Genomic DNA, 278018 nt, shown 5'->3' on the forward strand with positions numbered 1-278018 from the left:
AGTTAACAAAATAAAAGAGACACGTTGCAAGTCTACCATGACAGGACTGCAGAAGGTTTTGCTTCATTCTGTTTCTGATGCCTCATTGAGTACTCCAACACGAGTTTGTCCTTGATGGTACTCGTCCCAGGTAAGGAAAGCAGAACGGAGAATGAAGTCTTCTGCAGCTATCAAACCGTGCGTGGCTCTTCTCGATGCCGCCGATTTCACCAAGAGCGGCAGAGTTCCTTTGTGTTCTGCTCTGCCGCGCGTATCGGGTGCTGAGCACTCTCAGGATGGGGGAGGTGACCCGAAAGCCCCTGGCAGCGTGCCAGAGCGTTGAACGCCCCCGGGGCCGGCGCAGCCGCCGCGCCCCGCGGAGCGCGGCCATCAGCCGGCTGCGGTGACATGGCGGCGCCTCCGGGTGCCGCTGTTGGCCGACGCGGAGCGGCGATGGAGCCGGAGTCGCAGCCGCAGCCGCAGCCGCCGCAGCGTCCTGCCCCCACGGGCTGCTGGCTCGCACGGCGCCGGCCAGAGCGGCAGCGGCACGGGCAGCAGCGGCGTCCGAGCCGGCGCCGAGATCGCTGCTCTCCGGCGACCCCCGCGCTCGTGGCGGAGCGGGATTGCAAGGGAGGGAGGGAAGAGCGCGGCGAGCGCTGGCGAGAATGGCGGGCAGGCCGGGGCCGAGCCGGCGGCGAGCGGCCGGGCGAGCGCTGCTGCCCGCCGTGCTGCTGTGCTTGTGCTGCCGGGCGGCGCCGGAGCGGATCCGCTACGCCATCCCCGAGGAGCTGGGCAGAGGCTCGCTGGTGGGGCCGCTGGCGCGGGACCTGGGGCTGAGCCCGGCCGAGCTGCCGGCACGCAAGCTGCGGGTGGCGTCTGCCGCTAAGAGGCAGCTGAAATACTTCAGCGTGAGCGGGGAGAACGGGAACCTGTACGTGAGCGAGAGGCTGGACCGGGAGCAGATGTGCGGCGAGTCGCCGTCCTGCGCCGTCAGCTTCGAGGCGCTGGTGCAGAACCCGCTCAACGTCTTCCACGTCGACGTCGCCATCCACGACGTCAACGACAACGCGCCGGCTTTCAGCAAGGCTGCTCTCCACCTCGAAATCGGTGAATGGACGCTTCCCGGCGCTCGTTTTCCGCTGGAGATGGCCCGAGACGCGGACGTGGGCAGCAACTCGCAGCTGACGTACCAGCTCAGCAGCAACCCGTCCTTCAGCCTGGCCGTCAAGGAGAGCCCGGATGGAAGCAAGCAGCCGGAATTAGTGCTAGAGTGTGCGTTGGACCGTGAGAAGCAGAGCTCCTTCGAGCTGGTGCTGACGGCGGTGGATGGCGGGGACCCCGCCAGGTCCGGGACCGTGCAGGTTCGCGTCAACGTGACGGACGCCAACGACAACCCGCCCGTGTTCAGTAAAAGCGTCTACGAGGCGCGAGTGCGGGAGAATCTGCCGCCGGGGTCGCCGGTGCTGCGGGTGCGGGCCACGGATGCGGACGCGGGCTCCAACGCGCGGGTCTCCTACTCCTTCGGCAACGTCCCCGACGGCGTCCGCGCATTGTTCAGCGTGGACAGCGAGAGCGGCGAGGTCAGGACGGCGGGGCCCCTCGATTTCGAGGAGAGGAGTAAATACAGCTTCGGCCTGGAGGCGAGGGACGGCGGCGGGCTAACGGCGCACTGCAGGGTGCAGCTAGAGATCACCGACGAGAACGACAACGCGCCCGAAATCACGGTGCTGTCGGTGTCGAGCCCGGTGCCCGAGGACGCGCCGGCCGGCACGGTGGTGGCCCTGCTGAACGTGAACGACGCGGACTCCGGGGAGAACGGTCAGGTGTCATGCGAGCTGTCGGGGGAGGCGCCGCTGTCGATCGTGGCGTCGTCGGGCGGCTCGTACAAGGTGGTGACGGCGAGCGCGCTGGACCGGGAGCAGGCGGCCGAGCACCGGGTGACGGTGGTGGCCAGGGACGGCGGCAGCCCGGCGCTGTCCAGCCGCACGGCGCTGGTGCTGGAGGTGTCGGACGTGAACGACAACGCGCCGGTGTTCGAGGAGGCCGCCTACAGCGCCTACGTGGCGGAGAACAACGCGGCGGGCGCGCCGGTGCTGCGCGTGCGCGCGCGGGACGCGGACGCGGGCGCCAACGGGCGCGTGAGCTACTGGCTGGCGGGCGGCAGCGCGGGCGCGGCGCCGTACGTGTCGGTGGAGGCGCGGAGCGGCGCGGTGTACGCGCAGCGCTCCTTCGACTACGAGCAGTGCCGCGAGTTCGCGGTGGCGGTGCGGGCGCAGGACGGCGGGGCGCCGGCGCGGAGCTCCACGGCGACGGTGCGCGTCTTCGTGCTGGACCGCAACGACAACGCGCCGCGCGTGCTGTGGCCGGCGGCGGGCGCGGGGGCGGAGGCGGCGGCGGGCGCGGGGCCGTTCGAGGTGGTGCCGCGCTCGGCCGAGGCCGGGTACCTGGTGGCCAAGGTGGTGGCGGTGGACGCGGACGCGGGGCGCAACGCGTGGCTGTCGTACGAGCTGGTGCAGGCGCCGGAGCCGGCGCTGTTCCGCGTGGGGCTGCACAGCGGCGAGGTGCGCACGGCGCGGGCCGTGTCGGAGAGGGACGCGGCCAAGCAGCGGCTGGTGGCCGTGGTGAAGGACCACGGGCAGCCGGCGCTGTCGGCCACGGCCACGCTGCACGTGGTGCTGGCCGAGAGCTTGCAGGAGGCGCTGCCGGAGCTGAGCGAGCGGGCGGCGGGCGCCGACGCGCCGGCGGAGCTGCAGTTCTACCTGGTGCTGGCGCTGGCGCTGCTGTCCGCGCTGTTCCTGCTGAGCGTGGCGCTGGCCGTGGTGGCGCGGGTGCGCGGCGCCGGGCCGCCCGCCGTCCTGCGCTGCCTGGGCGCGCAGCGCTTCTCCGTGGCCGGCGCCGCCTTCCCGGCCGACTTCTGCGAGGGCACCTTGCCCTACTCCTACAACCTGTGCGTGACGCCGGGCCGCGCCGTCGCCGAGGGCGCTTGGCTGCCGCCGCCGCTGCCCAGCCTGCCCGCGGAGGAGCTGCTCGGCGGGGAGCCCTGCGGGAAGCCGTGCCCGAGCAGCAGCGCCGGCGCGGGAGAGCCGACCGCGGACGCCGACGCACCGCAGGTCGGTAAGCCCGCGCGCTCCGCTCCTCCCCTCGAGCCTTTCCGAGCCTCCGACGGCTGTTCCCCGGGGCTTCCCGCGGGGGCGGTGCAGGGGCAGCGCTGGGCCGTGTCCCCGCCAGGGAACGGAGGCACGCACGGGCTCTCCGCCTGCCCCTTGATGCTCTTTCCCACAGGAAGGTTCGCGTGGCGCCGTGACGGGGGCAGTTACCCCGGCGCTTGTTCCCCGCTAGGGAGCGGTTCCCTCCTCCCACCAGGTGCCCTCCCATCTTCTGGAGAAGGCTGTAGGTACGGCTGCATTCGTGGGCCAGATAAATTTCATCAGGGCGTGATTTTCCCGAGTTCTGTGCTCTATTATTTCTCCTCTCTTTTTCCTGGGTGGTATTTCCCTCCTCCTTCTGGCCCTCGTCTCTCTGTCTGTCTGTCTGAGACAAGTGCAGGTGTAGAACGGCAAAAAAGAAAGCGAAAGAAAGTCGCCTCTTGTGTTTCAGAGCCTGTCGTCCTATCCTGAGAACATACCTAAGACTACAATCAGGTAAAAAAAATGACACCATTTGCGCACTCGACTAAAGTGCATTTGCACACTTGCGCCTCGTCCACCTGGCTTAGGGTTTGCAGCCGTCCTTGTCTTCTGCCGCTTCCTACAGCATTTAGTGGGAAAGGTGTGTCCCACGGCCGGGAAGATTCACGAACTAGACGAGTGTTTTCCTGCCACGCATCAAGCTCTTACACCGTGATTTTTGAGAAGATGAAAGCCGCTGCGCGGTCGTTGAAAGCGATTATAGAATTATCAGTACCGAATTATCGAATGACTTGGATAAGTGTGAATGTGCATAAGCTGTCCTAGGTCTTGCGGGGAGAAATCCCAGAGCGGGTGCAGGTGCCCGAGCAACGCCCCTCGTCAGGGGCTGGCTGGGCGGGGGTGGGGCGCTGAGATTCTGTGTGGGTGGCCGCCACCCCCTTTAGACTTTAACCGCCTAATGACCGTCAGCGGTGGCGGAGCGTTTAATCTGGGGCGTGTTCCTGGCGGCTGGGTGAATGAGCCTGATCCCTCTGGCTCCCGGGGGACGCTCTGGACGTCGTGTTTTGTGTTGCAGAGCCTGTTTGCTCTTGCTGTCCTTGTACCGGTTGTTCCAGCGTGACGGCTACAGAAGCCAGTGGTGGGGGTTTGTGGTTTTGGACTAATAGTCTAAGCATCGTATTACGAGAAAAATGTACATTCTTGTGCATCCACTGCCATTAGGCAGTCATCATTGCCGTGCGGTAGCATCAGGCGAGCCGCGGGAGGCGCGCTCTGTCTCCCTGGCCGGGATCATCTCGGGGAGCTAGTCAGGAGCGGGCGGGAGAGAAGGCGACGGCGGAGATCCCCGCTGGATGGGACCCGCTGCCTCCGCGGCGAGTGCCGCGTCCCGGCGAGCTGCCCGTGGGAGGCCGGGCGGGCCGCGCTCGGCAGCGCTCGGTGCCTGCAGTGCCGGGAGGAGGCTGCGGGCGCCGCTGTTGACCGAGGAGGAGCGAGAGGAAGGCCGGAGCGCTGCAGGCAGCCCCGCCCGCTGCGGCCCGGCCGGCTCGGCGGCCGGGCAGTCTGCGAGCGTCCCCGCGGTACGGAGCCGCGCTGCACCGAGGTGGAGGGGCCCGAAGAGGCGAGCAGTACCCGTGCCCCTTTCGGCGGGTAGCGTCGGGGAACTGCCGGCAGTGCCTCGGTGGAGATGTGCGCGGCGGGGAGGCGCTGGGGCCGGCGGGAGCGAGCCCTGCTCTGGTGCGTCCTGCTGGCGGCGTGGGAGGCGGCGTGGGGGCAGCTGCGCTACTCGGTTGCCGAGGAGATGCCGAAGGGCTCGTTCGTGGGCGACGTGGCCAAGGACCTGGCGCTGCCGCTGCCCGCGCTCCCCGACCGCGGTGTGCGCCTTGTCTGCGAAGGTAAGGCGCAGTATTTCGCCTTCCATGGGAAGACGGGACATTTGGTAACGGCGGAGAGGATAGACAGAGAGCAGCTCTGCCGGCTGGTGGAGAAATGCGTGCTGCGCTGTGAGGTGATAGTGGACGGGGAAATGAAGGTTTACGGCGTCGACGTGGAGGTCATGGACATTAACGATAACGCGCCCAGCTTCCGAGAGGCAGAGAAAGAAGTGCGAATAAGCGAGATGACAGCGCCGGGGTCGCGGTTTCCCCTGGCTGAGGCTCATGACCCGGACGCGGGAGCGAATTCCCTGCAGAGCTACGAGCTGAGCGGCGACGAGCACTTCTCGCTGGCCGTGCAGGCGGGCCCCGGCGGGGACCAGCGCCCCGAGCTGGTGCTGGCCAAGGCGCTGGACCGGGAGGAGGCGGCGTTCCACGAGCTGGTGCTGAGGGCGAGCGACGGCGGCGACCCGGCACGGACGGGCACGGCGCGGATCTGCGTGGCCGTGCTGGACGCGAACGACAACGCGCCCCAGTTCAGCCAGGCCGAGTACACGGTGCGTGTGCCGGAGGACGTGCCCGTGGGCTCCGTCCTCCTCACCGTCACGGCCGCCGACGCCGACGAGGGGCTGAACGGGCACGTGAAATACAGTTTTAAAAGAATTTCAGACAGAGCGTCAGAACTTTTTTACCTAGACCCTGAGACAGGGGAAACATCCGTTAAGGAGGATTTGGACTTCGAGGACATGTCCTCACATCAAATGGAGGTTCAGGCATATGACGGCGGAGGTCTCTCCGACACTGCCAAAGTCGCGATCAGCGTGACAGACGTGAACGACAACGCGCCCGAGATTTCTGTGCGGTCGGCGCTGAGCGCGATCTCCGAGGACGCGCCGTCGGGGACGGTGGTGGCCCTGCTGCACGTGCAGGACCGGGACTCGGGGGCGAACGGCGAGGTGCGGTGCAGCATCGGCGAGGGGCTGCCGTTCCGGCTGGAGAAGTCCTTTGAGGGCTACTACCGCGTGGTGACGGCGAGGGAGCTGGACCGGGAGGAGGTGGCGGAGTACAACGTGACGGTGCGGGCGGCGGACGGCGGGTCGCCGTCGCTGTGGAGCGGCGCGGTGCTGGCGCTGCGGGTGCTGGACGTGAACGACAACGCGCCGGTGTTCGCGGAGGCGCGCTACAGCGCCCGGCTGCCCGAGAACAACGCGGCGGGCGCGCTGGTGCTGACGGTGCGGGCGGCGGACGCGGACTGGGGTCAGAACGCGCGCGTGCGGTACCGGCTGTCGGAGGGGCGGGTGCGCGGCGCGCCGCTCTCGTCCTACGTGTCGGTGCAGGCGGAGACGGGCGCGCTGTACGCGCTGCGCTCCTTCGACTACGAGGAGGTGCGCGAGGTGGGGCTGTGGGTGCGGGCGGAGGACGGCGGCGCGCCGGCGCTGAGCAGCAACGTGTCGGTGCGGCTCGTGATCGTGGACGAGAACGACAACGCGCCGCAGGTGCTGTACCCGCCGGCGGCGCCGGGCGCGGGCTGGGCGGGCGTGGAGCTGGCGCCGCGCTCGGCGGAGCCCGGGGCGCTGGTGGCCAAGGTGGTGGCGGTGGACGCGGACGCGGGGCAGAACGCGTGGCTGTCGTACGAGCTGGCCAAGGCGACGGAGCCGGGGCTGTTCCGCGTGGGGCTGCACAGCGGCGAGGTGCGCACGGCGCGCTTCCCGCTGGCCCGCGACGCGGCGCGGCAGAGCCTGGTGGTGGTGGTGAAGGACCACGGGCGGCCGGCGCTGTCGGCCACGGCCACGCTGACGGTGGTGCTGGCCGAGAGCGTGGCCGAGCTGCTCTCGGAGCTGGGCAGCGCGGCGGCGGCGCCGGGCGAGCCGGCCGGCAGCCTGACGCGCTGGCTGGTGGTGGCCGTGGCGGCCGTGTCCTGCCTCTTCCTCGCCTTCCTGCTGCTGCTGCTGGCGCTGAGCCTGCGGCGCTGGCGCCGCTCGCAGCTGCTGGCGGCGGGCAGCGGCGCCGCGCGCGGCGTCCCGGCCTCGCACTTCGTGGGCATCGACGGCGTCCGCGCCTTCCTGCACTCCTACTCGCACGAGGTGTCGCTCACCGCCGACTCGCGCAAGAGCCAGCTCCGCTTGTCGGCCGGCAGCTGCTGCGACACCCTGCCGGCCCGGCCGCCGCCCGACGAGCCCGCGCCGCTGCTCGGCGACGACCCCGCCGCGCCCCCGGTGAGTGCCTCTGCCCGCGCTTGGCTGCCTTTCCTTCCTGCCGCTCTGGAGTTTCTCGCTGCCCCTTGCGTTCCCTCCGTGCGCGCAGGCAAGGCCGGCGCAGCTGCGGGCACAGGGCCTCGGTGCGCTCCTGCCTCTCGTTCCCGCGGGGCCCGTGCCTGGCTGGCTCATCCGGCGCTCCGGCTGCGGTGGCAGGCAGGGGCGGTGAGGGTCCCTGGCGCTCTCTCGCGGGGCTGGCGAGGGGAGGAGGCGTAGGCACGACCGCAGCAGGACAGGCGCGGGGGTGTGGGGGGGTACATGGACTGGAGGGAGCGCTCGGGACTCCTGCTTTGCTCGGCTTCCACCCCCAGGCTCTGCTGGAGAGCCTTGCAGAGGATACCCCTCCCTTCTTGGAATGCTCCCAGGCGTGATAATGGCGCATGTCACAGGGAAGTGGCCTGGGGGACTGGCGGTTTGGTAAGAGGTGCTGGCACATTAGGAGGGTCCAAGAACACCACGGGACTTGTGAGGGGCTGTTGACGAGCGTCCTGGGAGCTGTCCTTGAGGGGCTGTAGAAGGGCACAAGACATGTCGTTAAGCCAAATGAATGTTATTCCAGCTGCATTGCGAGCCCTGGGAGGTCCTTCCTGTGTGTTCGCCCATTGTCACAGTGTTTTTAACAATTGGCTTAATTATGTGCTTACGGCAAGGGCCATTACAAGAGATTTGGAAGGAGCCAACTGAATATTCATTCCCTACTAAATACCTGAATTAGTTCCTGACCCTAAGTGCCATGCTCTAAGAAGAGAATGCCATGATCCCTTCAATTCAGCACGGGTTAACTTCTTGCCTTGCTAATTGTGATGATCTGGAGGTAGGTCATCATCTCTGATAATGTGTGCAAGATCAGATCTGCTACATTTCTCTGACTGTCACGTACCTGGCTTTGATGGTCACCGCTGTAAAGAGGAAGACAATCATAGCTGTGTTTCCATAAAATGTTACTGGAGGAAATGCTTTTGGTTGTCACAAACAAGACACATGTTTTGTTAGTTCGCAGGCTTCACTGCATTCATCAATTTATTCTTCCTGTTTGAGTGATGTGTGCTGTACATGGCAGTTATTGAGCATTGACGTGCACTTTATGTCGTGGTTTGGGAATCGTCTATCTTCCAAGGTGCCCATGTGCTGTAGTAGGACTGTTGTATCTTTGAGGTGATCCTTGGATGACTGGGTCTCTATCGGAGCTGCATATCGCTTATGGACTTGAGAAATTTCTCAGAAGCAGTGTGATGTGCAGAGAAATCCCTTTGCATGCATCTGTGTTGTGATCCTTGTTCTTCAGTAAGGAGAAGTTGGTGTGCAACTTTTCTTTCAGTGTTGTCTGTCTGCAGAGGTAGCCTTCCCATTGTGGAATGTTTGGCCAGGGTGAAAAGTTCTGCCTGTCCAGAGACCAGGCAAGTGAAAAAGGTTACTGTGCTTGACATCTGAAATGTCTGGAAGATGTAATGGTGCTGTAAAAGTTCAGTTTGTCCTGGTTGTTACAGGGAGCCCACAGCTGTGGTTCCATGCATTTTCCCTCTTCTACTCTGCAAAGACATTCCATTGAGGAAATGTGGCTGTGGTCTTTGGTGTGAGCCACTCACGTGCTTATTACCAACTTGATACCCTTCTTGCATAGCTTCTGCAGTTGGCAGGGGCTGAACTGTGAAGCTGTGATTCCTTCTCTGCAGCAGATGTCTTGTTCTTTCCTTGTTGGTTGTCCAGGCCTAAAGCTGGGCCTCATTGCGCCTGGTGACCCTTACAACATTTAAAGGTCTCTTCTAGTTGTTGGGCTGGCAAAGCACTTCCCATCCATACCATGAAGGTGCACAGGTGCCAAGGCAAAGACTTTGATGCCCTTCTGTTTCCCTAAGGTGCCACCAAATGACACACACATGCTTTTGAGCTTGTGGCTGACACATGGCCAAAACACTGGTTACTGTCCATGGTGCAACTGAAGGCTGTGTGCGCAGAGCCAGGAGGGTGGGAGGGAGGCATGGAGCCAGGGAAACAGGTGGGTCAGCGTGGTCCTGTCTGAGCAACGGTCTGATTTTGTGCCTTTTGCCAAGGCCTGTGCCATTCAGGCAGTGGTCCTGGTTGCCCTGTCCTGAAAGCCAAGGTCTGTCCTCTAGCAGTTTGCGCAGGAACTGTTTGTGTTGGGCAATGATGCACGGGAAGAACGGCTTCAATTCCTCTGTGAAACTGCATTGCCCATCTGTCTGTCCCTGTAACACTGCGATGTGGAGTTCTTCATAGTTGTAATGACACTGTCTTTCAGGCCTTTGTGTCCTGGAAGGTCGTGGTTCATTTCCCCCCTTTCTGCAGAGTGCTTTTGCATTTGAAACTGTGCGTGGCATTTTGCAGCAAATACTTCCTTCAGCCACCAAAGACAGACTTTTGCCTGTGAGGAAAAGCAAGCAGAAGCTAAAAGAGTCTGCTGTAGTAGCCCAGGAGAATAAGCATGAGAAAGAGATCGATGATAAGGTGTTTACACTTATTGCTTCGTATTTCTGGGAGATGAACAGGCCACACAGTAGAAAAAAAGGTTTCTGGGAGCTGATGACTATTTCTTAAAATGACCCCCCTAGTACTATGCAGTTCAGGGTGAGACTTCAGGGCCACACTGGCAGATTGAGATCTGTGTGACTTCCAGGTGCTCTCAGGGAGGAATTTCAATGCCTGCAGTGAAGACCAAGAAGACTTCCCGGTGCGTTTCTCTGACAACACTTTGTCTTCTGATGCTTCCTTGCCTTGCTCTGTTGATTTATGGGTTTTTTTTCTTGGTTTCCTGTGCATGTAGGTTTACTTGTCATTATCAGCAGAGCTTGGTTTAGCAATGTGTCACGTGTTAGTGCCTCTTGTCCATGCTACAGTGCGTGTGAAAGGCAGGAGATGTCAGAGTATCTTTGTGTTCTGTTATTATTGGGAGGAATCTCTTTAAACATGACCTTAGTGGAAGCCACATCTCTATGGAAGAGCGTGTGTGCTAAAAGAAGGGGAGAGTTTCCTCCTCAGCGAACAGTGTGATCACCTTGACTCTGTTGGGTGGCTTCTCCTCTTTTGTTTTGTCCTTTTATCAATGGTGGGCTTGGAGACAATCCTTCTGTTTGTTCTCAGACTTGTGGTGAAGAAATGTAACTTCCCCCTTGGTGAGATCGTAGTGCATTGTATTAGCACGGTATGTCTTTTCCAACTCTGAGAAGGCCAGTAGCAAATCAACCAGTTGTGTACCGTTGGAGAGAAGAAAGGGGAGCTGTGTGTGTGAGACTGTAGAAGAACAGATGGTCATTTCCTTGCTTGTCATAGTTAACACAACTGTGTGCCTGATGGTATAATGCGCGTGCAACTGGGGTTCCTGCTTCTCAGACAGTGTGGCCTAAGAAATGCTATTCCCTGTGATGCTTTCATTCCTGCATGTTTCTGACTCTTGCCTCGCTTGTTGTCATGAGCTAGAGCTTGACCTCAGTGTGCCTGATGACATAGGGAAGGTCAGGTCCCTTGCAATTCCCTGAGTGCAGGCTCAGATCACATACTCCCCTTTGATGTTGAGAACTGTAAAGAGGAAGACTTTCCTAGGCATACGTGTGCTCCCAGAGGCACAGTTGTCTGTAGTGAGAAAGAGGAAGAGCATCCCTACTGCAGTCCTCAAAGTGCAGAGTTCCAACCAAGCCCAAGCAAATTTCCGTGAGCACACCTGGGGCCTGTGGGAGAAGATGTGCATCGTTGGAAGACTGTACAGGGTATCCTCCATACAGCCCCCCAAAATACATTGGCTGCTAAACTGGAGAAATATGGGACTTTTAGATCACTGGCTGAATGGCCATGTCCCAAGAGTTCAAGTCAGTGGCTCAATGTTCAAGTAGATATCAGTAACATGTGTTGTCCTACAATGGTCTGTACTTGGATCAGTACTATTTTGTGTATTCATAGACAGTGCGATTGGGTGCAGCTACAGCATGTTTGAAGATGACTCCAAGCTGAGTTGACTCACTCAAGGGAAGTGATGCAATCCAGAGACACCTTGGCAGGCTAGAAGTTGAGTAAGGCAAAGTGCAAGGTGCTGCAACTGGGTCTGGGCAATTCCCAGTTTCAATACAGACTGGGGGATGGGTGGATTGAGAACAAGTTTTGGGTACTGGTGGGTGACTGTTGCAGGTTTATCCCAGCTGGTAACCATACAGACGTTTGCTCGCTCCCCCCACCCAGAGGGGTGGGGAGGAGAATCTGAAAGAAATGGAAACCTCGAGGCTGAGATAAGAACAGTTTAATAAATTACACAGAATTTTAAAAAGTTAACAACAACATCAACAACAATAATAGTAATGATAATATTATTAACAGGAGCCATCATGAGAAGGTTGGGAAAAGGATAAAATCCAAAAGAAAAGGGAGAAAGGAAAGCAAGTGATGCACAGTACAACTGCTCAACACCCGCTGACCGATGCCCAGCCAGTCCCTGAGCAATGATTCCCCCCGCACCTCCCCCTCCAATTTATATACCAAGCATGATGTCCCATGGAATGGAATACCTCTTTGGCTGGTTCAGGTCAGCTGACCTGGCTGAGTCCCTTGCCACTCTCTTGGGCCCCTCCAGCACTCTGGCTGGCAAGGCCCAAGAAACTGAAAATTATTTGACTTAGCATAGACATTACCCAGCAACAACTGAAAACATCAGTGCATTATCAACATAGTTCTCACATCACAGCCAGAACACAGTGCTTTACTAGCTACTAAGAAGAAAGTTAAGTCCATCCCAGCTGAAACCAGGACAGTGACAAACGGGACATGAGCTGGCAATATGGGATTGGTGCCAAGAAAGCTGCTCACATCCTGGGCTGCATAAGAAGTAGCATGGCCAGCAGGCCGAGTGAGGTGGTTCTTCCCCTCTACTCTGCTTTCATGAGACCCCAGCTGCAGGACTGCGCTCAGCTCTGGGGCCCACAGTCACAACAGACATGGGCCGGTTACATTAGGTCCAGAGAAGGACCACCTAAATGGTCAAAGGGCTGGAACATCTGATGACCCAGGCTCTGTAAGATGACTGCACCTCTTTTCTTTTGGCCATTTATCTCTTCTTTGAGGAAGGGCTGAAGCAGTTGAGGTCCTGCAGCCTATAGAAAAGAAGCAGACCTTATTGTGCCTTTTCAATGTATAAATGGGGCTTATAATAAAGACGGAGAGAGACTTTTTACCAGGGGCTGCTGTGACAGGGCAAGAGACAATGGTTTTCTACTGAAAGAGGGTTGGTTTTAAAGAGAGAGAAAGAAGAAATATTTTACGATGAGGGTGGTTCTTGATCAGGTTAGACGGGGCTTTGAGCAACCTGATCTAGTGAAGGAGGTCCCTGTCCATGGCACAGGGCTGGGCTAGGTGAACTTGAAAGGTCCCTTCCAATCCAAACCATTCTTTGGATCCATGAAAGACTCGGTGTGGCTTTGCACTTTCCCCTGCTCAGCCCCTCAAGTACGGAGATGCAAGAGCAGGAACTTCTGTGAATCAAAATGTAACTAGTAAGGGTTATTCTGCTCTCTTAGACCAGAGCTATACACGTGGCCTTTGGGGTGATATGTTTCTCGGGGTAATTGTTCTTCTTCCTAAGAGAAGAATTTACAACAAAACAAAGGAGACCCCTTGCAGGTCTACCATGACAGGACTGCAGAGGGTTTTGCTTCATTCTGTTTCTGATGCCTCATTGAGTACTCCAACACGAGTTTGTCCTTGATGGTACTCGTCCCAGGTAAGGAAAGCAGAACGGAGAATGAAGTCTTCTGCTGCTATCAAACCGTGTGTTGCTCTTCTCGTTGTCGCCGATTTCATCAGGAGAGGCTGAGTTCCTTCTGTTGTGCTCTGCCGCGCGAATCGGGTGCTGAGCACTCTCTGCGATGGGAGAGGTGACCCGAAAGCCCCTGGTGCCGGCGCAGCCCCCGCGCCCCGCGGAGCGCAGCCATCAGCCGGCTGCGGTGGCGTCGTGGCGCCTCCGGGTGCCGCTGTTGGCCGACGCGGAGCGGCGCTGGAGCCACAGCCGCAGCCGCAGCCGCCGCAGCGTCCTGCCCCCACGGGCTCTGGCTCGCACGGCGCCGGCCAGAGCGGCAGCGGCACGGGCAGCAGCGGCGAGAGGCGGCGCGGGGAACAGCGGCGTCCGAGCCGGCGCCGAGATCGCTGCCCTCCGGCGGCCCCCGCACTCGTGGCGGAGCGGGGCTGCAAGGGAGGGAGGGCAGCGGCAGGAGGGAGGAGCGCGGCGAGCGCTGGCGAGAATGGCGGGCAGGCCGGGGCCGAGCCGGCGGCGAGCGGCCGGGCGAGCGCTGCTGCCCGCCGTGCTGCTGTGCTTGTGCTGCCGGGCGGCGCCCGAGCGGATCCGCTACGCCATCCCCGAGGAGCTGGGCAGAGGCTCGCTGGTGGGGCCGCTGGCGCGGGACCTGGGGCTGAACCCGGCCGAGCTGCCGGCACGCAAGCTGCGGCTCAGCGCCGAGGAGCAATACTTCAGCGTGAGCGGGGAGAACGGGAACTTGTACGTGAGCGAGAGGCTGGACCGGGAGCAGATGTGCGGCGAGTTGCCGTCCTGCGCCGTCAGCTTCGAGGCGCTGGTGCAGAACCCGCTCAACGTCTTCCACGTCGACGTCGCCATCCACGACGTCAACGACAATGCGCCGGCTTTCAGCAAGGCTGCTCTCCACCTCGACATCCTAGAGCTGACGCTTCCCGGCGCTCGTTTTCTGCTGGAGATGGCCCGAGACGCGGACGTGGGCAGCAACTCGCAGCTGACTTACCAGCTCAGCAGCAACCCGTCCTTCAGCCTGGCCGTCAAGGAGAGCCCGGGTGGAAATACGCAGCCGGAATTAGTACTCGAGCTCGCGTTGGACCGTGAGAAGCAGAGCTCCTTCGAGCTGGTGCTGACGGCAGTGGATGGTGGGGACCCCGCCAGGTCCGGGACCGTGCAGGTTCGCGTCAACGTGACGGACGCCAACGACAACCCGCCCGTGTTCAGTAAAAGCGTCTACGAGGCGCGAGTGCGGGAGAATCTGCTGCCGGGGTCGCCAGTGCTGCGGGTGCGGGCCACGGATGCGGACGCGGGCTCCAACGCGCGGGTCTCCTACTCCTTCGGCAACGTCCCCGACGGCGTCCGCGCATTGTTCAGCGTGGACAGCGAGAGCGGCGAGGTCAGGACGGCGGGGCCCCTCGATTTCGAGGAGAGGAGTAAATACAGCTTCGGCCTGGAGGCGAGGGACGGCGGCGGGCTGACGGCGCACTGCGAGGTGCAGCTAGAGATCACCGACGAGAACGACAACGCGCCCGAAATCACGATGCTGTCAGTGTCGAGCCCGGTGCCCGAGGACGCGCCGGCTGGCACGGTGGTGGCCGTGGTGAAAGTGCGGGACCGGGACTCCGGGGAGAACGGTCAGGTGTCGTGCGAGCTGTCGGGCGAGGCGCCGCTGTCGATCGTGTCGTCGTCGGGCGGCTCGTACAAGGTGGTGACGGCGAGCGCGCTGGACCGGGAGCAGGCGGCCGAGCACCGGGTGACGGTGGTGGCCAGGGACGGCGGCAGCCCGGCGCTGTCCAGCCGCACGGCGCTGGTGCTGGAGGTGTCGGACGTGAACGACAACGCGCCGGTGTTCGAGGAGGCCGCCTACAGCGCCTACGTGGCGGAGAACAACGCGGCGGGCGCGCCGGTGCTGCGCGTGCGCGCGCGGGACGCGGACGCGGGCGCCAACGGGCGCGTGAGCTACTGGCTGGCGGGCGGCAGCGCGGGCGCGGCGCCGTACGTGTCGGTGGAGGCGCGGAGCGGCGCGGTGTACGCGCAGCGCTCCTTCGACTACGAGCAGTGCCGCGAGTTCGCGGTGGCGGTGCGGGCGCAGGACGGCGGGGCGCCGGCGCGGAGCTCCACGGCGACGGTGCGCGTCTTCGTGCTGGACCGCAACGACAACGCGCCGCGCGTGCTGTGGCCGGCGGCGGGCGCGGGGGCGGAGGCGGCGGCGGGCGCGGGGCCGTTCGAGGTGGTGCCGCGCTCGGCCGAGGCCGGGTACCTGGTGGCCAAGGTGGTGGCGGTGGACGCGGACGCGGGGCGCAACGCGTGGCTGTCGTACGAGCTGGTGCAGGCGCCGGAGCCGGCGCTGTTCCGCGTGGGGCTGCACAGCGGCGAGGTGCGCACGGCGCGGGCCGTGTCGGAGAGGGACGCGGCCAAGCAGCGGCTGGTGGCCGTGGTGAAGGACCACGGGCAGCCGGCGCTGTCGGCCACGGCCACGCTGCACGTGGTGCTGGCCGAGAGCTTGCAGGAGGCGCTGCCGGAGCTGAGCGAGCGGGCGGCGGGCGCCGACGCGCCGGCGGAGCTGCAGTTCTACCTGGTGCTGGCGCTGGCGCTGCTGTCCGCGCTGTTCCTGCTGAGCGTGGCGCTGGCCGTGGTGGCGCGGGTGCGCGGCGCCGGGCCGCCCGCCGTCCTGCGCTGCCTGGGCGCGCAGCGCTTCTCCGTGGCCGGCGCCGCCTTCCCGGCCGACTTCTGCGAGGGCACCTTGCCCTACTCTTACAACCTGTGCGTGGCGCCGGGCCGCGCCGTCGCCGAGGGCGCTTGGCTGCCGCCGCCGCTGCCCAGCCTGCCCGCGGAGGAGCTGCTCGGCGGGGAGCCCTGCGGGAAGCCGTGCCCGAGCAGCAGCGCCGGCGCGGGAGAGCCGACCGCGGACGCCGACGCACCGCAGGTCGGTAAGCCCGCGCGCTCGCGCTCCTCCCCTCGAGCCTTTCCGAGCCGCCGACGGCAGTTCCTCGGGGTTTCCCGCGGGGGAGGGCAGGGGCAGCGCTGGGCCGTGTCCCCACCAGGGAACGGAGGCACGCACGGGCTCTCCGCCTGCCCCTTGATGCTCTTTCCCACAGGAAGGTTCGCGTGGCGCCGTGACCGGGGCAGTTACTCCGGCGCTTGTTCCCCGCTAGGGAGCCGTTCCCTCCTTTTGCCAGGTGCCCTCCCATCTTCTAGAGAAGGCTGCAGGAACGGCTGCACTTGTGGGGCAGATAAATTTCATCAGGGCGTGATTTTCCCGAGTTCTGTGTGCTATTATTTCTCCTCTCCTTTTTCTTGTGTGATAGCAGTTCCCTCTACCTGGCCTTCCTCTGCCTGTCTGTCTGTCTGTCTGCCTGAGAGAAGTGCAGGTGTAGAACGGCAAAAAAAAAAAAGGAGGGGAAAAAGTCGCCTCTTGTGTTTCAGAGCCTGTCTTCCCATCCTGAGAACATACCTAAGACTACAATGAGGTACGCAAAATGACACCATTTGCGCACTCGACTAAAGTGCATTTGCACATTTTCGCATCGTCCACGTGGCTTAGGGTTTGCAGCCGTCCTTGTCTTCTGCCGCTTCCTACAGCATTTAGTGGGAAAGGTGTGTCCCACGGCCGGGAAGATTCACGAACTAGACGAGTGTTTTCCTGCCACGCATCAAGCTCTTACACAGTGATTTTTGAGAAGATGAAAGCCGCTGCGCGGTCGTTGAAACCGATTATAGAATTATCAGTATCGAATTATCGAATGTCTTGGATAAATGTGAATGTGCATAAGCTGTCCTAGGTCTTACGGGGAGAAATCCCAGAGCGCGTGCAAGTGCCCGAGCAACGCCCCTCGTCAGGGGCTGGCTGGGCGGGGGTGGGGCGCTGAGGTTCTGTGTTGATGGCCGCCACCCCCTTTAGACTTTAACCGCCTAATGACCATCAGCGGTGGCGGAGCGTTTAATCTGGGGCGTGTTCCTGGCGGCTGGGTGAATGAGCCTGATCCCTCTGGCTCCCGGGGGACGCTCTGGAGATCGTGTTTTGTGTTGCAGAGCCTGTTTGCTCTTGCTGTCCTTGTACCGGTCGTTCCAGGGTAATCGGCTACAGAAGCCAGTGGTGGGGGCGTTGTGCTTTTGGACTAATAGTCTGAGCGCCGTATTTCGAGAAAAATAGATGTTCCTGTGCGTCCATGGCCGTTAGGCAGTCATCATTGCCGTGCGGTAGCATCAGGCGAGCCGCGGGAGGCGCGCTCTGTCTCCCTGGCCGGGATCATCTCGGGGAGCCAGGCAGGGGCGGGCGGGAGAGAAGGCGACGGCGGAGATCCCCGCTGGATGGGACCCGCTGCCTCCGCGGCGAGTGCCGCGTCCCGGCGAGCTGCCCGTGGGAGGCCGGGCGGGCCGCGCTCGGCAGCGCTCGGTGCCTGCAGTGCCGGGAGGAGGCTGCGGGCGCCGCTGTTGACCGAGGAGGAGCGAGAGGAAGGCCGGAGCGCTGCAGGCAGCCCCGCCCGCTGCGGCCCGGCTCGCTCTCTCGCTCGCTGGCTGGCTCGGCGACCGGGCGGTGTGCGAGCGTCCCCGCGGTGCGGAGCCGCGCTGCACCGAGGCGGAGGGGCCCGAAGCGGAGAGTCGTGCTCGTGGCCCTTTCGGCGGCCGGCGGCGGGGAGCTGCCGGTGGTGCCGCGGCAGAGATGTGCGCGGCGGGGAGGCGCTGGGGCCGGCGGGAGCGAGCCCTGCTCTGGTGCGTCCTGCTGGCGGCGTGGGAGGCGGCGTGGGGGCAGCTGCGCTACTCGGTTGCCGAGGAGATGCCGAAGGGCTCGTTCGTGGGCGACGTGGCCAAGGACCTGGCGCTGCCGCTGCCCGCGCTCCCCGACCGCGGTGTGAGCCTTGTCTGCGAAGGTAAGGCGCAGTATTTCGCCCTGCACGGGAAAACGGGACATTTGGTGACGGCGGAGAGGATAGACAGAGAGCAGCTCTGCGAGGGTCTGCAGCAATGTGTGCTGCGCTGTGAGGTGATAGTGGACGGGGAAATGAAGGTTTACGGCATCGACGTGGAGATCACGGACATTAACGACAACGCGCCCAGGTTCCGAGAGGCAGAAAAAGAAGTGCGAATAAGCGAGACGACAGCGCCGGGGTCGCGGTTTCCCCTGGCTGAGGCTCACGACCCGGACGCGGGAGCGAATTCCCTGCAGAGCTACGAGCTGAGCGGCGACGAGCACTTCTCGCTGGCCGTGCAGGCGGGCCCCGGCGGGGACCAGCGCCCCGAGCTGGTGCTGGCCAAGGCGCTGGACCGGGAGGAGGCGGCGTTCCACGAGCTGGTGCTGAGGGCGAGCGACGGCGGCGACCCGGCACGGACGGGCACGGCGCGGATCCGCGTGGCCGTGCTGGACGCGAACGACAACGCGCCCCAGTTCAGCCAGGCCGAGTACACGGTGCGTGTGCCGGAGGACGTGCCCGTGGGCTCCGTCCTCCTCACCGTCACGGCCGCCGACGCCGACGAGGGGCTGAACGGGCACGTGAAATACTCAGTGAAGAAAATCTCGGAGAGAGCGTCAAAGATTTTTCACCTGGACACTGAGATGGGATCGATCAAGCTTGTGCGTAGCCTGGACTTCGAGGAAGCCGACTCGTACGATCTTGAGGTGCAAGCACATGATGGTGGGGCCCTTTTCGACACTGCCAAAGTCGCGATCAGCGTGACAGACGTGAACGACAACGCGCCCGAGATTTCTGTGCGGTCGGCGCTGAGCGCGATCTCCGAGGACGCGCCGTCGGGGACGGTGGTGGCCCTGCTGCACGTGCAGGACCGGGACTCGGGGGCGAACGGCGAGGTGCGGTGCAGCATCGGCGAGGGGCTGCCGTTCCGGCTGGAGAAGTCCTTTGAGGGCTACTACCGCGTGGTGACGGCGAGGGAGCTGGACCGGGAGGAGGTGGCGGAGTACAACGTGACGGTGCGGGCGGCGGACGGCGGGTCGCCGTCGCTGTGGAGCGGCGCGGTGCTGGCGCTGCGGGTGCTGGACGTGAACGACAACGCGCCGGTGTTCGCGGAGGCGCGCTACAGCGCCCGGCTGCCCGAGAACAACGCGGCGGGCGCGCTGGTGCTGACGGTGCGGGCGGCGGACGCGGACTGGGGTCAGAACGCGCGCGTGCGGTACCGGCTGTCGGAGGGGCGGGTGCGCGGCGCGCCGCTCTCGTCCTACGTGTCGGTGCAGGCGGAGACGGGCGCGCTGTACGCGCTGCGCTCCTTCGACTACGAGGAGGTGCGCGAGGTGGGGCTGTGGGTGCGGGCGGAGGACGGCGGCGCGCCGGCGCTGAGCAGCAACGTGTCGGTGCGGCTCGTGATCGTGGACGAGAACGACAACGCGCCGCAGGTGCTGTACCCGCCGGCGGCGCCGGGCGCGGGCTGGGCGGGCGTGGAGCTGGCGCCGCGCTCGGCGGAGCCCGGGGCGCTGGTGGCCAAGGTGGTGGCGGTGGACGCGGACGCGGGGCAGAACGCGTGGCTGTCGTACGAGCTGGCCAAGGCGACGGAGCCGGGGCTGTTCCGCGTGGGGCTGCACAGCGGCGAGGTGCGCACGGCGCGCTTCCCGCTGGCCCGCGACGCGGCGCGGCAGAGCCTGGTGGTGGTGGTGAAGGACCACGGGCGGCCGGCGCTGTCGGCCACGGCCACGCTGACGGTGGTGCTGGCCGAGAGCGTGGCCGAGCTGCTCTCGGAGCTGGGCAGCGCGGCGGCGGCGCCGGGCGAGCCGGCCGGCAGCCTGACGCGCTGGCTGGTGGTGGCCGTGGCGGCCGTGTCCTGCCTCTTCCTCGCCTTCCTGCTGCTGCTGCTGGCGCTGCGCCTGCGGCGCTGGCGCCGCTCGCAGCTGCTGGCGGCGGGCAGCGGCGCCGCGCGCGGCGTCCCGGCCTCGCACTTCGTGGGCATCGACGGCGTCCGCGCCTTCCTGCACTCCTACTCGCACGAGGTGTCGCTCACCGCCGACTCGCGCAAGAGCCAGCTCCGCTTGTCGGCCGGCAGCTGCTGCGACACCCTGCCGGCCCGGCCGCCGCCCGACGAGCCCGCGCCGCTGCTCGGCGACGACCCCGCCGCGCCCCCGGTGAGTGCCTCTGGCCGGACAGGTTTCGCTACGCATCTCTCTGCTGCTTCTCTGCCCTTTCTCTCCCGTCTTCTTATACTGCGTGGGGAGGTTTGGTTAGGAGTGAGGCGAAGTTTCATTTAGCATCGCGCTGCGTGGTCGTTCCTCTTGCTCCCGGGAGGTGGACGTGGGAGTATTTTTCAGCCTCACCGTGGTGTGGGAGGCTGCTTTGGCTATATTGTTCTTAGTCTGGGCCAGGTTGTTTCTCAGTCTGTCCCCCGACATGTAGAATAAAAGTTTTCCTTTTAGTAGCAGCTCGTCTGAACGGAGATATTGCATTAATATGAAACCGTACTTCGCGTTATTAGCAGGGTCACGTATCTTACCGACAGCACATGCGTTTTCGTAGCGTTAGGTTGTCTGTAAACAGAACGTCAATCACCCCGTGCATAACTTTGTACGGCTGGTTACTAGTTTGTACTTTTTATGAATCCTTATTGCTTGTTTCGTACTTGCACATGTAGTACCTTTTTGATCTTGTATTAATTATTATTGTTGAAAGCCGTGTGTGACGAACAGGTAGTATGCCTTTTGAAACCTGTAGTTATTTGAAAGGTTCTATTAATTTTTTGTGTTTCTTACCAGCCTGTGAGACATTTTACTTATAGGTGTATTACAAATGCACAATTGCATTTATCGTGAACGACATTTTAATTAAGGTGTTTATCTGAAGTCTTTTATTTTGGTTCACTTGATTATCACTCTTCCCTTGTTACACATCTCTTTCATTTAACAGTCATTTATTTAGGATGGATGTAAGCCATTGTTGGATATGAACGTATAGCGCCTGTGTGCTTTGGCATGTCTTGTACTTGTCTCTTGTGTGAAAGTCCCTCACAGAGCATGTTCCTCAGCCAGTAGTGACAGCAATGTCGATTTTTGTGTACCAGAATGGGGTGTGTTTTCCACTTTGGAGGTGGAAAACGCTTTCCTTAATCAGGAGACCATTCCCAGGCATTCCTGGGATAATACTTCCTTGTTATTTGTGGGAATTTCCTTGACTGGGTCAAAAGTGAGCTCCATGCTCCGGATTTAGAAAGAGGGTCGAGGAGGAGCGCAAATTACTTGTTGGTAAGTGTTAAATTCTAAAATACGCGTGCATATGCAAGAGCTGGTTGGTCATGTTTGTTGTGAGTTACCGCTGTGCTCTTCCAACGATAGAGTGGATTTGAAGAACTAGATGTTCCCAGACTGACTGTTGTGCTTATAGACTCTATAAGCCTCTTAGGTCTTCGGTCTATGGGAGAAGTGTTAGGAAATAGTATTGTCTCGATTTCTGTTGGGGTGTGTTACAGACAGCATGGCACTTTCAAGAAATGTCAAGACGCTCTTGCAGTGAGGGGTTGTTCATTTGTGCTTTTGATGTCGCCTTACAGCTTGTTCGTTACGGTTTTCCCTCGTGTAGCAGCGCTTGATTTTCCGATACTAAGTGTTTAAAGTCGACGCAAACTGTGTGTGAGGAAGAGAAAAGCATGCATTCTTACTAGCGTTACGGGTTGGAAAGGTTGTTTTCTCCTTTTGGGCTCCTTACCCTTACTCCCAGCCGGTGAGCACATCCGGAGTCTTCCTGTACCTAGAATGATTTTGTGAGAATGACCTCGTTTACCACGAGATACCTGTTGACGCGGCAACCCTGTAGCCTCTTCTGCCAAACAGGGGCTAATCTCCGAGGGATCGTTACTCTCCTCTGGGCACTTTTCACCTGCTTTACTGTTCGTCTTCGTGTCTTTTACAGAGCCGTGTAGTTAGAGGTAGTGGTGTAGCTGAGGATGTAGTGACAGGGTCTTAATGTGCCTAATGCCGATATAATGCTAAATTCTTGCTCGCCAACGTTATTCATAGGATTGGACTATTAGACATGCACAGGTATTTTCATTATGAACGGCTTATTAGCTGAAGGTTTTTCTGAGGTCTATAATTCGTTGCTTTATTTATCACGATTGTCTTACAACACAGAGTTTTCATGTACCATTAGTTATTTGAAATGCATGGGAGCAGTAGTAATGCAATGCAACAAATGTTGAGGAATGGCGAGATTCTGCGTCAACACTTGCTTAGTGTGGGAAGGTGACCCTCCTGTATGTGCCTCTGCGTCTGAAGCACAGTGCGGTGGCTACTTTGTGAGAATGGTCTTGTTGGCAAGGAAGAGCCTTTTCTTACAGCAATGTTGTGGCTCAACGATCATTTGTTAGTAACTACTTCAGTGGAAAAAGCTTGTGAAGGAGAAACTGAGTCCTGTAGTCCATGTCTTTGTACCTTTTGAGGAAGTGGCAAGAGTGGCATAACCAGGAATTGACTGATCACCAGGATCTCAAGAATGAGCACAGTAGTCATCCACAGAGTCAGGTCTTGTTTGGAGCAATAGGAGTCGTAGCAAAATCTGATGTACCTGTAGTTTCTCAGCCCGTGGTCTGTGTAGTGCTTGGAATGATTCAGCTGGTCGTACTGTGCCCTGCTTTCTCCGTGGTCATGAACCAAGACTTGTTGAAGACGGGCTTGCATTCCGTGATTTCCTGATTGTTGCTGAGAGGTGGTGTTATCGTACAAACAGGAACTGAGGAGGATCAAGTACTTTTTCATAGATGTCACACTCAGGAGGGTTTCATCCTTTTCATTTTCAGACCATCCCACGCCTGGAGTGATCCGTGTATGATCGGTGCAAAGCACACGTCCCTGTGTTTGTGTCATGGGTAAACTGCCTTCTCTAGTGTTGTCCTTCTGACTTTTTCTTCTCGGACTTCTTTTGCCGCCTTTTTATTCTACAAGTCTTTGACTGTCCCGGGAAAGTTAGCTGACATGTCGCATGCACCTGGGGCAACACCGCGGAGGACTATACCACTCCTCCTCACAATTCTTGGAATAGCGGACTGGTAACTGAAGTATCCTGGGCGCATGTCTACCTGTTTGCTGCCCGTCCATCTTAGATCTACTTACCTACCCCGTTCGCTGAGAGAAACAATCCTGAAAAAAGTGCTTTAACAGGTCTGTCTTCCCGAGAGCAAGTAGTGATGTCCGTAATATGTAAAACTCTGAGCATGTAATAATAGTGCTGTTGCAAGGAATAAGGGTTACCGTTTTTCCTCGGTCTCAGTCACACTCAGAGGTATGTAAAATAAAAAGAATATGAACAATAATCTCCTCAAACCAAAAGGCGCGTCTGGCGCTTCCTTTCTACAACAGCGTCTCCTCGAATGTCACTTGTGGCTGTTAGTTCTCAGAGCTCGTAGAAATGAAATAAAAGAGCTGGGAAAGCCCACCCGCAGCAAAAGTAGAAGCTGTTGGAATATATCAGACATGCGCTGTACAGTGCACCTGCTTGTACTCACCTGTACTCACCTGTGCTCTGCTGCGCGGAGCCTGAGCGCTCCTCCGCCGCTCGGCAACACGTTCCCGAGCCAGACTGCCCTGCCGCGGCTGAGCAGCGCTGCTTGTTTCGCCTTGCCGCGGTTCTGAGAAACTCGCCGCGATGAAAAGCTGAATCGCGCGTTTCGTTAGCCGGTGGCGCCGACTCCCGGCAGCTGCTGGGAGCGCCCCGGGGAGCGGGTGTGCGCCGCTGAGCGCGGCCATCAGCCGGCTGCGGTGGCATCGTGGCGCCTCCGGGTGCCGCTGTTGGCCGACGCGGAGCGGCGCTGGAGCCGCAGCCGCGGCCGCCGCAGCGTCCTGCCCCCACGGGCTGCTGGCTCGCACGGCGCCGGCCAGAGCGGCAGCGGCACGGGGAGCAGCGGCGAGAGGCGGCGCGGGGAGCAGCGGCGTCCGAGCCGGCGCCGAGATCGCTGCCCTCCGGCGGCCCCCGCGCTCGTGGCGGAGCGGGGCTGCAAGGGAGGGAGGGCAGCGGCAGGAGGGAGGAGCGCGGCGAGCGCTGGCGAGAATGGCGGGCAGGCCGGGGCCGAGCCGGCGGCGAGCGGCCGGGCGAGCGCTGCTGCCCGCCGTGCTGCTGTGCTTGTGCTGCCGGGCGGCGCCCGAGCGGATCCGCTACGCCATCCCCGAGGAGCTGGGCAGAGGCTCGCTGGTGGGGCCGCTGGCGCGGGACCTGGGGCTGAGCCCGGCCGAGCTGCCGGCACGCAAGCTGCGGCTCAGCGCCGAGGAGCAATACTTCAGCGTGAGCGGGGAGAACGGGAACTTGTACGTGAGCGAGAGGCTGGACCGGGAGCAGATGTGCGGCGAGTCGCCGTCCTGCGCCGTCAGCTTCGAGGCGCTGGTGCAGAACCCGCTCAACGTCTTCCACGTCGACGTCGCCATCCACGACGTCAACGACAACGCGCCGGCTTTCAGCAAGGCTGCTCTCCACCTCGACATCGCAGAGTTCACTTCTCCAGGAGCTCGTTTTCTGCTGGAGATGGCCGAGGATGCAGACGTGGGCAGCAACTCGCAGCTGACTTACCAGCTCAGCAGCAACCCGTCCTTCAGCCTGGCCGTCAAGGAGAGCCGGGGTGGAAAGACACAGCCGGAATTAGTGCTGGAGCGCGAGTTGGACCGTGAGAAGCAGAGCTCCTTCGAGCTGGTGCTGACGGCGGTGGATGGCGGGGACCCCGCCAGGTCCGGGACCGTGCAGGTCCGCGTCAACGTGACGGACGCCAACGACAACCCGCCCGTGTTCAGTAAAAGCGTCTACGAGGCGCGAGTGCGGGAGAATCTGCCGCCGGGGTCGCCAGTGCTGCGGGTGCGGGCCACGGATGCGGACGCGGGCTCCAACGCGCGGGTCTCCTACTCCTTCGGCAACGTTCCCGACGGCGTCCGCGCATTGTTCAGCGTGGATAGCGAGAGCGGCGAGGTCAGGACGGCGGGGCCCCTCGATTTCGAGGAGAGGAGTAAATACAGCTTCGGCCTGGAGGCGAGGGACGGCGGCGGGCTGACGGCGCACTGCGAGGTGCAGCTAGAGATCACCGACGAGAACGACAACGCGCCCGAAATCACGGTGCTGTCGGTGTCGAGCCCGGTGCCCGAGGACGCGCCGGCTGGCACGGTGGTGGCCGTGGTGAAAGTGCGGGACCGGGACTCCGGGGAGAACGGTCAGGTGTCGTGCGAGCTGTCGGGCGAGGCGCCGCTGTCGATCGTGTCGTCGTCGGGCGGCTCGTACAAGGTGGTGACGGCGAGCGCGCTGGACCGGGAGCAGGCGGCCGAGCACCGGGTGACGGTGGTGGCCAGGGACGGCGGCAGCCCGGCGCTGTCCAGCCGCACGGCGCTGGTGCTGGAGGTGTCGGACGTGAACGACAACGCGCCGGTGTTCGAGGAGGCCGCCTACAGCGCCTACGTGGCGGAGAACAACGCGGCGGGCGCGCCGGTGCTGCGCGTGCGCGCGCGGGACGCGGACGCGGGCGCCAACGGGCGCGTGAGCTACTGGCTGGCGGGCGGCAGCGCGGGCGCGGCGCCGTACGTGTCGGTGGAGGCGCGGAGCGGCGCGGTGTACGCGCAGCGCTCCTTCGACTACGAGCAGTGCCGCGAGTTCGCGGTGGCGGTGCGGGCGCAGGACGGCGGGGCGCCGGCGCGGAGCTCCACGGCGACGGTGCGCGTCTTCGTGCTGGACCGCAACGACAACGCGCCGCGCGTGCTGTGGCCGGCGGCGGGCGCGGGGGCGGAGGCGGCGGCGGGCGCGGGGCCGTTCGAGGTGGTGCCGCGCTCGGCCGAGGCCGGGTACCTGGTGGCCAAGGTGGTGGCGGTGGACGCGGACGCGGGGCGCAACGCGTGGCTGTCGTACGAGCTGGTGCAGGCGCCGGAGCCGGCGCTGTTCCGCGTGGGGCTGCACAGCGGCGAGGTGCGCACGGCGCGGGCCGTGTCGGAGAGGGACGCGGCCAAGCAGCGGCTGGTGGCCGTGGTGAAGGACCACGGGCAGCCGGCGCTGTCGGCCACGGCCACGCTGCACGTGGTGCTGGCCGAGAGCTTGCAGGAGGCGCTGCCGGAGCTGAGCGAGCGGGCGGCGGGCGCGCCGGCGGAGCTGCAGTTCTACCTGGTGCTGGCGCTGGCGCTGCTGTCCGCGCTGTTCCTGCTGAGCGTGGCGCTGGCCGTGGTGGCGCGGGTGCGCGGCGCCGGGCCGCCCGCCGTCCTGCGCTGCCTGGGCGCGCAGCGCTTCTCCGTGGCCGGCGCCGCCTTCCCGGCCGACTTCTGCGAGGGCACCTTGCCCTACTCCTACAACCTGTGCGTGACGCCGGGCCGCGCCGTCGCCGAGGGCGCTTGGCTGTCGCCGCCGCTGCCCAGCCTGCCCGCGGAGGAGCTGCTCGGCGGGGAGCCCTGCGGGAAGCCGTGCCCGAGCAGCAGCGCCGGCGCGGGAGAGCCGACCGTGGACGCCGACGCACCGCAGGTCGGTAAGCCCGCGCGCTCGCGCTCCTCCCCTCGAGCCTTTCCGAGCCGCCGACCGCTGTTCCCCGGGGCTTCCCGCGGGGGGGTGCAGGGGCAGCGCTGGGCCGTGTCCCCGCCAGGGAACGGAGGCACGCACGGGCTCTCCGCCTGCCCCTTGATGCTCTTTCCCACAGGAAGGTGCGCGTGGCGCCGTGACCGGGGCAGTTACTCCGGCGCTTGTTCCCCGCTAGGGAGCGGTTCCCTCCTTCCACCAGGTGCCCTCCCAACTTCTGGAGAAGGCTGCAGGAATGACTGTAGTCGTGGAGCAGATAAATTTCATCAGGGCGTGATTTTCCCGAGTTCTGTGTGCTATTATTTCTCCTCTCCTTTTTCCTGTGTGGTGGTAGTTACCTCCTTCTACCTGGCTTTCCTTTGTCTGTCTGTCTGTCTGCCTGAGAGAAGTGCAGGGGTAGAACAGCAAAAAAAAAGGCAGGGGAAAAAGTCGCCTCTTGTGTTTCAGAGCCTGTCTTCCCATCCTGAGAATTTACCTAAGACTACAATGAGGTACGCAAAATGACAGCGCTTGGCGCACTCGAATAAAGTGCATTTGCACACTTGCGCCTCGTCCACCTGGCTTAGGGTTTGCAGCCGTCCTTTTCTTCTGCCGCTTCCTACAGCATTTAGTGGGAAAGGTGTCCCACGGCCGGGAAGATTCACGAACTAGACGAGTGTTTTCCTGCCACGCATCAAGCTCTTACACCGTGATTTTTGAGAAGATGAAAGCCGCTGCGCGGTCGTTGAAAGCGATTATAGAATTATCAGTACCGAATTATCGAATGACTTGGATAAGTGTGAATGTGCATAAGCTATCCTAGGTCTTGCGGGGAGAAATCCCAGAGCGGGTGCAGGTGCCCGAGCAACGCCCCTCGTCAGGGGCTGGCTGGGCGGGGGTGGGGCGCTGAGGTTCTGTGTTGATGGCCGCCACCCCCTTTAGACTTTAACCGCCTAATGACCATCAGCGGTGGTGGAGCGTTTAATCTGGGGCGTGTTCCTGGCGGCTGGGTGAATGAGCCTGATCCCTCTGGCTCCCGGGGGACGCTCTGGAGATCGCGTTTTGTGTTGCAGAGCCTGTTTGCTCTTGCTGTCCTTGTACCGGTTGTTCCAGCGTGACGGCTACAGAAGCCAGTGGTGGGGGTTTGTGGTTTTGGACTAATAGTCTAAGCATCGTATTACGAGAAAAATGTACATTCTTGTGCATCCACTGCCATCAGGCAGTCATCATTGCCGTGCGGTAGCATCAGGCGAGCCGCGGGAGGCGCGCTCTGTCTCCCTGGCCGGGATCATCTCGGGGAGCCAGGCAGGGGCGGGCGGGAGAGAAGGCGACGGCGGAGATCCCCGCTGGATGGGACCCGCTGCCTCCGCGGCGAGTGCCGCGTCCCGGCGAGCTGCCCGTGGGGAGGCCGGGCGGGCCGCGCTCGGCAGCGCTCGGTGCCTGCAGTGCCGGGAGGAGGCTGCGGGCGCCGCTGTTGACCGAGGAGGAGCGAGAGGAAGGCCGGAGCGCTGCAGGCAGCCCCGCCCGCTGCGGCCCGGCTCGCTCGCTCGCTCGCTCCCTGGCTCGGCGGCCGGGCAGTCTGCGAGCGTCCCCGCGGTGCGGAGCCTTGCTGCACCGAGGCAGAGGCGCCGGCGGCAGCGGCCCAGAGTGGCGAGCAGTACCCGTGCCCCTTTCGGCGGGTAGCGTCGGGGAACTGCCGGCAGTGCCTCGGTGGAGATGTGCGCGGCGGGGAGGCGCTGGGGCCGGCGGGAGCGAGCCCTGCTCTGGTGCGTCCTGCTGGCGGCGTGGGAGGCGGCGTGGGGGCAGCTGCGCTACTCGGTTGCCGAGGAGATGCCGAAGGGCTCGTTCGTGGGCGACGTGGCCAAGGACCTGGCGCTGCAGCTGCCCGCGCTCCCCGACCGCGGTGTGAGCCTTCTCTGCGAAGGTAAGGCGCAGCATTTCGCCCTGCACGGAAAGACGGGACACTTGGTGACGGCGGAGAGGATAGACAGAGAGCAGCTCTGCGAGGGTCTGCAGCAATGCGTGCTGCGCTGTGAGGTGATAGTGGACGGGGAAATGAAGGTTTACGGCATCGACGTGGAGATCACGGACATTAACGACAACGCGCCCAGCTTCAAGGAAATTGAGGTGGAGGAGAGTATAAGCGAGACGACAGCGCCGGGGTCGCGGTTTCCCCTGGCTGAGGCTCACGACCCGGACGCGGGAGCGAATTCCCTGCAGAGCTACGAGCTGAGCGGCGACGAGCATTTCTCGCTGGCCGTGCAGGCGGGCCCCAGCGGGGACCAGCGCCCCGAGCTGGTGCTGGCCAAGGCACTGGACCGGGAGGAGGCGGCGTTCCACGAGCTGGTGCTGAGGGCGAGCGACGGCGGCGACCCGGCACGGACGGGCACGGCGCGGATCCGCGTGGCCGTGCTGGACGCGAACGACAACGCGCCCCAGTTCAGCCAGGCCGAGTACACGGTGTGTGTGCCGGAGGACGTGCCCGTGGGCTCCGTCCTCCTCACCGTCACGGCCGCCGACGCCGACGAGGGGCTGAACGGGCACGTGAAATACTCAGTGAAGAAAATCTCGGAGAGAGCGTCAAAGATTTTCCACCTGGAGACTGAGATGGGATCGATCACGGTGGTGCGGAGCCTGGACTTCGAGGAAGCCGAGTCGTACGAACTGGAGGTACAAGCACGGGACGGCGGAGGTCTCTCCGACACTGCCAAAGTCGCGATCAGCGTGACAGACGTGAACGACAACGCGCCCGAGATTTCTGTGCGGTCGGCGCTGAGCGCGATCTCCGAGGACGCGCCGTCGGGGACGGTGGTGGCCCTGCTGCACGTGCAGGACCGGGACTCGGGGGCGAACGGCGAGGTGCGGTGCAGCATCGGCGAGGGGCTGCCGTTCCGGCTGGAGAAGTCCTTTGAGGGCTACTACCGCGTGGTGACGGCGAGGGAGCTGGACCGGGAGGAGGTGGCGGAGTACAACGTGACGGTGCGGGCGGCGGACGGCGGGTCGCCGTCGCTGTGGAGCGGCGCGGTGCTGGCGCTGCGGGTGCTGGACGTGAACGACAACGCGCCGGTGTTCGCGGAGGCGCGCTACAGCGCCCGGCTGCCCGAGAACAACGCGGCGGGCGCGCTGGTGCTGACGGTGCGGGCGGCGGACGCGGACTGGGGTCAGAACGCGCGCGTGCGGTACCGGCTGTCGGAGGGGCGGGTGCGCGGCGCGCCGCTCTCGTCCTACGTGTCGGTGCAGGCGGAGACGGGCGCGCTGTACGCGCTGCGCTCCTTCGACTACGAGGAGGTGCGCGAGGTGGGGCTGTGGGTGCGGGCGGAGGACGGCGGCGCGCCGGCGCTGAGCAGCAACGTGTCGGTGCGGCTCGTGATCGTGGACGAGAACGACAACGCGCCGCAGGTGCTGTACCCGCCGGCGGCGCCGGGCGCGGGCTGGGCGGGCGTGGAGCTGGCGCCGCGCTCGGCGGAGCCCGGGGCGCTGGTGGCCAAGGTGGTGGCGGTGGACGCGGACGCGGGGCAGAACGCGTGGCTGTCGTACGAGCTGGCCAAGGCGACGGAGCCGGGGCTGTTCCGCGTGGGGCTGCACAGCGGCGAGGTGCGCACGGCGCGCTTCCCGCTGGCCCGCGACGCGGCGCGGCAGAGCCTGGTGGTGGTGGTGAAGGACCACGGGCGGCCGGCGCTGTCGGCCACGGCCACGCTGACGGTGGTGCTGGCCGAGAGCGTGGCCGAGCTGCTCTCGGAGCTGGGCAGCGCGGCGGCGGCGCCGGGCGAGCCGGCCGGCAGCCTGACGCGCTGGCTGGTGGTGGCCGTGGCGGCCGTGTCCTGCCTCTTCCTCGCCTTCCTGCTGCTGCTGCTGGCGCTGCGCCTACGGCGCTGGCGCCGCTCGCAGCTGCTGGCGGCGGGCAGCGGCGCCGCGCGCGGCGTCCCGGCCTCGCACTTCGTGGGCATCGACGGCGTCCGCGCCTTCCTGCACTCCTACTCGCACGAGGTGTCGCTCACCGCCGACTCGCGCAAGAGCCAGCTCCGCTTGTCGGCCGGCAGCTGCTGCGACACCCTGCCGGCCCGGCCGCCGCCCGACGAGCCCGCGCCGCTGCTCGGCGACGACCCCGCCGCGCCCCCGGTGAGTGCCTCTGGCCGGACAGGTTTCGCTACGCATCTCTCTGCTGCTTCTCTGCCCTTTCTCTCCCGTCTTCTTATACTGCGTGGGGAGGTTTGGTTAGGAGTGAGGCGAAGTTTCATTTAGCATCGCGCTGCGTGGTCGTTCCTCTTGCTCCCGGGAGGTGGACGTGGGAGTATTTTTCAGCCTCACCGTGGTGTGGGAGGCTGCTTTGGCTATATTGTTCTTAGTCTGGGCCAGGTTGTTTCTCAGTCTGTCCCCCGACATGTAGAATAAAAGTTTTCCTTTTAGTAGCAGCTCGTCTGAACGGAGATATTGCATTAATATGAAACCGTACTTCGCGTTATTAGCAGGGTCACGTATCTTACCGACAGCACATGCGTTTTCGTAGCGTTAGGTTGTCTGTAAACAGAACGTCAATCACCCCGTGCATAACTTTGTACGGCTGGTTACTAGTTTGTACTTTTTATGAATCCTTATTGCTTGTTTCGTACTTGCACATGTAGTACCTTTTTGATCTTGTATTAATTATTATTGTTGAAAGCCGTGTGTGACGAACAGGTAGTATGCCTTTTGAAACCTGTAGTTATTTGAAAGGTTCTATTAATTTTTTGTGTTTCTTACCAGCCTGTGAGACATTTTACTTATAGGTGTATTACAAATGCACAATTGCATTTATCGTGAACGACATTTTAATTAAGGTGTTTATCTGAAGTCTTTTATTTTGGTTCACTTGATTATCACTCTTCCCTTGTTACACATCTCTTTCATTTAACAGTCATTTATTTAGGATGGATGTAAGCCATTGTTGGATATGAACGTATAGCGCCTGTGTGCTTTGGCATGTCTTGTACTTGTCTCTTGTGTGAAAGTCCCTCACAGAGCATGTTCCTCAGCCAGTAGTGACAGCAATGTCGATTTTGTGTAGCAGAATGGGGTGTGTTTTCCACTTTGGAGGTGGAAAACGCTTTCCTTAATCAGGAGACCATTCCCAGGCATTCCTGGGATAATACTTCCTTGTTATTTGTGGGAATTTCCTTGACTGGGTCAAAAGCGAGCTCCATGCTCCGGATTTAGAAAGAGGATCGAGGAGGAGCACAATTACTTGTTGGTAAGTGTTAAATTCTAAAATACGCGTGCATATGCAAGAGCTGGTTGGTCACGTTGGTTGTGAGTTACCGCTGTGCTCTTCCAACGATGGAGTGGAGTTGAAGAACTAGATGTTCCCAGAATGAATATTGTGCTTATAGACTCTATAAGCCTCTTAGGTCTTCAGTCTATGGGAAAAGTGTTAGGTGATAGTATTGTCTCGATTTCTGTTGGGGTGTGTTACAGACAGCATGGCACTTTCAAGAAATGTCAAGACGCTCTTGCAGTGAGGGGTTGTTCATTTGTGCTTTTGATGTCACCTTACAGCTTGTTCATTACGGTTTTCTCTCGTGTAGCAGCGCTTGATTTTCCGATACTAAGTGTTTAAAGTCGACGCAAACTGTGTGTGAGGAAGAGAAAAGCATGCATTCTTACTAGCGTTACGGGTTGGAAAGGTTGTTTTCTCCTTTTGGGCTCCTTACCCTTACTCCCAGCCGGTGAGCACATCCGGAGTCTTCCTGTACCTAGAATGATTTTGTGAGAATGACCTCGTTTACCACGAGATACCTGTTGACGCGGCAACCCTGTAGCCTCTTCTGCCAAACAGGGGCTAATCTCCGAGGGATCGTTACTCTCCTCTGGGCACTTTTCACCTGCTTTACTGTTTGTCTTCGTGTCTTTTACAGAGCCGTGTAGTTAGAGGTAGTGGTGTAGCTGAGGATGTAGTGACAGGGTCTTAATGTGCCTAATGCCGATATAATGCTAAATTCTTGCTCGCCAACGTTATTCATAGGATTGGACTATTAGACATGCACAGGTATTTTCATTATGAACGGCTTATTAGCTGAAGGTTTTTCTGAGGTCTATAATTCGTTGCTTTATTTATCACGATTGTCTTACAACACAGAGTTTTCATGTACCATTAGTTATTTGAAATACATGGGAGCAGTAGTAGTGCAATGCAACAAATGTTGAGGAATGGCGAGATTCTGCGTCAACACTTGCTTAGTGTGGGAAGGTGACCCTCCTGTATGTGCCTCTGCGTCTGAAGCACAGTGCGGTGGCTACTTTGTGGGAATGGTCTTGTTGGCAAGGAAGAGCCTATTCTTACAGCAATGTTGTGGCTCAACGATCATTTGTTAGTAACTACTACAGTGGAAAAAATTGTGAAGGAGAAACTGAGTCCTGTAGTCCATGTCTTTGTACCTTTTGAGGAAGTGGCAAGAGTGGCATAACCAGGAATTGACTGATCACCAGGATCTCAAGAATGAGCACAGTAGTCATCCACAGAGTCAGGTCTTGTTTGGAGCAATAGGAGTCGTAGCAAAATCTGATGTACCTGTAGTTTCTCAGCCCGTGGTCTGTGTAGTGCTTGGAATGATTCAGCTGGTCGTACTGTGCCCTGCTTTCTCCGTGGTCATGAACCAAGACTTGTTGAAGACGGGCTTGCATTCCGTGATTTCCTGATTGTTGCTGAGAGGTGGTGTTATCGTACAAACAGGAACTGAGGAGGATCAAGTACTTTTTCATAGATATCGCACTCAAGAGGGTTTCATCCTTTTCATTTTCAGACCATCCCACGCCTGGAGTGATCCGTGTATGATCGGTGCAAAGCACACGTCCCTGTGTTTGTGTCATGGGTAAACTGCCTTCTCTAGTGTTGTCCTTCTGACTTTTTCTTCTTGGACTTCTTTTGCCGCCTTTTTATTCTACAAGTCTCTGTCCCGGAAATGTTAGCTGACATGTCGCATGCACCTGGGGCAACACCGCGGAGGACTATACCACTCCTCCTCACAATTCTTGGAATAGCGGACTGGTAACTGAAGTATCCTGGGCGCATGTCTACCTGTTTGCTGCCCGTCCATCTTAGATCTACTTACTTACCCCATTCGCTGAGAGAAACAATCCTGAAAAAAGTGCTTTAACAGGTCTGTCTTCCCGAGAGCAAGAAGTAGTGATGTCCGTAATATGTAAAACTCTGAGCATGTAATAATAGTGCTGTTGCAAGGAATAAGGGTTACCGTTTTTCCTCGGTCTCAGTCACACTCAGAGGTATGTAAAATAAAAGGAATATGAACAATAATCTCCTCAAACCAAAAGGCGCGTCTGGCGCTTCCTTTCTACAACAGCGTCTCCTCGAATGTCACTTGTGGCTGTTAGTTCTCAGAGCTCGTAGAAATGAAATAAAAGAGCTGGGAAAGCCCACCCGCAGCAAAAGTAGAAGCTGTTGGAATATATCAGACATGCGCTGTACAGTGCACCTGCTTGTACTCACCTGTACTCACCTGTGCTCTGCTGCGCGGAGCCTGAGCGCTCCTCCGCCGCTCGGCAACACGTTCCCGAGCCAGACTGCCCTGCCGCGGCTGAGCAGCGCTGCTTGTTTCGCCTTGCCGCGGTTCTGAGAAACTCGCCGCGATGAAAAGCTGAATCGCGCGTTTCGTTAGCCGGTGGCGCCGACTCCCGGCAGCTGCTGGGAGCGCCCCGGGGAGCGGGTGTGCGCCGCTGAGCGCGGCCATCAGCCGGCTGCGGTGGCATCGTGGCGCCTCCGGGTGCCGCTGTTGGCCGACGCGGAGCGGCGCTGGAGCCGCAGCCGCGGCCGCCGCAGCGTCCTGCCCCCACGGGCTGCTGGCTCGCACGGCGCCGGCCAGAGCGGCAGCGGCACGGGGAGCAGCGGCGAGAGGCGGCGCGGGGAGCAGCGGCGTCCGAGCCGGCGCCGAGATCGCTGCCCTCCGGCGGCCCCCGCGCTCGTGGCGGAGCGGGGCTGCAAGGGAGGGAGGGCAGCGGCAGGAGGGAGGAGCGCGGCGAGCGCTGGCGAGAATGGCGGGCAGGCCGGGGCCGAGCCGGCGGCGAGCGGCCGGGCGAGCGCTGCTGCCCGCCGTGCTGCTGTGCTTGTGCTGCCGGGCGGCGCCCGAGCGGATCCGCTACGCCATCCCCGAGGAGCTGGGCAGAGGCTCGCTGGTGGGGCCGCTGGCGCGGGACCTGGGGCTGAACCCGGCCGAGCTGCCGGCACGCAAGCTTCGGCTCAGCACCGACAAGCAATACTTCAGCGTGAGCGGGGAGAACGGGAACCTGTACGTGAGCGAGAGGCTGGACCGGGAGCAGATGTGCGGCGAGTCGCCGTCCTGCGCCGTCAGCTTCGAGGCGCTGGTGCAGAACCCGCTCAACGTCTTCCACGTCGACGTCGCCATCCACGACGTCAACGACAATGCGCCGCGCTTCTTGCAAGACAGTTTCCAGCTGGAGATCAACGAGCTCACTCCCCCCGGCGCCCGCTTTGCCGTGGGCATGGCCGAGGACGCGGACGTGGGGAGCAACTCGCTGCAGGGCTACGAGCTGGAGGCCAACGAGTACTTCGCGGTGGAGGTGAAGGAGAGCCAGGACGGCAGCAAGTTCGCGGAGCTGGTGCTGCGCCGCGCACTGGACCGAGAGCGTGAGCAGAGCCTGCGGCTGGTTCTGACGGCGCTGGACGGCGGAGAACCGCCCCGGAGCGGCACCGCCCAGCTCTGCATCAACGTCACCGATGCCAACGACAACCCCCCCGTGTTCGCGCACGACCGGTACTACGCGAGCCTGCGCGAGGACGCGCCGCCGGGATCGGCGGTACTGAATGTCTCCGCCTCGGACGCCGACGCCGGCACAAACGCCCAAATCTCCTACAGCATCGGGAAGCTGCCGGCCAAGGTGCTTGCGAAGTTCGTGTTAGACGCGGAGAGCGGGCGGCTTGCGCTGCAGGAGCCGCTGGACTTCGAGGACACGCGAAGCTACACGCTGCTGGTGGAGGCGAGGGACGGTGGGGGGCTGGTAGCGCACTGCAAGGTAGAGGTGGAGGTGCTGGACGTGAACGACAACGCGCCCGAGGTGACGCTAACTTCTCTGGCGAGCCCGGTGCCCGAGGACGCGCCGGCCGGCACGGTGGTAGCCGTGGTGAAAGTGCGGGACCGCGACTCCGGGGAGAACGGTCAGGTGTCGTGCGAGCTGTCGGGCGAGGCGCCGCTGTCGATCGTGTCGTCGTCGGGCGGCTCGTACAAGGTGGTGACGGCGAGCGCGCTGGACCGGGAGCAGGCGGCCGAGCACCGGGTGACGGTGGTGGCCAGGGACGGCGGCAGCCCGGCGCTGTCCAGCCGCACGGCGCTGGTGCTGGAGGTGTCGGACGTGAACGACAACGCGCCGGTGTTCGAGGAGGCCGCCTACAGCGCCTACGTGGCGGAGAACAACGCGGCGGGCGCGCCGGTGCTGCGCGTGCGCGCGCGGGACGCGGACGCGGGCGCCAACGGGCGCGTGAGCTACTGGCTGGCGGGCGGCAGCGCGGGCGCGGCGCCGTACGTGTCGGTGGAGGCGCGGAGCGGCGCGGTGTACGCGCAGCGCTCCTTCGACTACGAGCAGTGCCGCGAGTTCGCGGTGGCGGTGCGGGCGCAGGACGGCGGGGCGCCGGCGCGGAGCTCCACGGCGACGGTGCGCGTCTTCGTGCTGGACCGCAACGACAACGCGCCGCGCGTGCTGTGGCCGGCGGCGGGCGCGGGGGCGGAGGCGGCGGCGGGCGCGGGGCCGTTCGAGGTGGTGCCGCGCTCGGCCGAGGCCGGGTACCTGGTGGCCAAGGTGGTGGCAGTGGACGCGGACGCGGGGCGCAACGCGTGGCTGTCGTACGAGCTGGTGCAGGCGCCGGAGCCGGCGCTGTTCCGCGTGGGGCTGCACAGCGGCGAGGTGCGCACGGCGCGGGCCGTGTCGGAGAGGGACGCGGCCAAGCAGCGGCTGGTGGCCGTGGTGAAGGACCACGGGCAGCCGGCGCTGTCGGCCACGGCCACGCTGCACGTGGTGCTGGCCGAGAGCTTGCAGGAGGCGCTGCCGGAGCTGAGCGATGTAGAAGCTGTGTCTGAGCTGGTGTCTGACCTAAACCTCATTCTTGTAGCGGCGCTCGCTGTCGTGTCTTTGTTATTCGTTTCCACAGTAATTTTGATACTGTTCTTTAAATGCCGACGATCGAGGAGCCCTCCCGTTTTTCTAACTTCTGATAAGGAACTGTATTCAAGCCTGGGCTCAAAAGCGCCGTCTAACTACTGCAGCAGCACGCTGCCCCTGCCCTACTCCTACGAGGTGTGTTTAGCCTCCGAGTCGGGTCAGAAGGACTTCACGTTTCTGAGACCAGGGGCAGTAGCCCTGTCTGACCGTCTCCTAGCTGGTGAACCCGGCTCTGACACTGATTCCAGGATGGACTCTCATAGCGCCGAGAGGTCTGCACAGGTGAGCTTCCATCCTAGGGTCCCTTTCTGTGGGCTTGTGTGAATATTCTCCTTTCCCTGTTCTGCCCTCAGAGATCAGTGGGTAACCGGCAAAGCTCAGCGTTACATCCGGGCGTATTGCTGAATCGCTCGGGGGCGTGGCTGTGTGCTGGTGTGTGTGTGTGACTATGGCTCTTCCTTTTGACCTGCTGAGTCTCATCCGTAAATTGTCGGTTGTTCCCCGAGGAGCGACGCAATGCTGTCAGTACTGCTGTCTCTCCTGCTCTAGGTGCGAGTTTCACTGAGCTGGGGTGGTGGGGTGGACACGGAGTAGAGTCTGGGCAACGGTGACCTGGGGTCCGAAGTTGGGATAACCCTTTCATCTTGGTCCAGTTTGATCGTCTCAGCCCGATTTGAGCACGTTCCTGTGATAACAATGTGTGATCTGTCCCGGCCTGTTCAGGGCAGCAGCTCTGTACTGCTGTTTCCCCTGCTTGCTTACTTCTTTTCATATTCTGAACGCCTCAAAAGGAAGGTATTTATTTACACCCGGGAATAACATCCCCCTCCGTCTGGGGAGCCGGGGCTGGTGCCTCACTGTAGCTCCAAGCCTGGCGCCCAGTGGAAAATGCTTTGGGTCCACTACTGCCAGTGACTTCTCTGGAGCCCGGACATAATGCTGGAGTGAGCGGCTCTGGCTGGGATTTGGCTTGAACCCGTTCCCGAAGGAATTCCTGGTGCAGGGGAAAGGCATCTTTGCTGTTAGCTTTCGCACATTTCCACTCCTCTCCCGCCAAATGGTGCTTTCAGGAGCTCCAGAGCATCACCTTCAGTATTCGGGCTTCCCATCAAAGTGGTGGAGATGTAATGTCTCCAGATCAGTCGAAATACAGGAAGGGAAATGTTCAGTCTTCCATGCCTTTCCAGAGGTCTCTTTGTTGTACTCAGCTCTCCGCTGCTGCTGGGACTAAGCAGTCGAGGTACTCTGAATAGGGGTTGTGTGCACATTCATACAAAGAGAAACTCCTTAAGAATTGTGATACGCACGTTAGACAAATTGCTGAGTAAACAGGGAAAGATACAAAATGGGCAGTGGTTGGAAAAAAGATTCAGAGCCTATTTCAAAGAAAATAAGTGGCTGAATACTGTTTCAAAATTTGTCTCGAAGAGAGCTGTGGATTTTCTTCTTTTCGGATTATATGTAAAAGAGAAAGGTAATTCGGATTTTGTTGCATAAGGTCCTATGAGAAAAGAAGTTTGCTGTCAGCACTGTGAGCCTGCAGATACTGTCTGTTACAGAAGCGCTCCAAAATGGATAGAAGCATATCGTGTACTTACGTGCATGATGCAGCTGCAGTGGCTAAAGCATATAGTTTTCCTTCTTAGTCTTTAAATTGCTCCAGAACTAAATTCTATTTAAGTACAGTGTTAGATGACTAACGCTGGATTTTATCGGTGTGAAGCCTGTACTTTTATCACATTCCGTGGACTGGTGATAAGAATGGTAAGTGGAGCTGATACAATTAGTTTATCCTTCAGCAACGATTATTTGGTAGGAAAGGAAATAGCTGAGCATGTAAGAGAGGAAAGGCTGCGCCGATCTATTTGATATTATTGATTCTTCATATAAGCGCAGAAATACTGCCTCTCTGAGTGGATCCCGTGTTGGTCATAGCAGTTAAGGGGCCCGTGCAGGGCAAGGAACGTAACCAGAGTCGAGGTCCCTGTCACTTTGGTGGGTGTCATGTCTCCCACATTGGTGCAGATGATTTGCATCCCTTCCACAAGACGCTCCGCCACGACGAGCAATAGCTGATAACCAGCCAGGTTTCCGAGTCAGGTCTGCAGGGCGTGGGGAGCCTTCTCCTGTCTCTCGGTAAGCGAGTGAACACGTGGGCACTGATTTCTAGTCCGGTTTATTTCCCAGAGATCGCCGTCCCTTCCTTATCAATCCCGGCTGTGGGAAGCCACCTGGACTCTGTGTTTCTTGGCCACAGGCGGGTTTTGACAGAGCTCCTGGTGCTCCCTTACCAAGCATCCTGGGCCTCTTACCGTGACAGCTGATCAATTGTGCAGGTGACAGACAACGAATGCCCAAATTGAGGTAGTTTTATCCACATGAACACTCGAAACGTCGGAAAATCCAAGGTATCAGGAGTTGTTGGCCGTGACAGCCCCAAACGCAGGCAGGCAGCCCGAGAATTGGCTGTTTCTCACCCAGGCGCTGCCGGTGCCGTGACCAGCACGGGAACAGGAACTGCTCCCGGTGAATTGGCACGTCGCAGACTGTGATTTCCCTGCGTCTGGCTGGTGGAAACAGGTGCTGGGGAGCAAGCTGGGAGGTGGCGAGAGCAGGAGGGCGTCTTAACCCGAGATTTCTACGATTTGTCGGGGAAGATGCCTGGTGGGACAGTGGTGGCATTGGGAGCTGGAGGGGCGATGCTACTGGGGGCCCTGCGGCAGGGGGTGACTGCGGCCGGAGGGGTTGCTCCTAACTCGGCAGCACGACATCCGTCTCGTTTTGCCGGTGACGCTGCCGTGGTGGCACGCAGAAGCGCGACGCTGCGACGCCGTGGGATACCAGGAAGAGGCTGGCCAAGCACTTCGGTGGGAGGACCGACATCCCGAGGGACACTCGGACCTGGCGCGTCGCGTGCCGGGGCTGGGCTGGCTCTCCCCGGCGCCCTGCGTGCCCCGGCCGACCCTCCCCACCCCTCGTCCCGCCCGCTCCACTTCCCCTGCTTGCTCCCGCTGTCTCTTTCCAGCGATGTTTTCCCGGGGGACACCCCACCCGTTGCCGTATCACCCTTTCTGGCGTCCTCCTCTCCGCCAGCTCTTACACCTTCCTGCCCGCGCGCGCAGCCCCTGTGCCCGATCTAGGCAGCGCTCTCCCCGCCCGGCTGCCATTAGCTGGGTTTCTCGCAGGGCTGTGCTCTCCCTTCAGGGTCAACCGGCTTGAGCCCCGCGGGCCGGGGCCGCCGCTCCCTCCCGGCGGGGCTCCGGCAGCCCTGCGCTCCGTGCAGTTATGGGCCGGGACTCTGTGTGCCGCTGTCGGCCAATGATGGAGTGGGGGGATCTGGCGGCCCGGCCCCGCTCGGAGCCGGGATGAGGCGCAGACGGTCTCAGAGAGCCTGGGAGCGAGTCACGGCCGAGCCCGCAGAGCAATGCCCGGCGCTTCCCGGGGCGCGCTGGGCAGCGGCATGACGGGGCGAGCTGGGGGTTTCTAGCCGGGGCGAGGGGGGCGAAGCGGAGGGCGCGGCCGTCCTGTGCGATGAACGGCGTTGCTGCGAGGAGCCGCGGGGTGACGACGGGGCAGGTACTGAGCCTCTTGCTTTTGTTCGGCGTTTCCGACTGGGTTGCCGCCGCGATTCGCTATGCGATTCCCGAGGAGGCGCGGAGAGGCTCCACGGTGGGGAACGTGGTAGCCGACCTGGCGCTGGACCTCGGGCGGCTGCCGGGCCGCCGGCTGCGGGTGGTGTCCGGGGGCAACAAGAAGTACTTCGGGGTGGATCTGACGAGCGGCGCGCTGCTGGTGAGCGAGCGGATAGACCGGGAGGAGCTCTGCGGCGCGCACTCCCCCTGCGCCCTCAGCTTTGAGATCTTGGTGGAAAACCCGCTGGAGCTGTACAGCGGCGCCGTGGAGATCCAGGACATCAATGACAACGACCCGGTTTTTCCCAGCAGCCAGGCGAGGCTGGAAATCAGTGAGTCGGTGGCAGCCGGAGCGCGCTTCCCGCTAGAGAGCGCGCAAGACCCCGATGTGGGAGTTAACTCTTTGCAGACCTACCAGCTCAGCGCTAACCCGCACTTTGCGCTCGACGTGCAGACGAGGGTGGATGGCAGCAAGTACGCGGAGCTGGTGCTAGAGAAGGAGCTGGACAGGGAGGAGCAACGGGAGCTGCACTTGGTCTTGACTGCGCTGGATGGAGGCAGCCCGCCACGGTCAGCCCACGTGCAGATCCACATTGACGTTGTGGACGCCAACGATAATGCCCCGGTCTTCAATCAGTCCACCTACAAGGCAAGTGTGAGGGAGAACATGCCCGATGGTACCCTGGTCACCAGGATCAGCGCGTATGATCTGGATGATGGGCCCAATGGAGACATTGTCTATTCCTTCAGCAGCCACACACCTGCCAAGGTACGAGAACTCTTTGCTCTGGATTCAGCCACGGGGGACTTGAAGGTCAAGGGACAGCTGGACTATGAGGAAATGAAGCTGTATGAGATTTACTTACAGGCTAAAGACAAGGGTGCTGTTCCTGGCATGGCTCATTGCAAAGTGCTGGTGGAAGTCGTGGATGTGAATGACAATGCTCCAGAGGTGACAGTGACTTCTGTGTACAGCCCTGTGCCTGAAGATGCAGCCCCAGGGACGGTTGTAGCTCTGCTGAGTGTTACAGATTTGGACTCCCATGGCAACGGTCTGGTGAACTGCTTCATTTCCCCTGGGATCCCGTTCATGCTCAGCTCCTCCCTCAAAAATTATTACACATTGAAAACAAAAGCGGCTCTGGACCGGGAAAAGGCATCAGAGTATAACATCACTATCACTGCCAGGGACTCAGGCTCACCACCCTTGTCTGCTGTAAAACAGATCCTGGTGCAGGTGTCAGACATCAATGACAATGCGCCCAAGTCTTCTCAGGACTCCTATGATGTGTATGTGCTGGAGAACAACATGCCTGGTATCCCCATCCTTAATGTGAGTGCCACAGACCCAGACCTTGGGCGCAATGCCCATCTCTCCTATACCCTCTTGCAGGGTGACCCCAGTGTAGGCCACCTCTTCTCCATCCACCGAGAAAATGGCACCCTCTACCTGCTCACCTCCCTGGACCATGAGGACCAGGTGGAGTTCAGCATGATGGTGCAGGTCCAGGATGGCGGCTCTCCGCCTCTGGCCACTAATGTCTCAGTCAGTGTGTTTGTCACTGACCTCAATGATAATGCCCCAACCGTGCTGCACCCTCACCCCAACACCACTGCCACCTATACTGATGTGGTGGCACCAGGCACTCCTGCTGGGCACATAGTCACCAAGGTGGTGGCAGTGGATGCAGATGCAGGGTACAATGCCTGGATCTCCTATACCCTGTTGCAGGCCACTGACCCCAGCCTGTTCTCAGTTGGGCTGCACAGTGGGGAGATCTTCACGGCACGCCAGCTCCAGGAGGATGATGCTCCCCAGCACACACTAGTCATCCTGCTGAAAGACCATGGGGAGCCTGTGCTGTCCGCCAGTGCCACTGTCTCCATCTCTGTGGCTGAGATGGTCAAGGAGGTGCTTACTGACCTCACTGATGTGGCACCTGCCAATGATTCCAGGAGGCACTTGACTTTCTATCTCATCCTGGCTGTGATTTTGGTGTCAGCAGCTTTCTTCATCACCATGCTGTCAGTGGGCATCTTCAAGTGCTACAAGTGGAGGCAGTCAAAGGAGCTGTTCAACAGTTCCAGGAGCACCCTGTACAGGACACCAGGGCCCTTCCACCACATTGACGCCGTGCGTGGTGGCTTCATGCCACCCAATTTCTACCACCAGGTCTATCTCACCACAGACTCTCGCCAGAGTGATCTTCTGTGTAAAAAGCCCTTCACTTCCAGCCCCCTGGGGAGCCGCCAGAGCACCTTAAGGAATGGTGAGCCAGGGCTGTACCACCAGATCGTGGGCACCACCGGCCGGCTCCCCATGCCTGCTGAGGTAATGTAGCTCCTTCCTTGGCATTTCCCAGTGCCAGGCAGAGACATGGTCCATTTGTGCCATAGGTGTAGCAGATTGAGGTTGGGGGGAATATCCAGTTGCGCCTTGCCTCTAAAGAGTGGTTAAGCTGTAGCTGAACAGGTCTTCTTTGTAGTCATATGAGTCGTCCTGAGTATCATTGACATTTGCACTGTGGTGTGCAGGATCAAGTGTGTCAGTTTGCTCAGGTTAGCGAAAATATATATATTTCGGATGCAGTTTTGGGTATGTCTTGTGTGAGTAACTGATGGAGACTGAGGTCAGCTTGCAACCACTTGCAAATCCTTGGCAGAAAGTTTGCTGCTAATGGTATTTCCTTCCCTTAGCAAAATGAGAGCCAAGGGGGGCACTGGGAGGGGAACATAGCCTCTCTGCATCGTGCCCTGGTGGGGGCTGAGGAGGTGGCAGTGCAAACAGGGCTGGGAGCCACCAGCTGTCAGCGAGGGGGAACCAGGGTGTCACTTCCCACAGTGTAGTATGCAGAGCTGAAGGACGATGCTGGTTCCTCCATTTGACAGACTCTGGTCACAGAGCAGTTCCTCCAGTCCGTGTCTCATTTTGTGTTTCACTCCTGGTGGTTCTGGTTTTGTTTCTGTAGAAATTTTGTGATGTTCACTTTGGGGTGGGATTGCAGTCAACCCGTTGCTTGCAGGGCTCTGGTGCGCTGGACTGTGGCTCTGAGCAGGATGGTGAGTCTTGCACTCAAGTGGTGGTTTAACAACCCTATTAAAAGCCCCACACGATTTGTAATACGCTGTGTCTGGATGATGTCTCATGTCCTGACTGAACAAACTGCAGCAAAGAAGGCATTCACGCATGGCAGGCAGCTTCTGTGCTTCTTCCCCGGTGGGAATTGTGCAGCTTGAGAGTTTTTAATTACAGGAACACTTTGATCCTCAGAGTTGAGGCTGGGGAGTGGATCCAGTGAAAGGGGGGGTGAATCTGATGGGTTTCCAAGGTGGTTGGTGCCAGTAATGTGTCCCCTCCTGGGATGCTGTGAGTAGGAGCAACCTGTTCCTCGGAGCAGACGGAAGTGAGGTACAGTGGAAGCTGTGCATGGGCGTGGGGCTGCGTGTGCTGCCTGCTCTCTGTGGCTGAATCACAGACGGAGGCAGAAACCTCTCAGAATTATTTTATGCCTTCCCCTCCCTTTCCTACCCCCCCCCCCCTCTGCATTGCTGCTCAGGCTCAGCAGTTCTGATTTGTGGCAGGTGCAAATGGCTGCAGCAGCTGCAGGAGCAAGTGTTCCTCAGCATTGTGTGGGTTGTCCTACAGCTGGGGACAAAGGTGTCCCCTCCACCAAAGGGTCCTGGCAAGATGCCTCTGGGGGTGGGGGCAATAAATTATTTGAGAATGGGGATGGAAAGAGGTGATAACAGACAGGTGGTAAGCCTGAGCCCTAGCCATGGCTCCTCCCTACTTCCCAGTACTACACTGGAAAGACACCGGTAGTGAGAAACCATCTGGGCTGACACTGAGCTCTGGATTTTCAGTCTTTGTGGTGACAGAAGATCCAGCCCAATGCCACAGACCATGTCAAGCCTGCAAGGGCTATACACCTCTTTGCTTTGCAGGGTAATGGCCAGACCCTAAAACCGATGCAGTGGGGACGGTGCTGGCCCCATCTGTGGCAGGTGGCATGCCCTACCATGAGAGATCCTACCCTGCAGGATCTCCAGTGATCCCTCAGCTCCCTGGGTTGTCTGGATTTGGAACCTTTCTGTAGGGTGAGCTCTGGCCCTCTGGAACAGGGATATCTCCTTCTCCACCCTAAACACCCCATACCCTTCCTGCCTTGCCAGCATTCCCATCCAGGGCTTTGGCAGACCCAAGCAACAGCAGGATCCCCTGTGTGAAGCCCATCCCTTACTCCAGCCCCTTGGTGACTGAGCCACCTTGGGACACTAAGCAGATTCTCCCAGACTATATGGGCTTCACAGGGGGCTTCTACTGGGACACTGCAGCAGCACCAAACCCATTCCTGGGGCATAGCACTCTGTGTTGCCAGCAGCAATGTCTGTCACCCGGCTGTGCTGTCTGGGACCCTGCCAGGGATGGGGACAGGGCACATCCCAAAGTCAAGGTTACTGTGACAGCCTCCTGCTGGTGACACCGTCGGCAGCCCTCAGGGAATTAGTACGTCCAAGCAGGTCAAACAGGTCTCTGGACACTGGGGAACCCGCTTTTCCAGCCTTTTGCTGCGTTTGCCCTTTAAGAAGGCCTTCTCCCCGCCCGCCGAGCGGGCAGTAGGTGGGACTCGGGCGCCGTCCTGCACCAGTCGCGAGGTCCCTTGCTGTGTCTCTCCCAGAGTGGCAGTAGGGTGGTCCCGCCCCGTGATTCTCAGAATGGGCAGGGAGGGGCTGCAGAAGAGAGGGAGGCCCCTCGGCGGCAGCGGCTGTGCCGTCTTTATCCTCACCCAGAAGGCTTGTGTCCCTGTCACTGTCCACCGTGCTGGGTGTGGGTGCCCCCAGCCTCGGTCACCTATTCCCCCAGATCCCCTTGGGGCCCAGGTGGTGGGGATGAGCAGGGTCCCAGGCAGGGCCTGGGTCCCCTGCCTGCTGCACCACTGTGGATCCCAACCCCCAGGGTCTGCATGCACCCAGGGGAGGTCAGGGTGGTCTTGAGTGCACCACTGACATGAACTGAGGGCATGACTGCACAAGGCTTCTGCGGGGATGTGAACTGAGCAAACACCCTGCAGCTTGCCACCATCTTCTGGGAAAGGGAGAGAGGGGGAGTTACTGCTCCGCTCCCTCCCTGGGGAGGCTGAGACACCTGCTTTTGCCCTCTGGGAGTTTGCTTGGCTGCAAAGCTGTGTCTGCTGTGGCATTTCATCGTATGTGTCTGTCAGGTGGACGGCTCGGGCCTCATCTCAGTCTGATGTCCTGACCTGATGCTGTGATCTGGCGGTGGTCAAGTGGGCTTGTTGGCTGGCTCCCTGCATTTACAGTGACTGGGGTACTGTGGAGGTTGATCTTTTCCTTGTCCCAAGGTGAGGAAGGGGTGTCCAGCTGGGTGTGTGTGGGGAGCAAGTGCATTCCACCTTTGAATGGCTCACCCATCTCTGCCTTCTCACCTACTACCTCGGACACCCATGGGGTGCTGGCAGGGGTGGGTGTCCCTGCCTCAGTGCAAGGTCTCTGGGCTGATGGGGTGCTGGTGGCAGTGATGTTTCACTTACAGAGGCAATTACAGGGTACAGGCAGGGGCCAGAGCATTAGTTTGTGGGGAGGAGAAAAGGGGTTTGAGAAGAGCCCCTGGCATCTCAGGGCTCTAACAAGCACCTTTTTATTGGGCATGAAAAGGCCTTTTGGCCCGTGTTCATGACAGCTGCCCTTTATCTGTGGGTGCAGTGTGAAGCCACCATTGTGGAAGGGGGAGCACACAGGGAGGGCTTGTACCTAGCTTCCAGGCTGCCAGGATGTGCAGTTTCCCTGCGAACGTGAAGTGAGCTGTCGGAGCAAGTGACTCAGGCTGGTGGAGGGGAGGCCGGGGGTGGCAGCCTGGCTGATGCCGGCTCGGGCCTCTGCTTCCCAAACCTCCAGGGCGCCAGTGCTGGGCGAGAGGGGCCGGAGCTCTCGGCCAATTGGGCGCTGATCTGAAGCCGGGGTGGGGGTGGGGGGGATCTGCTTCTCCCCCCCCACTTCCACCTCCGCGCTGGGGCTGTGATTCAGTTCCCCTCCCCCAGCCCACCCCCTCTGCTGGGAGGCTGACAGCCGGAGCCGCAGCCTGCCGGAGCCCCAGAGCTGTTTTCCAAGCCGTGGAAGAGAGACCTGGGGATTTTTTTTGCATCTTTCCGGCGCCTGCTGTGTCCTGGGCCGGACGCGCACGGACATGGAAAGCGGCAGCCTCCAGCGACCCGCCTGGAAATGGCAAGTACTGAGTTTGTTTTTGCTCTGCGGCTGGGGCTGGGTCTCCGGGCAGATCCACTACTCGGTGGTTGAGGAGTCGGAGGTGGGAACCGTGGTGGGGAACGTGGCCTGGGACCTGGGCTTGAAGGTGGAGGAGCTGCCAGGTCGCAGGCTGCGCCTGGGATCAGAGGAGAACCTGCGCCACTTCGCCGTGCACCTGGACAGCGGTGCGCTGGTGGTGAGCCAGCAGCTGGACCGGGAGCGGCTGTGCGGAGCGGCTGCCAGCTGCGTGCTGTCGGTGCAGGTGGTGACAGAGAACCCCCTGCAGCTCTTCCGCCTGGAAGTGGAGATCCTGGACCTGAATGACAACTCCCCGAGCTTCCCCACTGCTCACCGCATGCTGCGCGTTGCCGAGTCTGCCACAGTGGCTGCACGCTTCCCCCTGGAGAGTGCGCAGGACTCTGATGTGGGCACCAATGCTGTGGGCTCCTACCAGCTAAGCCCCAACTCCCACTTTTCCCTGGATGTCAAGCAGCAGCAGGATGGCAAACTCTTCCCAGAGCTGGTGCTGGAGCGTGCCCTGGACCGGGAAGAGCAGCCAGAACTGCAGCTGGTGCTGACGGCCGTGGATGGGGGAAGCCCAGCTCGCTCGGGCACAGCGCAGATCACAGTCGTGGTCCTGGATGTCAACGACAATGCACCCACCTTTGATCGTGCCATGTACAAGGTGCAAGTCCCGGAAAACATACCCGTGGGGGCCCTGCTCATCCAGCTCAATGCGTCTGACCCTGATGAGGGCCCCAATGGGGAGACACAGTACTCCTTTGGGGTTCACACCTCTGACTCTGTCCGGAGGCTCTTTACCCTGGATCCTCACAGTGGTGAGGTCCGGGTGAGTGGGGCCCTGGACTTCGAGGAATCACCTTTCTATGAGATCTATGTGCGAGCCCATGACAGAGGGGTCCCGGAGATGGAGGGACACTGCACACTGCAGGTGGAAGTGGAGGATACCAATGACAACTCCCCTGAGGTGCTGCTCACCTCCCTGCTGAACCCGGTGCCAGAAGATACCCCACCAGAGACCGTTGTGGGGCTCTTCAATGTACGGGACCAAGACTCAGGGGCCAATGGGGATGTGAGTTTGGAGATCGCCCCCGATGTGCCTTTTGCAATCAGGTCCCTTCAGAACCACTTCTCCCTGGTCACCCGGGACAGCCTGGACCGTGAGTCCACCTCACAGTATGCAGTGGAGCTGATTGCCCAGGATGGTGGGTCTCCTGCCCTCACCACAACACTCATGTTGCTCCTCAACATATCTGATGTGAATGACAACCCCCCACGCTTCTTGCAGCCCTCCTATGATGCCTTCCTCCAGGAGAACAACCTGCCTGGCTCCCTGCTGTGCACTGTCTCTGCCTCGGACCCTGACGATGGGGATAATTCTCGGCTTGTTTACTCCATAGAGAGTGGCCAAGTGCAGGGTACCCCCATCTCTTCCTTTGTCCACATCAATCCTGAGAATGGCAACCTGTATGCTCAGCGCACCTTTGACTTTGAGCTGCTGCAGGTTCTGCCAGTCTCTGTGGCTGTGCGGGACTCAGGGTCCCCCCCGCTCCATGCCAATGTTACTGTCTACATCTTTGTGCTGGACCAGAATGACCACTCCCCCACTATCCTGCACCCAGCCAGTGACAGTGATGTCCCCGCACCCCAGAGGGTTCCGCTGTCGGCCCCACTGGGCTACCTGGTCACCAAGGTGACAGCAGTGGATGCAGATGCTGGGCACAATGCCTGGCTTTCATACCGACTGCTGCCGCAGTCCACTGACCCCTCCTTGTTCCACGTGTCGCTGTACACCGGGGAGGTGCGGACAGCACGTGCCCTCCAGGACACCGATGCTGCTGTGCAGCAGCTCATTGTCCAGGTGATGGACAACGGCGACCCACCACTGTCCACCACTGTCATCATCACTGTGGCCCTGGAGGACATGGCTCCGGAGGATAACTACAAGCCTCGGGATTTCCTGGCTGGTGCCAAGGAGAAGCCAGACCTGACCCTCTACCTGATCATCGCACTGGCAGCTGTTAGCACCGTGGCACTTGCCACCATCACTCTCCTGGCCGCCCGGTGCCTGCGGCGCAGAGGCCGTGCTGCTGGCTCGCCCTGCTGCTGCTGCTGGCTCAGCGAGTCGCCCAACCGGGACTTCTTCAAGCACTCCAGCCCCAAGCTCCAGCTCAGCTCCGACGGCACCCTCAAGTACATGGAGGTCACCCTGCGACCTACCGACTCCCAGTCTCAGTGCTACAGCACCTGCTTCTCCCCCGGCTCCGACCGGAGTGATTTCACCTTCCTGCGGCCCTGTCCACCCCCCGCGACCCTACCGAGGGAAACCAGGGCTTTCCTTTCCACTACCGGTACGCTGCGGGAGCCCGGCCAGGTGAGAGCCTTGGGGCTGGGGAAGGCGGTGCCTGGGCGGGGCGGCAGGACCGCGCATGGCCCCCGGGTCCGCCGTTGCTGCCCGGCCCGGCCCGGCTCGGCTCGGCCCGTTGCGGGGTCGGGGAAGCGCCGCGCAGGTTCGCGCCGCGCGGCAACAGCCCGCGGGTTGCGATTGGCGCCGGTGTTGCTGTCCTGAGAAAGGAGCGGGGCGATTGGAGGAGCGGCGCGGCGGTCGGAGCCAATGGCGAGGCGGCTGTGCGGAGCACCGGCGTCCCCCGCCCTCCTCGAACCGCGTCCGCCCCAAACAATGAATGGGAGCGGCGAGCGCTGAGTGCGGGCGCGGAGGGCATCGCTCCTCGGCCGCCCACCCGGCAAGGATGCCGAGGGTAGGGAAGGCGGACCGGTCCCTGGGGCTGCCGCGTGTCTTCTCGTTCTGTCTGTTTTTGCACAGCTCCTCTGCTCAGATCCGGTACAGCATCCCGGAGGAGCTCACCCGGGGTGCCTTCGTGGGCAATATTGCGAAGGACCTGGGCACCGATGTGGCGAAACTGGCAGCAGCTAACCTGCAGGTACTGTCTGATTCGGATTCTCAGTACTTCTCGGTCAATGTTAACACTGGCATTATAATGGTCAGTGAGCGGATAGACCGGGAGCAGCTCTGCGGCCAGAATCCCCGCTGCTTCCTCCACCTGAAACTTGCCATCGAGAACCCAGTGGAGTTCTACCGCATTGAGGTGGAGATTCTGGATGTCAATGACAACCCCCCGGAGTTCCCCAGTGACGAGGTTTCGTTGCGCATCTATGAGCTGGCATCTCTGGGTGCCCGGTTCCCCATCCAGCCTGCCCAGGACCCCGATGTGGGCACCAACACCTTGCAGACCTATCACCTGAGTGCCAATGAGAACTTCAACCTCAATGTGAAGGCACGCACAGATGGGGGGAAGTTCCCTGAACTGGTGCTGGAGAGAGCCCTGGACCGGGAACTCAGAGCTTTCCACCACCTGGTCCTGACTGCCGAAGACGGGGGCTCTCCCCCTCAGTCCAGCAAGATACACATCACTATTCATGTCCTGGATGCCAATGACAACCACCCGGTCTTTGACAGACCATCATACGGAGCCCGTTTAGTGGAGAACTCGCCACTGGGCACCCTTGTGGTGAAATTAAATGCCACCGATGTGGACGAAGGGCCCAATGGGGACATCCGCTACTCCCTCAGCAGCCACAACTCAGCTGCCTTACGCCAGATCTTTGCCATTGATGAGCAAACTGGGGAGATTCGTGTCCAGGGCAGCCTGGACTTTGAGGAGGCAACAGTGTATGAGATCGAAGTGGAGGCCAAGGACATGGGGTCGCCAACGATGGAGGAGCACTGCAGTGTGGTGGTGGAAATCACTGATGTGAATGACAATGCCCCTGAGGTCATTCTTACCTCTTTCTCCAGCTCCCTGAGTGAGGATGCACCCCTGGGCACAGTGGTGGCTGTGATACACGTCAGAGACAGGGACTCTGGTGAGCAGGGCAAGGTCCAGTGTCATGTGTCTCCAGATCTTCCGTTCCAGCTGCGTAAGGACTATGAGCACCAGTACTCGCTGCTGACCAGCACCCGTTTGGACAGGGAGCATGTTGCCTACTACAATGTCACCGTCTCTGCCTCGGACCTGGGCAGTCCTCCACTCTCCCGCCACACCATCTTGCCAATCATGCTGGCAGATGTCAATGACAATGCGCCTCAGTTTGAACAAGCATCCTACGAAGTGCTGGTGGCAGAAAACAACCCGGTGGGCAGTGTGCTGGTTACAGTCTCCGCTGCCGACCCTGACTCAGAACAGAATTCCCGCCTTTCCTACTCCATCCTGCGAGCTGGTGGGACAGATCCAGGCCTGGATCCGACTCGCTACCTCTCCATACATCCCACAAGTGGCCAGGTCTCTGCCAAACTCCCCTTTGACTATGAACAAACCACCTATGTCCAGTTCCACGTGGAGGTCTCTGATGGTGGCTCCCCAGCCCTGAGGAACAGGACACTGGTTCACGTTTTTATAGTGGATCAGAATGATAATGCCCCACGGGTGCATTTCCCCAGGGCCGGGGAGGACTCCACTACCCAGTTCCGAATCTCCCCCTCCACTGCCCCTTTTGCTCTCATCACCAAGGTGGTGGGGATAGATGCGGACTCGGGGCGCAATGCCTGGCTCTCCTACCATCTCGTGGAAGCCACAGACCTGGGGCTTTTCAGTGTGGCACTGCGCTCTGGGGAGATCCGGATCACCCGGGCTTTGCAGGAGACAGATGCCTCTGCGCATGAACTGCTGGTGGTGATCCGGGATGCCGGGGAACCCCCGCTTTCCACAGCTGTCACACTGGTGGTACTGGTGGAGGAGAAGGGGCCAGAAGCCTTGCAGGGCTCCGAGACTCGGGCCACTGATGGTGGGGGCTTGGCCACAATTACGCTTTATCTGATCGCGTCCCTAGTGCTCATCTCTGCTGTCTCACTCGTGGGACTGGCAGTGCTGGGCGTGCGGTGCCTCCATCGGGGCTCTGCACCTGCCAGCCAGGGCTGCTGCGTGGAGAGTGTGAACACGCTTCAGCCCCCTCCTAGCCACATTTTTGGGCACTTGAACTATGAACCTAAGCAAGGGGACACGGTGATGGGCGTCCAGGTGACAGCCACGGCACCCCCTGCTCCGCGTTACCGCTCCTGCTTTTCTCCGGTCTCGGACATCAGCGAGTTCATGTTTGTGAGACCCTCCGCGGGTCCAGGCGGTGCCAACCCGGATCCCACCCTGTGCAGCGAGGTGAGCTCGGGAGCGTGGCCCCCAGGCTGACCGCAGCCGCGGGCTGGGGGCGCGGCACCCTCGGCCGGGTTTGGGGAGGGGGTGCCCGCCGGTGCCCGCTCTCTGCAGCCGGGCGGGGCGGGGGTTCCCACGGCCGGGAGTTCCCGGCGCCCCCCCGGCGCTGCGGGGGTGGAGTGGCGGCGGCAGGGCGGGGAGGGGGGGGGGAGGCTACGCCGTGCGTATTTTGGGAAGGCGGCGGCGGCGGCGGAGGCGGAGGGAGAGAGAAAGGAGGAGGAGGAGGAGGAGGAGGAGGAGGGGGCTGTGGAGAGACGTAAAACTGTCACTCGGTCCATCCCCTCTGCTCGCCGACTTTGTGTGTCTTTGCGTGCCGAGGAGCGGCTCAGCCGGCCGGGCTGCGATCGCCCCCCTCCCCCCCCGCGCCCCCTGCATCCCTCCCAGCTCGGCTCCGGCGGCAGCTTCTTCCTGCACAACCCGTTCGGACCCCCCCGGGGCGCGGGGCTCCGGCGCGGCGGCGGGGAGGCGGGGGAGGCTGTGCGGAGCCACCGCCGCTCCGCTCCGCGCTACCCCGCTCTCATACCCGGCACGGGATGCTCGGGGGACGGAGTCTGCCATGGCAGCTGCTGTTCGCAGCCCTCTCCTGCCTGCCGGCTCCCAGCAGCGCCCAGCTCCGCTACTCCGTGCCCGAGGACAGAGAGCCGGGCTCCTCTGTGGGCGACCTGGCCAAGGACCTCGGGGTGGAGGCGCGGAGCCTGGCTGCCCGCAACCTGCGCCTGGTGAGCGAGGGTGGGCAACAGCCCTTCCAGGTGGACCTGGCAGCCGGGGTGCTGCTCCTGGACAGCAGGCTGGACCGGGAGGCACTGTGCGGGCAGAGTCCCATGTGCTCCCTGCACCTCCAGCTCATCATGGAGAATCCCCTCCAGCTCCACCGTGTTGAGGTGGATGTCCTCGACGTGAATGACAACGCGCCCCAGTTCCCCAAGCCGGAGGTGGTCTTGGAGATCACTGAGGTAGCCAACCCTGGGACTCGGCTACCCTTGGAGGTAGCAGAAGACCCGGATATGGGCTCCAACTCCATCTCCACCTACGAGCTCAGTCCCAGCAAACATTTTGCCCTGAGCATCAATGTGAGAGGAGATGGTGTTAAAATGCCCGAGATCATACTTGAAAAACCACTGGATAGAGAGAGAGTGGCTGTTCATCATCTAACTCTGACAGCCCTGGATGGAGGGAATCCAGTGAAATCTGGCACTGCCAAGGTTACCATCCATGTCCTGGATGCAAATGACAACCCTCCTGTCTGTGACCCACCTGTATCCAAGGTACATCTGGAGGAGAATGTGCCAGTGGGCACTTTGGTCACCAAGTTGAATGTCACCGACCTGGATGAAGGTCCCAATGGGGATGTGGAATATTCTTTCAAAACTAGCAATAACGCACCTGGTCAATTCACCAAGCTGTTCTCCTTAGATCCCCGGACAGGGGAGATCCGAACCACAGCCCCACTGGATTATGAGGAATCCAGTGCTTATGAGATTGCGGTTCGAGCCAGGGACAAGGGATCCCCAGCCATGGAAGGACACTGTCACCTGCGAGTGGAATTAATCGATATCAATGATAACAGCCCAGAGATTGTGCTGACCTCTCTCTCCAGCCCAGTGCAGGAGGATGCAACCCCAGGCACTGTAATTGCCCTCATTGGTGTGAAGGACAGCGATTCGGGTGACAATGGGCAGGTCCATCTGCAGATAGCAAAAGAGCTCCCGTTTAAACTGGTGTCGTCTTTTAAAGAGCATTTCTCGCTGGTCACAAATGGTCCCCTTGATCGGGAGAAGGCCAGTGGATACAACATCACAGTGAGGGCTGTGGATTCAGGGACCCCACAGAGGGCCACACAAAAAACATTTTACCTCCAAATTGCTGATGTGAATGATAATGCACCGAATTTCTCCAGCCCTTTTGATACAGCTCATGTTCAGGAAAACTCCCTTCCTGGAACTTCTGTCTTTTCAGTGTCAGCATCTGATCCTGATGAGGGTAGCAATGCCAAGCTGTCTTACTCCATCTTGGACAATGGAGTGCAGGATGTACCCATCTCAACTTACTTCCGAATAGACCAGGACAACGGCACCATCTACACTGTGCGAGCTCTGGACTACGAGCAGGACAAGGTGTTCCAGTTGCCCGTGGAGGTGAAGGATGCTGGGTCTCCCATGTTGAGTAGCACTGCTGTGGTCCATGTGTTCGTCCTGGATGAGAATGACAATGCCCCCACCATTGTCTACCCATCCGTCCCCCAGGGCTCTGCCTTCCACCAAACCATCCCGGCCTTGGCAGAACCTGGCTATCTGGTCACCAAAATTGTAGCTGTTGATGCTGATAGTGGTCATAATGCTTGGCTGTCCTACCAGCTGCAGGAAGCCACTGAGGCTTTGCCTTTCCAAGTGGAACGCCGCTCTGGAGAGATAAGGGTTGCACAGGCTCTGAGGGAGTCAGAAGATCCCCACAGGCTGGTGGTTGAAGTGAGGGACAATGGGACACCGTCCCTCTCGGCCTCTGTGGTAATAATAATTTCTCCAGAGGAAAATGGTGTGCAGGACTTCGCCAAGTCCCTGGACCTCCCCAAATCTTCTCCCAAGGATACCAACCTAACGCTTTACCTCATCATCTCCTTGGTGTCCATCTCCCTTGTATCCTGTGTGATGTTTGCTGTGGTGGCTGCCCGGTGTCTCAAAGCTGGCACTGCCAGCTGGACCTTTGCGGCTTGCTGCCGAGGGACTGGCCGCAAGCCTGCCTCCCATTTCCGTGGGCAGATGAAGCCAGATGGCTTCATCAAATACCTGGACGTGGGAGGAGCGGGCTTGACCTCCCAGGCACAGAATTACACCTCTTGTTTCTCACCCATGTCTGACCAGAGTGATTTCCTCTTTGTAAAACCTTTCAGCCATTCTAGCACTGCGGAGACGGTGGCTGCCTATGAGCAGGTGACCAGCACCTTAGCGAGTCCCTGCGATGGGGTAAGAGATGGGTGTTTCTTACTGTCCTGTCTGCTAAGTGCAACGGTCCATAATATCAAGGCCAGCTGGCTGTTCTCTGTCTGTCCTTCCACCTAAGAAGGTGACTTCAGGGAATGTGTGTCACCATCACCTCCTGGGAGGTGGCAGGTGAAAGCTTTGGCTTGGCTTGATGGAGGTGGGGAAAGGGGCTGGGTAGTACTGTAAAATCAAAGGCTGTGTGTTTGTAGAAGTGGAGAGTTTTCCGTTAGACCCGTTCATACTCTTTTCTTTTTAAAGTGATTCTTAACATAGTCAGGAACATGTTTTCTGGGTGTTTTAACTTCTTGACTCTGTTTAACCCCTTTATTCTGCATGGCATACGAACCGTGACAGAGGAGGAGGTTATCTGAAAGCAAAGTTTGTCAGTGTTTTCTTTTGCTGTGTTTTAGAGGTGCATTGTAGAAATTTCTCATTTCCTAACTCCCAGTGTTAGTAATTATTGATCGTGCCTCAGCAAGGGATCGTTTTCCAGCTTAGTCTTTCTGAGGGAGGGGCTGAATTCAGTATTCAGCACTGGACATAGTGACATTTTTTGCAAAGATTCTGGTGACCTTACATGCCCTTGGTCTTGCAGAGACCTAGGCAGCGGTGAGCTTTGAAAACTTTAGCCACTTGTATTCAGATGTCTAAATATGGATGTAGGTGACTGTGTTTAGCTGTAGATTTTATAATTTTGGGATATAAAAGGTAATTTTGTGTTATAAATGCCTGCCCTAAATTTGAAACTGGTATTTACAACAGGAATTCAAAATATAGATTGGGAAGGGCTTATCTAGTGCAGGACTGTGTGTCAGTGCTGGTGTGCAAAAATGTCTATCTGAAATCTGGAGGGCAAGTATTTTAACAGCTTAATTTGCATGCAGCATGGGTACCAGTGGGGCCTCTATTTTAGGGGAGTAATTTATTCTGATATATTCTTTCATGAGAGTCATCAAAGCTGTGAAAGAATTAGTGAAATCACATCTACTAACTAAAAATCTAGGTCAGCTGTATCCGTCTTCACTTTTCCTTAGTAATTGCATGTACAAGCAGAATAATCCTGTAAAATTGATGTTCCACTGTATGGACTATGAATTGCTCATTCCTAACATGATTGAGAGAAATATTGTCCTTTCCAGGTAGTATGTTATCATTCTGGAGTTAATTAAGAAGATTACGATTTTCGGAAGTATGTTTTCCAGACAGAAAACAGCTCTGCTATTTAGTGCTCTTCACAAAGGCGTGATTCAAATAGGAATATGCAAGCCTGCTTGTGTCCTTCCCTATTTACAGAATGTCCATTGTCTGATGGTAAAATAACACGGGCAGAAAGCGATACGAGGGCTTACTAATGAAGTTACAAAGTGTGCTGCTGTGTCTGAAGTTTATTGTGCCTCCTAAACAAATAATGCTTTTTTCTTTTGCTGTCGGAAGTTCATTCTTTTCTCTGTGGACAGAAAAATACTGTAATGCTCTAAGGCCACATCATCTAGGAAATGTCATTCAAATACAGTGTGTGAAATCAAGATCTCAGGCAGGCTTTTTTAAGGACAGAAGAAAAACAGATTAGGAAGGTCTGTTACCATTTTACCTTCTGGCATTAAAAGCATCTTTCTCAGTATCAATTAATTCTGCCACCCCCACCCCTGCCCTCCTCCAAGCTCATTACTTTGGTACCATTGCTCCTGCTGAATTGATGCTCTTATCAGTTTATTTCATGCTTCATTTCTTTCACAGCCTGGTTTCCTGAGCTGCTTTGGAAGATTATTCGCTGAATAGTTTTTGTCATGCTTTTTAGTATTCATGCTGGTTCAGAAATACTCCAGAAAGGGGGAAGGGGAGCTTTCTTTCTGTTCTAATTGATTTGCTTTACTTGGAAAGATCACACTGATACTCCAGACTGAAATAATCCAGGATCAGTTCACTTCCATTTTCAAAGGCAAGAATAGAGGTATTAAAACTCTTCTATTTTCTCTGCAGCAAGCTCAGCCAAACACAGACTGGCGCTTCTCTCAGACCCAGAGACCTGGAACAAGTGGGTAAGTGCCTCTTTTCTTCATGTATGTGTCCGGTGAAGGTTCCTTTCCTTTGCATACCACTTCCAGTGCTGGGAGTTCCTTGACTGGCAGCTCTGCGGACGGGTGTTCCCTGTCATTGGTAGAACTGTCCAGCCAAAGAGTCTGAAGTCGGGCTGCTTCTGCATCCGTCCTGTTTGGTGGTGGTGTGTCAGCTGTTGTTTGCCGTGGTTTGTCTGGTTTGGTATCTACAGTGCAAGGAGACAGTCAGGAGCTGGAGGGAACTCCAGGTGAAGTTGTGAGATGGTTAAAGGAATGGAAAACATGCTTCACAGGGAAAGGATGCTTCTTTAAAGTGGATTTTGAGCACTTAGATTAGATTCTGAGTCCAAAATCTTGATTCCTCCTGTACGGAGGCCGCTGGAAATCACTGTGTGAGTCCCTTTACCAACCATGGAGCCTCAGGCTCTGTGCTGCTGAAGTGTGTTGCCTGCTGTGGCTTGAACACCTATTGCCAAACTGCTGTGTAAGCCCCTGTGGCAGCCAGAAGTTGAGTGGATGAGCCCCAGGTCCCCAAAGGCCCCTCTAGAGAAATGTGTCCCCAGCCACATCTAACTCAGCAGGAGCAGATAGCTCATGAAAGGCCACTGTTTGTGCTTTCTCCTGTGGGCTAGTCTGGCTGAATCAGGGTTGGAATGCCTGGATCTGTTTGTTGGAGAGTTTGGAACCTTCCTTGCATTCCTTGGGAAGTGCCATCACTAACATGGGATGGTTCATCCAGGTGAGGAGCCTTCTGCACGCTTCCTACTGGAACTGGACAACTGGGCAGAGGGAGGCTAAGAAAGAAGAAATTAAACCTCATGGGTCAGGACACTTACAGGAAGGCTGTCTCCTAAGGTCTGGTCTTGCTGTCAAAATCATGGCTGAGTTTTTGCCAGTTTGCATGTGATGTCCGAAAGATAAGAAGCCCTGTCAGCAGAGCAGAGACCTGCCTCCCAAGGGAGTACCCCTCTCTTGACTTTGCGCTCTCTTGCTCTGGCCCAACAAAGTTTGCTTTTCTTGGTCCACAGTGAGAAAGCATTGACAAGAAAATGTTGAGCAGGTGCCCTTCACCTCTCCCATCTTCCCTTCTGGTTCATAAGCAAGGGCAGGGATCCTCTTCAGAGGGTCAGCTTCCTTGAATGCCATCAGGGTAAGAAAGGACTTAAACTGGGAGTCCACCTTACTCTGTGAATACCCCAAGCAGAGGTTACTGTGTATGAGGGGAATGGCTCCATTTATATGGGAGAATTGATAAGTGAGAATTTATATGTGAAAAGATTATATCTTTTGGGGCATAACCAAGGATTATGCCCTTGGAGCAATCAGGAGTAAATTTAGATTATGCGCTTCCTTGGCTGGCTGGGTCTGGCACCATATCTTTGCAGAAAAGAGAGGAGCTCATGCCTCTGCTTTGTCATTCGTGGTGACCACTCGGGCAGCTCCTGTGGAGGTTTACATGGTGCTACAGGGAGCACCAGGTCCTGGATTTCAGTGTTGAAGCTTGTAGTTAAACACCTGCAGCAGCTGGTTGTGTTTGAGTATTTCCCTGGGTCTGGCTTGATAAATTAACTTATCAGAAAATTAAAAGGCTCCTATATCCAACTTGTTGCAGCAATTAAACTTTGTTACTAGGCTTTTCTAGCTGACATAGCTAAAATGGAGTGAGGGTATGATGTAGAGTAGATAAAGCATTCCTACTAGAAACCAGACTTTAAAACAAGGCTATCACTGGAGCAGTTTTCTCAGAGGTCTGTTGGATTCCCCATCACTGACAACATTTTAATCAAGAAAAATCTTTCTAACCATTTACGCTCTAGTTCAAATGACAATTAACAAGGCCCTGTTAATACAGAAGTGCACCAGAGCTGCTGTAATAGTTTTGTTATGAGAAGTGAGTAAATGAGCCCCATCAGAGCAAGCTCTGTTGTTCCCTCTTCTAGCATCATGCTGGAGCTCTTCAAGGCACAGAGCTGATGCAGTCCAGACCTACTTAACAAGAGGGACCTTTTCTCAGGTCATGGGACAGTGACCCTCCCCCCAGCCCCCAGCCTCTGCCTGAAGCTCTTTACAAGCTCCAGCCCCTTCCCAGTCCCTAAATGGGAGCAGCAGCATGTGGGGTGGGAAGAGAGAGGGCAGGAGGAACGGCAGCCTCAGACTCTTGTTCATGGGGAGCTGAACTAGCATGGCATGTTGGTTCTGGTGCTGAGCCATGATGTTACCCCTGGTGATCTGTGACTTGGGTGCCCACGGTAGCAGCTTGTGTCAGTGCCTGTTGGGGCAGGGGTTCCCTCAGCACGGGCTGGCCCCTGGGTTTGGAGAGGGACTTTGCCCAAGCACAGGCTGGTACTGAAATAACTCAGTGGATTTTAATTCCTGCTGGTTTTCCCCACATGCCTGTGTGCAGATTTCACATTAGCAGTGAAACAGCTATTGCTGATTTTTTTCCCATGTTTCTTTTATCCTGTTTTAAGTTGAATCAAGGAGATGTTTTTATTCTAAACCTGTGTTACAGTACTAAAGGATGGAAATAGAAAGTGCTATCATATCTTTAGTGCCCAGCCCTGACGTCTCTCTGATGATCAAACAGAGAAATCCGGGAGAGCAGTCTGCTCCCCGTTGTTCTTTCCCATGCTCTTCCCAGTGTTTTGATACCTGGTGTGTGAATTCCCCAGGCACTGGTTGGTATTACAGGTATTAAAGAGCGTGCAAGGGCAGCTGCCTGAGCCCTGCCTGCTGTTTCTCTCTCCAATGTTAGCTTATATACAGCTGTGTCTGCTGCTGGCAGGGAAGCCTGTCCAGCACCATGAGCTCTCTCTCTGATGGGCTTTGCTTGGTGCCTGGGGAACACAGGCCACCTCTTAGCTGAAAAGAAAAAAAAAAGAATGTGCTCTTAAATGCATTTGTCTGACCCAAATTAAATAGCAATAAAGACAAGGCAGCTTAGGCTAGCAGTTTGAGTGGATCTCGGAGGGAGGCCAGCACTGACCCTAAGCCAGAAAGCAGGTTTAAACCCCTGTTGTGATTTCTCCTTTGCTGCCTTCGTGGGAGTTAGAGAGGAACAATCCTGTCTTTTCTGAGTAGCTGTATCCACTGAAACAAATTGCACCTGTCTCCAAGTACCTGGAACGGGGCAAAACTCGGGGTAAGCTCAGTAAGGCAGGGACTGTGTCTTGATCTCATATATCACTGCATTCAGAGTGCTGTTACGGGACAACAAAGATAATTTGTTCTTTGTTTTGAAACACAGGAGAGCTGTGGTGCACATGCTCAGGAAATAAGGTCTCAGACAATACCCTCTGAAAATGTGATAGGGAGTCAGACCTGAGCAGAGTAATTCTCAGTCTATTTTTGGAGAAACAGGAGGACAGGTTTATTCATTTAATGATTGTAGTTTGTGTAAAAGCAAAAAAAAAAAGAAAAAGAAGAGCCCCCGTGCTGTCTCTGGGCAGATGTAAATTAATACAGAATGACACCAGGCAGCAGATGCCATTCCCCGATGAATCAGATCAGTGGCTGTAGTGGAGATTACAGCAATGAATTGTCCAAAGTGAAGTAGGTGTACGGTCTGGCAGCATTGCAGGACATTCCTGGGGGATTTCCTGGGAGTGTGTGGCATATGGGGGGAGAATGCAGGGACTGGGACCGGTACAAGGGAACCATCTCGTTGCTTTTTCACTAGCTGCCAAAGGAACAGAGACCAGACTTGTGCCCTGCACGTTCGTGGTACTTGCCTGACCCCATAGCTCTTTGCATTGATCTCTCTGTGATGGTTTAGTGAGGAAAACGTGGGGCTTAAATCAGGATTCCCTTTCTGGAGGAGTGGGAAGGCATCTGTGTTGCTCACAGGTGGGCATGAGAGGGTGGGACATCCTGGGCTGGGAAAAGCCACTATGTCCTTGGCAGCTTGTGGGAGGAGTGTGGACAATCTCGGTTTGTGTGGGCAGGCTAGAAGGTGATCCCAGGCAAGAGACACAGGAGGAGGTGGGGAGCAGTCTGGGAATCCCCAGCCACTGCAGGGAAGGAAGGAGCAAAGCATTCAAACAAGATACAGAATGCCATTTCACACAACTCCTCCATTTATTTTCTCCAATCCTAAATCTCTATGTGTTAATGCTTTACAATGCTGTTTTGAGCCAACCTCCCCCGTCTAGGCCAAACAGAGCCAATAGTGATGTTTGCTTCACTTACCCATTAAACAGCATCACAGGTGCCCCATGACCCTGGCCGCAGAAGGGGTTTGGGGCTGACAGTGGAACTACTGCAGCAGTGCCCAGAGGAGAGCTATGAAGGAAAGGCTGGTTTTTTAATTCTTTGGGTTTTTTTCACACAAGAGCTCCAAGAGCTGGGCTTGCAGGACTAAACAACAGCCTGCCTGCATGTGGTGGCGGGCAGGGAGGGGAGAAGAGTTGTCCCAGGAAATAGTCCTTACAGCTCTCAGGAGCATCTTGGTGCTCAGAGCATGCAGATGCTGCCAAAGGGTGCTGCAGCTCAGGGAGGCTTCTAATGTGTGTTTGCGTTGGTCAGGAGGTCCTGCATGACAGAAGCACCCCAGTGTACCAGGACATGCTCCTGCTGAGGGGACCCCATGTGTGCATGTCTGGGTGGCACATCCCAGAGCACACAGTAGCTAGGGCCAGAGACAGCGATGTGGATGTTCATGGGCTTACCCAGCATGGGGGTGGATACACAGCAGAAAGACAACTGGCCACAGATGCAGGCTTTACCATGTCCTTCCGAAAAAAACCCAACCCAACAAACCACTTGCTAACCCAGCAGCCATAGAGGGATGTCTGTGTGTGTTGTAACCCCCTAGGAATTTACATTGCAAGTTTGTGTAATGTTACAGTGGACAAAGTAGTGAGTGCTATAAAGCACATGCACAGGTGCAGCAGTGGGGATGTATAGGTAAACACTGACAGATTTACCTTCCGTTTGCTCTTTCATTGAAAATGTGTGAAAACAGGCACTTGCTGGGCAGAGGTGCTGAGCAAGCTGCAGCCTGAAGCAGTCTGCTCCCTCCCTTCCAGTGTCACAACTGGGTTGCAGAGTCAGGTCCCTGTGGCTGTGACCCTCCTTTTCAGAGAATCATAAATTCACAGAATGGTTTGGATTGGAAGGGACCTTTAAAGAGCATCCAGTCCAGTGCCCCCTGCCATGGGCAAGGACATCCTTCACTAGGTCAGGTCGCTCAAAGCCCTGTCCAGCCTGGCCTTGAGCACTGCCAGGGATGGGGCACCCACATCTGCTCTGGGCAGCCTGTGCCAGTGCCTTGCTGCCCTCATTTTAAAGAATTTCTCCCTAATATCTAATCTAACCTACTCTCAGTTTAAAACCTTTGCCTCATGTCCTGTCATGACAGGCCCTGGTAAAAAGTCTCTCTCCATCTCTCTTATAAGCTGCCTTTATATATGGAAAGGCTGCACTGAGGTCCCCCGTAGCCTTCTGTTCTCCAGGGTGAACAACTCCGACTCCCTCAGCTTCCCTCTGTGGCAGAGCTTTTCCAGCCCTTGGACCATTTCTGTGGCCTCCCCTGGACCCACTCTGCCAGGTCTGTGTCTGTCTTGTGCTGGGGACCCCAGAGCTGGACGCAGTGCTCCAGGGGCGAGACTCATGAGAGTGGAGCAGAGGGGGAGAATCCCCTCCCTCGACCTGCTGGCCATGCTGCTGGTGATGCAGCCCAGGACACACTTGGCTTTCGGAGCTGTGAGTGCACGTTGCTGGCTCATGTCCCATTTGTCACCTACCAGTATCCCCAAGTCCTCCACAGGGCTGCTCTCAGCCCATTCATCCCCCAGTCTGTATTGAAACAGAAGATTGCCCCAACACAGGTGCAGGACCTTGCACTTGCCCTTGTTGAACTTCATGAGGTTCATGTCGGCCCACTCCTCCAGCCTGTGCAGGTCCCTGGTGTTTCCCACCACAGTATCTGCTCCTGCCGCCCTCCTGTGCACCATGTGGTGAGGGTCTCCCTGCGCTCTTCTTTTCTGTTCCCCACCGCATCTCCTGCTCCCTCTCTCCCTGCCCCAGCACCACTGTCACCCCACACAGCATCCCAGGCTGTGCCCAGCTCCGAACCAGCAGCAGAAAAAGCAGCTTTGCTGTGTCCAGCCACCCATGTGATGATGGGCAGTGACAAGCAAGCTGGTGGGACGGGCATGACTGGCAACTGAGCCTTTCCCTAGTGCGAGACACCAGTGAGGGTCTTTCTTGGTTGATTTTCATGCAAGTAGTTTAAGAATATCAGAAACTTCCACCTGGCTGTTGGAGCTGGTTGAAACCACTCAACAGTTTCCAGAAGCTGGGGGTAATCGAATGAGTGAATGGGAAGTGTGGAGAAAACAGGCTGAAAAAGGGAAAAGGAGACAGTTGTCAGGGCAATGTCACCTGGAGAGCATGCAGCTAGTAGGACGTGGACTGCAGCTGGTGTCACCATGGTGTGGGGAAGGCCAGGAGCCCTGGAAGCGATCACTGGCACTTCTGGGCTTCCCATCCTTAGCTTCTCATTGACAGGAGCAAGAGGAGCATCAGAAATAACTGCCACCCTGGGGAGTTTAGGAGATAATTGTTATCCTCAGATTTCCATCCCAAATGTACTCAAGGTTTGAAGCCAACATGGTATTCACTTTACCAGGTGATGTTCCATATGTTTTGCAGATGAATCAAAAGAGGTGCAAACAGTCTTTGAGCTAAAATTGCTGCTTCTTCTGACTGGTTTGCGTTTGTCTGCCTGTTCAGATGCTTGAGTATTGAGTGACTCCTTCATAGCCCCTGCAGCATGCAGAGCGTGGAGCTGCTCTCAGCTGCCTTCCAGGGACTTGAGGAGGTGTGAGTGGAGCCTGAAAAATCACAGCAGCCTTTGGGAATGCCTTTGAGGTCATCACTTTGCAGGAACAGCCATAATCTAAGTGACACAATGTGCTCCTAAGACTGAGAGCCACTGCACTTTAATGTGGGCTGCAGACCCCGGAGTGAAGGAGTTGTGCTAGTGAAGGGTCTCTGCTCTGAAGGGAGGGGTTTCCACCTGCCAAAGCCTCTGGGGCTGCAGAGCTCACATCATCAGCTGGTGCCAGGTCCTGGGGAGCCTGGGAGAGAAGCTGCATTTCTGGGGAATATTTGAGGTGTTTTTTCGTGCCCAGTGATGCAGGCCATGCCAGACCCCAGCCTGTGTGTGTCTTTTGCTCAGCAAACACCTCAGAGGGAACCACAGAAGCCCAGCAAGGGCCAGATGGTAACACCTGCCAGGTTTGGTGTTGCCCTGAGTCGTGAAACATGAAGGATTGAAGACCACTCAGAGGCTCATGGCTTTGAGGTGCTGGTGCATGGCCAGAGAAGAGCAACGGAGCTGGGGAAAGGTCTGTAGCACAAGAGTTACACGGAGCGGCTGAGGGAACTGGGGGTGTTTAGCCTGGAGAGGAGAAGGCTCGGGGAGACCTTATCGCTCTCTACACCTACCTGAAAGGAGGCTGTAGCAAGGTGGGTGTCAGTCTCTTTTCCCAAGTAACAAACGATAGGACAAGAGGAAACGGCCTCAAATTGAGCCAGGGGAGGTTTAGGTTGGGTATTGGGAAAAATTTCTTCACAGAAAGGGTGGTCAAGCATTGAAAGAGGCTGTCCAGGGAGATGGTGGAGTCACCATCCCTGGAGGTATTTAAAAGATGTGTAGGTGTAGCACTTAGGGACATGGTTTAGTGGTGGACTGCGCAGTTAACAGTTGGACTTGGTGATCTTAAAGGTCTTTTCCAATCTAAATGATTCTATGGTTCTGTGACTGTGGTGTCATATCAAATGCTGCAGAGAAAATGCTGCTTTAAAACATTACAAGGCTGCTCAGAGTCTGGCTTTGCTCTCAGCATGGGCTGCAGCCCCATGGCACAAATCTGGAGTGGATTTGGGGTGCTGGGACAGGCAGGAGCTGTTTTGACACTGGGAGCAGGAGTTGTCCCCAGATAACTGCTCTCCTTTCCCCTCCTGCAGAGCTGAGCCGATCCTGGGACTGGAAGCTGAAGGTTTTGTAGTGATGTGCCCTGGTCCCAACCCACCTCCTTTTCCACAGCTGGGAAACTACAGAGGTGGTCCCCTGTGCTGTGCATGCTGCCATGTGAGCACTCCTGCTTGCAGGGTTCAACCTTTATATTGTCTATTAACAGCCCAAATCTCAGCAGACTCCGCATTTGAGCTTCTTTCTAGATCACATAGCTCTCTTCAGCTGAACGTTTCCTTCCCTTATTGACCATCCTGGGCCAATAATCCCCTTACCTGCATTTGTTGCAGCCCTTGAAGTCTGAGCCATCCAGATCCTGCCAAGTGGGACAAAAGATGGAGAGTCTTTTAAGAGGGGAGATGTCCTAGCAATGGGACACGTTTCTCATTCTGGACACCCCACCCCCCACCCCACCCCCCCAATATCAGGAGTTTCAGCATCACAGTGTTATGTATAGAAATGCTATTTTAGGTAATTTAGCAGGTGCTGTGTGTATTAGTGTATTAGTTTAATTTTTCTCTCTCCATCTGCTTCCTGTGCAGCTGAGCACATGCCATGGCTTGCTGCAGAAGTGCAGGGATCTGACAAATAGGCCCGATAACCTTTCCAAAGAATTTCTCAAAATATCCTTCCTGGTGGGTTTGAGGCATGGATGGTAGCAGGATGGGCTGGGTGAAGTAATTGCTTGTCTCAGCATCTCCATCTCATTCAGGAGGGCTAGAAGAATATCCGGGAGCAGGGATGCTGCACCTGGTCCCCCTTTTAGAGGTAGCGTGCCCTTTTGTGCTACCTTCGCCTGGCAGAGCAGCAGCTCAGCTGCTGTGCTGGCTGGAATTAAGGAATGCTTTGGGAGGCTGCAAATCTTCCCCCTGCTTGCCTGCTAACATTTTCAATCCCATCTTTGCAAAGTCATGATCTTAAAGCGGAGCCTCATCCAGGCCCTCTCCAGCCCCTGTAATTGCATTACAGAAGCGGCAGGGAATGTGCGGAGCCGGGGGAGCATGGGGGAAGGGCCAGCAGCATCCTCTCTTAAGAAGAGGAGAAGGGCAGGGAACTGTGGCAGTTTTCAAGTTGGTTCCATTTTTTTGGAGGCTGGGGGAGGCAGGAGGGTGGTGGGCTGTGGGCCATGGCTGTGGGAAGCTGATGTGGGCAGTAGGACAGAGGGATGCTAACCCTGGGGCTGCATCCCCAGCCGTGGGGCTGTGTCCCCAGCACACCTTGAGCTCAGTGGAGGCTCAGCACCAGCAGGGATGGATTCATTCTCTCTTGTCACTTTGCCAGCCTGGAAACGTGCAGGCTGAGATTTTATTTCTGCTGCTATCTCTGCCTGGAGCTGTGTGTGGGAGGCAGCAGGGGGAGTGGGGAGGGCTCGGAGGAAGCTGGGAGAGAGGAAACAGCAGTGCAGGGGGGTTTAGACAGGAGGGGCAGCCTGGGGGAACCAAGGGCTGTCTGGGAATGGAGGAATGGGCTTGAAGATACCCCCTGGCCCTGGGAACTGGGTGGGGAGGGGAGGGCAGAGTGCTGCCCCAGGCAGGCTGCTGGGGCTGGTGACTGGATGGTGGGAGCAGCAGCTGGAGCTGGGGAGCAAATGGGAGCAAAAGGGGAGGAGGCTGGGAGGAGAAACAAACCCTAGCCACATCCCCCTCCCCTGAGTGGGGAAGTTTGGGGGCAGCTGGGGACCGGGGGTGGGAGCTGTGCTGGTGGGGGGCCACTGCTATAGGATCCAGAAAGCCTCAAATGGAAGAGGAGGGAGGATGCTGAGGGTATCCCAGGAAAACCCCCAGGCCAAGCACTGCCTGCAGCCCTGCCAGGCACCCCAAGAGTGCTGGGCTGTCCTCTCCAGCCCCTGGGGCTCTGACAGCACTGCTCTGGCATGAATAAACTTTTCCAGTTTGTTGTGGCACGGCTACGGCTCATGTTTCCAGCTGCAGAGTGAGGAAAACAATTTTTCAGGAATCCAACAGGCAGTTGTGCAAATAAATGTTTGCAAGGCCTTTGGCTGCCATAGTGACGATCTCCATAGCAACCCTGCAAGGAAATTAATAATTCTGAGCTCAAAGTGCAAGTTAAAAAGGGTTGTGGTGGCCGGGGGTACCGAAAAATAGTTGGTCAGCAAAGCAGCCAGGTCCACCCTGCACTGCTTGGGTGGACGCCTGTGGAAGCCCTCGGGAATGGGGCAGCCTTGCAATGCAGCTTGCTGTGGGGCTGTGCCAAGGCTGTGGGGCAGGCCTTATGTTTCAGCATTCCCTGATTTCCACGTAGCCAGGTTTAATGAAGGCGTTTGCAGATCACGCACTGGCAGTACCTGCCTCTGCTGGCACAGCCTCCATTCAATGCTCTGTGTCTCTCATGCCCTGAGCCCTCTAAGATGCTGCATCCCTGGGTTTGTCTCAAATGTGGGCTTGCTTCCTTCCCTCCAGTCCTAGCTGTGCTGGAAACGTTCCCGAAAATGAAAGCCAGCTTTTTTCTGAGCTTTGAAGTGTGGAGTGGAATTGAACAGAGAGAGAGAGAGAGAGAGAGGGAAAAAAAAGTATCCTATGGGGGATGGGTTTTAGAAAAAAAACCCTATTGAGTCAACGGCATTTGTATTAAAAACATCAAGTCCTTGGAGTCATTTCCATAGGAACCAGCCCTCCCGTTCTGGGCAGCCTGCTTGCAGAAGCACCCAAGGCTGTGGCAAAGTAGGGAGCAGTGCTGCAAGGGGGGCTCCAAGGTCTGCCTGCCACGGGCAGGGGCTGCAGGGAGGGCAGGCTGCTTTCTGTTGAATTGGTGATTCACAGCTCCATCCTGTAGCCGTGGAACGTGGCCAGATCTGGTCATCAGCTGTGTGCCTTTTTCCAATGTGAGAAGATATTTTTGGGCGTTTTTAAGATTACAGCACTTGTTTTTTTCTGTGCCTGTGAATTCTGGATGATTGCACTGCAAATAATTGAGGCATTTGAATTTCCTGCTTAATGTGAGATCAATAGTGTATTTTGCAACTTCAAGGCATTTCTAAAATAGCTTTTCTGTGTGGCCTTATGAGGAGCAAGCACACAGCTTTGGGGGTGTTTATGCAGACTTTGGGTAATCTGGGTCAGTAAGTTTGCAGAAAACGACCTAGCGGCTGCCAGGTTGAACACAAGTCACCAGTCCACCCTTGCTGTGATGGAGACTGACTGGGTTTTACGGGTAAGATTGTAGCTAGCAAGTTAAGATAAGAGATGATTACCCTCAATTCAGCACCTACAGGACCGCACGTAGAGCACTGTGTCCAGTGTTGAGCTCCCTGCTGCAAAACAGACATGGCCATATGGGAACCACCAAAATGATCAGAGGTCTGGAGCCTGAGGCAGGGAAGGAGAGGTTGAGAGAGTTTCTTCAGCTTGGGGGCATAAGAGGTGGGAGAAGGGTCTCTTGCTGTCTTCAGAGGTGCACAATGAAAGGATGAGGGGCAACGGGCACACATTGCAACAAGACCAATTTGAAGTAGATGTTAGGAAATATTTTTCACTCAGGGGTGGTCAAACACTGGAACAGGAGGCCAGAGAGGTGGAGAAATCTCATACTCAAAATGTGGCTGCTCAGGACCTGAGCATCAAGTTGGGTCTGGCTGAAAACTTGGCTCTGCTTTGAGTGGGAGGTGGGACCAGAGCCTTTCCCACCTTCCTCAGGCTGGGTACTTCATGTCCCTCTCCAACTGAATCAGTCTGTGATTTTGTGGTCCCACAGGGCATTAAGGGGTTGTAGTGCTTTGGCTGTCCCCTGACACTGGAGTATAGCCATAACGCAGGGGCTAGTGAAGCCCACCACGTAAGATAACTCCCTCTCTAAGACCAGAAGGAAGGAAAGGGGTCCAACATGCTGCCTGTCTCCCCATCCTCTGGGGATGAACCCCACTCTGCTTGCTGGTGGTTCACGGTCACCTTCCCTGGGGGCACACAGCTCTAAAACAAACTCAAAACAACCTGAACAAGATCCACATGTTTCTTGTACAGCCGCTCCTCTCGTGCAGTGCACCAGAGGGGTTGGACTGTGTCATTCAACCCCTTCCCAGGCTGCAGGGACTAACCACTGCCCTTCTTCCTTTCCCCTTTCCAACTCAACCCTGCTCAACGCTGGTGCTCAGTGGTGGCCAGCTGTCCTGTCTGTGCCTGCATGCAGCCATGGGGCCAAGGGCCATTGGGGTGGAGAGTGAGGACCACCTGACTGGGAGCTCTGTGAGGTTCGGGGTCCTGGTGCTACCTCCCAGGTGAATGCCCTGACCACAGCGTTAGCCTTTCCTTACATGCATTCCTGCTGTCCTGGGGCACAGAGGCACGGCTTTGACAGGAGGCAGGAGGAGCTTCTGCCCAGTGCAGCCCATTGCCTGAAGGAGAGAGGTGGGAGGGGAGGTAAGAGTCTTTTGGGAGGTGGAAAATGTTACGCCAGCACTGCCTTATCAAACAGGGAGTTGCACCTAGACTTCTAATTTCAAAACAGAGTTCAGACCACTGGAATATCAAAATAAATAAAAAATTAAAATAATGGATTTGGCACTACCTTGTGCTTTTCTTTTCCCCATCCTTGGATCCCATCACTGTGCTGGCGAAGCCCCCAGAGGCAGAATCAGCGGCCAGGAGGCACCAGGGTGTTCCTGGGCAGCTTTCCTGCAGCCCTGAAAAACCTGGGAACCTGAGCTGCCAGCTGGGGTGCGCCAGCTGGTCCGGCAGGAGCTGCTGGGGTTAACTGGTGGCTGAATGGGTTGTGATTTGCAGTGGAGTTTATGTTCCTAAGTCCTTTATCTGATCTAGCCCAGGGCTCTATTCCCAGCCCTACTTGTGACATTAACAGGTCACTGAAGCCCCAGGGCTGTCCCCACCGTGTCCTCATGGCCTGGACTTGCCTGCACGCTGTTTGTTGGCACAGCACCGAGTGCAGGGCAGCAGTACCCACATCCAAGGAGGCTCAGCACAACCATCATGCAAACACTGAAAGCGATTTGCAAGGCAGGCAAGCCTCGCTTCTGGCCTTGAAACTGCCACCACACATGTGCGGAGGCGTGATATAAATAGTTTTTGGGATGCCGTGGGTTGCAGCAGACAGCAGGTATTTTAGAAGCAGTGCTGTTGGCAGTGTCATGCCAGGGCAGCCTCTGCTACATTAGTGATTGCTTGCATCCTCCACAGACAAACCAGTGTGAGGGCAGTGCCCTGTGCCTGGCTGGGGATGGGTCAGGCAGGGGAAGGGATGGATGGTTGTGTCATCTTGGCACAGGTCCTGCATGTCTTTGCACAAGTTGCTTAAGACCAGATTTTCCACAGAGTACCTGGGAGTGTCCATACATGAATCCTTACACACCAATCTTGTGTTTCAAAGGGAGCTTGCCCATATAGACCCTTCACTGGTCCCATACCAAGCTGTGTGACTGAGCAGGGCCTGATCAGAGCTCATAGGCACTCTTACCCATCCTGTGCATCTGCAGTTTCGCTTCTTGTGTGCAGGACATTTGCGCAGGGAGGATGGTTGAAGCTGTTGTGCATTCAGGGCTTCCTTCTTTGCAGAGCTTTGATGCAGCTGGGACAGTAGCTGCCCACGCAGCAAGGTTAGTGTGGCAGACAAAACCTTCAAAGACGTGCTGTGGGTCCATCCCATTTCCGAAATGGCCGTATTGAGCCTGTCCTGTGTGTGACGGCTGCAGCGGGTGCAGCCAGCAGGGGCACTTGGGCGGCGGGGTGCTCAGCATGGTGGTGAAGAGCCCATCTGCTGCCCAGCACGCAGCACTGAATTGGTACCGGCACTGCCTGCGCTGGCATTTGCAACATGCGGGGAGCCAAGCATTCGAGCACGGAGCTGCCGGCAGGAGACCCCAGAGCTTGTGGAGATCTTGGCTGCTTGAGCATGTCTGAGCAGGGCTCTGTGGTCTAAGCAGGGCTTTGGGGTCTGGCAGCTCCTGGGTGTAAGGGCTGGGACCACAGCGGTAGAGGAGGAGGAGGCCACCTCAGTGCCTTGCAGCCTGGTGGTTTGAACACTTGCCTGGGAAACGGGCTCAGCTCTATCCAAGGGGAAGGACTTTCAACCCCACTGCCCACCTCACTTCTGGAGAGCTCCCAGCTGCAAGAGCAGGGCAGCCTTTGTCCCAGGCAAGCCAGCGCACAACCAAGGGGGCAGATCCTGGCATCCCAGCAGGTGAGCAGAGCACTTGGCTGGGGAAGGAGAGACACCCAGTTGTCTGAGTGATGTGGTCACTTAGAGTCAGAGCAGAGGAGGACCCAGGAAGCTGGTGAGATGTTTAGGTCTGTGCTGGAAGTGGGGAGGCTCTGGTGGGGCTCTGGGAGCACAGTGCTGGCCCCTCCGGAGGGGAAGTGCCACCACCAGTGAGCAGTGGCCAAGCACAGCTGGCACCTGGCAAACATGAAAGCAGGGCTTTGTTAGACTGCACACAGACTGCTGATTGTAACCTCAGTCATGAAACCTCCTTGACTGAAGTGTGATAGCATCCCCAGAGGTTTCCCAGGCAGATCTCTGGGGCTCAGCCGTGCCGCCCCCCCCCCCCCCCCCCCCCCAGTGCCAGGGAACCAAGGCAGGTGCCCACCTCCCTTCTCTCCTCCCTCTGTTGCTCCAGCCTCCCCAAGACTGTTTGCTGCCAGCTCTGCAGAGCTGGCAGCTGCTCTTGCACTCCCGTCAGAGCAAGTTTTGTAGTATTAGGCAGCTGGCTCCATGCTAATCCCAAAGCCCACCATGCCATGGGGTTTTCTCACCCTCCATCTTACATATGAAGATGCAGAACAGAGTTGTAGCCTCAGATAGGTTGAAACGTGCATCCAGTCACATGGCCTGCAGAAGGAACAGACAACCTGGTCATACCAAGGTGTATACGCCTCTGGGGCTTTAGGACCAGCATTTTTTGTGGTATTACATTATACTGGTGGGAAGGCATTGCATTATATTGGTGGAATTTTGAGGTGATGAGGTGCTGGCAGTCTCTGAAGTCAGCAAGAGTTAGGTAGGTGTTTCTGGAAGTACCACTGAGCTCCCAAGTGCTTTTGGTATTAGTGGTTATTCTTCAATAGATCCCTGGTGAGGGATGGAGACCTCTGAAAGTGTCTTGGCTCTTGACTGCTATTTAACAGAAGGATTTAAAGCCTTCAAACTCCTCTTCGCCAGCGAGTGAGCCCACAGCCTTGGCTTCTCCTGTGCTTTGACAAGCCCACTCCTCCTGAGCAAGCTGCAGTAACTTGCTGTTTCTTTTCTTTTCCCATAGCTCCCAGAATGGAGAGGAAGGCGGAGCCTGGCCAAACAACCAGTTTGACACGGAGATGCTCCAAGCCATGATCCTGGCTTCAGCAAACGGTTGGTCTTCATTGCATGTGGGAAAACCATGGCACTTGCTCTCACATGGACATCTCAGATGCATGCTGTTAGATAAGATGCTGGTGGGATTGATGTGTCTGGGTTAACTGGGGTGGCTTCAAAAGTCCTTCTTCAATAGACACTGGTGGAAAAGCACTGCTGTCTGTATTACCGTGTAGAGGAGAGAGATCAGCAAGGGTTCAGGCAGAGGAGATACCAGATAGCCATCAGTATCGGGCATGCTGTAGGCAGGGGCACCTCTTCCACCCACACTATATTATCTATGTACTGGAAAGAACATTATCCAGCTTGTGATGCAGTTATGTTATATGAAAGAGCCAGTTTTGAGATGATGTTTTATAAAGTACTTTGTTCCAGAAGGTCACAGTAAATGAAATGTCCGCTGTGTTGCAACTTGCTGTAGGGGGAAGAGTTAGGAAGCGTAGAAGATTTGCCTGTGGCTAGAGCCTGGGCCAGGAATACGGTAAATGCCCGACTCTGTATCCCCAACAACCGTTGTGTCCAGAGGTGCAGGCACATGCCCCCTGCTCACACCGTATCCCTCTGCCAGGCCGTGGGCTCACCGAGCCTCGTCCCACAGGCTGCTGCTGGCTCTTTGCAGCTGTAGTCATGGGAGTTTGGGTTGAGGTTATTTTGGATTAGTTTGTTCTGGTTTATGGCTGTGCCATGTGGAAGCAGTGGGCAGGGAGGGGTGTTCCCACGCACCCACAGTCTCCATGGCTTTATATAAAAGTACAATTATCACTCTGAGCAGCACTACAGCTGGAGAGGCTGGTTTTTCATATAGTCTTTATTTATAAATACCTCCAAGTCTTTTCTTCCTTGTGTTAAAAATAGAAGCAACAGCACAGCTATAAAACCTTGTGCAAAATGCTTAGGATGTTTCCTTTGAGCTGTTGAGAGAGAAGGAATCTGAAGGGGGGAGGGGTGGCTCTGATGTTGCTTTCTTGGAAAGCTGCTGCAGCTGAACTTCGCTGCTCTGCGGACACGGGGCAGCCTGGAGACACAGCTTCCATGGCCAGGGAAGGGGACGAAGGTCTTAGGCAAGCAAGTTGTTTACACTCAAGGGAAAGAAACAATGTGAAAATGTGTCTCTGCTCTGAAAAACGGCCATGGAAAAACAGCCTCCGGGGCTGCATGTGGTTATCATCACCCAGGGCCTCTAGATCCTGTTTCCTCGCTCACAACTAAAGCTGTTAGTTTCTGACTGCTGCTCCAGCGGTCCCCAGCTCAGAGAGCTGAGTGAGTCCCTTCCAGGATCCACGTAGTCCCGGGCCCTGTTGCAGCAGACCTCCCCCCGATCCACAAGTCCCAAAGTGTTCTAAACTCTTCCACGGCTTTAGTCCACCCAGGGAGTTAATTTCAATCAGATCCCTCCCCTAGATAAGGGCTTCCCCGGGGGCAGCCCGGGGGAGAGGGTAGCCCTCAGTACTCCATCCTTTTCTTACCCATGCCCGTCATTGATGGGATGGACGGAGAGCACAAGCTTTTTCCACCAGCGCTGTGTTTTCATGCCTCCTCTGGTCTCTATCCCCCTTTTCTGCTCTCGCTTATTAAGCTAATAGTGGTGATTGGAGCAGGCTTTGATTAGGGGCAGTGCTAATTGCCCACTCACTAAGCTTTTTGCTGCCTATCCTTGGGTAATTGTTCCTGGCTATTTAAATGATCATTATCTTTTACTATCACCTGCTGAGCTCTGTTTGAACTCCGGGCTGGCAGGTGGGACAGTGACAGGTGATGCCACTGTGTGCTCTTTGCTCACCCACTCCTCTGAATGCAAGCTGCCCCTGCACAGAGCTGTAGATGCTGAGTTGCACTGCACCACGTCAAGCCCACGCACCAAGCAGAGACCACCCACCAGGCAGAAACTCCTCTGCTGCTGCTCTGCTCGATGAGCTGGGGATCCCCCAGAAGGGGCTGGCAATGCCCTGCATGCATCCTTACCCTGTGCCAGGGGTTACCCTTCACTTCAGCAAGAGGCAGAGCTGGCCCTGCCACACCAATCCTGCGCAGTCCAATTGCTCTGAGGATTAAATCACTTGCTTAATGGTTAAATCACCCTCCCAAGCCATTGTGCCTGGGGAGCTGGTTCCCCCACAGGGCTGCGACCCTGCTATAGGGCTTCTGTCTCCCTTCCCAGGCTCCCTTCCTATGGCTCTTCCTCCCTTGCAGCTAGGAACAACATGGAAAGCTGGTGTTATGAGCCATCTGAAGGGACAGAGTCAGCTGCTAAGATGGATGAAGGGACACAGATGCTTCAGGACACCAGACACTAAAGGGCAGACAGACATCCTGTCCTTAAAATACTCTGGCTTCCAGCAGGAATTTATAGGGGTGCCATGAGATGGTGGGAGAGCAGACGGAAAGGCAGCCCGAGGAGGTCTTTCTCCCCAGCTCTGCTGTGTGCAGGCAGGGGCAGATGTGCTATATTGGGTTGTCCTGAAAGACCCACCAACAGCTGCAGCATCATGTGCTCCAGGGCTTCCTCTGACCAGCCTCTCCTCCCCTCTGCCCAGAAGGGCAATGAAGCTGCTATCTGGTTATTTTTGCCAAAACTCAAATTCTTGTTTTCCTCCTCAGGATGGTTTGAAATAATGGCTGGCTGCTGGTAAAGGCTTAGTGTGACCTTTCCAGCAACAAGAGCTGAAATGCCCTGCTTGGCAAGAGCAGCTCAGTGCCCATTTATAAACCTCTATTGTCCCTGTTCTCTCTTCTTTTCAGCCTTAATGTCAATGTTACCTAGAAACAGCCCTTTACTCTTACCCGGGACCAACTGGCAGGCTGGGAACTTCACGGGCGGCTTTTTCTCCCCCATGAAATCTGTACTGTGACTGCAAACTAGTTCATGGGGACCAGTTGTCCTGGATGGTGCTGGCAGCCTACAGCCCCCTCACTGCTCAGAGCCTTGGTGCATCTGGGCTGGTCCGGGGGCAAAGCAGGACAGTAGCACCCAGGGGAGAGAAGAAGGTTCCCAAGCCGACCAGGACGCCAAATGGGCTATCTTCAGCTGTGAGAGCCCAGGAAAAAAAAAATTCTCTCCTGCTTCCAGAGGCTGTAGTCCCCCTGTGAGCCAGTCCCTCGCTGCAGCCTGGCCTGACAGCACATCTCCAGCCATCCTGCCCACATTTGTTACACCCTGATGGTGTAGGGTTCAGTCGGTTGTTAATGAAAAAAGCTGCTGATCAGGCAAGCAAGGATTAGTGATAAATACCACTCACTGTATATGCACATCTCCTCCAGCCCTCCTCCAGCCCAAGGTTCCCAAAGCCTTGCCAGGTCTGGGACCCATTTAATGGGGACTGTAGAAAAAATCTGCCGGTGAATGCTTCCACAGCAGAAAGCAAAATGGCATTTCCCCACGCTGGTTTGCTGTGTTTGTACACCGTCCTGCATGTCCCCCAGCTTCGGTGTACAATATCATGCCTGTTTTTGGACTCACTGTGTTTTCCTCTGCCTGCTCCAGCAGAGCAGCTGTAACTTTTCAAACTGCAGTTGCTTCATACTTCTGACCTCTGTGAGGGGATGTGTACACAGCAGTACTCCAGGGGGCTGGTGGGATGTGGCCCAGCTTTTTGTCCAGCTTTCTGGCTGGCTTAGCCACCTCCATCTGTTTAGGGAGAAGTAAAGGTAACACAGAGACATTCACAGATCTGGTCTGGAGAGAGGAGGAACACAAGGGGACCAGCCCACAATCTCTGCTCGTTGTTTTTCTTTATTCCTGCAGTCTGTCTGCTTGTAAAAGCTGGGAGTAGCTGCCCTGGATGCTGCCCTGGGCCCTCCAGGTGCCCTTGATGGATCTCTCCAGCCTCCTAGGAGAGCACGTCCACAGCCACGTGCATGAAGCAGTTAAAAGGCTGAGACAGGACCCACAGTATCCAAGGCAGAGGCAGGGGTTTAGCAAATCATTTCTGAGCAGGGCTGTGGAAGGATCCCACTGGAGCAGGTTGTGTAGCAGCTCATGGCAACAGCATCGCTCGTGCTATGCCATCCCCCCATGCTCATTTCTCCCCCTGTCTCCATGCATCCCCCTTGCCTCCATCTGGTCTTTACAATCCAGCAGTTCCGCGACATCCCGGGGGGGCCCTGCGCCCTTCCCCGCCCCTGCGCTTGCTGTCTCCATGCTGGGGCTTTGCAGAGTGACAGGAATGAATTTGCCTTCCCCGCCCCCAGTTCCCAGATCTGAACCATCAGATGTGCTTCAGCAACGATTTGCTTTGTGCTTGGCTTCCTAGAGCCATTTTGCGGTACTGCACAGGAGGAATTTTCTTTCTCATCTCATGTGCTCAGCTCCCTGAATAAACCTGGCTGGAGAAATACTGTAGGCAGGGTTTTAAATGCAGCGGAAGAAAAATATTGGATTTCCCTTAATGCATTTTTAATGGTTATGGCTGTACAAAATATTTATAATGGGCTGCTTTCGCGGGGGGTGGTGGTGGGGGCGGGGGGGGACGTTCTGTGGAGACAGCAGCTGGGAGGGGGGCAGAGCAGACAGTATCAGGCAGGCAGGGAGGGACGGGCAGCCCCATTGCTGCCAAGGGCAGAGGAGAGGTTGCCCTACCCCGGCCAGCCTCCAGCCCCAATCCCAAACCTTTAGCAAGAAGTTGACATGAAAACAAGGGATTTTGGTGCTGGCTGTGCCCTGCTCCCCAGCATATAGGTTGCAGCTGTCCTGTGGAGAATTAGCATTTAAGGGTAATGAGGGGTGGGGGTGATGGTTGGTGGCACCGAGGTCTGGGTTTGACACCCAGTGAGAGCCTTTCGGGGCTGCTGGGGCTTGGGGTGGGCTCTGGCCAGCATTAACAACCTGCTCTTCTCTTTGCCCCCCCCCCCGGCATCCCCCCCAGAAGCTGCTGACGGCAACTCGACCCTGGGCGGTGGGACAGGCACCATGGGGCTGAGCGCCCGCTATGGCCCCCAGTTCACCCTGCAGCACGTCCCCGATTACCGGCAGAATGTCTACATCCCCGGCAGCACCGCCACCCTCACCAACGCTGCTGGCAAGCGTGATGCCAAAAGCGCTGCCTCCTCAGGAGGCAACAAGAAGAAATCTGGGAAGAAGGAGAAGAAGTAGAGAAGAAGAAGGAGACCTTAGAGCTACAGGGCAGCCGGCTCCAGCACTCCCTCAAACCACAGCCCAGGCCGGAGGACGAATGTGAACTTTTTTTGTGATTCAAAAAGTAGGAAACGCTGCGAATGTATCTCATCATCATCAGAGCTAGGAGCAGCGTCTTGCTGCTGTTAGATCTCATGATGAAAACCAATCCAGAAGCTAAACCGAATGCAAACAAGTGCCCTGTGAATACTTGCTAATATTTTATACAACCCCTCGGGAATTAGAATATGCAAGGGTGGAAGGCCTTCTGCCACGTCTGTGGATCCAGTTTGCTTCCAGATAGTCTGAGAAAGGCACAAGGATTGTGCACGGCTTTGCCCAGTGTAAATAATTTTAACGTGGATCTTTTAATTTATAGACCTTCAATCATTTATTGGAAAGGAAAAGGAAGTTCCTAGGTTAGAGCCCATGCTCCAGATCTTTGCTCTTAAACTTTCCATTAGTAAAATTCACCCCCAGTTAATGTTAGCGATGGGTTTGTTGCTGAGAAGTTGTAGGGAGTGCTTCAGTTCCTGCTTACCTGTTACCTGAAAAAAAAAAAAAAAGTGTTATGTTGCATGAGTCAAAGGGAATATGGCAAAGCTGCATCCTAAACTTTTTTTTTCTTTCAAATGTGTAACTACCGATGGCCTGATATATGAGACAAAAAAACCCATCTGATGTCTGAGAGGTAAGGAATTCAATGAGGAGCATGCCAAGGTGTGCGACAGCTGCCCCAGTGGTTCTAGGGGTCTCCGAAGAGCAGACACATCTCATCCCTTCTTTGCAGTAAATATTTATATGTACAGTCAATGTTCTTCTGGAATTAAAGCTAAGAGAATCTTGCTCCCCTGCTGCCAGGCAACCATCTAGCCAAGTCCCCACCAAGGGGACCAGGGGACAATACTTCACGTTTCTGCACACTGTGTCTGCATGCACGTCTTTCACCTCACACCTGCACTAGCACAGTTAGGACCCAGAGCAGTCCTCGCATGCCCATGCAGCGTGGTGTGAATGCGCTGGCAGCTGCCCAAGCCTCTGTGCTGGGGCTGCCTTGGGTGGGGGGTGGGGTGGGTTGGGATTAGTCAAGCAGGATGGGGAAACTCATTACTTCTTATTTGGGGTGTAGACCCCCAAATAAAGGGGTTATTTGGGGTGTAGACTCCAAATAAGGGGGTTATTTGTGGTCTTACCCAAAGAGGTGAGATCCACGGAGCTGCCCATGTGTGGCTTTGGTGCAGAATTGGTGATTGAGTAAGTGATGTTTGGTTTGATTGTGTCTGGGGACCAGACCTGGAGAAGGGATTCAAGAGCTGGGGGATGTGTGGGTGGGTGCGCGGGGTGATGCTGCAAAGCCTGGGAGCTGGGGAACAAGGAGGGGGTGTCACATGGGACCACACTGGGCCAGCCTGGAGGAGGTGATGCTCCTGCTGGCTTTGGGCTGTCCGCACGGATGGAATTGAAGGATGAGGAATATTTTTTCCCACACACCCACCACCCTTGCACCAGGCTGGCTTCCCAACCAAAACAGGTCTGAGCCCCATCGAGGAGTCGGAGTCGGAGCTGTGTGTAGCCAGAATGAGGAGAGGGGCTGTGGGGTGGCCAGGAAGGGGCCATGCAGGGTTTCCCAGGGGATGTGTGTTGTTTTTTCCTTTTTTAATCACTAACACATAACTCACCCGAGCAGATCCAGCCCTCTCAGCTAGGCCCCAGCATGGCAGCAGTCACCCCATCGCTGCCCCCTCCCCAAACCCTGGGCAGCAGGAGCATCTGCCGTGTTTCATCTGGATCCAGCCACCTCTGGCGCTGGCTGCACTGGGAGCGGTTCCCACCCTGTCCCCCGCAGCTGCCACCTGCCCCCCTCTAGAAATGCTGTAGCTGAATCATAGTCTTTATATTTCTTTTTAATCTGCAATCTGAGGTAGCGTAGTGAGTGTCGTGTACTTAGTGGCGTGTTATTTTTAATCTTGGTAACTAACTTGTGGACACCAGTATTTTCAATTTTCTCTGTATCTTCTTTCCATGTGGTCTGTGCTCCAAGTGTACGTGAAATGAAACACGTTTGCCCTTTCAATGTGTCTAATATTGAATTATACTTATATATTATATATATGCTTATATCCTTCTTATACCCATATAGACCAATGTCGATGTGTTACACGCAAGTTTTATACTCTAATATTTATATTGCTTTTTTTCTTTGGGAAAAAAAATAATAAAATGGTTTCTTCTGAATAAATGGTATTTATTCCAATGGGAAGAAGAAGGCACGGATGGGGCCTGCCCATCCTGGTGCTGCTGCTGTGCTGAGGCTGGTGGCAGGGGTGGTTCAGCCCCAGCCTAGCTGCAGCAGTGGGGATGCTCTTGGGGCACCCCCATCCTTGGGTCCCCCAGGCCTTTGGGCAGAGGGTGCAGTGGCTGTGGGTGGCACCAGTGGGCTCCCAGCTGCATTTCTGGGGAAGGGCAGGGCAGACCCTTGTACACCCCACCGAGGGGACTGTGGTGGCCACGGCTACATCCCCTTCCCCAGACCTGGGGGACTGAATTGCCCTTCCCCATCACCGGCAGGGATCCAGTCACCCTTCCCCATTACCAGCCGGGATCCACTCTCCCTTCTCCAACCCTGAGGTGATTCGCCTTTTGTGGTGCCTGGGCTCCCTTTTCGGTGCTGGGGGAGGAGCAGATAGGGGGATGTGTCAGATACTGTGCCCGGGGACCCCAGCCAGGACAAGCCCCGACCCCTCCCTGCGGCGGGGGGCCAGGACAGGCTGGGGAGAAACATCCCGTGGCTCAGAGTGTCGCAACTGCAGAGGGAAAATGAGATGCTGCTGCTGCCCAGATGTGAGGGGGGGGGGGGGGTGGAGGAAGTGGGGGCAGGGCAGCCCTGGGAGACAGACAGACACACAGCCCGGGGGGGACGAGGTGATGTGCTGAGAACGCCTTTCCCGCAGCCCATGGCACCACGCTCCCCACCAGCCCCTTGCCGTGACAGCCCCCTGGGATTTTTCCCCCCGATACAGCCGGCTCCTCTCCCAGCCTCACACTCCCGAGTGGAAGCGAGAGGTGTTTCACCATCCCGTCCCTTCCTGCTCCATAAATCCACTTCCTGACACTTTGATTTATTCTATTACTTTTTTTAACAGCTTAAGCCCAGCGTGCAAAGATGGAATAAAAATTGCCTTTTGCCGGCTGAAACCTTGTGACTGCGGGGGGATGACGGGGTGACTGCAGGGGGGTGTGTGTGTGGGGGAGTGGGGGAGGATGCCTGCCCTTTGCCGGCCCCGCCGGGGGCTCGGGGGCTGCCAAGAGCTCATCCATCGTGATAAGGAGCAAGGCCAGCCCTCAGCCAGTGCCGGGGCTGCAGGAGACCAGGCAAAAGAGGATGCGGTGGGGTTTCGCCCTTTGCGCAGCCTGTGTGACCTGGCGGTGGCCTTGGCAATGCAATGGCATGAGCTGCTTGGAGCCTGCTCGGTCGGTCTGTCCTCCCCCGGGGCAGAGCCCTTGCCCCAGCCGGGCTGGGGGCTGGGGGCTGGAAAAGCTCGGCCCCGCGGAGCTGACAGTAGCTGTGGCCAAGGCCTGAAATCATGGAGCCGAGGAGAGCAGGGAGGGGGAGGCAGGGGAAGGAAAGGGATGCCAGGTGGGATGAAGGCAAACTGGGCAGACGGGGGGATGCTGTGGGCACCACTGTCGTGCCACAGTGTGGCTGGCCCAGCATGGGGAGGGGTATTTTTGGCACCCTCTCCCCATGAACGGGCAGCAATGCTAAGCCAAACCACCCAGGGCTTTGCTGGGGGGGCTGGGAGCAGGAATGGGACTGGGGACAGCCGTGTTGGGGCATGTCCTCCTTGCAGGGGACAAAGACATGGGTGGCATGGCGCCAGGCACATCCTGCTGGCCAAGGTGTGGAAGCCACTGCTGGTTTCAGGCTGGGAAACAGAAACTCATCCTGGGGACCTCCCCACCTCTCCCACAGGGCTCACAACACATGGGGTTTTGGTGGAGCCTTCCTGGGTGAACCCCAAGCAACACAGCCCTGCTGACACAGGGAAGGGAAAGCAGTTGGTAAAGCCATGCCATGAAAGAGGGAAAGGGCCCCCCTGTGCCACCCTGGCGTCACAGGGCTTTGGGGAGCAGTGCCCACTGCTCACCCCAGTGGCAGCTGTGTGACAGGTCCCCAGGGTGTGGAGAGGTGCCAGGGCTGGTGGGGTGGGGTTCCTGCCATCCTCCCCCTCACCTCTGGACAGGGCACAGCCAGGGGTGTCCCTGCGAGCTGCAATGGGGCAACAACAGGGCTTGGACCCCCCTCCCCAGAGATAAATAGAGAAGGAGGGTCCTTGCACTGCAGAAGGAGATGGGACAGGTGCCAGGGTGGGAAGGAGGGCTGCCAGACAGGAGGAGGTGAAGAGGAAGAGGCAGACAAAGCTGCTTTGTGTGGGGCAGCATCCGGAGGGCGGGGAAAAGGTGACCATGGGGAAGGGGCCTGTGGGTGCCAGATAGGGAAGTGGCTGGGTTGGCTCCCTCTGATCCCATGGATCCCAAAGCAGAATGCGTAAGATAGTCCACCGGGGTGCAGGAAGAAAATACTTTTTGTACTGTTAATAAATAAAATAACCCGGGACTACCATCCCCCCTTTTAAAATAGTGGGGTTTTAATCTCTACCCTATTATTTTTAAATTTCTGTTTTAGTTTGTGGTTTACAGTGTACATATTAGCCCAGCAGTACATGCAGGTTATTTATACACCAATAAATGTAGCGGGGGGCTGTGTGTGTGCAATCAAAAAATCTGGAGCCCACTGCTCTACGTGATGCTGGTGGGTGCCTCATGTTGTCAGAAACCAGCTATCCTCGCCCACCGCTGCAGCACCCCGGGGCGATGCAGCACTTCTCCCTGCTGAAGCTCATGAGGTCTCTGCTGACCCCTGCAGAGCTTTGGGATGTGCCCACCCCCTAAGTATCAGCCCCATGGCTTCTCCGAGGCTGCCCCAGCCTGGCTTTCCTGCATCCCCCTGGTCTCTCTGGTTGGGCCAAGTGCCAATTTTAGACAATTATTTTATCCTGCCTCTTTTTTTCCCATTTTCACAGGACAATAATACAGGCCTCCCACTCCCCAGTTAGCAACTTGTCATTGATGAGCTTATAAGAAGTCTGCTAAAAAAAACCCCCAAACCAAAGCCCCTGAAATTTGACACAAACTAGGGCAATAATCAGGTCTCTGCCCTCATTTTTAAATTATCCCAGCAGTCCCCTGTGTGTCCATGCCTGTGGGGACCAGCTCCTGAAAGCTCCATGGAGTCAGTGCTGGTGGCTGGCCCCATCCCACACCTGCTGCAGCAACAGGGACACCTTGAAGAGGAAAAGGGGCTGGGTAAGAGGCAGAGATATTTTGACACACAGAACTGGTTGATGGCCATGTCCCCCCAAGACCATGCCCATGGGGGGGATGGGGAAGGCAGGGAGGAGGACTGAGGAGGGGGAGGAGGTACTGGCGGCAGCTTGCTGTAGCAGGAGAGGCTGGAGCAGCTCCAGGGGATACACAGGACCCCCTTGGTGATGTCCCACCACCATCTTTCTAAACCATGGCAGCAGGGAGTGGAGCAGAGGCTGCTCCCTAGCACAGGCAGAAGGTAAAGGCAGTGCTGCCTAGGGCAGGGGGGATGGAGCTGACCACAGAGGGATTCAGATGCCCATGGGGTACCTACCATGAGATGCCAGCAGGACTCTAAGCTGCTGCAACGCGCACTTGGCCCCAGGATGAGGAACACAGCCAGGGCTTGGCTGTCCATGCACAAGGGATGCAGGCTTTCACCCTTGGCTCCAGCCCCATGCACAGATCCAGTTGCAAGGATGAATTCCTCCTGTACCCCCAAAACAAGGCTACCAGCACGTGGCAAAGCATTTGTCCCTCCAAGGTGGCCATCTGGGAGAAACTGTCCTTCATCCCAGCAGAGCAGCGGGGAACACAGGCTGGCCGATTTCTGGCTCGGTTGACCTCTAAATTCAGCTGGTGGCCTGGCTGGTGCTACTCACATGACAGCAAGGGCAGGAGGACCCCTCCATGGGGGTCACCTGGACAGACACTGCTGTAACAGAGCTGACACACATGTATGTACACCTTTGGGGACAAGAAAGGCTCAAGCGGTGTGACCAGGGCTCTGCTTACTGTTTTATCCCTGGGAAATATCCATCACAGTATTTGGACAGTGAGAGGGGCTCCTGTCCTTGCCAGATCCCCCAACTACCTGGCTTTCAGGCTGGGTGACATTTGGGCAGGGGGGACACCTCCACCCCCGAGCCCACTCCATGCCTGGGCTCTCAGACCAGGTTTGCCAATGTGAATTTGCTGTGGCGAGAACAGGACTTCCAGCCACCTCCTGGGATGTGGTGGCAGCACCCAGCCCACTGCAGGCAACCGCAGTGCTGCTCCAGCTGCCCACCCCAGCCTGGATGAGGCCCCTGTGGCTCAGCGCCACAAGGCTCCAGGTTTGTCTCTGCACCAGCAGAGTTATGATATGGAAGCAAGACCATGTTTTCATACCAAAAAGAGTGTTTATTTCTCCATCTTTTGTACTTACAAACTGTCATGATAACACAGTGCTACCAGAGCACAACTTGCCCACAACTGCAAAGACATGAAAAAAGTCTTTATATTAAGGGAACTGTGACAGGAAAATAAAAGCTCTCAGGTAAGGCGTCAGGCTGGCCCAGGTGCAGCTCACGCATCCCAATTTCTCTTTCAATCCTGCAGCTTTCCAGGGCTGCTAAATGCTGCCACAGGCATTTGGCTGTACAAAGGCAACTCCTACCTGCACTTACCAGACTGGCAGAGCCCGCCACCACCCTGACATGGGGGTGGCACAGCTCTTGGCCCCTCAAGGAGCACTCTGATGCCCCAGGCAGAGTGACCGTTGGCTTAATTATCCTACCTGCCCTTTTTCACTTCCTCATCCCTTCCTGGTTCTAATGGGCTCCTGGTTAGCCAGGTTTGAGTGTGGGGAGTCCCTGGACCACAACCAGCACCATCCTGCCCAACCAGCTGCTCAAGGCTGAACTGGGGCAACTCTTCTCCCCTCTACAATCAGCGTTTTTCTCTTTCAGGCACAAACCTCATGTATGCAGGCATGCACCTACCTCTTCCCCAGGGCCCATCTGCAGCCGCTTGCTCGCTGTTATTCTCTCCGATTCATGCACCACCGAGTTTGCATGCTGGAGCCGAGCACCTGGGATAGCAGTGAGATAATAGACACGAAGTGCATCTGAAGCAGTGAGCAGGCATTGTGCCCTGCACAAAGAGCTCTGCCGTGCGCAGCTGCTGCCATGATGGGACTGGTGGCCGTGCCACACAGGGCTGCCGGGCTGACCTGGCACAGGAGAACACACTCTCTTAAGCAAGCCCAGCTTTGTATTAGTGCTTCAACCTGTGATGTGATAACAGGCCCCAGGAACTCCTGAAGTGCTACAAAAAGTAGAATTGTATTATTATTGAACATAAAAGTGCATTAAAACTAAAAGCTGCAAAGCCTTGGTGTGACCCCAGGAGGGACAGTGCTCCCAGTAGTGCTCAGGCAGGCACAAGCTCTCACAGGAAGCCCTGTGCTGGGTCACCCCAGCCATACTGAAAGGTCCCCAGACCCTGCTGCACTGCCAGTGCTGGCTTGCCCCTCCCTGGGTGGCTCTCTCAGACCAGAGAGTGCCAACCTGCCTTCTCTCCAAGAGCATTCCCAGCCACTCTGTTTCTTTCTCTACACTCCTGGTACCCCAGCTCGTACCTGGGCTGGGATCAGCTGGCCTCCTCCTCCTGCAGGGAAGTGACAGCAGCCAAGCTGCATGCTGGTCCCAGATGATGCTGGGCTGTTATGGATCACTCCATGACTTCAACATTACAAGTATGTTAAATTAGAACAAGAAAACAACTCAATGCCTGGAATGCATGAGCTGGGGCAGAGCCATCCCCACTGTAAACTATTGCACCAAGAGCCAGCACCCTGCAAGACAAGACCCTGGGTCCCTGCTTTGGCACCCCAGCACTGATCCACGTGCAGGGAGGGCTGTGGTTTTACTCTGTCCCTGCCTTTCTGCCCAGTCTGCTCCAGCACGAGAACTGCAGATGATGTTGTTCCCTTTGGTTGAAGCCTTTGACCCTTCAGTTGTCTCCAGGGACAGACTAAAGATCAGACAGGACAGCTAAAACAACACAAAATGGCACAAACAGCCCCAAGAGCAAGAAGGAAAATAAATTATCCTTCATAGCCATGCACAGATCCCAGAATGAAACTTTACTTACTGAAAGCTTTTGCAGGTCCAGCAGTGCTCTGCCTTTATCCAGGGGCAATGTCTAGCTCGAGCAGCTGATGAACACCACCGTCTCCTCAATGATGCCTCCATCTCTTGTCATTTCGCAGGCTTTGCTGGTTTTGCTTGGTTCTGAAAACAAGGCATTGTTAAAAACGGGGGAAAAGCACCTTCAGGCCACCTCTGGTACAGACCACCTTCTTCTGTGGCAGTGGCCACAGCTGGCTGAGCTGGAGGAGCTACCTGACCTCAGGATACTGGGGAATTGAGAAGTTCCCACCATGAGGTCACGGGCTGCAAAATGCACCACATTAAGGGTTCAGGCAACCACCTCTCTTCCCCCCTTCCTGAGAGAGCAGGCGTAGCTCCTGACAGGCAACACCATGACCCGGCTGGGACTCCAGGCCTCAGGACACCCCTCCTTAGGAGGCCCCTGCACAGCCCGTGGGAGAGGACAGCGGCAGTGTAAGGGAGGATAATGCCTGCCAGGCTCTTGCGGGGTTGTGCTGGCAGAGAACTTGAGCCCCCCAAATCCCCCCATGCTCTGCACTTTGGCCTTATACCTTTACGCCCGGCATTGCCTTCCAGATGCAGCCAAACACTGGTGTCCCAGTAACAAGGCTCAGGGAGCAACTACCCTTAAGAAGCCTTTATAGCTTAAAGCCCAAGCTCATCCAGCTCATGACGTTACACTCAAGACACCATCCCTGAATTAGAGCAGCTGCAGAGCACCGGCCGGCACTAGGGCACTCAGTGCAAGAGGGCACAGGATGAGCGTGGCCGGCTGAGCACCACCACCAGCACAGCCACAGGCAGGCACCGGCACAGCCACGCAGCACTGCCTGCACAAGCTCCTGCCTTCAGTGTCTCACAAAATGTATTTTTACGATTGGGAGGGGATAGCAGAAGGGAGGAGACCTGCTCAGGAATATAAAGTAGCAGCTGAATTACCGCCCAGACACTGCAGGCATGAGAAATTAACTCTTTCAGGACTGAAAATCTTTCATGTTGTCACCCTAGCTCCTGAAATACCAAGGGCAGACAAAGGAAACTGTGCAAAGGAGAGAAGTTGTAGGCTCCTGCACAGGATTTACAAGACTTTTGCAAACCCTGCTGAATAGCCAGCACAAACCCAGCACCCCTCTCTCACTCTCTCACCCCCAAAACTGCCCCTCACCTCTCCTTGCTGCATCTGCCTTTCCCTGCCCCACTCCCCAGACACAGCCCCACACAGAGTCCCTTTGACCAGCAGCGCAGCAGGCAGGAGCCATCACTTCTGGGTCTTTCCTCCACCCGCCCAAACCAGAAAATGAAGAGAAACGTGGGCTGTGCGCAGGAGACAGCTAGGGCAGCACTTCTGCCCTGTGCACAGCGGGTCTGATGCAGACAGATCACGCACAGAGCCTGGCTGGGAAGGGACTGACTCCAAACCCAGACATCGACCATCTCCCTTCCCCTTCCAGGTCTGCTGGCAGGGCGGGCATTTTTTGGTGCTGGACCCTGATGTGTGGACACTGTGTGGGTGCTGCTGGTGGGTCAGCGCCTCCGGGTGGTCTCAGGTTGCTGCTGCTGGGTTGCATGAGAACTGCCCTCCCATCTCTGTCCTGCAGTGAGTGGGGATGAAGCATTTGGTTTGCTCAGACAACACAGGGAGCATTCAGAGCTGCCAGGCTTTGTGCACTGATCCCCTCGGGGCTACAGCAGAAAGCAGGGGGGGTGAGAGATGTCCCCCCAGCTGCCAGCTGGACTGTAGTGTAGCTAGAGAGAGCTGAAAGAAAGCAGGAGTCTGTACTCAATGCACCGCTTGTCCTCTGTTCTCTGCAAACCCTCCTTTGATCCAGCAGCCCCTTCTCCCCAGGCGCTCGCCCTGCACCCAGGTTCTCCCACATCCCCCAAGCCCTCCCCCGAGCCCCAGCCCGCAGCAGCAGTTTCTCACTCCTCTGGGCAGAGCCATCCTCCTCCTGCAGCCCGGCTCTCCCCCAGACCAAACCCCTTCACAGCACAGCATGAACCCAGGAGACTGCTCCCTCCCTCCACCTCTGCAGGTTCCAAGAACTCCCTCATGCCCCCGCTGACACTCTCTCATCTTTTTCAACCAGTGAATTTTCTCACATCCTCCCACCTTTTTCATCCATAAATGTATTCAGCTGCTTTTTTTAACCCATATAAACCATAAGCATCTGTAACATCCTGTAAAGAGGAGGGCTGTGAAACTACAGCTTGGCATTTAAGCCTGCCCCTCCCAGCTTCATTCAAGCTCTCACAGAAGAGACACAAACATCTCCAGTTTATAATTTCATATGCCTCCTCCATGTTCCTTTTCTGAATTAAGCAGCTCCATGTCTATCCGGTTACCCTTGCTCCCTCCCTCTGCAACCTTACCTAGCTCATGGTGGCCCTCCTCAGGCAGGGGAGCCAGAACTGCAGGCAGCGCAGCACATTTAAAACAAAAGAAGCCACCGCAGTAGTTGCTTTTCCCTCTTCTTCCTTTCCCAGGGACTTCTAGATCTCAGAGGGAGCTTTTGGGTTTTAACTTCAGCCACGGACACCCCACACATCCCATGTTTCACTCCAACAGACAGCTCAGAGAATCTCCATGGATGTTAAAAGGAAAAGGCACACAGGGTAAGACAGCCGCTTCGAGATGCTGTAAGCCACCAAGCATCCAGTAAGGTCCCTCTGCAGCCCCTTCACAGTTAGTCTTTTGTTTTTGACTACCGAAATATTGTCAGAAATACTCCTATTACTCACAGTTTTCCTGATGTACCTTTCCCCCTGCCTTTTAGGCTGTTAAAATAATGGGTTAGCAGTTTGGTAGGAACCTCCCCTCTCATCCCACAGGAGCTTAGCTTCCTTAAGAGACTGCAAGAGACCCCTTTGGAAATCAAGGTGGGCTTTATCAAATGGCTTCTTATGCCATCGTCATCATCAGCAGGACAAATGGAAAACTCCAGAGCTACTGAACATTAATAGTATTTTGAGCAATGAGGACTTCTGGCTTGACCAAGGGATCTTTGGCCTGGAAACCCATGCCCAAATATACTACTTCTGGTCATTCCCAGCAGATCTGATTTGAGATTGCAGTGGCTTTACAGAAAACTGGCAAAACATTTGAGGAAGACTCAGAAATTACTGCCTCCTCCCATGATACACAGATTTTTTGCCCTGGCATGATTGCACCGACTGGCAAAAACTTCAACCTGCCCTGCTTTCCTGGCTCAGTTTGGGTTAGTACTACCTGGGCTAAAGGTGACCATCATCTTCTGTCCCACAAACCAGGCAACAGCCTGAGCAATGGGACAAGAGGTAACATGTCTGCTCTGTGCACCACAGCTTCATCCTGTCTGAGAAAGAAGAGTCCCCTTGCATCCAGCCTGGCTCAGCCCTTGCTCTCCTTTAGATGCCTGGTCAGCAGTGTAATTTGTGATTCATTTTCTGCCTTAACTTGCTGTGTGGTGGGGAGCAGATGGCATACATATGACATCGAGGTGACAGAAAAGGACACTAGTTGAATTACTTCAACCACAAACCAATTCTGAATCATGTGGCTGAAGCTCTGAGGGTAGGACAAGCACTGAGCCAGACTGGAGAAGGACACTGAGCTATTGTGTACGTGCCCTGCTGTGGTCCGCACGCCTTCCTCAATGAGCTGGCTGCAGCACTCCCCTTTTGCTGACCTCGCTCCCCCACAACGGGTCCTTTAAGCTATTAAGCAGAAGCCCAGCGGCTTTTCCCATTCCTTTACAGTCTAGGGATGGAGCTGCTCAAGGCTGAATAGACACAGCTGCCTGGGCAGGACAGGAGTCAGAGCTCAGAGCTGACAAGGCTCACATGCTGAGCTCCTGTCTTCCTTGGCAGCCGTGACGAGGGATGGAGAAATGGCCTGACAACTGGTGATGGAGAAAGACAATATGTCCCATTGGGAGAGCTCCTGGGGACCACAAAGCATCAGACAGGAGGTTCATGGGGAGGAGGACTTGGAGAAGCACCAGCTCCAGCAGGACCCTCCACAAACGCACATACTCAGGGCACGATGTGGCAATGCCAAAGCCAGCACAGGCTTGGGACCTGGTGTGGGTTAACCCCAGTGGGCAGCTCAGCCCCCTCCACAGCTGCTTGCTCACTCCCCCCAGCAGGAAGGGGGGCAGAACTAGAAGGGTAAGGGTTGAGACAAAGGCAGTTTAACAGGTAAAGCAACAGCTGAGTGTGCAAGCAAAGCAAAATAAGGAATTAGTTCACCACTTTCCACCAGCAGGCAGGTGTGTTCAGCCATTTAGTGGCTGGTCGTGTTTAGCTGCCCACTGGGGTTAAATCACAACAGGACCACACAGACACCACACTGCACTGAAATCAGCTTCTGAAAAGAGCAAAAAGGGGGAAGACCCAGAGGGTAGGGCAATGAAATCCCACAGTAACAGGCAGAGTTCAGGCTCATGTGCCTGGTAAATAGACCCCGCTCCCCAGCTCCTACCCCTGTGAGTGTGGCATAAGGGCAGCCCTCTTGGCCCTTACACCCTGTAGGCACTGAGCCAGGGCTGCTTGTTTTTGCAGGTGTGGAAAGGGAAATCCTCCCCCTCCAAGGGAAGCTGGGTCTGAAATAGCTGCAAAGGCAGCGAGAGTCCTCTTTGGGTTTTGATTACAGCAGGAGAGCTTCCTACGATCAGAGCACACAGTGGTCCTCTGGGAAAGGGCCAGAGGGGTGAAACCAAATCAGGGGGATGTCAATGGGACACAGGACATGTTGTCACCAACAGCCGAGGTGGCGTATGGGAGCATGCTGCATGTAGGTCATACGTACCTACAGGTTTTGGGCTGCAGCCGCTCACAGCCATGGTCCCATTACCAGTGGAGGACCGTGGGCACCCTGTGTGTCCAACAGCACCAAGACATGTCTGCCACGCAGACACCAAGCAAGGGGCAGCAAGGCTATGCTAAGCACGCATTAGCCTTGGACCCTACTGAAGCCAAAAGGCAGAAGAGTCTGTTAAAGTACTTTAAGTCCCTGCCCTTCTCTGCATGTAAAAGATGAACAAACATCCCACTGCTACCGTAGGCTGCTGGAACGAGTTGGAGGTTTCTCTCCACACTTCTCCTGACCTTCCTCCTCATATATGTGAAACAGAAAAGTTGTAGTTTGGTCTCTTTTACATCTCTACTCTCGTTTCCTTTTTCCAAATGCTTGGCTGAGAGATCTTCCTCCCCCACTCTTCTGGTCTGGTCACTGGCTCACGGCCACTTCTGTGGCACAGATCTAGCACCATGTGTCCTCACTCCCACTTTGACTCCTGTTTTTCTTTGCTTTCTTTTCCACCGTGAGTATATCACATCTCCTCTGCACAGAATCTCCCATGCAGGGACCACTTTCAACAGTGCATAAGCTGCTCTAACATTTCTTTACACTGCTCGCCTCAAACCCTGTCATTTCTGAACCTGTTTCCAAGCTGTCTCCTTTTCCAAACCCTCTTGATCTCTCTACTTGTGCCTAACATGGCACAAGTCCCTTCTTTCTATCTTTTCTTATAGCTGCTGGCACTGGGGGTATCTCCATATATCCCCCAATCACCTCGATTCTTTCAAGCTCTTTGGAAGCCTTTCTCGCAGAAGTGTAACAGTCCCGTCTTGATGACACTCGTGAATGTAAAAGGTATGAGTCTGCTTCCTCAGCCTGGAAGAAGACTTTAGTAGGGCCTGTAGCGACAGGACAAGGGGTAATGGTTTTTAAACTAAAAGAAGGTAGATTCAGACTAGATAGAAGTTTTTTATGATGAGGGTGGTGAAACATGGAACAGGTTGTCCAGAGAGGTGGTAGATGCCCCATCCCTGGAAACACTGAAGGTCAGGTCAGACAGGGCTCTGGGCAACTTAACCTAGTTGAAGATATCCCTGCTCATTGCAGGGGGTTTGGATTAGACGCGCCTTTAAAGGTCCCTTCCAACCCAAACCATTATATGACTATAATTCTACGGAAAAGTCTGGCATCCTGGTCCACATCCCTGGGCAGAAGAACAGACGATGGCAGGTGGGAGTGCACAGCAAAAGGTGCTGTGTAAGCCAGCACAAATGGAGGACTGGAAAAGCTATTTTGAATATGGATTAAAAGAATGTAACATGTCAGCAACTGCAGCAATACCAGCTGGGTATGTGAACCATGCCATGGTTTCCTTGACAGCTGAGAGGAAGGAACAAACACCAAGTACAAGTAGTAGGCACCATCTTTCTCCTTCCCTTACCAGCCCCAGAGCTCCCTGTGGGAAGAGGTGCAGAAGTGGCCCAGCCTGGTGAGCAGCACCTACCCTGCCACACTCCCCAGCTCCAGTGGGACAGGCTGCTGGACTGCAAAGCTTCCTGTAAAACATCCATCGCTCCAGCCCCACTAGCCACCTGCAAAGAAAACACAGGACCCTGTGACACTGACGTGGCAGGAACAGGGAACGGAGCCCTGCATCTGGACTCCTTCACAGTGGCTCTGTGAGCAGCAGCCTCACACCCTGCTCTGCCACAGATGGATCAGGGAAAGAGACAATAAATATTCCATGTCCTGTTCCTCCATGTCTCAGGTATGGGGTAAAATCCAGCAGATCTTCACTCTGTATATACTTCGAGAGAATGTCTGTGTGCCCCATGGGTATGATGGGGGTGGGAAGGCATCCACCTCCCCCGCTCTGAATGGAAGGGAACGGATTAGGACCCAGACTGCCTGGCAACACGTTCCTCTTGGGGAGGAGGGTGGGGGATGGCTCTGCCAGGATTTTTTGGGCATGCTGTCTAAAGCCTTTTGCTTCTTTAGAGATCCCAGCTGTTGGGTTTTTTGCTGCTAATGGAGGCTTCTCCAGCTCCTCTGCTGATCTCCCCCAGGGTCTTCTCCTTCTCTGCTTGGCTCAATGGCTCAGTTGTCTCCTTGCACCTCTCCAATGAGCATCCCCCCAGGCTGCTAATGCCACCCTGCCCTCTAATCTCCCTTTCACTCCCGTGATGTTGCTCAGGCCGCTAAGGAGATTAGCCTGGCCTCAGCTACTCGCCCTCCTTAGCAACAGGGGTGTCACCCCCCTCAGGGAGCCATGTGCAGCGGTGACACATGGGCTGCCACCCCCCCCCCCCCGCCCCCCCCCGTGGCAGTGCAGCTTTGATGCCCTCTCCTGTCCAGCCACAGACCCAGAGGAGGTGCCCGAGCCACAGCACAGGATGAGATGTGCTTGGGATCGGGCACTGGTAGGACATTCCACCCCCGCCTCCCAAGCTGGGAATCTGGGACACCGCACCCATCCTTGCCAATCGTCCCCTCTCAGTGTGGGATTCTCCCAAGCTTGAAAACAAGAGAGGCAGGACACCCAGGCAGGAGTCTGAGCTCCCCTGCACCCCATCCCCGTCCCTGCCCCGCCCCCTCCCCCGGCACAGCCCTGTGCTCGTTCATCACTGAAGCAGATTTTAAAACGCCATTAACCCCCCAGCCCACAACAAACTGCACGTTCCCGCTGCCTCTGCGGAGCCGGAACGGGGGGAGGGGGGGGCCGCAGGCCCAGCGCACTCACCGCAGCCTCCCAGCGGCGCGGCACCGAGGGGGTTAACGCCGGGCGCTCGGGCTCGCCGCAGGTCGCCGTTCCCGTGACAACGGCTCCCGGAGAAACCCGGAGCTGCGCAATCCCGTTAAACCTCTGCGACAGGCTGCGCGTGCCGCCCGCACAGGCTGCCACCTGCCGGCAACACCAGCGCCCCAGCCCGGCGAGCGGGGGGGAGCTGGGCCGTGAGATTTGGCTACCAGGCCCGGGCTTGGGGCTAGTGAAGGGGGCTGTAAGGACGGAGGGTGCAGGTATACACCCCACAAGTCACCAGAGCCTTGGGGAGCTCCTAGGAGGGCCACAGCACTGGGACTTTGGCTGGCAGAGATGCTCCTCGGAGCAAACCACTCCAAATTCACCTGTGGGGGCTCTCAGTTTCCAGAGCAGGTTTGAGTGACAGCAGTAAGCCACTGGCATCTCTTAGGGCTTTCTAGTTTCTTACCCTTACCCATCCACTTGTGCCAAGCCCAAGTGGAGGGTCTGCACTGCTCCAAAGGGTCTCTGAGGACGAGACAGGGTGGTGGCCCAATGGGAACATCAGACTGAACTCAGCCCAAGCCAGACAAAGGGACAGGAAGGCTGAGGAAGGGTGCTGTGACACTGATGGTTAGGGTCCCTGCTTCACCTCTGTGCTTCAGTTACTGCCCCTCCAGCTTTAGCGTACTCAAGGATTTCTAAAAACCCTTTGTACTTTACCTGATTTGAAAAGTTTGGGCTTTTCCCTTTCCATGCTTCCACTGCTGCTTGCAATAGGAAAGGGCATCTGGAGAAGGTAAGTAGGAAGTTAGGGAGGTGTTACACATTTAAGGTGATGCTCCTGATGTCAGAGCTCAACAAATGCATTCCTGCTGTGGGTAAGCAAAGCAGTACTGGGTTTAGTCAGGTCTCACACAAAAGGCTCTGTGGGTGCTGGGCAAACAGGGCGCTCATACTCAGGAGACCCTAAGCAGTTACTGCTCCTCGCGTGGGAAGTGGTCCAGGAGAGAACAGACACTATCCCTTGAGGGGAAGCTCACACAACAGCACAGAAACAACCCATTCCCACGTGCCTGTTGCTGGGGCTCAGTGACCTTAGATGAGAGAACACAGTGTCCAGGCTTGCTATAATAAAGCTTATTATACAATATATAATATCTCTCTCTCACAATACGTAAACCTTATTATGCAATAAGGCTCCTACATCTGAAGCTGATTACAGGACTGCGCAGCCACAGGTATTTATTTGTTGGGTCTCCCCCCAAGCTGTACCTTAAGTTGCTCCCCTGCGCTCCTGGGTTCAGAGGTGCAGCCTTTCCTTCCATTTGCAAGTGCTGCTGAGTCATTTGTATCCTGGGAAAGCGCCTCTCTGCTGGGGGAAGGATGGGGCCGGAAGCAAGCAGGGGGCAAACAGTGCCACTTTCATCCTGCCTCATCGTCTAACTCCATCACCAGGTACAGGAGGGAAAACAGACACAGTGACTCACAGCAGCAGGAGCCCTGGAAACCCTGGCATCTGCAGGAGCCAGGGGAACCCAAAGGGGCTGTGGATGAAAGCTGACACAGAAAGAAAATACTCTTTTTGAGCTACAATTGCTGGCACAGCTGCTGGCCAGACCCCCTTCTGAAAACTGAAACATGCCAGCAAGGGGATGGAAATCATTAACTTGTTCATTTGTGTGATTTAACCATTTCCACGATTTAACTGTTTCCACCTCCCCCTGCCCCTTGAACAAGCTCAGATTTCTTAAGATTTCCAACACCCCAATGCTGCAGTGCCTGAGGCTCCCCCAGAGCAGCAGGCAGGGGTTGAGAGAGCCACTAACAGAAGACAGGGCTCCATCTCCTCTCTTTACATGCTTTTAAAGGCAGAAGCCATAACATATACATTTTCTGCAGGAGTACATGTCTGGGAAGGAAGCCAAACAGCACCCAAGAGAAACCCAGAGCAGTTTGATGCTCCTTTCAAAGCACAGAGGCTCAGGAAGCCATGGCCTCAGAACAGAACGGGAAAAAAAACCCCAAGTCTTGCAAATAAAGCAGTTGGCTGAAAACTACAGGATAGTCTAGGAATGATGATGAAGCAGGGTGGGGACCTCTGTCAGGAGGAGCTGGGACACAACCCTACTAGACACTGAGCATGCATTTAGTGGGCTGGCTAGTTTTGCTGTGGCAAGCCAAGCCATTGGGGTTCTGGGACTCAGCTATAGCAACAGTGTGGGTCTGCAGCCTTATCTGTGCGTGCTCTGGATCAGGACCACCTTGTCAGAGGCAGCAAAGCAGTGGGAGGGAGGAATAGGAGAGCTTGCAAAGCATCTCACTGCGGGAGTTCAAGCTGCCAGGAGGAGGGGGAGTGTTTCAGGAAACCCAGAGAGGCAGGAAATCAAGAGAGAGGGACAGTAATTGAGTCCGTATGTTGGAAGGGAAGAATGCATCTGGTAGCGGGGAGCAAGCTAAGGGAGAAAAAAGTCCATGCAGAGGGGACGGTACAGGGCACTCGCAGAGTCACATTAACCTCCTGGACCACACAGAAGGCTGAATTCAGACTAATCACAAATGCTGAGACAGGTCACTTGTCACTTCTGTAAGCTTTCAGGTCTGTGTCTACAGCAGCTACAGGTTCAGGAAGCTTCCAACCTTAAACTCATTAACATCTTAATGTAACAGGTAACATTGCAAAAAGGTGAAGGAAATAGCTGTTTTATTACAAAGTGACAGGGTTAGATCTACATCCATGTCCCTGAGCATGCACGGAGCTAGAAAGGAAAGTGGACAACAGTAACATCAGAACATGGTTTTGCCATTCATTGGGCAGCGTCAGGAGGGATGCCAGGTCAGCTCTTCTCCCAGAAAGCTGGACAGCTTTGGTGCAGGAGTACCTGCTATTGTAGGATTCACTCACTTTGAGGTAAGGGTACACAGATGGGGTGATGAATGAGCAACCTGAGTCCGCACAGTCATCGCTAGGCTAGCCCACAGAGGCTGTCCCACTGGTTTAGGGACGCCCAGGTTCCAGCTACAGCACTGGGAAAGCTCATAAGACTGTTTATGGCCTCTCCTCCTCCCCCCTTTGAAAACACATTTGTAAAGAAATCTGAAACGTATGTGGTTGCAATAGAGGAGCCTAACACCAGACACCTGCATTTGGGAAGGGGGAGTAGAGCTCTGACACTACACCGAAAACAAGGCCTCCCAAGAAAACAAGGGAGGAGACAGAATGCAGGACTACCGCACTGAATGGCCATACAGGGTTTTGCTGTGTTGTGCAATTTGCTGCATTTTATATAGGCAAAAAGCCTCTTAAGAAGGCCCTTAGGTTCGGCAATGTTCTCTGTACCTTAGTAGGCTTTGCCTATCACTGAAGATATGACTTGTCCAACACCTAAGTTTAAAGCTCTGTAGGCAAACCTGCTAATTGCTGCTCTCAGGACTTACCCCCTCAGTAAAGAAGAGAGTAGTTTGCACTCCCGTTGTCCTAAGCCTCCACCCCTGTCCCACTCATGTTGTCCCTGTCCCTGTCTACCTGTCCCACTCATGTTGTCCCAAGCCTCCACCCCTGGGAATCCAGCTGCAGAGCATTTCTTTCTTCACCTGTAGCTCTCCACACACATTATTAGTAGAGCTTTGCATCTAGTCCAAACCTTCTGCTGTCCCAAACACCCAATTGTACCTCAGGCCTGCATTCATGTCTACCAGTTCTTCCCGCTGCTGTCACTCCTGTTGTTTCTTCTCTGCCTCCTCTTTCATGAGCTTTGCATGGCATATCATCTGTATCATGCTGCTTCTGATTCTCTGTGACAGCTCACTGCAGAACAGGAGGAACAGCTGCTTAGGGGCTGCAGTATGGTTGGGTAGGGGAAAAAAAAAAACACACAAAAGCAGTTAACAACCCTCTTTGGAAGAGGAGTAAGAAAATGGCACATCTGGGCAATGAAGGGAACACCTCAGAAGTAAGAGGAGAAAAGCCCATCTTGCTCACCAGGAACCTGTTTCTAAAGTTACTCAGTTCTATGAAGATGCTATCAACAGCTAGTTACTGGGGGTCAAACAGAAAGTACAGTATAGAGGTCCTCTGTGTCTGAGTACATCATTTGCAACTTCTCATATTGTGTCTTGGCATCCTTAACAAAGCTGTGAAACCCCGAAGTCAAGGACCATAAACCAAACATCAGGCAGAAAACATCAGAATAAGCAACAAACCAGAGTACGCAACATTCAGCCTCATCTGTGCTTCCTCTTTACTCAAAGGTTTCAGCAGTAGCACAGATGCCACTGTCACCAGACCATGATGCTGACATGAACCCAGCCTAATCTGCTCAGCATTTGGGTGACACTTACACCTCCTACGCCAAAGGCAAAATGAAGGAATATGCAGCTGGCAAAGAAGCATCATCTTGCTTATGCTCCACCTCACAGGCAAGATGGCAGCCTCATGGCACACATCTGTAAGCACCTCCTGCAAAAGCAATTTCATGGTATAGCCCCAGCTGCTCAAAGCCCATCACAACACTGAAACACCCAGCACCTCAGAGTGCCCTTGGCAGGCACACAGAACTCCCAGCAAACCACCAACCTTGAATCAGTCCAGAAACCCCAGCAATACAGTCAGGTAACTCACTTTTAGACAACTGAACAGAGCAGCAATCCCTTTGGCCAAAGTTGTCAAGGAGGCTCAGAATGACAGGGATCCCCTGCTGACGACAAACAGCATCCCTGCAGCACTGCAAGAACCCCCCACAGCTGCAGAGGAACACTCTGTGGTCTGCACCACAACAGAAATGCCTTTTCCCACACATGACAGACCCTTCTACTCTCTCCCTCTCTCTCTCTGCAGACTTTGCTGACCACGAGTCCCTTCTGCCATAGCTCACATCCACTCTGAAACATTTTTCTTCCTAAGAGCAAAAGGATATTATAATTTTTTCCCACAGTTTTGTCATTCTCATCTGTATCAGCTGGGAAGTTCAGAATATTACATTGCACATTCAAAAAATCTGTTATTTTGTCACATTTAAGCTTTTCTTCAAGTTCTCAGCAGACACTGGGGGGGGGGGGGGGGGAGGGGGAAGACAGGAAAACAGAGAAGGACATTCCTAAAATATTTGCTTTAAGCAGAAGCATAGTTTCTACCCTGCAACTGTCATCAGGACTCCAGACATACCCCCTGACAATCCTTCTTACCTCACTGCCAGAAGCGTGGCTCTCCCCCCTGTTTAGACCCAGGCAAATCTCCCCTGCACACTGGTAATTAACTGCTTCAGGCAACATCTCAGTGCTCCCTCAGCAGCGGATCTCCCAGGAAATATGGCCCTTTCTGCTCCTGGATGGTGTGTGTGCTCAGACCAAGGGCAAAGCTCACTCATGCATACACTCATGTGCGTTACACAGGCAGCTGAGAGGGCTGAGCAGCATAAATACAAACCAAGCCAGCACCATGGTTCTCCCCCCTTTTTTACAGTATTTTGGAAGGGGACACACACACAACAAGAAACGTCTGCACGCTTTAACGATTTCTTTGGACCTATTGTTTAAAGCTCTTTAAAGACCAACAGCCCCAGAGAAGGGTGCAAAGACAGGGTGAAGCAGCCTGCCCGGCTCTAGTGCAGCACAGCGGGGTTGGCTCAGCAGCCTGGGACAAGGATGGGACTGAGTTATACTGGAGATGTTACTGTATGTTAGGAGGCTTATTAGCTGAATGTAAATATTAGGCCAGGTAAGGCAAAGAGCAGAGCACTGGGGGTGTGAGGAGGCAGCAGTCAGGTGTTCAGCAGAGAGCTTTCATCCTCTGAGGGACGGATACATCTGCAGTCCACATCCTGCCGCTGCCTCTTGCTTTCCTTCCTCCCTGGGCACTGACTCAGCACCACCAGTCTTTTATCATAGGACAAAACAATAGGTATCCTTCCTTCCAGGCATCACATCCACTTGCTTCATCGATATTTCTTTCCTTTGTCACCCTCCACAGTACAGCACAGCCACACCTCTAATAGGAAGAAGGCTTCCACCATAACAACACAAATACGGCATCTTTGGGATGCAGCCTCAGGCTCTGCAGCCACAGACACAGCAACAAGCCAAAACTGTCTTTGCTCAGAGCAGCTGAGATCCAAACCCCTGTTCCTCAGCCACAGCAAATATCTTGCCTTTGCTGAGATCACTACTGATCCCAGGACTTTGTGTCTTGGAGCTGGTCATGAGAAAAACTGCTCAGGAAAACGGAACCATACAGAAGGCATTGAAAGCCTGGCCAGCAGGTATTTCCAGGTGCTGAAAATCCTCTGGGTGTATTTCCCAGCCACCCACATACAGGCAGCTGAGAAATAAACCCAGAGGGTACCCACCAATTCCCTGAGCTACCCACAGAAAAGCACTCACCTTGCAGAAAGCTACTTTCTCTAGTTCTATACAGACCTCCTCCAGAGTCCCCAAGCTATCCCAGAGACCTGCACATTAGGTCCTGCTTTTAGCTGAAGACATTGAGCCTACACAGCCTATCATGCTCAGGCCCACTCTATCATGCAAAAAAAAAAAAAAAAAAAAAAAAAATTCTTAGTGCCAGAGGCAGCAGGTAAGTGAGTAGGTGCAGGATGTGTTCAGGCACTAGGACTGGCAGGCAGCAATCTTTTTCTTTGCCATTGTCAGCTCTCACCTGTAAGATCAAATACAGAAAGCATTACAGCGATGCCTGCAGTCCTGCAGATTTCAGACCTATCAAGCCCTTGTTTCCTGCTGACCTGAGCCATGGTCCAACACAGCAACAAGCACAGAAATCAGCAGGAGAATAAGGCAGAAATATGTATTTAAGCAGAGATAGATGCTTCTGAGATGAGCACTGACCAACTGAGTCTCAAGGAACTGTCACCGAGCACAATCGTGGCACTGGGTCCTGCAAGAGCACAGGCATGTCTCTGAAGCAGCTCGTTAGGCAAGACCTTCTGTTTTTTGGAATCCAACATGACTGAATACAGGCAGTTACTGAAAAACAACTGTCTGTTACTTGTGGTGCTTCCCAACTTGTTACAGTAACCAGAATTATTTTCTGAACAGGTGGGTTCTGTCTCTGGAACAGTTTTGCATTCACATCCTGTCCTTGGGCAAGCTATCTGGAAGGAGAATCATAGAATGGTTTGTGTTGGAAGGGACCTTAAAGACCATCTAGTTCCAATCCCACTGCCATGGGCAAGGGGCACCTTCCACCAGCCCAGGCTGCTCCAAGCCCCATCCAGCCTGGCCTTGAGCACTGCCAGGGATGGGGCATCTGCAGGTTCTCTGGACAACCTGTGTCAGTGGCTCACCACCCTCCCAGGAAAGAATTTATTCCTAATATCTAATTTAAATCTACCTTCTTTGGAAGACCTCAGGCTGAGTGTATGTTATCATGGCCAGGAATGGGCTTATAAAGTTATCCAGGAGCTGAGGAGGAGGAAGAAGATTAAGTTCAGGCTGCAGGCACTGGACAGGTTACACACAGCTGGGTACAGGAGGAGATTGTTCCATAAAGAGCATCAGCAAGGGCTGAGCGATAGCAGAATCACCATCCTTCCTGCAGAGTGTCCTTCTAAGTCCTGAGTGTATCTTAACTGTAAAAATGGTACTCTGATCAATAGAAGTAAAAAATTTACAGGAACAGGCATTTCTGAAGGTATTTCACTCTTCCTGTACTTCTCAAACTTTATAAAGGTTCCAGCGTTAGGAACAAGATCAGATTTATTTTCCACTCTCCCACTTCTGACAAGTGACAGTACTCTCATTTGAGGTCACAATCTTAACTCTTAGAGAGCCTGTCTTCCTCGGTGCAGGACTCATCGGACATTGAGTCCTGCTTTTCCCATTCCCCACCTTGCTCTCTTGCCAGTTACCCCACAGCAAGGCTAAATGGGACTGTGAAAACGTAATGGTTTGCTAAAGGAGGCTTTTGAAATCTGGCAATTTGGAGGCTTCTTGCACTGAAGAAAGGGAAAAAAAAAATTGTGATGGGAGTTTCCCACTGGCATTGCATGGCCAAATTTTATTTTTTTTGGAATGAAACGTGGCAGAGGAAAATGACTTATTCTTTTGGAGTTTTACCAGATGCTTTTGCATTTCAAACATCAGATTTCTTTTATGTAGACAACCCAGAGTTCTGTGTCTTAAAAAAACACAGGACAGCTGAGACCCTCTCAAGATATTTTGGGAAGACAAATAGCAAGCTCTTAATGCTTCTATTGAACCCCCCCCCCCCCTCAGCCTTTAAAAAAAGTGGCATGGGGGTGTAGATCCAGGCAACCACACACTTGAAAGCTTGTACACAGGGAACAAAGACAGGGAGCATGTATTTTCTAGAACATATACCTAAGGACAGATATTTTTTGGATCATAAAAATCCTTCAAAGTCCAAAATTTACTTATCTAGACTCCACCCACATCAAAGTGAGATGATAAAGCTACCTTCTCTACAGGGAGAGTCAGTCTATTTGGAAACTTAGGTAATAAAGCTGGTACTGATTAAGCAGCCCAAAGAGAATTACTGCTGTCCAAGCAGGTTAAAGATACTGGTAGTTTTTTTTTTTGGTTTTTTTGGTTTTTTTTTTTTTTGACAAATTAAGCACAGAATTTAAATTAATCACTGGTTGGTTATAAGGATGCTAAAAAACATCAGGAAGCAGGATGAGGAAGAAAATGAGACTACAGAAATAAAGTCCCTACTGTAAGACAGGGTGTGTTGCAGACAGACCGTGCAGAAGAGACTTTGCAGTGTTATTTTCCTTACAAAACCAGCCCTAAAACTAACCCTGAGCCCACACAGTGCTGTAACCTGTGTAACAATGAAGCCTCTCCCTTATTCTCCCTAAATCAGCTCTGCAGCCCGGGTCTGTAGCACCGTGTTGCACTGGGAAGCAATTAGAATAATTACCACTGATGGGAGAGCTGATCTTCCTTTTCCCGCCCTTGCTTTGTGTCATGAGCTGTAACCTCACACTAGGGCCGTCAGCAGACAACAATAGGAGACAGGGGTCATTAAAGCAACCACTAAACATCACACAAGGATGGGCAGCACTAAGCTGAATGGGCAATTAGCACTGCAACTTCTGCACCTAATCAAAGCCTACTCCAATCAACACTCTCAGCCTAAGGATCTACAGTGACTGAGCAAGAGCTGGAGTCCAAGTATTTAGGGGACTCCTTGATGCACTGGAGAAAGTGCTTATTCAGGGAAACTCCTGCTGTTTCTCATCCCATGTGGCCACTGGGGAGAATTTTCCCTTTCCCTTTTCTCTCTTTTCTCCCAGTTATTCGCCCTCCCCACACCCCAAAAAGGAACTTTTACTGTTGTAGCTGATGTTTTACCACTAGCACCTTAGCCCATCTTGTCACTTTTTGTGCAACACCAGACAGGGGGAACACAGAGACACTGCAAGGAGCATGAAGTGGGAGGTGGAATGGGGCATCACACAAGAAAAAAAAAGTGAAAAATGCAATTTTTGTGTTAGGGGAAGATGCTAATATGATCTCTCTTTATCTGACTAGAGGAACAGTCGCTTCCAAGAAACCCGAACTGCTCATACTCTGCCAGACCTGCATTTTTCTGAGCTTCACCAGTTGAATAAGTTCTGCAAAAGAAGTGCACAAACCAGCAGTCAGAGCTGCCTAGACGCGCACCAGGGTGAAGTTCAAGGGATGCACAGTACAAATAGCTCCCCAGCTATATGCCTCTCCCATCCTTACAACAAAAGTGCAGGGCAGAATCTCACCTGCACCATGCTAGCACTCAGCAGTCTTGTCCAGCTCCAGGACTGTGGTCTTGATCTTTTCATAAGGCGAGCAGAGATACTCCAAGGAAACATCTGCCAGGGCCCGGGAAGCAGCACAGGTCAAGCTTTGGTGCTCATCAGGGGACTGTTCCTAAAAAGCAGTGGTTTCTGACTTAGTCCTACTGACAGAGGACTGTCCAACCTCCACAAATGCAGCTCCTTCCCCTTTTTTCTTTGGAGGTTTTCTTCTCTCACCCTCCTGGTCTTTCTTTTCTGAGTACAGCAAATCCAGGTAAGCTGTGAGCTATTGAAGGAGCTATCCCTTGGGTAACCACCAGCTTGTCTTCACGCAATAGCTGACCAGCACTGCCCTCCTAATAAGGACCAAAGCTCTGGCTGCTCCATGCAACAAATGTCATTACAAAAGGGTATGGAAAGATCAGAGCGCTGCTCTTCCTGGTGTTGACAGATACGGACACGGGCAAGTCGCCCACAAAGAGTGAAATAACCTCGCTAAAGACATCTATTGCCTTAAATTAATGCAGAGATTTCAGGCCTGACAATACCCACAGTATCCACCTGCACATCAAAGCTCAATGCAAGACACTGAACACCAAAGGATTTATGGAGCAGCATGAGGAGAAGCATTGGAGATCAGAAGCTTCAGATGCAGGTTTGGTGCTGGAAGAATGACTGAAAGATGTCCAACATCAGAATCCCTAGACTTTTTGACCCTTTGTTAATGGCCCCCTCCCCTGCACACACTGGAGCCAGGCTGTCATAGACACCCCCTTCTCTGGGAGTATGAACAGTCTCACCAACACTCCTGGGACTCACAGAGGATCACAGAAAGGGTTTGCACCCTGTTCTGTGACTCCAGCTACCTCTGCCAGCCCCACACCACGCTAGGGATGACTGAGGCATCCCACTGATTAGACGTCTAAAAATTCATTGCTTCACTGCTGGCTGGAACAAGCAGGGGGGGGTCTGTGCCTCTCCCAGGGCGACTGCAAGAGCCAAGACAACCCTTCCTGCTGTACCCCAACCATGAGGGGGGTGGGGGGGAAGCAGCACAGAAACCCAACCCTGACCATCTCTCCCGGGTGCTCCCCCTGTGACACCTTGGGCAAGGGGGCTGCAGGAGCCTGTAGCACCCCCAGCACTGTCTCCCACCCTGCTCACCAGTCCCTGAAGCAGCATGCTGCCCAGTAACAAGGCAGGGGAGGATAAGCATCCCTCCCTCAGAGCTGACCTATGGCTGTGTTGCTCCTCCATGCCTCCTGCAGACGCACTGGCGCCCTGGGCCAGCGAGCAGACAGCACGGCTGCTGCCGGCACAGAATCACTGACCTATTTTTGTATATGCAGGCACGCACAAGATCACAAACAAAGGGCGCTTTAGCTTAGGATATTTAAAGGAAAAGATACTCATCTAACTATCCCTAGAAACCACAGTGGGTCTTATGACGTTCATTATCTTTCTGAGAAGCATCCTTGTGCATGGCTGTGGGAAGAAAAGAAAAAAAGCAGGGAGCAGTTGGGTGAAAGCAAATCACAAGTGCCAGTAAGCTGCAAAACCACAATTCTAGGAAAGCGACAAAAGAGGATGTAAGAATTTGAGAATAAACTGGGCCTAGGACTTGATTAGCACAAGAGCAACCAGGACTCACCTGTGTGGAAAGAACAGATCTCTGTAACAAGGAGTGACTGAGCAGGACTGCAGGGATATCCCCCACTACACTGTCACTGACGGGTGAGCTGCTTGTGCAGACTCATCTAAACAGATTTTAAACAAGTCAGCTTTCCCAGGGATTTATATTCAAGTTTGCCGATTGACTTGGACCAAATTGCAAAGTATTTAATCCGCACCTCCGGCAGGTTCTGAAGCTGGCATCTTCAGCTGGTTTGAAGTTAATGGATGCATTTACACCAGATACTGTCTCCGTGCACATACCTGTAAGGGTGAGGACCTAGCAGTTTGGTTCTCAGGTACTGGAATGACAGATGCCACAAAAGAAAACCCTTAAACTGCACTCCTTAGTCTGAAAATAACCCACAGACAAACCCAGGAGCCCTACAGACTGTTCACAAAGCTATCTCCTGCCAACCACCTCTCATGGAAGGCAGAGAGCTCACTGCAGAGCAAGAGCCTGCAAAGAGGCAGTGACCAGGAGTGGACTACAGATGTGTGAGAGTATCTCTGACCCTGCAGCATCTTTGTTTGGTTTGGTGAAGTCTGCTGTTGGACAAACCTCCTGCAATTTTGACTGCCAACTTGCTTCATATCCTGGATTGAGAAATGCCTGCTCACCCCTAAGCGCTCCACTGCACCACATGAAGGATGCAGTGATGAATAACACAAAAATGGTTACTACAAATAGAGATGCTGACAACAGTTACTCAATATCACATGCTGGCAGCTCTCCTGGGACTCTCCACACAGCTGGGAAAGGTGCCGCTGCCAGTATTTGTTGGTAATGAACCTGGGGCAACAACCCAACCCCAAAGTGCAAAGGCAGGAAGGAAAAAAAGAGTAAGAATAGATCTCAGTGTCCTGAACAATGAAAACAGGAAAGTCCCTCTCATCTAGGGAGCCTGGACAAGAGCAGCTTTGCTCCATCCCCCTTCCAGGCAGTCTGTGGGGTCTGCTCAGAATCCTATGGAGATGTGTGTTAAAAAAAAGCAATATTGCTGCCAGAGCATCCTGTGACAGTGAGGGACAGAAGGAGAGAAGGCACGAACTAGCCTTGGAAGCTGGCAGGGATAGGTGGGGGAGACTCCAAGCAGCATTTAATCTGGAATGCCATCTCTCTCTGGACACCACCCCACTCCCCCCCCCCCCCCCCCAATCTGGCATCTCCCCTAAGAGCCCCTTGCTCTGCATCCCCCTGGGTAAAATTCAAGGCTTGCTGCCCCCCCCCCCAGCCCCACATCCTGCCCTGACACAGAAAAAGCCACTTCCAAGCTTTACCTCAGCACATCCTGCTCCCCCCCATCCTCCCCCTCTTTGTTGACTTTTTTATTTTCTGCGTCAGAAACATAAAATGGAGACTGTGGAAAAGGAAAACACTTTGCCTAAGATGGCTGAGGGAGAAGAAGGATTTGCACAGCAGTGCATGAGCACCCTCTGCTGCTGTGTGAGCTGCTCAGGGATGGCGGGGGGGAGCAGCTCTCTAGCCCCAAAGGCTCCAGGCAGAAAAAGACTCCAAACAGTCCTTACTGAGTCATTTAAATTGTCATTATAGCCAAAATATTGGCTTAAAAAACTTCAGCAACCTTGTCACCTCTTCCCACCACCCCTTTTCTGTTCTGCTTTTCTTCACTTTGTTATACTTACAATCCTTAGGAAAAGGATAGTATTTTGTATTAAAACCAGTGTGTTTCACACATACAACTCCCAGCAACTAATGCCACTGCTCTGCACATTCACATATTTTTCCAGGTTTGAGAAAAGCCAACAGATTTCATCTGTATTAAGTTCCACACCAGGGTGAGTGCGCGAAGCTTGGCATTACCTCTTGTGGGAATGCCAAGGCCCAGGGATGGGAGACAGGGCTGAGGATGGACATAAGGGGAGAACCAACACCCACTTGAAATGGGGTGACTGGATTTTGTCCCTAGGAAAGGTTTAGGGATGAAAGGGTACATGCAAAACCAGCACAAGGATACCTTGCAAGCTACTCCCTGAGCATGCAACTTCCAAGCCAGGAGTATGTCAGCATAGGGCCAAATCCATCTGAATCTGAGGCTTAAATGCTCAAGCAAATCTTGCAGAAAGTTTTCCCAAGATCAGTTCAAAAAGACCCAAAAGGCATCACTCAGGTGTGAGATAAAAACCACAAATAGATCCAGGATCCCAAGTCCTTTGTGGTGATTTAAATGTGGAGGAGGATGAGGAAGAAAAGCAAGGAGTTTTAAAAAAATGAAAGGAAAAGACAGACAGAGAGAAAGCACTTATACAAGTGACCACAGGTAAAAACCTAACACCGAAGGATTAAATTCAGCCAGGAGCAGGGTGCCCAACACACATTTCAGCAGCGTAATTGTACACACCCAGCCTGTAAGGACAGAGCCTGACAAGTGCTGGTTTTGGGGTACTAGCACTTACATGCCCCAAAGCTGCACAGCTACCTACAGAAATTCCTTTCAGGGACTTTTCTGGGAGAAAGTAGTCCTTTTCATGCGATCAGGGTGAGGCTGACCCAGAGTCAAAGCTCTGTGGTGATGCTCCTGCTGCAGCAGCACACCTGGGTACAGACAGAGCACGCGACACCTGGGATGCTTTTATTACTGTCAGTTCTGCAGCTGCAAAAACTATAGGCATGTCCCCTCGCATGGCAGGAGACAAGTCAGGCTGGCTCTGGCATAGTAGGAGCTTGGCAGGTCAGAGCTGGCCAGCAGGACAGGGGGATCAGCATCATGGTGCACTGATGAGTGGGTGTTTTTTCAGTGTTGCTGCGTAAAAGGGGCATCAAAAGATGATGTGCCCCAACACTTCATCCTGTAGCAATAAGGACTGAAAAAATTGCACAACACAGCTTTGGGGCTATGAACACGGATGTATCCCCAGCACACCCTGGGTGACTCAGTTTGGGAGTGCTGGGAAAGCACAAGTGAGACATCAGGGTGGACACCAGCCTCGTAAGTCAGTGCCATGGGGCAGGAGCAATGGAGATGGGCTCGGTGAGGCCTGGGGTGCACTGGCGCTGCTGGGCAGCCACCTGAGCCTGCACTGTCAGCAGGGATGGATGGGGGTTTGGGGCGTAGGAACAGGAACAGAGAAGCACTACACCAGCACAAAAGCAATGGGCTGAGAGCAGGAATGGGGTGCACTGGAGAGATGTGGGGAGCCCCACAACAGAGGGATGTAGAGAGGGGGCTTGTATGGTGCTCCAGAGATCCCCATTTCATTTAATGGCACAGAACACTGCTAATCCCTGCTCCTGCCCTCAAACTGCCTAATAACTAAGCACCCAAAAGGCCAGTTATGCCAGTCAGGGGGCAAGTGCTGCCTTTATGTGCCAGGGCAGGTGATTTCTCCCTGCAACCCCTCCATTCCCCTCAGCAGCAGATGGAAACCCCCTCCCAATTATGGTCTTGTCACAGAGAAAAAAAGAAAGACAAATCTCCCAAAGAAGGCTGTCTGACAGGACAAAAGCTCCTTGAAATGGGAGCTGAGCTGTTTTTTCCAGGTTCAGAGCAGGGATGGAGGGAGGGGGGGCAGAGCGCGAGGGGGGGGGGCTGGGGCTGGCAGTGGTGCTGGGCAGGATGCGCACGCAGGCGGCACTTCCCCTCTTTGTCTGCAAAAGCAGGTCAAGGGGAGGGGGGGGGGGAGCGGGGGGACGGGGAGGGGGGGATGCAGGGGAGGATGCAGGGCTGCGTCAACCCTCGTCAGGAAATCAGCTGATCCCTTCTCCCAATCCCGAGCCTCTGACCTCATCCCCAGGAACGGAGCCAACATGGCTCAACTGCGCACATCTGGCGGATGGAAACAACACTGCAAGGGAACTGGAAACGCCAACACACAGCAAGGGGAACACAGAGAAACCCCCCAGTTTTCAAAGCCAGAAAACTCCAACACACACATGAGGCCAAAAAACACCTAGAGCACCCCTAGCCCTAACCTGGGGTTCACTCAGGGGCCTCTTGAAGCTCAAACTGCAAATAAAATCACTGCCCAGCGCTGATGTCCCAGTGCAAACGTGATGGATGAGCATAGCGGGCACTATAGGCACAGTCCAGCTCCCAGTATCTCCCAGTAAGCACGCACACACTTGCACGCAGCCCACTGGTAACATCCCTTGTGCTTCTCACGGTAGCAGGAACCTGGGACCAGCAGAAGCTGCACACCAGAGCTGGGTGCACCCGTCACCCATAGCACCCTGAGAAGCAAGCGCTGGCAGCTGACTGTGGCCAGGCAAAGGCACCAGCGGTGCCAGCACCAATGGGGACAGCAGCAGCTCCTCACTCCCAAGGAGGCAGCCCAGGGTCACAGCCCAGTCTCACTCCTACTTAATTTTCTAGACATCCTATGTTAGAAACACCACCTTCACCTGGCAAAACATCCACACCAGGACACCTGCTGCAGCTGAACCAGGCCAGGTGCCCTGAGAATGGCACTGCAATGGCAGGAAAAGCACTGTTTGCCCTAAAGTGTAATGAAAGGTCAGTCCAAGACATATAGGCAACACAATCACCTGTTGGAGATGAAAACATCAACTGCTAAAACACACAGCTCTGTTACAGAAAGTATGTGAGCTTGTTGCAGTCGTTCTTCTCTCTAGGCTCTGCTACACACGGTGGGAAATGCTAGGAAGGCACAAACACCTCCTAGACCAGCCAACACCATACCTGCACTTACAGATTGCACATGTGATGAGAAGCAACTTCAGTTTCTAGAAACTCCGAGGAACAGGCTCAAACCCCTCTCCTAGGGTATGATACAGGTAGCAGGTACCTCACATATTCTTCAGAGATGAAACACTTAGAAGATCTAGGGAGAAAGCTCCCCACACAGGTTCTGCCTCCTTTAAAAAGGAAACGAATGTTCAGTCTCCCACCAGCACTGCTCTCAGAGCCCCATCAAAGTACACTGATGCTGTTAGTGTGTGTTCCTCAACACCACTCCAGGAGAAACAAGGAAGCAAAAGCAGGGAGAAGGTTAAGAGATAACAGCCACCAGCTCCAGCAAGGGAAATTCTGGCTTGATATAAGGACACTATTTTCACAAGGGTGGTTAAACACCAGAGAAGGGAGCGCAGTTACATCTAGAGCTGGGCAATTTCTGTCCTTGAGAAGACTCAAACTTGACTGCAAAAGACCCTGAGCAATCTCTAACTTTCAGGTTGGCCTTATGCAGAGCAGGACTGATGGAGTCAAGACCTCCAGAGGACCCTTTGAATCTGAACCATACTGTGACTCTGGAAGGATATCTGGTGAGCTCTCCAGCCTTGTTCTCCTCAGCAGACACTTCTGAATCAGGATTTAACAGCTCTCAGGTCTGTGGACAGATGCCTCCATTTTGTCTGAGAATATTCCTGAGCAACAGAGGAAGAGAGAAGTTTCTGTTCCTGTTCACTGCCACTTCTCAGCCAACATTGACACAACAGGCATGAATGCTCGAGGAAGACGGAGGCTACAGTTGCCTCTGCCTCACCAGAGAGAGGTGATGGAGATGGGGACACTGGGCTGGAAAAGGAAGGAAGGATGTATCTCCTAGAGGAGACACTTGTGCCAAGGCTCCCTGCAGCAAAACATCTGTGAACAAGAGGAAACAATACCTCCCAGCATCCTGGAAATCTGAGGACAAGTGAGGAGCATGAGGGGATGCTTTAAATGCATTTGTGAGCACCTGGAGGGCCCAGAAAACCAGCAACAGACATTTTTCAAGCTAGTCCACAGTGCTGGGCAACATTTTCAGAAAACCTCAAAATTTCATTCTCAAGCAAAACTTTGATTTGGGTCCACACAACATGTTCATGGCCCTGACCCCCAGCTGGGCGTATGAAGTCCCTCTGTCTGTTAATGGTATCTTATGTTTCCATGTGTTAGGAGCTAAACAGCTTCTGGATCTGGCCTTCTGGAGCTAAGGAGTCATACATTTCCAGCAAAGCTCTGGATCTTATTAGATGGATAAGGAATTGGCTGGATGGCTGCACCCAAAGAGTCACATTAAATAGCTCAATGTCCATATGGAAATCAGTAATGTGTGGTGTCCTTCAGGAGTCCATACTGAGATCTATACTATTTAATATCTACATCAGAAACATAAGACAGTGGGATTGAGCGCACCTGCAGATTGGTCTCATCTACAGGCTTGCTGAGTGCTGCAGCTGACTCGCTTGAGGGAAACGATGCCATCCAGAGGGGCCTGCACAGGCTGGAGGAGCGGGCTGTGCAAACCTCATGAGTTCAACAAGAGTAAGTGCAAGGTCCTGCTCCTGGGTCAGTACAATCCCCAGTATCAATAGACTGGGGGATGAATGGACTAGAGCAGCCCTGTGGAGGAGTTGGGGATACTGGTAAGTGACAAATGGGACATGAGCCAGCAACGTGCACTCACAGCTCTGAAAGCCAAGTGTGTCTTGGGCTGCATCACCAGCAGCATGGCCAGCAGGTCGAGGGAGGGGATTCTCCCCCTCTGCTCCATCTCATGAGACTCGCCCCTGGAGCACTGTGTCCAGCTCTGGCATCCTCGGCACTAGATAGACACAGACCTGTTAGAGTGGGTCCAGGGGAGGCCACGGAAATATCCAAAGGGCTGGAACAGCTCCTCTGTGAAAAGAGGCTGAGGGAGTTGGAGGTGTTCAGCCTGAAGAAGAGAAGGCTCTGAGAAGACCTTAGTGCAACCTTTCAATATATAAAGAGAGCTTATAAGAGAGATGGAGAGAGACTTTTTACCAGGGCCTGTCATGACAGGACAGGAGGCAAGGGTTTTAAACTGAAAGAGGGTGGTTTTAGATTGAACACAAAGAAGAAATGTGTTATGATGAGGGTTGTGGGACACTGGAACAAGCTGCCCAGAGACGCTGTGGATGCCCCATCCCTGGAAGGGCTCAGGGCCAGTTTGGACAGGGCTTTGAGTAGCCTGGTCTAGTGCAAAGTGTCCCTGTCCATGACTGGGTGTTTTGAGTGGGAGATCTTTGAAGGTCTCTCCAATCCACACCATTCTACGGTCTCTCAATATTACCACCTCCTGCCTCTCTGGATTACACCTACCAGGAAATAAAACAGGTAAATACAGAAGAAACTTTACCTGCAGGCTGTTCAACATGGAGAACAACCCAATACAGAAAATGAATGCACACTCTTGAACAAGTTACATGGAGCAGCATACCTGAGGCTGAAGCACCCAGGCTGCACTGTCTTACCAACAATACCAGGGCAAGCATTGCCCCAGGCACAGCTCAGCTCTGCGGGACTGCAGCATGTAGAGTCACATAAAACCAGAAAGAAAGAGAATTGCTCCCAAGGAGGGGGTCTCTGGGTGAGAGGGCTGTTCTGCTGCCGGAGTCAGTGCAGAGAAAGGTCAGTGCCACCCTGGCCACAGCTCTGGGTAGCAAGCTGGCCACACTCTTGGTGCCAGGGGAGTTGCTGGGCCAGCATGGAAGCTCACACAGGATAGGCACGGATGTGCAGCAGGGAGCAAACTTTGCTCCTCTGCTGCTGGCGACAGTTGTGCCAGAAACCTGGCTCTGACAGGCTCTGCATTGCACTGGCACACCCAGACCCATCTGAGAGCACAGCCACGGGCTCTGCTCCCCCCAAAATCCACACCCGGGGCTGAAGTTCACTCTTGACAGTCTCTGAAACAGGGCTGTAAACACAGGCTGCAGCAGGGACACAAAGCCTCCATTCAAAACCAAGAGATCCATGTGCCACCTGGTGTCCAAAAGCAGGTCTGCACCGCGACCCGAATAGCTGAGAGATGGAGGGTTATAACCTGTCTAAAATATAAATATCACCACTATCGGGACAAGCATCTCCCTACTCTGCTGCAGAAACACTGAGTGCCACCTTTCCTATCCTACACACCTGCAGGTTAGAGCACAGCAACACCGACCTCCAGGAAACACTTGTATGTTTTCCTTCACACAGGTTAATTCTGACTGCCTGGCTCTAAGTCCTACAGGCAGCTTGAACTATGAAACTTAGTTAAAAAATAAATCAGGACGCTCAGAAAAACAGCCTTCAACTTCAAAATCAAAAGAAGGGGCACACAATGCAGATGCTTACAGTACCAGCAGCAGAGCAAGGAGCTGCTGATAAAAAAGCAGCATAAAATGGCCTTCAAGGGAAATCTTGCTGTCCCAGCAGCTGATGCCACCACCGAGGCAGGTCCTGGGCCGTGCCCTTCGGCAGCCAGAAGAGTTGGGGTGGCCCTGGGGCAAAACACCAGGCAAGAGCCACACACTTTGGGGAACAATGGATTCCTTCTGACAACCATGCAGTTTTCTTCCCCTGACCAAGAAGAAAAACTCAAAGCTATGAGACATTTCTCCCTTTTCACTTTTTTAAGGCATATAAGGTTGGGGATGCCTGTGTACATTGCCTTTCAAGCCCTCCTATTCATGCATCCTCTGTGTTGCACAGGCGCAGGGCTTGCCCTAAGGGCTGGCACATAACACAGTCCCAAACCCTGCCCTCAGGGGAAGGGCAAATCCTCTCCAAAGGGCAGGGCCTGGAGCTTCGGGGCAGAGCAAAGGGCAGAGACTGTGGGGGCAGAAGCACTCCCTTTCCTCAGGAGATGCACACACACAGCACCTGGGTCCTGCTGCTCTCCTGCCTCGACTGAAAAGGTGAGGAAATATTTCCGTAAGTGTTTAAGAGTGAGAGAGATGTTACAGAGAGCACTCAGAGACGAGGGACAAGAGCCCCACCATCTACCTGGTAATGAAGGAGCAAGTGGGAGGAAGGAATACCAGCGAGAAAAGCAGTAACTGGATGTACATGGTGCCCAGCAGGCATCTTCGCCAGGCAGCCTACCCTTAACACAACTGTTGGGACAGGTAATCGAGCAGAAATGAGAGGGATGGTACAGAAAGCAAGCGCAAAGCACAGTATCCATACTCAAGAGGATGTAAGGCGGAGACGGTAGAACAGCGAGTGTCACACCACACCGTGCAGTATCTTGCTACGACCACAAACGCTGCATACAGCTGACCTGGCTTTGCCTCTCAGGCTGCTCCTGAGTCACACCGAGATGCAGGCATCATGCAGCTGTGGCTTAGCCAGGAGATCCCTCCCTCCCCTCACCATCCAGAAGGGCCTCCAGGTCTTCAGGAGATCTTACTAAGGACTGCCAGCTTACATAGGAGAGACACCTTAGGTCAGTGATGAAGACCATCCAATCTATCAGAGCTGTTAAAGGTGACAGAGGAAAACATGTGCCAGCATGCTGCAAGCTGGACTCCTGCACTGTTTCTGGAGGATTTCAGGGCCCTGTGTGTTCTGCCCTGCCCTCTCTGCATGCAGAGGCAAAGAAGAAATCACCTCCCTTCCACAGAAAACTGGCTTTTCTATAAAGTACAGAAAGCAGGGCCATGAAACTCCTCAGGCAGGGTAATGTGAGATGAGACGCAAGGGAAAAGACAAATTTTCTGGGGTGAAAGAACAAGGTGGAAGGTGGTCTTTAAAAATGTAGGTCCTACCTTAGTCCAGTGTGGCCTTCACCATTGTACAGCTGGCTGAGAATCTTCTTTGGATCCCCATGGAAGCAGCAGAAGTGCATAGGCTCCCCTGAGTCTGAAGCCAAGAGCAGGAGGGGGAATACCCATTCCTCATGGAGATGGAGGTGGTGGTATGCCAGAACAACTTAAGAACAGAGGAACTGGTGGGAAGTCTCCAGAAACAGTCTCTGGTAGTGGATGGGTGGTGGTGGTGGCTGGATGCTCCCTGCAGTGCCTGGAAGCAAAGCTGCAGGCAGGGAAGAAGAGTCTGAAGCCATTTCTCTCTTGGTGTCTTCAAGATCTTCATTCAGCCTCTCTATCTGAAGCAGAAACAAGAACATGCCAGTGTTCAGCTCATGCTCAGTTGCCCAAACAATGTACCACCCTGAAGCACATACCAAATGATCAGGTCTATCTCAAGTCCCCATCTTTCTACTCACAAGATGACGCCAACTTCCCTTGTCATGAAAAACAAGCAGAAGGCAGCATTAACAGGTGACCCATACCATCACTTGGTGACTTGATACCTTCCTCCCATGAGCTGAGAGAAGGAAAAATGCTGCAGGGTGACCTCAGAAGAGGTCTGGTGAGCAAGCTACAGCTGGAAGCACAATAGTGAAGTAGAGTCTGCTCCCAACCCCAAAAGTCAGTGGTTGAAACAGGCCTCAGAGACGTTTTGTGGTTTATTAGGTTTGTCTCACCTTTTAGGGAGCTGGCAAATATGTATGAAGGCATCCCAGCGATCTGTCCATGAAGATCAAACAGGGTGCTAGAGATGCACTGTGTAGTGCTGAAAGAAACCCCCAGTTTTTTGTTTGCACCATCCTAGTGTCAGTGAGGATAAACAGGGAAGAAAGCCTGAGAAGCGCAAACCACAGACTTGCAGTCAGGAGCCTGCTTGGTCCCTACCAAGCCAGGCTTTGCCTTTCTGCTTTCCATGACAGCAGCTCCTGAAAGGCTTTGGATCCCACCCCTGGGCATCCATCCATTGAAACCTGAAAATAAACAGCATGACTTGATTATTAAAATGCACAAGCACAACTTCATGTACTACACACACTCCCAGCGTCATTTTGGATTTTTATGACCTCACAGGGGCACATTTTCACCCCATCCATCAGCTGGGTGCTGTAACAGGAGTGCAAACACCTCCTACTCCAGCTTTTGATGTGGAAGGGGCTTTAGGATACTGGGCTGGTCCATTAAGACAAAACGACGGCTAAACTTGGTATTTCTAGAGTGTCCTGAACATGCAAAATTAAAGGGTAAGAATGAAAACATAGAATGGGAATTATTTATGGGTTTTTTTAGCAGAAAGGCTGTCACACCAGATATGAGTATTAATGAGGCCCGGCTTCCCAGCCTACCCCCAGGGGAGGGGCACACATCCCCAGCACCTCTCTTGGGTCCCCAGGCTGGGCTAGGGTACAAGAGAGCAACAAAAGAAAAACTGTGAGAGGAAAAAACATGGTCTAGCACCTAAGATCGTTTTTGCCCTCTCCTGAGCCCTGCTGCCCATCCACCACTGTGACTCAGCACAGCCCAGTGCTGTAGAAACCGCCGATGCTTCTGTGATGTGCAAGGGTATGTTCTCAAACGCTTCCTACAGATAATTAAATTCACGCAATTTCAGTCGCTGCCAGCCTATCCTGTGTTTTAGGGAACACCCTAGCAGTCGTCCGGCGCTGGCTCCATCTTGCCACCCAGCAAGCAGGAGGTGCGGGTTTGCCACCTTACCTGGGACACGGAGGCGGGTGCAGGGCTCACCCTGGGCTCACCCTGGCACTGTGTCCATGACCCGGCAAGGCCAGGGATAAATGCTGGTCTAATGCAGCTCCAGTAGCCCTGCAATATCAGATAGCAAGTGTAGTGCGGTTTCTTATTTTTAACAGCTCTGCTCCAGTGTGAAAATACAACAGTGGGGGAAAAAAAAAGAGTATCTCTACAGACTGAACCTGTTTTCTTAGCCATTTTCCCAAATCAAGGAAAACAAATCCACCCTTAGAAACCCAGGTAAGATGATAATCCCAATTTCCAGCCCTATTTCAAAATGCAGGACCGAGCAGTGCTCTGAAAAGAGAAAGCCTGGACAGTGCTGTGAGGTTTGCAAGGCAAGGGCATTCCCACCTTCATACGTAAGAAAGAATTTAAAGAGGGAATTATTTTATTTTTCAAAAGCCAACACTTCCTGCTACCCAAGGTGGGAGCCTGGATTCCTCCTGTAATCAGTTTTGCTGCAGAGGGTGATGACAGAAGCAGAGGCAACAAGCCAGCTGTCTGACACCAGGTGAGACGGTAAGCCAGAATAAAACACATCTCCTTTCTACTGGGGCACAAACACTTTTTTTCAAAAGTCCAGCTAGTCAATGGAGCAGCATTTTCTGTCTTCTACTTTGTAAAGAACATTTTATGGGCTACAGAGTACTAGAAACAAATACAGCTGACCAAAGAGGGGTCAGAGTAAGGTCCACCTAGCCCAGTGTCCACTCTGCCGTGGCCAAATAATGAATGTAGGAATGGTACAAGCACAGAGTAAGTACACAGCAATGTTTCTCCAGACCATGCACCCAGCCACCCACAATTTGCACCCAGGAGTGTCTTTGTATTAACAAACCTGAAATTCCATCCCCCATTCCAATCCCTTTTGGAAGCCACATTCATGGCCACATTAAAAAGCTTGTATGGCTCAACTAGATGTGTGCAAAGCGACCTCTTCCTTTTGAGTTGACCCCTTGGTAGTTTCATTTGATGCTCCTTTAATATGTAACAGTTGGAGAAACTGTGTTCAACACTCCTGATTCTATAAACCTTACGGCTTCTTTCTTTCCCAGCTCAGTTCTCTCCCCAGCTGATGGATCCTCATCCATGGAGTTATTCCTCATATAGGAGCTGTGCTATACCTTTGATCACCACTCTCCACACCTAGTCTAATTCTACCGTAACTTATTTCTCTGGGCACCTAGCAGGAGTAACATTGACTTACTGTCTGCTTCACACTGGAGTTACATGAACTGAAAACCAGTCACCAACAAGGCCTTTAGGAAAGTGGGACTGCAAAGAGCAGGCTCTTACAGAAACTGCAACTCAAAGAAACCAGGGTATTTTAAACAAATGCAGGTTAAGGTTTTTGAATCAGCTCTGCAGCTTCCTGCAAAGCTTTTACTGCACTCACAGGCAGAAGCAAGAGTGTCCACCAGCCCACCTGCCCTGTTGTGAGGGAATTCAGGGTACTCTCCTCATTGTGCACTGATGTTGAAAACTCACCAGCATATACTCTGAGGAGCTGAATGCCCTCCATTCAGACAGCAGAGGATGCTACCCTGCCAGGGATGATAAGCATGTTCTCAGTGCTTGGGAGTACAGGAGCCAAAAAGGTGTGAGTATTAAACAGACGAACAACAGAACAAGTCAGGTAAGAAAAATACTGCCTCTTCATTTAATGTTTAAAGACATCAGTAAACAAACAGAACAGTACAGACAGTCAGAGGCTAAACCCCTCCCGCCTCCCCAAATGGCACACTCCAAACCATGACAGGTACCAGGTGATAACTGGAGGAGGAGCAGCAAAGTCTGGGATTTGAGAGATAGCTGAGAGAAATCTGCTGTGTGAGGGCAAGATGACAGGACTTGGGAGGAAGCAGCTTCCCTCAACCACGAGCAGAGCGATGTCTCCTAGGCACAGTCAAGAGGGAATGGTTTCCACTCCGAGCAAGCAGTCCCAATCTCTTGCTAACACATAGAAGGACCATGTGTGAACTTGGAAAACACAGCTGGAAGCTATATTAGAGGTGCAAGACACACTATTTACTGACCTTGGCAGCCAAACCTCTGTTCCACAGTGATTTTAGCCTCTTGAAGAATAAAGAAAACAGGGAAGTTAGGTCCAACTTGGCAAAGTGTTTGCAGTACTCTTTTGTGAACGCAAAACTGAGTAGTGGGGGGAAAGAACAAGACTATGCTTTGCATACATTCTTCCATCCTGCTCCATCAAGATGCTCCCTGCTCCAGGGACATTCCTGACTGCTATCCCACAACTGGCCTTGTCTTCTCGAGTAGTTTTTCTTGAGCTGCGGAGCATCAGATGGTTAGAAGAGACGTCAGGAAGCAACTCTCAGCGCAGGCTTCAGAGGGCAGTTGACTGGGTACCTGAGTGGAGGGCCAGGGAGAGCAGGATGTATCAGGTGTTGCTGCTGAAGAGAGGCAGAGATTGTAGGCACAACTGCTCCAGCTCCCACCTTGCTGGCAGAAGCCTGCACAGGAGTTACAGGTGAACGAACCAGCACAGGTCAGCCTCTGAAGGCAGCTGCACAGCTGCCAGCCAGTGCACAGCACAGATGTGAGCGCTACTTCAATTTCCATTTCCCAGAGTTGGAACCCAGCTGGAACCATGACATGTGGTGGAAAGCAAGGAACACATTTTACTGCTCTCTGCCTCTCCAAGTAGTAGAAGCCTGCAGTGGTGTTGTTTCTGCTGCCACCACATGCAATCAGATACGAAGGGAGGGCTAAGTGGCTCCTGCATGGCCCAGTTACCTGCTCCAAGCACCCATGTCCAATGTGGGACCCCCCACAGTCCAGAGCCCCACACCAGAGCCCTCAGATCTCAACGTCACTCTCTTTGTCGTTATCGTGGTCACCATCATAAAACTCGTTGGCAGCTTCTGGCCTGGGGGAAAGACAATCACCATCAGTGAGAAGAGCCCTGGCACCCTCATGGCCAGAGAAGAATGCCTAGGTCACACCGCTAGTCAGAAGATGCCCTGCACTCAAACACCCCATGAACTATTATGTGAGGAGACACACATTTCTAGAGAGGCACTCCCTGGATAAAACCAGAGACTCAGAAGTGACTTGGTATCTGTTCTAGGAAACAGATGGTCTCTAGTATATGATCTGCCCATCCTGGCAGGGACAGAAACTGAAGCCCGTTTCTCCAGAACAAGATCTGGTACCTGCTGTAGTTTTCCTCAGAGCCTCTTTCCTCTGGATCAGGCTCATCAGTGCGATCGTAGCTGAGCAAGTCAGAAGGGACATCATGGATCTGCACACTGGGAGCATGGTTCAGCATTTTCAGATTCTCAAATATCGTCTGCCTGATCTGATCCAAGTACTACATGGAAAAAACAGAGGGATCGCCACAGTGAGATCTGGCAGTCTACATAGAGTTACAACTGTTAGCGCTGCTACCTGCCTGCATCATCTATGTGGTGGCTATGAGAAACAAGTTTGTGCAAAAAGCTATTTATCAGAGCAGAGGAGGTAGGAGAGTTCATTCCATCACTGAAACTCAAACACACAGAAATCAGTAAGACAATGCAGCAAGGTTCTCAAATGCTATGAGACTGACAGCCCAGAGGAAACGTTCTGCTTTCTTTTGCCAGTTTTCTGCCCCACAAGAATCCCTTGCCTGCACTCTACTTCGTTTCACAGGAGAGAGCATCAACCACAGGGTTTTGGAAGTACATCGGTGATACTGTAATAAGGCTGCAAGCACTCACCTGCCTGGAGTTCTGATTTTCAATCCTTGTACTGACGTCAGGATGAAGGGTGAAGTCTGGAGCAAAGTATTCAAAGTACTCTGTAATGGAATGAGCCAGAGAGTTACAGCAGAGAGACCAGTGAGCCAGCCTAGATTGCTCTGCAGAGCAGAGCTTGCTCTCTCACCACGCTAGGAGTGACCAGACCCTAAAAAAGAGTGATGTACCTCTCTGCAACCACAGGGAATTACATGAAACAACAGGGCAAGCAAAACTAACGCTCACGTCACTGAATAGAAAATGATCCAAATGAAATGATACATGACACAGTAAGAGTGTGTCTGCCCAGCAAAGTCTACAAGTGGGTGGCAGGAGAGGACTAAGGCCATCTCTAAGATCAGAAATAGAAGTGTTAATCCTTCAGTTGATATAACAAATACTTTAGCTCAGCTAATGAGGAAAAAATGGAATTCCAACTTACCGCTGTATGGGAGCTCTTCGCTAATTGCTTCATCTACAAGCAATGATGTTTCGTAAGTCCTGAAAACATGGAACAAGATGAGCTCAGTCCAGAGAAAATTACATAGTGCATGCAGGGACAAAGCCCACAGGCAACTGCTGAGCCAGTGACATTCAACAAGCAGAGAAGAGACTCACCAGCATCGTGCCACGTTGCGGACTGTGTAACCACCTCCTCCCAGTACCAGCAAGGGGATGTTGAAGCTCTTAACATACTCCACACACTCTCTAGAAACCCCAAACAAAAAAATGCCAAAGCTGTCAACTGCAGCACACACTCACGTGTCAGAAACGCTGCTGTGCGCTCAAGCACCACCATGGCTGGATACACCTGGAGTTCAGGGCTTCCACCAAGGGAGCCAGAACAACATGCTACGATGTGAACCACCTGCTCTGCAGTGCCTTGTACAAAGCTCATTCTGAGATCCCCTCCTGTCACACAAGTGTTAAAAAACCCAAAAAATTGCTGGTGCTGCTGAAGGCCAAAGCTCAAGCCTCACAGCAGAGGAGACATTAGAGCCCTTCAGACTAAAGGATGGTCTTTCAACAAACTGCTCTGCCCCAGCCCCACTGTACTTACCCATGTCCTCTTATACTGAGGTTAAAACAACCCAAACGGTCACAACCGAGAGAATCAGCACCACACTGGGGAAGAGAAAAAGAACGGCTGAATTTCTGACACTGAGGCACTGCTTTCCAGACATGTATCAGTGTCCCCCCACCCTTGGCCATCCTCATTCACCAGAGGGTACAGACAGCAGCTCAGCTAGGACACACCAACCCCGATTCCCCGAGAACAGAAGGTAACATGTTGATAGCAGCCCCCTCCAACCTACAGCCTCTGAAAGGGATGGACATACGCAGAGGCTTGCTTTCTTACCTGCAGTACTATGCAGGTGGGCTGATAGTAATCTACCACCTGGTTAATGACTGGCTGGAAGAGGTGTTTATAACCTTTGGAGAGAAAGGCAGATTTGTCATGACTCTGGAGCAGAAGGACTAGCAAATGCCTGGGCAAGGGGAAATGCCATGCAACACCTACTTTGGTCATCAATGCCATCTCGTAGAGGCACGTTGAGACAGTAGTAACGACCGCTCTCTGCACCAACTTCATACATGTCACCTGGCCAGGGAAAGACAGGAGAATCACAACAGCTCTGAGACTTCAGAGGTGTGGAAAGGCCAAATCTGGTCTGGGTTGAGATCTCTTAACCTAGCTAGGATCCCTTTTTCTTACAAATAACTACACTTCTGTTACCCTCTAGTTGATTTTCCAAGCCCTTTCTTCACCATTTCTCCCTGAAGCTTTGATTTCATGATTTCACACTTTTACACTCCAGCAGAGCTTTCAAAGGATTCTGAAGCAAGGCCAGGTTCACACTACAAGGGAAAATACATACCTGTACCAGGAAAGAAATAGTTCCCATATTTGTGAAAGGACACTGTCATGACACGGTCCGTCAAGTAGAAAGCCTCCTGCACACCATCTCCGTGATGGATATCAATATCAATGTACAGAACACGTGGATGATACCTGTTGAATACATGAGGAAAACCAGCATTAGTGTCTGCACCATACCCAACCTCACTATCCCCCACATGCCTCAGTATCACCTGGTGCTCTGAAAACCACCACTGACACCTACCTGCAAGTCCACTTGCCAAAAGAACTTGCCTGTCCCATCTGAGGCATATCAAATAGTTTAGATATGAGGCATTCATATATAGTCAAACACACTCCACCACTAAAACATTTTCTTCTGATGTGCTTGAAATAGATACTAGAACAAAGTTTTCAGATAGGGCCAGAAATGTCTTTGAAAGCACATGATGAAGGTAACCTATTTTAACCACCCAGGGTGTTAGAAAATTGGGGGGTTTGTTTCCTCTACAAACATGCCATTAATCTTTAAGAGCTCCAACTATTTTTAATCATATCAGGAAATGAAAGGTAAGCTAGCCAAGGAAGAGGTAGGAAAACTTACTTCCTTCATGTGCCAGAGTACTGGCAGCACTGTCCCAGCTGGCTAGCACCAAAACCACCAGCCTGGACTAAATTTACTGGAGAAGCCTGCTGGGTCACAGAGACAGAGGGTAAAGAAGGGGATATCATCACAAGTAAATTCACTGGGGTAACGATCAAAGTTCATGTGCTGTTGAGCACTGGAGACATGGCCCTAAGCTACCCCTGTCTGCCAGGCCCTAGAGCTGTCTGGATGGCTGGAGAGAACTTCTCCAGCTTTTCATAGGAAAATACTGCATCTGCTAAATCTCCAAAGAACAGGGGATCTGGCATCCATGCTGAAACCCTAGGGGACTAGGGAGGGACCTGAAAAGCAAAACAGCATCGAAACAGAGAAGAGGACGACGTGGTTTGTGCCATCTGACTTAGAACCATGGCTTTAAGCGTGTCTGCAGCAACCTGATCAAACTGGTTGAAGATACTGACCCATGCTGATTAGTAGACCAGTACTTTGCCTCAGTCTCTGAAGAGAGACAAACTATTTTAAAACAGTCCAGATTATTAATCCTGCAGACAAATGACTGCAAGGAAAAAAAGGGGATGTGTACATGCAGCCCTTGCACACTGGTAAATGGAGAAAGTGATTGTCTAAGAGTTAGAGGCACCACAGTACTCCCATGGTAAGAAGAAATCTCAAGTATGCAGCCACCTGCTGCAGAAACGGTTTCTGAAAATAGGAAATAAAAGAATAGGGACATATTAAAATCTCTCATGATGGGTAACTGGGCTGTATTTGAAGCCTCTGGCATATGGGACTCATGCGAGACTACAAAATGCATGTGCAGAGATACACAGTGAAGACCTGAGGTTCCACACACAGAGCAGGGAAGACTGGCAGAGGGAAAGGAAGTACAAGAAACCCCAGTAAATCCTGTAAATCTGACTTTGAGAGTGCATAAGCTTGCCACCAGTCATGAAACTGTTGTGTGGTCAGCCACAAACCTTTTTATAATTTCATAACATCTTGTCTCAGATTCAGTGACAAGGCAGGCATGTGAGAATACAAAAAAAAAATGCCCAACCCCAGAAACGATCCAAAAACCGGAAGGTATTTCTGTAACTCTTCCTTCCAATCTGAATTTATTTTTCATTTTCTAAAAAGAAAAAAATTATGTTTCTCTTCTACTCAAAGAAAAGTGTCCTTTGATCATCCATGTGTTGTTCAAATTCTGTTCTTAAGCCACTCAAGCAAATCAGGAAAGATTCGAGTCATTTAACTGTTTCCAGTGAGCCATAGTTTGTATTTACTTAGAAAAGGCTCACTGTGGCAAAAACACCGAGTCTCAGAAGACCCTGAAATTAATATTTCACAGATGGATGAGAAATGGAGTTGAAGAACTCTTCTGTATCCCTTAAGCTGCATGCAACAAACTGGAATCAGATAATGCAATTCTCAAGTCCCCCTTCTTGTGCCTGAAGAGGAGGCCAGGACAAAAATCTAGTTGTTGGCTTTCCCAGACTCTAAAATGGCAAACAAAGCAGGGGAAACAGACAGAGAGAACAGAAGCAGCAGAGGGAAATCACACGCCAGTCAGGACAGTACTGCATTTGCTCCACACCCTTACTTGAGCAGCTCCAGGATGCCAATAACTATGTCGTTAACGTAACAAAACCCAGAAGCCTGTAAGACAGAGAAAACCAACCAGATTAGAATGAGATCAACACAGAGCCTGGGCCTCAGAAAGACAGAGGAATGCACAGATTTGCCTCATTACCTCAAACTTTTTGGCATGATGCAGGCCCCCTGCCCAGTTTATTGCAATATCACAGATCTAAGAAAGTAAAGATAAGTTAAAGGTGACAACATAGTAACAACAACCTTGCACCCACTTCCTCGCTGCACCCACTTCAACCTGGCCAGTGCTGTGGCCCACAAACACCCTTCTAGCCTTTCCTTCTCCTACGGAGGCCTTTCCAAAGCTCCATCTTGGTTGTTAGCCCAGACAACAGTTTTGGTTACATTATGCCCATACTGGATTAGTCCTGTGCTTTATATTCTCCATTAGATCAGAAAAGATTATCTCCCACCACCACTGCCTCCCCGCCAGCCAGCAGCAGGCAGAGCACCTGGCATATACACTTCCTGCACTTGTTCTTTACACCCATTAGACCCTTCTCAGGTCTCTTAAGACTCAAATCTTTGTACTTTTTTTTTTTTTTTATATATATACTCTCCCAAGGGACCCTTCTCTTCAGACCTTCTGCATGGTCTTATTCAGTGCATTTCCATAGCACAGACCGAGCAGCACTCTTGAGGTCTCCCAGCAGCCAGTTTCACTGAAGACCCCAGGTTTGTTCTAAAGCACTAAGAGCAGTTTGTGATTTTAGTATGTGCAGCATTAGTATCCTCTGACTCCTTCTGGATTAAACATCTACTAAATGGTTGCCTCCGACAGGACAGGAATGATCTCAAGCTTAACAGTCCTACAGCACTAAGTATTTATGCCCCAACACAGCAGTGCTTGTTATGCTGTTTTACAAAACAAATCCATGAGGTTCTCCTTAAATTGAAAAACAGTTGGCTTATGCCTGTGTTTCAAAAGATAAGTGCATCAGCTCAGTTACCTTGTTGTTCAGCTGTGTTGCTCCCTGCAGGGAGGCCCCAGTATAGCGAGAGCAGAATTCAAAGAGGCCTGGAAACACTGGACTGAAAAAGAAACCACGATTCAAACACAGAACATAATCTCATTCCTCCCTGTTTCTCCAGAACAAAGCCAGGAATAAAACTGCGCAGGGACATTACCTGAGCAAGATCAAAACTCATTCTCTGTGAAAGAGTTAATTTGGGATCATTCTGACCCTGCTTGTAACACACCAAGTACCAGCAGGCGAGCAATTTGGCTGCAAACACAATGGGAAACTCAGTGAATTTGATAAAGATTGCCAAAGCTTCCAAGCTTGCCCTGAAAAGGCTCCCCTGCTCACAGTGTCTGCCAGCATCTGCCTTGCTGACATGTGCCCAGAGCCAGGACATGATGTGAGACACTGCATCAGGAGAAGAGAGGACTGGTCTGCTCCTGCACTACCTCCTCCCTGGCTGTATCTGGAAGATCCCAGCCACAGGGCTTCCACACACATGCATGCTGTACTGCAACCGGAGATGAATGCTGCTCTTAAGACAGTGCTAAGGTCTGATCCATCCCACCACGCAGAGCCAGCCCAGGCACTGGGAGAGTACAGAAACACAGGACATGGAGCCCCTGTGGCACCAGCTTGCACAGCTTAAAAGACCGTGGGGTTTTATTTCCCCTTTTATTTCTGAGAAGACGATGGTTTCTGATCATCAGAACAGCAAGGTTACAGAACAGTCTTCTGATTCTCAGCCTGTATTTTAAAAACCAGGCTATACTAATATCTTCTATGGATTACACTGTTCTCTAGCTAACATAACTCCTCCCCTCCTAGTACTTACAGCTTTCCCCTCCACAGAATACATAAGAACAATTTACTCTCTTGATAGCCCTTGTAATCCTCAACCAGAGAAGGCATATTGCTATTTCCTCAGTCACCCACAGAGCCCTTCCACCCATTTCTTTCAAGTTTCATCTCTCACAAGCATTAAAGACTGGAATTGAATATTCTCAACAAGATCTCATGTAGTTTTGTACAGAAGCATGAGTATCTCCTTGGTTCTACTGGAAAATCAGGCTCTCAACACTGTATTGAATTTAACATGCACGCTAAAATGACAGGCAATTAAGATACTTAGCATGTTCAAGGAGAACTGCAGCACTGCAAGAACAAGTGGAGATACAGTCTCTAACCTAACAAGCTTACAGCCTAAACACAGATCTAAAAAGGAAGACTGCAGCATCTAAAGAGAAGGGAAAGGAATCAAGGAGGTTCCAGTAATCTGATAAACACAGGAGGGACATGCACCTTGTTCTGGTTAAAAACAATAAGAAATGGGACACTCTAAAAGAGCTCTCTGGACACTAGCAATGCAGGAGCACCCCTTCTGACTGTGGGTTCACAGGAAACACAGAGCACTCACCAGTCATCACCCACGTTGAAGGCATTGAGGCTCTTGGTGAATCCTTGCATGTTGTTGGGACTTACTCTCTGCAGAAAGTCTATGTAGTCCTCGGAGTGGAATCGGCACATGTCATGCTGGGATGCCTGGTATGGTTTGAAAACCTTCAAGAGAGAAAGGCAAGACTTATTTCCCACCTAAACTTGCATTTGCTTTGGCTCTAAGAAATCTCCAGCTAATTGACAAACAACGTGCACGAGGTATAGAAAGAAAATGTTCCAATTAATTGACTTCCTGATATTCATGTTCATTTAAATTCAACATTGCTCCATGAAGTCTGCTTTCCTACTGATTTTTCTTTCAGCCATAGACCCATTTCCTCCTTCTTATAACTGCAGCTCTTACCACATTCTCTGATGCCTGCCTTCCCCCACTGCACCCCCCCCTTCCTTGGGCAAGCTAGCAAAATAAAACAGCTGAGTTCAAACCACAGCTTTTTCTTTACTGGGGGGAACTACTCCCTTATCAGTCACCAGCATTCATACAATTTTAAGATCTTGATACAGCGGTGGTTTCCCTCTGTCAGATTTGCCTGTAATAGGCCGATAGGTTCAAATTTATTTAGAGAAAGCTCACAGACAGATGGAAGAGTTGCATAAGCTTTGTTTCCTTCAGAAAGCCAGCAAAAAAATGGTCAGGGAGCTGGATGGATTCAAATTAAAGATCTTGTGACAATACAGGTTTGCCAGTTTGGCACTTAACACACATACCTCTATATTTAGGAAGTTAAAAATTAACACCATATACATGGCAAGATGAAATTACAGTTACACTGAAATCAATATGAGAACTTTTTTGTGTTTCTCAATTTTCTTAATTAAAGCATGCACTTTATAGAAAAAGTGGAACACAAAAAAAATAGTAACATGCACAGGCTTGTCTCCAAAGGGAAAATTTATCAGGGCAACTACACCAACGTGCCCATTTCCTGGGCTAAGCAGGAAATGTGTTAATTTTCAGAAACACAATATACCCTAACAAACCCATCATCTCCTTTCCTGAACTGGTCTGCACGTGGTCTGGTGTTTTCCACATGGATGCGTGGGTTTTGGTGTTTCTCAGAGGCTACTGTCTCTGACAACTCGAACAAGGAGGATGAGACAACTGACAAGCACGAGCCATTAGTGCAGCTGCTAAGGGTGAAGGCAAAGCCTATTCCCCACAGGGGCTCTGCACAGTATCTCCCAGGAATCCAGACGATTGATTAAAATCAAACAAGACCAAAACCAACACTGAAGCAGCAGCTCGCACCACAGAAATAGCTCTCACTGGATATCCTGAGGCTCTCTTAGGCAACAAAATGTAGGGATGTGATTCAAAACTTAGAAAGAGAAGGAGCGGTGGGGAAGACCAAAAGCTTCAAGACAGACTCAGCTGCTGTCAGAAGAAACCTGCCTCCTTCCACCCTTCACCCTGCTCCCAGCAATCCCATCCACCTCCCTAAGCAAGCTCTGGCACTCAGCCCCTTCTGTTAGCTGCCTTGTTTAGCCAACTCTGTAGAAAACTCTCCTGGCTTTGCTGAGTTACTGGGTTGTGTCAGGGATCCAACAGCTTCCAGACACAGCCAAGAAAGGCAGAGGGAAGATGCAGTGGAGGAGCAGGGAAGGTGAGCAGCAGGACAACCCTTCCTCTTTCAGCAATGCTGAGTCTTGGTTCACCATGCGCTTGTGCACCACAGCCACAGATAAGCTGGGAAAGGTGTGAAGAGACAAACCCTGCCTGACAGGATGATGACCTCCTATTTGGAGGCGGTAGAGAGGGCAGATAATGATGTAGCCACAATGCAGTTAACAGGACTTTTTATAGTCACAACTGGCCATAATTCCCACTTGTATTTGCCCATCACTTTACCAGTCTCACTGACTGTTCAGGATGAAGTTTCCTCTGTGGTTTTCAGCTTCATGATGGCATCTAGTGGAAAATATAACCCCTACAGAAGGGTTTCAAGACTGAAAACGTGGCAGAGTGTACAGCTCTGCCTAATTCAGACATAGTAATAGAAGTGTTACACCAGAATATGCTTTTTGCTGTTTCTGCAAGAAAAGTGCCAACTAAGGAAATTATTCATAGAGGTTCATACATTTACAGTAAAAATCTGAAAGACAGCTTCTGCAAAGATTCCACGCACCCCAAGTATACTCCAGCTGCATCCCCCTGTGAGTGCAACAGCAGGTCACTGAGGCTGCATGTGATTTTACTAGGGAATTATATTAATTACACAGGGAAGCTTTTCTAATGTTTAGACGTATCACATTAATTTTATATATTGCATCAAGGAACTGTTCCACTGTTCTGTTTTAGTACCTTCCTTTAAAAACTGACATTGTGCTTTAGTTTTGGGACAGCTTATTCTCTATTTACTTTCAGTCAATTTGCAAGTCTCTCACCACAGAAGCAGATACGGTGGCAGGAGCTTAACGTTGAACCCATGCCAAACACCAGGCTCTTGTACAGTGCTAGGGATAAAGACACAGTTGTGCAGCACCGATGGGCAGCTACAAAGTAGCCAAGACCTAGCTTTTCCCTCTGCCCCCCACTTGCATTGGTTTGGCTGTTCAGTCTCTGCCCTAAAAAATAAAAAGCAGGAAAACTGTAATGCTGCCAAACTTCCAAGATTGTTGCACCTTGTCCTGCCCACATAGTGGAGAAGACACTAAACATGCCACAATTAAAACCACTGGTCTAATCCTTCTCTTTTGCTCACAGTGATACAACTTTGATTTTAACATTGCCCGATTCTCAAGCACTTGAGAAGTGACCTTTAAGAAAGGCTTTTTTGGTATCACAAACCCTAAATATTTAGTCTTTGAGGGTGCAGTGGAAGTTTTGCTTAATGTCTAATGGTTGTGTTGAGGGAACTTGGGAAGCTAATGACAGTCTGGAGAAGTGCCTGATCTAGCTGGAGAGGGACTGGAATTCACACGTTTCTGTCCGACAGCTCTGCACAATTGCCATGTTTTCACACCAACTTATGATTTATCCCTAAAGCATACTGCAGATGTGAAAACATCACTTAGACAAGTTGATTACACTTTCTTCTCCACAGCCTCAAAACAATCCCAACTGTTATCAGTTCCTTGCAATTACCAACCCACAACTGAGTTCCCAATCATTTTGAGAGCACACACCTCACAGTAACCTCCAGAGTCATCCAGTTCAGGTTCATGAGCAACAGGAGAAGTGGCTGGTTGACAGAGCATCCCAAGGAGCAGAGCCCAGTTTTAGAATGGTGTGGAACACACATGGTATGCATGAGCATGAAGAGGAAGGACAGGGGAAAGTCCTAACACTCCTTGCAGGTCACAACAATGATGATTTTGTGCCCTTCTTTCACCTCCCCTCTCTGTCTGCTAGCTATGCACAATGATGCCTGTGACAGAAGCGCGCTTCACCTCTTTTAACAAGGCAATTCCCAAGAAAAGACACTGTAAATGCGTGTTTGTATGCCCACATATGTACGTACATAAATACATACATATATGTACATAAAACCAGAATGCCTGGAGCTGTAGCCTACACTTTCATTCTGCGTTGGGGCCCTTCCTCAGGACACATCAAACAAATCACAGGCTGTGGAGACAAAGGCTGCAGCTACACCCAGCCTCTGGATCAGATAGCACCACCTGGAGCCACGCCAGTCAGCCTAGGAATTAAATTGCTCAAAAGTCTGAAACCATTCAGAAGCAACCCTGCTGCAACAAAAGCAAGACTAAACCAACAAAAACGAGTTGCACCATAATGATCAGCAGCTGCAGGTAGCATGTTCTGCCCATCAAAATGGGCAAAGACCATCTCAAACAGGGGCAAAATTATGGAAGACCTTTACCATTCCCACCTTGATCTTGTATCATGAGGCACTGTTATAAGCCCTGTACTCCTGAGAGCTTTTCATTTGCTCTGTGCCACAAGACCAGGCAGAAAAGCCAACAAGGATTCTAGGGAAAGGAGCTTGGTTCAATCCTGCTTACACCAAGTAAAATAAATATACTTCAGAAGAAGGTTACCACATGTTCATGGTGATATTCCATTACCCAAAACCTAGTTCATTTCTTGAAAGATAAGATTTAAGTTTTCTTTTTGATTATCGCTACATGCTGATCATGTTTTATCAGGTTTATATAGGCTAAATTTCCAGAAAAGAAAATTTAACAGTAAGAACTGGAGTGCACTGGACTAGGTTGTTTGAACTGGTTGAGCAACAAAGGTTTTGAAAAGCAGGTTGGACAATGACTGATCAGGTATGAGATAGGATTAGTGAACCCTGTTAAAGCATCAAGGTGAATGAGCAAGCCTCTTGAGGCATTTTTTTTTTTTTTTTTTAGCTTTACTATTCTACAATCACACAGTTCACAATGGTCACTGGGTCCTTCCTACAAGCGGCTACAGACATCGAAATTTCATGCATGGTCCCCAGTGGTCCTGCTGCTGTAAGCACAGGTTTGAACAAGACACTGCCAATTAGCAATGGTGCTTTTCAAACCGGCCATGGGTGGTGTGGTAGGGTCTCAGGCAGATAAGAATGCCCGAGACTGCTCTAGGCCTTGTCTGCAACAACTTTGTTATCTGCTGTGCTAAAAGTGGAGCTGAAGGAGAGGCAGCAATGCAAGAAAGCTGTTGAGAACCTACTAACACAGGCCAAGTCTTAACGTGGAGGCCACGACTGAAGCCTGCAGTGAAGTGCACAGCTCTCTGGCACCTTTCATGTGTGCCAAAGCCTAAAACCCCCACCCTGGCAGCAGCTCGCCTGAAGCCACCAGCCGCAGCTGCTCTTCCCCCACCGCCTGGCTGGGGGGCCGCCGCCGGCCCCCAGAAGTGCCGCTTACTATCATCTTCTTGTAGAGCCCGTAGTGCAGGACCAGGCTGTGGGTCAGGGCCAGGCGATGCGGCTTCATGGGGTGCCCCGCTCCTGGAAGGGAAACGGCACGGAGTCACCCGGGGGAGCAACACCAGCCGCCCCCTCCCGCCTCGCCCCCCCGAGGACGGGCCCAGCGTGGGGCCGTGACGGGACCGCCGACCCCCCCTACCAGGCCCGCTCGGCCCCGCGGCGGCGTGAGGGGACCGGCCCCACGCCGCTCCGGCCAGCCAGGGCCGGGCTAGGCAGTACACCCGCCTCGAGCCGGGCCCGGCCCCTCCGCCGCCGCCCCGGTTCTCCTCCAGCCCCACAGCCCGCACCGTAGTGGAAGTTGCCCACGTCCGGGTCGTAAAAGTAGGCCACGGTCTTCGCCATGGCGGAGATGCCGGGACCCGCCGCCGCGCGCCCCCGCTTACGTCATCACGCCGCGACGGCGCCGTGAGCTCACACCCGCCTGCGCGCCGGTCGGGGGCGGGGCTTGCCGGAGGGCCGGGGCCAGGGCCAGCAGCGTGGCGGCGTCCCCGCGGTCCCAGCGCCTGCCCCAGTCACCTCCAGCTGCCCCCAGCCACCCCAGCTGTTCCGAGATGCCCGCTGGATTCTCTCCCATAACCCTGCATCTACCTCAGCTGTCCCTAGTCACCCCTACTGCCCCTCACCGGGGTCCCCCAGCTGCCCCCAGTTACTCCCAGGTAATCCGTCATCCACTGGATTCTCTTCTGTAGGCCTACAGCTGCCTTCCAGTCATCCCCAGCTGCCCCCAGGCACCCCCAGCTGCTCACCAGTTACACCCACTTGCCTCCCAAGCAGCTCCAGCTTCCCCCAGTCACCCTCAGCTGTCTCCTGGTTACTCCCGGTTGCCCACTGGATTCTCTCCTGTAACTTAACTCTACAGCTGCTCACCAGCTACCCCCACTTACCCCCCAGTCAGCCCCAGCCTCCTCCAGTGTTCCCCCAGCTGCTGCAGTCTACTGGCCGAGGGCACAGGGGATGGGGCAGTGGGGTTCCCACAGGGCACCCATGCCTTGCTGGGACACATCTTCTGGGGAGCAGCCCCTCAAGCTGTGAGGAATGGGAACTGCCACTGCCAGCTGTCACCCAGTCAAGCAGCCCTCCCAGGTCGCACCCTGCCAGGGTGCAGATCCTCCCCACTGCCGGCAGCCTTCGAAAATACCCTGCCGGGGTTGGCAGGGAGCAGGGACAGGGAGGCACCGCCAGGCTGGCAGAGGACAAAAGCGGGCTGGAAAATTGCTGTGTATGGAAAAGCAGCCTGCGGAACGGGGGAAAAAATCCTGAACCTCTGGGTGAGGCCCCAGCGAGGGACAGGGACACCGGCAGCAAAGATCTGTTCCCTGTGGGCTGGAAAGCAGAAAGGATGAAAGGAGCAGGTAGTCTTGCCCTAAGGCTTGGAAAACAAATTAGCCAAAATCGGGGCATGGCAAGGACTTGGTCTTGACGCTCTCCTGCTTGGTCACTTCCTGCGGGCAGGAGGTTGGGTGCAAAGGATGCTGCGCTGGAGGCAGGCAGCCCAGAGCACCGGCAATAAAACGCGGTCTCAGAGAGCAGCTGGCAAAGGGCAAGGACCCCCAGGGGGCACGCCAAGAGCTGGCTAAGGATGGATACCACGGCAGATCGGCACCAGGATGTTCCCCAGCTCCTCAGCAACAGGATTTTGATGCTGGGTAATCAACGTGCGGGAGGGAACCCCTTCGGTGTGCAGCAAGGGGAGATCTATGCATGCACGTCCCAGGGTGCGTGGGATGGGGCTGGCCGGGCAGCAAGGTGACGGCATGACAGCGTGGGACTTTGGGTGCTGTGCTGGCTGCAAGCAGGCCTGAGAACTAGCGTCAAGGTGCAATTAAATCATGGGATTATTAAATGATGGTTCTGGCTGGCTCTGCCACTTACTGCAGGGATGGTGCTGCCTCAGCACTGCTCCTCATGTGTGTTTCCCTTCAGCATGCTGGCTCCAGAGCATGGAGCAAGGATGCCCCAGGGGAAATGGGGACCCTCTGGCCACAGCTGTGGTGGGGGACACTCAGAGCCATCCCTAGCACAGTGAACACTGAGCCCAGCACCCACCATCTTAAACAGGCATTAAACATGCTGAACAACAAGGGTGTAGCATCAAACGTGTGGAGTGTGCTGACGTCTTGGCAGGGGCTGCTCACTCGGCATGACGATAGCTGGGTTGCTGCTCCGCAAGGTGCTGCCACCAGATAGTGTCTGGCCCGGGCCACCGAGCTGCCTGAGAGGCATGGCTGAGCCGCTTGGCTGGGGGAAAAGGGCGAGGAGGGGAGAAGCACATCCCTGCTTCCAGCGGAGATTGCTTTGCTGGCTGAACTTGTTTCTAGAAGCTGGTCATTGCTCCAGGCATCTTCATGGGTCTTTGAGTGGTGCAAAGCAAGCATTGGAGGATATTTTTAGATGCTTTTTGTGCTCAGAGAGCAAAAACGCACTGTGGTTTAAAGGCCATTAGCTTGCTGGGGATGTTTGAAAAACTTAAATAAGGGATTAAGATTCAGGAAGATGTTTGACACGATGGGATGTAACATTTTTTCAGAGATGATGGCAGTTTCTGGGCTGAACCTTGTAACGGAGACTCCAGGAGGAGCCTGCCTGCAGGACTGCCAGAGCTGGGCGATCTGGCCTGTTTAGCTGCCACGTGGACAACCAGCAGTGCTGGGGCGGACGATCCCCTGAGCGGGCACATTTGCATTGTTTGCGGGGTGATGTCTGTCGTGATGGCTGCGGAGGAGGTGTGGGAGAGCGAACGAGAGGTAACGTGGCGACGCGCTGGGACTGGAGCTGGCTGCGGGACAGGGTGATGGGGATGGTTCTGTCCCTCCACCTTCTCTTCACTTGCTCTGTCCCCTCCCTCCCCAGCCACCTCTTGACCCGGTGGCTTAAAATTTAAGGGCTTCCATGAGAGGGACTGGAGCCTCCAAGGACGCCCACAATTCACACCTGCACCCACCAGGGAGCCCTGAGTGGGTGATCTAGGGAGGAAGGGCAGGGCATTGTGTCGCCTTGGCTGGTGGGGTCACACAGGATGGGGTCAGGAGGGGACAGAGGAAGCAGAGCCCAGCCTCTGGATGTGCCATTAGCATCCTGTCCACAGCTACGTTCACATCTCCCTGGCATGGTGTGGGGCTTAGTCCCATGCAGGGACCATCCCCACTGGCCAGGGTGGACATGGCCAGACTGTTTGGAACGAAGAGCTCAGCTGTGTGGATTCATGTCTGCCGTGCTGACTGGTCTTGGGCAGAGAGGAGCCATGGTGTCTTTTTTGGGTCACCTGCGAGGTGCTGCATGGGACAAGGCTCATGTTCTGGCCATTGAAGTGCTAACAGGGTCCCATAGTAGGACAAGGACTGAGCATCCTGGAGGGATGCTGAGGCTGGGGTGGTGGAAGCAGCATGGAGACTGGGGGCACACAGTACCTGGAGGGGAGCATCAGGAAGGGAAACACTCCTGGCAGGGGTAGCCCAGCTGCAGAACCAGGCAGGAGCAGTTTGATGGTAGCAGAGCCCCCTCCTTGTCCTGGTTCATCCCACAGAAGCCAGAATTTGTGCCCAGGTGGGCTGCTGCACCATCCTGTGCCCCCCAGGGCTGTGGAAATGCTTTGAATTTTCCCATTCCCAGAGGCTGTGGGAAAATGGAAATCTTCCCTCAAAGCAGGGAGGGCTGAGAAACTTGGGCTTATTTCACCCAGCACAGCTGAAGGCTGGAAGCGGGGGTAGAGTGCAGCAATGCATCAGGTGGGTGGCAATGCCCGGGAGGAGAAAGAGCAATTCATTGTGCAGGATAGCTTGCGTGGGCATGAGGAAAATGGAAATAAGGGCACCATGACTGCATCCCCTCAGGGCTCTGCATAAACCCAGACCTGTGAGGTCCCCCTCTTTGAAGAAACAAGGACAGGAAGTAAGCAACCTTTAAGGTCTTGATTAACAGAGACTCACAGCTTGTTGGTCCAACATCAGGAAACATCTTCTCTCCTGTGACCCTAGCAATGCATGGTGGAAGGAATAAGTCTTACTGCCTGTGGTCTTTTCTTGCCATAGATGGTCCATCTTAGGGCCTGTCTCCCTGCCAGGACAGCAAATGGATGCGTGGCACCTACAATGCAGTGACCTACAGAAGTCATGGTGATAGAGGAGGCTCCTGGGCTCCTGAGAGTTGACTCCTGGTCAGTTGTAGAGAGGGACAGGAGCCCTCATCATCACATAGTTGAAAGCCTGGAGAAGTTGCAGGTTGCCTCAAGGCAACACAGAGTGTGGTGGCATAATAATTCCCACAAATAAATGTGTATACAGATAGACACTTAGTTCAGTAGAGATGGAATGGAAGGGATTTCAGGGGTTGCCTATGCTTCTCAGGGTCTGGATGGAGAACTGGCAGGTGGGTGAAAGACAGAGAGGAGCAAGGCTAATTTGCAGTAGCAAAGGAGAATTGGGTGAAGCCTCCCAGAGTGAGGACAATGTGATGGAGATGGAGGAGGAGGTCATGGGACCACCGCAGCTGGAGATTTCAAATGGCTTAGCCGTGCCTTTTTTAGGAAGGACAGTTGGTCTGGTGCAGGGTGCTGGGCTGGGGGGGCTCCTTTTCCACCTCCTCGGTTCGGTGCTGTGAGCATGGTGCAGCTATCTGCACCCCTCTCCCCCTGCACGCTGGTACTGGACTGGTCCTGGTCTTGCTGAGACCCACTTCCACCCCTCTGCCCTCCCATCGCCACGGCTCAGTGCTCTAAAAATTGCCGACAGCTTTGGGAAGGAGGGTGCCGGGGGAAGTCAGGGCTGCCTTGCGTGCAGGTGAGGTTATTCACCCCGGGGCGGGCAGCAGCTTGCCAGCACCGGCTTCCCCGAGCGGCACGGCACTCCGGTTTGCTCCTGCTGCAGCTGCCGGCATTTCCCTGAGGTTCCCTCTGCACCTTCATCCACTGAAACAGCTTCGGAGAGATTTTTCCGGGATCGGGACAGGCGGGTGCTCTTGCTGGCAGACAGCGGCAGGCTGCCGCGGCAGCTAGAAGCAGCTTGGCTGCTGCCCGAGGAAGGAAGGCAGCCGGGAGCCGGGGGGGCAGAGGATGCTCGCCGCCGTCCCCAGCCGCGGGGATGCGGGGTTGCTAGGAGGCAGGTGAAGGTGAAGAGGAGAGCGCTGCGGAGGACCGCAGGCCCAGGTACTGCTGCAGCAGCAGGGACAGGGGACAGCCGGGGGAGACCCTGCCTGCGCCGGGAAGCGGAGCCGGCGAGCGGGCGGCCGAGCCCTGAGCCCCGGGGAAGGGAGACGGGAAAGCCCAGGGGAGCCAGGTCGGAGGGAGAGCGCTCGGTTCTGCGGGCGGCCGATGCGGGAGCTGCCGGCCGGCTCGGCCCTCCGCCAGAGCGGCTGCCGCGGCTCCTGCCGGCTCTGCCTTTGCCTCTGCCGGCGGAGGCCCTCGGCCGTGAGTAGCGAGGGATGTGGGGGGAGCGGGTCGGCGCTGCGAGGATGCTCATCCTCCTGCAAGGGCGAGCGGGGTGATGCCGCCCGCCGCAGAGCCTGGGGGAGGCCGGGGGACCGGTGCCCTTGGGATGCTGCCTGCAAGGGACTGGGAAGTACCACAGCCTGGGGCCGGGCAGGCCTGCGGGGATGCTGCAACCGCTGCCCTTGGGATGCCTCTTGCTGGGTGTCTGCGGGGCAGCAGTGTCCTTGGGACACTGTGCCGAGCCACCTCCAGCCTGCCCTCTCCTCCGTGGGGGCCCCCCACCATGCCAGACCTTGTGGGGCAAGAGATGAGCCCTTGGCAGCCCACCCCAAGCTGAAAGCTGTCTCTTGCCCAGGGTGGACAGAAGAGGAGGATGGACACAGGGAGCCTGGTGGGGGGTGATCACTGGCGTCTCTGAGCTGCCTTCCCCCTTCTCCTAGATCCGCATGTCAGACCAGAACAGCACCGATGATGGGGAGTCAGACCCCCAGCACAGCCTGTCTATGGTCTTCCTCCTCGTCCTTGTGTTCTTCATCATGGGCCTGGTGGGTTTCCTGATCTGCCATGTCTTGAAGAAGAAGGGTTACCGGTGTCGGACTTTCCGGGATGAGCTTGACCCAGATAACAAAGACGTGCTGGCGGAGCTCCAGGCCAGTGAGTGCTGGGGTGCTGGGGGCTCACTGGGGGCTCAGGTGCTGCCTCTTGCCTGGTGTAGATCAATGCCCCTTAAACATGCTTCTGGGATGTGGGCTGGGGCTGGGAGAGTTACCCATCACATGCTGCTGTGTTGGGAAAAAAGGATGGGGTGGCAAGAGCAGCACAGTATTCCCTGGGGATTGGGAGCATGTGGCTTGGAGAGCCCTCTGGTCTGCTGCCTCCACAGGCTGGTGAAGGCTGGTAGTGTCAGGGAGGTGGGAACCAGCATCTGGCGCTCCCCAAAGCTGTGCTTTCCCCAAAAGGTAATTCTGATGAACCACCAGGACCTGCTGAATCCCCAGCGCCTGAATTATAACCCATGTTCCCTACAAGGGAAGCATGCCCCAGCCAAGGCACAAGCTGTTCCTCTGCCCCTTTGGCATTAGGGGTCCGGCATGGAGTCAGTATGGTGGTTGCTATCAGTCATGCCCTCTTTTAGTCCCGGTTGTGTTCCTGCAGGCCAGAGGAATAGGGGTGTTTCCTGGGGATCTGTGCCCCCTGTTTGAAGGGGACCTCTAGGGTTTTTATCCATCACTTCAGGCCATCCAAAATCACTCTTGGGTACTTGGATTGGGAGTCACAGCAGCATCAGTTGTGGGTGCAAGCTAGAGCCTGGTCCAAGCAAGCTCTGTCTTTTGGTGGTTTCATGAGTCTCTGCTGAAATCAAGAAGACACATTCCTCCAGCTGCTTTCTTAACTGAAAACAGCCAAATGGTGCTATGCAATTCCTCCAGCTTCCCTGTGCTGTGAGCAGTGCTCAGGAGGATCAGCATCTCCTGCTGCCACTTCTCATGCACAGCAGGGAAACGTGGCTCCTCCAGCTCACTCATGGATGCAGCAGAAGCTTCCAGGTGTCCTTGGATATGCTTCTCTGGCTTTAATGACTTGGAGACAGTGTCTGAACTTTCCAGGATTGGCTTTGCTTTCTGGAGATGCCACAGCCCAGGGAAACATCTCCATGGGCTTCCGGGATCATGGTGGCAATTGTTGATCATGCTCTTTGAGGCTGTTACCTGTCAGCCCACAGCTCTGGCCTGCTCACAGGAACACATAACACTGCAGACTGGGCTGAAGGTCCAGCCAGCCAAGCCTCCTGCCTCCAACAATGGCCAGAAGCAGATTGTGATGAATCCTGGGGATGAGTACCACAACAGAGCAGACACCAAGCCATTTCCCCAGCACACTCTTTTAAGCTTCTAGCAGTGTGCAGCTCCGGGCTTTCTCCATCAGAGATGGTTGCTCCATATATAACAGGCTCCAGTGTTTTTTTTTTCTGTAAGCTAGTCCTGTTTACCCTTGGAGACTTTTAGCACTGGCAGCATCCTGCAGCCAGGGGCTCCAGGGCTGGACTGTCCCTATGAGGAGCCTCCTCTTTTGACTTGTTTTGGATTTGATTCCCACTTATTTCCTGTTTTGCTCCCCAGTTCTGGGTAAGCAACACAACCCCTCTCTCCCTGCACACATGGATGCCATTTTAGCCATTTCTTTTCCAGGGTGAGGGATCTGGTGTACCCAGGGTCTTCCCAGCATGATGGGGAACATGAGGCTTTTCCAACCTTTCTGTCTGTGTGGCGGCTCCTGGGCAGGACTGGCGAGCTGAGTGAATCCCAGCCTTCAGTGCCATGTTTTCTCTTTTCAGATGAAGAGGAGGAGCTGAACGAGGACACTGTGGAGAAGATTGTGAGATGCATCATACAAAATGAAGGTGAGCATTTCCTAGGGCTGGTCTGGAGACATGTTGACTGCTTTGGCTGATGCATTCCCTTTTTCCTCTCTTCAGCAAATGCAGAGGCCCTCAAGGAGATGCTGGGGGACAATGAAGGGGACATCCCAGTGCCAGTGCCCAGGTGAGGGAAGCCTATACTAGCTTGTGGCTCCTGCAGAGTGAGGAAGAAGCCTTTGGGTAGCAACTTGGTCTGCAGCCTTTGCAGCCAGCCCCTTTCCAGTTTGTTATAAAGCATCTTCCCAGTGGGAAGTCCTGCTCCCCCAGGGGTTGTGATGAGTGCTGCACCCCACTGCTAAGGGGAATAGCTCTTCCTCCTGTCCTCACAGGGGGTTCCCTCCAGAGCTGCAGCTTCTCAGGGCTTGCTGCAGTGAGGCTACAGCAAGGTTGGGAAGTCTTCTCCAGGTAACATGACCTGTCTTGTTCTTCTTCTATTGCAGCCTTTGTCCCCACCGCAACAGCCAGGACGGGGGCCCACCACATCACCACACAGTGCATCTGGGCTCCACGCAGGCCCCCTGCATCCACTGCAGCAAGAGGAAGAGGCATCCGCTGCATCGACAAGGACGGTCCAAGGATGGCAAAGGCAGAATGCATCCTGGAGAGACCACCGTCTTCTCAGTGGGCAGGTACTTAAATGAGCCTTGCTGGATATGGCCCACCTGTTCTGATGGAGCAAACATCATGGAAAGTCCTCTTGGTTTTCCTATTCCTTTCCCCCTCTTCTCCACTTGCCCCACACCAGGTACTCTCTTGCTGTTTCCCATTTAGATGCCCCAGTAGCAGCTCTGCAGCTGGGAGTCTTGGGGACCCAGGTGCCTCTTGCACCTGGAAATGCCTCTGGTATGTGGCAGGCCATGATGCACTGGTGGCTTCCCTTCTTCTCCAGGAAGATGACTCAAGCTTGGGTTGTCCTGCTGACTCAGCGCTTGGCAGAGCCCCAAATCTATGTCCTTTCAAAGCCTGCAAGCTGGGCTTTTGCTGCTCAACAAGGGCAGTGACCCCAGGTTTTAGGGATCTCACTGGGAGGGCAAGGAGGTGACAGCAGGTCCCAGTGCAAGTTACTAGCCAGCACCCATCAGAATGAAAGAGTGCTGTGCTTCTCTAGGTTGTTGCCTATGATGATGACTGTAATTAGATGACATGGCAGGAATATAAGGACAGGGGAGTGTACCTGATACCTCCCACAAATACTTTTCCAGTCCCCACCTGGTCTCACCTCAAGGAACTTCCTGAGGTTCCTGTGGTGTCTGCACAGTCAGTAACCTTTAGTACAATCTGCAGTCTTGCCCAGATTACCCCATTCCCCAGCAGCAAGGTTTAGCATGCACTAGACCTTTGGCAAAGTCTTCCAGGGCTCAGCTCTCTACTGCAGTGGTGACCAGGGCAGGACAACAAGCAACTGCTGGTCCCTGGATGGCCACCCTGGTGAGACACGAAGATCTCCTGTGCTCAAATCCTGCAAGCAGGTCTTCATTCAGGGCCTAAGCCTTAATGAAGTTTCCTGTTGTGGTCTAGAGAGACAGTCCTTTCACAGTAATGTTGAGCCAGAGTGGGCATCAGGGGCTGTGGGTTCTCCTGCCATCACAGCTAGGAGTCTTAGTAGGACAAGACCCAGAGGAGTGGAGGGATCTTCATCCTTGGAGATTTCCAGAACCTGAATGGACAGGGCCCTGGGCCACCTGACTGAGGAGAGTAAGCGGCCCAGTCTCAAGCAGAGGGTTGGACTGGAGACCTCCCGAGGGCTTTTTGCACCTAAATTATTCTACACTTCTGAGGTAATCTTGGTTATATGATCTGTATTCTTACGTTATTGGATGATTTACCATTTATCTTAGGGCTTTCCCTAAACCAGTTGTTGTCTGTGGCAGAGCTCATCTGCTAAAGCATCTGCATCTGACCCTCTGTCCTTAGTGCGGTCAGCCACAGTGTGTCATGTCCTACTGCATCAAATGCCTCAGCCATGCTGTCTAGGCAGGCAGTCAGCGCTCTTCTGCCTTTCCCCTCACCATCCAGAGGCTGGTTACATTACCTCATGCTCCCTCCAGTTCAAACCCTGCCTGCTCCTTTGAATCCATCCCAATCTCTTCCAGGCTGACATTGCTCAATGGCATCACCAAGAAATGACCTCGCCATTTTTGTTTCCTCCCTGTCCCTCTTTGGGACTGAAACATTCTTTGGTCTTCCTGAATCGTAGTGCTAGTGCCTTGTCTCTAAATATCTGGATAGACCTGAAAGGTCACATTTGCTGCTGCTTGGCCTGACCCGAGTAGTCCTGTGGACATCTTGTCCAGAGCTGGAGAATCTGCCTCCTTGACCCTTCCAACCATGAGCAACAATGCTGAGGGGTTTGAGACAGCCTGGTCCTCAGTCTGGTGGCGGTCTCTTTCACTTCTGGCATCTCATCTGGTATCGTTGGACCTTTCTTCTGAGCTTCTTCCTTCAGAATGGCTGTACTGCCATGTGCTTCACCTTTGGGTCTTGTTCTTTCAACCCCAGCAGTGCTTTGCTGCTGAAATTGTATTTTGCCTTGATGCTGACTCGCAGCTGAGCGTCAGCAGAGCCAGGGCCATCTGCAGCGTCTTCCCATGTGATCCAAGTGCAGGGAGAGCAGCTGCTGCGTGAGTCATGGGCTGCATGAGGTTTCTGTGGTGGGATCAACGTTCTTTGTCTGGTGGACACCAGATCACTGTGGAGGAGATTTCCTACCTGCTGGTCCAGCAGTGGCTTGCATTTCTTATGAAGAAGAGTCACAGTGTTAGTCACAACCAGCTTGCTTGCAATTCAGACTTTTAGGCTTTGCCTATGCATTACCCCTCATAAATCCTGAAGCTGTGGCAGATCCCTAACTTCTCTCTTCTCCCCATGTGCATCACCTCTGATTGTAAATGCAGCCTTTGAGGGTGTCAGACCAAATTCTTCAGCTGTTCTCCTACCTACCCTGGAGAACTGAGCTGTTACCTGGTACATGACGAAGCCTTGGTGAACCACCTAGGTATCATTCATCACTCCAGGGGACAGTGCAAAATATGCTTTGGCAGATTTTAGCCAAACAACTCCTCCCACCTTTGATCCCCTTACCCAAATACTGCGGCAACCCTGTCCGTGCCCTCACTTAGGGTGCACTGTCTGCTGAAAACTCTGGCATTTGTTCCCCTGATGGCAGTCAGTCAATGGGTGCAACATCCACACAGCTCTGCCTGGCCATCCCTTCCTCACCAGGCTTAGATGGTTTGCATTTCATCTTCTGAACCAACGCCTGAGTTTCTGTACCAGCTTCTGTTCACGCAGGTTGCATCTTGGAGCATTTCCAGGAGCTGCAACACATCTTGCGGCAGGGAGGACAGGCTGGCAGGGTCTGTACCAGCCAAGATCTGGATTGACATTTTTATCCTTCTCTACTTGTTTTACCAAAAATGAAAGGGAAAACCAGGGTTGAAGTCAGTGGGGACATGGCTAGAGTGGGGGCTAGTAGTATTGAATGGGTCTGAAAGGTTGGAGATCAGTTGATGACAAAGGGAGGGTGATCCAAGGCTGGAGGTGCAGGCAAGCTGGAAATACAGTGCGGGTAGAGGAGGGAAAGGATTTTGATCTGTCCTGTCCCCATTCCAGGTTTCGTGTCACACATATTGGGAAGAAACCCACTTTCCACGAGCAGCAAGATGGTCCCCTGCCCGACGGCAGCCGGGAGCTGAGCACGGAGGAGTTGGAGCACAGCAGCGACCGGCTCCAGCGGGAGCGGGCTCGCAATGGGACTGTCCCCATGGGTGGCCTGCAGAATGGAGCCGTCCAGAAGGGTGCCCAGAGTGGCAAAGGTGGGGAGCAGAGCCGCTCCACCACCCTAGCCCTGAACACACCAGTCAGCTCCAGCACTCGCGACAGCCGACGGGGCAAGGGGTCTGGCACGGCAGGTTTGCTGCAGGATGCTGGCACCGCTCCTGGGAGCACGAGCCGCCAGCGGAAGCTCCTGAGCCGTCAGGTGCTGGGAGGGTCGAGTCCCAGCATCCCAGGAGACCTGTCACAGGAAGGAGCCAGCATCTGCCTGGAGGAGACCGGACTGGGGTCAGCAGATGAGGTGTCAGATATTCATGGAAGCCTGAGTCTGCACGAACAGGCTGATGAGTTGGGAAGAGATGACAGCAGCAGAAAACAGCCTGGAATGGAGGACATGGGGCAGCAGGTAGGTTTCTCCTCTTCCTTGTCCCCATGTGGTCCCCTGGGCTCCAGGGTTTGAAGGGCTGTGACACAGCACCCCAAGTCCTGCTGCTGACAAGATCAAACAGCCCAAGCGTGGTGGTGTGAGCTGTGCAGTGGGGACAGGCAAGCCGAGGCCTGCGCCAGGCTGGCTGACATGGGACCTGCCCTATCCTGTCCCCCCTGTTTCTGCTTATCTTTTTTGATTGCATTTCCCCATCGTTTTCTCATGTCTGGGGCACACAGAGGCACAGTGACAGTTCCTACCCTGCCAGTACCCGCACTGCAGGGGAAAAAGGCAGGTCACTGGTTGACTTGCACAGGAGATCCTGCAGACCTGCTGCCAGCTGGCCCTTGGGCAAGGAGTGTGTTTTCCTTTGTGGCTGGGCTTTTTAGGGACCACTTCAGGATCACTTCTTCTTGACTTTCTTCTCTCTGATCAGAGCAGGGGGAGCTCTGCTGCTGCGCGTAGCTTGGTCTCTCCAAAACTGTAGCCTCACTGCCTGTGCTGGGGGCTCAACATGGCCAGCAACGTACAGGCAGGGCCAGATGTCTTCAGGAGCCTTTCTTGACTTGACGTCTAGGAAATGGTGAAGCCAGCTGGTCATTTCTTGGTTGTTCTTCCCTGCTCCAGAGGGGCTGGTGCTAGATATGCTCATAGAGGAGGACAGCCCACCCTGGCTGGAGCTCCCAGCACCCTAGTATCTCCCAGCCTTCTCACCCAGTCACCTTGCTGGAGGTGCTAGAGAGCTCCAGGGCAGCAAATGAGGCTGTTGGTGGTGGTAGCAGGAAAGCAACATGTTCACTCACTCGTGCACTCACATGTGCTTCTGCAGTTGGGGAAAGATGCTTTTCATGGAAGGGGGCTGGGGTAAGGCACCTGGTGCAATCTCACCCTACTAAAGCTGCCTGCATCGAGCAGCCCCCAGAGCTGGCCTTGGCTCATCTCACAAAACCAGCACTGGGGCACACATGGCAAAGCCTTTAGAAGAAAAAGGAAGCAAACCATCTGAGCAAATATCTTGGTGTGCTACAAAGCCGGGGACATTCCCTGGGGCTGGCTCTGCTGGAGCTCCACGGGCCGTGTGTGGCACATGCCAGCAGCCCTTGGCAGAGAGATGGGATAGGGCAGGAGTGGGTCAGCCTGGGGAAAGGTGCCTAGCTGAACACAGGCTAAGAAAAAAGCAGGAACCCATTGTGTTTATTGTTTCCCTTCTTTGCTTTCTGGTGGCCGGGCTGGAAAGTTTGAGCTGCTTTGTGAAGAGCAGCCCAAGGCAGCCACGCAGGACAGAGCTGATGGGCTGTAGCCCTTCTTCAGAGACCTGGAGAGGTGGCTACAGGTCCTCCTTCCTCCCATGGCCCACTATGCCTTGGGCAATGACTGTGGACCCTCTGATCACGGGGGCACAGTTATGTGCAGGGTGAACCAGGGACATGGCAATTTTTCTTCTCTTTGTCTGTCCCCTCTGTGGCACTAGGCACTTGCTTTGGATCCTGCACCAGGCTTTGGGGTGCTCCAGGGCACAGGGTCCCAGAACGGTGACAGGACCTCACTGGGACATTAGTCACCAAGCCCTGGCACCACTGGGACACTCCCTCATCCCTTAGGTCCCAGCCCAGGCCACCACAAGGGCTGTTAGCCTCAGCAGGGTTCTTCCCACTGTCCCCACGGGTCACTGCTGTGGCTAATGGAGACCCGGCCCCCTGCCCCAGCACCCCACTCCCATGGAGGCACTGACATCTGCATCCCTCCTCCATCCCACAGGAGCCCAGCGCCATGGTGCAGGACCGAGGAGCAACCGTGTGACGTGAGTGCTTGCCCCCAGTCCCTGGGGCAATGTCCGGGGTGGGATAGGAAGGCCCTGGCAGTGTCCCTGCCCTGGTGGGTCACAGCCTGCTGATGGAGAGAGGGTGAACTCCTTCTCCAGGAGGGTCGGTTCCCAATGCACCACATGCTGCACGGGCAGGTCCTCTTGCCTGCATGCCCAGCCACAGGCAGTGATGCCAACAGGCAGCCATGCCGGCTCCCGGCAGCCACGGACGGGGTCAGGACAGTCCAGTCGCAGCTGGCGGGGGATGCCACAGCCATGGGGACAAGCCCCATCCTACCCCTCTCCCTGCAGCTCCTCTCCGCTCCCGGCTGGAGTGTGGATGGGAGGCGTGCAGCCCCGGCCCCCACGCTGGGCTGGGGGCTCTGCTGTGGGGGGACTGCAGGGCAGCCGGCCCCGGCCCCGGGTGGGCAGCTACGCGCTTGGCATGGCCGGAGGGACGCGCCAACGTTACAGACAACTGCACTCGGCGCCAGACCTCATCCCATTGGCAATAGGTACCCAACTCCCACCCACTGCACCCACCCTGGAGACCCCCCAGGGGACCCTCGGGCCTGGCAGGGGCAGGACAGCAGCCAGTCCCTGCTGCCCATCTGGCCCCTGCAGCCCCCCAGCACTGGGGGAAGGATGCATCAGAGGGGGCTGCAACAAGGGCCAGGGATGGAGGCAGTGGCTCAAGCCCCCCCAGGGTGGGGGGCAGCACCCCCCACCCACCTGGCACGTTCACTGCAGAGCAAAGCCCCCCTGGGCATCCCTGCCACGCAGAGCGGTCACAGGCACAAATCCTGCACCGGCGAGGGACCCTGCAGGTCCCTGGGAGATGCTGGCGGAGAGAGGAGCTTCCAGCCCTGTCCCGGCACAAGAGGGGCCAGAGCCTGGCCCTGGGGGCAGGATCACACCCCGGCCAGGCAGCGGGCAGCCCTGGTGCCCGCGGCGAGCTTTGGTGTGTAACTGCACTGTACATAGACGAGCTAAAACCATTAAAGCTGCTGAACCCCTTGGCAGTCAACTGGCTTTATTGGGGCACAGCCCGCCCCCCCTCCCCTCCCGCCCGCTCCTGCCTGCAGGGAGATGATGCCAGGTGGGGCAGGCAGGGCCCCATGGCTGAGCCCCCCCGGAGAAGCAGGGCTGCACTGGGGGTGCACAGGCGATGCCAGGCAGAAGCGGCAGAGACAAGAGCTGAGTGACATGGGGACCGGCAGTGGCGCTGAGCATCCCAATAAAGGGGCTGCCAGGATGTCCCGTGCTGTGTTGGGATGCAGGGCCACTCTGCAAGCAGCACTGGGCAGGATGCAGCCCCCGGAGAGACCAGCTCAGAGCACGGGGCAGCACTGGCCCCTGCTGCCAGGACAGCAGCCTGTGGTGGCTCGCTTAGGTGAAGCACTTTGGGAGAGTGGGAAGGGACGGGGGACCCTCAGGATCAGCTGAAGTGCAGCTCAGGGTCAGGCTCGGGGGCTCTACCGGGTGGTGGGGGAGGTGCGCGGAGCTGCGGAGAAAGGAGAGAAGTGATGCCAAATATGCCAAGGCTACTCACCCCCCGTCAGACCCCCTCCAAAGCACAGGGGTGGCACCGTTCCCCCTTACAGGAGGGTCGGGGGCAGGCTTGGAGTGCACAGCATCACTGTGATGAGGCTTACCGGCCGGAGACGGGTGGTTGCCAGGTCTGGAGAGCTCTGCCCACTGCCTGCACCATCCTGCCTGCAACCTGGAAGGGCCCAGCAGCTCAGCCCAGGTCTCCACATGCCCCCCCAGCCCCTTTCCCAGCCCGCCCTGGCACTCACCTCCTAGTGGCATTTCAGGAGTGGGGCTGGGAGCCAGGCTGGCCCCAGAAGCAAGGCCAGGAGGAGAGAAGGGGGGTGGGGACGGTGATGGCAGCTCCTGGGAAGACACAGCCAAGAGGGATGGGAACAGTGGGAAGAAAGTCTTCCCCCCAGCAGCCACAGCTCAAGATGGGGAGCTGCACCCCACACTGAGGGGACACAATGACCCTCCTGCCACCAACCTGCCCGGCTGCCCCCTGGGCCCCAGTGAGCTCCTCCACTACCAGGGAGGGGAAGACGCCGATACGGCCATCGAAGTCGCCTGTCCAGAAGCCATCATCCACCTCACCAGAGGCGCGGGGCAGCACCCGGATGATGGCCCCCTCGGGGAAGCTCAGCTCCTCGGGACTCTGACCCTCGTAGTCATATAGGGCTCGCACCAGCCAGGCTGTGGGAAGGATGGGGCAGGGGCTCAGCAGCCTCTGGGGACCTGTCCCCCTCCCCGGGGTGGGGGTGATGCCCTAGCACCCACCTCCGGGCTCCAGCACTAGTTCTGCAGCCATGATGCTGGAGAGCTGGCGGTGCAATGCAGAGGGTCCCGGGGGACCGACCCCAGCCCCTGGCTCACCACCCAAGGACAACAGGTACTTTTCTGGGATGTAGCCAACCTGACCTGCCTTGTTCCGAGCCTGAGTGGGCAGAAACTGTGTAACTGTCCCAGCCTCTGGGACAGGGATGGCCTGGGGACCGCTGAAATATGTCCCCTCCACCACGGTGGGGGGCTCAGCCTGCTCCCACCTTCACCCACTCCTCTGCGTCCCCATCCTCGATGACCTCCAGCTCCTCGCCCTGGGTGATGGACAGTTCATCCGGCTGGCAGGCCTGCAGGGGACAGGGGACAAGGTGGCAGGGAGGCTGAGGGTGCTGGCCCTGGGCAGGCAGGGTGAAGGACAGGCAGCCATGGCCATACCTGGTACCCAAAGATCACCCGGCAGGTATAAGGGTAGGTGCGGGCAGCAGGGCTAGGCTCATTGTCCTCGTCCGGCTCGTCACTGTCCTCATAGTCATCGAACTCGGCTGGATCCAGCCCTGCGGGTGCCTCCTCACCTGCACCCACCATGGCCCCTGCCATCCAAGCATCCACATCCAGCCCTGCTGCCCGCAGCAGCGCCAGCCTTGCCTCTGCCTTCACTCGACTGACCTGGGCACACATGTATTGTCAAGGTCTAAGGGGACATTTATGGGCTGGGGGACAGCCCAGCAAGCCCCATTGCCCCAGTCCCCAGCGTGGTTGCCATTGTGGCAAAGTATCCCCAGCACCACATCCCTAGCCACCACATCTCCCCATCCCTGCGTCCCCCACCCTGGGGGTGACAGATCTCGAAGTCACCCCTAGCCTCCTGCCTGGGGGACCCACCTCTGCCTTCCGGATGTTCTCCCTTGCTTCTTCCATCTGCCGCTCCACAGTGGCTGCTTCTGCCTCTGGGACCTGCTGCCGCCTGGCCTCCAGCCGCTGCAGCACCTAGGAGGGCACCCACAGGTCAGCAGGGGTGATAGGAGCCTGGCAGGGGGCAGGGAAAGCCCCTCCTTGAACCCCCCAGTGCTCCACGGGGAAGGGTGGCACTGACCTCCTCACTGTATGCCTTGTTTTTGTGGTCCCGGGCCACCCGTGTGGCCCAGCGCCGTGCCTCCTTCTCCAGGCTGGCCCCATCGTCCCCCGGCGGCAGCAGGCACACCTGGCCAAGGACACAGTGGCTGAGAAGGGGCTGGCTGCACAGACCCCCTGCTGCTGTAACAATGTTCCCCCCTACCTACCTCTTCCACCCCGGTGAGCTGGAAGCGCTGCGTGGGGGCCAGGGTGAAGGCAGGGTGGTCTTGTAGGAAGAGAAGGAGGTCCTGCTCCCGGCACACCTGAAGCAAGGGAGTGGTGTGGGGCCAGGGGGGCCACCCGTCTCCTCCTGTCCCACCCAGCTCCCGAGACAGGTGCTGTTACCCGTGCGGATGCTTCCACAACACCCTGGAACCAGTCCCGCGTGGCCTGGCAGGTCTCTGCTTCTGTCCGGCTGGCAGCTGACAAGTGCTCCCGCAGCCGCTCGTAGAGGTCACCGTCCAGCGCCTGGGGGAGAGCAGATGGGAAACTCCGCCAGCACTGCCCGCATCTCCCCGGGGCGCATACCTGACCCCCCCGGGCAGTCAGCCCTGACTCTGCACCAGCAGGACCCTCCCTGCTGCACCCCCTCACAGTGGCACCAGGGAGATGCTTCTTGCAGGACCCCTGGAGGGGATGCAGGGGTGTCCAAGCAGCTCCTACCTGCATGGCAGCGGGCAGCTCTACCCGCTGGTAATGCTCCAAGTGGGCAGTGGCAGACACCAGGGCGAAGCTGTACTCATTCTGCACTCCTGCAAGCTGCCTTGAGTGCTCGGCCAGCCGTGCTGAGAACTTCAGGGATGGGGAAAGCATGGCTTGGCAATGTGGTGGGGGCCACCACCCCAGGTCCCCCTGCATCCCTCTGCTTGGGTACCCCACCAGCACCATGTGCTGCTGACCTTGGCACTGAGTTTTTGCAGGCTGGCCTTGGTGTGAAATATCCTCCGGTCACTCTTCCGGAGCCTGGGGAGGGTGGGAGGAGGGATGTGAGACCACCCCATGGCCACAGCAGCACTTCTCTTGCCACCTCCTCTGCTCACCGAGCCTCCACATCGGCTGCCTTGTCCTTGGCCACCTCACTGCTGCGCTGGAGATGGGTGAACTGCTTCTTTGCCTTGTCCAGCTCCTTCACTGTCTCCAGCAGCTCTGCCTGCGCCTTCTGCAGCCGCTCGATACCCTGTGGGGAGTGTCAGCCGGGGGGGACAGATGTCCCCACCACTCGTGCACAGGGGGACATGTCCTCGCCCTGGTACCTTCTTGAGCATCCTCTCTTTGGAGAGGCGGGCAGTGCGGGCAGCCTCTGTGGCGAGGGCGCGGTAGCTCTCCGAGGCAGTGACACGGACCTGCCCAGCATGTGCGGTCCCCTCAATGACACCCTTCCAGACAGCGACCACGCTCCTGCAGATGTGGGAGTTTAAACAGGGCAGGGTACTCTCTTCCCTCCCTGCCAGCTTTTGGGGATGCCCAGCAGGGCAGCCAGCACCCTCAGCCCCTGCAGTCCCCTCTGAGTCAGGTACCACAACCTTGGGGACATCCCACCCAAGGCTGCATTCCTAGGACACCCAAATCCTGGTTGGCATTAGGCATCTCCCAGCTAGGAGGGCCACGGATGGGCACAGCCAGCCCCAGCCCCAGGTTCCCATCCCTGTCCCTAACCCACCTCAAGTCGCTGGCCTCACCACGGCCCCGCTGCCAGTCTCTCTTCACAAACTGGCTTGCCAGCCTCTGCAGTGCCTGTGGACAGACCCGTCATCACTGGCACTCTGCAACCCTGGTGAGCACCCCAGCATCCAGCTCTGGGGCCGAAACTGGCCTCCCCACTATCAGCTACCCAACCCCATGAGTGTCCCCAGAGCGGGAGGGACTCCCCTCATCAGTGGCTCAGTGTCAGCAGGGTTCCTGTCATGCTCCCAAGGGGAAAACCTTTTCGGGGAGCAGCCACCACCATGAGAGGACCACCCCGCTGCAGCTTTTGGGACAGGGGACTGGCAAGGGAACACCAGCAAGGGACACCATCTGCAGAGACAGAGTAGAGGAGCCCCCAGCAAAGCCAAGTACAGCAAAACCCCAACCCTGGGGGGACTGTTCCCCCCTAACCTGGGCAAGGGAGAGGGAGAAGGGTGGCATGGTGCCCAACTGCAGGGGGACACAACTGCTGCGGGGTATCCCCAAGGGATGCTGTGGGGATATCTCACAGCACAAACCCAGGCTCTGACATTTAAGTGAGAGCCCTGTGATGACCCAGCAGACAGCAGAGCAGTTTCCTCCTCCCACAAGGCTTTCCCTCCAGGCCCCCAAAACACCCAAGCTTCGGGCCACGCTGTACTCAGCAAAGCAACCCAGCAGGTGCCCTAATGTGGTTGGTACCCCCCTGGCAGGGAAAATGTTGCACCCATCTGCCACTGCCCTCCATGGCTGGCATGGAGCAGCCAAGCCTCGCCTTGCTCGGATAATTTCTGATGCTGCCCATTGCTTGCATGGGGCTGTGTCCTACTCTGGGACACCCCACGCAGGGAGGATGGGGCTTAGTGACTGTGCCTCCCCAGAGCATCAGTCCTGAAGCCAGTGGCACCTCCTTACCTGCCCATACTCCCTGTCGATGGTGGCCCTCTGCTTGCTGTAGGACCTGTGGGGAGAGGGCACTGGGGGCAGGCGAGGACCCATGCAGAAGAGCAATGACAGGCCACCCTGCCATTGCCCCCCTGCCACCACCCAGCCGGTGGTGGAGCCCATGACCTCGGCGCAGCAGGCTCAAGGTGAGCCGTGCCTGGCGGGCTGGCCCCCACCCCACGCGTGGGATGAGCTGGCCGGCCTCGGCTAGGGGCGGGGCGGGGGCGGACACGCGTGAGGCCTTACCTGATGTCCTCCAGCAGCTCGGCATCCCGCTGCTGCTTGCCCTGCAGGCCCGAGAGCTGCTCGAGGACGTGGACCCGCACCTCCTGGGTGAGCTTCACCTGCGGGGCGGCACCGCTCAGCGCCCGGGGACGCTGCGGCCCCGGCCGGGCTGGGATGCGGGGGCCAGTCCGGTCCCCGGTCCCCGGTCCCCGCTGCCGCCCCGCCCCGGATGCCACTGCAGGTGCCGGCGGCCACCGCCCAGCCGCGGCTCCGTTTCTCCAGCCCCGCTGAGGGTCCGCCGGGGACAAATCCCGATCCCCTCTGCGGGACCCAGCCCCGGTCCGGCTCCAATGGAGGACCCGGTTCCGATCGCTTCTCCCGCTGCCGGGACCCGCCCCAGTGTCCCGCCCCGGCCCCGCGCTCACCTTGCGTGGCGGCGGCTGCATCGTTGCGCTTGGCCCCGGTCCCCGATCCCTGATCCCCGGTCCCCGCCGCCGCCGCGGCCCGCGTGTGTAGAGCCCGGAACTGCCGGGCCCGGCTCCGCCCTCCCCGGGCCCCGCCCCCGCCCCGCCCTCCCCGCCCCTTTCCCGGGCAGGCCCCGCCCGGCGCCGTCACTCGCCCGCCCCCTAGTGGTCGGTGCTGCGCGTCTCGCCGGAGCGCTGGGGCGGGGACGCGGGGACCCGGGGAAGCAGGACAGGGACACGGGGACACGGGAACACGGGGACACGGGGACATGGGGACACGGGCAGGCAGGAGAACAGGGACATGGGCACTTGTGGACATGCAGAGTACTGGGGCACAGGGACACTGGGAACGTTGGGAACCAAGTCCTTGTGCGTGAGGGCACATGGGGTACTGGTCCCGGGTCCCATGGGAGGGTCGGGTCACTGGTTCTGGGGCACAGGGAGATGTGGGGTGCTGGGGCACACTGGTCCTGGGCTGTGGGGCATGTGGGGCAGTGGGGCCTCAGCCCTTAGGGCACAGGGATACATGGGATCCCACGGCACGTGGAGGAAGCAGAGCCCCTGGGTTGGCAGGACCCTGCCACAGGGACACGCAGCTGCTGAGCAGTGGCATTTGGTAGGGGACACTGGGAGCCATGAAGGCTCCCCAGGAGTCCTTGCCCTGTTTGCCACCTGGTCCCTCTGTCCCCCTCTCATCCCCTTCAGCTCTCACTTCTCTTTCTGTTCTGCTTTTTTTCTGCCTTGTGATTCTTGCAGAGCTTGTGGCTCTCCCTGCTGTCCCTTTTGTCCACTTCTTGCTCTTTCCCTGACATTTTTGGAGTCATCTGCACATGTCCTGATTCCCCTGCAGCGTGTCAACATGTGGGACTGGGCTGCGGCTGTGTCACTGGGTCTGTTATTTCCCTCCATGGCCCCTCCGCTGCAGGAGGAAGCTGAGAAAATGGACTGGGGGCCACCAGCACCCACTTTGGTGGCAGGAAGGGGATGGCAGAGTGGGACAGTGCAGGGCAGCCCCACCTACAGGGTGACATTGGCTTGTCAGCCCGACCAAGGTGATTGAATCCTGGGGATGTGTGGTCCTGGCAGGGCTGGGCAGGCAGGGTGCCCTGTGCCCCTGAGGTGCTGCAATGGGACAGGGGCACATGTCACCAGGCTGGAAGCCAATGGCCTCCTTCCTGCCCCCCTCCTGGGACATGTACAACTCCACCTGCCTGCTGCAGTTCACAACTGTCTTTTTTTTTTGATGTCTGTCTTTGGTCTGCTTCCTCCTCTGCACAGCGTGACATTGCGTGCTAGTGCCTGGAAATCACCCCAAGCTTGATGACGTCCCCCAAGTGCTCGGCGGTGGTGACAGCTGACGGTCATCTTGTGCTTCCTACCTCCCGTCTGGCCACTTAGACCACAGGGACATGGCCAGGACACAGGCGTGACGGGGGGGAAAAAGAGTAAGGGTGCTAGTGGGGAGGGGGCTGGTGTCCGTCCTGCTGTGACGCACGGTGGGGCCAGCCCTGCCTGTGACCACTCTGCAGACCCAGCCTGTGCAGAGGCCACCCCACAGAGATGTCCTGGCTGGTGCCTTCGTTCAGCTCTGCTGCTGCCTGTGTCACCCTCCTGCTTGGCTGTGCCTGGCTCAGCTCCGCCACACAATTCTCCCCAAGTAAGTGCCTTGGTGGGTCTGGGGGATGGTGGGACAGGGCAGGGAGGCCTCACTGGGACACCCCACCATCACGTCCTGTGATCCTTGGAGGGGGTGGCTGGGCATCACAGTGAAAGCTCAGGGCACTGCTCTGCTGCTTCTCTGGGTGTCCACATTGAAAATCTAAGTGAAGACCCGAAACCCTGCCACCCCTTTCCCTTTTGGAAATGAAAATCAGGTTACTACTCTCATAACCTGAATTTCCCCTGTCCCCCGGAGAGGTGGAGAGTTAGCAGAGGTTGCAGGAAACCTGTTGGATGTAACCAGGACCCCTGGGGACCGACTGCATGGAGCTTTTGGAGCTGAGGGTGGTATGCAAGGAAGCAGACCCTGGCTATGATTTTTGAGAAGCCAGAAAAGGGATTTGATCTGGAGTTGCCTGTCTGGTGTCCTGGGACCTTCCTGTTCTTAGTTTTTGTTCTGAGCAAGCACTGAAACCCCTCCAACCACAGGAAGACAGGAAGGCGTGTGCAGCCCTAACTGCAGTGGGGGGCTGATCTGATGGGCTGGCCAGGAGGAGGAGGAGGCAGAAGCCCCCGTGGGACAACATCTCCCATCCTGGCATGGGTGGCCATATCCTGACCCTGTCCAGGCATGGGTTTCCTGGTTTTCCCATTGGGTTGCAGGGAACCTGTTGTGCTGGGCTCAGTAGGAAAGGGGACATTGGTAGGGCTGCGTGTCCCTGTGCCGGCACGTGGGAGCAGAGCCTGGCTGGGCTGCAGGCCACCAGCAGGGCAGGATGTGGTGTGGCTCCGCATGGTGAGGGTGGCAGGATGTTAGGGGTTACCGTGCCCTGAGCTGCCCTTGCTGTGGGGCAGGGACATGACAGCTCCTGCATTTGCTGGCAGCTTGGCAGGGAGGGTTGATAGCTCCTGTGTGGTCCCAGGTGGGAAGGGGTGCTGGGAGGGGGCTTCTGTCTGAGTCTGATGCCTTGTGTCCTCTGCAGTGCGTAACAAAGGGCGAGTCTTGATTCCTCTCACTCCCCAAGAAGAAACCACATGCCCCAGCGCCTCCGTGGAAGGTTTTCTCAACAGCACTCTCACCACCCGCCTCCTCCCTGCCCTCTACTCTGTGGTCCTGTTTGTGGGGCTGCCAGCCAATGCTCTGGCTTGCTGGGTCCTGGTGACCAAGTTCAGGGGACATTCCAGCACCCTCTTCCTGCTCAACCTGGTCAGTGCCGACCTGCTCTTTGTTGTCCTGCTGCCCTTCAAGATCTCCTACCACCTCCTGGGCAATCACTGGCTCTTTGGGGACTACCTGTGCCGCACCATGGTGGCTGCCTTCTATGGGAACATGTACAGCTCCATCCTCTTTCTCACCTGCATTGGCCTGGAGCGCTACATCTCTGTGGTGCACCCATTTCTGCGGAAGGGCTCCAGCTGGGTGTGGGGCAAGGCAGGCATCTGTGTGGGCATCTGGCTGCTGGTGGGGCTGGGAGTGAGCCCTCTGCTTTTGCACTCCCAGACAAGTCATATCTTGAGCCTGAACATCACAACGTGCCATGATGTCCTAGGAAAGGATAAGCACATGTTCTTTGCCTACTATTTCCTCTCCCTGGTGGGTCTGGGCTTCGGCTTGCCCTTCGTGCTCATGACCATCTCCTACAGCTGTATCCTGGCACAGCTGCTGCCCAAGGGGAGACGCTATCGGCAGGTGGTGCGTGTCCTGGCCCTGGTTCTCCTAGTCTTCATCCTCTGCTTCACCCCCAGCAACGTGCTGCTCTTCATCCACTACATGCTTGAAGCCACGGGGTGCCACAATGTCACCTACATACAGTACACCCTGGCCCTGGTGTTCAGTGCATTCAACAACTGCTTTGATCCCTTCATCTACTTCTATATCTCCAAGGATTTTCGGGGCTGGGTCCGGAATGCAGGCAGCTGCTGCCTGGGGGGGCTCGAGACCTCGTCGGTCTCGTCGGAGCTTCGGAGAAGGCAGCCTTGCCCCTGAGGTCCAGCAATCAGAGTTAGCTGTAGGCAGGCCTAAGGAGTGCCAGGCTGTGTTCCCCTGCCCTGGGAAGGGGGGATCCTCCAGCTTGGTACCCAGTATGAAGGGCCGTGCCATCCCAGACTAGCAGCAGACATGGGCAGAAAATCCCACCCTGGATCTGAGGTTCACTAGGACTTTGCCCCAGTTTTGCATTTTCTCCGATGCTGCTGGTGCTGCCCCCATCCCATGGGTCCCTCGGTTAGGTGCCTGACCCTGGCACCCCTGTCTCCCCGCCTGCCAGACCCCCACATCTCACTGCTCCTTCTGCAGTGAACAGACCCTCTGGAGTACAAATAAACCTTTATTTCTCCCTGCTGGTGGAAGGAACAGGTATAAATACCCCAGCTGAGCAGGAGCTGGCCTCCATTGCCAGGACTATGCGCCGGGCACACACAGCCAGCTCTGCTCCTGTTGCCCCCCCACCCCCCCCAAATATGCCACAGTAGATATAAGAAGGGAAGTGGGGGATCACGTGGGTGTCCTGACCCTGTCCTGTGGGCCCAGTGCTGGAGAGGGGACATCATGGTGTTATCCACCACGCTGGCAGGCACTGCATGCTCCCCTGCCTGACACTGTGCCATGCTCCCAAAACACGCAGGCACCGTGTTTTATTTTCTCTTTTACTTGCTTCCCTTGGTGCTGGGCCTGATGACAGACATGCCACCCACAAGCAAGAGCCCACGTGGCAGCACCCCCAGCCCTCCAAAGAGGGGGTACCATGGCTCTGCATCCTGGATCCCACTAGTCCCCTGGTCCCCACTGGTCCCTGCTCCCAGCCCGGCTCTGGGGTCAGGAGGAGGAGGGTGCAGGCTCCCTGATGTGGGAGCGTGGAGTACCCATCATCCCTGCTGCCAGGTACGACTTGACCCCCAGGTTGGTGGCCACCCCTTTGGCATGGTGGGTCACGTCACTGGCTGGCCTGGCCCTGGTGGCTGGCCCTCATTCTTCTTGAGGATGACGCTGCTGAGCTCCTGGATGAGTTTGTCATTGATGGGTGAGGGAGGCTGCATGCTCCTCTTTCTGGGGATCTCCAGGGAGGTCTCCTTGTTAGGACTGCTCCCTGGTGTGGCTGTCTGCTCCCAGTTCCTGGCCAGCACCAGGGAAGGCTCCACATTCCTCTCCAGAGAGGCCGTTTTGGTGGGTCTGAGCCCCTGGGCTGGAACTTTGTCGCTCTCCAGGTTCAAGCCCCTTTCAAGAGACAGGGCTTTGGTGACAGAGGGACCTGCCACCCTCTGGGCTGGGCTGGCAGGCAGTGAGGAGCGCAGCGCCGTGGCTGGGGGCTGCTCAGGAAATGGGGCTGGCTTCTTGGACCTGTCCACGGGGGGCATGGCTGACAGGTCTGCCAACAGCCCCTGCTCCAGCGCAGCCAGCTCAGGGAAGCTGCCCACCTCCTCATAGACAGGATCAGCGTCCACCTCCTTCTCCTGCTGCTCCTCTAGGGAGTCCTGGTGAATCTTCATGGGCTGGGGGAGGGTGGGGGGTCAGGGTGAGGGGCACTGTCTGCACTGCTCAGCTGTACCCCTCCATCCCCCCCGCCACCTTCCCCTCCCTGCACTCGGGTCCTGCCTGGGGAGCCTTGCCCCCTGCCCATGGGCCTGATGACTGCAGGAGACTCACCCTCCATCAGGTCTCTTGGCTCAAGCACTGTTGCCCTTTCTCCTCCATCGCTGATGGAGGGTGAGCGTTTTGGTCCCTGTGAGGCATGATCCCTGCCACCAAGCTGTGGCACCAGCTCAGCATTCCTTGCCAGAGGTGGTTTGGGGTGGGGAGGGCAGATGGGTGGCCATGCAGAGCAAAAAGCCAGGTGAAGTCCAGGCAGGTGGCCCCCATGGAAATAACCTGATGGTGAGGGGAACTCAAACCCATTTTCTCGCATTTCTTATGTTGATTCCCCTCTGGGCAATATGAACCCAATGGGAGAGGCTCTGGGAACTGGGCTGGACTATTGTCATGCTTGCATGCACTGGGACCATGCAGGGACCTCCATCCCTGGGTATGGGGTACACAGAGCAATGAGCATCTCCATCTCTGCCATGCAGCTTGGGCAGGATGGCCTTGGCATGTCTCCGAGTGCAGGTGGGATGCTGCAGGCAAGCCCATGCTGCCAGAGCCAGGAGGCATGGTGCAAAGCCAGCAACAGACATGCTCCACATGTGCGGGTACTTACAAAGAACATGGACAAAGTCCTTCGCGTGTGCAGGCGGCGCTAGAAACAGAGGAGATGGGCAGAGTAAGCACACAGTAGTGCAGAGCAGGGACACGGATGCCTTGGCAGGCAGAGGGTGGGCAGTGGGGTGCAGCACTCCAAGTGCCCTCACAGTGCCCTGCATGCATGGAGAGCTGCCACAGACAGGAGCACAGCACGCAGCACACACAACCACACTCACACACCCAACCTGCCTCACCCCCCCACCCCCACCCCCAAGCACAGGGAAACACACCAAAAACATCCATCAGTGCCAGGCAGCTTGCACCCCCTCCAGGGCCCTGGAGTGGGCACATGGTCTTGAGATGGGTGCATGGACCTGGGTGGATGCAGGAGCACCCATGGGCAGGCGTAGCTGCTGGGGCTTTACCAGGGTTTGGTTGGCGGAGAGCATGGTGGCATCAGTGCTGTCCCCATGCAGGGGCACCAGCGGCATGGTGCCAAACTTCTGCTTGGCGAGGTCAGAGGAGGAGCGCCGGCGCATGATCACGGGGCGCAGGTCATCATGCTGTGCACAGGGACAGGACAGGGAGAGGGGGTCATGCCATGCTGCCTGGCCAGGCCCCTCCTGTCCCAGTGCAGCCCAGCTGGGTGGCATGGCCAGCCTGCACTCACCTGAGCCTTGAGGATGCTGGTGGTCCAGTCCCACAGCTCAGCCCGCCCCGAGCACACGAGGTACCTGCAGAGGAGTCATGTGAGAAGTTGTGAGGGAGCAGGGCCAGCGGGGCCCAGGTCCCCTTGTCAACTTGCCTGGGAGCCCTAGGCTGTCAGGCACAACTATACCCAGAGAGGCTGCACCTCTGAAACTGCATGCCTGAATCGCTGCTTCAGGGCAAGGCGAGAGCTTGTTGAGCAGCCATGAGGCACCTTGGCTCAGCTGTCCTTGCTGCCCTTAGAAGAATATCACAGCCCCATGTCAGGGGCAGGTGATGTGCTGCTGCAGCACTGGCAGTGTCAGGGAAACGGGGACAGGATCAGTGGGATGCATAGGTATGCCCAGGCACCCAGTGATGCCAGGGAGGCCAGGGCAGGGACCCTAGCTCAGTGCAGGGTGCAGGAGCACCTGCTGTTGGGTGTGCGGGGACACCGAGCAGTGTTGAATGAAGGCTGGCAGGCAGCACAGCCATGCAGGTGATCTGCACACCTGGGCAGGGTGAGCAGGTCCCTCTGGAGCCTGGTGCTGGGTGCTTGGAAGATGCATCTCCCCAGAGTGCTGGCGTGGATGGGAAGATAGGAAAGGTGTGTGGCATGGAGGTGGATTGCCCCTGGAGCCTGGCCCCCACCTTGTGCCAGGGAGCATGTGGCCTCACCACTCTGTCCCTTGAGTGTCTCAGCAAGGTACCAGCTCTACTTTGACCTCCAGGGCCCTGTAGCACTGCCCCTGGCTGTCCCACTCCCACTAGAACTGGGGACAGATCTCAACATCCCCCCAGCCCCAGGACAGTAGGGGCAGATACTCACAGCTGCTGCTTGTCCAGGCTCAGTGTGAAACCCCACCTGGCGAAAGGAGGAGACAGGCTGTGGGGCAGCACCACCAAGCCCAGACACAGCCTGGGGTTCATGGGCAGTGGGGCAGGGGTATGAGCTTGTCCCAGCTTTGGGTCCCGGTGGGGCTTGGCATGCTCCCAGCATGTGCCGGGTGCAGGGACCAAGGGTTGTGTGCCCCAGAGCCATGACTTGGAAGGTGCCACTTACTGGGCTGGTGGCTTCAGCTTCTTCTTAATGCCCATGTAAACCTTGGCTGTGTCCAGGGGCCACTCGCGCTCTGGCTTGGCACTCTGGGGAAGGAGATCTATTGAGTCAGCCCAGTTTGGTGCCAGCCTCCCTGCCAGGAGGACAGCCACCACCGTGCCACTGCTGTCCCCAGGCTCCCCTTCCTTGCCTCTCCTCCCACCCTCAGGGCACAGGTCCACCCTTGCAGCATCCCCCGGGTACCCTCTTCTCCTTGAGCAGCAGCAGCCTCCGATCCTGGATGACAAAGTAGCGCTCCTGAAACTTGTTCCCCAGCAGTCTGGGGGGCTCCTCGCGGCATTTCAGCAGCCCGCACTTGGGGGTCTCACGTTTGACACCTGCCCAGTGTGGGTGGGGAGATGGGGGTCAGGGGGCTGGAAGCAGGTAGGGGGGTGGCTGGGGTATTGCAGTGAGATCCCACTGTGGGTCTCAGGGATGTGCTCCTGAAGGCTGCGGGGTCGTAGCCAAGGCAAAGGGAAGCACAGGCAGAGCTGTCCCACTCTGTGGACAGCCCTAGGGGCTGGGACCCTTTGTGATTGCCTTACCTGTGAAGAGACAGCTGCCCTCACCGATGGGGACCTTCCTCACCAGCAGATAAGCGGCACTAGGCTCTGGGAGTTTGCACCACTGCAAAGCTTGCTCCAGCACTTTCTCCTTGGGGTGCAGGGGTCGCTCTGGGGAGGCAGGGACACTCTCACTGCTGCATCCCCTTCCTGTGCCAGTCTCCATCCCCCCTGCCAGTGGCAGCAAGCTGCCCACCCATACCTCACACCTCCTCCTCACCAGCCCAGCCACACTGAGAGCATCCCCCTGTGCTATCCCACCATGCTCACCCAGCTCCCCATTCTCCAGGGCTTCAAAGGTCAGCCAGATGTCCAGGCTGGCTGCCACATTGCGCATCTCCAGCACCTGGTTGGTGAGCTCCTCTGCTGTCATCGTGGGGGACACCTGGGGGCAGACAGGGAAGCTGCAGTGGGTGGTGGCAGGATGGCTCCCAGGGACAGGCTGGGACCTTTTTTTTCTTCTTCCCTTTTTTTCCCTCCTGCTTTTGCCTTTTCTTTCTTTTTCTCTTCTCCTTTTGCCTTTTTCTTTCTTTCTTTCTTTTTTTTTTTTCAGAAGCCTGCATCCCTCCTTGCTTCCTCTGGCATGGCCCTCCTTTGGGACTCACCTTCAGGGTGATGCAGCAATCCGGCAGCTTCTGCTCCAGGTAAACCTCGATGATGAGGTCCCCTGCCTGTGAGAGCTGGGGGAAAAGCAGGTGGCATTGATGCTGTGCTGGGACAGGTGCTGTGCACATTCCCTCTCCCCAGGGGCTGATGAAGGTGTCCCAGGGAGCTGAGGCTGCTTCTCTGCTGGGCAGGAGCCTCAAGGTGATGAGCAAAAGGGAGACAAGCAGGGGAAGGTCCTTCCCCAAATATGTGGTGTGGGACAGCAGGGACCCAAGGTGGGCAGCTGGGAGTGCCCCCATCCTCCAGGCAGTCCCACCAGCCCAGGGGTCCCTTGTGATGGGGGCCAGCAAGCACATCCCTGGTACCTGGGTGTCCTTCCAGGTGGTGATAAGACTGTTCTCCAGATCCATCTGGGATACCTGGTCCTCGTCAATCTGCCAGAGGAAGGGTGCACAGGGTGAGAAGGACACACATGGAGTCAGTGAGGAGTGGGATATGGCTTGAGGGCACATGGCCAGGATAAAGGGATGCAGGGCGAGGCAGAGGCAGGCAGTATGGAGGGATACAAGGGGAGATGGACAGAGCCAGCACAGAGTGGGCTGGCAAAGACCCTGCAGAGAGCTTACATTGAAGATGCTGACATAGTTGTCAATGAGGTCTTCCATCACCTTAACCTCGTGCTCCCCTTTGCCATCAGTCTGGAAGAGACTGGGTGCAAAGAGCAGCGACAGGTTCTTGGTGCTCATCTGGTTGAGATCTGCACATTTCTGCACCCTGAGACAAGGTGGACAGAGATGAGGGGTTGGTCTCACTCTGGATGGGGTTTCAGCCCCAGCCACCCTCCTTTGCATCATACAAACTCTCCTGAAGAAAAGCCCATTTTTCCCCAGCTCCCCAGCAGTGGCAACTTCAAGCTGGGCAGTTCCTTTTCCAAGGACTCCCAGCTGCCATCAAACCACAAAACAGCCCCATCTCATACTCTGAGTTTGGGATAGGAATTTGGTTTTTCCCCTCTTTTTTTGGGCACTGGGTGAAGTTTCCATTCTACAGGCGGGTGTCCCCTACTCCCAAACCTCCTGTCACTCTCCCTTGCTGCAGGATGACTTTGGGAATGTTTGAGGTGTCCCAGAGTAACATGCTCCAGGACACCCCAGCATTGACTGGGGGACTGATGGGGCAGGGCATGGGCACTGGGCTCTCCCTGGCTCACAGGGATGGGAACCACCATGCCTTGGGCAGCAGCAAGATGCCACACTACGGCCTGGCCTTGGGGACCCCGTCTGGACCAGGGTGCCCTGCAGGGAGGTGGCCTACTGACCGGTAGAGGTGCCCGATGAGCGCAGCCAGGGTCTTGTGATTGAGGCGAGGCAGGCGATGAATGAGTTCCTTGTACCGTTCCAGGCGCTGGGGCTTCGAGGAGATTTCTGGAGGGAGAAAACCAAGTCATGGACCGTTGCTGAACCCAACAGACCCAGAGCTGACATGGTACCAGGACACCTCCCTGAGGGACACTGGTCCCAGGGGTCGCTGTCAGGCAGCCTGGTGTGGGAGCAAGTGTGAGGTGAAGGAGGTACCTGCAGCCTCCTTCCACTGTGGGTGCAGCTCCAGGGTGAAGACAGGGTCTTCCAGCTCACGGAAGAACCTCTTCAGCACATCAGTGACATCCTCGATGAAGTTGTCATTGATGCGCAGTTTGACGTTGCGAGCATCCCGCCGAAACTCCTCCATCAGTACCTTGATCCGGGACTTGGCTCCATTCTTGCGGTAAATACCCTCATGCCGCAGCCCTGGGACAGGGACATGGGGTCATGGTGGGGTCATGGGGGCCCAATCCTGCTTGAGGAATCCCTAACAGGGCTGGTGCCCTGAGAGTGGTGCCTCCTGCTTGGACTCATTGGCCACCCCATGTGTGTTGGAGGATGCTCTGACCATGCTGCTGCCATGCTGAGCTCACCATACTGCGTGATGAAGGCAATGCAGCTGTCCACAATGATGGGAATGTCACCCCGGCTCAACTGCTGGTCCCGCAGTGCATTGCCCCGGCCCCCTGCTGATGCCTGGATGTCAGTGTACCATGCCGCTGAGTCCGCCCGTGACAAGCCCTGCAGGTAAAATGTCCTGAGAACAACAAGGGCAGAAAAGAGGGAATGAAGGTTGCCGAGAGGGCAGGTCATCCCCTCCTGCCTGTAGGCACAGCCAAGCTGAGCCAAAGGACACCCTACCCCAGCAAGACACCCTGGGCTTGGGTGACCTCTGTAAACACCCTGGCCACAGCCCTGCTGTCCCAGTAGCATCCCCACTGTGGGTTTGGGATCAACATCAACTCATGCATGAGTGCCTTTGCCCTGGGCAGCCTGCTGAGGTTGCTTGGCTCATTATCCGTCATTTCCGCAGCCAGGACTCACCTCCCCATCTCCACAAGGATCATCAGCTCCTTCTTCTCTGGGGTCTCCGTGGGGGGAACGAGACCTGCATTGGGGTGAGAAGTAGAGGGGTCAGAGCCATGCGTGGCCCGCCACCATATGGTACTGGTCCTGGGCTGTGGCACAGAACTCACTGAGCTCCTGCAGCCGCCGGAGGTTGATGCTGTCCTCAGCCCCATCATCATCGGTGGGGCAGATGAAGAGGTGGGCTTTCTGCAGGATGAAGAAGGCCTGCTGCCATCGCTCAGGGTTGAGCATGCACTTGTAGCGTAGCTGGCCCACGCGCTGGAATTCGTAACCCAGCAGGCAGTGACAGCTCATGGGTGTGAACCACTGTAGGATGGAGCAAAGAGATGAGCTGGGTAAAGACAAGGCTCAGCACCTGAGCACAGACCCCTAGAAGGATGGGGGCAGGTCACCAGGGAGGACATGAGCCCCTGCAAAGGGAAAAAGGTGCTTGCCACAGAGGATGAAGATCACGGGGAGGTGGGAGGAATCACAGTGGGGAAGTGAGGACAGAGCCCAGGGACCCACCAGTGCCATGGGGTGCTGAGGCTGGCTCACCTTGCCGATGGCACTGGCCCAGGCTTGCAGGGTCTCAGGCCCATCGGTTCCCAGCTGCTGCACTTTTTCCCCAGCGAGGAAGAGCTCGAGGGTGAAGCGAAACCTATGGAGGATGAACCAGCCCATCAGGACAGCCCCCTACCCCAAACCTGCACCCAGAGCCAGACCAGACCATTGCACCAAGCAGAGACCAATGCCCACGCTGCTTTCTCTGTGCCCACAGGCATTCTGGGCATGCAGTGGGGGCACAGCTGGGTGTACCTTTCAGTGGGGCCAGGGCTGGTGAGTGCCTGGGCTCTGTTCACGCCCAGGGAGATGAGGTCCCCACTCTCAATGTGGCCCAAGGGCTCAGTGCATTTCTCTGTCTCAAAGAAGAGCAGGGCTCTCTCCAGGGAGCACCACGTGCGCTGGAAGTCTGCAGGACGGGGGGGAGGTCAGCAGCCCTGGAGTGGGCACCCCACTGGCTGCCCTCCCATGGTCCCCACACTTACCCTCTTTGCTCTTCTTGGTTCCTGGGAGCTTGAGGGGGGCCATGGCCCGGTACAGGTACCCACTGTGTGTCACTGGCTGTGTGATCTCATTGTAGACTCCCTCCAGATGCGGTTCCTGTGCGCTGGCACTCCCTGCGGGGAATTGTGCTGAAAGCAGGATGAGAGCAGGCACCCACCAAAGCATGAGTACCAGAGGAGTGGGGAGACCCTACTCATGCAGGTGTAGGCAAGTCAGTGTCTCAGGCATGGGGTTCCCTGAAAAGGGGCTCTAGAGGAAGCTGCTGCCTTGTCCCATCCCAAAAGAGGAGTGCAATGGGGCAGGTGGGTCCCCCAGAGAACCACGGGACCTGATGCCCTGGCTGTCTCCAGCCTTGGGGTGTGCTGTGGGGGCAGGGGCAATGCCAAGGAAGAAGCACACACCACACACACCCCCCCTACAGCCAGATGGAGCTTGAGGGTTCTTGTTACCTGAATGGTTCCTGGGCCTTTTTCTCTCCAGTCCCCAGCAAAGGTCTGCCCCTGTCGCCACCTCACAGGCAGCAGGGTCAGCTGCCAGCCCAGCCTCCGAGGCTGAGAAGAACTGCAGGATGGTCTTGAGCAGGGCTGGTCCTGCCACTGCAGTGCACAGCGCCTGGGATGAGACAGATGCCTGTAGGGACCACATTGTGGCTCACAGAGACCCCCAGCCCACTGCCAGGGGTGCTCAAAAACAGGCAAAGTGGGTCACAACTCCTACCTGAGCCCCGAGAACTACCTGACATGAGGGTGTGGGTGTACGCAGCCAAGCTGGTGTTGGTATCTCAGACCCAGAGCTCTGGGATGGTTCCCAGCACCCCAGCATCCTGGCTGTACTCCGAGGTGGCCCTTACCTGGAGCACGTCCTCCTGAGTGGCACAGTGGGGATGGGGCAGGCGGTACCGTCCCTCTCGGTACTTGCGTGAGATGAAGTCCCGTCTCTGCTCAGCAGTGGCGTCCGGGTAGAGGGCCTCAGCAGTGGGGAGGCGAGCAGCCCAAAACCGGTTGGCTCGGTCATTTCCCAGCACAATGAAGAGCTACAGGAGAGTCCCATGGTCATGGTGAGCACCAGGGCCAGCCAGGAGGAGCAGGATGCCCAGTGTCCCTGCATCCTGGGGGAGACCGTGGGGCTGCTGCCTTGCCCAGAGCCTGGCCCCTGAACATGCCATGCCAGCCCCAGTGCCCTGCCCTGAGTGTCTCTACCTGTACGATTTCATTGGACCAGACACTGGTGTCAAGCTTCAGACTTTGCACCTTGGAAATGTTGGAGCCCAGGCTGCGGTGCTGCCCTGCAAGGATTAGGAGAGTGAGCACCCCTTGGTCCTGCCAGGGGAACCGGTACCCAGGATGCACCCAGCACCCAGCCAGCACCCTGCCTGCCAGGCAGGGCCAGCCCACACCTGCTGGGACCCCCATGTGCCTCCCAGGGAGATGTACTGGCCTGCACACTGCTTGCAGATGACCACACACAGGTTGATGGATGCCCAGTCGGGACTCTGAGCCCAGCAGTCTGCACAGTATTTGTTGGCTTTGTTGGACCAGATCTTTTCTGCCACCTCGTAGTCATAGAGTGTCTCAGCTATGGCCTCCTGCAGGGCCTCCATCCACTCCCGCTTCTCCCACTCTGACTCTGCCACGAAGCTATGAGCACCAGCACAGCCAAAACTCAGGGGTCTGGAGCAACCAGCACCTGGGTCCAGCACCCAGCTGCTCCCCCATCTTGTTCCACCCGGCTGCCTGAGGTACCTGAATATTTTGGAGGGAGTGATGAGCTCGAAGCTGCGGTTCTTGGCTTCACGGATGGTGGACCCACGCATCTCAATCAAGCAAATGCCAATGCCCATTTTAAAGAACTGAAATTCAGAGTGACAGTGGTGCTGGCTCTGCAGTGCAGCAGCTGCAGTGGACACACCCCCCAGACATGCCCATGATACTGGAGCCAGGGAGCTGTGTCCAGCTTTCCCAGCACCCCATCCCTGCTTTGCCTGGACAAGCCAGACCTGGTACCCTGCCACGTCTCATGTGGGCTGACATAAAGCATCCTGCAAACACATCGTGCCTTCAAATGAAAGGCAAGTTCTGCCCATAGCCCTTGAAACCTGGCCATTCAAGTCCTTCTGTTTTGGGGATTTGAGTTCACACTAAGTCAGGTGCACTCATAAAGCGTCAGCTTGAGCAAAAACCACAGAGGCTTGAATGTTGCTTTGTGCAAGTCAGGCAAAGTAAAACAAGGTGAATGGAAGAAAACCAGGGTTGCTAAGAAAATTCAGCAGGCAGGATGTGGGGAGTTCCATGGGCAGCAGGCAGGATGCGACTGGCCGGCAGAGACCTGCTGCCTCCCACGTGGCAAGCCTGCGCTGCAGTAGGCATGTTTGCTGGTGGTTTTGTTGTCATTGATCCACCTGTCCTGTGATGGATTGGGACATTTCAGTGTGACCAACACCTAAGTGCCTGGCAAAGATGAAGATAACTTGGTGATAGCGAGGAGATCCTGCTCTGCCATTCCCTTTCTCCTACCTGTCCTTTTCCTCTCTGCTCTGCCTTTGGCACTGCCCCTGGCTAAGCTCCCTCCATCCCTCCATTGCTCTCATCCCATTCACTGCTGGCGCAGCCCTCTGTGCCAGCAGGGTGTTTGGTCTGGCCACAAACCTGCTCGCTCTTGTACAGCCACATCTCAGGCAGGCTCAGGGCTGCAAACACCTTGGACTTCTGGCCCTTCAGCTCCAGGACGCCTGACTTCTGGCAGTGAGCGGTGTTGGCGGGCTGGGGCCGGCATCCCACCAGGCGCTGGTCCATCACCTTCTTCTGCAGCGTGGAGCACCACTCATTCCTCTGGGCTGGGGACCGGGCATGAGGGAGCAGGTCTGAGCCTTTCCCAACAGCCCTGGCATGGAGCAGAGCACCCGACAGACATGGCAGGGGAGAGGTCCCCTCGCTCATTGTGGCTAGATGTTTTAGGGACAGGGTGAGAGCTGCCCTCAGGATGCTCTGGCTGGAGGATGGAGTCAGGGATGGTTCCTTGGGGACTGGTGGGTCCTGGCCCTGGTCTTCGCTTACCCTCATTCTCAGCACGGAAGACAAAGATCCGGTGGCTGGTGAAGACCTGGAACTTGTTGTCCTTGGTGGAGCGAGCCATCTCAATCACAGACAGTGGGATCACCCCCTTGGGGTAGGGCTCCTGGAACAAGCCCCAGGCAGAGTTACCCCTTTTCCCTTCCTGTGGGGCACCTCCATAGCCTGGCCACCCCAGTACCCACCTTGCCAGGCACACTGGCACCATAACAGCAGAGGTAAGGGGATGTGTCAGAGATGTCTACAAGCTCCTGCAACAGTGGCTGCTCTGGGGCCATGCATGGTACCTGTTTTTGCATGGGTGTTTCTGGTGTGAGACCAGCCTGGCTGGCTGTGTGGTGGGACTGGGACAGCAGTGTCTGTCACCCCAGACGGCGTGGCAACCACCAGCACCCCACAGCAGGCCTAACGAGGCCATGCAGAGCCCCCACAGAAGGATGAGAGGATGTGGGACAGGAAAGGGTTGTCTCACCCCGCACTCCTAACCCACAGTGCCAGCACCCACAGTGAGAAAAGCTCCTCCACGTGTAGCACATCCTCCACATCCTCTGGGTGCTCGGCTGGGTGCTGCCTCATAGCAGAGTCCAAGGGACACCAGCAGCTGGGCAGGAGCTGAGGATTCAGGGGGGGATGGGATCATGGATGGGACCCAGAGACCCCCCATTTTGGAGCCTGTCCCAGGGCTTGCGAGTCAGCAGGGCCCCCTCACCTGCTCCCTTGCTACCCTGTGTTTCCTATGGCGTGAGGCTATGTTCGGAGTCCCCCAGGCACAAGGTGCCATGGCTGCTCCACCCTAGTGATGGTAAAGCAGTGCTGTCTCCTTACAGAAGGACAAGGGGAGGCAAAGGGAATATGGCAGCTCATGTGGTGTCAAGGCACCCCACTTAAGCTGCACAGTGCACCCTCCCCACCTTGCCCGCATCCCACCCTTTTGTACCTTCTCACTGCTGAAGTACATCAGGTTCTTCCCATCAAAACGGACGTAGCGCCTCTGGAAGACATAGTTCCTGTTGGGATGGCAGAAAAACAGGGATGTTGGGAAGCGGATGATCCCCCCCGAGAACCCTACATCTGCTCACAGACCCCCTCCTTCCCCCAAGAATGACTGCACAGAGACCCTTGAAGCACAGCTGGGGCAATCAAGAGGGTCCTCCTCCTGTGGGGAGGTCTGGCTGCCCCAGTAGCAGGGTGACCAGCGTGCCCACCTCACCAGCCTTGTCCAAAGGGGTTTTACCTATGGGGACTGTCCCATGGGTGGGCACGTACCCCTGTGGGGAGAGTTTGTCCAGCCAGCCGCTGAGCATGGTGGGTCGGGGCTCAGAAAGTGATGTGAAGCTGGCGTAAGGGGAAATGGTGAGGTCATCCAGGACCTCGTCTGGGTAAAGATGGGCCGGCAGGCTGAAAGGGGCACCCTCGGCCCGTGGTGCATCCACAGTGGAGTACCCCTCTGTGTCATTTTGGATGATGCGGTCGATGAGCCGGGACCGAGTCTCCTCGTCCTCACTCCTTCCCTCGCTGCTGCACTCGCTGCTTGTCCTGTGAGAAATGGGGCTGTGAGCGAGCCTGGCTATGGCAGCATGGCTGCTCACCGTGTGGTGGTCTGGTCAGTGCCAGCCCATTTGGGGATGTCTCACATACGCAGATGCTCCTGGCCCCATCCTGGGCTCTTTGGGGTACCTACTGATGTGGCTGTTTGCATCTCCCTGAGAAGAGTGGGACAAAGGCTCAATGCTCATGAGCCCTATGGCCACCAGCAGCCTGAGGCTCAGCCAGTCCTACATGATGGCAAGTCTGGGGCTAGTTGGCAAAATGGGCTTCCCCACCTTGGGTAACACTGCACAGGCCACCACACATCTCCAACCCCCTGGCATCACCTCCTTCCCCTCTCCATTCTCCATTTCAATCCAGGCAGCAAACTGAAGCCAGGCAGCTCCCTGATCCCCCATCCTGCTCCCTCATCTACATCCACCCCAGCTACCCCCTCACCAGGGCTCTCAGCCTGCTGTCTCCTTCTACCACTCCAGTGTTCATGGCACTGTGAAGGTCCTTTTGCTGTGATACCCTCCTGCCTGCTCTTGTGTCCAGCCAAAATGTTTTGCCAAGGGGTTGGGATGGACAGATGGGCCAGTGGAGCTCCTGCATCCACCTCATTTTCTTGGAAAGCCATACTAAACCCCCCAGCCAGGCCTGGTGAGACTATCCAGTCACAACAATAAAAGGAAACTATAAAAATAAACTGCTAAGCCTGCCCCTTCCCCTCAGCCCTCTCAGCAGATACTTTTCTTTCCCTGAAAAGGAAGTATTCTGGAAAATGTCTGACGGCCCCAGGAGCTCACAGGGGAACTGCCCAGGTGCAATGGTGATGGGCAGGAAGAGAGTCACAGCAGCCAGGACACCCCAGCATCAACAGGAGAGCACCCATGCCACTGTGTCACTCGTCGCATCCAGTGCCAAGATGAAGAAAAGGCTCCAAGAAAGAAAGCAAGGACAGTGCAAGCCCTGTCACAGCTTCTGTCTGAGGAACACCTGAGCAAGCTGGGCATCTCCGGTGTGGGAAAGGGTGCGTGATGGGGGCAGGTTTCTGAAGTTGTGAGTAGGATGAGGAGGGTGCACAGGCATCTCCTGGCCACCACTGCTTCAGTCACAGGAGCTGGGTGACATCAAAGCCAGCAGGAGCAAGGTGCAGAACCACATGGGAAAGGAGGGGCTGACCTGTGGGACTCCTCACCATGGGATGTTGTAGAAGGAGAAGTTTACGGAGGAGAAACTCGCTGGGGGTACTGAATATGAGAAACTACCTCCAGCACAAGTCCAAGTGCTAGAAATGCTTTTAGACCAGGCGAATGACCCCAAATACCGATTCTCACCATAAATCCTCCAAAAAGCTGGTTTTGAGCATTGCCTCATCATAACAGCTAAAGGCAGCACACGGACCTGTGCTCTGACCCTGGGCAGGCACCTTATGAGGCCATCAGACATTAGATGGCCCTGAACTATGTGGGACAGAAGCAAGACCTAAGTCTGCCTGGAAGGATGTTGGGCTGGAGCCAGCTAGTGGTCAGGTCTGGAGAAGTGAGATGGTAGATGGGGCTGAGGAGGTGGGTGGAGAGAGAAAATGGCCTGTGTCTGCAAGAAAGACAAGAAACGGCCATGGGTTGCTTGAAGGCTCAGAGTGCAATGAAAATTGCTTTTAATTAGCATAACAGAGCCTTGGCAGATATGGAGTCCCAGCGTGGTGTCCAGCTTCTTCAGGAGGGACCGGGCAGGGAGCAGGCTGGCTGGACGACTCTACATCACAGGCGGACATCAGCCTTGAGTGCCAGAGCCTAGTGGAAAACAGACCTGCTGAATGGGTCAGGACAAGAGAAAAAGGGGAAAAATCCTTGACGGCCATGATTTACAGCCACTGAAACCATAAAGAGCTGGAGGAAAACTGACATCTGGCAGGGACAAGCAAAGCACATGGCCCAGCTGGAGTGGACTGCACTCAGCACCCCAGGAGCATGCCAAGTGCTCCTTTTAGTTGAAAGGTATTTCCAGGTCAGCTGAGCCTGGAGGGTGATGCCTGAGGTGCACTGAGTTGGCACAGTCTCAGCCTGTCATTGCTCACATGGGAGATCTGGTGGAGGATGGAGGATGGGTGATGGAAGAAAGGGATCTGCTGGTGGTGAGGGGGGCAAGGAGCTGCTAATGGATCTGGTTATGTCAGCTGGGTGTCATGGGCCAGACAATCAACCTGTGAGTGGGTACCTGGAAGTAGGTAGGGGGATAAGGAATAAGCTGTCAAGGAACACACCATTCTCAGTGTTTCTTTTCCTGCAGGAAAGATGCCTTGAGGTGTGGGGAGAAGTAAGCCACGTAGGTATCTGGCAGAGGATCATCTCATGGTGGGCCTCGATGCAAACCAGGGCAGGGTGCACCATTCTCACCACAATGCCTGACGAGTTGCTGTCTGACCCAGTCCCCCAAGCTCCATGGGGTGACTGGGCACCGCTGTGCCACTGTCTCTCTCCTGGTGAGACTGGTGTCTGAAGCAGGGCAGATGCTGCCCTCCACACCAGTATTTCAGGGGGCTGAGCATCACCAGCTCAGATGAAGGTGCTCAAACATGAAAGCAGGTGAATCCCACCCTATGGTCCAGGCTCTGCTGGACCCTCAGAGACCCATCTCCCAGTTTTAAGGGGAATTTTGCATTCCTCTTCCTCTTTGCTGAGGATACCTCATTGCTGGCTGAGGCAGCTCTGTCCATCTTTAACACTGACACCCACTGCCCGGACCCCAGGCAGCAACATGGTCTGGATGAAACTCCCCCAGGACAGAGCGAGGAAGTACCTCAGTTAAGATGAAGATATTGTGTCAAAGGACTGGGAGGGCCTCACTGAAGTTTGGGAGTGGGAAATATTTCCCATAATGAGCGGGTTAGTGGGTTGCAGGAGATGCATTGTCCCCACTGACCGGGTGCCAATCAGCAGGATGAGGAACTGACTGAGCTGGAGAAACACCAGTGCTGAAGAGAAGGATTGGGAGGTCCCACAGTGGCAGGGGCAGGGTCCAGGGCTGGCCATCAGTGGCTCAGCAGCTGAGCAGGAGCCCATAGCTCTGCTCCAGGAGGATCATTGTCAGATCAGTGGAGCTGGTCAGGGGAGGAAAGCATTGGAGCAGCTGGCAATGAAGCTATGAGCACCATGCAAAAGTCTTCAAAGACTTTTCTGTCTCTTGTTCAGCTCCCCACACCCCAACCACCTTAGTGCTCAGGCTGGGAAAAAAAAACCCCTGTGAACCACTGCCTCTGCTACTCTGCTGACAGTTCTGTCCTGTCTCTTTTCAGCAAGACCAGGCTGCAAAGCCCCTGGTGAGTCCAGGGCTGCAAGTGCCTGGCCGATGCCCTTGGGATGCTCTGGATCCCAGCTCCTTGGAAGCCACGGAACAGCACCCAGCCCTGCTCCGAACTGCTGGTTCAGAGGCTCCATGGCAGATTTCAGTATTTCTGTTTACAAAGCTCTTGTTCCCAGGTATTTGCAGTTCTCCACCTATGGCCTGTGTTGGCTTTTATCTGACTGCAATGTGTGGCTGACCGTGATGCTGGATCAGGCCACACTGCAGTGACTTGCACCCAGAGCAGGAGGTGAGCTGGACCAACCAACACTGGGGCCAGAAAAGCCGGGGCATGGCGATGCACTGGCCGGCAAGGCCACGAGCAGACCCAAAGGACACAGAGCTGCAGCTCGCCTTCTCTCTAAGCAACACAGGAAAAGGAACCCTCCCCATTTGAAATGGGAAGAGCAGCTTTCCTTCCTCTTTCTGAGATGCTATCAGGAGTTATGGAAAGTACATTTCAAAAACATTTTTAAAGTGCCTCTCACGATCTCACTGTCCACCACAGTGTGACAGATCAGCAAATGCTGATCTGATGATGCTGGAGCCTTTGGAGTTTACACATCCCTTCATCTGGAGCTCAGTCATCCCCTTTCTGAGCAACCCCCGTTCCTCCTGGTGTTTCCCTGCTCCCAGCAGCAAAATCCAGGCTCTGCCTGGTGTGCATGTGCCCAGTGCCACTGTCACTGCCCCAGCTGTGCACCCAGAGCATCTGTGGGTAAGCACTGGCCCCCCGAGGGCCACCCACCAGCCATGGACTGGTGGACCAGCCACCAACCACCCACCATGGTTCCTTCTCATCTCTGAGCCCACTGGCTCTTCTTAAGACTGCTGACCTGATGCCAGATGCTCCTGATGGGCTCTGTGGTGGGGGAAAAGTGCCCACTACCTCTCAGACTGTCCCCAGGGGTGTCCCCTGCCCCCCTGACATGCGAACCCCAGACCCGAGCCCAGCCCAGCCCCTGTAGCCCAGAGGAGGTGATGCCTACCTGCATGCTTCTCGCTCCAGGTCCAGCTCAGACACTGTCTCATAGCTCTGATTAGAGGCGATGCCAGCACCCTGGGAGGAGAGACTTGTCACATCTCCTCTGCCATCTCCCATCCCAGACCCCCTCAACCTCCCTGGCCCACTATGAAGGGGGCTCAAGCCTGTGATCCCCACCCCAGCAGTGATGCTCAGCCAGGCATTGCTGGGAACCACAGTCTCACCAGCTGCAGCTCCCCACTTCGCAGCAGCTGCTGGGATGCAAGAACACTGCAGGGGACAGCCACCATCCCACAGTGTCCTCTCACCTTCTGCTCCCGGGATGGGGCTACATGCCCAAAGATGGTCTCGCTGTAGGGGCTGACGGGCTGCTCACTGACCTCTGTGGGATGAGACATGGGAAGGAAAAGCAGTCAGTGGTGCCTACTGCCGGACAGCAACCAGCCAGGACTGCCAACCCTGGAGGGGGACCCCCACAGTGCACCCCAATGTCCAAGGCATCTGGCGTAACAGAGATGCCAGCCCAAATACGTGTGGGGCTGGATCCTGCCTTGGCCTGGGGCCACCCCAGTCCCTGAGTGAGGCAGGAGCACAGGGCAGGACCTGGGGGAAAGGCAGGGTGTGTGGGTGTCCCCCACACAACCCTTCCCTGGGGACACCAGGAGGTCTCCGCTGCACACTTGTGGCCTGGGGCTCTCACCTGGCTTGCTGGTGGGTCTCTGTGGGATGGGGGGCAGGCCCCCGCCGGGCCAGCTGGAACTGCTGGAAAACAGGAGAGGGGTTACTGTGGCTGCAGCCGGGCCAGAGTGGTAGCCTGTGAGGTTTTTCCACCTTGTTTTCTTGTCTGGCTTATATGGGCTGGAGGCTGTGCCTGACTGGGGCTGAGCCAGGCTTTGTTCCCCAGGATATGCAGCATACCCTCCCTGCTCCCTGCACCCTCCTTACTCCCTTCTCCTCCCCACCCTGGGATATACTGGGCTGTGTCTCATGGGGCTGCTGGCCATTTCCCACCTGAGCTTGCCCCCGGCTGACATCTCCTGCCTTGCTCTCAGCAGGAGCCAGCCCCAGAGCCCTCACACCCTCACCGTGCCAGGGACACCCAGCCCTGCTGCCTGGGGGGGCAAAGGAGGGGCAGCAGCTTCTTTGAGCCATCTGGGGGCCCAGGGCCCTTTCAGCTCAGCGGGATCTCAGCTGCCCTGCAGGACTGCTCCATGCAGAGCCTGGGGAAGGCATGGGGAGAGTGGTGAAAGGGGCTTTGTCAGCACCCAGAGGCAGGCAGGGCCAGGCTGGGGATGGGGTCCCAGGGGATGGGGTCTCTCTGGCTGCTCTGCACCCCCCCTTCCATTTCCTGGGATGAGGGAAAACATCTGCTTACTCAGGCTTGTCGTCCAGCTGGGTCAGCTCCTGCGGGGACAGAGCCGGGGGCTGAATGAGACCCTGACCCTGGGGACCATCCTCCCCTCCTGAGTCCTCAGTGGGTGCTGATGGGGGCTCGAGTCCTTCATAGATGACGTTGGACACCATCTCCACCCTGCCCTGCCCTGATCCCGTCTGTGAGGCTGCCCTGGGGCAGGGCAAGGGATCTCTTCTGGCTGGGATGGCTGCGGTGGGCAGGGGAGGGTTGGATGCAGGGTGACCCTCCAGCACAGTTCCAGGACTGGGCTCGGCTGTCTGGCCCCTGTGGCTGTGCCGTGGTGGGACAGACGGGACAGATGGGGGGTATTTCTTTGTTGGCTCCACGGTTTGTCTGTGATCCAGAGCTGGGGGAGGACGTGTCTCCTCTCGAGCGCTCTCCTGTGCTCGCAGCCGGGATGCTGCCATGCCCATGGCCACGGCTGCCTCTGAACCAGCTGGTGGCACTGGCTCTGGGCTCTCCAAATCCGTGGAGCTCTCCCCCGGCAGAAACCCTTCCAGTACCACAAACGCTGCAGGTGCCCCGCCGCCGCCTGGACCGTGTGTTGGCACCGTGGTGCGTGCCAGTGGCACGGGTGTGAAGCTCTGCTCTGGCTTTGAGCGAAGGAAAACTGTCCTTGGCTTGGGAACTGGCTTCACAAGGCGGGGAGCAGGGTCCTCCTCTGGAAGCGATGCCTGGGCAGGCGCAGCGACACGTTGCTGGGTCCCAAAGGCATCAGTAGCCCCTCCCAGCTCTGCTTTCATGGCATCTTTGCCTGCCTGGGGGGCATCCAGGACCTCGGTGGCTCGAAAATGGGTGTCTCCTGCTGTGGTTTCCCCCGGGGACTGACTGAGCATCACTGTCTGCTGCGCCAAGTTCAGGATCCTTTTGCGGTGCCCAGTGGCGGTGATGCCAAGCTGCTGCAGGTCATCGCCACCCAGCCAGGCGGCATCTCTGGCCACATGGTACCCATGCTTCTTGAAGACATCCTGGTACCTCTCCAAGTGGATGGTGGTCAGCCAGTCTGCAATATCAGAGTCAAGACTGCACGGGGAGCTCATGGCCCTGGGGTGCCTCTTTGACGGATGCTCAGCCCATCATCTGTTGAAGGAGGAGAGAAAGGGGGTGAGGAGGGAATAGGAGGTGGGTGGGTGGGTCCAGCTTCTGTGAAGCGCACAGATGCTGTGGGTGGGAGCACGGGATGCTCGTGAAGGTCCCCCGCCTCACCGCTCTCCCCAGAGTCGCTCACCTCCCAGCTCAAGAAGCCAGCATCCTGTTGTTCCTCAGCCCCAAGCCTCTCCGCCCCTCCCCGGAGTTGCCGGATCCTGGCCCTGCTTTGTCGGTGAGGCTGTGACCCGAGCCCAGACAGGAACTGAGCAGCCGGGGGCTCACAGGGGAGTGGGTGGTCGAGCAGATGCTGGACACTGCAGCATCCTGGGCTCTGTTGCATGCAGAGCTGGGTTGGAGAACGAGAGCTGGCACAGCCAGGGGGGTGTCCTGGCGGAGGGGGCTGCCTGAGGCAGATAGTGGGGGGGAGCAGCTGGGCCCCTCCCAGGGGATGAGCTGCTGTGCCGGCCAGCTTGGGGAGGGCTCTGCAGCCGGAAGGGCCAGACCATAATTTCTCTCTCTCACTGCTGTTGAGGGCATGAGAGAGGTCAGCATGACTCACGGGCAGACGGAGGGGGGACAGCCTCCCACCCCCAGACGGGCCGGGCCCCTATGCCCCTGCTGCCAGCACCCACAGCTCAGGACAGAGGGGCACAGCCTGGGGCTTGCGTGCAGCATGGTGTCCACCCACCAGGTCCTGCTCTGCCAGGGACCCCCATCCCCAGCTTATTTGCTGGCACCGCCCCGGGACAGAGCTGGGGGCTTTCTGTGGAGCACTGAGGGCCTTTTTCCCATGAATCATGCTGCTCTGCACTAAACCATCTGTGCTGACTGTGCTGCCACTGAGTCTTTTTCCAGTTCCTCCATTTCCCTCTATTGTTCGGCGCAGGCTTCCTTCCTGCTGCCTGCATGCTCCCACGCATCCCCTGCCCTCTCCCACAGGAGCTGCGTCCCGACCTGCTGAGGGACAGCCAGGCCAGATTCCCTGCTGCATGAGCCCCCGCACCCCCACGCAGGCATCTGCCTGCTCCCCAGCTCTGTCTGCACAGGCAAGGGTTCCCTGAGTGGCACGGGGAAGTGTGGCCAGGCTGGTGGAGGCGCTGGTGTTCCTGGGAGCACGTGGGGGGGCACGCCGTCAGCAAGCACGTGTGAACAGCAGGGGCTTCTGCTCACGTGCGTGGGTGTGGGGTGTGCATGCTGTGTGTGCCCAACCCTGTATACATGAGCACAGAGGGGTCCCCATGGGGCGAGCAGCTGCACGCTGGTGTACATTGAGGAGGGACAGCCATGGCAGGAGCTGGCCCAGAAGCTGGGGGAGCAGGGCATGAGGTGCAGGGCATGGGGACACTGCAGCTGGAAGGCTGCTTATTGGTGTAGGACCTACACAAAGGGCTGGGCAGGGGGGTGTGGAGGAGGATGTCCTGCACTGGTGTGGGCTGGTGTCTCTGCCACAGGGTTAAAGGGCTGTACCCACTTCTGCCCAGCAGCCTGGTGCTGAGATGGGGCAATTTCCCTCTTTCTTGTGCCTGTATCGCCCCGAGGGATCTGTGGCCACTTTTGTCCCCTGGCTGCCCTGCCTAGGCTTCAAGAGGCAGCCTCCTGCGGGAAACTGGCTCCCGAGATCTCCCTATGCCTGGGCAGTGGGCACTGGAGCCGTGCCAGGCATTGGGCTGTGGTGTGGCACTTGGGGGCAGTCCAGCGGTGCCTGTGAGTGGTGGCACTTCAGAGGGAGCTGGACACCATCCCTGTCCCTGCAAACCCATGCAAACCAACCAGTGCAGTGAGCACGGACTACCCAGGTCCTGGCCCTTCCCCCCATGTCCCCGAATCTGTCCCATCCATCCCTTGCCACCCTCGGGGTTCTCCCTCACCTCTCACCCCGCAGCGCAGTCCGCAGCCCCCCAGGGCTGGCTCCAGCAGAGCAGCACGGTGGCAGTGCTGCTGCGGGCTCCACGGCTGCCCCAGTCTGGGCTCCAGGGTGATGCCAAGGTGTCTCTGCTGGGCACAGGGCTCAGCCTGCAGGCACAGGCAGGCAGCCCTGCAGGAATTGCTGCGGGCACAGGCAGGCTTCGCAGCACCCAGCCCACGCCTCCCACTGCCGGTCCCTCCTCCAGGCCAACCCTCTGGTTCCCATCCCTGTCCCACCCTCCCGTCCTGCCCCTTCCCAGGCATCACCGTGCCCTGTGCTTGGCCCCTGGTCTGGCTGCCCTGTGTCCTGCCCCTCAGCCAGGCTCTGCCCTCTTTTGGGGGCTGCCCCCAACCTCCCCACTCACTCACTCATGCGCCTTCTCTCACCTTCCTAGCCAGGGTCCTGCTCCCTGCCACGAGCGTCAGACGTGCATTGCCATGGGGGGAACCAGGTCCCTGAGGCTCACACTCCAAGGCTGCACTGCAGACAGAGATGTTTGAAGTTCTTGGGTGCATTCGGCTCCACCTGCTGTTTCTGCTTCCGGCTGCAGGTAAGAGGAGATATTCACTATATCCACCGTGGCTTGGGACTGAGCAGGGTGCAGGTGCTGGGAAGGTGTTGCCAAATTGGAGAAAACAGGTTAAAATGTTCATGCTAATGAGGGAACTTGGAAGGGCTGGTACTGGGGCTGGTTGGATGAAATGTCTGGAACACAGAAGCCTCCCCTGTGCTGTAGGGATGCTGGGGATAGAGCACACCCCCCCACACTCCTCCCCGCTGGTACCCCATGAAGAGGGTGATGTGGAGTGAGCTGAGGGGCAGGCTGGATGGCAGTGTGGTCTGGGGTGGCAGGGGGATATTGGGAGGGTTTCTCTCCTGCCAAGAGCCTGTACATTCACTACCAGATGACCAGGCTGCCTTTAATGCAATGCTTTTTGCAAGAGCCCCAGGGGAGCTGGCAGTTAGTCCGGCTCTGCTGTTACCCAACCTTGCACATGGAGTCTGTCCAAGGCTGATATCTCACAACACCCTTCAGCCCTTCCCCACACCTGGTGGCAAGACTGATAACTGCTCCCTGCCCTGTGAGGGTCCAGCTCTCTGGGGACCCCCTTGCTTCAATCCACGCTTGTCCTTCCCTGCCCCAGTGATGCCCCCAAAAGTCTTTGCTGGGGGCTGGGAGTGGCAGGAGCCCCTGATGTGGAAGGGCCGCCCCATACAAGTGTTTGTGCGTGCAGCTAGGTGCAGAAAGGCAGCTTCTCCTTTATCACACTTTGCGTCTGCAAAGCAGAAGCAGAAATCAGCATGAGCCCAGCATCAGTTTTGCCTTCCTCCCCCTTCCCTGCCAGCTACTTCGGCAGGGAGTGACACATCCCTGGGACTGGCATGGGTTTCCCCATGGACAACCCTGTGGGTGGGTTTTGGAGACAGGGTGCACAGGGACCCTCTGGCTCTGCACCACAGACTGTGCCATCCTGCTGGGCTTCTGCCTCTTAGGGGAAGCTGTTTGGCTAAATATAAGCACTGCTGCTCACAAGATGGTTGCTGAGGTCTGTGGTGTGAGTGGCTGGAGGGGCAGGACAAAGGGTGCTGGTAATGCTGGTTGCAGCCAGCATGCCATTGTTTCCATCCTGCCATGCTGGAGGCATTAGCACCGGTGAAGCAGACTCCTGCGTGGGGCCAGATCTTGGCTCACCACTGTTTGGCACCCTGCAGCACCTCTATAGAGCCCTCATACTCTGCTGCTGGGAGTGGTGCTCCTCCCTGTGTGCTGGGAGGGCAGAGATGGGCTGCTGGGGAGGGAAACTTTGTCCGAGGGTGGAAGGGACAACCTGGGACATCCCCAGAGTGGCAAGTTGCAGTCCCATCTGATGGTCCAGCATGATTAAGAGCAGGGCCCAGTCCCCACAACCCACATCCTGATGGCTGCTGACAGGCCAGTTCAGTGCAGCAAAACTTCTCCCCTGGTCCCTTCTACCTCCACAGTCACTTAAGTGTCAGGACTGGAGCTTGGTTCCCCTGGCAGGAGGGAAACCCCTGCTCAAGCACCTCTGCTGAGCCCCAGCACCCGGCTGCCCGTAGAGACTGTCCCTTCCCAGGGCTCAGCCAGGAGGACAGCCCAAGCTGGGTCATCCCCCAGCCATGGGACCATCTTGGAGACAGACAGCTGGCACAGGGCTGTGTCAGGGGGAAGCAGGGCACAGCAAAGTGCTGGGGCACTGGCAGCCATTACATGAATGCTGCGGCTGGGTTGTTTGCTGAAGGCTTCATATTAGCCCACTTTCTACAGCACAGGTTTCAAAGCCTCTGTTTGATCTCTGGTGTCTACTAACCTCTGATGCAATCCATATTTAGATGCTAGCCTCCTTGGGCAGAGACAGAGAGCTCTGCCATATCTACGGGTTTGCACAGCAGGAAGCTCTTGCCTGCTCCCTGGAAAAGGCAGATGGGCAGAATCATAAAACACCCCTTAGGCTGGAGGATTTGGCTTCAAGAAGATGCTGGCAAGGGCTAGATGAAATGAAGATCAAAGTAAAGGTTGGATCCTTCCAGCACATTGGCCTGTTAGTCCTTCCCCTTTCTGGGAAGCATGACACTGTGCCTCAAGGTCCATGTGTCCAGCTGTCTGCCCATCCATCCATCCATCCACTCTTCCCTTCATCCCTCCATTCATTTTCCCCTCTCTCCCTCCCTCCCTTCCTCCCTCTACCCACTCTTTCTTCCCTCCCTTGCTCCCTCTCTTCCTTCTTCCATCTATCTGTCTATCCGTCTGTCTATCTATCTATCCATCTCTCCATCCATCCATCCATCCATCCCTAGCCATCACCCTTTGCTGCTCTCTGGGGCAGCCTTTGCTCTATCTTCAGCCCCACCCATGCTGGATTGTGCTGGGGGACATGTGCAGTGATGGTGGGAGCACCTCTTGGGATCAGGACAGAGTGAGGGACACTCAGGCCTCATACTTAGAGGGCAAATGTCACATTGGACAGCTGGAAATGTGGGGTTGGGACCAAGCCCAGAGGGTTGTCTTGGGCTTGGCAGAGAGCTGAGCCCCTGGCAGGGCTTGGTGGAGGAGTGTGGAGCAGGAAGGTAGAGGCTGTTGGGCTTTGAATCCTGCTGGACCTCTCCAGGCAAGAGCCCTGATGGTGGCCATTCCATGAGATAAGATAGACTGCTGGGGAGCTCCCTGTTGGGCTCAGGTTCCCAGTGTGGGTGGTGGGGGTGAGAGCTGCCCAGGGCCTATCCATGAGTTTGGGGATGCAAAGCATGAGATGCCAGGGATGGAATCACATCCCCCTCCATCTGGGGCATGTTTGATACTGGGGGCACTGGAGTGGACTGTGGACCTTTGTGCGGCCAGGGTGGGGGGCCCAATGCCACACTCCCTCTGCCCCCCATCCATCAGGGTACTGGCAGACATCGCTGCCTCTGGGCTTATCTCCCATCCAGCAGCAGCTTCCCGTTTCCTTTCCAATCTCTGCATTGTGGGGCGGCTCCTCTCTGCTCACGGCCAGGCAGGAAGAGCCATCCAGCTGGGCTCTTGTGTGGAGCTGCAGCCCCCATGTACGTGGCCATCACCCCTGGGCTGTCGCCACCTGCTCCCCCAGCATCCCGGTGAGGGCACTGAGGGGGCTCCAGTCCTCCCACAGCCTGTCTGCTGCCTCCCTTAACTCAGGCGCTTGGGTATACCAGTGCATGGCTCCCTTCCTGTTTGTGCCACAGGAAACCCAGCAGTGGCACATCATTCACTAAGAAATCACGATGCTGGGGCTCCTGGCATCCACAGGGTCCGAGGCAGCCCCCCTCTCCAGCTGCACAGGTTTCACCCTGCTCCCCAGCCAGGGTGATGCTGGGGGCCAGGAGCTCTGCTACAGCCCAGTGCTGGATGCGGACCAGTGTCCCTGCTGCCCCAGTGGCCCTCATCTTCTACTTGATGCCACTGCCATCCTGGCCATTTTGGGCAGCATCCTGGGCTGAGATGTCACCAACCCTGGCAGTTTTCCCTGGGGCTGGCTGGGGAGTGGGGACTCCCTGCCGGGTCTTGGTGCTCAGGCAGCAGCAGCTCTTCACACCTACTTAGGGCTGGCTAAAAATAGCCCCACAGCAGCCTGGCTGCTGCAGAGAAACATCCAGGGAATGAGGAGAGATGGGGCTGCTTTCTGCAGCACTGGGGCCGGGTGGGGTGGTCTTCACCCCAGCACCCTGCGGGCTCAGGGTGCCAGTGACCTCTGTACTCATCAGGGCAGCACCCGGGGGTGTTTCTCGCCTTTGCTCTGGCCACAGTTCCCTGCTCAGCTCTATCACCATTATTGCAAAGTGTTATTGGGGCAGTTTGGGGCTGGGATGTGTCTTCACAGGTAAAATCCTCCCTGCTGCTGTGCCCTCAGTCTACTGAGGTGGTGGGAGTGGCGCAGGGCAGGGAGAGACTGCTCCCCTTGCCGCGAGCCCCGTGCACTGTGAGGGGGAGGCTGCACATCTCCTGCCCTTGGGTTTTCCACATTTTCCCTGTGAAGGTGCTTCTTGCCCCTGTTCTGGTTGTACAGCCAGCCCAGCTGCAAACCGTGGGAGCCGGCTGCCCAATGGCCAGGACCTCCTCTGGCCTCCCCAGCACTCTCTGCAGTAAGATATGTGCATTTGATGTCCCCATGGAGCAGCACAGGGAACATAGGTGACCTAACAGGGTAGCTAAAGGGGGACAGTGAGCATCTGCACCTGGGATGCTGGGGTCAGCATCTGGACAAACCAGGGAGAAACACAAGATGTGGGGGAAGCCAGCATAATGCAACAGCACTCGCAGCTCGGTTTGGGGTTTGGGGTGACCAGGGGGTGTGAGGCTGGGTGGGTCAGAGGGTCCCCAAAAGCAACAGTGGCAGGTGGCTCTGGGCAGGCTGCAAGCCCTGAGCGCTGCCAGAGGGCTGTCCCCCCCCGCACTGCCGAGGCAGGGCTCTGCTGTGAGGGCAGCTGCCATGACCTGGCCATGTCCACTAGTCTTTACCTTGCTGGGACAGGTCTGGAGCTGAGCACCATGGCACTGTCAGCAGTGACGGCCCTGTTTGCATTGGCCTTGCACAGATCAGGCTTAAAGCCATCTGGGGCAGGAGCCCAGCAGCTGCAGGCAGTCTTGGAGCCTGGCAGTGGATAGAAAAATGCAACATTTGTCAGAGTATTCCCCCAGCAGTGGCTGTCTAGACTAACTTCCCATTGTCTGGTGGAAGCTGCCCTGGTCCCATGCACGCTCACCCACATGTGCGTGGGTGTGTAGAGCCCAGCATCCGCTTCTCCTGCCCCACCGCTGGCCACCTCGCTCCCTGCTGAGGGTCACCCCTAGGTGCTGGGACAGCATGGCTGGACTGGCCCTCCTGTCCAAGCCAGGACCTAGTGCCTGGACAGCCTCAGGGTGGGTGCGGTGCCAGTGTCCTCCCCATCCCATGCTGAAGCTCTCTCGCACACACACCAATCCCTTTATTATTGTGCCAGAAACCACAGCAGCAGCAAACACTGAGTGAGTGGGAACAGAGGCTGCCCGAGACCCCACTGCGAGGAAAATCCCACCCCACCTCCCAAACACCACCTGGGTAAGGGGTCCCCAGAGCCAGCTGGGCTACAGCCAGCCTGCAGAAGTGAGCCTGATGCCCAGGAGAGGACCTCGGAGGGCTCCCTGAGTTGTGGGGGGGTGTCACACAAAGCCTGGTGGGGGGCTTGGTGGGCTGGAGTGGGTCCAGCCTGATTGCGGGGCTGGCAGAGCTGGACCTCAAGCCAGAGAGGGTCAGTTCTGTGCTCCTGCAAAGCATGGGCAGGACCCGTACAGACTCCCCACTTCTGGCCGTTTGAGGGACACCCCTAGAAGGTCTTACAGTGGCAAAGGGATATCCTGGTACCTGGAAAGCTCCTACTCAGCACATCAAGGGTTCCCCCTCTTTTGACTTGCCCAGCCTCTCCCTGGGGCACCCGCTCCCACTGCCAGCTCTACCTCCTGCACAGGGACATCTCCATGGGCCACCATGGGTGCAAGGGGGGACCAAGGTGCCTGTCCTCCCTCTTCCCACCACCCGTGCTGCAGGTTCCCATGGGACAGTATCCTGCTGCCTGGGTAGGGAGGTCTGTGGTGAAGGAGTTGGAGAGCAGACATGACTATTGGGGCTCAGGGGGCAAAATTCCTGCCTGTGCCCCCTGGCTGCTAAGCCTTGGTCATGAGGGGGAGCCTGGTGAGAGGGCTGTGGTGAGGGCTCAGGCCTCATGGTCACTGGTGCTCAGGTGGTCCTCGCACAGCCCCGTCTCATCGATGTTCTCCAGCGAGTCAGCGTGCTGCACTGAGAGCTCGGCCAGGCTGACACTGGGCAGCGTGTTCTGCTCTGGGTACACCCAGGGCTTGTATCCTGGGTTGTGCTTGTGTTTCCACTCCGGGTACTTCAGCCCAGCCTTGTAGATCTTCTTCATCGCCTGTGGGAAGAGTGGGTCCAGCCCGTCATGGTGCCCCAAGTCCCCAGGGGGGATGGAGCCACTCTGGTCTGTAGGCATAGCTCCCAGCTCCCCCGATGCTAGCTTTTTGGGGGTCCTGGGAGGGGATGGGATGGGTGCCTGGCTCAGACCACACAGCCCCACCAGCATGCCCAGGACACACCCTGCAAGCCCTGGGTCACCCAGTACCTGTCCTGAGAGCCCTGGGTCACCCAGCACCCATCCTGCCCCTACCTAGGGGGCTAGCTCAGGGCAGCTCATGCATCCCACCACTGGCCACACACCCTGCTTACCTTTGGTGCCACAAACTGGGAGACGCGGTTCACCACCCACTTTGGCAGCGATCCTGCAAAAGCCCAGAGCCCTGTCACTCAGCTGATCTGGGCCAGCCCCAGAGGAGGCACCATGAGCCTGCAGCACCCCATGCCAGACTGACACCTCCTCCCCCAGGGCTGCTGGAACCTGCCACATGCTGTGGCCTTGGAGGGAACACCCTTCTTCCCTGGGTTGTCCTTACTTCTCAGTGTCCTTTGGGCCCCTGGATGATAGAGACCCATGGTGGGTGAGCTCTCAGGGTATAATGGGACCCATCCCCCAGGAGGCATGCTGTACCCTCCCATCCTGCTGCCACTCACCGCGAGGGTCCACCTGGGTGAGATAATAGAGGATGCAGGCACTGGCACCATTTGCCTTGATCAGGTAACCTGTCTGCAGGGACACGGCCCTCACAAAATCCTTCCGGGGTGGATATTTCTGCAGAAAGATGCCGTGGACCTCAGAGCCTGCCCCATACGCTCCCCAGCCCTGCCTGTGCTGTTGGCCCATGGGGCCAGCCCCCCTGGCAGGGCTGGGGCTGGCTGGGGTCTCACCGGGTGCTTGACGCTGTAGTTGATGATCATGTAGTCATTGCCCAGGGGCAGCCAGGAGCGCAGGGTGACGAAATCCCGGTTTTTCAGGGGGCTTGGGCATTTCCCTGCAGACAGACCCTGTTACACCCCAACCCATTGCCCCCACAGCCCCACACCCATGCACGGGGCTGTGGGGTCAGTGAGGGGAACCCTGGGTGTCCCCAGGGGCTGGGGGCTGCTCACAGGAGTAGTATCCCACATCAGCGTTAACAGTCAGGCGCCCGATGTCATAGGTCTCGATCATGTTGGAGTCCCATTTCTTGCGGTAGTGGGTGTCGTGCAGCACATCGTAGAGCGTCTCGGCAGGGACATCCTTGCAGGAGATGCGGGTCTGTGGGGAGATGGGCAGTCGGGCAGGGGGCCAGCACCCACCCACTGAGCACGGAGCTGTGCCTATCTGGGGACAAGGACTTTAGGCTGTTCCTGCGTGCACTGGCTTGCCCCTGTGCTGCTACAAAGCTACGTGTGCTGTGGAGGATGCTCTGCACACATGGTGCAGGGCACACTGCTGCTTCAGGACAGCCCAGGCAGAGCCACTGGCCCCACTGCCAGCGTGCAGCACAGTGCAAAGGCAGGAGGGCAGCAGGGGCAGAAGGACTCTCTGCCCTCAAATGGAGCTGTCTCGTGGTCCAGGCTCTGGTGCCTGGGTTCCCTGAGCCCGACCCTGTCCCCTCACCCCGTGTTCCTGCAGGGCAAGCAAAGGGATGCTCCTGCCCTGGCACAATGGTGTCAGGTGTGGGGTCCAGACCAGGAAGGTTGGCCGGCCCCAGGCTGTAACTGGAGCCATGGAGCTGCCCAGCCGCACTGGCAAGTGCATTATTGATGAAGCCAGCTGCCCCCCTCCACTCAATGCCGGGAGGAAGGAGATGTCATCTGCTCCTCGTTAGAAGCCTTGCATCTTTGATGAGATGTTCAGCAGTGCCGTGTAATTGGAGATGGCCCTCTGAACGTTGCAGGTCCCATCAATCTCGGGCGGGCAAGCTTTTCCCGATGGCCTGCGTGATGGTTTCTGCCTGGTGTGCTGGACTCGTGCCCAGGACAGGCTTGGAGATGTGTTGGACTCCTTGGGGCACTGTGGAGGAGAGTGTGGAAGCACCCATCCCCCTCCTCCTGTTCCCCCCTCCCCAGCCACCCCCTCCCAGCTCCCAGCTGGTGCTGCTGCTGCTGCAGGGTGAAGGGTGCTTCCAGCCAGAGGTGGAGCTCATGGTCCTCCTGGGCTTCTGGAACCTGTGTTTTATCACAGCGGCACCATCTCAGGCTTGCCCACTAAAGCCTGTCCCTCCAGCCATGGATGAGCAGCGGCTATGCAACAGCTGCACCAGGTGCAGCAGGTGGCCAGCTGGGATGGAGAAAACAGACAGCCCAAACCCAGATCATCCACAGTGAATTCAGGTGAAAAAACCCCAAAGCTCCAGCTGCTCAGGGACTCACCAGGTTACGCCTGAACTAATGGAAAGACTGGGGCTCTTCTGACCCCCAAGCTCCAGCCTGTGCAGCTCAGCTCTCCCTCACAGACTGGGTGGCATCCTCCATCCCACATTTCAGAAAGGATCCCTGGGCAGTGCTAATCCCTGCACCATGCGCAGACCCTCTTCTGAGCAGGGAAAAGCTACATTAAGGAGGTATTAATTGCAATGAACCAGGCTGGGCAATGGTGTTCAGACCTCCCTGCTCCTGCCTGGGGTCCTCTTTCTGTGCAGGGCTTGGTGGTGGCAAAAGTGGATGTAACTGTATCCCCTCTGCTGTGCTGTGCTTGTCTAAATTTGGGTGGACTTCATGAGGCTTCTGCCAGCCTGTCCCTCCAGCCTGTCCAGGTCACGATGAGCAGCATTCTTGTCTCCAGCACTTCAAATGCTCTCCATGCTTCAGTGCTACCTGCACTCTCACTGAGAGGAAAATCGATCCCATCATCCCAGTAACAGGGTGGGACTGGGCAGCTAGCCACCATCTGGATCCTGTACTGCTGACCACCATGCTATGAGCCTGGTGGTGAGCTGGTTTTCTACTCTCATCATCCACTTCTCCAGTCCAGATCTCACCAATGTGGTGACAAGACACTATGGGAAACCTTGTCAAAAGCTCTACCAAATTTGAGGTACAGGGTTTTCACTGCTCTCCTCATACCCACACAGCCAGTCCTCTCATTGCAGGAGGCAAGCAGGCTGGTCAAGCATTATTTGTCCTTGGTAGGTCCCTACTGCTGTTGCCACTGCCCTTGTCCTTTAGGACATGGCTTCCAAAAGGATGTTCTCCATCACCGTCCCAGGGATGTTGGTGATACAGCAGCCCATAGTGCCCTGCAGCATCCTTCTTGCCCTTCTGGAAGATGGATGTGACGTTTACTTCTTCCTAGTTACCAGGGACCTCCTGCAGTCAGCAAGTCTTTTCAAAGAGATGTTGGCCAGACCCCTCTGCACCCGTGGGTGTGTCCTGCCTGGTCCTGCATACTTGTGCATGCCAAGTGCCTTAAGTGCTCCTTGATCCTAGCCCAGAAGCTCTTCCCTGGCTTATGGTGTCAAGGTGGTATGTATTGCAGATACACCTCTGCAGAGAGCGCCACTCCTCCTCCTCCTCACCTTGGCCCTGAAGGGCCTTCATCCAAGGCAGCATTGCAATCATGTGCCCAGCTCCTTGTTGTGCCTCCTTAGCTGCATGTGCTGGTGTGCAAGCAGCTGAGACTGGCTGTCAATTACTCTGTGTTCAGAAGAGCAGTGCAAGAGCCTCCTCCAGCTATACCATACCCCATTCCCCTACTCACCACCTCCCCATGCCTTCCCTCCTCTTCAGGCTGTATTAACCCTTCCCTGACACTCCTCGTTGAAAGCTTTCTTTATCAGGTTGGCTGTCCCGTAGGTAAGATGCTCTGGCCCTACTTGCCTAGCAGGATCCCATCCCTGCCTGGCAGTCCTGATCCTCAGTTGCCAGAAAAGCCAAAGCCCTGCCCGTGATACCGGCCATGGAGCCAAGCACTGGCCTTCAGGATGTTCCCACACAGGGCTCCCCTGCCCTGTTCTCCCAGCACCCTGTAACCACTCTTGATGTACTCAGGGTCACCTGGCAGTGTTACCGGTGCCATGTAGATGAGTAGCAAGGTGGAACAACCTGAGGGATGGTTGAACCTCGCTAGTCCCTCTGCAGTATCCCAGATCTGGCCACTGGCAAGCAATAAACCTCCCGACACGGCACATGGGGGCTTTTAAACTCTCTGAGATGCTCATCCAGTGCAGGATGCGAGGTGACGTGCCCCAGAATGGCATGGCTAGGGGAAAGGCACCAGGGAGGCATCCCGCCAGCCAGTTGCATGCCAGGGGCTCCTGACAAGGCCATCTCCGTAACGTAATCGATCCTAGGGCCTTCCTGCCTGGGTCTGGATCAAGGGCAGCTGCAATGTGAACCCACACGCGTACACACACGGCAGGATGCTGCAGTGGGCATCCCAGCAGGTCGAGAGGCTAAAGCCATGGGGCAGGCAGTGAGAGCCTGCAGAGCAGCTTGCCGGCTGGGGAAGCACCTCTGGGTAACTAACCCTGCCAGCCCTGGCATTCCAGGCAGAAACACCCCCAGGCAGGCTGTACCAGGGTGCACAGGATGGGCCAGCACCCCAGGGACCCTCAGGGAGCAGCCTGGCATGCAGCTGAGGTAGGAAAGGGCTGGTGGTCCCGCAGCTGCAGGCATCTGCTTACCTTGATTTTCTGCACGGTGCAGCTTTCCTCCTGCCCCTGACTCCACACGGTTACGCCAGCCTTGTTATACCGACAGTGCCAGCCTTCCAGGCTCTCGCACTGATCCCTGAAGGAGCTGAAGTCGGAGTCATCTGGGATATAAACCATGTCCCCTCCTCTGGACATGGGGCTGAGCTGCTGGACCCAGGGCACAGGCACTGGCTGCAGCAGGCTCCTGCCTCGCCTCCTGGGAAACCTGGCTCTGCCCTTGAGCTGTGCCTTGCTGGGTCCCTGCTGCAGCTCACATCATCCTCCGCGCCCTCAGCCCGTGCCCCGCGAGTGGGCACTGGCTGCCCGAGGCACACCGGGATGGGCAGGGACCTGAGCCACCCCGGCCACGCTGCACGGCACAGAGCAGCGGGGAGGAAGGCTCCTTCCCTGCAGTTACTATCGCAGCTGCTGGCGGCTCAGATGTCTTCCCCGGCCGGCTAACCGGGATCGCATTTCTCTCCGCCTGGCTGTCAGCTCCTCTATTATTCAGCAGGTAGCAGCATGCAGGTAGCTTGGCTTTCAGGGTAGAGCTGCCCCTGGCTCCCCAAGCCCCCCGGCCCTGCTGGCCCTGCTCCCCCCTCGCTGGCACGCTGGCAATCTCTGTGCCTGACTTTGCAGCACCAGCTCGCTGGCGGGATCAGCTGATCACCTGCCAGGAGCAGCAGCCAGGCCTCCCAGCAGCGCGGCAGAGGCGATGGGCTCAGCATCGGCAGGGTGTGGGTCAGCACAGATCTTGGCACGCCAGGGAAGGGGCCACGGTCCAGTGCACAGGACCTTGGCTGTCAAGGTGTCCTGGATCTGTGGGGTGGGCTCCTGGTGTGGGGAAAGGAAAGAATTTGCAGGTGGGGAGGTTGCCCCTCACTGGACTTGCAGGATCCTGGTGATGCTGGTGTGGGAAGGGACTCCTGGGGGTCTCTAGCCCATCCTCCCACTTGGAGCAGAAAGACCACCAGCAAAGGGTAATGTCACCCATGGCTTTACCCAGCTGTGTCTTGAAGTATGGACTTGCCCCACCTCCCTGGTGGCATGTCCCACAGCTACACTACCTCCCCAGGGAAAAAAAAAAATAAACCCTACCATCCAACCTGAAGTTGCAATTAATGTCTGCTGTCCTTTGTTATATCTCATGCTCTACTAAGAGAGATTGGCTCTGTCCTCCAGGTAGCTGCATGATGCTGGTAGATCCCAACCCACTCTTCTTGTAGTCCCAGGTCCCAGCCCTGCCAGTAGCATCTACTGGTCCCTCTCCAGCTCCTCCACTTCTCCCTGAACTGGGGGGCCAATCTGGGCACAACACCCTGCTGGGGATTCCCTGGTGTTGTGCAGAGGGGACAACTCCTTCTCTCAGGCTGCTAACTACACTCCTCATGTCGCCCAGGATGCAGCTTGCCCCATTTGTTCAGCCTCTTGTCCAGGACCTTGTCCCAGGTCCTTTTTGCTGGGTCCCTGCTGAGTCCTTTGGACCCTAGCCTGGGTGAAATCTGGGGTTATCTGGCCCATCTTGTTGATGTCCACAGGTTTCTGTTGACCCAAATTTTGAGTTTCCTGGGGTCCGCTTGTACTGAGGCTCCACTATTTGCTGCACACCCATTGGCGCTAGTTTAGCCTCACCTGCAAGGCAACGGTACACTTGCCTCTTCAACTGACCCTCTGATGAGGATGGGGAACATGGCCCCAGTACTGACCCTGGGGTACCCTGCTTAAGACCAGCTGCCAGGTCAAGGAATGGGCAAAAACTCATGGAAGGGACAGCAGGGAGAAAGATGGAGAGCTGCAGCTGCTCACAAAGTCTTGCCTGGCAAGGAATGCTACCTGCCACTGCCTGCAGCTGCTCATGCTGTAGCACGGTGGGCTGAGCAGCCGCCCCTCCATGCACGCCAGCTCATCATCATAGGGCTGCACATTTCACAGCTTGGGCTGCTCTGGGTGCCGTGGTTGTCTGCCCGTGAGGCAGAGCTGCCAAGCGCCACGCTTCGTTAAAGAGCTGCAGCAGTGGGCAGGGAGTGGCAGATCTCAGGATGGGGACCGTGCAGAGGAAAGTCCTTGGGATGACTTTGGGGCTGCACAGCAGGGAGCAAGCCAGGCCAGACAGATTTATGGACCGTGTGTGAGCATGCTCACCCCTGTGTGTCCACATGCAAGCATTGGCAGTCACCCCAGTCCCTGCGAGAGCCAGACACGGCCTGGAAAGTCTATGCATGGATGCATGGGGAAAAGTAGGACCCAAGGCTGGGGGCTTTGCAGCTCCAAAGTGTGTCCATGGGGTTAAAGAAGGGAGGACACTGCAGTCCTGGGGATGAAGGAGCTCCAGCTGGCTGCAAGGGAAGGAGCAGAACGCTTAGCCAGCATCACTGAAGCGGGAACTAGCCCTGCCTGGCCACGTTTCTCGCTGTACCTGATTAATGGGAGAATTGGTTGGGCAGGCTGGAAACTTGAATGGAAGTGCTTTCGTCTCTTCTGCATCAGCCCTTGGGGTCAGTGTTGAGGCTAGATGACAGTGCAGCCACCCAAGAGCTTGCTGGTCACTATCACATGTCCCGTGCAAGGCACAGCTGAGCTGAGATGCGTTCCTCTGACCCACTTGCCCTTGCTCAGGGCTCATAACAACCTCATTTACCACTGCCCACTCATTTACCACTCTAAGGTCTGGGTGATGCTGCTGGGACTCTGCACACCCCAAGGTAGAGAGATGAAGGTGACTGTAGCAAATATAAATCCAGACATTAATGTGACCTTGTCTCTGTCACATCTTGTTTTACTTCTCTTTATGAACATTGACTATCAAATGTCCTATGGCTGGAGCCACCCTGAGTTTCCAGCCAGGCAGTGGCTGTCTCAGGAACAATTTTGTGGTGTGTCCCCATGGTATGACAGCCCCATTCTTCCCATCCTCTATGGAGGAAGTGTCAGCAGGGGGGGAGGAAATAAGGGATGCTTCTCTGGAGGCATCAGAGCTACCACCCTAGCAAGACCTGAACCTGAGGAAGATGGACTTGATAGGCTCATTTTGCACAAGTATCTGTTAGCAGGGAGCTGGCTGGGCTCTGGGCGTACCCCTGTTGCATGGTTCCTTCCAGGCCCTGCTGTCAGGGCTGGCTGAACCTGCACCCTGGGTTTAGTAGTGTCACACCACTGCCCTGCATCATCCAGTAGCTGGCAGTGGCTCATTACACCCGGTTTAGTTGGATACCGGCTTTCCTTGGCTATGGGACACTGGCAGCTTGTGGTGGCCCCATGGCTGGCATGGAGTTACATTCCCTAGGCTGACAGTATAGCTGTGCTCCATGTCGGTGCCATTCTAAGTGAGAAATGCAACATCAGGAGACAGGTTTGCCCTTCACAAGGTTGTCCCATCTCTGGGATGCTCTCCTAGGGTGCTGCAGAGATGGGTCCATCTGCTGGGAGCATGCAGGGTCCTTCTCTTGGCCACATTTTGTCACTGTGCATGGGCAGTGGGGGATGACACAGAGGACCGTCACATCAGCATCCCCTGGGATCCCTGCATCCCCCACAGCCACCAGCTTCATGAGCAGGGGCCTCTCCAGAGCCTGGTGGGGCCAGGGCATGCAGGGGGTCCTGCTTAGGGTATGCTGAGGAAGACTCAGCTCCCTGTCCCAGCCGTGTCTGAACAAGGACTTTCTGGTCCTTTCCTCTTCCTTTAATTCTTCAGAGCAAATTTCTAAACTCTCCAAGTGTCTTTACAGAGTCTAGAGCTGGCATGTGAGATTGACATGCTGGGAGTGGGGTTGCAGGGCTTTGCATGTGAGCGTTCACAGCTCTGTTAACGAGCTTGGATGCCTCAGCAGGATGAGCTTTCAGCTTCTCCAGAGCTGGAGAAGAGCATCCAATCCCCTCTGTAGAGACCACTCCTGCTCCTGCGAGAATCAGCTTTAAAAGCCTTTACAAATTGAAATGAAAAATGGTTTTCTTACAGAAAATAGTTCTGCTTTGGCTTTATGTGAGCCACAGCGCTGGCTCCCTTCAGATTTTTGTTGCACCAGGGTTTATCTCCTGGGGAATGAACAAGAGAGAGAGAGGAGGAAAAGCTAAAGATAGGCTGAGAGTTTCCCAGCCTGGAAAAACCCAACTGGAGCAGTTATGAAGGATTACAGCTGCCACATGGCATTAGGAGATGGTGGCTGTGAGGTGAAGATTGTCCCAGGATGGGAGCAGGAAGGTATTAAGCCCTGAGAAACATCAGGTCACGCTAGCTCTGGCTAGGCTGCCTCTCCTTTGAGGGACACAGGGAGAAGCAACAAAGCCAGGGAAGAGCAAGAGCCTGACCCAGGAATGGTGCAAGGCATGAAACACCCTGGGGCTGCAGGGAGCCTCAAGGGACCCTGGTGAGACCCCAAGCCCCAGGGCTGCAGGGACCCATGGGTGCCTGGAGAGACCCCAGAGCCTTGGGGATGCAGGCCCCCTTGCCATGTGCCCATCCGACCCAACCAAGTTAAAACCCAACTTCAGGTCCCTCGGGCACGGCCACACCATTCCCCGCAGGACAATGTCCCCCACATGGGTGACACCCCCAGTCCAGGGCCACCGCACCCAGGGACCCTGCTCCGGGCTGTGCCTCTCGCCCGGCGTGTGCAGTCTGGTGCTCGCCCACTGGGTGTCACGCGTGCTCCACGGACGACAGCGACAGCCACATGGCCCGGGCGCCCGGGAGGGAGAAGCCGAGGGATAGAGTGAGGAGCCGTGCCGTGCCAGCGGAGGTGAGATGTCCCCCAGCAAAACGCCGATGCCACCAGCTCGCCCACGGAGCCGGAGGTGATGGCTGGGGCTGCTTCTGACCCGGGTTCCCCACGCCAGTGCCAGGTGGGTGCAGGTGGGTGCTGGCTCCTGGCTGCTCACCTGTCTGCTCCCCCCCCCCCCCCCCCCCCCCCCCCCCCCCCCCGCCCTCCTCCAGGGTGGCATCGGGGGAGGCTTCACAATCCCCTTCCCCCTGCTGCTCTGAGCTGGTTTTGGCACCCCAGGAGCCGCCCAGTCTTGCCAGGTCAAACCTGAGGCTTTGAGTGATTTGCACTTCAGTTTCAGGCTCTCGGGACACTTGGTATTACTAGACCCAGTTAAAGGTACCCAGGGCAGTAGGCACGCTAGGGGCACACTCCTCCCAGTGCCAAGGAACACAGAGACACCCCCGGGCCCCCCTCCCCTGCCCTCAGTTTTTCTGTGAAGCAGAGAATGGGATGAAGCCCCAGAAACTTTCCTCTTCTGCCTTGCTCCAGCCCTGCACTGCCATTGCATCCTTCCTGCTCCTGGCAGGGTCTGAACAGCCAAGCCCATCCACAGTGGCCTCCCCAGCCACCCCGAGACCTCCCAGAGAGGGGGACAGGGCAGGGGCAGCACTGGCACCCTGCACCTGGGGACCACCAGCTCCTGTATGTTTTAGTACAGACCTTTTTGTGCTACTTTGGAAGATTCTGGTGTCAGGGAAAGGTGTGTGTTTTGGGGCTTGCACACAGCAGCTCCTTGGAGGCTGGGATCCAGCACGGCTGGGGTATCCAGCCCTGCCGGGTCCCTTCTCTGTCCCCTGTGCAGGGACACAGTCTCATCTCTGGCATCATTTCCCAGGGTGATGGGGAGTGGGGGAGCACCATCTCTCCCTGGGAAAGGCAGGTCAGGGGGTTCAGAGCATCCGTGCTGGCAAAGCCAGGTGGCACCAATGACAAAGCATGAGAAAGTGGTGGGGAGGCTGCCAGGAACATTCCCAGGGGCTGGCACAGCAAACAGCAACATAGAAAAGTGGGTGTTCCCTGCTCACCCTGCCATGAGTTTTGGCTTCATCTCTGCCCTCAGGAGATCCGGTGGAGGACGATGCATGGGGTGTGCACCCTGGAGCGCAGAGGCCAGGGAGGTACATCCCACAGCATATTTGTCCCATTGAAGATGGGTCAGAAGGTCCCTTGGGTGATGTGACTCCATATATCTTCTGCATACCTCTCTGCCGCTCCTCTGTGTCCGCCTACAACTGGGGTCATCATGCCAGAGTGGGGTCCTGCCCCAGGATGCTCCTCCAGCTACCTGCATCCCACATATCACAGTGATACACAGCACAGAAATGGCCACGCAAGTGCATGCGTGGATGCAGCTGTGGAGTAGTGACGTGCTTATGGGATCCTGCTACACGCATGGACATCCAGCAGGTGCCTGTGACTCCTCCATCCAACTGGTGGCACAGAAGCTGTCGCTAACACAGACAGCACAACAATGACATGTCTGGACATGCATGTCAGCCGCCCACATGTGCCCAACTCACCAGCACACATGTGGCAGTGCACACATGGTGGTGCATGCAGCTGGCAAGACATGCACTCACAGCTCAGCAGTGCACGAGCTGGCGGCCCAGGGCAGCCCAGAGGCACTGAGCACCCATGCAGCCACGCACGTACACGTGCAGACACACACAGAGTGGTGTGCAAGCATGCTCTATGTGTGTGCAGACACACGTATGCAAACTGCAGCTGCTTTAGCATGTACCTGGATGCTCCTCAAGGACCTCTCCTTAAGCCCCCCACTCCTCTCTCCTAAGCCTCTTTGTTGCATCCTGTTCCCCCCCTTGGCTCCTGTCACTGTCCCTGTAGTCTGGCTGCATGTTTCTTCTTCCTCAGCTCTCCCACTGCCCTACGCTGCTCATTTTAGCTTAACTGTTCAGGGGACAGCCACCCTTGTGTCACCCTTGCCTTGTTTGCTCTGGAGCATCCTTCCCTGCCTGTGCTGCCTGCTGCCAGCCCAGGACCCTGCGTCAGCCCCCAGATGCCCAGACTCCTCCTCTGCTCCACCACGCTTTTCCCAGCCTGGCAGAGAGGGCTGTGGTGCCCGCAGCCCCACAGCCACCAGGCCAGGGCTTGTTTGCACAGTGCCCCAGCTGGGCATCAGGATGATTTAAAAGGACTGTGAAAAATGTAGTTATTTTTTCCCCTTTCAACTGCAAGTCAATACTTGGGGAAGGATGTTTAATTATCTTCGTCACCCTCCTAAATCTCTTTATGAGAGGGTTTGGCTGCAAATCTCCACATCATTTCATAGTTATTGGCTAGTGCAGGGCACACACAGCACGGTAAATTAGCCGATCACATCAGGCATGGGTCGTGTGTCCCCCCCCATGCTGCCCACTCTGCACGTGGACGATCCCCCTCTACCCTGGGGCTGTGCCACAGTGGGTAGCAGCAGGGAAGCCCCCTGATAACTCGGGGGTTAGGGCTGGTGTGTCCCCTCAGGCATTGGCACCACCTGATCACCATGGCCCAGCACATGCCCCATCCCTGGGGGCCTGGTTGCAGCAGGTAATGCCACAGGTTGGCAGCTCCTGTGGTGTCCAGGACTAGGCAGGATCCAGAGGACATGGGACAACCAGGACCACCCCAGGTTGACCTCCTGCACCATGAAGTGCATGTTACCCCCAGCACAGCCTTGGTGCACCCCCTTCCAGATGCCCTCCCCAGCCCTGGGGACACACTCCCTGGAGATGGGGCTGTGGTTACCAGGTGCCCAGCACCCCCACGGCTAGGAAGGTCCCCTGGGGTGACCCAGTATCACCTCTGGCTGAGGGATGGACCAGGATGGGGCTGAGACATCTGCACACCAAAGATGCTGGGTCCCCCCAGCTGCTCTGAACCCCCCAAACTCCCCAGCCCTCCACCTCATACCTCCTCAAAGGCAGACAGGAGAGCGGATGGGTGTGCTGAGATCCAGTGCACTGCTGCTGCTGTCCCTGGGGCAGGAGATACCCAGCCTGCAGGTGCAGCGCTGGGTGGCTGTGGGCCAGCAAAGGCGCAGGATAGAGAGCAGGCACAGCTGTGCTCCCCAACCCCTCTTCTGCTGGGGGACACAGAAAGTGTTTTGCAGCCCCCCACCCAGCAGCATCCCTGGCAGGCAGCACCCACCGTGCCCTAAGCCTCCCCTTCTCATGCAAAGCCAGCAGAGCCAAGGCTGGGCTGGAGGCCTGAGATACGCCAGAACAAAATGCCACCTTCCCGATAATGCCTTTTATTGGACTAGGTGACACGCAGGCTTTAGGGGATAGCAGGAGAATCCTCTTGGCTCATCCGCAGAAAGGATTTCCACAGCCCTCCCGGCGGCTTGTCAGCGCTCGGCTGCAAGTCCCTGAAGAGTTATTACCTCCAGACGCACGGCTCTGTCTGCTGGGAGCTGAATGGCGTCCCTGCCCCCTGTTCACTGCTTAGAAAGATTACGCCGCCTTTGAATAAGCTCCGTGGAGCGCTGCTGCCGACGCATCAGACAGGAGCTAATCAGAAAATTAGCAGGGAAAGAAAACTTTGTGGCAGGAACTTATCTCTGGTGCGGATGCGTGCCGCTCCGACTGCCGCTGCTGCCACCGCTCCCTCGCCCAGCCCCATCCCTCACCCGGGCTTAAGCAAAACTTCCCTGTGATTGCAGTGACAAGACCTGCTTCCACTGCATGGGGTGAGGAGGTGGTGTGCACGCACACACACACACACACGTGTGCACTTTGACACGTAGATGCAGTGTGTGCAAACACACCTGCATGCATGGGCAGTCTTATACACACGTATAGCCATCTGTGGATGTTTGGCACAGACATTTCTGTACATGAATGCACAGTTACATGCATGGATGCTCATGCACAGGCATGCCTACACTCAGGTACATGTGTGCACACACATGCAGACATGCACATATATAAATATATACATATATGCATATGTGCGCATGCATCCCTATGTACTCAGACACAGGATTACACACTTACATGTGCACTCATACATCTGCACTTACAAGCATGGATCTGCACACACACGGGCACATGTCAACACACACACGTGTGCATATTGGTGCCTTGGGACCTCTCCCATTGCTAGCTGAGCAGTGAGTAGGGCACAGCTGCTGCACCGAGCCCACCTTGCACCACCAATGCCATGTCCTCTCGGGACAGAGGTGTGTACCACTCCTGCCCTGCTGTGACATTAGTCTCCACGCTGTAGTGCCATCCTGGGGACAGCCCCCAGGTGCACTGCTGGACACCCTTGGGTGTTCATGCTGTCCTCTGCCAGGGGGAAGGGCGCGGGGTGGGTCTGCGATGGGCAGGGGCGCAGCGAGCTGTCCTAGGGGCAGGGAGCAGTGCCTGGGGGTGGTGTGTGGGGGTGATTAAAATGTTCTGTTTGTTTTATTTAAGCACAACTGTCAGAAAGAGTTACAGGGCACTGAGCTAGAAAATAGCATTTACAGAAACTGCCTCCTGATACCCTGAGCCCTGACCTTTGCAGACTTCATTAGTGCCATGCAGACGTGTGCATGCCCAGCCTGGGGGTCACACAGAGAGGGAGGGCAAGGACCCCTCCTCACCTCCCCAGCCCTGGCAGCCTGCTGTCAGTGCAGCCTCTCCATGGGATGCCAAATGCAGCCACGTCCCAGTGCAGGGGCTCTCTGTGGGATGCTGAGCCCCATGCCACTCAGCACTGTGGGACAGTGGTGATGGTGGCACTGAGGGCACGAGGACATGGCCATATGGCCAGCCCCTCCTTGCTGTGGTCAAGTTTTGGGAATGGCCAGTCCAGCCGTGGCAACAGTTGCTACGATTCCCTTTTCCCGTTCCCTTTTCTGGACTCCAGCAACTTCCCATGGCAGCTCTGGGCTGCCGGGGATGTGTTTACAGGCAATTAAATCTCATTAATTGCACAGAAGCAGCAGAGGCCCCATGGCAATGTGTATGGGTGAGTCCCGCAGGGGAGGAAGCCAGACTCAGCTGTCCCTGGCACATCCAGGTTGGGGTGGGGGGCAAGGGGGGATCTGCACCCACCTAGGGTGATGCAGGGCAGGGTTGAGCTCAGCCCAGAGGGACACTGGAGCTGGCAGCAAAACCTGGGGGATGGAGGACGTACATGGGCATTGTGATGGGTCTCACCCATCCAGCAGCCCCATGCAGACATTAACCGGGGCACCGAGCGCTGCCAACACCAAACTGGGCATCAGAAAGGGAGTCAATTCCCCAGCCGGCCTCTCCCTCGGGGGTTGCCAGCCCCATCTTCCCCCCTACAGCCCAGTGCTTTGCTGTGGGGATGAAATCAGCTCTGATCTCAGCAGGAGGGAGCTGAGTAGGGGCTCGCTCGAGGCGCTTGCCCACACGTGTCTGAGCAGAGCTGGCGCAGGCAGGTGCTGAGCTGCTGCTGCTGAGCTGCCACGCCTCAGAAAAACAATAGCATTTGGTGGCAGGGGGAGAACAACCTTCTCCCAAACGGATTGAAACGATGCTTTGATTGGGAACAGATGCAAGAGATAAGGGGGGGTGGGGAAGACAGGTAGCTGCACAGTTACGGCATGGGGCCAGCCGCCAGCCTGCTTGCTGGTCCTTGCTGCAGGGAAGGGAAAATTCCCCAGAGGCGGCTGGTGCTTGGCTTTCCTCTGCCCTGTCGGCTCCAGGGCTGCCGGGACGCATGCTGGCCTGCCTGGGCAGGCTGTGGTGCTAGTGCTGGGCACAGCAGTGGGTAGAGGATGCACTGTTGCATGAGATGCACCCTGCTGCAGGATGTGGGATGCTGGGTGCAGTCCTGGGGGTGCTGCTGTGGCAGAGTGTGGGTGGGGGATCCTGCATCCCTCTTGGGGTACAAGCTGTCCCCTGGCTAGGTGGGGATCACTGTCAGTAGGGATTCATGGGGAGGGTGCTCTGCCATACTGGGAGGAGCTGCAAACGTGGGACTTGTTCTGCCGGGGAGGATGGGGGTCTTCATGTGTGAGGCTGAGCCCTGTGCCCCATGTGCTGCTGCCTGTGCCCAGCTTGGCATCCTGCAGGATCAGCACAAGAAGTGCTGCAGGGAGCATGCTGTAGCCTCCTTCTCCTCTTCCTCTTCTTCCTCTTCCTCCAGCACTGGCAGCAGGGCCCAGCAAGACAAACTGGGGCCAAGGGCACAGCTGAAAATAAAGACTAATCATCCTGCTGCTGAAATTCAGTGCCCCCTGCCCTCCTGCCCACACACAGGCTGGTGTGTGTGGGACTGGGTCCCAGGGTGCTGGCGGAGATGCTCAGGGGCGTGCTGCTGTCAGCAGGAGATGGAGAGTGGCTCAGCAGGGCCCGACCCCTGCCCCAGCTCCCCCTCCATCCCCTCTGGCTCTCACACTTGCCCGTGGGGTCGTGGCCTGCTGGCCTCCTTCTCTGCTTGGTAGAGGCTGGTGTGAGGAGGGGGAGGGTGCAGGAGGGGTGTGGAGCTGCCCACTGCTGCGTCTGGGTTCAGATGGTTAAGAATGTCCTGCCACTTGAGTGGGGGAGAAAGCACTCGCCTGCCCTTTGGAGACCCCCAAATTCCCCTGGCAAGACCTGCAGAAGGTTGTCACCCACTTCCGAGGATGTACAAGCCTTTTTCCCCCTAAAAGCCAGCTCCCAAGGCTGGGACACAGCTGTGCCTCGATTTCCTGGGAAGGAATGCAGCACATTGGGAAGGGATGCAGAACTCACCTTCCCTGCGAGGCTGTAGGCACCCACCCAGCCCCATGTGACCCCACTGCCCCACCATGCCTTGGCCCAGGGCTGGGCAAGACAGGGCTGATGTGGGGCCACTTGCTGGGAGACTTGGGACTCACTCAGGCTGGGAGACAGCAGGAGCAGCCAGTAAACACTTAATGTGATCCAGAGCATCAGGGAGCCCGGCACCCTGGCAGCTGGGAAGGGGTCCATCCTGCCTCTTGCCCCAGCTGGGCTCATGCCTGGGTGGCAGGCAGCACCAGCCACAGTGGAAGACGCTTGGACCATTTTAACCCTTTCCATGGCACTGCTGCCTCTGCTGCATGATTGCCACCGGGCTGGGTCTCTGCGCCCCCCGCCAGCCGCAGAAGATCCAGCGGGAGGCAATCAGCAGGCGCACACTGCGGAGCGGCGCTTTTCTTCTCTAATCTTCTTATTTCATTTTAGCATTTACAATACACCCAGCCGGTAATCCTGACATCAAACACGCCACGCGCACTTTCAAGCTGCACCGACGTCAGGCTGCGCGAGTGCTGGCAGGAGCTGGCAGCTCCGACGTCTTGAGATAACACACAGAAGAAAGACAAGGAAAGCTGCTCTGCCAGTGCGATGCGCAGGCACTGGGTGCTGTGTCCTTCAGAGCCTTTCCCTAGGGGCCACCCACCCTGTCAGGGTGCCCTGGGTACAGGACCCATGAGGTGCCTCAGCTGGCATGACTGGGCTGAGGTGGGTGCCCATGCTGTTCAGGGCAGATTTCATCTCTTGTGAGAGACTGGAGTCAAAGTCATCCAAGCTTGCAGCCCAGGGGGAAGAGGCAGAGCTGGGTGACCCCACTGGTACCTGCTTGGCCACTTTCCTCCTCCCGGAGCTGCCACACCTCTGGGGCAATTGCAGTACCAGAATATATGCTGGAGGCTCTTCCTAGCCTTCACCTCACCAGAGCATCCTTCAGTGACCAGACACGGCAGTTGGACCTTGGCTGGGGTACCTGGGGGACCCATCCCCGCAGGAATATGCTCTCTCCCCAGTGGAAGGGCAGGCAGGGGGAAGCTGCATGCTTTGGGTCTGGGGGACAGTGTCTGATACCCGCTGTCCACTGGCACCACCAGCAAAGGGGCTGTGCCATGGCACCATGCCCCACATGGGGCTGCACCAGTGCTGACTGCAGAAACCCAAGGACTGGGCAGCTGGTGATGCTCACGAGTCCCTTTCTCTGCTACCCTGTCACTGGCTTTTCTCCTCTGCTGGACACCAGCTGCTGGGACAGAAATTTAGGTGACAAATGCTGCCAGTGAATTATTTCCCTCCCCTAACCAGGTGCGATGCAACACCCGTGGTGAGACAGATCCAGCAGTGTTTGCTGAGTCCCCTGAAGTGGCTTTTCTTCCTCAGCCTGGTGTCCAGTACTGAGTTTCCAGCTGCTGGGAAAATTCTGGAGTTTTCTTGGAGCTGAAAAGCTCAGCAGGCCTGGACTGGGGAGAGGGGGAAGAAGGGCAGACAGAAGCAGAAAAGCCTGAGAAATTGTTCAATCCACCCTCAGGGCCTGGTGAGGATGTGACAGCTGCCCATCACCCTCTCATGGGTGGTTTCAGAGAGCACCCTGAGGCTCAGCAAGGCTTCTCCATGGCAGAGAATGTGCCATGTGCCCTGTGCCCAGGTGGTGCCCTGCACCCATGCATCTTTACCATCCTCTTCCTCAGCCAATGCAGGTGGAACGAGCCCAGCTAATGTGTGCTCTGCCTGGTGCTGGTGTGAGGAACAACAGCCTCTGGAGTAATTCAGTGGCTCATGTCCCAGTGCAAACCTCAGTCCCTGCCAGCCCCTTCCTCAGTGTGCCTGCATGGTGCCAGGCAGGCACTCACTGGGAGCAGCTGGTGGGGAGCACCCCCAAGGAATAGTCTCAGGTCTAATCCTTGTCTCGATATTTGGGATTTAATCAGCACTGAAGTAAGTAGCTTTTTTTTTTTTTTTTTCTAAGGCAGAGAAGAGCTTTGACTCAACAGGAATTAATTTGCCTAATTAGCATCTTCAGAAATCGTCTCCCTCCTGCGCATGCCCCAGTGGGGGGATTTCAGGGCCTGAGGGCCCACTGCGAAGGCTGTGCCTGGTGGGGTGCTGCCCAGCATGCTGCCAGTACCCCCCTGTCTGCCTGGTCCAGAGAGCACTGCCCTGGTGCTCCTGCAGGATCCCACCCGGGATGCAGCTGTCGAGCATCAGCCGGATGCCCATGGCCACGGTGGCACCCACCAGCCCCATGCGGTGCCAAGGCTGGCCAGCCGTGGCAGGCACGGGTGGTGCAGGGCTGGGGGCTGGGGGGAGAGTGGGAGCAGGCGACTGACAGGGAAGATGAATGGTTTTAATCACACCGCTTACAGGGCACCATCTGAAGTTTCGTGTAAGTTATGATAGCGACAGTTTGCACGAAAATTGTATTTCCAGGCTTCATTGACTGGCTTAATGAGAATCTTTACGTGTCAGATATTAAATTAAGAAATTAAAGAGCTGTTTCGGTGTGTATAGACTCCTTCCCTCGCACTGAGCTGCTTCTTCCAGATCAATCAGGAACGCGCCTCTAGAAAAGATGGGAGAAGCCTTTGATTTTCTGTCACCGGGGAAGTGAATCTAATACGCGTTGGCACCTAATTCATGTTTTATTAAAAGGTATGAGGTGGATGCTGCTGGCCTCCGCCTCTGCCCGCTGCCCTCTCTCTGCCTGTATCACTCCAGGAGGAGGGAACATCCCTGGCTCTGCCATCTTTGGGTCTCTGTGCTGCCTGGCCATCATACTGTGTCCCAGATGCCAGCATCCCAGGGACTGGGGGATGGTGAGCATCGAGAGGGTGCAGGGTGCTGCGTGCCTTGGCTGGTAGGTTTTGCACTGACTGCTAGCCAGAAAGTAAAGTTAATTTGGAAAAACCCATGTTGGAATCACTAGGTTGAAAAATATTGCTGCTCTACTGCATTGCATCCTGCATTGCATCCCTGCTTTCATTTCTGTACTGACTGAGTTTGACCTGAATTCACTGATTGTTTTGGTCTTCCCTCAGATTTTGCTGGAATTGTGTACTTGGCCAACAACTCACCATCTGGTGGGGAACAGGGAAGATGTCATGGCCATGGGGAGGGACTTGAATGTCTGGAGGATGCGGAACGCACTGTGGGCACTGGCAGGCTTTTGGGCATCGTGAGAAGTAGTCATGAATCAGAGCAAGATGGGGGCAGTGAATCACTTAACACCATGCCACGGACACTGGAGATAAACACCTGGCACAGAGGTGCTAGAGAATAATGTCTGGAGCAGGGACCCCAGGGATAAATGTCCCAGGGCAGGGGCAACCGGGGACACCATAGATGTACGCCACTGGGTGAGGGCATGCAGGGACACCAGGGATAAATGCCCCCATTCAGAAGTACCAGGGTCCCACCCAGGGACACTGGAGATAACCTCTGGGGCAGAGGCTTGCTGGGACGCTGAAGATAAGCTGGGGACATCGGTCAGCTCAGTGTGGTCAGGGAGGGAGTCCAGCTGGGATGTCTCCCTGTTTCCTGATTTACCTGCTCCCTGCAACATGTCACGGAGGAGCCTGGGACCACCTTGGCTCCTGCCACCATTCCAGGTGTCCCCAGGAGGGGGACAGGGCCATCCGGCTCTCTCTGGCTGGGTGGATGCTTGTGTGAGCTCCAAGCCCCAGCAGTAAGTATGACTGGATGGAGTCCTTCTGCCCATGTGCTCTCTGAGTCCTCTTGCCGCGTCTCCACCTTTGAAGGAGAGGAGGGGAAGACATCGTTGTTGCAAACTGTCTGTCACAGCAAGAAGAATCACACCTCCAGGCCCCTGAACATGCCATCCATCTTCAGTTCCCCGTGCCAGCCCCAGCTTCTCCTTGTGCAGGGAAAGTTTGAGTAAACAGCTTAATTTGGCACTAATATGAGCAGAGACATCGTTTGCCGTGTCAACTATTGATTGCACCCTTACGGCCCCATCAGTCATTCAGGCTTTTTCATTTTTTGATATTACAATTGGAAGGGATAAACCTCCCAACAGCCCTGGGCTGGGCTTGCCATGCCCATCCCTGAGCCGCCACATGGCCAGGGACCCCATGTCCCCGCAGGATACTGGTCCCAGTACCATTAGCCTTCTCCCCACTGCCATTTGCAGGGTTGCTCTTGTGGCATGTACATGGGTGCAAGGGGGGACATGGGGGCAGCTGGAGCCACAAGTGGCTCCTGCAATGAGAACTGGGTGCTGGGATGCCTGTGGGGCCAGTACCCCGAGGACCCTTGCCCAGCAGAGCAGGGATGGGGTCAGGACTGGGATCCATTGGTGCCATTGTCCCCAGGCAATGGCCAGGCTGGCTGAGGTACCATCACCACCCATGCCAGCCCACCCCAGCAGCCAGGCACCCCGCTGGCCCTGCCTAAATGTCTCATTAAAGGGATTTGTGGGGCTGCTGAGCTGGGCTGTAATCTGGTGCTTACCATTCATTTGTTCCAACATCTCAGGCAGTCGGCAAAGGTCGTTGGATCTTTAATTACGCCGAGGCAAGCGGCGGGCACAGCGGGGAGGACGAACAGCTGCGGGCGTCGGGCAGGCAGCCTGAGAGTGGCAAGTGCATCCCGGCTAACGAGGGAAATGCTTTCTGCCCGCTGGGGCCCTAGCAAATGCAAGAAGCCTTCCCCGTGCAGCATTGTTGTAGCCAGCCAACCCATCTCCTGACTGTGCAGTGACTGCAGCCTCGGGTAGTATTGCTCCTTCCTCCTCCTCCTCCTCCTCCTCGACACTGCATTGCCTGTCCCGCAGCCCCAGCCCAACCATGCTTGCCTCCTTCCCACTCATCCTGTGCCATGGGACATGATGGGACCCCCACCCTGGGCACATGGAAGTGGCTGTGCACACACCTGTGCACACGCTCACATTCAGTGCAGGCATTGTGCACATTTGGGGGCACACCCTCCCTCCCTGGGCAGGTTTCAGGGCCACAGCTGTGCTGTGCCAGGCTGAGCAGGGTGGCTGGAGCTCAGCTAGGACAAGCCAGACTCCCCAGCTGGCAAAACCACTGGCACACGCTGGTACCTTGTGTGCCCATGCAAGGGCATGTATGTGCTCCCTGCCTGAAAATGCGTGTAGGATGCAGGTCACAGGCATGGGAGCACTGTATAGGTGTGTTTGTGTGTCTCTGTGGTGAATATGGTGAATATGAATTGTGTGTGCATGTACATACATCTCCCAGGGCTGAATATGCATGTGTGTGCGTGTGCACTGAATGGGCAGTGTGTTCAAACATGCAGGTGTGTTTCTTAGTGCTGAATGGTCCCAGGATTAAGAATGCATGTATATGTTGTGTATGTTGTGTATGTGCGTGCAGGTGCAGTGACATGGATGCAGGGTAAAGGCTCTGTTTGCACATGTACATGCATGTACCTCACTTCTGCATGCACACAGGCTAATGGATGTGTGTGCACATGTATGCAAGCTCCCGTGTGTGACTGTTCAGTGCTTGCAGGATACAGTGAGTGTGTGTGCACCTAGCTATGCGGTGCTTGTTGGTGCTGAGGTAGGGAGCTGGAGGGATGCCGCAAGGTTGACAGCACTCCAAAGACCAAGTGACAGCAGGATGGGAAGTAAAGAAAGTCAAACAATTATTCCTCCCTCCCCTGCGTGCAGAGCCATCCTGCTCCACGATGATCGTTAATGGACTGTCATATCCTGTGCTGACAGGTGGGGATCAGCGCCTGACACAGATTGACAAGGAGCGAGGCACTCCAGGGCTGTGATCTTGGGGTAACAGACAGAGACCGCAGCAGGCGCTGCTGCCTCCCCCTGACCATGTGCTCCGCCTGGCTGCAGCCCCCCGGCCCCCTGCAACCTGCAGTGTGACACTGCGCCCAGGTGCCCAACAATGCTCAGTGATGGCATGCAGCCCTCCCCGCTGTCCCCACGGGCTGCAAAGCATGCTGGAGGGATGCAAAGGCTCTGCCACCTGCCCTAGGCTGGCCCGGCAGGGGTTCCTCCAGCCAGATGTGCCCCCAGGGCTGGCTGCAGCCTGAGTGACAGCCTGTCGCATTAATGAGCCCCAGTGCCAGGTGGGATGGCTGACACCCGCAGCCACCTCCTCGGGCCATCCCTGGGGGCTCGCCACTGTCAGGCACTGCTGGGAGAGGTCTGGGGCGAGCGGGGGCTGACACTGATTCCATCCTTTCTCCTGAATGCCAGCGGAAAGCTGCCTGGGTTTGCCTGACCCCAGCAGTTTTGGGGCACTGCTTGTCCTAGAAAACACAAAGCCTCCAGGAGATACACCCATGCTGCCTGTGCTCCCAGCGTGCAGGGTCATGCTGCCTGCTCAGAGCCATGGCCCATGAGCACCGGTGACACTCGGGACACTACCCTGACCGGCCCTATCCATCCTGGGAAGGGCAGAAGGGGGTCGAGAAAGATGAGCCTGGTCTGGGCTGCAGACCATGGTGGGCACTGGGCACCCAGCACTGATACTGGAGCACCCCCGTCTGTGCCATAGCATCATCCTTCTCCCTCAGTCCCACCATTTCTAAAGCATGTTCCTGTCTCAGCATCAGCATTTCTGGAGCATCCTCCTGCCTTGGCCCATCATTTCTGGAGCATCCTCTGCCTCAGCATCACTGTTTCTGGAGCATCCTCAGCACTGTTCCTCTGCATTGCTGCAGGTGTGCCCCCCAGTGTCAGCTCCAGCTCCCGGCTCCAGCCTTGGCAATAGCAAGAGGTCCTTATTCCACATCTGCCTATCTCCTATCTCCCTTCCTCCCACGTCTCTGCTCGCTCACTTGCTTGAAGACACACACGTCTAATCTGATTGTTAGCCTATCCCTTCATCTAAAACCAATATGCAGCTGAATGCCGGAGATAATTAATTGATCAATTAGATATAGAACTGCCTGTGCTCGTGGCACTGCACACATGTGGAGGGGGAGACTGTGCCAGCACACCTGCCAGTGTGATTCCCCAGCACTCTTCCTGTGCTTGCGCAAGTGGGTGCTGCAATTTGTACCCAGTCGAGCTCCGTGTGTAAACACAGACGTGCACATCCAGCTGCAATCACCGTGCACGTAGAACCGTGCACACCCAGCTGCATTCGGTATGCACATGCACAGCTATGCACACCTAGCTGCATTCAGTGTTCATGTGCACACCTGACTGCGTTGCATTCAGTGTGTACACACCCAGGCATGAGCACCCAGCTGCACTCAGTGTGCACACCCAGCCACACGCACTATATGCTTGCACACCAGTGTCTGGAGGGTGCTGAGCCTCAATGCTGAGCTCAGGGTGACACACACCACTGCATCTCCCACACCCTGCTTCCTGCCCTGATTTGCTCACCAGCTGTAAGGACACATCTGCAGGTGTCTGACTGGAGGGGACAGGCCAGCAGCAAAGGTGACCATGGGGCACTGGTGGCTTGCGGGACCATGGCCAGCCTGCCTGCCCTGGCACAGGGATAGTTGGCTAGTGACTGCTGTCATGCAGTGGGGACACTGGTCCATGGCCCTGCTGCCCCACCCCAGCGAGCCTGGATGTGGGTGAGGGATGGGGGCAGTGTCAGGAGCAGGTCAGGGCACTGTTGGCACCTCACCACATACACCAGAGCCGTGTGACACTGTGACAGTGTCTGCAAAGCTGGGGGGTGCCTGCTGTGCTCCCTCGGAGGGTATGAGTGCTCCAAATGCTACCAAGAGGCTCCTGCACCCTGGCGTCCCCCCTCCTCCTGGGTGCCCCCAACCATCCCAAAGCGTAAGGTGGGATGCTGAGTGCCTGGGGTGTCCCAGCTGGCAGGGTGGGTGCCCCAGCACCCAGAGTGGGGACAACAGGCAGGGCTGCTGGGGAGGCAGGGCGCTGCGGGGAACTAAATAATGCAGCAAATCCATGTCTACCAACCCCCTCCTCCACGAGCTTTGAAAAGCAACACATTACCCTGATCTCCAGACATGAGTTTTTGTCACCAAACAGGGTGATGAGGAGACTTTGAAGCAAATACAAACACCGGGAAAGGGAATACATAAGAAGAAAGTCGCGTGTTCTCTTCAGAAAACAATTGCGGTGTCAACTACATGGAGCAGCTCCACGGAGGGGGAGCTGCTAACCAGGAACCTGACAGCCCCAAACACTGGGAAATTATCATCAAAATAAATAAATTCTCCCTCTGCTTACAGTGCTCTGCTACCTTCCCCACTCCTGGCTGCAAGGAGCCCGAGATGCCCCTTCCCTCCTCTCCTCGCACCCCACGTTGCCCCACGTGCTGCATGTGCCCCCACCTCTGCACCCCAACAGGCCCCTGTGGTGGCATCGCCATCCCAGCTGGGGACACAGCACCCCTGAGCCCCCCTGCTCCCACTTGTGCTTTGCATGCATGCTTGTCACCTGCAAACATGTTCCTTGCATGCACAGTCCTGTCTTGCATGCGCATGCTTGCACCCTTCATGTAAACAGCTTGCTCACCTTGTACAAGTGCTCACACCTTGCACACACCTTCAGCTTTATGCATATGTTCACATTTTGCACACTCACCCCACACATACACCTGCACATGCACTTGTGCCCTATTCATGTACTCACATCTTGCACAACTTGCACCCTTCTCTCCCGCAGTCCTACACACGCCCTGACTGTGTTCCCCTTCTCCCTGACATCCTCCTTGAAGCAGCATAAATAAATATATATCCGTATATGTATATAAAGGTAGCGCTATATATAGCATGGAAGATGTTATCATTTCGTGGCAGGTCCCTCTGTGGCTGCCAGCTCCTGATGGATTTTGCTTGGACATTTAAGGTGTCTTGGTAATTCGGGCAGGATCTGGGGGGGATATCCCTTTGAGCTGGGCCCTTCTGGTGTGCCCTGCATGAGGAGGGCCAGCAGCCGTGTTTCCTTGAGGAGCTCAGAACTGCCCCTGAGAGCCCAGAGTGGAGTGCTAACCCTGCAGCCCTTCAGGGAGCTGGGGAAGGGCCATCCCCAAGGGCACGGCTGGCACTGGGGGTGCCTTGGTGTGAGGATCCTGCCACAAGGTTCCCTGTGAGCTTGGGGAAGGAGGGGAGCACCTTTGTATAGCACACAGTTGCCTTCTCACCTTCACATGCATGTGCACTAATGCTCTGCACGTACACTCCCACCCCTTGCACACTTGCAACACATGCACATTCACATTCGCCCCTTGTATAAGCACTGCCACCCTGCTCACACTCATCCCTGCCTGAGCACTGCCAATATGCTTGTCGTCACCCCCTGTATAAGCACTCCTGCTCTGCTCACACTCATCCTTGCACCAGCACTCCCACCCTGCTCACACTCACCCCCTGCACAAGCATTCCCACTCTGTTCACATATACGGTGTGCACACCCTCTAGCCCTGCATGCTTTGTACACTTATGCATACCTTGCACACCCACTCACCTCTGAGGCACACACTCATGGCTGGCATGTCTGCTCACACCCACCTTGCACTTTCACGCCTTGCACATGTGTTCAGCCACTGCATGTCTGATCACACCCTGCCCATGCACTTTCCCTTGTGCTCCTGCTCGTGCCTTGCAAACATATACCCTGCTGCTGATCAGAGATGCCTCCCTGGCATGACCGCACTTCAACACCTTCCCATCCCTGCAGCTCCAGGCACTTCTCACCTCTTCCTGTACCCCTGGACACCAAACCTTGCTCACACACCCCCTACCTGTGGGGGCATGCTGCAGACCCGGACTTGCTGGCTTACTCCCCCCTGCATCCCTGTAGACACCTCTCCCCATTCCCCCCTTCCTGCTCTGATATCCTCCATTCATCCGTCCATCCACTCCTTCATCCATCCATCCGTCCATCTACCTGACACCTTTCCGCGCGCCGTGCTGGGCACCCTTCTCCTCCCTCTTTATCTCTGGCTCCCAGCTGCTTCTCGCCCCTCCCCACCGCTCCCTCCATCCCTCCTTCTCCCCATCCCTCGCTCCTGCATCCTCCCGCTGCAGTTATCGCTCCCTAACACACATCTCTCCTCCCTCCCTCCCTTCTCCTACTCATCTTTTTGCCCCTCTCATGCACTCCCCTTCTTCCTTTTCATCTCCACCGCTCATCCCCTCCATCCTCAGATTTCTTTCCTTTCCATCCCTCCCTCCTTCCACACCTTGCCTGGGCATCTCATGGTCCATCCTTGGGGCCGCCACCCCGCCCGACCACACGCATCCCCCGCACACCTCTCGCTCACGTGCCCCCGATCCCCGCCGTGCCCCGGTTTACCCCGTTGCTGCAGCCTTTAAAGTTTCAATCAGTGCTTGGCTGGGAGAGGCGGGGAAGGCTGCGTCTCCCGCTCCCAGCCCCGCGACGCCGCGCTGCCACTCTGAGCGCTCCCGCCTTATAAATTTTACATTATTACCCTCTTTAAAGTATATAAAATAACTATTCATAAATTATTGAGGGGAAATTTAAAATACTACAAATGTTTATAAATGTTTATCAAGAGGTCTTCAGAAGTGAGCGAGCGGAGCCTGAGTGACTTCCCACGGCTGGCAGGAGCGTGGCAGCTGCCCTGCCCCTGCCTGGGGGGGGATTTTCATGGGACTGCCAGCAGGAGATCGGCACAGGTTCCCACAGCCTCTTTAATTCATGCCCCCATGGATGGTGAGGAGCAAATTAGCATCCATGCGCTGTCTCCTTCTGCCAGCAGCACTCTGCGTCTGGGTAGCCCTGGCCCTTCCCATTGCATGCTATGGTGTGACCCTGCTCTGGGGCTGCCCCTGGGCCAGGGCAGGTGGCCTGCTCTGCCAGGGATATGTCCCACCCTTCTGGGGACATGTCCTGCCCCACTGGGGACATGTCCTGCTCTGCTGGGTACAAGCCCTGTTGCCCAGCCCAGTGCCTACTGTGTGCTCAGCTCACAGGCTGGCTCAGGGTCCCCTGTGAGGTACCGAGAGGTGCATGCACACAAACACCCCTACGCATGCACACAGAAGTATGGGTACATGCACAGACACATATGCAGATGCAGTGCCAGCTGGCTTAGCCTTGGCACAACCACCTGCCTGGCCCGCCCTGGTGCCTCCGTGGCTGCTGGAACCCCAGAGTGCTGTGGGAGCAGCGGTGCCATGGCACCAAGCCATGCCAGGATGCTGGTGGCAGGCAGGCAGGAGTGCATGGGCTGCAGTGAGCAGAACCTAGCCAAGGCTGCCTGAGTTGCATGGCAAACAGATGGATCACAGCACAGGCACCGGCTTCATCACCCACCAGTACAGCTCCTGGCACTGACAAACACACGTGGTACCTCCCTGACAAGCACAGCGCCTCTGAGACTGGGCAGCTGGCACATCATGGCATGGCATGGCATATCCCTGCAGCTATGGCACTGCCAAGCCTGGGCAGAATGCTCGGCATGGCACAGCACAGGGTGGCAGTGCACAGTGCTGCGCGGATGGCACTGCTGAACATGAGCAGCCTGCATGGCATGGCACAGCACGGCATGGCATGACACAACCCTGCAGGTATGGTACTGCCAAGCCTGGTCAGCCTGCTTGGTACAGCATGTCACAACATGGCATGGCAAAGTGCTGTAGGGATGGCACTGATGAGCCTGAGGAGGCTGCACAGCACGGCACGACACTGCAGGGATGGCATCATTGAATCTGGGCAGTCTGCTTGACATGGCACAGAATGGCAGGGCATGGCACAAGCACACCCCTGCAGGGACGGCGCTGTTAGGTCCAGGCAGCTGGCATGGCACAGCCCTGGCATAGCCCTGGCACAGCCCTAGCAGTCTGGCTGGCACGGCACAGCCCCAGCACAGTGATCCTGCACATCCCCTCTGCCCAAGGAGCTCCAGGAGCCAGGGTCTGCCTGCAGGCAGGGTGTCACTGCCAGCTGGGGGCAGTGCAGGAGGGTGCCCAGAGGTGGGCTTCGCTGAACCACCTGCCCAGGGAAAGACCAGTGACCGGGGCAGCTGTGTCCCCATGCAAGACACAATCATATGCAACATGCACACTGCAGGACACAGACACAACCAAGGCTACTGGAAAGGCACAAGACTGGAGACGTCCTCTGGTCTGGCCACCGTGGGAAGCCCAGCACAGCCCAGAGTGCCCACCAAGATGGGAGCTGTGCCCACCACAGGGTGGCAAAGGAGCTCTACTGTAGCCCCGGTGAGTGGGTCTTGCCAAGTGTGCACAACTCGTGCGTGGATGCTCACTGATCCTATAGCTTCCAACAGGAGCTGCCTGCAGGGATTGTGTTTAAAGCGTCGGCTGATTGGGGTAATCATGGGAGCACAGAGTGCATTAGCTGTGAAGGTTTATAAAGGGAAATTAAAATAAAATTGGATGTGACAGAAAAGTACATGGAAAATTAGTATAAGAATATGAATATTTATGGCTGCAGGAGCATGCACTGGGAAAGTGCTCCTCTGTGCTCCCTGCCACCCTCCTCGCTGTGGCTCTTGGGCAGGTCCCTGAATGCAGCACCCAGCCACGGGGGCAGGCTAGCCCCAGTAGGCATGCTGCATTCCCGTCACCACCACTGCACTCCTCTCACCACGGATCTGCCTTTGGGGGGACTTCGGGCGTGATGGAGGCTACGGTGCCCCAGTTGCATGCCCATCTGCCCCTCACATCCCAGGGGGTATCTACAGGGCTGATGTGTCCCAGTGGTGGCACTGGTGCAGGAGCGCATGGGTGCTTCCACTGCCGTGATGGCACGATGGCACAGGGACAGGAAGAGGCACATCTCAGGAGCATCACTGGTGGCAGAGAGGAGGGGGTTGGCACCATGCGGTGCTGGCACGAGCCGAGGCTGCTTATGCAAGAATTAGGGCACTAGGACAGAGCTCAGCCTGCCAGGATGGCAGGGCACAGCTCTCCTCCTGCCCGCTGGGGCTCTGCCCACCCGGCCGAGCTCTGGCAGGGCTCGCACCAGCAGCCAGCAGTGCTCGGCACTGGCAGCTCCCTGGCAGCATGCTGAAGATGCCACCACCCTGCTGGGGACAACACTCTTCCCCCCACCCACAGCAGGGGGCTGCCCAGAGCATCCCTGCCTGCCTGCCCTGCCATAGGCCTGGTGCCGGACCCAGGGGCAGCCATCCCCCGTCCCCCCCTGCTGTCACACTTAGAAGCCATTAAAATAATTGAATGCTTTAAATATTCAGAGCTTGGCTTAAATATTCATCAGCAAAGTTATTCTGATTGCTAAACTGCATCAGCACAGACTGGGAAATGGTTCCTCTTAACAGAGCTCCCCCCACCCATGTGCACAGCCGTGCGCACCCCAACCCTCATGTGGGCACACACAGGTACACACACATGCGCATATGTATGTATATGTGTATGCATGCATGCACATCTGCTTATACACGCATATGTATGCACACACAGAGAAGGATGCATGCAAACACACTCTCAAAGTGGGTGGTTGCAGGCACTGAAAGCGGTGGGGGGCACTGGGAGCACGTTTAGGTGGTTGGTTTGTACCCCCGACCCAAGCTGTGCTCCCCTGGCAAGGCTGGGGGGAGGCTCCAAGCTCCAGCACCAGCATTCCCATCACCACCCACCTTGGCACCAGCAGCCTAAATCCCACTCTGGGGTCACTCTAGGGTTGTTCACAGCACCCCATATCCGTGTCACCCAGGCTCCTGGCATGGCCCAGGGCACTGCAGCACTCACCTCTGCTAAAAACATGTGAAAACTGCAGCGCGCTGTGCACCTTGAGTAACATTTCTGGGCAGTCTCTGCTGCAGGGGTGCAAGGCCAGGCAGCTGAGGATCCTTGAGCCCCCATGTTCGCATTATTTACATGTTTTTACAATAGGGCAATACAGATTAAGGACTGACTAATAAAAAACCAGTAGTGAGAGACTGTCCGAAGCTGAGCACATTGCCTGGGAAGACATTGTTTTGAACCCCCTTTGCCCACCCCAGCTGCTCCCCACTGGTACCCCAGCCCTTACGGTGCTGCCAAGCCATCATATGCTGGGGACTGGCAATGGAAAGCTGCTTTTGAACACAAAAGGAGGGTTTGCTCTCATCTCTGCCCAGCTGATCCACCCTGGGCCTGTTATAGCCACACCTTTATTCTTCCTAAGTGCCCGCTGTGTAATCCTTCCCTCAGGCTGGCTCCCCTTGGGGATGCTCTCTGCCAGTTCTGCCATGTGTCACTTGCCATGGTGATGACAAGATGTGTCCAGTCTTGGCCATACCGCTGTGCCCTTGGCTCTGAGAAGCAAGTGATACCCCACTTTACCTGCTGCTGTGTATTTTCTTGGCCCTCAAATGGTGACCGGGATGGCCTGAACTGGGGTGTGAAGGAGAAGACCGGCAGTGGAGTGTCCTCTCCAAAGCTAGTGGTCAAAGTGGGACCCACTGGGAACCCTGAGAAGGTTAAGACCTCTGCACCGTGCCAGGGCTCTTGAGCTCCTCTCATCTTCTGCTGAGCTTGAAAGCATTTTCATATAATCTTCTATTAGGAGACAAAAGATCATTGCTTGACACCTTTGTTCCTGGAACAGAGGAACTAGGCTAAGAGCAGGAGAATCAAGAGCTGATATAACCCATGGCTGGGAGCAAAGGATGCCCTGAAAAGAGGAAAACAACTTGCCAGTGGCAGAAAAACCTCTGCTACCCTCCAGAAGCAGGTGAAACCAGAGCCAATATCCGCTTTTAAAAGGACTTTCCTTCTTCACTGAGGTGCACCGAGGTTCAGCAGCACTGTGGGAGCCTGCAGAGAGCCCACACGTCCCCGGCCAGGCAGGTGCACCAGTGCTTTCTCTACCTTCCCATCTGAAGTCTTGCAAGAGGCAAGATCTGAAGTTCAACACCTGCAGGAACTGGGGAAAACATCCATCATGTGGCATTTCAAAAGCCACCAGACCCTCCAGCGAGGTTCTGCAGCCTCCCAGCACCTTCCTGGTGAAATCTGCCAGCAGTCCTGTATCCACAGCCCTTGCTGCGAGTGTTGTCGGTCAGTTAAGAGCTTTTGCTTTTCACACAGGATGCATTTTCTCTCCAGCAGCTGGCTGGCAGGGAGGGTATTACACATGGGTGCTGGTGCACAAGTGCATTCCCGCATGCACATGGGTGTTGGCATGTGCAAGCACACAGAGAGGTGGAAACGGCCCCAGCAAATCTCTGCGAACAGCACCGATAAAATTGTTCCTCAAATACCTAAAGGAGGCTTAGGTTTAAGCAATCTCGCTCCAAAGACGGCTCCCGCATACATTTTGCAGGCTAGAGCTGCATCTTTAATCCCGAGGAATCATGTACTTTGCATCTGCATTTGCCATTCAGATTTGCACCGCAGCAAGCTGTGCCATCCTGCGCAGTGCCGGGGAGAGGGGGCTCGGGGCTCCCCACTGTGCCAGGGCTGCGGAGTGCTGCCAGCCCCGTGTGGCCATGCTCTGCCCGTGCCATGGCTCAGCCAGATGCAAAAGCAGAGCAGAGTAGGGCTGCCTGCCTCTCCGCGTGGCTGCTGAGCACTGGGAAGGAGTCGCTGGTTTATCTGATACGATTTAATCAGCCCTATAATTAGATTAATTTGTTGATTTGATAGCAACCCATTTCTCGCCGTTAGATTTGTTTATGTGTGTTTTATGCTTCAGTTTGGCAATAAAATAGGAACTGAGGAGGTGGGAAAGTCCCTCCATGTGCCCGTGCTCTGCCCCTATAAGAGTGCCTGGGCAGGAGACGTGATTCCTGGGCACTGCCAGCTCCTTACGCGGGGCAGGAACAGTCAGGATGGGCAGCTGCTGGGCTGCCACCTCATGGGCTGCTGGGGAGCAGTCTGCTGTGGGGAAGGTGCATCCCTGTGGGGGAAGCTGGGGGGGACAGAGGTACCCATGGCAGGAGGGATCCTGTGCCCTGGGCTGGGCTCAGGGGAACAGCTGCAGGAGCCAAGGATCTGCAGCCCCCCACTTGCTCGCTGCTGCCTGAGGTCTCTCACAAAGGCAAATTCTCATCTCTGAAGTGGGTTGCATTTTGTTTTGATGAATGGGCATGCAGCTGACCTGAATCTGCTGCATCGTTTTCCCTGGTGTTGACAGAGAAGCTCCAGCCAGTCTTACCCCAGTGACCTCCCTGTATCCTAAAGCGACATCCCCTAAAAGCAAAAAATAACCAACCCCAAAACTGCTTGTTTGAGGGGTGAGTAGATGGGCTGCAGAATGTATTGCAAAACAGAGGATGCTCTTGCTGACTTGGTGAAGCGGGGGGGAGAGAGGGCTTCAGAAAGGCTTTGCTCACCCTCTGGGCTCTGCTACTGGCTTGCCTGCCCAGGCAGCACCGGATGGCAGCCAGCAGCTGCTGCTGACAGATGCAGATGGACGTGGCCCTTGTGATGCCTTCAGGTATGGGCTTATGGGCTACGCACAGCCCCGACCTGCCACACGCCCTGCCTGCTGCCTGTCAGGCCTTTCCAGCGAAGGAGCAAGTGGCTCACATGTGATGGGAGCACTGCAAGGCCATGCATGGGGGCAGGATGAGTCCTGACCCTCCTCCTCCTCCTCCTCACGGCTCTCCCCATGGCTGCGGCAGTATGGGAAGTGTATCATGTCGCATCACCCAATGTGGCTGCCAGCATCTCGGCTGGACAGGCGCTGCTGCTCCCAGGTGTGGGACAGCCGTGGCACCCCTGCCACCGGCTCAGGGCCACCTCCATGGCAAGTTGTTCCTTCACCTTGCTGGCAGCTAACATGGCATCACCATTTACCAGGCTGGGAGCTGCCTCAGCAGCCCTTCCCGTCTGCCTCGCAAAGGGAACAGGCTGAATAATTAAAATTAAAAATAATGATTTTGGGGAGGGGTGTGGAAGGCTGGGGGAAGCAGGCAGGAGAAAGGAAGGCAGGAGAGATGTGGAGCGAGTGTGAAGGTTTGCTGGAGAAGCCAGTGCGAGGAGCTCTTTGATGGGCAGCTCCTTTGATCAGAGATCTGAATATAGCCCTCACGTTTCCCCCGTGTGAGCCTGCTGCCTAATTACCAAACGGCAGGGCCGCTTTGAGTCCTCGGCACGTTGCTGTAATAGATTTCACCACGTCCAGCCTGAAGAAGGACATCGATTCTCCCCACAGCCACAGACTCATGCTAAACATTGCATCCTATTGATTGTTTCTCCCCTCCCCCCCCCCCATTTTCCTTTTTTTTTTAAAAAGAATTTTCTTTATTTTCATTAAATCATTAATCAGGGAGAAATCTACATTTTTATCATTTCTATGGCTGGAGAGGAAGAGAGGAAAGTTATATTGCCATAGAAACCGTTCCCTACCATTCTCAGCCTCCGAGCAGTCCCTCTTGTGCTGTCTCTTGTCAAAAGGCGTAATTGTTGCTCCTGATCTTCACTGCTCAATTAGCAGTGATGTCTCCCTTCAAGTTAATTGCTGGAGATGGGAGGAAGTAGGACAAATGTAACCTTTTAGATGAAAAGATCTCTCCCCCCACCCTTCCCCGCCTTTCCTCGCTTGCATGCACTCGAGGGCCCCTTTGCAGCGAGCTACAGTGAGGGGAGCCCCGCTGGCCCGGGCAGGAGTTGCTGCTTGTTCCATCACTCCCGCACAGTACAGGGCTGGGGACTCCTCCCCATCTTCCTCATCCTCTTATCCATGGCAGGACCCCTCTGTATCCCTCCTCATGTTCCTCTGCCTCTTCCAGCAGCATCACTGCCAGCTCAGCCTCTCCCTGGCCAGCTCCATTGCTGCTGGGTGTCACCCATACGGCATCTCTTGGGCTGGGGCAACCCTCGCGGGTGCTCCAGGACTGCTGGTCCAGCTCACATGGCATGGTCCCATGCTGCAGCACCTAGTTCCTCCTGCACCAGCAACAGCATTTGGTGGGTTCACAGTGATGGGGTGGCCATGGTCCAGGAGCAGGGGGACCTTGCACATGCCCAGGACTTAAAAACTGGTGACAAAGCAGGGCTGAGCGTGGAGGGAATAGATGGGAAAACAAGCGCGAGGCTTTATTCCTGCAGAAATAAAACCGAGAAGACCAGTGCAGATTGCAAATGTGTTTGATAGGAGCAGTGACCCTGGGCAGGAGGAAAGCACAGAAATGCTGCCTGGACAGAAGGTTTTTTCAACCTCAAGGGAAGACAGACAAGCCAAAAAATACATTAAGGAGTGGAGAAGTGTGGCAGCTGCCCATGCTTCCATAGTCCAAAGAAGAGCCCTTAAACAATGACTAGCATGTTCATCAGACACAATTCACTCTAACCAGGCATGATGTGGAGGGCACAGACCCATGCAGTGCTGCCAAGCATGAGCAGCAGCACGGATGGGCAGCAGCAGGGGCAGACAGGGACACAGCCCCAGGTCACTCTGAAGTGGGGACAAGACAGCCTGGCCAAACATGCGTCACAGGATTCCCTCCCCATGTACCAGCTAATGAAACAACTGAGCTCCCTCTCTTCCCCAGTGTGGTGGGGAAGGCAATGTGGACAGCTGGTTAATAGCAGCAGATGGAGGGTGCGAGGGCGTCCAAAGAGTTGTCTGGCAGCCAGGAGGTGTCACCACCCATGAGGGACACTGGGGCACTCTGTAAACCCTGGCAGACCACCGAGAAGGTCTAGGGCAGATCCATCTAGCAGAGGCTGGCTGACATCGAGGAGAGCTGATACTGCCTTATGGTAGTTCTTTGCCCCAGCCCTGCTGTCCCCAGCTCCATCCTAGGCCCTGGGGGTTCCCCTGTAGACCTTCTTCCCACAGGGACCCCGGCTGACTGTTTTGGGTAATAATCCCTTGTGATGTCCCCAGCCATCCTGAAGCACCCTCGCTCTGGGGTTTTCTTGGTGGTGATGGGATTGTTATAGCTACATGTGCCTTTAAGGTTTGGCCCCTTCAGCAGCAGTGACAGGCGAGAGGTGTCACTGATGTCCTCGGGCACCTCTTTGCCTCTCTGCGACATCTCCCCTGCAATGATCCCACTGCTCCGACCCAGGGCAAGAAAAGCCCTCACCCCCCACACTGCCTCCACCTGAGCTGCAGCATAAGAGGTCTCAACTAACTGAGGACCCCAGGTGCACAGCCAGGACATGGGGGACTGGCTGGATGCAGCTTCTCATCCAACATTTTTTGAGCAGCTCTGTCCCCAGTGCTAGATCCAGGCAGAACCACAGCTAGAAACTCCCCAAGGATGCTCTAAGGAAGAGTCCATGTCACTCCCAAATGGTCTTGAGCTCAGCTGAGAGAGATCCACCTCCTTCGGCAAGCCCAGGACAACAGGAGACCAAGAAAAACCCTGCTCAGCACAGCCAGCCCTTGCTAAAAGAACAACCTTGCTGTCACTCAGCAAATCACTTGCACGAGGACCCGACTGAGAGGCAGCTAAGTGCACTGCTCATCCCCATTCCTGCCCTTGGGGTTACACTGAGCTCCAAGCTGGTTACTATTTGGGTAGACATGTTGGACAGTAGAAAGGCTGGGAGCAAGATGTGACAGTGGTGAAGCCAGCAGGAATTGTGAAGCAAGGGGAGCCCTCACCTTGAGATGATGGCAAGGGACAAGGGCACCTCTGCTCACACCTTGAGCAGGGGCAAGAGATGCTCTCCAGCCTGAAAAGTGCTGGTCCCAACTGTTGGTGGGCTTGACCCCTCCAGCTGACCTTCTTCACTGTTCTGCCAAGTCAGACTGTAATTACTCACTTTCATCCCACAGAGTGGGGACTGGGGGAGCCAATCTCATAAAGCCAGAAGTAGGTTACACTCCTGGCTCCTGTCACTCACAAGATGCATTGCTGAGCAGATCCACCCTCAGCCCCTGCTCTGTGGCAATCTCCACCTTACTGGCCCAAGGCCACCAAGTCTGCCTGCATGCTGCTGTCCTTCCTGATCACACAACCACGTGCCTTGGCTCCTCCTGGGCTTGGTTTACAGGTCCAAGACAAGGACCCACACCACCACTGTGCATCAGCCCTGGGGCCACCTTGAAAATGCTGCCCTGGCCATGCATGCTCCTTCTCTAGTGGCTGGGATGGTCCTGTAATGCTTGGGATGCTCTGGAAAGTAAGCCAGAAAAAAAAACCCACATGAGGCTGAAAAGAAGCATTTTGGGGGCTGAGCGCATGGAGGAATCACTCAAGGATGCTCCCCTGTGTGGATGAGCACTTCCCTGGCCCCTTGGCTCCGGAAGGCATGGAGGAGCAATTGGCAAGCTGGGGCTCAGCTCCCTTCCGCTGGATACAAACAAGCCCTTAACATTTAAGCAAGTGCCTCTGCTTGTGGAGACACGCGGGGTGCTGAGTGCTCACTTCAGTGCACCTCGTGACTCACACCCTCTGCGAGAAGGTCGGGGAGGAGGATGGTTGGGAGGAGAGCACCCAAAGGCACTGAGCAGCTCCCCTCCCGGCAGCAGAGGCGGCAGGAGGCCAGGACGCCTGCCACCCTGCCACCCAGGCCCAGCTGCTGTCCCCTGGCTATGCTGCTCCTGCCACAGCTGCAATTAAAGCTCACCCTGATTATTGCATTAATGTCAGGTTTGCATCTGATTTCCCCTGTGCCAGGTAAGGAGGGGCCGGCAGGCTTGGAGAGGGATCACACGTGGCAGCTTTTAATAGAAACCCGCCTGCCTGTCACTGGCTTCTCATCATTTCTCTTGAAACACTTGCTAATTACCAACAAGCTGGTGTTTGAGTTTCAGGTGTGACGTTCCTCTCTTCAGCCTGTCTCCCCCGTCCTCCTGGTCTGCACCCAAGCTGGCAGCAGTGCTTGGTGGGCTTCGGGGAAGGTGGGACTTGCAGGGTGGGCTCAGGAAGGGCTGTAAGGACCTGGTTCCTTCTGGAGAGGGACCCAGGGGTGGGTGGAAAATGGGTCTCTCCAGTTGCTCTCTCCTCCCAGGCATGTCCCTTCCTGTTTTCAGGGAAGGACAGTTCCTCTGGAAGTGTCTGGAGAGTTAAACCTGGTATGTTAGGGCTTTGGGATCACACCAACCACCCCATCCCACCCTGGTGATGCTCTCTTGGACCAGGACACCACTGCCACCAGCTCTGCCTGGGCAAGATGTGCAACCCCTGGGCCAGGGTCAGCCTGCCCCACACATTGCCCCTTCAGACCCTTACCATGCGTCATGCTCAAGCTCCCAGGGACACCGGGACTTGAGTGGTGGCACATGTCAACAGCTCTTGTCTCTTAGCTGCTTCCTAGGGATGTGCCACCTTAGCTTTTTCTCCTGTGCTGGGAAGGGCTGGGGGATGGTGAGCACGGGAAGGCTGGGGGATGGTGAGCACAGCAGGGCAGGGATGGGATGGGCACCTGCTGCAGTGATGCTCTGTGGGGACAGAGAAGGCCAGTCTTCAGGGGCTCTGGCCCCATGGGACATCTCCTTTGCCTTCCACCCTGTGTTTGGGATCCCTCCTGGGGCAGCATGAGCCAAAGGGCTGAGGAGTGGCATTGGGCTGGGGATGACAGGGTTAGGAAAGGGACTGGAGACTTGTTTCAGAGGGTGTCCCAAGGGAGGTGCAATGCCAAACAGCCTCCTGCTCCTCTGTTACCCCAAGCGCTGGGTCTTGCATGCTGCCCCGTGCCAGCCACCCCCTCCTTGTGCCCAGTTTGCCATGGCAGTGAGTGCTCAAGCATCGCCGCATTGCATGCAGAGCCTGGAGAGGGGGGATATTTGCTGAGCCCTGTTCTAACCATTCCTAGTGCAGGACTGTCACTTGGGATCCCCCAAGGTGGGAGACCCCTGTGAGGGCTCCCCTGGTCTACGCCAGCCCTGGCAGCTCCCTGCTCCCCTGCATGTCCCAGCTGCATGCAGAGCCCCACGTTTCTCCAGCAGGTTGCTACACATGGTGTCTGCAATGGCTCAGAAATGCTCCTTTTATCCTGGTGCAATCTGTTTCCCTCCTCTTGCCGGCACCAGGGATGCTGATGAGGTGGAAGAAGTGGAGGGGCTATATGTGAGACTCCCCAACTTTACCCACCAGCTTTCTGAATGTCATGATTGCCACGGTTTCAGTGGTTGGGAAGGGGCCAAGGCAGGTGCCTCACTGGCTGGGGAGCCCACCTGGTGCAGGGAGAGGCACCCCAACGCACCCAGTTCCCAGGGGGCTGGCCGGCTCCGGCTGCTACCCGGGTGAGTGACAGCTCCCAGCCCCCCAGCCTACCTCCCCCCTTGTCAATCCACTGGGGAATTATTTATCCTGACAATAGCAATTGTCTGCACAGGCCCTTCCCCCTCCCCAGCACCTACCCCAACAAAGGAAATCATCCTGATATGAAAGGGAAAATTAAATTACCCCAATAAAGACTTAGTGCTGCTTTAATGACATCACCAGACTCAGGCGCTAATTAGCTGAGTACAAAGGAAGCTAAATGTGAAAACGTGAATTTTTGTTCCCTTTTCTCCTGTCGTAGTCTCGGGAGTGGGAGTCTTGGCAGGCATGGCAGGAGGAGATGCTCCTGCCTGGCCGGGTGGCTGCAGGAGCATGCCAGGCTGAGCAGAACTGGGGGGAAGAGCTCCCTAAGGGTGTGGGAGATGCATACAGCAGCAGGAGCCCATTTGGATCCAGTCAGGGATGCCTGGGGTGCCCACACTTTAATCTGGCTCCATGCCACCCCTGGTCAGTGCAGTCTGCCCCTCTGCCTTGGGCAAGCAGCTGCACACTGCACTCCTCTTGTCAAGTTCATGCATGCATGCACCTCTCGTGGCATACGGCACTGCACAGCTCAACCTCCCACAGCAAGTGTGCACTGCATGCACACACCTCACTGCATAGCTCATATCTCCCACACTGAGTGTGCACTGTGTGCACATGCCTCTCATTGCATGCAGTGCACAGATTTGCATAGCACACTGCAGGCGTGCATGGACGTCACATTGCACACGTGAACTGCACCCATGTCTCACACTGCACATGCAGCACAGCTGTATGCCACACACCCTGTACCTGAACATGTGGATATCTCACACTCACTTGGTGCAGCTATATCTCCCACGTACTCTGCAGGTCTACACATCTTCACTGCACACCTGCACTGCATGATCAGACAGCTAACACTGCACACAGTGTACACACCTCACACCAGGTACAATGCACAGCCCCTTGTCTGAGGTCCGCACCCCCTTGCTCTGGGCAAGCATCTGCCAGGGAATCATGTCCCTGAGCCCTGCCTGCATGACCCTGACACCCAGGATGGTACCAGCACCTCCCTCTGAGCTGTGCTGAAGCTGGCTGTCCTTCTTCCTCCCCACACCCCATCAAGGCATCATTTCTGTTTGCAGCTTGCTTGCTTGGTCACCTCCCATGCAGGAAGCATGCACTGCAGTGTCCCTCTCATTGCTGCAGACCCCTGCCCTGGGCACCCTGGCCCGCAGAGCTTGCAGCCACTTCAGCACCCGGCATCCTCCCGGGCATTGACTTACCGGTGCAGCTATGCTGGTTTTCTTCCAGTCCCATCTCAACGGCAACAGTGCTGAGCAGCACGGCAGCCCTGGGGAGAGCTGGCAGCGTGATGGAGCTGCTCACCCTCTGGGTGCTGGCGCTGTGTGAGACCCTGCAGAGGGGCAGGGGCTGGCTGGCCGAGGGGAGCTACAGCAAAAACCCAGCAAGCAGTGAGCCCTGGCCCTCAGGCTGCCTGATGGGACCAGAGCATGCCTGAACGCCCTCCTGGGCGGAGGGGGGGTGGGTGGGGGGGCATCTTTGCATCCCTTTATTTGCTTCTATATTTGGGGGTGTTTCTTCCTATTGGAATTCTAACGGGATCTACCCCCTCGAATAATTTCTCCTCCGGTGAGCAGCCGGTGGGTCCATGGCAGTGCAGAGGGGATTCCAGCAGAGGCACCCGAGCTGCCCGCAGGCGCCGGGAGGCCGAGCAGCAGCGCTCTGCTCCCGCTGGTTGCGGGGAAAGGAGGGGTGGGGGAGCTGCTAATACGTAAACCCTCATTTTATTTAAAGCTTAAATTATCTAGAAAGCCAGGATATTACTGCCTTCACCCTGAAACTCACCCTAGCCCCTTGGCTGGCACTTGTAACCCCTCTGCAGCATGCAGGGACATCTCAGGAAAATTTGGGGGGGAGCATGTATTGGTGTCTGCTCCTTGCAGGCTCTTCCCTATCACCTGCTTAGGCTGGGCTGGCAGCAGAGTAACACTGTCCCAGTGCCACCAGTTGCTCCCAGCTGGCCCTGAGGGAGGCTGGTCCCAGGGCACACCCTGGGCTTGCAGACCTGCCTGCAGCCTCGGTTCAGGCTCCTGCATGGGGTGGCACTGCTGGGGACCAGATGATCCACCTGGGACTTAAGGGGATGCTGGTCACCACTTACCTCACCTCCCATTGCTGGGGCTCATCCTAGAGGGATGGGTGCGAATGCCTCCGTGCCTCCTTAAAATGACATAGCTGGTCTCCATGGCAACACTTCTCTGCCTTTCACCTCAGACCAAGAGCATCATCTGCTCCATCATCCCTGCAGGCCAGGGCCCAGCCTCTCGGGGAAGGGGCTGAAGGGGTGCTGAGGCTGTGGAACCCCCACCTGCCCCCCACCTCCACCCTGCTGGCAGTGCCAGCTTGCCTGGCTCCCCTGCATCTGGTCCGTGGCCGACTGGAGGAGACCCACCTGGCTGCAGCATACTGGTCCCCAGCTGCCTCCATCCTCCTCCAGCAACTACCTCCGCCCCTTCCCACTGTGGCCAGTGCTGCGGGATCCAGCATGGCCACGCACAGCGTGCCAGGGCTGTGGGAGCAGCGGAGCTGTGTCTGGATGAAGCTGGGACTGCTGGTGATGTGGTGTGGCCCCTGCCCACCTTGAAGGCTTGCAAATTCACAGCAAAGCCCCTTGCTCCACGTCCACCTCCTCCAGCCAACAAGCAGGCACACACTGGGCAGTCTGGGAGGCAGGCGAGCACCACTGGCAGAGTGGAGGGGGGCTGCACCAGCGATACCAACCTGCCCATCAACCACTCAGACCCTGCTGCGAATATGAGAGGATGGAGCAGAGCGTCAGGGAAATTGCCCGGCACTCCAGCAAATCCCACCACCCCCTGCCTGGCATGGCAGGACTGGCCTCAGCCTCCGACCTGGCACGTCCCTGCCTTTCCCTTAAACCTCTCTAAGCCGCGGCGTGATAGCAGCCTGCTGAGAAGCCGGGCTGGCAGAGCTGTGGTGGCACAGATCTGACCATCCTTCTCCAGCCCTGAGGAGGCAGGGAGCTGGGGGTGCAGGCTGCCAGCCCCGGGGGCTGTGAGAGTGATTTTCAGTGGGGATGTGCACAGGGAGGAGGGAAACGCATGCATGCAGAGGTGCACAAGGGCTAAGATGTGTGCAGAAGGAGGGATGGAGGTGTGTGTGGGACACATGAGAAGTGAAGGTATGTGTGCATGGAGGCACATGCCGGGATGAAGGAACATGTGCATACCAGGGTGAATGCAGGGTTAAAGGGGAGTTTGCATCCAGGGGTGGAGGTGTGTGTATGCACTCACGCAGGGGGATGTATGTGTGCACATGTATGTGTGTACATACAGTGGGGGTGTGGAGGTGTGTGTTTTCCCTAATGGCACATTTTCCCCTCCAGACTGTGCAGGCGTTAGTTCAGACACCCTCCTGCTTGGGGGCTCCCGGGGCACCCCAGCCCTGCCCATGCCCTGCACAGCAGGCAGCGTGCCCTGCTCCCCAGGGACCTGCCTTCTTCCCGATCGCTCCTTTGGCAGGTGACATTTCCTAATACTCACACAGCATTTCCCCATGCTTGGTCTTGTCCCATTGCTCCCTGCTGCCTGCCAGGAGCCGCGTGCAGTTACCTCCCCCCAGCATCCCGGCATGTGCGCTGCGGTGTGTGGGTGTGTTTATTTATAGGGCTGCTGCAGAGCTGGCATGCTGTGTGGGGGCCTGCCACCCCCCAGCCAGGCTGGGCTCCCTTTCCTGCTTCCCAGGCTGCACACACACATGCTTACTGCAATGCCCTGGTGCCCGCTGGTGTGTAAATCTACTCACAGAGGGAGTTTATAATCTGGAGCAGGCTGGCACCATCCTCATCCGTCAGTAAGCTCTTCTGCACCTTGTTTCCAGCTTGCTCAGCCCCGTTGCAGCCTCCAGGCTTGCCTGAGGTCCTGCTGTTGGGTTAAACTTCCCTCTCCAGAGGCACATGTGGCCTGAGGTATCCTGCAGCTTTACTGAGGTTTTCGGAGCACACCTGGTACTCCCAAGTCATCCTGGCCACCCTGCCCACCCAGCTCCCTGCTCTAACAAGGGAGCCTGCCTGTTCCCAGGGGCTCAGGGCAGAAGAACATGCTGCTGCAGACCGTTGAGTGCTCGACCCAGGACACTGCTTGCCTTTAGATTATAGGGAGACAGGAAGAGCTAGATGAGGATCCCAAGGAGAGCATGTTGCAAACCCATTCCCTGCCTGTGCACAGACTCTAAAGCACCCAGGTAAGGGCTTTTGAGTCCTGTGGTGCACCTGGATCAGTGCTGCCAGAGCAAGGGCATGGAGGTGGCAATCTGCATGCCATGGGATGCCCCATGGGGCAGCAGGAGCTGATGCGGATAGCTGATGAGAGGATAGCTGGAGGCTCAGTCTATAAGGGCAAATCCACTTGACATTAAGCTCCCCACTTTGCAATGAGACGGGCTATGGGGGAGGCAGCACCTTTCTTCAGAGGCACCCTGTGGTGATGAGGCACCAAGACCCAGCTCCTAAATGGACTTGGTGAAGGGACAAGGGGATGGGTATGGGTCAGGGTTTGCCAGGAGGGTGCATGCTGGATGCAGGCTGCTGCAAGGGGCATGGCGGCACCAGGCAAACTCTGCCCTGATGCCAGCGCTCTCCAGCATGGGGGGGCTGAGCTGCTGCAGCCCCCTCTCATGCCCCAATGAGAGTGGCCACCAGATCTCTGAGAGCACTGGGCCAGACCGGCATGCAGGACAGGGTCTGGATGCTGCGGCCCAGCCCCGCACTGGCTGGCCTCTCATTTGTTCTCATTAAAGGCTGGCAGGGTGTCTAATTAGGCGAGGCGAATGCCAGCGCCCTGCTGACAGACACCTGTGCAGACAGACCTCCTCCTCGGCCTGCCTCGTAATTAGCTTGCAGGATGCTGCTGCGCTGCCCTGCTCTGGCACCAGGAAACAAAGCTCTTCCTTGCTGGGACGTGGCGGAGTGCCAGGCCCCACCGACCGCCACGGGGGCTGACGGTGGCTGGCTCTGCAGCCCCACGGCATGCAAACCCTGTGGCCATGGCATCCTTGGGGGTCATTTCCCTGTGTCCTGCTCCCACAGGCACCACTGGCATCCCAGCCACATATCAGGAACTCCGGGTGCCCAATGCATGGAGCAGAAACACCTCACCATTAGCACCCAGCTTTTATGCCCCTTTATTCTCCCCAGGGCAATGCTGTGGGTGCTGTGGATCCATAGAGAGAGCAAGCGATGGTTCTCCACACCCACCCATGTGCACCCACCTGAGCAGCTCGTGGGCAGGGGGAGGGCAAGGATGGGGCCCTTTCATAGCCTTGTGAACTGTGCAGGGATAACGAGCCAGTGGCCGCTTTAATTAGATTAATTGGCTCCCATTCGACTCCAGAAGAGCTGTCAGGCTGCAAGTGTGTTCCTGCTGTACCTGGCTAATTACAGCACCGCGGCTGCCACTCTGCAGCGCTTATGGCCACAGCGAGCCGGCGTCAGGCAAAACTGTGCCAGGGAGATGCTGCAGGGCAAGGGGCACTTGGGGAGGTATGGATACTAAAATATGCTGGAGAACAAGAAGAAGAGGAAGATCAAGGGGTCCTGAGGATACTCCAGGCCCTGGGGAAGGGGCAGAGCTGCAGGAGAGGAAGGGCTGGACCCTGAGAGGAGCTGGAGCACAGGGATGGGGCTTGTGAGGTTCCCAGGAGCAGAGGATGGGGATCAGGGCTGGGGTAGGTGCTGGGGCAGGAGCCAGAAGGATGTAGGGGCAAAAGCTGGAGGACAGGGTGCCCTGGGTGGGGAGACAGTGTCTGGAGCACCCAGGTGAGCACAGGTAGTGAGAGAAGCTGTGCCTAAGCTCCAGGAGCTGGCAGGGAGGCGTGGGTGGTGGGATTGGGCTCTGTCCCTGCTGTCTGTGCCCAGAGGAAGAGGAGGCAGGCTGGTGGCAGCAAGCAGGCAGTGCTGGGCAGCCGCTGGGCAAGTGAGGCAGGGTCTTTCCCAGCTCTGCCGGGCACAAGCACATCTAGCTCCTGCCTGGCACTGGAGCCTCTCAGAGGCACTGGCTATTTATAAAAGCCACCCATGAGAGAAACAAGGAGGTGACAGCCTAAAAATAACCACCTGGGCTGGGGTGGTGAGGCGTTACTTCCCCACAGACTGGAGAGTGGAAGGCAGTACCGGGGGATATTTTTATCCCTTTTGTCCAAAGTCTGTTATTAAAGTGCTGGCCTGCAGTGCCCACTGCAGCTGGAGCGGCAGCCTTTGCCCACGCAGATGGCCCGTGCTCCAGGGCAGTGTTTTCCTGGAGACACAACCCACCGATAGGCAACACTAGGAGTGCAAAAAGGCTGATGAGCAGGAGCTTAGCACTCCAGGTGGCAAATAATGTGCCAGGCACCCATACACATCCCCAACAGACACCCCACAACCCCTCTGAGGACCAGGACCACTGCAGGTGGCTGGTACCTCAAGGATTTGCCAGCCATGGGATGCCAGCAGCTCCCTAGTGTGTCTCCCAAGAGAGAGGCAGCAACTGTGCACACGGGTTGGGAAGGCACACATGAACACACGTATGTACAGAACACCCAGCTGATCCTACACACCACCTCGAGATACCACACCAGTGCATGGCATAGAGATGGGCTTGACCTTGTGTGCAGTGGGGATGCCCACCCTCTGCAGAGGAGAGGAAGGGCTTACAGGTGCATGGGTGCCCCAGAGTGCTTGCTGAGCATGCCACCTGCGCCAAAGCTGTGCTGGCATCCAGGCGTGGAGGGCACATACTGCCGGCACCCATGGGGGATTGTGTGTGTGGGGTTCATCACACAGCTCAGCAATGAGCCCCCAGGCCCCATTGCAGCTCCCCAGCACCTGTATAGACCCTGCAGTCCCCAAACCCCACGTGGACCTATAAGATATCAACCTGCAAATCTCCTAAACACAAAACAGGGCACGACACATCCCTGAGTGTCAGTGCAGTGTCCCAGTATGCCTGCCCAGCCTCTGAGCCCCAGCACACATCCTCATCATGCCCAGATGTCCCCAAGCGATGTCCACACAGACCCCATGCCCAAGCACTTGGTCCCCAGATGGGGTGGCTGGAAGAGGTGATGGCACTACCAGGAGACAGGCAGCTGGGAGAAGAGCAGGGGGGAGGTGAAGGTGGCCGGCTCCATCCTCAGGTGTGTGTAGGACACATTCAGCTGGGAGCTTGTTAGCCAAGACATTAGCAGCCCTTGCAAAGAGCTGACGTGGCTGCAGCATACACATCCCCAGGGCTCCCAGGGGAGCCTGCACTTCAATTCGTGCCGCACACGAGGCCCCCAGAACAGACGCAGCTTGGATGGAGTTATTTTTTTGCTGGTGAATGTTAATCCCGGCTCAGCTAATGCCTCTGCAGCGGCTTGCCTGGGCCCCCCTCCAGGCTGGCTGCTGCCTGCACTTGCCGGCAGGCAGGAAAGGGAGGAAGAGTGGGGCAGCCTCATCCCATGGCTCACTCTGGGATAATGCTGTGCCCACGGCAAAGTGCCATGCCCGGGATGGGGGCAAAAGGGAGGAAGGTGGGTGAGCTGCCCATGTCCCGCACCTAAGGGGCTGGTGTGCCCCCAGGTCCGCCATACATGGGGGCACACCCTCAGTGTGGTGCCATGGGGGTGTGCTAGGGCTTCCCTGTACCCAGGGAATGGGGCTGGTCATCAGTGGTAGGGCAGGATGGGTCTGGTACCCCCCAGTTCAGCTCCTGCAGGGAATACGGAAAAGATCGGGGTGGTGGGAGCAGAGAAGGGGCTTCCCCAGCTGGTAAGGAGGATGTAATTGTACAGTACAGATTGAGCCTGTCAGGCGTCCCTCCGACAGCACATCCCGGGGCTCCTTCACCATAAATAATAAATAACAGCCCAGAGAGGAGGGGATTAACAAGGACAGGCGAGGCAGTTATTTCCTAATTGATAGTTTTGCATTCCTGCGGAGGCTGGAACTGCAGCCACCCTGATGCCATCACGGGGATAAGGCACCTCCTCCCCACGGCTTTGCCGAGGAAATGCAGGCAGGGGAAACAAATGTAGGCAGGAGAAACACAGGCAGAGGAAACACAGGCAGGTCCAGGGCATAGCAGGCAGCAAGGGTGCAGCACAGCCAGGCAGAGGGGCAGCTGCAGCCCCATCCCACAGCACACACCATCCCCCATGGGGGAAAGCCTTGGGGTCTAGCTAGGGCTCACTGCTTTTCCTGTCATCCTCTATTTAATTTCATTTCTACTAACCTTTAGAGGAGGGGCCAAAATCCCAGTGTACTGCCCCATCCCCTGCTCAGAGAGGCCTGGATGCAGGTTGTTCCATCTCCTCCCTTGCCCAGGATTTGGGACATCCCAGCTGGGTAGGAGAGGGAAGTGGGATGGGGTCCCCAGGCAGCCCAGACAGCTTGAATTTCCACGTGGGTTTAGCTGAGCTAAAATCGTCCCTGGGAGGAGTCTGGGCCAGTTTTGGAGATATAATTATGTATAAAAATAAGCTTGGCCTTGTCCCTGTAGGGAGGAAATGTGTCCAGCTCTGCCACTCGGGACATGCTGGCACCTGCTGGGACCATGCCAGCCTTCAGGGACCCCAGGCCCTGGCTTGGCCACAGTGGGGGTCTTTCCCCTCCACTCAGCCACCTGTGGGCAGGGGGATGCCTGGCCACCACTGTACACAGGCTGGTGGCCTGCTCCTGCAGTGTGGCCTGGTTCCCATCCTGGATTACCCTCTCCCCACTGATGGGAGGGGGAAGAGCTCACTGAGTGCCAGATGGTGCCATTTAATTTTATTTTTTTTTCTGGGTGAGGCTTCAATCTGTTTGTGCCTATGAGCAAGACCCCAGGAGACCAATGCAGGCAGCGCCAAGCTGAGAGCCCTCCTGCCTTCGGGCACAGCTATTTCTCATCCAGAAACAGGAGATTTGCAGCGAGGGGCTTTTCCTCACTTAGCAAACATTCCTCGCTTCATGGGGCATCATGAGTGCTGCAACCCTAGCTGCCTTCGGGGTGATTTTGCCTGACAATTCAGGCTTCACCTGCCTGCAGCCCGACCAGCTTGCCTGCCTTCCCCAGGAGCTGGGAAACCAGGTTGGCTTGAGGGACCCGAGGAGGAGGGGGTGAGGAAGGCAGGGAGATGCTGACGGAGGAGCGCTTTCCCCAGTGCTGGGACAGCAGCGCAGGTGCTGCTTGCCAGATTGCTGCCCGTGGCCTCTGCTCAGCTCACAATTATCTGGGGTAATAGCAGAGGAGGGTGACCCAGATAGCGCAGGGAGGAGGATAATAAGGAAGATGTAAATGAGGTTTTGGGAATGGGAAATAGTGGGGGGACAAGAGAGAGGAGGAGGGATGCTCCAAGATGAACCCTGAGCTGGAAGGGTGAGCCAGCACAGCCCAGAGCATCCCCACAGTGCACATCATCCCTTATCCAGGCAATACACCCCTTGGTAACCTGAAATGTTGCCTCCTGGATCTATAGCCCTGTATGGTTTGGGGTGAAAAAATGGGTAGGCAGAGAGCAGGACTGGCAGCAGTGTCTCCCAAACAAAATCTTCCTTCCCCAGTGAGCACTCATAGCTGGGATGAGTGGAGAGTCTCGTAGAAAGCTGTGCTGGAGGGGTTGCACATTGCTGCACTGCTGCAGTGAGCTCTGCTTGGCTTGCAGAAGGGATACAGCTCTCAGCATGGGACCATCCACTGTCCCCAGGGCCAGGTGTCACACAGCTACAGGGACTTTGCTGGAGGGCACCTTGCAGGAGAGCACCTGCAGGTCAGCAAAGAGGGGACTGAGGCTCCTGCCCTTGCTAAGCACCTTTCCTCCTTGCAAAGGGTCCTTGTAGTTCTGGGACCGAACCAGCACACACCAAGCAATATTTCATTATAGATCTCTCAGCCCTCTCCCATCAACCCTTCCCCAGGAAGAGCTGAGGAAGCAGAGGTCTGAGCCAGCGCTCGTCCATCACCACAAAGAAGTGTGCCCACACTACTGCCACCTGCTCCAGCCACCTTGGCAATCTGCTGCGGCTGCTTCCCTGGGGGAAGTGTCGCCCATTTTCTGCCTCTGGGCTGCAGCTCCACTCCGTGACTCGATTTCCCCTCTGTCCCACCCTGGGCTGGGGGAGAGCTCACCTCTCCTCTCTCTGGTTAGGATTTGAGGGTGATTTTCTGAGTCCAGCAGGGAAGAAGACCAAAAGTGGGGGACCACCTGTCCTAGCATGATGCTGATGACTTGCTAGTGGTGCAGGGCTCTTCATTTACAAACACAGAAAGCTGGGAATGGTGTGGGATGAGGCCAGCACTCCTAGGTCCCATGGTGGGAGGAGAACCCCATCCCCAAGCTCCCAGCCAAAGAGACTTGTCCCCAGCCTGGTGACCAGTGATGCTTGAAGTGAAAGCCAAGGGTCTTTGTCCCAGCATGGTGAGCACGTCTTAGTGGTGACAAGTCCATGGCACAGAGCAAGGCTTCAGGTTTGCATCATGCTTAGCTGTGAGTTGCAGAGCCCAGTGGGGCACAGGGTCTCATTCAAAGCTTTATTTGGGGGTGTGGAGTCTGCCCTGATCCTGCAGTGGGCGCAGGAGGAGCAGCCCCAGTGAGGGGAGCTACAGAAAAGGGACTTTCTGCTCTCAGTGGATTGTGAGGGTGCTGCTCAGTGACCCCACATGAGCATTTTGGCTAGAAGGGTGTTTGCTGGCAGCGGAGATCATCTCTGCAAGCACCAGCAAGGAGCCAGGGAACAAGACCCGGTGGAGCAGCACCAGTGTTTCCAAGCAATACGGGCTCATCATCACACGATATTTTAAGTGGCAGGAAAGAAAATAAAACAGTCAAGGGAGGGTGGGAAAAAGGATGTGCTGGAGGGAGGGGAGGAGCTGCCCCTCTTCCCTCCCATGCAGCCCCACAGTTCCAGGGGACTGGGGGGGGGGGTGGGGTGATGCTGGTGGGGGGCTGGGGCATAGGGCTTTTTGCAGGCTGGGTTTTGAGGGAGAGGCTTACCAATGAAGGGAGCACAATGTCTCCCACAACAGGTTCAAACGTGACTCAACGTCACCTACTTTCCACCACAATGACTTCTGCCGCTTCATCTTCTCAGTGCAAATCTGGGGCTCAGAGTGCTTGAAACATGGCTGTGGAGGGGGGCTAAGGGGAGGAGGATACACTGCTTCCTCCTTCTCTCCTGAGCTGTCCCCGAGGGTGCCTCCGCCCCAGGGAAGGGAGCACCGAGAGCCCTGCAAAGCCACTCTTTCATTAATTGAATATTCAATTTTCAAAATAACCTTGAGGAACTAAATGAAGAGGCTGGGAAGAGATAGCTAATTGTCAGCTGCACCTGCTCGGCACACAACCACAAAAATGCTGCTTCTAGCTTCCTTCCAGCCCACTCACACAATTTATGTTTTGTTGTTTTTTTTTCCCCCAAGCTGTTACGTCAATGCAGAGGGCACAGCAGCCTTGCAGGGCACAAGAAGCATGCTGAACCCTGGTGCATGGGGTGCAACAGGGAGACTGGGGCTGTAAAAGCCAGTGAGTGGTTTGCCTGGCTCTCGATGATGCTTTTTTGCAGGGCTGGGAGAGCAGGGTGGGATGTCCAAGGCCATACAGACCCATGAGGGGTTAGGCAGCAATGCATCTGGGTGTTGCATCTTGGGGTGGCCATGGTGCTGGTCCCCACCAGGCTGGGGTGCCCCCAGACTGTGCTGCCTCTGTGGGACGGGGCAGGGGAATGCAACAGGCTGCACAGGCTGGCAGAGACCCCTGGGGCATCTTGCACCCATGCATGGGGGCTGTGTGTATCCCCATGCCACAGCCCAGGCTCTGCAGCCAACGCCACTGGGCCAAGCCTGGGGCTCTGCACCTTCTCTCGGCAGCCAGCCCCACTCCATGACTGCCCGTAGTCACGATGCTGGGTTATCTCTCCCTCTTTTGGGCAACCCTGTGCCCCTGCATCAGAGTCACATTGTACATTCATACAGCCACATTCCCCCTGGAAAAGCCTGGGCACCCCTCCGTGCAGGCTGCACCCATCCATGGGCTACTTTACCCAGCAGGAGCCCCACAATTTGCTCTTCCCGGGGGTGCTAAGCCCCCCAGCTTAGGCATCCCAGGGCAGAGGGTGCCCTGCATACCTAAGCTGGGAGCTGCAGGTGCAGGCAAGAGCATGGGACACTTCTGCAGCCACTGCATTGCTGCCTGCATGCACGAGGGGCAGGCAGGGCTCGGCTCTGCTCCGACCGGCAGGCAGCAGGCAGGGTGGGGGCAGCCGGAATGGGCCATATGCTGCCTTTCCCCAGCACTGGCCAGGCCCGTCTCTCCAAACCACTTGATGCCTCCACACTTGGCTGCATTAATAACCAGCCGGCTGATGGGGTAGGATTTACCAGCTGTTTTTCATGACTCCATTGGCCTCAGATAAATCAGGGAGGGGGTGTCACATGGCGTTTGCCAGGGGCCTGATGAATGGTGCCGAGCGAGCAGATCGCTCACGTGCTGACACTTACAGACTATGTCAGTTTGGTGGAGAGCGCAGGATTAATGGCCCAAATCAAGTGGGAAGGAATCGCTGGGGTGGTACCCAGCCCACCCCCCGCCACAGCATCACAGCTGGCCCAGACCTGCCCTGCGCAGGGGCTGCTGACAGGGCCCCCTCCCCTTCTTCCCCCTCCCCAGTTTCCCTGCCGGCCAGGCTGGCGTGGGCAGCTCCCCCAGCCCTGGCTGCAGGATGGAGATTAGCTCTAAAGAGCTGAGCACACACAATATTTCCAAAGCAATTGCAAGCGAAGCAGGGAGCAGCTGTGGGCTGAGCAGCCTGCCTCCCTCAATACTAGCAACATCTGGATGCAGCAGCTGTGCTGGTGAGCGAAACCTGTTCTGGGTGAGGGGGAAGGGCACGGGACCCCATCGCTCGGCACAGCATGTGCTGCCGGGCTGGTGATGAGAAACCTGCCTCTGGCTTCAGGTCTCTGCTCACAGGCTAATTCCTCGCAGGCAGCATCCCCTCCCTGTGCTGTAGGGCAGGGTGCTGAGTGCCCCCCTTGTGCACCCACCACTCTGGAAGGGCACATCTCCCAGGTCCCTGAGGTGTGGTAGGAGCCGTTGCCCTGGGACCATGGCACATTGCAGAGTGCTTCACTCCTCAGCTTGCTTGTGGTCCCTGTTGCACAAGACACCCCCACAGCATGGGTGCTGGGGAGCACGGATGCCCCAGGAGGGGTTAGGTGCCTCAGTGGAGAGTCCAGCTCTGCTCTGTTTCGGTAGCATTGATAGAGCTGGAGCATATTTTAAAGGCAAGCTTTCGAGTGAGCTGAACCCCAAGGGGGCTGTAGCTTGGTGGTTGCAGTCAGCTACGAGGGGCTGCTGTCACCCACGGAGCGAGGGAGGACCCAGCAAGCAGGGTCCCCAGCACAGTTCTCCCTGGCCATGGGGGACTGCTGTCCCTTTGTGCTGCTACCTGGCCTACGGCTGACACACACCCCACTGCATGTGGGCTGCCCCACTGCACACACACAGCCCCAGTACACACACAGCCCTGCTGAGCTCCGGTGCACACACAGCCCCAATAGACATACACAGGTGTGCGCGCGCGCGCGCGCACACACACACACACACACACACACACAAGGCCTCCCTAGAAGCACTTGCCAACACAAAGATGTGTGCATGCACAGCCCGTGTCACCCTGCCACTGCCACCAGCACACTGCCCGTCCAGCTCTCCTGAACCACCCACTTTATGGCTTCATCATGTGAGACCCCACGGGCCAAGTGAGAACCACAGAAGGTGCAGGATGGGGTGAGCATGGTGGCACCGAGGGCACCCAGCAGCCCCATTGGCACTGGGTCCCCTGGTGCAAGGGAGAGCTTGTGAATGCCAAGGCCTCTGGGCAAGTGTGCCACCAGGGATGTGACTGCACATCCTAGCCACAGCCTTTTTGTGTCAGCGCTGGTGGAATCATGCAGCAGTGTCAGGTGCCAGCATGGCTCAGCACAGCTCAGAGCACTGCTGGGACCTCCTGGCCCCTCTCCTCCTGGCCAAGAAGGTGAGGCAGACAAAAGCTTTGCATTGTTATGGGAATACTGAAATGTAAGTACTGGGTGACTGGTGCCATCTTCCAGCCCAGTGTGGTCATCGGGATGGATAAAACAAGCTGCTGGCACACAGGGTACTTCCCCCCTTTCCCTCCATCACAGACTAGCCTGGGGACAGGGCACTGGGGGGCAGCCCCAAGTCCCCACTGAGCCCCACTGCCCTCCTGGGGACAGTCCCTGAGGATCCTGAGGCCAAGAGACCATCTCCTGGTGACACCCCTCCTGTCTGTGCCAGCCGTGCCAGGAAACAGCGTGGCAGCAGGGCCTGAGCATGCCTCACAGGATTTCCAGCAAATGCCTTTTTGAAGCCAAAATAAATGAATTATTCCATTTAATTTGGGGGCACAAACAGCAGCACAGGCAGCAGCGTGGCCTCTCCCAGTGCAGCAGCGCCCAGCTCTGCAGCATCTTGTGCTCCACAGCACCCTGTTTGCAGGGCTCAGCGTTGGTGCATGTGGCAGAGACTCTGTGGCCGTGGGACCTGACACCCCTTGGGGCTGTGATGATGGCTGCTGGGTGCAAAGCAAGGCAGGATGGGAGGTGAAGGTGAGCCTTTTGCCCAGCCGTCCTGGGGAGGAGCAGGTTACTGTAAGATGACAGCTTCAAGCAGGCAGCCCTATGCCCACCCACAGGTGCTTAGCTGGGCAGCAGCTCTCAGTGGGGCTGGAGACACAGGCTGTAGCTCCTCGGTGTCCCCAGTTGTGTGCAGACAGTGCTAGCCCCTGGACAGATGGGCTGAAGGAGGGTACAGGCTGTGTCCAGGTCAGCATAGCCTTCCCTGGGGAGGGCAGCTGAGTGCACTGCCCAGGTGAGCTCCTGGCCAGGCTCCTGCCAGGTGGCTTTGATCTGCCTTCTCTGCCTGCTCTGAGCAGTCGTGCCCGGCTATGTTTGCCACTGCCTCTCTGCTCTGCACAGGGCCTGGTGAAATATTTACACAGTGCTCCCCTTTGAAGTCTGATGTGATCACCAGCCCTGGCTCACCACAGCTTGCTCTGCTCCCTGCACAGCCCTTTGCAGCACTGAGCTCAGCCCCCTTGCACCCATCCCCGCGGCAGCGAAGGGCTTGTGGCTGGGACAAGCCATGCTATCCCTCACCAAGCCCACTGGCCTTGCTTTTTGCCTCCCATACCACTCAGCCTCCTGGCATGGGGTGAAAAGGATGCCACGGTACAAACAGAGGTTTCTTCCATCCTTGGAATGACACCTGACTGGATGTGCCCATATTCACAGTCAAGCATCCCTGATGCATCTTAAGGCTTGCCGTGCTATGGTACCCTCTTGCCTTCATCCTGTGTTGGTGACACTCGGTCCTGGGCTCTGCAGCAAGCTGGGGAATGCACAGCTGTGTGCTGGCTGGCTGGGGAAGCCATGCCCTGCACTGTCAGCCCGGCAGCAAGGCTAACAAAGTGGAAAATGGGAGCTCGCTGCAGGTTGCTGAGCTGGAAACAGAGCCACCTCCAGCTCCCTCTGAAGGCAGCGCAGGTGCAGCCCCGGGCAGCGAGTGAGGCAATGCTCCCTGCCTGCCGTGCACGGCTCCCTGCCCCAGCCATGGCCCTTTGCTGCCAGCTGTGCCATGCAGTAGCAGCCATCCTTGCCCCTGGGGTGCCTTGCAGAGGAGGTTTGTTACGTGGAGTGCCCCTGGCACTGCCACCTAGCCCTGAGCGCAGGGATGGGGTCTGGTGTGTGCTGGGTGCACTGTCCGTGGCGCAGCGCCAGGGCCGTGCTGCAGACCCTGGCCATGCCTTGCACACACTGCCATGTGTTGGCCAGCCTCCCTGCTGCAGGGCTGACTGGAAGCCATTTCTGTACAGTGTGAGATCTTCCACTTTCCCTCTCCCAGAGGCACAGGGGGGATTTTGCTGAGCCTGGATGCTCTCCGTGAGAGCCTCACTGCTCTTTGCAGAGCCTGATGGTCTTGCACAACCACCAAGCCCACAGACATGGTGGGGACAGGGTGCTCCAGCTTCCTGTGGCTTTGGTTCTGCTTTGGTGCAGGCACCTTTGGGGCTAGCCAGCCACGTCCCCAAGCACCCCTTTAGCTCCAGCTCCCTGACAGGGATGTTTCTGCTGAAACACCATCGCCCTCTTCAACAAGAAGGAAAACTGGGCTCCCCAGGAAGCTGGATTTGGCAGATGCAAGTGCCAAAGAGGGCGCCTGCCTCACTGCTTGCCTGGCAGGGGCTCTGCCAGCAGAGACCCTTGGCTTCTTTGGTAGGGGGCCAGTGCTGCCTACAAACATGAGAACCAGCCTCCTCCACCCTGGGATCCTCAGTGATGCTCTTCGTGGGGGCAGGGGAGAAATCTCCCCTGCTCTCACTTCAGGTCAGAAAAGACAAATGGAGGCCCTCCTTTATTTGTTTGGGGTGCGTTGGCTGTACTCAGGAGCGGTGCCGGTGCAAAGCAGAGGGAGCACTTGCAAGGGCTGCCCCATGCCCACCCTGTGCCCCATGGGTAGCTGTGGCTTTGCCAGCCATCCAGCATGCTGCAACGAGGGGGTCTTCCCAGCCTCACTCCTCACCTCCTCCAGCCCAAGCCTCTAGGTTTTGGGGAGGGTGTCTCCCAGTAGCTCCTTCCAGCCTTGCCTGGGGTGCAGCAGGCTCCTGCCAGCCCTGATGCCTGCCCTGGGGCAGGTAGGGCATCCTGCACAGGGTCAGCCATGGAGCAGGAGAGCTACTAATTGCAGTCCTCTGGCACCTGAGGGGAGTGAAACTCCCTGATTTATGGGTTGGCGGCAATAAAGCTTCGCATCACTGCAAAGGGAATTCACCCGCCTCCAAAACAAGGTTAAATAAATAGCTAATAGGAGCACTCAGTAATCCTGCAGCACACGCGCGCAGACACACACACACACACACAGTGGCATTCACCTTGTGCCACACTCATGGTGACATGGTGGCATATGTGGGCACTCCCAGTGTCACTTATCCCACCCCCCAACCCGGTGATGTGAACGTGTAGACATGTACATACAGTGATGCACCCAGATCCACAGTGATGCCCACACATGCTGTGACACCCCTGGTCACATGGGCACCCTGTATGCTGTGCAGATGGCAGGGGTCCCCCAGACCCCCTGTGCCAGTGCAGCACCAGCCCAGCACACTTGCCTTTGGCTTCTTTTAAAAGACCAGCAGTAATGCTTTGGTGAGAGCCCTGTAAACGCCTGGATCAGCAGAGGGAGATGTTTTGGGATGACTGAAAAGCATCTGAAGAGATCCTGCCAGCCGTGCGTCAAGTATAATGTTGGGGACGTGCAGCCGCATCGGAGCTGTTCTGCTCGAGGCAAGATGCTGGCTGGTGTCTCAGGGGCATGGAGCCGAGCAGCAGCATGGCACACTGCATGGCAGCAGCGGCTCTCAGCTCTGGCTCTGGTTAGCCCCAGCTCCAGATAAGCCTCTTGGGGTGGGGTGGCATTGGACCCAGTGCTGTCCCATCCATAATGGGATGGAACGGGTGGGTGCAGGGAAGGATGCAGCCAGGGCTGGCCTTCCTCCCCCAGTCATGGGCTGCTCAACCCTGCCTGGTGTTACGCAGCACCACCGCTGTTTGCTCTGTGCCTGGGGCTGCAGCAGCAGGATTTTGTGAGAAAAGGAATCTGTCTGCATGGTGGGGGGTTTACAGAGCATCCCAGCCCTGCAGCAGCATTGCTGGGGAGGGAGGAAGCCTTGAAATCCTGCCCTCCAGATCGGCTTGACCAGTCCCTAGCCCTGGCAGGGGGACACCAGCATGTGTCTGCTTGTCAGCCGGACCTGAAGCACCCATGGGAGCATCCCCAAAGGAAGCAAAGGTGCCCTGGTGAGATGCCAGCCTGAGCAGGAGGGTGTGTGGGGCAGAAAGTCAGGCTGGTGCAGCTGCACATCAGCGGGGTGCTGGAGGGGGCAGGAGAAGGGCAGCACGCTGTGGCATGCACCTCCGAGCTGGCTCTGGAGGCCTGGCTGTGCATGAAGATCTTTCCCCGTCAGGCTGGGAGCGCTGGCACATTTTTAGACCTTTTGTTCTCTGTAAATCCGTCTCTGGGAGCAAGTGCGGTCGATTGATTTTGTGCTGTGCTGTGCCGGCAGCCACCTGCTCGCGCTCCATAAGCAGGGATCCTGCACTCACTGCTGTGCCTGCAAAACCCTCTGGCACCTGGGGAGGTGGGAGGCAGGGGATGGGGACTAGTGGGACCTCTGTGCTGGCACCTGAGTGAGCTGGCATGCCCTGCAAAGTAGGTCACTCCCCAGGATGGATGGAGAGGGGGTGGGAAGGAGGGCTTGAGGGTTTATAAGTGGGAATGGGGGTATGGATGCTTCCTATATCTGCAGCTGAGCCACAGTGGATGGAGAAAGCAAATGTCTCCAGCAAAGAAGAAGAAGAAGGGACCAGGAATGACAACTGCCCTGGGCTGAAGCTGGGGATGGGGTTTAGCTCCTGGAGCCAGCTGGGAGCTGTGGGCTGGACAGGATGGGGATAGAGCTGAGCAATGCAGGAGAGGGGCTGCAGGTGACCTATCTGGGCAGGACGAGGATGCTGTCCTTCTTCATTCAGGGCCACCATACAGCTCAGCATCCACCTCCCACCTCCTCTGGCCCTGTGGGTGACAGTACCTGGTGGGTGGCGCGAGGCAGGTGAGACCCTGGCGACATTTACACTGTGCAAAAGGCCGTATCAATAAAGGCAGGCGTGTGGCTCTGTGGTGAACATCGTGGTGCTGCCGGGGAGCTTTTCCCCCCATAATTGCGGTGTGTTTGCTGCGCTCCCGCTTTGCCATGGCAACGCTTGCCTGGTGCGTGAACGTGCCTCGCAGCACATATTGTTTCGGAAAGGTCACCGCCGAGTGTTGGTGGGCTCAGCAGAGTGCGCTGCTTTTATTTCTACATATTTATGAAGGGGGAGATGGAAGGTAATTACAGCCCCTTCTCAAGAATTAATCTCACGATGGGCTGGTGCATTGCTGGGGACAAGCCCTCCAGGGTGGATGTGGGTGGCTGAGCTTTGCTGCAGGCAGACGTTGTGACTGGGTGCAGTGCTACAGGAAATTGGCACCAGCACACACTGGGCACTGGGCATGGTATAGCATGGCAGTAGGGTGCAGCTCTGTGGGGCACCACATGGGGCCTCATGTAGGACCATGGGGCACTGAGAGTTACCATGGGATGGAGCACCATGGGGTACCACAGGATGTGGCATCATGGGTTTCTGTGAGACGAGAGGAGTCACAGGCAGCACCAAACCCCAGCCCTGTGCTCCTGGCTTGCTGGCAGCTGGGAATTAAGGATGATCCAATACAGCATGGCCTGGATGGGTGACAGTGCCACTGATGACCCTGTTTCCTCCAGGGACCAGCTGACTCCCTTTTCATGCCCAGGGATGGACCTGGCAGAGCCCATCCCAGCACAGGCATGACCAGGGATGGGGTGGCATTCCTGTGCTTGTTCCCATCCCAGTACTGCCAAAACAGGATCTGAACAGGTTTGGGAGGGATATCCCAGCACAAAGTGTCACCCAGGCTTGGGGGTCAACCTGCCCCATGCAGGCATGGCTCTGGGTCAGGGAGCTCAGCACCAATCCTGCCAGCCCAGCATGACTGCTGATGTTCAGGTGCCCATCTGGGGAGGAGGACAAGGAGAAGGGGCCTCCTCCCTGATGAGGTCCTTGCATTCCCTTTTCCAGGATTCCCTCCGTGCCCCCTGCCCCAGCCTTCGCAGCACCTGGGGAGCCATTGGGGTTAAATATTCAGGAGCACTTGCTGTGCACATTTTGTAAAGATCAAGTGGGCTTCCAGGTCTCACAATTCACTTCCCCTGCTGCCGGCGATGCAGACACGCGCCTTAATTAGTTTGCAGAATGATACATTTTTAAAGTCATTATTTCCGGACATGTTCAAAGTTACAGCATTTACTGTGCTCCAGTTGTGCAGGAGGCCACCCCAGTGTGCTCCCCACTTGGGCACCCCACCGGGGTGTCGTGGAGGGGGGTCACCACACAGGGATGAGGCACGCAGAGAGTAAGTTGGAGGACATGGGGGGCTGTGGGGATCAAGCAAAGAGGGGTCCCTGGGGTAATGGACACCCCTGTCTCTTCCCTGCCCTGATGCAGGTCTTTGGATGGCCTGAGCATCCCTGGGGACACTGGTCCCTGCCCTGCCTAAGGGTATGGGGACACTGGTCCCTGCCCTGCCTAAGGGTATGGGGACATGGATCCCTGCCCTGCCTGGGGGCAATGGGGATATTAATCCCTGTGCTTCCTGGGGCTGTAAGAGATGCTGATCCCTGCCTGGTGACATGGAGGCACTGATCCCTGCCCTGCCTGGGGACATGGGGGCACTGATCCCTGCCCTGCCTGGGTCTTGTGGGACATGATCCCTTCTCTGCCTGGGGACACCTCTGTGCCCTGCCTGAGGGCAGTGCAAGCAGCACAGGCAGCACACAGCAGCAGCTGACATCCCCCTTGGCATGCTGCACGCAGGCAGGTGCAGCAGCAGGGCCTTGAGCACTCACCAGGGCTGGCACGCCAGCCAGCAGCGGCCCTGCAGTAATTGCAGGTCTGCCTGCACTTAATCACAGCCTTCAGCACAGGCAGAGCGGCAGCCGGAAAGTGCCATGCAAACCACTCCAGCAGTGCACCCAGGGCAGGGTGACAGGCTCCCAGTACCCGTTTGGGGCTGCACCTCCCACGCATGGATCACTATGGGATCAAACTGTACCTAGGTAGACCCAGAGGGAGGGAATGACCTGGAAGGATGGCAGGTAGGACACAGGCCATCTCACAGCAGAGCCAGGGGAGATGATGACCTGGAAGGGTGGTGGGTAGCAGGGCTTGCTGCCTGGCAACACCCATGCAGGGCACTTGGGAGATGCCTGGGATCTACTATGCACCCAGAAACCAGGCAGCTCCATCAGCACTGGTGGCAAGGGAGGAGGAGGTCTGTGCTTTCCTGAGTTTGCTGGGAGGGGAGCCTGGAATGCATTCATTCTCTTACCAGCTGCTAGCAGGAGCATCACAGTGTTGTCACTGCCTGGACACCTTGGTGTGGCTCTGGAGGGAGATGGGCAGGGGAAGTCCCTCATGTGGGGGCTCTCTTCTCCCATGGATTTGGGTCCGCGCATCACTGCATGCTGCCTTGGACCTAGCTTTGTCAGGACATGCAGGCTGAGGTGCGGAGTGAGAAGGAAGTGCAGGAAGGCTCTGCAGCCAAATTGCTAAACTGCCTGCCTTGTGATGGAGAGATAGCTCAAGCGCCTCCAGGCCCTTGGTTCATTATCTCGCCTGTGTGTTCATTAATCAACAATTCTTATGTAAACAGACACATCCCCAACCCTCTGCTTCCCATCACCCTGGCAACAGCACAGCAGAGCCGACCCTCCTCTTAGGATGTGCTCTGGGCTCCCACCTGCTCTACAGCCCTGCCTGTAACATATTGCCTTCTCCCTTTGCTTCTACAGGGATAGAACGATCACGTCTTTGGGCACCTCTTGCCCAGTATTGGATCCTGAACCTCCCCATCTCTAGCAGCTGCTGAGGCAAGGAGCAGGGAAGCAGCAGTGTGATGGGGACTGGACTTGGCTTCTATCCTCCCTGGCCAGTGCATGGACAGGACCCAGTGAGTGCAGCCCGTGAAGATGAGCACTGGCTACAGGCATCATGGCAAGGGCCAGCCAGACCCACTGCAATGCAGCAAAAGCCAAAGTCGGGCTCACACAGTCTGTGGGTCAAACAGGGTGTGGGCAGCCACCCATCCCTGCATCTGGCTGAGCTGCACAGGTGCAATGGGTGTCTGAGAAGGGATTCAGAAATCCCTGCCCTACTGCAGTTCAGATGGTCTCTCATAATGCAGTGAACAGGTATCCTGTCCTGCCAACTCCACCAGGACCCTTTGCCAGGGCAAGAACAAGTCCTGGACCTTACTTAGGATCCAGCCAGGAGTTGCCAGAGGAGTGTGCTGCAGGCGGGGGACTGCTGCTTCCTGGGGTCTGCCCCACAGCAGGACAGCTCTGGTGTGGAGGAGAAAAGCCCTGCATGGAAGCTGAGAGAAGCCGGAGGAGCCCAAGTCATTTAAGGTTGAAGAGAAATGTTAAAGACAGCAGGAAAAGCAAACATTAGTGGTAGCCATGCGGCTAAGGGGAATAGGAAGGGCTTTTACAAATATATCAAGGGGAAAAGGAAATACTGGAGAGTCAAGACAAAGTAGGCCCATTAATAAATGAGGAAGGATATTAAATTAATGATGATTCTCAAATGGCTGAGTTAGTGAACTACTTATTGAGATCTGCCTTTAACAAGAACAACAAGGGAAAGTGGCTGAGACAATCAGGAAGCAGCGAAGGATGCTGAAATTGTCCTAGATGGAGCAAGGGGCAGGGGACTGCTGGGCTATGAGCCCCAGATGGCAACTGCCTGGGGCTGAGCACTGCTAGCGGAGCTCACCTCATCCATCCCTTCCCCAGCAGGAGCAGGAGGAATGAGCTCTGTGAGGTGCTGCTGTGTCTGGAGCAGACCGATGCTTGACAAAAGGCCCAAAGCAAATAAGGGGTGTGGGGAGACCATGGCTCCTTGCCTTGGAGCAGGATGGGACCACTGCAGAGCTGGAAGGGAGACTCCCCAGAGCCCCAGGTGCTGCCCAGGCTCAGGAGTGCAGCCCTTGCTGCACAGATCCAGAACCTGTCAGGAGGCTTGGAGACTGCTGGGGTATAGCAAGTACAGAGTCTGTATTTAAAAAGGAGTGGCAAGAGGTCCAGCTAGGTGGGCCTTAGTCCTCTTAGCTCATTAAAGTTTGTCCTTCTAAAATAAGAACATCTGCCACTGACCTGCCTGTTTATTCTCCCATTTAGTTTGCACTGAATCAACTAGTGGCTGCTCAGCGCAAGGCTGCTCCTGTGCTTAGCTCTCCTCCACTGAGAAGAAAAGCTCTGGAAAGGAGATTTTCTGTCCCTCTGGGAAGCCTGAGAAGTCCCCAAAGACTCCTCAGCTGCTGCTGGCTGAAAAAGGCTGGTTGGACCCCTGGGATCAAGTCAAGGCAGCATTGACCCCTGTTTGTCCATCCCCTGGGCTCTGCGGGAGCAGCACAGCTCAGTGCCCCAGGCTGTGCCCACTGATGGAACAGGAGCTGATGCATCCTGAGCAGTGGCTGGAAACAGTGTCCTACACATGGGACATGTCCCTATATGTGTGGTGCATGTCCCACACATGGGGGAAAGTGTCTTGTGTTCACCTGGGGATCCTAGGCTGGATCCTGCAGGATAGGGTGGGACAGGATGGGTGCACACCCCTCAGCAGGACTGGGAAGAGATGTGGGGCACAGCCCATGCTCCTGACACCTGGGGGTTCAGCAGAGCCCCCCTGAGCCCCTCCTGCCTGTGTCTCGGTGAGGTTCTGTGCTGGTGCAAGTGCCCCAGGCGTGCACAGTGTGGGCACACTCTGGAGTGAAGGGTGATCCTTCCCTTTCCCCATCACACTGGGAGCCAGGGCTGCATCGTGGCAGTGCCCATCCTTGGCTAGTTGCGAGCACATGGCCCGTGGATGTGCCATCTGACAAAGGGGTCTGTGGGGGACAATGTCCGGGAAACAAGGGCCCTTGTCAATGTTTTATGGGCCCAGGCATCCCCAGGGTGTGTTTACGGGGCAGTAAATTAAAGCACTCAGCCAAGTGACATTTGTGTTCTGCAAATGCGATTATTATGCATGATTAGCAGCCAAGTGCACTGAAAAACCCACACTCAGAGTGCACAGAGCGGGACGCTCGCCTGGCCTGCCTGCAGCTCCTCACTCTGAAGATGTACCCACAGGCAGGCACTCTCTCCCTGGGAGAGCCTCTCCAGGGGACAGCACACAAATACGAGCCTGGCACCAGCACAGGCAGGGAGCCCCAGCACCACCACCCTGCCCCTTGGTTGGACACCCCTGGCCCTGCCGCCCTCCCTGATCCCTGCCTGCTGGGGAGGGACTGCGCCAGCTGAGGAGTTAAAAGATTTTCTTTCCAGCTGCTGACCCGACTTTCCAGAGGAATGCATCCAAACCCACTTTTTAGCTTTAATTATTTATCTGTAACCAATTTGGCAGGAAAACCAATTAAACGAGTGGGTGATTAATGACCTGCTGATTTGCACAGGTACCTAATTTAAATGTCTATATAATATATAAGCACATTTTGGAGATGCTTCAATGGCTTGGTTCAGTCCCTAGCTGCTTGGACATGTGTGTAGATGGTGTTGGGAGTATGACTCTTTGGTGAGCTGGTGTTACTATCATGCTGGAACTTCTTGTGCCTCCCGCTGGCTCAGGGAGCACGGGGGGGGGTGGGTGGGGTGGGTGGGGGTGGAGGGGGGGAGCTGCTTGCCCCAGGGATCCCACTGTGCTTGCTCTGTGGCCAGAGCTGTGCTTGCCAAGAATCTCTCTTGGCAATATTTCTCACTTGAGAAGGTCTGCCCCAGATGGAAAGAAGCTGCTGAAACAGAGGAAGGTGCCGTCTCCTGTGCAAAGTGCCTTGTGCCTAAGACAGGGAGGGACAGGCCACCAGACTGGAAACATGTCTACACAACACCTTGCAGCCCTCAGCCCTGGATCCCAGAGGGACAGACACCCTGTGGATGGGCAGCAGGACCACTGGTTTCTCAGTGCCTGCTCCCCACTGCAGCCTGGGGCTAGGGCCAGTAAGAGCCGAGGCCAAGGTCTACCAGACCCTGAAGCCTCCCCATATCTGTTCAAAGCAGGGCTGTGCTGTTGGCTGAGACACCTTGGGGATGGAGGCAGGGGGATGCACCTCACAGTAATAGGGAGGAGTGGGGAATGGGACCATTGTTGAGATAGAAATGGTAAATCCATTAATCTTTAGAAATACAATTCATGGTGCAAAACAGAAAAGGAAAGGAGACACCTCATTTGTTATCAGGTGCATTGTGAGAGTCAGGTTCTTTAATTATCTCACCAAATTCTACAGCCCATTCATCAAGTTGCCACCACCAACCTGCCGAGATTACCACCCACAGACCATCTGGGGAGCTGAGGCGCTGCCGGCCCCCAGGAATGCACACACACTGCAGTGCAGGCATGCACTGCACGCTGCTGGGGATGCTCCTCACCCCCCTGAACACCCCTCAGGGCAGTGCCCCATGGGTTGCATGGTAGAGCAGCCCCTCTCCCTGCTCAGGAATTCAGCTCCCCAGAAGCACTGAGCAACCCAGCACTGCCTGGCATGTTGTCCCTCACATGAAGAATTGGCAACCAGTCCAGGGAGATGGCAGCATCCCCAGGGGAGAGGCCAAAGGCCGGGGAGGAGGGCCACTAGAAGTGATGTCCTGTGCTCCAGTGTCTTAGTAATTACTGTGGGCTGAGGGAATCATGTCCCAGCCTGGGGTAGAGACTGGGACTTGCACATGCTGGGGCTGGCGCCAGCTGTAAGTCCCTTACAGCTCCCAGAACTTGGGTTTGGCTTTATCTGAGCTACGGTTGAAGCTTCACCTCCTCCCGGCCTGGGTCCCAGCATCTAGCAGTTCTCCATTGGTGTATTAGCCACCAGTCTGCACTAGCCAGACCCTTTCCAGTGCACCAGCAATCGTCTGGGTATGCACACAGGAGCGTGATGAAGGCACAAAGGCAGCTGGGGTATATAGTGCTTCATTTTGGCTGAGCTCCTTAGGAATTCCCTTCTGGGATGCTCTGGCAGCTCTGAGCTGCCTGCTGCAAGGATGGAGGGGACTACAGGTGGGGGAAGAATGAGCCCAGTCCCTCTCTTTAGTTGTCTGTTGAATCTGCCACACTGGGTGGAAAAGCCCAAAAGAAGAGGCCATGTCAGGTGTTGGGCAGGTGTGGGGCTCTGCAATGGAGACAGCCCCAGCTCCTGTCTTGGCTGAACTGGGGAACTGGGCTTTGACCGCAAATACCTGCCATGCACAGCAGAGTTGCAGGCTCCCAGGTTTTGGGGAACCATCAGCTTGCTCTGGCACAGCTGCACCCAGGCCTGGCTCAGGCATCCCCTGCCACGGGCACAGTGCTGGCAGACCTGGGCAGGACTTCGGTGCCTCTTAGCTCCTGCTGTGCCTCCTGGCATGAGGCTGCTTAGACAGAGGGTGAGGGCTTCCTGCCCAGCCTGAACAGACACCTGTGGGTCAGGAGGGATTGCTGATGGGATGGATGCAGGGAAGAAGAGGATAGTCATGGCAGCAGGTGCATGAGCAAGGAAGTTGGAAAGGGACCTGAGATGCTGAGAGATTGGAAAGCTCTCCAGGATACAGCACCTGCCATCAAAAGCAGAGTCTGAGGTTTTTTTCATAAGAGCAGAGGGAGCTGGGCACCTACAGGAGATGCCTGCCCGGATAAATTTTCCATTTGAGCAAAGCCAGAAAGGCAAGAGGTGGCTGCACCCCACCTTGCTCCTGGAGCCCCGCTCTGAGCCCAGCCCCAAGTACATAGGTGTGGGGTACACAGCCCTGTGCCCCACTTCCCCTAAACAGGACTGCTCCTCCACCCCCCTCTGCTACTGCCCTCCGGAAACCCCAGGGACTGGGGAGCACCCCAGTTCCTGGCAGCTGAAGATGGAGCCAAGGGAGCCGGTCTGGGAGTTCCCAGGGCACGAGGGTCCTGTGCAGGGCTGGACCAGGCTCCTGGACCCCTGCCACCTTCCCCCAAACCTCCTGTGAGGAAAACTGGTTCCGGCCCATCTGGAGTCCAGATCGCCTCCAGTGAGTAATAACGGAGTGGGAGGGAAGGCAGACGTCTCCCTGCTTTCCCGGCATCGTGGAGGAGAGAACAGACTATGCTGGGAGCACAGATGCGGTGGCACAGCACAATGTGCAGGGTGCGCTTAACCCTGCAGTGGCCAGGACGAGCAGGGGAGAGGTGGCTGTGGTGGACAGACCTCAGCCTTCATCTTCCATCACTTTTCAGTGAGGGCAGGGAAGAGACCTCCCACGCTGGGCACCCCCAGGAGAGGCCGTGGTGATAGCCACCTTCAGTCTGGGTGACGTCCCACGCCTGCAGTCCTGTGGGCTGTGGCTCTGCCATTGCTCTTTAGTTCAGGCCATGCCTAGGGACAAGAGAGGTAAAAAACATTGTGGATGTCCTGAGCAAACACTTCCTTTAGTGTGAAATTTCAAGCAGAAGCAACCTTGCAAAGGCCATGAGCAGCCAGCACGGGGAGAGATGTTTCAGCAGCGCTGTCACTGAAATCACCTCCTTTTTCCCCAAGGTGCCAAGTGAGTTTATTTTAAGGCCTGACAGAAAGCCAAGCTTCCCCTGGGTGCAGTGATCATGCAGCAGCCGTGCCAGGTCCAAGCAGCACGGGGACCCTGCAGCAGGAGCAGGATACTTCCTCTTTGGAATGCTGGGGCACCTCAGCCCTCTGTCAGCATCGTTCTCTCTGGGGCACTGCCCCTTAACCATGTGCTTGCTGCCTCTGGGACAGGGACCCCACCAGAGCCCTGGAGCTGCCATGTAATGTGTTCAACTCAGACAGGTCCTCGCATGGCCCCTGGGGCTGCGAGGCCTCAAGTGGGATGCCCATATCTGAGCACTATTTCCTCCAGTCTGGGATGGAAAGGCAGAAGCCAAGTGTCTTTTGCTATGGATATTTGTTCTTTTCTCTTCTTTTTTTTGGTCAAACGAAAACATTTCTGCAGGGAATGACTGTGACTGATTACATTTGTCAGGGTTTTTATCAAGCAATTGAAAGAGATGGAGATTTTTGGAAACCAAATAAGTGAAATATTTTGGCTGGTCAAAATTGTTCCCAGTAAAAATCCCCAGAAAACGCAGAGAGAAACTGTTGTAGAAAATTTGCAGTGCAAATTAAAATGTGTTTTTCCAAGGGAAAACAGCTAGGGGGAAAATAAATTCCTTAGTACCATTGCTGGAAGGATGCTCTGTGCTGAAGGCATTGCCCCCATGACGGCACCCCAGGGAGCAGGTCCTGGCCACCCCATGGGTGCTCAGCACTGCGAGTGCAGTGCCAGCCCAGGTACAGCTGGTCTTGCTTTTGCCCTCACTTCACTGGAAAATGGCTGCACACATTTTATTGACATTTTCCCCAGAATGACACCATTAGGCCACAGGGAAGGAAGGAGGATTTCAGGCTGAGCGTGCTGCATCTGGCAGAAGTGGTCTCCCATGCACGAGGGCTGGCTGGGGAGTGGGTGGAGGGGACGTGGTGAGGAAACCCTTGGGCTGACCCACTGCTGATGCTGTAGGAAAGCTCAGGAGATGCCTGAGGAAGGAGATTTACAGAAGCCGAGATGCTGAAGAGATCCCTCTAAAGAAGTCTTTCGAAAGTCCAAGAGGAGGGATGGGCAGGGAAGAATGCAGCAGGGAAGGATGCTGGCAGGGAAAACATGTTCACGCCCTCTCTTGCCACTTTGGCTTAGAGGCTGAAGCTCCTTCTCTAGCTGCCAGGCTCTACCAATGGATTTGTGCCCTGAAAAGGCGGGGGACAGTGCCTTTTCCAGGCAGAAGCTCTGCCAGGGCTGTCCCCGGGGGCTGCAAACAGGTCTCCTGCAAAGCTGGAGCCTTTTACAAAAAAAGCCGGACAGCTCCCTGCTCCTGGATTCCAGCGTGGTCACTGAGGTTTCATCTGGGGCTGGTGCTCAGGGAAACCTGGCACAGTCAGGCTAGGTGGCTGTGCTGTGCGCTGGGAGCATTGCACCATCCCACCACAGGGCTGTGCCATGCCCTGGGGACCCTGTGCCACCCCACCATGGGGCTGTGCCATGCCCTGGGGACCCTGTGCCACTCTGCCATGGGGCTGTGACATCCAGCTGCGCTGAGTCTTGGATGTCCAGAAAATCTAGGGCAGCTAACCAGGGTTAAAGGATTTGGCAGAGTCAGGCTTGAGCCTGTGGGAGATGAACACAGAGCAGGAGGCAGCACAAAGGTGCTGGGGGCAGAGTCTGCAGCCTGGCTGAGCCCACTGTAGGTTGTCGTTTGGGACCTCTGCATGTGTGCCGCATGCCGCATTGCTCCTGATGCTGTCCCACCAGCTTCATGGCCACAAGGACCCTCCAATTTAAACCCTGTGCATTCCTGGTGTGGCACAGATCCCTGACCCCAGAGGGGACTGAGCTCTGTGCTGAATGAGCTGAGTGCCCAGGTTAAAAATAGCTCATGACCATGCAAATCACTGGCTAGGTATTAATGCAGATGCAAATAGACCCTGGCAAAACTGGAGACACCCTGCCCAGTCATTCTTACCTTGAATTTGCAACATAGCGGCTTTTAACATCTGCTGCTGGGAGTGATTTGTTAGGCAGGGTGGCAGAGGATTGGAAAGCCCTGGCGTGTGGTGAGAGCAGCGGGAGGCTGCAGATTCCCTACAGATCACCACTGCCCTGGGCTCAGCTGGTGGTGGGGGAAGCTCCTGTGGGGCAAAGGGGAGGAGATGGGTCTGGGAAGGACTGACCACCCTTCCCAGCATTGCTTTCTGTTGGCACTGGCGGTTGGCACGCCTGAAAACACCAGTATGGGGATGGGTAAATAACAGAGCCCTAGGTTGTGCTTCTGGGTGCCACATGCGCCATGTCATGAGTTGCCACTGCTGCTGTCATGGCCCCTGGGGTGATTTGACCACCCCAAAAATGCCAGCCCAGGAGTTGTGTTGAGCAATCCGGATTCTCCACCCCTGAAACACCACGGCAGCCTGCGCCCCTGAGAAAAAGCCATTTGCCATCTCTGTTGAAACACTGTGTATGTCAGATATACTGCTCCTGCGGGCACAGCAATAGTCAAGAAGAGCCAGAGCACTCCACGGGCAGAGAGAGTCATGTGAAAAATGCTCTTGTTCCCTCTTAAGATGCTTGGAAGCAGCCTGAGGGCTTTAGCACTGTGCCGCTTTGGTTTAAGTTTCTCTAATGAGGTTTGCCTTCTATTACTGTCAGGGAACATTTTTCATTGTTGAAGCCACTGTAAATGCAAAGCCTTAAAAATGAGTTTCCATTTCAGATCTGACAGCTCAGCTGCTAATGTAAAATAGAGAAAAACCACAGATCAGGCTGCCTTTTAGTGCAATTAGCCCTCCAAATGGAGCAATTTACATTGGCACACTTGTGTATCTTCCTGCAGAAGAAAAAAAACCCTCATTACTTAAGCTCAGACCTTTATGAACAGAAATGAGGGGAAGAGAGAAAAAACACACCAGGGACGGGAGCTCTGGGATGTGCACTCCCATCCTCGTGCTGCCATGCTGCTTGTTGCGTGCCAACGTGCCAGCAAGCAGCTGGGTCTGTCAGTGAGCACTGGGTTTGCACATGGTGCCTGCCTCCCCGGCTGTGCTCCCCAGGGCGCTGCCACCGGTGCCTCTCCTGGTGAGCGTGCTTGTCACTGTGCCATTGGTGCATCCCCCTCGGCACCCATGGTGCGCGGGGTGAGTGCAGTGCACCGGTGTTCGTCAGTGTGCAGGAACACAAGTGTTCCCCATGCCAAATGGTCCGCTGTCCCTCTTCTGCCAGAAGGGTTTACAGATTAGAGTCTCTCGTCAACTTTTCAGTCCCTGCAAAAACCCACAGCGCTCCGATGCCACTGCCCTTTCTGCTGTGTGCGATGAGGGGCTAGCAGTGTGCCCACCACGGCCCATGGTGTGGGTGCTCCTGAAACATGCTTCCGGAGGAGCTGCCATTTGCTTGTCAACACCTGCCTGGCTTGCAGCCTCACTCCCTTCACCAGCTTTGTGCTTGCATCCTTAATACCAACCCAAGGCCCCAGCCTCTCTTAGAATAAACCAGGTTTCTTCGAGGTCTCAGAGCTCTGATTCATGCATTGCTCTTGCACCCTCCTCCCCTCCCTACTCCATCCATCCAGCTAATGAAGCCAGAGAGTGGCTCCATCCAGAAGGTCTGTGTGCAACCCCTTGCCTGTGAGGGGAGAGCGGACCTTGAGACACAACCCAGCTGCAGCCAATTCCAGTGGCCTCTCTGCACATTTATTAATGCCATTTGCAAGGACAAAATCCAGCTGCCTGGGGAGGAGGTGGCAGGCAGGACACCAGCGGGGAAGCTCGTCCTCGCAGTGGGCAGGGGACTGACCCTCCTTGCAGGCAGAAATGGGGACAAGCTGGAGCTGGCTCAGTGACACCACACAGGCGGGAGGTGCCGCGGCTCGGGGTGGTGGGTGGTAAATCAACATTAGTTGAGCAGCTTATGAGCTTCTTTGAACTTGGGGATGGCCTGGCTGTGGTGGGGTGCTCTCTGCCCACTGGTCCCGCAGAGAACGAGGCTCAGTCTGGTGTGCTGCAGCCCAGCATCGTCGCTGAGCTGGGGTTTCCAGCCTTTCTAGTCATCCAATTGTCTGACCTCCCTTCCCGGGTGTCCCAAATCCATTGCTATTCTCACTCTTCCAGACCTCAGCACAGGGTTTTGATCCACAGGTCTCTGTGCTGAGCTGGCTGGGGTTGCAGTAGCCATCCCTGTGTGAGAGCAGGCTGTGTGGCTGATGTCTCTGGCAAGATCAGCCCTTCATTCAGCATCTCCTGGGGTGGCTGCAATGGCCTGGGGGCTCTCCCCAAAGCCCCTGTGTCCCCTTCAGGGAACAAGGAGCTGGGCTTGTGCCTCAGCTGCTGTGGGACACAGTGGGGCTGAGGAAGGATGGGTGATGGCTGTCTGGCTCATAAGCAAGGAGAAGTAACCCCAGAGGTCTGCACTGTTCCCTTTGGTCATCAAACCTGTCTCACAGCCCTAAGTGTTCCTGTCAAGCTGACACCATGCGTTTCCCACAAACCCACACTGACTGGCACTGGTTATGCCACCTTCCTCTGGCTCTTCCATCATCAAGCCCTGTACGAGCCGCTCTGTGGCACTGCCCAGGATGGATGTCAGGCTGACCTTTTCAAACACCAGTGTGACACCAACCTGCCTCCAATCACCTGAAACCTCCCTGCTACTCATCTGCTCCTAGAGCGGCGGCACAGCAAGATGCAGAACTCCGCATCCAGCTCTTTCCAACCTCCCCACTCCATATCCTTCACCTTTGCCACCCCCTCACCAGCAGAAAATGCCTCCTCATTTCATGCAGCTGGACCCCCATGGGAGGGAATGGCACATCCTGAGCCACCCCGGCTGAATCCCCCTGGCTCTGCTGCTGCTGGACGTGCAAGATGCCGCAGGTGTCCAAACGCTTCCCATTGTTTCCCATGGTTGTTTTGTCACTTCACAAGGTTGGAAATGATCAGCTTCCCGTTCCCCCAATTGCTGTGTGTTGCTGCCTTCATTCTCTACAGCTGGTTTCACTTTTGTCTAATGCCGCCTGCTTTTCTTAACAGGCCTCTGCTCTCCTGATTGAGGGATTGTCTCTTTGGGTAGCTGGTAAAGTATTCTTCACAGCTCAGAATTATGATTCAAATTTTTCAGATTAAATGTGCTCTTCCAGCTGATTCAGCTCATAATTGTTTTCAGCTTTGTGGAACTGGTCCGCTCAATGCCGCAGGCATGTTTGGCTTGGGGGGGGCTTGATTTGAGCCACATCATGGTCGCTCGCACCTAAGCAACCACTGCTTTTTAGCTCAGAGATCAATTTCCTCTTTATCTGCTAAGATCGGTCTGATACAGGCTTCCCAAAGCTGCATGGAACTTTTTTTTATTGAGGGTATTGATTTATGAATCTGCTGCCCCTTTGGATACCAGCAAGTGTGAGATGCTTGCAGGACACTAGATTTTAAGTACTCTCACGCTGTTCTTCCCCTACCGTGCAAGAAGGATTTGAATGGGTTGTTCAGCTCCCAGCACACCTGGCTTTGCTGCCTGGTGCAGCTGGGTGCTCTGCTCCCTGCACACCGCGTAGGCCTTCCAGCCCAAAACAGGGGGAGAGGATGGTGTATCACCCAGCTGGGAGTGAGCGTGGGCTGGCTGTGGTCCCATCGTGTGGCCTGTGCCTGAGGGAATGGTGCTTCTGCCTGTACCCTTGTGTCCTGTGAACGCCAGTGATAGGAAGCTTGACCAGCCCTGCCTGCTGTGCTGCCCCAGGGGCTTTCAGCTGTGGGATAGCATGGGTCATTCCTGCAGCACTGATGATGTCCGTCAGGTAGGATCACCCCAAAACCCTGGGGAGAAAGACCTGGCAGCTGGTGCCACCTCCTGGCCCCGGTGTCTGAGGGTTTTACCTGCACAGCCCTTCCTCACCAGGCATTCAGAAGTGTCCAGTTGATGCTGCAGCTGGCAGTGGCTGCTTGTCCCAAGACTGATGTTTTATTAACACCCAGATGTACTAGCAATGGGCATGTGTGCTTGTGCATCCAGATGGGAGCTGCTGACCCTGCGCCAGGGGAGTGAGTTGGAGCAGGCACTGCTCCGGGGACCAGGGCACTGTCTGTCCTGTTGGTCAACACCGAGGGCTGCACAGTCCCAGGGCACCTGGGAATAGGGACTACCTCACACTGCACTGCTGTCCTCTCTGCTTCAAGCATCAAGCAGATCATTGGTTTCTCCCATCCCTCCCACATCCCATTTCAAGGCACCCAGTGCTGAGCTCCCACTCATGTTTGGGCATGGCACAGAGAGTGGGCAGTGCCATGCGGCTCCATCAGCATGAAGCTCAGCCTGTCTTGCCAGTGCACAGAGCATCCAACCCTGGGATATGCTGATCTAGGAGAGTTATTTGGGTTTGGACCCAATCTGGGGTGTCTGGCACCAGCCCCAGCTGCAGGACCATGTTCCTGGGAGAATGAGCAGGAACACACTGTGCCATCATGGCAGGACAGGGCACTCACCCCATCTGTGCACTCACAGCCACTCACCCGGGACCACGCTGGGGCTCCCATTTCCCCAGCCTTCATTCCACAGACTCCAGAAAAGCTGTTCACTGATGTGGTTCAGCCATACATGCACCAGATCTGGGCCAAACCAGCATGCAGGCTTGCTCCGGTTCTGCCTGGGGGCTTTGCAGCTTCTTGGGGCTCACCAGCCTGGGAGGATTTAGCTGCCATCAGGCCCCGGTTGGCGTGTGGGTCAGCATGCCCCATTCGCTGGTTGCCTGCTCTGGGTCAGCCCCGGCATTGAGAGCCGGCTGGCTTTGCCTTCCTAGCTCTGACTGCCCTGCACCCTTCCTCCCCTTCCTCCAGCCCCAGGAGCTTCCCGTTGCCTGTGGTTACTGTCAGATCCTGACTGTACTCTATTCGGCTTGGGATTTTTTGCTCTTTCCTTTTGCAGATCCATTCCTATTGTCCCCAGGCTAAAGTGCTCCACACGCTGCAGCTATTTGCCTCAGCCCCTGCCTCCTCCAGCCAGCGCCGCCCCGTGCCGTGGGCACTGCCTGAAAACCCTCCTGGGGCCTTCAGCATCCTGCCGGGAGCCACGGGGGGCTGCTGCCATCTCTTTTCCAAAACGTCGGGGTGCAGGGACCAAGCAGGGCAGGCTGATGGGCAGTGGGGGGTAACACCATGTGTGCCACATGTGTCCCTGTGCTGGCACAGCTTCAGAAAGTGCTTCCCGTGCCTTTTCTGTTATTTATGAAGGCTCCTCTGGCAGCATTGCACCCTTGCTCAGGAGGAGGCTGGAAATTGGATGAGACACAAGACTTGTCCCTCATGTGTCCCCCAGCAGCCCTGACAAGGCTGGGGCAGGGTAGAGGGCATGAGGATGGGAGATGGGGCAAGGGGCTCAGCTAGGGGACCCTAACCTCCATGTGCCTTTGCACAGAGCCGGCTAAGGACAGATCTGTCCCTCTCCTGGCACCAAACCTGAGAATTCAGAGATAAAACCAATTCCATGTACAAGGCAATGGGTGGCTGCATTTTTCATGAGCCAGATGACTGCAAACAAAACAAGTCTTTTCCAAATGGGGCGATAGCCGGGCCCGTGTTCGGCTACTGCTGCTGGTCATGGTCACTAAGCAAATAAGTGAGGAGCAGATTTGACAGGCCATCATGTTACTGTGATCCACTGACAGGATCTGTCCTTACTCCTCAACCTCCAGCCAGCTTTTCACACTGGCAGCTGGCAGTGGCGGGCACGCTGTGTTCCCCGGGGAGTCACTGGGGCCACTGACACCAGCGCACATGTGAACACCCGGTGATGCATCCCTCTGCTTGACACTCTCCTCGCCTTGCCACTTAGTCCCCCCAAACCAGCTCCAGCAACAGGCTGGGCTGCCCCATGGGAAGAGCTGTGTTAGTTGTTCCTGGATTTTTTTTTCTTTTTTTTTTTTTTCCTTTTTTTTAATTTTTAACACAATTAATTAAAAACCAGTGATCATCTCCCAAAAGACATTGTGGAAAAGCATAAACCCAGGAGCGGTCAGGCTGCCAGGTGGCTCAGGGATGCCCCTCAGTGTTTCATGATGCAGGGGGCCTGGGCAGAGGGCTACAGTGTGCACCTCTGGGGCAGGCATCACTGTTCAAGGCACAGACAGACCATGCTGGCATTGTTCCAGCCCTGGCGCAGGATGCAGCTGGGTCCCAGAGCTGTCCCCCAGCCCAGGCTGGGTCTCTCCAGATCAGCAGAGCTTTGCAGAAGTCTCCAGCCATGCCTTTCCCCAGCAGTGCTGAGCATCCAGGAGCATCCCTCTGGAGCCAGCGGTGAGCGTGGGGACGCAGTGGTGGCTGAGCACGGTGTAGTGAGGCCAGCGGCTGTGAGTAACCACCATGTTCACAAGACTCCAGGCCTTTGATTTTGGTGCCGTCTAGACTGGAGCATGTATCAAAGCACAGAGCTGAGTGCATTTGCAAGAGGGACCTGAAGAGAGCGTGCAGCACACCCCCTGCTCTTCCAGAGCCAGCGTCAAAAGCCTTTTGACTCAGAAACTAACAAGCAGGTTCCCTAACGACTTCTGGAAATGCTGCCAGAGCCTGAAGCGAAGTGCTGGGAGCCTGGGAAGGGACCTGGCAGCTTATTTTTTCCTGCAGAAGAGTGCTTTTGAGCATAGCTCTCCATGGACATGATGGAGGTGTTCTCCTGGGTGGATGAGACTGGGTGTCTCTGGGACACAGGTTGTGGGGTGTGTGGGTGGGATGTGGGGGCTGCTGGTGGTTAAATAGAGACTTGGCTGTGGTCTGACTTTGCAACTTGTGCAGAGGGGTCACTGGAGAGTGTGGGGGGACTTTGCCCTGCCTCATTCCTCCCCTTCATTGAAAGTGATATTAAATCAGTATTTTAATGATAAATAGGTAACAGGGCCATAGAGCCAGCAATGAGCGACAGGTCCCCATCCCTCATCTGCCTGGTGTCAGCCCCAGTGTGTGCCTGTCATACATCTCAGGAGAAGATCCTGCTCCATAAAACCAGCGAGACAGAGTGCCCTGGGAGCCAACATGATGAATCTTCTACTCATCCTGTGGCAGTCCAGGGGTACCCTAACCTGTCCCGTGCCTATCATCACCAGCATCACTGCAGGGAGACCAGGCTCATCCCCACTGAGGCTTGGGTGCTGCAGTGTGCTTGCCAGGTCTCCTGCCAGTGCCTGACCCATTTAAAAGAGTAGAAAGAGCACAGCTAAGCTTGGCTGTGGGGTTTTATTTATTTATTTATTTCCAGACAGAGTCTTCCTGATGTAAAATCAATTCTGGCAGGTGGGCAATGGCTCCGTGCCTGCAATGGGAAGCTCAAGCCCTGGTGCTGGATACGGATCCCTGGAGGTGACAGCCAGCATGTCCCCAGCTGGCAGTACCTCCAGGGTGCACCCCTGGGGTAGGGCACAGCCCTCGTGGACACCCCCAGGCTTGGGTGCCTCATCTTCATCTCAGGGGCAGTGCTGAGGCATGGGTGGGTGGGAAGGCTTTCCAGCAAGGCATACCCAGCAAGCCAGCCCTCCCCAGAATGTTGTGATGCTGTGACATTTGGGGCTAGTCTGCTGTCACCTCCTCACCAGGGGACAATCCCTCTGAGCCTCTTGTCTCCAGTGCAGCAGCACTGTGCTCCTCACACCAAAAGACTTGTGGGGCTCTGCTGGGGTGAGGAGGTTTGCAATAGTTTGGGGGGCTAGCAGGAGGCTTTGGGGGTTGCAATGGTTTTGGGGACCAGCAGCTGTGGGTGAGTGACCACAGCCATGGGTAGGTGCAGCACAGCAGTCAGAACACAGAGTGTCACAGGTGCCCTGGCCACATGCCTGGGCAGGGCAGGGGATGCAGCAGCATGACTGGGTGCCAGCACAGGACTGGGAAGCAGCTCAGTGTGTGCATGTCTGTGCCTTGCACAAGCAGGGGACACCCAATATCTGTGACAGTCCCAAAGGCACCCATTCCAGCTGTGGGGGCTGTCCTGATGGGAGTCCAAGGAGCCTGAAGCCTCCTCCTGTCCCTTTCCCAGGGCGGTGCCTTGCCACCCCCCACAGCGCAGAGGTGCCACCGCAGCAGCGGGGTGCTGTGCTGGGAGCCTGCTGGAGCCACCTTGGGGACTCCAGTGCCAGCTCTCAGCGCCAGCGCAGCAGGTCTTGGGGGGGCGCTTAGCAACAAGAAGGCAACTCTGTGCCCATTCGGAAGGAAATGGAGCTGCTGGAGTCAGAGTAAATAATTAAAGTTGTTAGCTGCAGAGGAGAAAGCAGAGATAACGGAGGGAGCTCAAGCAGAAAACCTGGGATTTGCTGCTGCCAGCTTTCCTCGACACGGTCACCCCATTGCCCCGTTCCTTGGCGCACAGCCTCCCTGGATGCCATCCCTGCTGCATTCCCATCGTCCCTTCAAGTGTGTCTTTGCCATCTCCCACCCGTTTTCACACCTTGGTCACCAGCTTTCACACTGTTAGTTCCTTCTGGTGCTGGTGCAGCTTGCCCCATCTGCCCATACCCTCGCAGGTTCCTGCTGAGGCAGCTGCCACCATTGCTCTTCCTCCACCTCCTCCTCCTCCTCCTCCTCGCTGGCAGCCCCCCGTCACCCTCCCATCACCTGGCCCAGTCACACAGGGAAGCCCCCTTCCCACGTATGTGCCTATTGATTCATCTTGTTTTGCTGCTCCCTCCTGTGCTTCATAAATGTCAACTTTTTTCTCTGACAAAGAAATTTTGTGGTAATGACTCTTTGTGCCGCTTCTAAATCCCCAATTACATAAGGAGCAGCAGCACAAAGCCATTCCCTTTGGTGGAAATCTCCGCGTAATCCCTTTTCCAGAGAAGCAGCCCGCCAGTGACACGCTTCTAACTCTTTGTTTGTTCTTTTGGATCAAATCTAACTGATTGCCGTGACTAATTAACTTTCCCTTTCTTCGGGCCTCTGTTGTCTTAATTAATTTCACAAATACTTCATTCCCAGCTTCCAGCCAACAGGCTCGGTGGTGCAAATCACCGGCGAGCAGCAGAGTGGTGAGGCGAGTGCCTCTGGCAGGGTTTGCAGCATGCCAACACTTGGGGTAGGGCTGACCTTGGGGCAGCAGGGTTCTATGGCAGGGATGCCCCCCCAGCCATGCCCCCAGTGCCACTGAGCTGGGCTGCAGGGTAGAATCCCCCCGAGCACTGATGCTGGTGTGGGTGCATCCAGTGTGGTGGGGCAAGAGGCGGCTCGCTGGCTGTGTGGGTGGACCATCTCCCACTGCTGCCTGTGGAGCTGCTCCCCATGCAGGGCTTAATTCAGGTCCTCTGCACCTTCCAGCATCTGGAGTATCCTAATCCTTGCCCGGGGCATTTTCCCTTTCCCTGCAAGCCCCTCCTGAGCCAAAGCCCAGGCATGGAGAAATTCAGCCCATGCACAGCAAGGTCTGGGGAAGTCTTGCTGCAGAGGACTGGTTTTGTGACAGTTTGCCCCCTTCCCTTCCTTCTGGATCCTGGTACAGTGGCCACCACCCCTGTCCCCCCCAGCTGCCACTTCAGGACCCTTGATGCCTGTGGCACCCCCTGGCATCCAATCCCGGACAAGGGGACATGGCCCATGTTCTGCAGTGACAGGCACGCAGGTCCAGGGATGGTTCTTCCATGGGGTGGATGTGCATCTCTGCGGTTATCCCCCAGGCTGGGTTTTTCCGGACAAATGCTGGGTTGAGATTGGCATTAAAATACATCCCGTTCCCTAGCCAGCACAGAAAATGGAGCTGCATATTCATGAAGGCAGTGCATTACATAGTAGCTAATGCCTTGTGTGTGCAGCAATCTTTGAGATCCTATCTGCTTTTTCAAGCAGCCGGTTTGGTTTGTTATCAGTCCATTGGTATCTGGGGTCTGCCCTGGATGAATAAACATCGGAGCTCTTCCACTCAAAGGCACTTGGTCTGTGGAGTGCAGCAATAGATGCTCGCTGAAGATAAAGGCTGGGCAGCCTGGCAGCTGGCAGGGAACGGGATGCAGAGCTGCTGCAGCCCAGGCTGAGGTTGCCTTTGTGTGCGCGCCGGCAGCCAAAAGCAGGGCAGACTGCCCTTGTCACTCGGTGGGAATGGCTTTGCTCTGTGGGAAGGTCACAAGTCTTGGGAGAACCTGGGATAGGGGAACAGGGGCACACACCTTGGAGACTGCTCCAGCCCTTGATGTGGCAGATCTGTGTGGCCACCGTGCCCCACATGGCAGGGTATGATGAGGCCATGAACATGGCAGGTGTTGGAGCATCCTGTTGGCTTGTGAGATCTCTTGGAAGTACACCTGGCACAGGGTAGCATGACTGGCAGAGCTTCAGCATCCTGAAGTCAATAGCAGCATCACACATGGCAGTGAGAGGGGCCGGGTGGAAAGTTCTGAGCTCTGAATCTGCGTTGAAGGGGTCACCCTGTTTACCATCAAGGCCCTTGGTAGAAAATGAAGGATTTGGAGGAAATCCAGGGGTTTTGAGGGAGTGCTGGGGGGGGTAGCCCATCACCCCAGCATGTTCTGGGATCTCTAAGGGACCTGTGCTTTGGAAAGCATGAGGCATTACTGGAACAGAAGATTGTTTGGTCTTTAGGCTGCCAGGAGAAATCAGATCCTTTGCAGAGGGTGGATTGAAATCCATCTGCAATTAAGCAAAGGCAGTCCTGCTGCATTTCCTCCTGGGTCAGCCAGCCTTTGCAAATCAGGGAGTGCGATCGCTGGCTGTGCTATCATACCCAGCGGCTGCAGTTCACCTGGGGCAGCACCCACCCCTTGCCTCGTGAGTGGTAAGACAACCACTTCCACTCCCAGGAAGCTTGTTTCTCTGTTGCAGTGCTTGTAGCTAAAAAGCTGATATAACTAGACAGAAGGGTACTTGGCCTCTGGGGATGGGCACTTTGGCACTGTGGCTTGGCTGGCCCACTGGCAGATAGGGGGTAGAGCTTCAGAGGAAAGGGCTAAGGACAAATTTTAAAAGATTCGGTCTCCCTTTGTAGAAACCTTTGATTAAACTGTGGCAGCTGGGATTGAGCTGGTGCTCATCTCCCTGGCCTCCCACCCCCTCTTACTTCTTCATCTCCTTCTCTTCTGGTTTTTCTTCTTTTTTCTTTTCTCCCTTTACTTTGGAAGGGAGCAGATCAATAAATAAATAAACCAACAGAAATGTTATTTCTCTGGCAAGAGGCTCCTTGAAGTTCATCAGAAATAACAATACCAACCCCTTGTGCATGCGCAAGCAAGGGAGAAAAGATGTGATCAGCCCCTGGGGAAAAACACCAGTGCAACACGTTGGGCCTGTTTTGGAAGGCAGTGGACTGACAATTTAACAGCAGCGTTTGAGGTCTTACTCAGTGGCTCGAAGATTTTGACATGAAAGGGACACCAGTCAAATGAACGGAAGGATCATCTTGGAGGATTAAATGTCCTTGTCACTAACCCATCAAAACACGGCATTATTTTGAAGGGACAAATCGTGCCAAGGAGTTTACAGCAGATTAAACCTGAAATTCCAAGGGATATTTGGCAGATAAAACTGCTGCAGGTGGCATCAGTGTTGTAGGAGCACTGGGTGACTGCTCGCTAGTCAAGTCCTGAGACGACTCATCCCCAGGAGGATAAGGATCTGCCTGGCCCTGCAGGGAACCCCAGCCATTCATCTGCCATGCAAAGGAGCATGCAAAGCCCTGGACTTGCTCCCAAGTAGACCCAAAGCTTTCTCCAGAGGATGGGTGAATTAGAAATCCAAAGTTTACATAACTGCCACAATGAGTCAAGATCCAAAGGCTTTTATCTTGGGGTTTGACCTCAGTCAGAAGTGCCCCAAACTACCACCTGGAAGAGTTTGCTCCTGCAGACATCCCCAGGCTAACACAAGCGTCCATAAAAAGACACGCAGTGAAAGCTGCCTGGGTGCATTCCCGAGACTAGGCATGTCCCTGTGACCCACCAGCAAGGGCAGGATCCCCAGAGCACAAACGAGTAGACCGGAGCCAGAGGATGAAGGCTGTGTGTGGGACAGGGCCACAGCACAGTCCCTCAGCCCTGCTCCATCCCCTTCTCTGGGAAGGGTAGAAGTGAAGGTGAAGGTGGACAGGACCCTCCTGGTCTTTGCCATGCTACTTTGCACTGCCACAGATGAGCTCTAGTTGTGTTTGACTGAGCAAGGGAGCAGGTTTAGGGAGGGAGCACGACAGGTACCCGCCAGGACAACCTGCCTGCTGCTGGGCCAGTGACAAGCCATGGGGCAGTTACATGTCTCCTGGGACAAGGTGGAATAAGGGATATCACTGGCTCTGAAGTGTTAAACCAGCTCCTCCCCAGGTGCAGTTGTTAATGGGAGCTGGGCTTGGATGCAAGCTGTAGGATAGAAGAGAGTCTCGCATGGATGATAGGAAGCTAATCTGAGAGTTATTGGCCATGGGTCAGCAGCACTAGCAGTGGCTGAAAGGAATGAGACCCAGCGCTGGAGAAGCTGGGGTTTCTCACTCCGAAACAGACTGTAAATGATAAATGTTGTGACTTCTGCTGCACGCGATCCTTCATGGTTTACAGCAATAACAACTCACTGACCTACGTCTTCACCCCTGCAAAGCTGAGTGCTGCAGCATGATGCACCGACAGGTTACAGGCTTAGCTGGCTTTAATGTCCCAGTTAAGTAGCATTTGGGGAAATCTAATGTGGGGACAGGTGCTCCGTCCAGAGTGCTGTTCGATACGAAAAATCACAAGGATACACTGCAGAGGGAACATAAACTCCATCTTCCAGTCCTTGCCTACAGAAGGAGACAGCAAGATAGCTCAGTTAGCAGCTACCGCTGTCAGTTAACTGACAAGAAACTGCTCGTGTGCAAAGTCTACCCCATAGCCTATTCCATGGGAAGATGTTGGCAGCTTGGAAGAGAGCTAGAGCAATTGCTAAATGACTTCCATGAGGATTCTCACAGCTCAACATAAGCAAGGGGGTGCATGGGAAGAGGCAATATGAGCACTCCTGTGTCACCGTTGAAATATTGGTCATGTTCAGGTAAAGAAGGATTGGCAAAGCAAGTCAGAAAACTGGCATCACCTGGAAAATTCAAAATATGTAAAAATCACAGTGAAGGGACAGTGGAGGCGAAATGCAATCAGCTTGGTGGGATGAAGACCTGAATATGGTGTTGCTTGAACCTGTCAAGCAGAACCCCTACAGCCAGCTGAGGTACCTCTCACATGGCTCCTGGAAAGCTATGCAGCTTGTACCCATCAGCTTTGTGCAGCAAGGCAGCAACATGGAGAGAGGGAGGATGTCAGAGGTGACTGTTTCATGCCTTTGTCCAAACCTGCTGTTCCTTCAGGAAATCAGTAAGAGGGGTGGGGCGGCAAGAAGCATCTTCAGTTACTGTGTTTTAAAATTCTCCTTCCTTCAGAGAAATTCACTGTGACCAGGCCAGCTGGTTTCCAAATCAATTACCCCAGGGTATCTTACTCCCAGGAGCACTGCAGAACCAGCACGTCCCTCCTGTCCCCTCCCCAAGCCACCCACTCGGCAGAGTGCACACAAAAGCTAGCACACGTAGGGCAGAAAGAGCCAGAATTGCAGGACACTGTTTGGGACGGATGTTCTGCAACTGTCTTAGGTTACACCTGCATCCATGGGTGTTGCAGGACACCTGTATTTGTCCTCTGCCATATAATCAAGTTGCTAGAGAGTCTGCCCTTGCCCTGCCCACGACTCCTGCCTGTACCCTGCAATACAAGCAGCTGAGGAGAGGAGCCCAGGGGTGCCCCCGCAGCTCTGCCTGCACTTGGCGAGGCTCACATCCATGCAGCGGGGCAGCCAGCAACCATGCAGGCAGACAAGCAGCCCAAAGGGCAAAGAAAGGTATGTGTGATGAGCAGCCAGCCCTGCTTTGCTGGGCTCTGCAGGGTGAGCAGGTCTGGCCAGCATGAGCAGAGAGAGCAGCAGGGCGGCACGCAGGCAGCAAGGCTGCTCCAGGCCTGTGCCCAAGGCAGGCTGCTCTCCTGCCTGCTGTTAGCACAGCTTCCCCAGGTGACCCACAGCACTGCTGCATGGTTTCTGCAGCCCTGCAATGGGGATGCAAGCTGAGCTGCTGAGTTGACCTGGATTGAAGGAAAGAAGGGCTGAAGAGTTAAGGCTGCTGGGTACTTTGCAGCATCAAAAGGGTGGCCTAAGCTCCTCTCCACTCCTTCTCTGTCCTGCCTAGCTTGTTTTTGAGCCTCAGGGATGATCACATCCCCCTCCTCCATATCTCTTTTTAAACAGCTTTGTGGTCCATCACTCCAGGGAGTTCATCGCTAAATGCTCAAGCCTGGTGTTTGCTGCCTCCATATCACCAGAAAGGTGGCTTCTGCAGGGATGCTGCAGTGGGGTCCTGGGGAAGTCACACGGAGAAACAAGGGGTTGTGAAAGACCCTGGACCTCCCACCCTCACATCCAGGCCAGGCTTCAACTCATTTCCACGAGCAGATAGAGCAGCTAGAAAAAAGGGGGAGGTGTAAAATGTGCAGGGTACATACAATGAGATTACAAAGTATTCTTCCATTTTCCACACTCCAACAAGGCGAGGGAAGAGCAACAGCATTTCATGCTGATAGGCAACACCATCCATGGCACAAACATCTTATCTGTGCCTGGAAAATGAGGATGTGGAACCTGGAAATGAGAAAACTGCCCATTAGGCTAATGTGACATTAATGCTCCACATCGCAGAAACGGGAGTGCCCATGGTGAGCCTGCAACCTGAGAGCAGTGGGGCCGAGAGGAGGCCACTGCCGCAGCAGCCCTCTCTCACAGCTAGGAGCTGACGGGCTGCCAGCTGGCAGCCCGTGGACGCTGCTCGGTTGTGGTAGCCTCACCCCACTCCTAAACATGCACGGGTTTGGGGTACCCTGTACCACCCCTCCGAAACCTCCATTCCTTCGCAGGATTGCTGTTGTAGCAGTAAATGAAATGCTATTGCCATATTACAGTCAGGATATCGCTCTAAATTGACTGTTTTATAGTCTTGGGTAATTTAATTTTTTTATTTAGTGAATGGCTTGCCATATGCCCACTGACTGAGAGATACAGCTATAACACGGATCATATCAGAGCTGCTGTTTGAGAAGAGCTCCCATCACTGGTCCAGCTTTCCACCGCATTCAGCCCCTGCTGCTGGCTGGTACAGTCGTTTGCTGCAGCAAATCCCTGACCAAGCGGGCAAAAGAGCCAAGCAGAGACTCTCGAGGGACACCAAGACTGAGCAGCAACCTGTGATGGGTGGTCCAGTGGAGAGGTACACAGTTCTGAAACTGGGACTGGCACAGTGAGGATGCGTGCAGTGTGTGCACCCCGGCTGCTCCCAGGCTGGGCATGCAATGACTGGGCAGCTGGGGCTGCTGATGTGCATCCAGAGCTCTGGCACAGTGCTGGCAGCCCAGGGCACTGGGACAGAGGCTATGTTTTGGGCTGTGCATGCTGAATAAAGCTCCTGCTCAGGCATTCATCCTAGCTTACCTTCCTGCAAGCAGTTGCCACCCTCCCCTCAGGTGGTAACATCCCCAGGGCTTGTGGGGAGCCAGACTGGCTTAAAATACTCTGTGAACAGCAGAAGGATTTTCCATCCAGACTCTGATCTTCTGAAAACATGGGATGGATGGTGAGAAAAGAAAACAGTGCTGTGGTGAGACCCTCCTCAACAACAGCAATAAGTCTTGCTCAGCCTCGCTGCACCACGGGGCTCCCCCTCCCAGTGACTCAGACTGTGATTCGGATCATTTTCTCCTAAATGGCCTGGCTGTGTTTTTCCAAGTGGATCACATTCTGCCTCCGACTGCCTGCAGTCTCAGCGGGACCCACTCTGTGTGTCCTCTATCCTCGTTGGTATTTTGATCTCTTCTCCAATTTAGTTTCATCTGCAAATTTCAGGAATGTGTTACTTAGGAGAGCTGTGCATCTTACTCATTTCAGTGAATGCCACTTGGTAATATTGCTCTTGTTTTTGTTTTTAAGTAATTTTCTCTAGCTTTCTGTAAATCTCTTGATTTTTCTTTCTGATTATTTTTTGGCTAAACTGGGAGAAAACTTTTCATATGACACTAGTCATAGTGCATGTTAGGTACACAGGGAGTACATGTGATGATTTTCCTTTGCTCCATCATTGGATGGAGCTTCAAGACCCAACATGGGATACCCCTGAAACCTAACGGCCACTGAAAGCATTGAAGGAAATCTCATGTAAAAAGGTTTTTCTTTATTATATGACTCACTCCAGATCTTGTATGAAAGCAGACAGGACATGGTACCTCTTACAGCTTCACAGCAAACACCAGCTGTGGGCTCAGAGGTCCAGGGCACTGCAGACACATGGATAATCCCATCCCCAGCAGGTCCATTTGAGACAGGTTGGGCTCAGCACAGTTGTGCCCATCTGGGGTCTGCAGAGCTGTTCCACATGTGCATGGGAGGCCTGACCTTTGTGTGTGTCAGCGGTCCCCAGGGCCCTTTGGGGAAGCTTTCTGGTTATGTCTTCTAAGTCAGAGAAGAAAAAGTGATGAGTAAAATTGTGAGACCTTTAGGACTTGCAGCCATTTTTGCAAGTACCCTGAGGGCTATGAAATATTCAGCCCCAGCAAAATACTGCTTTCACACTGGAAAGTACCTGCAAATCTCTCACAGTTGGTTCTTCTGTTTACTCTCCCTGCCAAGGCTATTAACGAAGGTGTTAAACAAGTAAACCTAGCACTGGTCCCTGTAGTTCCCCCAACACTGTCTGATCTTTATAATTGTCCTTTGTCCTCAGCTTTGAGGATGGTTAGAGCACCTTGCCGACACAGAGCTACTGGCAAGTTCACGAGCAAAGACTTCCCAGTGGAGATGGAGATTTTATTGCTACAATGTGGACAAAGTTCCTGCAGTCACTGTGGCTTTGCTGGGTAGGATGACCGCCCCCATACCAGTGTCTCCATCCCTGGGGCTGTCTAGAGGAGAGCGCTGCCTTGCACTGTCATTGTCTATAGGACAGTGCCCACGTGGCACCTTTCTAGATCTCTCTGTAGAGTAGTGTCATCACATTGCTGTGTCCTGTGGGAAGAGAAGCCCTACATCTGCCCTTCCTCTATGTGCATCCATGCAGAACAAGCGGATGTGGTGCTGCATGGAGTGGGGAAGCAGGCAAGGAGGAGCAAAGGGGGTCCCATCCTGAAAGCATTTCTCTGCAGCAGCTCTGGGGCAGAGACGGACTGAGCTTGAGGCTCCCCAGCACTGAGAGAAGTCAAGCAGCTGCAAGGATGCACCAAAAGCCTGGGAGATCAACCCAACTGCAGTTCCATGCCTGGCTAGGCTGGCTGGTAGGACTTTTCCCAGCTGGGAAGGAGAGCCAGCACCTCCCCAGCCTGGCTAGCAGCTCTTTCTGTGAGTTCCTGGCTCCAGCAATCACCTGTGACCTTGGGAACAGGAGGGGAAATCCAGGATGTGCTGCTTGTTCCACATTCCTGGTGTGTTTGTTATGGGCTGGAGGCTGGGGACCTCTGTCAAGCCTCTGCCATTGCTGTCTTCCTGGTGGGTTTACCCTCCCTTGCCTGCTCAGGACGCCCAGCCACCATGAGAGTTGCTTAGCACCCACAGCCTTCTCTAGAAGGGAAAAGAAGGGGTCTATCCCCTGGGGTGGTGGCACCCCATCCCTGCTTCCCCTCACTCCTGCAGCCTGAGTGTCAGGGCAGTGCTGGGAAGCTGCAAGCTGGCTCCTGGGCTCATTAACGTGGAGAGCATGAGTGCCCTGCTCCCCCTGCATCGATCTGATAAATGAAGAGCCACCGATGGTATTTTCTACCCTTTAAAGTGTTAAAATAACATTTTAGTGAAATATGAGCAGGTCAGAGTCGAGCTGCCCCCTTTCATCTCACAGCACAAAAGCAGGCTGGCTTGGGGAGGGGTGTCTGTGCACATGCGTGCATGCGTGCTCGCACATCTGTGGAGGAGGTTCCCAGGTCCTGAGGGCAGATGCATGTGTAGTTGTACACAAGCAGTGCCCACGTATCTGTGGGAGAGGATGAGGAGTAGGTGTGGGTGTGCAGATGTCTGTGAAGGCAGGGTGCTGCACATAGGCAAGTGCAGATGTCGGGCTGTGCATAACACTTGGCCACAGGACAAAAAGGAAGACCCAGACCCACACATACCATAGTGCAAACTTTCACAGGTGCAGAGCTTTTTTAGAAGCTTTAGCAACTCATGGCTGCTCCTTGAATCTTTCTGGGTCTTCTTTTTGTAACTCCTTTGTGGAAATGCAATGACTTGTGTTGGGGATTGGGAAAATGAAATTGTCCTTGAGCTTGGCTTTACCTGAAAGGTCCCCTGTGCACTCCGCCTCTGGCCACTGCCGTCTCTGCCTGGCAAGGAGATGAGGGCTGAATGCAAGGGAAACCAAACCCCACATGAAAAATGTGGGTTTTCAGCCTAGTTAAACTAATCTATAAGATGGATTGGACAGGGAAAAAAAAAGGCAAATGCTCACTGGACTGCGAAATGATACGCTGGAAATTGGAGTATATCACTGACAGTTGCTGTTGATGGAGTCCAATGTGTCAGGAAAAGAAGTGGTAGCAGTAGCAGGTTTGGCAGGTCCTGAGGGATCCTGCCCTGTTCCTGGGGGAGTGATGACCTGAGCCCCCCTCGCCTGGGGTATCCAGCCCTTTCCGGGCCTGAGAGATCAACTGGACCTGGTGACTGCAGGGGACGAGTGCTATTTTCACATCCTTGATATGAATGGCCCCTTTGGTGCCCAGGATTTCTGTACATGTCCTGGGGCCTGGCTGGAGCTGCCTTGTGCATCCTTCCCCTGCTTATGCTATACATCCTTCCCCTACCCATGCTGTGCATCCTTCCCCTGCCCATCTTGTGCACCCTTCCCCTGTGCAATGCCCCCCGTGGCCCTTTTGTTTCCCCTCCTTCCCCTGCCCACAGGGGAGCAGTTCTTTGCATGGCTTTGAATCCCTTCTCTCCAGCCAGCCGAGGCCAGCCCAGCCTCGGGCCCCAGCCCCCCTTTCCACCCTGTTTTCCAATGTCTCTTTCTTCACATCTCTGGAGTATGATTACTCCGTGCCCTGGGTGAGAGCAAGAGAAATATGTGCTGAGATGACATTTTGGTTATACATGATGCTATTAAAATATGATAAGAACACTATTAACATTAATAATCCTTTTCATTGTATCATTTAGGGAGCAAAACAAGCCATTAAATATTACGGAGTCATTGGTGCTTTGATGGCTTCAGGGAGGGGAACATTTGGTCGTATTTGTCTACATGCACTTTGAGAATATAACATTATCTCTGGGCAATGGGTTTCTCTGGACTCATCATCTCCCTGTGGCTCAGTGGATCCAGGCCTCTGGTGTGCTGGGGTGGGCGGGCGTTGCAGAGGTGGGATGGCTGGGCTCCAGCTGAGGCAGTGCTGTTGGAGATGGCACTCATGCACAGGGAGAGCAGACAGGCCAGGGTGTCCCTGGGAAGGGTTCAGGGGCTTGTCTGTGTGTGAGGAGGCTGAGATGGAGAAGGCATGTGCTGCTTGTACCCATGGGGAGGAGACTGCATGGATTGGGAAGGGCTGCTCAGCCTAGTGCAGGGTTGCAGAGAGTTACAGGTGGACTCTCTTTAATTTCCACTGCTCCCCTGACTGCTTACTCCTCTGGGGTATCTGCAGAGGAACCACATGAATTGCCCAAACTTAACCACGTGGTCCAGGCCAGAAACTCTCAGGCTGGGCTCAGCTCTCAGAGCAGGCTGCTCTGTTTGCATACTGAGTCTGCTTCTTGGTGCTCCCAGCCCTGTCAAACAACCTTCAAACTCACTACAATTTACCCAAACCTCAGCATAAACCTACCTACTTTCTGATGCCGTGCTCAGCCCCGAAGTTCATCCATGTGGGAGTTCCCTGGACACTGAAGCATTAGCTCTTAAACGTTCTGAAAGGCACCTCGCTCCCAGCCATATCCCCAGAGGGGACCAGTTTCTGCATGCCTAATGCCCTGCCTACACTGGTTACGTTCAGTCTGAAGCCTGGCAGCCAGAGCTGGTGACAGCAGCATCCCCTTTCTGCACAGTCATCTGCTAGTGAGAGGGCAGCAGGGACCTGAGCTCCTTGCATTTCTTTTTTAGCTGGAAATTCCTCTTTTTGGGACAGCTGTCAAATGTCCACACTATGAGCTCCACTGAACACCTACACCTGGACAGGAACCAGCACCCCCTCCTTGCCCAGCCCGTACGCAGGATATGGCCACATGAAGCCCAGGCTGTTCACAGCTGTTCATGATGGCACCAGGGCACAGGGCCAGCATCATGCTCTGGTCTCAAGCACTGGGCAGCCCTTTGATACCCACAGGTTCATTGGTGATGCTGCTGGATGGGGCCAGGACAGGGCAGTGGGGCAGCCAGGCAGACGGTGCCGGGCTCAGGATGCAGTTGTGTGGCCCCAGGCTCACCAGCGACCGCTCAGCATGCCGGGCAGGGATGATGCAGCCAAGCCAAGGCCCCTGAGCTGCTCAAATGCCACCAGGGCTGTTGTTATCTGGATGTTTCCCCATGGTGACAGCAGCAAATGAGGGAGAGAACTAAAAAATGTGCAGAAGCCTTTGACAGGACTGTCAGAGCACCGAGAAGCACTAACAAGGACAAGTGTGGGCTCTTTAAACAAATCACTGTCATGTTGCAGGCATATCATTGTTTAACACAGCCACCACAAGTCACCAGAAAAGGTTAAAGCAAGAATGGAAGACTTAGTCCTAGGAAATGTGTCACAGCCTAGCTGTCCTCGTGACTGATTGCTTCCTCCCTGCTCCCAGGCTGGCTTTAGGTCTGGAGCCTGCAGTCCTTGGAGCATCATGGACGTGCCACAGTGCTTGGTGTCGGAGAGACTCCCCCATGCAAGCAGGATGCTCACAGTGAGCACACCAGCAAAAAGCAGCTGCACTACACCTATTACCTCTGCCCTGCGCTGGTGAGGGGCTGGGGAAGAGGTTTGTCCCCATACACTGACAGCCAAATGCAAGCACGTACGTGCAACAACACCCCTGGGATGTGACCAAGGCAGCCCAGTAGGCTCTGAGCCCCCAGGGTTTCCCTGAAGAGGCCTCTCTGGCTATGTTTGACTTGCTGTTGTGCCAGATCCATCATTCAGAAAGCCTCAGGTAGCTTCAACATCATGGGCTCACTGGCTTCTCCGTGGGGACCAGCGCCCTGCTCACAGCTATGCACAGCTCCACAGGACCGAGGGCTTGGTTGTGCGACTGCAGGGTCCCATCGCAGCTGGCCACAGCCTGCTCCATCCATCCTGTCTGTGGGGAAAGGAAGGGGAAAGGGCAGGGGGCTCCTGGGTGAGATGAGCTGCTGCAAACCCAGTCCAAGCCCAGCCCCTGCTGCATGTCTCCCCCAGCCACAGCAGTTCACTGGCTGATACGAAGGTGTCCCTGTCCTTGGAGACTTTCAAGGCTCAGCTAGGTGTATCCATGGCCTGAGCCAGTATTGGATATAGTCCCAAGAGAGGACCAGGGACATCCAAGGAGCGTTCCTGCTCACAGTTGCAGGATTATGTGCAGAGAAAACATCCTAGTAATATGAGCCATAACTCTTTTTAAAGTGTAAGAAATGAAATAACTGAGGTTGCTTGCTGACACCCAGGGTCACTGCCTGCAATTCATGAGAAGCCGCTCACTGCACAGAACCAAATGTTCCTGCATATGAAAATCATATGCCAAGGTCACATAAGCAATGCGGACTCCGACCTTAGCACTCTGCTCACGTGCAAACCATTAGGCAAGGAAATATATAACAAACAGCCCCCGAAGATCCTAAAGGCCCTACACCGCTCCTACAATGCCTAGCAAGTCTTCTCTATCCATCACGTAGCGTCTCCCAGAGCAGTGCATCAAACTTTAATATCTTACTCTTAGTCACACAAAGGCTGTAACAAGCCTGGCCTTTCATGCTACACAATCCACCAAATCAAAGGCTCCCTGACAGAACAGAGCACCTGAATATAATCTTTCTCTCTCATCTAGATGTCGTCTATTTCAGGGCTCTGCATACCCCTCATCACTGTGATATACATCAGCATTGCCAAACAGCCCATTTTCCTACTGTGTAAAACAATTGGGCATGTTTCTAATTAGACAAATATCATTAGACATAAGGCTATTGTAGGAGAGATGAAGGAAACCCCTACGTGAAATCAGAGCCAAGCCCACTGTGCTCCAACACCAATCACTTATTCCTCAATTCCTCCTTAAATGTGATTCTATAGGGCACTTTGCCTGTATTTCCTAAAATAAAAAGCACTCAGAGCCCACTCCCAGGAGTGAAAAATGTTATAGGGAATGCAGGCTAAAAAACCCAAAGAAAACAAAATGTGAATAGAAGGATGTGAAGGAAATGCCTTCAAAATGGCTGCAAGATAGCAACATTAACACTAATTCCTGCCAGGCAGGGATTTCACAGCTTAGAGGAGATTTTATAGAGGAAAATTTGGGACAGTGGCAAGGAAAAGTACGTTTCCCTACAAGAAGGGGTGGAGTGGGGATGTGTGCCAGTGCCATGGCCGGGCAGTGCCCACCCATGCTATGTGGTGAGGCACTGCTGGATCCCCATGTGCCATGTGGAGACTGAAGCAAACAGCCCAACCCCTGATGTCAGGATCTTCCTCTTGGACGAAGTGTCCAGAGAGGGAAGATGTGACTCAGACGTGCTATGAGCTAGGCAGGGTCTTTCCAGCATGTCACCTGCTTTTGTGTAAAAACATGCCATGTCCTGTAAACACTGAGGAGCAGAGAGAGGGATGAAGTGAGATGAGTGTGTTTGTTGGGGTCAGGGTGTCCCACTGCAGAAGGCGTGTGCCATAAGGTACAGCTTCCAGCAGCCTGGAGATGCTTCCAACTCCTGGCCAGACCCTTTGGTGCCCACAGCCACATGGGTGAAGCTGTCTCAGAAGCAAGATGCCATGCAGAGAGGGTGTCGCACAGACGCTGAAGGACATGGTTGGCAGAGCAGAGCATGCCCTGCCCTTGGTGTTGGGACTGGGGCTCGGTGGAGCTACCTGGCTCTGTTTTCCATCCATGGAGCACCCCACAGCTGGGGATGCTCTGGAACCCATACACAGCGTGTGTCCAAGATCATCCATTCCCTATACATACGTCAGTGTGGAGCAGCTCTGGCCAGGAGGCCTTGCATCCCATCCTGTTCCCCAGAGAGATGCCTGGGCCCTATGCTCTGCCACGGGACCTTGAGGATTTCATAGGAGCTATGGCTTTGCTTTCCTGGGCTCTAGTTTCCACGGGGTGGGGGGTGGGGAGTGGCAAGGCTCGAGCAGTGGTGGAGAGAGAAAGACAGACATCTTTAAGATTCACCATCTGCATCCATTCCCATTTGGGTGCCTGCACAGCAGCAAAGCGTCTGGATTTGTGCAGTTGGCAGAGCAATCCCATGATCCCAGTGAATCAGAGATTATCAAGGGGGGAAAACTCGGGGCTTAGGTGGGATCAGGAGGAGGAGAGGAGGATTTGGAGCTGGTCCGATGGGTTAAGCCACTTGTACTGCCTGAGATTAGGCAGAGAAGGAGTCTGATTTAGATGTGAAATCTGCTGCCATCTCTGAGTCCTGCCCACACACTCCAGCATCTCACAGTACAGAAGGGCAACAGCTTGTCCCAAAATGATAAAACTCAAAGGGCAGGACTGGGATATGGAGGGTCTTCTTTGCACTCTCTAGGGCTCCTGTGAGTTGTTAGAAATGTTCCCTGCCTGTACTGCCATCCTCAGTGATGTTCTCTCTGATAGGGCACCTGCCCATTGGGTTCTGCCTCCCCTCTGCCCTGCCTCTCTCCCCTCTGGACAAGCTCCTTGCTAGGTCTGCAGGTGGAGAGAGATGCAAATAATTGGCATTTACCATTTCCCTTTCCCACAGGGATCCATCACCAGTAGTATCACAGCTTTCACATCTCCAGTGCTGTCCAAGAAAAGGTCAACTCCATGCCTGCTTCCCACTTGCCCAGGATGTTTCTTCGCTCCAACAGGGTCCAGTTCACTTATTGCCTTGAAATATCACCTGCCTGCAAGGAAGGGCAGCACTGCATCCAGCCAGGAGCCCTGGGTCCCACAGAGATGCTCTGCTGTCCAGGGTTGCCACTGTTTTCCAGGACCTCTTGTCTTGTCCCACCTGGCTGCAGAACCAGTGGTTGCTTCTGAAGCCCTCAGCCCCATGGCACTGGCCTTGCCCTGCCCTGGGATATCTGTTGGGACCTGGGTGCTGCTGCACACACCTCTGTGTCTTGGGATTTGGCTGCTGGGGCACGGTACAGCACCCTGCTGGCCTCAGAGCAGAGCTGGGTCTGGTGGGTGTCCTCCATGCCAATGGGTGGAGGAGATTTTCCTCCAAGGGTGCAAACCTTGGACATTTTCAAGGATGAGGGTAAGATGGAGGAAAACTAAAAAGAACTACTGATGTGAATCAGCTGCTGGAAGCAAAAAGAGCAGTCAGTAATGACAACAACTCCTGGCTCTTTCCCTTCCATGACGCTTCCAAGCGGTGTCCCTCCAGGCTGCTGTGGAGACACTTCTGGGAGCAGGTCCCAGGCTCCGGGAGCATGCAGCAGCTTCCCGTGGGTGCTAGGAGAGGAAAGCAAAAGGGACCTTGTGTAGCTGAGAGAGGCAGCCTGGAAAGGAGATGCAAAAGCACTCTTTGAAAGCAGTCCCTGTGCCTGGCAGTGGCCAAGCACAGCAACACAGCCATGCACATGGCTACCATCTCCAGTCAAGCACCGCCAGGAGACAGGCTGGACCCTGGCCTCACCCTTGCAGACTCTCTGGAGAGGCAGAAACCAACACAGGAGACCCCAGTGTGCCACTATAGGAAGCTCTGGGTGGAAAAACCCCAAGTACAGCCCTTGGTCTCCTTTTGGACTTCCTATGGCCCCTGGAGGGTGGTGAATCCCCTTGCCCTGGTGCACTGGAACTGCCTGGCAGCAGGGCTCTCCTGAGCCTGTGGAGGAGTGCAAAGAGAGCCAGAGGGGGTAAAGAGTCCATTTTTAGTTGTAATGAAGCCCCAGGAGTATGAGATCAAAGTGCTAGCAGCCCTGAAGGTGCAGCAAGTTGGACCATGTGGGCAAAGGAGGGCAGGTGATTGTCAGGGGCTAATGCTGGTCCTGGTGACTGCATCAGGGCAGATGCCTTCTGCATCCCCACCACACAGTGATGGGTTTGCCTCATGCTTGCCCCCATCTCTGTGCCCTGGACCTGGAGAGCTGTCCTGCAGGAGCCTGGGGCTGTAGTGCACTTGGGCAGGACAGTGGTGGGATAAATACCATCCAGCCACAAATTGCAGCCCCAGAGCAGCACCCTGTCAGTGCCATCTCCAGCCATCAGCTGGTTCCCGAGAACAAAATGAAGTTCTCCTTATGAGGAGCAAGAGCACCAGACCTGCAGAAGCCAGTAGCAGGAGCTGCATGCTTGTATAGGAAGGAGACCTAATGAGGTGCTTTATTAATTGCGTTGTGAACTTTTCCCTTTAATGATTCTCCCTGCAACTCCCTCTAGTTAAAGCTAATGGCCTGTAGCATGTTCATCAGATGGATTGCCCGTAGGTGCCCAGGCAGCTGGGCCCAGCTGATAGAGGGGTGCTTGGGGCTGCCAGTGAGACAGACACATCACCTGCTGCTCCCTGGTGTCCTGAGGCCTCACACGGCTGCAGGGGCTTTGCTGAACCCCAGGGATAGAAGGGCTGCTGAGGCACCTTGTCCTTGCTTACGTACCCAGTGCAGTTGCCTGTGGCAGTGATGTAGGTACCAGTCTCTCTCTTGAGCCCTTGGTTGTCTAATGAGCAGGCAGCAAGGTGGGCTTCCCCATCACTGTGAGTCATGGCATGGGGGAATCGCTGGGCTTCATTGCCCTATGGCACGAGTGTGCCCCTGTTTGGGCCAGCTGGGTCTATGCTGCAGCGCAGTTTTTGCTTCTGCACAAGACAGAGTTTTGCAGCACTCTCCAAACTATCAAGCTGCAACAAGGTCTTTCACCATCTCATACCAGCATACACTTCATGCCAGTCCCTCTGCTGCCTTCTCCTCATCTTGCCTCATTCAGGGTGTATGTTCTCTCTCTGCTTCTTCCTCTCTCACCTTCTCTTCCTTGGCTGCTCTCTCTTCATTGGCTCTCAACCACTTAACTTAACCAGCCACAGCTGCACCTTATCTACATCGGCCAACCCACCGCCCCTGAAGCCAACCCACCCTTGTTATCAATGATAATTAACCCAGCTTCATTCTTCTACAGCTGAGCTTGGCCTGAAGATGGCAGGAAGAGCCCCATTGGGGAGCATGAGAAGCAGTCCACAGGCATGGCTTGTAAACCTGGGTGTACCAGGGCAGCAGGGTTGTACTCAGTGGCCAGACACCTCCACTCATCCCAGGATGCTGGTCTAGGGGCTTTACAGAGCCCATTTGAGTTCAAAGTGAGGATTCAGCCTCACTACTTAAATTAAGCTGTAGTGGGTGCTCCCCAAAAATGACCACACACCGTCAGCTGATGCTGATGCCCAGACCCTTGAGATGAGTGGGAGCAAAGGGTTTGTGCTGCCCTGTCCCAGGCTGACCTGGCAGAGCAGGATGGCCTTTCCACTAAGTTGGTGGTACACATGCTACCACACAGGTTATATGGTGCTTCATAAGAAGATACTGATTTCCATCACCTACGGGCTGTAGGGGTCATGGTGACCAGCTGCATTAAGCGCTGTGCATTAATGAAATGTGGCCAGCCACCTGTCTGCTGTGAGGGCAGAGAGCTGCACTCCATAAAAACTCCTGTGTGTCATGGCCAAGTTTGTGGTCCAGGAAAGGCTGGTGCCACAGTGGTGCAGTGTGATTCAGCCAGGGGCCATTCTTCTACAGGTCTTCTCCAGGCACCTCTCCATCACGTAACCTTGTGTCTGAAAGCTGCATCCTGCCATGCAGCCCTTCACAGGCCTTCAGCTCCTTCCATGCTCTCCCAGCATCAGAGCTGCTCTTTTCACAGTGCACAGCAGAATTAAGGGTGGGCACAGGCAGCTCCAGAGCTGGCTGCTGGGGCTCATCACACATGCTGGGGCATGTCTGCAGGCTGAGCAGCAGGAAGGGGAATAAATTAGCAGCTTCAAGTGGAGCTGGAGGTTTCCACGTGGGAGTTTGCGTCGTTTTTA

At 56.0% G+C, this 278018-nt stretch overlaps 10 protein-coding genes and 1 long non-coding RNA gene across 40 annotated transcripts; 6 read left to right on the top strand and 5 right to left on the bottom strand.

The window, feature by feature from the left end:
* The first annotated feature begins 642 nt into the window (after positions 1 to 642).
* On the top strand, positions 643 to 9071 carry LOC308068475 (uncharacterized protein). The gene is given in 4 exon segments (XM_080399182.1): positions 643 to 3595; positions 4329 to 4658; positions 4660 to 4754; positions 4757 to 9071. Coding segments are annotated over 4 exon segments (6069 nt in total). The 5' UTR covers positions 643 to 644; the 3' UTR covers positions 7450 to 9071.
* A 40-nt stretch (positions 9072 to 9111) lies between these two features.
* LOC308068594 (protocadherin gamma-A4-like) lies at positions 9112 to 79388 on the top strand. 12 transcript variants are annotated; one of them, XM_080399463.1, is made up of 4 exons: positions 9112 to 15902; positions 56668 to 56726; positions 71948 to 72036; positions 76902 to 79388. In XM_080399463.1, the coding sequence occupies exons 1-4, from the start codon at positions 13098 to 13100 to the stop codon at positions 77126 to 77128; spliced, it is 3180 nt and encodes a 1059-aa protein (XP_080255589.1). In that variant the 5' UTR covers positions 9112 to 13097; the 3' UTR covers positions 77129 to 79388. The 12 variants fall into 12 exon arrangements, with proteins under 12 accessions (XP_080255589.1, XP_080255594.1, XP_080255585.1 ...); XM_080399468.1 differs by lacking the exon at positions 9112 to 15902 and adding an exon at positions 20717 to 26376; XM_080399459.1 differs by lacking the exon at positions 9112 to 15902 and adding an exon at positions 26778 to 30525 and having other exon boundaries at positions 76905 to 79388.
* LOC308068596 (protocadherin gamma-A10-like) lies at positions 16329 to 20580 on the top strand. Its single transcript, XM_080399472.1, is given in 2 exon segments — positions 16329 to 17577; positions 17580 to 20580. Coding segments are annotated over 2 exon segments (3018 nt in total). The 5' UTR covers positions 16329 to 17145; the 3' UTR covers positions 20166 to 20580.
* LOC308068616 (uncharacterized protein) lies at positions 78740 to 117140 on the bottom strand. 2 transcript variants are annotated; one of them, XM_080399516.1, is made up of 4 exons: positions 113853 to 117140; positions 93693 to 93759; positions 91734 to 91821; positions 78740 to 85572 (listed from the first exon to the last, which is right to left on the bottom strand). In XM_080399516.1, exons 1-4 carry the CDS (start codon positions 113930 to 113932, stop codon positions 85484 to 85486), a joined length of 324 nt encoding a protein of 107 aa, XP_080255642.1. In that variant the 5' UTR covers positions 113933 to 117140; the 3' UTR covers positions 78740 to 85483. The 2 variants fall into 2 exon arrangements, 1 of the variants encoding a protein (XP_080255642.1); XR_013930023.1 differs by lacking the exons at positions 93693 to 93759; positions 113853 to 117140 and adding an exon at positions 92970 to 93686 and having other exon boundaries at positions 78740 to 91821.
* A 138-nt stretch (positions 117141 to 117278) lies between these two features.
* Positions 117279 to 131239, bottom strand: HDAC3 (histone deacetylase 3). Its single transcript, XM_080399499.1, has 15 exons — positions 131095 to 131239; positions 130746 to 130828; positions 125884 to 126026; positions 124455 to 124536; positions 123605 to 123661; positions 123455 to 123510; positions 121267 to 121400; positions 120909 to 120989; positions 120747 to 120820; positions 120447 to 120511; positions 120005 to 120094; positions 119829 to 119887; positions 119369 to 119448; positions 118823 to 118980; positions 117279 to 118536 (listed from the first exon to the last, which is right to left on the bottom strand). Exons 1-15 carry the CDS (start codon positions 131147 to 131149, stop codon positions 118467 to 118469), a joined length of 1287 nt encoding a protein of 428 aa, XP_080255625.1. The 5' UTR covers positions 131150 to 131239; the 3' UTR covers positions 117279 to 118466.
* An 81-nt stretch (positions 131240 to 131320) lies between these two features.
* RELL2 (RELT like 2) lies at positions 131321 to 145670 on the top strand. 8 transcript variants are annotated; one of them, XM_080399509.1, is made up of 8 exons: positions 131321 to 132159; positions 133335 to 133551; positions 136670 to 136883; positions 138565 to 138630; positions 138706 to 138772; positions 139089 to 139277; positions 142261 to 142828; positions 144608 to 145668. In XM_080399509.1, the coding sequence occupies exons 2-8, from the start codon at positions 133504 to 133506 to the stop codon at positions 144647 to 144649; spliced, it is 1194 nt and encodes a 397-aa protein (XP_080255635.1). In that variant the 5' UTR covers positions 131321 to 132159; positions 133335 to 133503; the 3' UTR covers positions 144650 to 145668. The 8 variants fall into 8 exon arrangements, 7 of the variants coding, with proteins under 7 accessions (XP_080255635.1, XP_080255638.1, XP_080255637.1 ...); XM_080399512.1 differs by lacking the exon at positions 131321 to 132159 and adding an exon at positions 132200 to 132453; XM_080399508.1 differs by lacking the exon at positions 131321 to 132159 and adding an exon at positions 132460 to 132623.
* Positions 145671 to 145733: 63 nt separating this feature from the next.
* On the bottom strand, positions 145734 to 151461 carry FCHSD1 (FCH and double SH3 domains 1). Of its 2 annotated transcripts, none has more exons than XM_080399489.1 (19): positions 151340 to 151461; positions 150936 to 151033; positions 150660 to 150705; positions 149740 to 149813; positions 149333 to 149477; positions 149120 to 149256; positions 148979 to 149042; positions 148743 to 148871; positions 148425 to 148547; positions 148247 to 148342; positions 148060 to 148167; positions 147849 to 147953; positions 147402 to 147632; positions 147230 to 147313; positions 146964 to 147120; positions 146674 to 146879; positions 146453 to 146549; positions 146309 to 146376; positions 145734 to 146157 (listed from the first exon to the last, which is right to left on the bottom strand). In XM_080399489.1, exons 1-19 carry the CDS (start codon positions 151358 to 151360, stop codon positions 146092 to 146094), a joined length of 2055 nt encoding a protein of 684 aa, XP_080255615.1. In that variant the 5' UTR covers positions 151361 to 151461; the 3' UTR covers positions 145734 to 146091. The 2 variants fall into 2 exon arrangements, with proteins under 2 accessions (XP_080255615.1, XP_080255616.1); XM_080399490.1 differs by having other exon boundaries at positions 150660 to 150721.
* A 1165-nt stretch (positions 151462 to 152626) lies between these two features.
* LOC308068613 (proteinase-activated receptor 2-like) lies at positions 152627 to 155377 on the top strand. The gene is made up of 2 exons (XM_080399513.1): positions 152627 to 153035; positions 154021 to 155377. Exons 1-2 carry the CDS (start codon positions 152939 to 152941, stop codon positions 155022 to 155024), a joined length of 1101 nt encoding a protein of 366 aa, XP_080255639.1. The 5' UTR covers positions 152627 to 152938; the 3' UTR covers positions 155025 to 155377.
* ARAP3 (ArfGAP with RhoGAP domain, ankyrin repeat and PH domain 3) lies at positions 155349 to 177155 on the bottom strand. Of its 10 annotated transcripts, XM_080399453.1 has the most exons (35): positions 176966 to 177155; positions 173970 to 175088; positions 173295 to 173356; positions 172903 to 172976; positions 172599 to 172669; positions 168001 to 168270; positions 167672 to 167741; positions 166720 to 166840; positions 166312 to 166499; positions 165409 to 165515; positions 165104 to 165303; positions 164866 to 164951; positions 164517 to 164699; positions 164116 to 164278; positions 163648 to 163794; positions 163418 to 163571; positions 163157 to 163259; positions 162727 to 162925; positions 162575 to 162638; positions 162124 to 162287; positions 161744 to 161956; positions 161488 to 161593; positions 160796 to 160943; positions 160535 to 160603; positions 160169 to 160243; positions 159834 to 159948; positions 159546 to 159674; positions 159205 to 159338; positions 158965 to 159047; positions 158731 to 158766; positions 157885 to 157948; positions 157640 to 157777; positions 157231 to 157269; positions 156452 to 156526; positions 155976 to 156251 (listed from the first exon to the last, which is right to left on the bottom strand). In XM_080399453.1, the coding sequence occupies exons 2-35, from the start codon at positions 175046 to 175048 to the stop codon at positions 156111 to 156113; spliced, it is 5070 nt and encodes a 1689-aa protein (XP_080255579.1). In that variant the 5' UTR covers positions 175049 to 175088; positions 176966 to 177155; the 3' UTR covers positions 155976 to 156110. The 10 variants fall into 10 exon arrangements, with proteins under 10 accessions (XP_080255576.1, XP_080255574.1, XP_080255575.1 ...); XM_080399450.1 differs by having other exon boundaries at positions 155349 to 156526; positions 163648 to 163779; positions 173295 to 173353; positions 176966 to 177153; XM_080399448.1 differs by having other exon boundaries at positions 155349 to 156526; positions 173295 to 173353; positions 176966 to 177153.
* Positions 177156 to 177424: 269 nt separating this feature from the next.
* Positions 177425 to 202020, top strand: LOC308068619. The gene is made up of 2 exons (XR_013930024.1): positions 177425 to 177553; positions 199965 to 202020. It is a non-coding gene; the product is annotated as an uncharacterized lncRNA (long non-coding RNA).
* Positions 177563 to 190174, bottom strand: LOC308068614 (START domain-containing protein 10-like). Its single transcript, XM_080399514.1, has 6 exons — positions 188051 to 190174; positions 184551 to 184698; positions 184329 to 184432; positions 184095 to 184212; positions 183753 to 183805; positions 177563 to 183441 (listed from the first exon to the last, which is right to left on the bottom strand). Exons 1-6 carry the CDS (start codon positions 188213 to 188215, stop codon positions 183229 to 183231), a joined length of 801 nt encoding a protein of 266 aa, XP_080255640.1. The 5' UTR covers positions 188216 to 190174; the 3' UTR covers positions 177563 to 183228.
* Positions 202021 to 278018: the final 75998 nt, after the last annotated feature.

This window comes from Falco punctatus (genome assembly GCF_963210335.1).
Source record: "Falco punctatus genome assembly, chromosome: 8".
NCBI classification, from domain to species: domain Eukaryota; kingdom Metazoa; phylum Chordata; class Aves; order Falconiformes; family Falconidae; genus Falco; species Falco punctatus.

Coding starts and splice junctions, on each gene's coding strand:
- LOC308068594 (XM_080399463.1), top strand. CDS start 13,098: ATGGGAGAGGTGACCCGAAAGCCCCTGGTGCCGGCGCAGCCCCCGCGC. Junction 56,727..71,947: donor CAGAGACCTGGAACAAGTGG/GTAAGTGCCTCT, acceptor CTTTTCCCATAG/CTCCCAGAATGGAGAGGAAG. Junction 72,037..76,901: donor GATCCTGGCTTCAGCAAACG/GTTGGTCTTCAT, acceptor CATCCCCCCCAG/AAGCTGCTGACGGCAACTCG.
- LOC308068616 (XM_080399516.1), bottom strand. CDS start 113,932: ATGCACTTCTGCTGCTTCCATGGGGATCCAAAGAAGATTCTCAGCCAG. Junction 93,760..113,852: donor GAAGGCCACACTGGACTAAG/GTAGGACCTACA, acceptor TACCTTCTCCAG/ATGCCCTTTCCTATTGCAAG. Junction 85,573..91,733: donor GAGCTGGGGAGTGTGGCAGG/GTAGGTGCTGCT, acceptor CCTTGTTTTCAG/AACCAAGCAAAACCAGCAAA.
- HDAC3 (XM_080399499.1), bottom strand. CDS start 131,149: ATGGCGAAGACCGTGGCCTACTTTTACGACCCGGACGTGGGCAACTTC. Junction 123,662..124,454: donor CAACACAGCTGAACAACAAG/GTAACTGAGCTG, acceptor TTACTTTCTTAG/ATCTGTGATATTGCAATAAA. Junction 119,449..119,828: donor CGAAGAGCTCCCATACAGCG/GTAAGTTGGAAT, acceptor ATTCCATTACAG/AGTACTTTGAATACTTTGCT.
- RELL2 (XM_080399509.1), top strand. CDS start 133,504: ATGTCTGTCGTGATGGCTGCGGAGGAGGTGTGGGAGAGCGAACGAGAG. Junction 139,278..142,260: donor ACCGTCTTCTCAGTGGGCAG/GTACTTAAATGA, acceptor TCCCCATTCCAG/GTTTCGTGTCACACATATTG. Junction 142,829..144,607: donor TGGAGGACATGGGGCAGCAG/GTAGGTTTCTCC, acceptor TCCATCCCACAG/GAGCCCAGCGCCATGGTGCA.
- FCHSD1 (XM_080399489.1), bottom strand. CDS start 151,360: ATGCAGCCGCCGCCACGCAAG. Junction 149,257..149,332: donor AAGAGAGGATGCTCAAGAAG/GTACCAGGGCGA, acceptor CACTCCCCACAG/GGTATCGAGCGGCTGCAGAA. Junction 147,954..148,059: donor ACAAGGCATACAGTGAGGAG/GTCAGTGCCACC, acceptor GTGCCCTCCTAG/GTGCTGCAGCGGCTGGAGGC.
- LOC308068613 (XM_080399513.1), top strand. CDS start 152,939: ATGTCCTGGCTGGTGCCTTCGTTCAGCTCTGCTGCTGCCTGTGTCACC. Junction 153,036..154,020: donor CGCCACACAATTCTCCCCAA/GTAAGTGCCTTG, acceptor TGTCCTCTGCAG/TGCGTAACAAAGGGCGAGTC.
- ARAP3 (XM_080399447.1), bottom strand. CDS start 175,048: ATGAGCTCCCCGTGCAGTCTTGACTCTGATATTGCAGACTGGCTGACC. Junction 164,279..164,516: donor CTCAGGAGGACGTGCTCCAG/GTAAGGGCCACC, acceptor GTCTCATCCCAG/GCGCTGTGCACTGCAGTGGC. Junction 162,926..163,156: donor GGGCCAGTGCCATCGGCAAG/GTGAGCCAGCCT, acceptor TCCATCCTACAG/TGGTTCACACCCATGAGCTG.
- LOC308068614 (XM_080399514.1), bottom strand. CDS start 188,215: ATGTCCAGAGGAGGGGACATGGTTTATATCCCAGATGACTCCGACTTC. Junction 184,699..188,050: donor GCACCGTGCAGAAAATCAAG/GTAAGCAGATGC, acceptor ATCTCCCCACAG/ACCCGCATCTCCTGCAAGGA. Junction 183,442..183,752: donor CCCAGTTTGTGGCACCAAAG/GTAAGCAGGGTG, acceptor CTCTTCCCACAG/GCGATGAAGAAGATCTACAA.